Source organism: Columba livia, chromosome Z (assembly GCF_036013475.1).
Source record: "Columba livia isolate bColLiv1 breed racing homer chromosome Z, bColLiv1.pat.W.v2, whole genome shotgun sequence".
Classification (NCBI taxonomy): domain Eukaryota; kingdom Metazoa; phylum Chordata; class Aves; order Columbiformes; family Columbidae; genus Columba; species Columba livia.
In genome coordinates this window covers 3,282,613-3,570,970 of record NC_088642.1, presented here as the reverse complement: position 1 = coordinate 3,570,970, position 288,358 = coordinate 3,282,613, and the positions used below count along the sequence as shown (strand labels likewise).

At 44.2% G+C, this 288,358-nt stretch overlaps 3 protein-coding genes across 6 annotated transcripts; 2 read left to right on the top strand and 1 right to left on the bottom strand.

The window, feature by feature from the left end:
• Positions 1-5,900: 5,900 nt before the first annotated feature.
• On the top strand, positions 5,901-53,168 carry ARK2N (arkadia (RNF111) N-terminal like PKA signaling regulator 2N). Of its 4 annotated transcripts, none has more exons than XM_021284890.2 (5): positions 5,925-6,137; positions 22,288-23,104; positions 40,952-41,134; positions 45,922-46,048; positions 50,155-53,168. In XM_021284890.2, exons 1-5 carry the CDS (start codon positions 6,006-6,008, stop codon positions 50,342-50,344), a joined length of 1,449 nt encoding a protein of 482 aa, XP_021140565.2. In that variant the 5' UTR covers positions 5,925-6,005; the 3' UTR covers positions 50,345-53,168. The 4 variants fall into 4 exon arrangements, with proteins under 4 accessions (XP_021140566.2, XP_021140565.2, XP_005500467.1 ...); XM_005500410.3 differs by lacking the exon at positions 5,925-6,137 and adding an exon at positions 7,030-7,227; XM_065046898.1 differs by lacking the exon at positions 5,925-6,137 and adding an exon at positions 9,447-9,957.
• Positions 53,169-72,715: 19,547 nt separating this feature from the next.
• Positions 72,716-122,155, top strand: ARK2C (arkadia (RNF111) C-terminal like ring finger ubiquitin ligase 2C). Its single transcript, XM_065046897.1, has 8 exons — positions 72,716-72,876; positions 109,667-109,976; positions 112,640-112,765; positions 116,493-116,622; positions 117,578-117,682; positions 118,201-118,296; positions 119,418-119,524; positions 120,636-122,155. Exons 1-8 carry the CDS (start codon positions 72,816-72,818, stop codon positions 120,751-120,753), a joined length of 1,053 nt encoding a protein of 350 aa, XP_064902969.1. The 5' UTR covers positions 72,716-72,815; the 3' UTR covers positions 120,754-122,155.
• A 9,514-nt stretch (positions 122,156-131,669) lies between these two features.
• On the bottom strand, positions 131,670-286,202 carry LOXHD1 (lipoxygenase homology PLAT domains 1). Its single transcript, XM_005500411.4, has 41 exons — positions 285,782-286,202; positions 269,472-269,586; positions 259,142-259,222; positions 258,149-258,333; positions 243,433-243,531; positions 241,585-241,733; positions 238,708-238,831; positions 236,070-236,320; positions 234,126-234,261; positions 230,721-230,881; positions 229,683-229,769; positions 226,853-226,988; positions 224,442-224,596; positions 221,075-221,235; positions 213,760-213,836; positions 212,744-212,940; positions 212,200-212,392; positions 211,233-211,393; positions 208,252-208,555; positions 207,594-207,748; positions 206,184-206,317; positions 204,858-205,006; positions 203,473-203,577; positions 202,612-202,740; positions 201,703-201,867; positions 197,612-197,793; positions 194,730-194,846; positions 189,402-189,564; positions 186,727-186,881; positions 185,937-186,146; positions 184,422-184,545; positions 179,636-179,844; positions 174,503-174,688; positions 170,819-170,946; positions 166,291-166,408; positions 158,340-158,517; positions 152,792-152,977; positions 139,692-139,862; positions 138,369-138,507; positions 136,396-136,557; positions 131,670-132,347 (listed from the first exon to the last, which is right to left on the bottom strand). Exons 1-41 carry the CDS (start codon positions 286,200-286,202, stop codon positions 131,867-131,869), a joined length of 6,939 nt encoding a protein of 2,312 aa, XP_005500468.2. The 3' UTR covers positions 131,670-131,866.
• Between the last annotated feature and the right edge of the window lie 2,156 nt (positions 286,203-288,358).

The window sequence follows — 288,358 nt, the reverse complement described above, 5'->3', positions numbered from 1 at the left end:
TTAGCTAAGTGATAGCTAAATGATCTTTCAAGGTCCCTTCCAACCCCTGACATCCTGTGACTCTGTGGTTTATTATATATAAATAATTCAGTTACTAAAACTAGAAAAATAACAATAAAATCCTAGAGAAATACAGAATATAAGAGGCAAAATTAAAGCTACTGAGCTGAAATATGTGTCTATTTACTCAAAACGCATTGGATCAAAAGATGTGGATAGAATCTCTTGTCTATATGTCTATACTACAGAAATACTCACTGCAAACAATTTGTTTTGCTTGCTTCTCAGTCTTCCTTTTCACTGAAAGTGTTCAAATTTTTCATTCATTCATATCAGTCCTTTAGTAGATATAGAATATTAACATGGGACTTTGAAATTAAATATATTTAGAAAAATATTAAAATAGTTTCAAGGTTTATTTAAAAAGTAGGTTGGTTGCATTTTGTACTGTCTCCAGTAAAACACTCTAAATATCCTTTTTATACTTAATTGTGGTTTGGGTACTTACAAGCAAAAAAACCATGATGTGTTAAATTCTAAGCGAACTTAAGATTTTTTAAATTACATCTAGTACTGAATAGGTCTTACAGGTCTGGGAAAAGTTGTGTATTTGTGAGCTGTTATTTGAATTTTTAAATTACAGGGTCCTGCAGACTGCAGGAAATCCTTCAGTTTGTCTCTGAGAACACAGTTGCCGTCAGTAACTTCAAGTGGCTTTAGAAACTTCTTTCATTTTTTATACACTCACTTCATTAAAAAAATTCAGTAGCGGGCTGGAAGGATTTCTGCTTCTTCAATTCAGAAATATTTATTCTGGAAAAAAAAAAAAAAAAGATAACCACAAGCACATAAGCAGAGGCTTTATCAATAAGTGTGTGTTTGAAGTAAAACTTATGGTTCCTTCTCTCTTCGCTGGGTACCAGCTGCGTGGGAGGATCACAGAATCCCAGAATGTCAGGGGTTGAAGGGCCCTGGCAAGCTCATCCAGTGCAATCCCCCCATGGAGCAGGAACACCCAGATGAGGTTACACAGGAAGGTGTCCAGGCGGGTTGGAATGTCTGCACAGAAGGAGACTCCACAACCCCCTGGGCAGCCTGGGCCAGGCTCTGCCACCCTCACCAGGAAGAAGTTTCTTCTCAAATTTAAGTGGAACCTCTTGTGTTCCAGTTTGTACCCATTGCCCCTTGTCCTGTCACTGGTTGTCACTGAGAAGAGCCTGGCTCCATCTTCCTGACACTCCCCCTTTCCATATTGATAATCATTGATGAGGTCACCCAGTCTCCTCTTGTCCAGCGCCAGCGCCCCAGCTCCCTCAGCCTTTCCTCACACGGGAGATGCTCCACTCCCTTCAGCATCTTGGTGGCTGCGCTGGACTCTCTCCAGCAGTTCCCTGTCCTGCTGGAACTGAGGGGCCACAACTGGACACAATATTCCAGGTGTGGTCTCCCCAGGGCAGAGCAGAGGGGCAGGAGAACCTCTCGGACCTACTGACCACCCCCTTCTAATCCACCCCAGGTACCATTGGCCTTCCTGGCCACAGGGGCCCAGTGCTGGCTCATGGTCACCCTGCTGTCCCCAGGACCCCCGGGTCCCTTTCCCCTACGCTGCTCTCTAATAGGTCATTCCCCAACTTACACTGGAACCTGGGGTTGTTCCTGCCCAGATTCAAGACTCTACACTTGCCCTTGTTCTATTTCATTACATTTTCCCGCCCAACTCTCCAGCCTGTCCAGGTCTCTGATGGCAGCACAGCCTCTGGTGTGTCAGCCACTCCTCCCAGCTTAGTGTCATCAGCAAATTTGCCGACAGTCACTCTATTCCCTCGTCCAAATCATTGATGAATATATTGAACAGTACTGGCCCCAGCACTGCCCCTGAGGCACTGCACTAGATCCAGGCCTCAACTGGACTCTGCCCCATTGACCACGACTCTCCGGCTTCTTCCCTTCAGCCAGGTCACAGTCGACCTCACTACCCGATCATCCAGACCGCACTTCCTCAGTTTAGCAGCGAGGATGCTGTGGGAGACTGTGTCAAATGCTTTACTGAAATCAAGATAGACCACATCCACTGCTTTGCCATCATCTGTCCACCTGGTTATGTCCTCATAAAAGGCTGAGGTAGGTCAAGCATGACTTCCCCTTGGTGAAGCCATGTTGACTGCCCCTAATGACCCTCTTATCCCTGATATGCCTTGAGATGGCACCAAGGATAAGTTGTTCCATCACCTTTCCAGGGATGGAGGTGAGGCTGACCGGTCTATAGTTACCCGGGTCCTCCTTATTGCCCCTTTTGAAGACTGGAGTGACATTTGCTTTCCTCCACTCCTCAGGCACCTCTCCCGTTTCCCAAGACTTGGCAAAGATGATGGAGAGTGACCAGCAATGACCTCATCCAGCTCCCTCAGCACCCGCGGGTGCGTCCCATCTGACCCATGGATTTATGGATGTCCAGATTGCTTAATTGCTCCCTAATCCAGTCCTCATCAACCGAGGCAAACTCCTCCATTGTCCTGCCTTCCTCTGGGGGTGGGTGAACCCCTGGGTGTCCCGGTCACCTTCTGGCCATCGCTGGTGGCTGTGGAGGAGCTGGGGTGGCTTCGGGAAGGAGCAGGAGTGCAGCAAGGGGGCAGCTTGGCTGGGTTTCAGCCTCACATTTGTGATTTTGGATGCTTGGCAGCCCAGCCTAGAAACCGGGTGTTGTTTAAATGTCACTGGGAAGGTGAAGTATATTCCTCCTATATATTCCTCCTGCAGGGGATGCTTAGTAATGTTCCTATGGATGCCGCTGTCATGGAGGGGCTCTTGAAAAGTTGTTTTCCTGCTCTGGAGCTGGAAATTGTGGCCTGGGGCTGGGGCAGAGATGGGAGCAGGGATGGAGTAGCCGAGAGCCGGGTGAGGTAACCAAGCCTGGAAGCCCTTAGGAGCCAAAATGCTCTCACAACCAGTTTTTATTTTGGGACAGGAGCGTGGATCAGGGTCCCTCCGACCATCTGCTCCAGCGCAGACGCCCATTTCTCAACCGCATTTCTCCATGGCCGAGTTCTTATCACTCCCTCATGGAGGTAACTAACGCCGAAATCATCTCACTCTTGGCAAAAGCGGTCGGAGAATGATAAAACGAAGCCAAAGGAGAGTAGAAGAGGCACTGGGTTGTACTCCCTAAATTCCTGGAGCCAGCACCACCTCTTGCCTTTCCTCCTCCCTTCCTACTCTTTCAGCCCATCTCCCTGAAAACTCAGAACGAGTCCCCTGGTATTTCTCCTAATCTGGCGTTTAAAATCTCAGGCAATAAAGCTTTCACCACTTCCCTTAGGGAGACAATTTTCCAGCCTACAGTTCTCCATTCAAAAGCTTTCCACCCTGATTCTCAGCTTAAACATGCCCTCCCTTAATTCTACCCCATTAAAATCATTAACATATCACCAGCCTTATCCCTTTGCGCCACTTCATTCAGATATTTACAGATCACTGATGTCTCCCTGCTTAGTTTACTAAATCTGTTGTACCTATGATCGTCAGAATTTCTTGGTTTTTTGTCTTTCGTAATGCTTCTAGCCTAACAATTCCTTCAGTCGCGGCTCTTCGAGCTCCTTCCCATTTATCACTCTCCTTGCGAACCCGAGACAGATGCTCGCCGCCCTTGCCTGTGCCATGATGCTTTTCTGTACACCTTCCAAAACCACGTTGCCTCTTCCTAACGCCTGTGCAACCACGTGCCGTCCTCCGGGTGTCTTCCAGGAGCCGTTCCTCCAAACCACGTCCTTCCCTGAAAATACCGATTCTACGTTATTTTCCCCGAAGCAGCCAGACCAGGTTGTGGGGGTTGTTTTTAGTTGGCGAGGGAGGCTTGAGGGAAATCAGAGCTGGTTCTGGATCGCAGGACCAGCCGTCCCACGCAGGGCAGGTTTTATCTTTTCTCAAGCACGGATTTTTGTTCGCAACCTGTTTGTGCCCACTTGTGGATGCACCGGCGAGGCTGGTGTTCTCACAAAGGAAGTGTTTTTAAATGTTTGGTGACAAGTATCTTGGTTTTAAAAGAGAATTGTGAATTCTTGAATATGTATCTCTACACATACCTGAATCTCTCTCTTACTTCTCCTCAATATGATAAATTCTCCTGAGAATCACAGAATCACAGAGTGTCAGGGACTGGGAGGGACCTGGAAAGCTCATCCAGTGCAATCCCCCCATGGAGCAGGAACACCCAGATGAGGTTACACAGGAAGGTGTCCAGGCGGGTTGGAATGTCTGCACAGAAGGAGACTCCACAACTGCCCTGGGCAGCCTGGGCCAGGCTCTGCCACCCTCACTGGGAAGAAGTTTCTTCTCAAATTTAAGTGGAACCTCCTGTGTTCCAGTTTGTACCCATTGCCCCTTGTCCTGTCACTGGTTGTCACCAAGAAGAGCCTGGCTCCATCCTCCTGACACTCACCCTATACATATTTATCCCCATGAATAAGGTCACCCCTCAGTCTCCTCTTCTCCAAATATATAAAAGGTGAGTGTCATGAGGATGGAGCCAGGCTCTTCTCGGTGACAACCAATGATAGGGCAAGGGGTAACGAGTGCAAACTGAAACACAGGTGGTTCCATTTAAACATAATATCATTGGTTGTCACCCAGAAGAGCCTGGCTCCATCCTCTTGACACTCACCCTTTATATATCTGTAAACATGAATGAGTCCCCCCTCAGTGTCCTCTTGTCCAGCTCCAGAGCCCCAGCTCCCTCAGCCTTTCCTCACACGGGAGATGCTCCACTCCCTTCAGCATCTTGGTGGCTGCGCTGGACTCTCTCCAGCAGTTCCCTGTCCTGCTGGAACTGAGGGGCCACAACTGGACACAAGATTCCAGGTGTGGTCTCCCCAGGGCAGAGCAGAGGGGCAGGAGAACCTCTCTGACCTACTGACCACCCCCTTCTAACCCACCCCAGGTACGATTGGCTTCCTGGCCACAAGGGCCCAGTGCTGGCTCATGGTCACCCTGCTGTCCCCAGGACCCCCAGGTCCCTTTCCCTTACGCTGCTCTCTAATAGGTCATTCCCCAACTTACACTGGAACCTGGGGTTGTTCCTGCCCAGATGCAAGACTCTACACTTGATGTGATGTCTTTGTTTCCCAAGTCCACATATGTGATTTTGGGGGGGGTGATTAGATGCCTACACACGTTTCTGTCCTATCAAGCCTATAACTGATTCTGCGCCACGAGCAGTGGCAGTGGAGGAGCAAGCCCATCCAAGGGTGCGTCTGCTGTATGATGACTGTTTAACACTTATATTTCCCAGGCATTTGTAGGCTCTGATCAGGATTTAGGGACTGCGCTGAAACATGTATTAGAATGCGCAGCTGCATGTATTAAAATTGCAGAGCACCACCTACGATTTCTTGTGCAGCACACACACCCCGGGGCTGCAAAGCTACACGCTCTGATTAAGAAACACCAACACAGCGTTTAACATATGCATTATAACGTCAACCTAATTGCTCACCGGGCCTCCCGCACCCAGCCCGCAGGTCTCTGATCAACGTGCGGAGGAGATGCCACTGAGCCCAAGCATTAACACGACTCTGCCACTAACCCATGAGCCTCATCTGGAAAATCAGGCCACCGATCCAGACTAAAAGCTAAAAAGGGAAATGGGAAGGGCCAAGTTATTAACTTCATATATATTCAGAGCCTGAAATAATTTCACAGAACGGATTTCAGAGCCTCTTGACATCTGCACAGGTTTTACCACCCAATTCAAGAGCTGCAAAGCAAACCCTCACTTTGGAACTCCAAAACACGAATGCTATGGATGTGTCCCACCAATTAGATGGGTTACTGAACTCCCCAAACATGTTCTGGGGCAGCCCCAGACATTTCAAAGCACAACTTTTACTCTAGTTGCTTATAGCAAAGAATAACCAGTCTAGGAGGTCATAAAATATGCTGTATGTTGTATTTCCTGGTACTTTGGGGTCTCAGAGTGTTTCTTTAGAATTCATATTTCTCTTCCAGACTCCATGGGATACAAACAGACATTATATACCCCAGCCTGCTGCAAAACGGGTCAAAGAGAAGCAAAGGGATGTTCTCAAGAATGTCAGGAGCTGCTGGAAGATGCAAGGATGCAAAGCAGATTCTACAGCTCTCAGGTCTCCTCTTAAATTTTTGGAATATACTTAAACTCAAAGGAAGTGTCCTCACTTGGTTGGTTCAAATGTCAGGGAATTGAACCCCGCTTAATATTGTGAATTTCCTCGTTTCACTGACAGAATTTGTATTCTTATTTTTATTAGGAGAATCTTATTCTCTGTTCTTTGTTGTATTGATTCGTAGGAGAGGTCAGCCGTACCTTGGTCATGAGCACATTCTAGCCCCTGAGCATTTTCATTTTAAAGCTGCCACACTGGGAACTTTCGCCCCTTTGCTTGCGTTATTCTTCATCTAAACTGCACATCGTACAGTTAAATTAGTAATAACCATAGCAAATGAGATCTATTGCTGGCAAATAGTTACATTTCCACAGAATCCCAGAATGTCAGGGGTTGAAGGGCCCTGGAAAGCTCATCCAGTGCAGTCCCCCCATGGAGCAGGAACACCCAGATGAGGTTACACAGGAAGGTGTCCAGGCGGGTTGGAATGTCTGCACAGAAGGAGACTCCACAACCCCCTGGGCAGCCTGGGCCAGGCTCTGCCACCCTCACCAGGAACAAGTTTCTTCTCAAATTTAAGCGGAACCTTTTGTGTTCCAGTTTGTTTCCACTGCCCCTTGTCCTATCACTGGTTGTCACCCAGAAGAGCCTGGCTCCATCCTCCTGACACTCACTCTTTCCATATTGATAACCATTAATGAGGTCAACATAGTGACTCTTCCAGGTTCCTTGTTCTGAACCACTTGTAATCACACAGAAGCGGCACAAACTGGGTTAAGTTATTGTTTTGCAACTTGAGGTGTTTCCGTGCAGAGCCAGACTCCCCCCACTGCCGCACCGCCCCCTCAGGGTGGCGCTGGCGAGTGGGGGAGCGCTGCCGCTCTGCGCGGCCGCTCGTCTGCTCCGGAGGGGCGGAAGTGACGGCGCAGCAGCGGAGACCCGCGGCCTCCGGTGACATTTTCTCTGGCGTCGGGGTCCGGAGCGGCGGGGACGGGGCAGCGGAGCGGCGGACACCCGGCTCCTCCCGGCTGCCCATGCCCCAGCTGCTGCTCCCCGCGGGGGAGGCCAGGAGGGGCCCAGCGTCGCTCAGGTGAGGGCTGCGCAGGGCCGGGCCTCAGCCCGTGGCCGTTACCCCGCCGGGGGCGGGCGGGACTGAGGGGAACGCGGGGCCCGAGGGTGTTTTGTCTCAGCTCGGTGGGTCAAAGCTTTGCCACAGCACCTTCTGTTCTTCTGTAATATACCGTGGGGCCGCCCTAGAGAAAAACCCTCAAAAAACAAGGCATGCAACGCTAGTTTTATGCTGCTTCAGCGGTTTTTTTTTTCCCTTCTTAATTCTTTACCTTGGGCCATGTGGGGATATGTATTTTATGTGGGAAAAAAAGTTTGTAGGAAACAATTATTTCCTTATCAATCTATTTCAGGTGTAGATTCCTGGTACTTTGGCTACCTTTCCCCCTAAATTAACTTGTAAGTGCAGGTATCAGTACATATTCTGGGAACAGACTGTGTTTTACATTAAGGATTCATAGTCCTGTAGGAAATAATTAATTTACAAATATAATAGGCTCAGGCAGGACCTCACAGCAAATCAATATTTTTAATAACGATATTGCAACTCTGGGTGTTCTACCTGGAGGTGGGCACGTGTAATAGGGCAAAAAGCCCCTGCTTATATCCCCCCAAAATCATGGCTGCAGTTTCCCTCCCCAGTTCCACATTGGTTGGGTACTGCAGGGTTTACAGACCACCCGACCCTGCCTCAGTTCATATACAATGCCCTTCCCCTTATCAATCTATTTAAAATATGGATTCCTGGTTCTTTGGCTACCCTTCCCCCCAAATTAGCTTGTAAGTACAGGTATCAGTATGCATACAGGTATCAGTATATGTTCTGGGAAGAGACTGTTTTTCACATTAATGATTCATAGTCCGGTGTCTCTGGGGTCAGGCGACAGGTCCTCAGTTATGTGAAAACAACAGTTCTTCATTAAACGTTCTTTACAAGTTCAAGTTGTTCGATGCTTATCTGGCCTGAGTTCCCCTTGAGCTCTGACATCTAATGTGTTGCAGATGTGGCTCTGAGTGGCCCGGGCGTCCGAGGAAAATATAACATTTAACTGCTCTGCTTGTTCTTCTTTAAAAGGGGAAAAGCAGGCTGAGCAGACTTGTAATATTTTAACTGCTTCCCCCCATTCTGGTATTGTAACTTTCTTTTCATTGAGGTTGTCAAACAACTACTTAAAAAGGCCGCTTTTTGAAAGACTTGGTGCTTTGTTTTGAGGTTATCATTGTGTAGTTGGTCGGGAGAGCTTCCACCTTTTAGTACTGTCTAATTATATTTATGTCTTAGTTTATTAATAGTGGAACTAGGCTACTTCTATTAAAGTTTGTAGGTACCTTTATAAGTCCTTAACTGCAACAACTTAGTTAAACAAGGTCTTGGCTGTAACTAGTTACACACTTTATACTAGCACAAAGTACCTATCAGCATTTCAAAGACTGTGTGTAGAGATGCTATGACATAAGCGTAAATCCTTTTTATTTGGGGGTGGGTGTTTTTTTTTTTTTTTAATGGGAATTTTAGCTTTTAAAAATGAATGAGAAGCAAATCTTTGAACCCTTGAGCATCTCTTTAAAAACGTAAAATTTATCTTAATTCCCCTGCCCACCCTCCAAATAGGTTCTGTTTACGACTTCTCTGGTACTTGTCATGCGCAAGACCAAATAAAAGTTTAACTTACAGGCAAATACGAGCCTTTTTCCAGTTTTGAAGCCAAAATGTTAAGTGCTAACAGTAATAGCTTTCCCCTTAGAACAGCAAACATGTTAAATGTAAATCGTTTCTCTTAAAGTACCCTACATTGCTTAAGTCTATTAAAATGTTTGACCTTGAGGTGGAAACTGGGCACGGTGCTCTATTGAGGTCTCATCGTGTGGTTCTCCTGCCCTAGTTACCACCTGTAATTGCTGTTTCTGTGATAGGAGAGCTGACAGGCAGGCAGTCACACCAGTGCAGCTTCCCCATTGACTTTGTGAACAGGTTTGTAACAAGCTCTGAGGAGAACAGTAAGTTGCTTGTTATGTGTTTGCTAAACACAAACATCTCCCCTATATACATGTACAGTAGAAAAACAGTGAGATAATGTCCAGAGAACTCGGCTGTCCAACGGCAATAATTTTTAAGCATCACTTACCGGGTATTTTTCACATCTAGTGGTCTAGACGAGTCTCGTCCTGGCAAAAGACGCTCCAAATGGGGTGGTTGTGTGGCTACTAAAAGCTAATAATACTGCTTTCTGTGTTTCTGGTATACCAGTAACACAGGTGTTTTGTCTAAGGGATTAGGAGGAGGGACAGTGACGGTGATGGAAGGTAGTACGTGAGTTTGGACAGCTGGTATTTGTGCTCAAGTATGAGGATAACAGTTCTGACTCATTTTGAAACACTTGAATTTTTAATTATAACATGTCAACTATTTCTGTTTGCTCTTCAGCCTAATTGCTAGTTGGCATCATGAAGAGTTGTGATGAGAAATTCCTGAAAAATCAGGAAGAGGAAAAGACTGTGGTCTTACACGTTCAAGCATACGATGTGTATTGCAGGTCAGCCTGGCCATCTCTGCCTGTGCTCTGTAAGCACGTGAAGGCTGCCTGCTCCGTAGAAACTAAAGTTCACAAACAAGTTGGGAAATGAGTGGATACATGAAACGAGGTACTGAGAAGGGAGAAGAAAAGGGAAGGAACCTGAAGGCAACCACAAGGCAGTTGAGAGTGGTTGATACGCTCACAAACCAAGCAGTGCTCCGGCTGATAAGAGAGAGGTAGGAAGGATGTTTGTGTGTGCTTGACAAATGGGCAGATCACACTGGCAGCTCATGGTGTGAAGGAGGTGGGGATTAATGAGGTAAGATAAGATCGGATGAGCGAGGAGTAAGTATAGAGAATAATGAGGGGCTTTGAACACTAAGCATTAGGTAGATAAGTTGGTGTAACTTGATCGGAGCAATGAGAAATAATTACCTTGGTTGTCCTGATCCCACTTATCCTTGCTGAGTATTTACTTTTAAAATGCAGGCTTCTTTGCCTTACTTTGATTTTGTTCACTTTCTTCACTATCTCTTGTATATTATCAGACGAACTGCCTGCTCCACCAAGGATGTGTGTGCCATCTGTGACCCACACCTGTATATCAATGTCTCACTTATAAACATCTGTTAAGGAGGTGGGAGTTCCCATGTACCACGCTGTGAAAGCGGCTGCAGACCGAGCGTTCGCAACTGTCTGGTTACCCTCTGGCCGAAAGGTCACCACTAGATACGTTAAAGCTTTGGAAACTCTGCAAATCAGTAAACCTATATTTGATTTTCTATAACATTTCAAAGTTAGTGTGTTGGTGGTACTTCTTGACAGAATTTAGTCTATGGTCAGTCTCAGCTTTTGTGTTTTTATCTGCAGTTGACTAATTACTTACAAAACCGTGAACATTGACAGAAACTGAGCAGCAGATTTAATAACACATTTACTAGATCAGAGTGAAAGATTTAATTAGCATAGTTGCAAGCTTATAACTTGCACTCTGGAAAAGAAGTACCAAAACTTGAAAAATCTTTGCTCTCTTGAGCATTATTAGTTGCAATGGGGAAGAAAAAATGAAGCAGCAGTAGAAGAGGGGGACAGGGTAGTGCTGGGAAAGAGCTCTGGGATAAAGTTGTGTGATACAGTGCGTGTCCCTGTGCAGTTAAACCTCTGAGGTAACCTGAAGTTTACATGGCAAGGAAACCACTTTTGTCTCAGTTCTCCAGTAGGAGAATCATAATTCAGCAGAGAACTGACCTTTAGCACTGTAACTTGGGGGCAGCTGAATCTGTGGAATCTGTGGCAGCGAATGTTATCCCAGGGAACTTAGTATAATTTTCGTGGTTATTTGTTTTGTCTTTCTGTCACATCTCTGTTCCACGTTTTTGATGCATAGCGCAGTTCTGGGTCTGCGACTTGAGGTCTGGACTGTAACATCTACAAATGTGCAGTTCTGAGCAAAAAGAAAACTGGATCAAAGAGACTGTAAATGAAAATGTGCATGTAGTTAAGTATTAGCTTCTGCAGTTGACTTATCATAACAGAGTATGTCTCTGAGCTGGATCGGAGTGACTGATACCGTGTCACTTATTCAGTGTTACTGCTAGGGGGTGGAATTTAAATTTGTGGTTGCCCTTTCCCACAGATTAGTGTTCGCTTTTCACAGGTCTGATCAGCATGAACAGAGCCTGTACAATATAGCAATTTCTCCACAGATATTTCTGACTTTCTGCCATTCTGGCACACATGGATTACTCATTCAGGACTGAAAATGAGATGCTGCTCGGTCGCTGAGGTGTTGCCGTTTCACTGTTGCAGATGCGTTACTGAACGTACAGGGAGGTCAAGTAACGTGCCCGTGGTCATGTGGTGAATCAGCTTTGGATTTGGAATGATCCAACCCAATGTCCCTTTATATTTAGTAAGGTATTTAGGGTTTTGTATCAATTTGACCAGGTAGCCTGTCTCTCAAATGCTCAGAAATTGATTCAAGTAGCAGAATAGTGTACAGGCTTCAGCCATATCAGACCTTGTGATATTTGATCTCCAAGAAGCCAGCTTAAAAGCTGTTAGGACTCAGTCTGACAGCTTTTTAATCATAAGCAGAACAGGTGGTCACTTTTTAATTAAATACAAGTATTTAAGGCTCTTCCAAGCTAGCATTTTTGGGTCGATATGCTTGGATCATGACTTTGTAGTGAGAGTCCTGCAGTGTCCTGCACAATGCTCTTCTGCTTTGATGCTTCAGAGTTTCCTGGAAATGAGCAGGCAGAGCCCAACCATGATTGAATAGGTGTTGTCCTTGCTATGTTTCTGCTGTAGTGTCTTGTTCCTGAGTGCTTTGTCATTAGTCTTTCAAGACTTATTTTAGAGAACTCAGGTTTCTCTTCCATTCATCCAAAACGTGTAAAGACCAAGTGACTCACAGCAGCAGAGCCAGGAATAACTGAGAGCTAGACTTTAAAATACCAGTTGTCTGTGCTATGATGCGGTTGGTACCATTTCAGTAATTTGTTTCGCATTGGGAACATCACATTTCCATGGTTCCAGTTTGAAGTTGGCACTCTGTGTTCCAATAGCATCGTTGAACTTTCTGAAGTAAAAAAACAACTTGATATCCATGTGAGGTTATAACAGTACTGTTCTCTGGTACGGTGGCTTTTGCAGCAGCTGGTGATGTCCCGACTCCTCAACTTACTCTCCGAGTTCTTGCTCTCTGGGAATTCCAATTCTTGCTAAAGAGAGAGAGCTCCAAGTAACCTGACAGAAGCAGAATTTTATGGAAGGAGAAAAGAGTGATAAAAAGTAGGTCAGGAGGCTGTCTGCTGATTCCTTGTACTTCTGATTGGAAATAAAATACAAGATAAGGGGGTTTTCAAGGCAGTCTCTTAATGAAGTTGGATGTAACACTGCTAGCCTGGGGCCTCATCATGGTTTGGAAATTATCATGGGGGAAGGAATGGGCTTGTGGGTAGCAGAGCCCATGAGCCGATTCTGATAATACAGTTTGAGTTGACAATAGCTATGGTTCCTCCAGAATGGGTAATACCTTTTGATCAGCACTATGCAGAACCTGTGAGGCGTTTAAAAAACAACAACAAAAAAACTCCCAACCAAACATATCTTTAAGTATTGTTTTTAAAAAGCCTTTAAAGTGAAGTTATGTTTTCCATGGCTACAGCTACTGATACTAGTAAGTCATCTCAAAGGCAGTTCATGGGCTCACTGCCATAAAGAAAACCCAGAAAGTGTTGAATACCGTAAAACTAAGCTGGGGACATTTAGTGAATATCTTACCACAGTCAGCTAATTATTGAGGGCTTCTGGAGTTATAGAAGTTTATTTGAAGTGTATTTGATTACAGACACTTGATTTCCCTGCTTTGTTTTACAAGATCAAATTGTTTTTTCTATTTACTAACGCCTGTAGTGGATTTCAGTGTTTATCTGTACGGAACTCGTCAAGCTACACCAATAATAACAACTCTGTTGGATGAACAGAATGAGATTGAACTCCAGACTTGATGTTTTTTTTTTTTTAATTCTATTTACCCTTTTGCTGGGGAAATAGTTTATATTGTTTATGTCTGCTGTTGCTAACCTTTAGTTTAAATCTAAAGAAGGCTCTGGTAGCTGAACGTCTTTTTCCTAAGCCAAGAGCAATAACACAACAGATCTCTTTGGGGTAAATGGTGCTTTTATTTTAGGGTAAGTAAGGTTTTTTGTGCTGTGTTTTCTCTTTTTTTTAATATTTTTTCCCCTGTCAGTACTTACATGATACTGATGAAAACTACCCTTTAATTTTCTTTTGCGCTTTTTATAGCTGGTAACTTGGTATCCCCTTAGATGCTGTTATTTAATTTCTGTAGTCAAATACATGCAAAGTCTTCTGTATGTTGTGGTAAAGATATGTCTGTTTCCTGGTTGGTCTGTTACCCTCTTGAAGCAGAAGTCAAATTTCTTCACCTCTGCTAACCGGGAGTAAGTATTGTAGGAAGTGTCTCATAGTAAAACCCGTGTTAGAGGCATTATTCGCAACACACATGTAACGGGCTTTTAACCCAGTCAGTTCTGTATTTTGAAATACCCAAGGTAGCTTGTGTTCATTTGTAGACCCAGCCTGTGTTTACTTCCTACTGTTTTTCATTTATTGTTTGTTAAAAGCTTATTCTAAATTAACCCCATCCTGTGCTGTCCTTTTTCTTTACCAGGCTTCGTTCTCCTTCCATTTACGGGCTGTGCCGCCGTCCCTCTGCTTCTTGCCTGTGTCTAAAGATGTTTGTCTATGACTGTGCCATCCTGTGAGACTTTTAACATTTTGTTGCATCAGTTTCTCAGGAAATGTAAACTAGGGAGCAGAGTGTTAGGTTTTGTAAGGATACGTGCTCAAAAGTTAGCAATCTTGAGTTAGCCGCACTCTTAAGTGCGGTTCAGGGGCGTGGGTGAGTGTTCTTGGTGAGAAGGTTGTGTCCAGTGAACCTGTTACTTACGGAGTCATAATTAGGTCATGACAGACCAACATCACGAGTGCTTCCTTCGTCAGGAGCACTTTGGACATGTAAAGACTGCGGTATCGATTGTTAGCTGAAATCAATTGGCAGCTCTTGTTGCTGGTCAAAAATTGATCAAGGGTTCTGCATCAAGAACAGCCTGAAAGTGGTTGGTATCTTATGGTTACTAACATTTTCATAATTTGAATGCAATGTGACTTTGCCTTTAATGGGTTGATATGATTTATTTTTCAGTAATATACCTACTGCAACTTTGTTCCAATAATTAGATTTTATACCACTAGCTTAATAATTAAAGAAGTAAATGAATAATATTAGTGGCTCGTGGATGAGGAAATGAATTGAGATCAGGGTTTTTTGGCTTACAGCTACTTTCCAGCCTTTCTGTAGAATTTGAGCATGTCACCTCCTCTCTCTTCATCAGTTGGCCAGACCATAAAATACGTATGTTCCTGCCCTATGCCAGGGAGATACTCACTTAAAGCAAAGACGCAGCACTGGTGTGGAATTTAAGTATTTGAACCTTTAAAATATCTGCAGGTCTGTTTTGTTTATTTCCTATGGCAAAGATGCGTAAAAAGTTCTGATAATTAAATACTTAGAAACTGTAGAGTCACTTAATATCTCTCAACTCATCTTTAAGTGGCTGTCATAAATCCATACCACTTGGAGCGGAGAGATTTGAGGTCTTGGATAGCTGAAAGAGATGGGGAGATTGTAGCATGGGTTGGGTAGGCAGTGCTGTTACTGGAAAGGAACGTTACACAGAACTTGACAAAACATCTCTCTTATCTGCTGAGACTATCTCTCCTCCTGATGTCAAGGCTTGTGCAATTTTGAAGTGGTGTTTTTCCAAGATCGGGTGAACCATCCAATGCTCTCCCTGTTGTGTAAGATGCTCCAGGCCTGTTGTGTAAGATGCTCACCTGGCTCTGGACCCTGACCCTGGTCCCGTTCAGCCCGGTGACGAGGTGCACAGCTTTCCTCTGGGAGACTGAATTACAAAATAACTTGATGGGTGCTAGCTGACCCAGCGGGTAGCAAAGTTCTACCTCTTTACAGTGGTGGTGGACTGCAGGATGGACATCATGGGCTGCTGGTCTCCCGCAGCACTCACTGCTGCTTCCACATTTCCAAATAATAGCCATAGCAAGGTAATTTTGTGCCTCTCCATGATGGACCGGCTTTGATTTTTGCAGGGGACAGGCTCAAACCCTTCCCAAATTAATACTGTAGTACTGAGATGACTTTATGACTTCCAGTTTAATTGCAGTTGTCCTGTTTTGCCAATTGGAGCTACTAGCAGGTAACGCAAATGTGTGATTACTTTTAGGGTATTTCAGCTAACTGTTCTTAATAGAACGAAAATCAGTGCTCTGAAGATTAGGATTGATTTGCTGCTGTTATTTGCAATTTAAAATGCGGCTTTTCTGTGAGCATTGCTTTATTGAACGTGGCAGAACAATAGACCAACCTTTCATAGAATCATGTCCTATTTTGAAAGGGACCCATTCTATGCTTCTACGATTCTTGATTTCTTGAGGAGTCTGTTTGTGTAAAACGGCATGAACCAGCGGAAGAAGCACACAATGCGTTTCCTTTTGAGTAACAGCAATGGATAGGTAAAGTGGGAAAATTTGTTAAACTCAGGAAAAGATAGGACATCCACATGACTATCCTCAGTAGGTGTGTAGTAGGGTGATCTTCTGCAAGCCAATCTATGGCCGAGAGAAAAAGAAATGAAGCATGGCGTTGCTTCCTGGCATTGATTTCTGCCACTAGTTTTGTTGAAAAAATAATGAAAAATCTAAAAGTGAGTGGTGTAAAATTTTAGGAACAGGTAGTAATAAAAATATGTCCCCTCTAATTTTTAGAGTAGAGAGCATTGTAGACTTTAAATGACTGCGCACTTGAGAAAAATGCTTTCACTATGAGAAACAAATGAGATTTTGGAAGGGTAAGTGCAGCCAACCTTGTGTGCCTTTATCTGTATGATAATTAGTTTATTTTTCCAAGGACCGTGTTGTTTTTGTTTAGGTTTTGTTTTTGTGGGATTCCAATGCAGCTGGTGGATGTTTCTGGAAGCCTGTGTGCAGGCTTGTGAACTAACCCATAGCTGGTAGTTATCTTTCATTTGAAAGAGGCAGAATATGTGCGTTAAGCATTACAATGCAAAAACCTGTATTGAAATGTAAAGTCTTGCTTCTTATTAATGACGAAATATGTTGCTTTTCAAGGTTGCAAAGGATGCTCTGCAAACCTTTTAACACATACAGTTGTAATTTTTATTTGGCCTTAGATAATTTGTATATGCAGCCTGTTGAGCTCTCAGTAGGAGAAGCCTATTTTTAACCTTTGTTTGTTTATGCAAAAGCAGTTGAAACACAGTTTAATGTTTTCTTCTTTTGTTTAGCACTGTGATTCTCTTACCAGGTTTCTGTTCTTCAGAATTGCTACCAGGCCTGATTTATGAATCATCTGATAAAGAGCCAGCTCCACTCCCAGAAATGCGCCTTTAGGTAGAATTATATGCCAGTGCGTCAGCTTTAGGGCAACGTTTTCAAAGGAACGCTATATAAATTACACAGTATCCATGTGGGGGTGGCTTAGTGTTATGAAAAATCTGCTCTGGAGCATCGTGCACACACATCCACACAGAGCTGAGTCAACTGTCTTGAGTTAAATCGAGTGCTGGTCACACTTCTGTTAAGTGCATGGGTATGTGTGACACTTAAAAGAAAACAATATAAGAATGTGTGGTATCTTGGGGAGGAGATAAGTCCGAAGAACAGCAGTTGTGAAGTGCAGAAGGCCTTGGTACTTCTGTGTTTGTTTGGATGCAGATTAGTTTTTGCTGATAAAATTCTCATTATTCGGATTGATTAGTTTTTAGTTACATAGACATTTTGTCATTGGGCATATCTGCGTTGCTTGTACTGGAATGTAACTGGTGAGTTTGTTGAATTAAGCATGTTGGCTTATGACGCAAAGATAGGTGATTTGAGAAGAAAAAAATAAGCGTGACCAACATGCAGATCCACCTACAGAGGTCTTTGGTGAAGCTTCAGAAGTGGCCAGAGTCATTAGCAGTTCACGTCTTCAGAGTTATTTGGCTCTGTCACAAGAGGACATAACTGGTCTTTGCCTGAGTGTTTACATTTTTTAAAAAAGCTGGTTTTCATGATTTCAGTAACTTCAGTTGTATACATTTGTCATTACCTCACATCTCTGATTTTTTCCATCTGTGCTCGCTCACTTGTAAATGTGAGATAATGTAATCCACTGGTGATGGAAATAATTGTTTGTTAGCGTGAGCCACTATATTCTTCATTTCTGTGTAAATACGAAGACATATTCAGATATAGATGAAAATACTGACTTCCGTGACACTGGGGGTATAAGGTAGTACATGCTCTGTAAGGATCTCTGTGGTTAACTGTGTTTTATGAACAAGTAAATCCTATGCAGCAGTGCAATTAAACTTTTTGTTCATGTAAAAAAAAAAAAAGCTTAAAGGAAGTACTTGATGTTATCTTCTGCAAAAATGGAGGTACTGTTTCTCATTTTTTAAATTACAGCTTGGGAATGAATAGGTAGTGGTGCGAGGAGGTATTGTTCAAGCTGTTTTCTTTCAGTGCAAAAATGCCGTTAAAAGACAATGTTCTGCTAGATTGTTTTGTTTTCCCATATCACCTTCTTATTCTAGTTTAAATGAAAAGAAGTGGTCTGCTGGACTTGTGAGTAAGAGGAAATGTGTCAGTAATAAACTGAAGTGACTTTTAACAGCAGGCTTCCATGAAAAACATAGTACTTCTGAAGTAAGAATCTATTATAACCACGGCTGCTGAGAAAATGGGCTGGTTTGCTTCGTATAAGCTAGGCATTCTTTATCATTAATCAATTCAATAAGACCTAAAATGACAATGTACAATTAAGGTTAGGGTGTCATGGTGTTTATTAAAGTATTTCAGGCCTTATCTTTTGTTTGGGCAAAACTCATTTCCTTCTGACATTGCAGGATATACAATTATGAAGAAGAACTTTTACTGAGAGCACAACGAACAAAAATATTATGAAGGATGTATGTATGGCCAGTTATTGATTGATAAAGGGCATGCGTGCCATCTTCAATATAACTCTTTGTGCAGTAGTATGTATTACTTAAGAGCATATATTCCGCTATAGTTGTTCTTTAGGAAGCTACTGAGACCTGTATTTGAATTTAATTTTTTGCTTTTAATAATGTTTTATCTTCAAAAATCTCTTCTCGAAGCAAACAGCGATGTGAAAGAAACATTCAGTACCCTCAGTTTGGCGATGAGACAGAGCAGCAGGTAGTTTTTAATCACGTTTGTTTTTTCCTGAAGGGATGGTTTGTTACTTGCCCTCCCTTCCCTCATATCCCCACCAAGTCTGGCAGAAAATTTCACTTATTCTCTAGTTTTGTTTTCTTCTGGCTTGGTGAAGTGAATGTACCCAGGAAAGGATGGGCCAGTTCTGGTAGAAAGGAAGGAATATGACTGCTCAGTGGTAAAAGAGTAGGGGGTAAACCATCCCAGTTAATGGCAGTGAGCTGTTAGGCTGGCTGGGCTGTCTCTGCTAATCTGACCTTCAAAATCCTTCTGGATTTCTTAATTACAGTGCAGTTTTTATAGTGTACAAATTAGGTGCCTTTACAGATGAATTCACAAGCTGAAAATATTTCCCAGATACATTTAAATATTTGATGGCTTATACACACTGATGTTTAGTGCTTGTGGTCGGGGAAAAAAAAAATGATTTCTGTTGCAAAAATCCAGCACAGAAGTTTTTACAGAATTGTCTTTTAAAATCATCACTGCAGTATCTCTGCATCAGAAGAAGGAGAATGACATTTCCGAGCAACGTCTAATTAAGTATCCATCTGTATCTGTAAGCATCACTGCTTATTTTTCAGTGCTATGTTTTTCTCATTTAAGTAAGAAACTGGTCTTCCTGTAGCATCACCTTGAGATTACTTTTTCTAGTACAGTTATAAAGTGAGTGGCAAGAAAGGAGTGGGAGTTGTTCAGTGTGATCTTCCTCTCTCTGATTTATGGATTTCTCAAGTAGAACTGAAACAGTACGTTTTTTCTTTCTTTGAGAAGAGGCTTTGCAAGAACTGTCTGTATTCTTCCCTGCAGCAAAGTCTGTTGGAGTCACAACAGACTGAGATAAATATGAAGTTCTCTTTTATATGCATACTAATACTACAATTGTTGACTTTGTAAATAGCAAGTTCAGAGGACCTGAAGGGTACAAACCTCATCAGAGCAAGTGTCTTTGTACACACAGAAACACACATTTGTGTGGACCAGATACATTTTGGTGAAGTTACTAGTCCCTGTGCTGCTTCATCACTGAAAATATAATTCACTGGTTGCTGTGCGAGGCATCAGACTGCCATGGTTTGAGTAGTTAAAGTAAGATCCTATTGAATAATAAAAAAATCTTCATAAGCTGTGGAATAGACTGTTAGTGAGGTGGTACTGTGTAGATGCAACATAATTATTTTTGGCTGATAGGGCAGAGAGATGGAAAGGCGAATACAGGTGTTGTTATAGTCCCTTTGGGAGCTGAGAGGTGGGTAATGTTCCCAAGTAGGACGTTTGTGAACAAGTCTCTAGTTCTCTTTGTCTGCCCTTTAGCTTTGTGTCAAGCTCTGTTCTTTGTGCTCCCCAGGCTAAAAAGATGAATAGTACAGAAGCTGTTCTGCAGTTATTAGAATTAATCATTAAATACAGTTATTTTGGTCAGGCTAACGTTCTTCTTGTAGGTGTTTGAGCAACCACATTTTTCCTTACATGTACATTTCAAAACTCTTAGAAAAGGTATTTTTCAAAGTGCACAGCCAGAGCAAAGCTGCGAGTTGCACTGACTGGTACAATACATATCCCACTGCGTATCAGTCATTTAATGGTCGAATCTGTGTTTTACTTGCTTGTATGAGAGAACTATTTGATAATGTAGTTTTGCAGATGAAATATGTAGAAATATTGATCTTATTACAGTATTGGGATGTGTTTATGTTTCGGAACATGTGTATTCGTCATTTGGGTTTATTGATGTCGTGCTGTGGCCTTGGAAATAAATTTATTCTTACATTATATTTATTGCCTACATTAAATTACCATCTCCAAAAATTCTTCTAAGTTACTTTCAAGGGAGTATTATTCAGTGCAAGTATTGGAAAATATTTTTCTTTATATGTTCCTGTATTTTACAACATGTATTCTGCTTTTTTTCAAGTAAATATGCGGTTTACTGTTTTATTTGTGGAGTTTTGTTTGTTTGTTTGTTTTGGGGAGGGTGTTTGTTTTTCTTTCACTTATTTGGCAGACCTAGAGTGGTCATCTCCATCTTTCTTGTATTATCTGATATTAACTAAGCTTTCTCTTATTAACTAGGGTTTCTCTTCTGTAAATATTTTCGTAATCCCCTTGCACTACTCAGCATTTAATTCATTAGCCTGAAGCAAGCATGAAGTCTATTTTAATATTATTTAAAAATGAAGTTTTAAAGTGTTTCAGGGCAGATAGGACAACACTGAGCTTTTCACAGCACCTTTTAGGAGGAAGGCAGCCTAATCCTGTGCTGCAGATGGAGTCGGGGAAGCAGCATACAATTGTGTGCAATTACATATGTGCAATTACAGGCAGCTTGGGATGGATCAGGAAGCTGAAGGAGGATTGTCAGGGTACAGAAAAATCTCTCTGAACCACTCATGCTTTCTCAGGTTGCTCAAGTACTAATTGTCCTCATTTGCAGAAATGTGTTTTCAAAAAAACAGTAGGTTAAGTCTTAACGCTACTTTTTCTTGTCTACGCTTTTTTGTGGGGCTGCCATAAATTTATCGTTTACTATACTTCTAAACCCAGAAATTATTTACTTCACACCATTTATCTGTAAGCAAATGTGATAATTAAAACATCTTTATTTTGAATTCAAAGTGAAAATTTAACTGGAAGGCAGGGTGTGAATAATGAATATAAATAAAATTTCCCTGAAAGTGCTTCTGGTACTTTCGGGTTGATAACGTGCAAGTTATCAATCAGATAAATAGCTCGGGCTTTGCATTTGCACTGGAGTGATGCAACTTATTAAATTATAACTTGAAGTGAAATTTAGGATATTGCTGTGGGTGGATACTGTTCGTTGCTTGCAGCAGTTACTGGGAACAAATCTGCCTTAAACACAGCTAATGCTTCTAAAGGCATTGCCTGTAGATGTCGTAAACCCGTGTCCTTGACCATTTCATATCAATTTGTGGCATTTCTTCTAAATACGTCTTTGGTATGAGATATTTGCTGGCAGCAATTCCACTGCAAAAGGAAGGTGTTTGCTCTGTGATGTTCAGCAGCCTGTTTTTTCAGATTTCTGCACAAAGCGACTGGATTTCTCCTGTGTCGTGTTGGTACTGTAAGTTTGCAAATTACCATAAAAACATGGTAATTTTATGAAGTTGAGGTCCCGTTCAGCTGAGAGTAGATTTCTCATAGATATGGAAACAGAACTATATTCTGGTGTGTCCAGGTAGATGACTACCAAGTCTGGGAATTTTCTGGCTGGCATTGTTCATAAGGGCAAAATTCTCCATTAAAATATGTTTAAAGTTCTAGGTGAAAAAGTTGAGCATATGTTGCTTACAATACATTGATTTACATTTTATAAAGTAAGAGTTTAGAAGTATTTTTACTATTTTCTGATCTGTTTTGATTATTATAGTGAGGCGAACCATGTTTGATGTGATTCCTGTACCGTCTTTCATGGGTGTGTGAAAGGAAGAATAGTGTGGTGTAACAGGAAAAAGTAAATGAAGAAAAGGCTGGAGGTGTCTGAAAGCCACAGAGATGAGGTTCCTAGGGACATGGAGGTTAATGGTTGGACTCAATCATCTTAAAGGTCTTTTCCAACCAAAATGATTCAGTGATTCTGTGAATATGATACTGAACCATGCTGTCTGTAATTTAAATCATCAAGGTAGTACTGCGAAGAACAGGACTTAGTTATTTGGGTAAATGATTCTTACTGTTCTGTTCTTGTGCAGGCTGCTGCATTGCTGAAGTCTGTGTCTAGTTCACCCCATCTTCCAGACCACGTGCTCCATGCTTTGAGACCAGGAGGACCTTGGTGTTCTGAAATGAAGATGGAGACAGTGGGAAAAACAGAAGAACTTGTTGATTCAGAAGTTCCGCCAAAGACTTCTGAAAAGCAAGAGGTGGCTCCTGATGAAGATGGGCCAATAGAACTGGAGACACAAACCCAGAAGGACAGCGTGGCCGCCGCAGCGGACTCTGTGGTCCTCTCCTCCATGCCTTGCTTACTGATGGAACTGAGGCGAGACTCCTCGGAGTCTCAGCTGGCGTCTACAGAGAGTGATAAGCCAACGGGTGGTCGAGTTTACGAGAGTGACTCTTCTAATCATTGCATGCTTTCCCCTTCTTCCAGTGGGCATTTGGCTGACTCAGACACATTGTCTTCCACAGAAGAGAATGAGCCCTGTCACGCTGAAGCTGCTGTGGAAGGTGACCCTTCTGTGGTGTCTGGGGCTGTGGTCGGGAGGAAATCCAGGCGATCCAGGTCGGAAAGCGAAACTTCAACAATGGCTGCAAAGAAAAACCGACAGTCTATTGATAAGCAGAATGGCCGAGTTACCAAGGTAAAAGGTCACCGAAGCCAAAAACACAAAGAAAGAATCCGGCTCTTAAGACAGAAACGGGAGGCAGCTGCTCGCAAGAAATACAACCTGCTGCAGGACAGCAGTACCAGTGATAGTGACCTGACGTGTGACTCGAGCACGAGTTCATCAGATGATGATGAAGAGGTTTCAGGGAGCAGCAAGACAATCACTGCAGAGATACCAGGTAGAGGATGTTTTTTAAACTGAACTGTAACACATCTGACATCGTTTCTCAGCTGTCATGCTAAATTAGATGAGTGACACTTGAGAAAAACCAGGAGAACTGCAGCTCTGTGTAAATTTGAAGACTGCAGTGTATTAACAAGACATGGGCAAATCTTAAAAATCTGTTCTGAGGTTTCAGTGCACTTTTGCACACCGACAAAGCATAGAAATGGTAAATTGGCGGAAGCACTATCCTTGAGTTCTGGAATTTTCAGATCTTTTCCTTTGTAAGCCTATATGAACTATCAGTGCTGTCAAATCCCATTAGACGGTGATAATCTAATAAACACATTCTTAAGATAAGTGGCCAGCTTTGCTTTAATATTTTAAGAGCACAGCTCGGCAGCTGTGTTAGAAATAACCTGGCAACCCTCCTGCCCATGTTACAGTAAGGCCCTGTTATTATTGCCCTTACGCTGTGCTTGTGGCTCTACGTTTCAGTGCATGACAAACCTACATAGCCTTATTGTAAGTTCATGCATATTGCAGCTGGTCACCTATTTTAGGACATAAATATGAATATGTTTACGCAGGTGCCCAAGCTATATTCACACTTAGTTTTTCAACATTTTAGGCAAAAGCTGTTACCATTTTCCTGTGTCATAGGATCTATAACTTCTACACTTCAAATTTTCTGACACATCCATTATAAGATTGGGGGAAGTAAATTATAGGGGCCTTCTCTTTATTTTACTAGTAAAAGAAAGACTAATTCTTCAAGTTTTTTTGTCTGCTGAGTCTTTGTTACTTTACTAGCCAAAGTGCCGTGGACAGGGTTTTATGTGAATTATTCTTGCAGCATATTATACCATAGAACCATCATCATATGGCAATCAAAAATAAAATCACATAAAAATAAACTTTTTGGCTTGCCAATTTTTACTGGGTTACATGCCTTTTTTCCTCTTGTGCTAAAAGATTTTTTTTTTTCCTAGAGATAAGTATCAGCTTACATAGAGCCAGAACTTTTAAAGGAAAACTGCAATAATTAGTCATAACTTGCTGAATGAATGTCTGATAGATTAATTATTTAAAATATTTGCAGCAGAATAACTATTTTAACCGACTTGATTATAGTGAATGATTCTTTCACTATGAGAACTGGCATTTTTCCCACATATGGCTAGGAAGCAGGTTGCCCAAGGGAAGTTAATGTTTTTTATTAGAAGGTCTGGGAAAGGCATAGTTTTAAGATTATTGTGTAGTAAACGTCTAATAGACATCTAAAATTATTTTTACCAATTTAGTAGTTAGTTGGACTTATAGCTTTCATAGTTTTGTGCCTGTTTATTTACTGTATGTACACTTTGCTGGGCAATTGAAGCCTGATTTAAAGCCTGTCAAAGAAGACTATTTCATTGAGTTTTGGGACAGGTTCCTCCCCACTCCAAAAAAACCTCAAAACACACACAAGAGGTCCCCAAGGTTCTGTTATTTTTTAAGTTGTAAAAGTACCTTGTGACCTGGAAAGGCACCACATGGTGTTTTCAGATCTGCCAAGATTTATGGCTTCTATTGCGGAGACCCGAAACCACTCTGGGGTACTTTTTGTGTGTCATTAGGCTCTTTCTGTGTTTGAGCTCAGCCTTAACTGTGAGATGCTTCTAATGAAAAGGTCCCATTGTAGTATATGGAACAACTTGATGACTTAATGATGCACACACCAAGGCCCGATTTTATCTGCGATGCAAGATGTGGGAGTGCAAAAACCATCCTGGGGAACAATGCCCTTTATTCTTATTTCATAGCAAGTATCATCTGCTTGACACTGAATCACACTTAAGACATCAAAAGTTTCGGAATGAGGTGCGATGCGTACCTGCCACATTGCGGTTTTCCTTTAAACAGAAACGACTTTGGTTTGTGGGAAGCAGTCTCCAAGTGCAAAAGAAAAATATTCTCTACAGAGATAAGGACGAGATTGGCCAAAAGTGCATCTTGTGCTACTTGTGGGTTACTGAAACGTTGTGGTCTTAACAGATGCAGTTGAGCTCTGAGTCTGAGCAGGACTCCCAGCTCTCCATCACAGCGGAAGGTTCACATGCCATCTGCGATCCCTCTTCTTGGAACTGGCAAAGTGCATAACTATATATATATAGATATATATATATATTTTTTTTTTTAACTGGAAAGCCATTTTAGCGCACTTAGCATTACACTGTGAATGTCCTCAAACTTTAGGGAATGAACACATAGCTGGAAAATAATACAGGGTATCGAGAAGTATTACTGGGAATTTCAGGCCATGCGTGTCCTTTGCACACAGTCAAAAATGAAGAGAAAACTTCAGGTTTAACTTGATCCTTGAGTGTCAAGAAACTACAATGCACCTGTCAGAAGGACATAAGCATGCAAAAACTTTTTCCTTTTGAAAAAAGTCTGTGCATATTGATGAAAAAGACTTTTGCAGGTAAACCGCATTCCCCTTAGTCCGACTGTACTGGGACGCTTCAGCTGTAGTGTTGGTTACTGTCTAAATGTAGCTTATTATTGTGACTGATTTTTCAGATATCTGCTGTCTGAAGAAGAGCTTTGCCAACAGAGATGCTCTAAAATTTTTAGTTACGGTTAATTTAATGTGGCCTTCATATACAAGGGCTATACATACTCTGGGTATTCAGCTTATGTTGACACACGTAGTTTTACAAAAGACAGTTGATTTGTCTGTGGTCTGAAAATTTAAGTGCCACATTTTAAAATAAGCAGTTTTTCACTTTGTGTAACTAAAACTCTTGCTTTTTTTCTCAGCAAGGACTGAAGACTAAAGAGTTGGGATCTTACTGGTAATACTTCAGTATGAATATTGTGAGCTCAGTAGGAGCTAAGCACGATACAGTAGGTTATTCTGAACACATGATGTTGATTTATACTTGAAAATACAGGTTCAGTCTAAACTTTATGGATGCTACCAATAATATTTTCACCAACTTGAGCACTTTAATTCAGGGAATGCCATGATTTTTGAATTATAGTAGATGGGCAGCAATTTCTTATCCTTTAATGACTGAGCCTGTCTGTTGGCATTTAGGGTTTTGCCATTCTTGAACAGACACTGGATAAAATTCACAGCATATGAGTATGATCCTGAAATAGGTTCTGGTAGACCTGCTGCTGGGAAAAGGTTTTCCTTTGTGCAAATTAACCCTCAATTAAATTGGCGTGAGAGCAAGTCTGGGAATCGGTATTTATTTCTGCGTAAACAATTTTATTTGGAAAAAGGAAGAGGGAGGGTTTTAAAAATTAAAATATAATACGAAAAAAACTAGCATTTTAACACCATTGAGCTTTTTAGAACTCAGAAAAATCTAATTAGGAGTGACTCATGTTTTAGGCTTTCAAAAAGATATTTTAAAAAGTTTCAGTATTGATGTAAAAATAAAAATAGGTGTCGCAGCTCACATTTAAAAAAAGGAAAGGGTTTTTAATACGTAGAAGTCCAAAGAGAGGGGAACAATGTGCATGAGGGCCTCCCAGCCAGGTTACTTTATCCTAAGATTGTGCGTAGACCACGTATGAAGCATCTTGAAAGGGATGAATTTGGTTGAAGTAACTCAGAATCGCAATTGTATAAGAACGGGGGCGGGGGGAAATTTAAGAGTGAATTTCAGTAGTTTACTTATTTGGAAATGTTGGATAGTATAATGATATGGAGGAATCCACTATTGCTAATTAAAATGAAGTTGTGACATGTCTTTTTAAATTGTTACATTGTCAGACTTCTTAAATTAAAGAGACAGCATTGGGGAATTTCTTTGATGCTTTTCTGCATGATGTATCATCTGGAAAATAAGATGTACTTCTTGGATTCTGACCCTTTTTGTGACTGCAAATTTCTTCTTGTGATCTGGTGTCGCTTCAAAAACTATAGAGCTGTAAGTTTATAGATAGCAAAAGGACCAATTAGATAAATGCTAGCTTTTTAATATAATAAAAATGCATTTTTAGACGCAACTAATTTTTTTAACACTTAAGGCCAGCAGTAAAGATTGAATAAGCCATGTTATAAGAACTGCAGGGGAAGCATCTGAACCATCGATTTGCTGCTACTGTAAGTTGTAGATCTACTATGAATTCTGCCTTTTAAAAATAGTATTGCAGGGTAGTACATATTTCAATACATATTCACTTCAGTTTACAAAACGGTTTTGTTAACTGTGACCATGCTAGTTCATTCGTAACTTTAAAACCCTAGTTAGAGTGTGTCTCACGTATTGCCATCAATAGTTTTTATTTAAATTGCAATTAAACCTTACTCAGCATTATTTAAAAGGTGTCGGATGGTAAGCCCATGAAATGAGAAGAACTGAGGTTTAGTTACTTGATCTAGGGATAAGATCCCTGACTAATGACAGATAAAGGTAATCATATTGGACATTATATGAGCAGAAGGAAATGTCTTTTTCAGGGAGGAAAAAGACATTGAATGTACAAAAGGAACCATGTTTTAGGAAAAAGATAGCATTACTTTTAGTTAAAACGCAGTTGGATGGATGTAAATTAGTTGCTATAAAATAATTCATTTTTGAGCAGAGGATCTGAATACTGAATTTCCAGCCTGTCTGATAGGTAAGCAGGCAGGAGAGAGTACTTAAAAAGTAGGATTTTAATAGCAAGTTTTTGGCCCCAATGGGTAGCATTGCTACTGCTCAGAAATAAGAATGATCCTAGGCTTTGTTTTGCTGTTACAGAAGGACTTAGCTATACCTCATTTAAATAGCTCCTGAAAATAACGTACTGTTTAAGTAATACTGTAATTTCATGTACACAGTGGAATCCCTATAAAGATTTAGTGCCTTATGTTTTTATTAGTAAATATTTGCTTAGGTTGTGCAGTGATTTCTCTCATTCTTAGGATATTTTCTACTGTACTTAAGCCAGAGGATCCCACAAGTTTCATGTTTACATATTAAATTTGTCAGGTTCTGTATCTGCTTTGTGTAGTTTAATGTGATGCTTCTCTTGTTTGAATTACCTTAGGCAACGTTTGTGTGTTCAGAGGGCGTGCACACGTGGTTTGTTATAACTCAGAGAGGTACAGGGCCTTGTTTCGTGGGGTTTTATTGTTTCCTAGAGGATTCCTGAGTGAACTCTGCGCTTAAAAATACAGATAACACTGCCTTTTCATATTGATATCTAAAGATAATGAGGAGGCCGCCTCTTCTTGCTGCTGAAGTTTTTCGTGATAATCCCAAAGCCAGTCAATTTTGATAGATGGAAAGAAGGAGAACAATTTCCTCCCAGCTGTGCCCTGCCTGTTTTCTGCCTTGTCTAGAAGTGGGGCTAGAAATGCGTTTGTTGTTGGTGTGAGGTTGATCGCTCCTGCATGCCGTGTGGATTCCCCCTGTGATGGATCCGTGTCTGTCAGACCTTCCGGAGGGTGTTTTCACCTCATGTGTTAGCGCAGCATTCACGTTACCTCTTTGTGTGCATGTGTTGTGCATTCTCTTTGGTGTTTAGTGTGTTTTCCAAAATCGGACCAAGAGCGGTAAGCTGTGGGCTTGGCTGCTTTAAGTGCTGCAATCACTATATCAGCCTTTAATCTCTGTTATCTTGTGTGCAATTTTGTGTATACTTAACAGTCTGTTACAAAAGGGGTCAAGTATCTAAGTAAAATGTGCATAATTACTAAGTTAAACAGTAGTATTTTGGATTGCAACTTGAACTAGACATTGTATAATGTTTTTGACACCTTCAGTTGAATCCAAAACAGGAATTGCAAGGCGATTGGACTAATTTGGTTTATTTATTAGAAGAAAAAAAAAAACAAAACAAACCTTTGTGACGTAATTGTCTGAGAATTCTAGAAAAAGAAGCCAAAATTTCTCTTATTATCTTAATGAGTGTGAAATGTTATATTTTTTTGGACAGCAATACTGTTGGTTAATATTTGCTAATCCCTCCCCCATTGTCATACCCAAGGGACTCAATTAGAAAAGTTTGTTTTCCTGAGTTAACATGCCTTAATAAACAATAGTATGTTCTCACTTAACGATGTCTTATCAAATGGCCTCAATGTCTTTAAAGCTGGCTTCAGTCGTGCTGGGGGATCTGGAGGAGCGACCAGGGAAATTCCAGGATTGCTTGACAGGGGCACCGTGTGGGATAGGAACTGCATAGGCAATGTCCTGGAAGAGGCCATGAACTGCTTTGCCGAGATGCAGAGGCAGACAGAGGAGAAATTCCGCATGTGGATAGAAAAGCTAACCCGTCTTGACACGGACGAAGAAAGCAAGCAACAACTGGAGCCCAGGGAACCTAAAATTCAACTAGTTGGCCAAAGAATCCCCCCTACCACACAGTCAGGGGCTTTCATACAGATGCCTGATAGCCAAGTACTTCCACAGCAGTCGTTTAATTCTTACGTGGGATATCAAAATGTCGATGCTGCGCTAGAGTTTCCAGCGACTTTCAATAACAATTTTCCACCTGTCTTTCCAGAGAACGGGAATATTGCAGAGCCTGATCTGAATCAATCATAAACTTAAAACAAACAAACAACAAAAAAATCCGATCTTTGCAATCTTGATGTTACTTTGGATTATGCTAAAACAAACGTTTGCTTTTCTCTCTGTGTATGCTTGTTTTGCTTTTCCTCTTTTGGGCTTTATTACCATCGATTTTAGTTTTTTTTGTTTAATTTATAGAGAATATATATGTAGTTTTAAAAAACCCACATTGTACCCCTGTGCATGTGCCAGCACACCCAGACACCTTTAAAGGTGTGAGGGGAAACCACACTGAGCCTTCATCACCAACCTTGGAAAAGTATAACTTAGAATCCTTGTTTAGATACCCCAAAATCAGTAGAGCTATGTTTGTTATAATAGGAGCATTCAGAGCATTTAGCCAAATGCTCTCTTTGCATGTTAAAACATTTATATTAGGAAGTAAGTTTTATATTTAAAGATGTAAAACACCCTAGAGAAGGTACAGACTCATAACGTTTCCTTAACTCTGTTTACTCCAAAGTTTTACAGCTTCAACACGTCACACGTTATTTTTTATTCTTCTTCCTTTTTAGGCAGAAGTAATAAATAAGCTTACCCTAAAGATTTAGCTATATATAACAAATGTGCGCAACTGGTTGGGTTTTTTTTGTCTCCCATTTAGTAGTTCATTTTCTGTCCAGAGTTTTTATTATTGTCACTGCTGTGTTGCACATGGCATATTTATGGAGGCAGCTGTCTTATATTGTGCGCACAAATACACACATGTGTATATATATATATGTATGTGTGTGTTCGGTTTGGGTGGAAGTCATCTCTAATTTTAGGTGTCATTTGCTGTGGATCTCCTTCTGAATCAAAGGGAAGAGATAAGCACCTATAAGAGGACACCTCCTGGCAGCGTCTTTCTCTTCCATTAATTGTCTAAACCTCCCACATAAACACTTTAGAATAGATAATTTTTGGCTAAAGTCAGGTGAGGTGAATCACACCCAACTGCGTGCCTGCATGACCCATGCATGGAAAATACTGCTGCTTTATTCTGTATATACGACCAAACTGCATCCTTCATGCTGGAATAAACATGGTTATGTCAGTCCTAAGATAAGCAGCCATGTGCAGGTGGTTTGAGCCTTGGCACAGGAATTTAAAATAAGGCTCAACAGCCGGATTAGTAAAACACTGTGGTGGTCTGAAGGTGTGGGCTGCTGGTCTGGGTCAGACAGCAAGAACTTCTTCTGAACCACATCTGAATGCCACTGAAATAATTATTTACTTGTGATGGGGAATGCCAGAACTTTAGGTTCATTTAAATAATACAATAACTTGCTATTGTGTGTATTTTTTTTATACTGATTGCCTGAATAGGCAGCCTTGAAACTGTGATGTTTAAAGTAGGATTAATTTTAACTATATATTAGAAATCTCTATTTAATTCTTATTATTATCACTACAGACAGGGATTTTTTGGTCATCTCTCCATTAAAGCCTTTCTTCCTATGAAGTAACTCTCCATAGCTACCAAAAACATATATTTATCATCAGCTGGAACTTGCTAAAAGTTTCTAAAGCAAATTAAATGAAAATTCTCATTATGGAAGTTGAAGGTCTTTGCATAGAGATAGCCTAAGTAAAGAGAACTCTATATGTCTCCTTTAGGTCTGTTGTTTTGCTTTTAAAACCTAATAATGTTAGTGTAATTACTTTTCTTCCTGTTGGAAGTAACCGCTTCTTCTATAGATCTGATTTTCTTTTTCTCCCTGAAGTCAGTGGGAGTTTTTCCATCAATTTATGTGGGGTTTGGATCAAACCTGTAACAGGAACTCAATAAATCCCTTTTGTTTTCAGTATAATACTAACACTGGTGTTTTAACATTATTCTTGGCACAGACTTCTTTTTTTTTTAATCATATGTGATGCCTTCATTAAAAAATGAGGTTAGAGAGCTGTGTTATTCTCAGAGTCACTGTTTGAAAGACTATGCAGGAGATAATTTTTAAGTACTGGAATAAAATCTTTACAGATCACCTTCGTGCATCATTTTGATACAAAGCTTTTGATATGAACTTGTAAGAAAATCTGAAATTGCGTGCATTTTTAACCTAACTGCTGGTAAAAGTGAAACTAGTTATATTGGACTGTAATTTAATAAACTTGTCCTCATTTGTTTAAAATTTAGGATCCTTCAGGGAAGATTTGCTGATATTAAAAAATCGAATCATTCTGGTGTTGATAGATTTGATATATACATATATATATATACCTTTATGACAATTATAAGAGCAGCATAACATAAAGCATGACAACTTTACAAGTCTTCCCGTGCATGCAGAAGCAGCTTTTTGCAGTGACTGGTTTCTTTTAATGTGTAAGAGTCACTTAATTCAGTGCATCTGTAAGCATGGCCTTAACCTTTTTTTTAAATAAAATAGCGTATATGGAGTAATTAGGTATTTCAAAACAAGTTGTGCAAGGAGATGAGCTGAACTTAATTATCTCTCAGACTGAAACAGACTTTTACATATCGATCTCATAAATAGATAATTACTTCGTTAGGGATTTCTGCCAGCCTGCAGGTGTCTCGGCTAGGTGATCTATTTAAATACATAAAAATACTGAAATAATTCAGTGTATTAATAGATAAAAGTTTGGGTTTCGTTACTATGGGCAAAAATTAAACACTTTTACACGGTTTTATCCATTTACACTCATTGTTTTTTTCCCTTTCAAGTAGTTTTGAATGTGAAAGAACAAGCAGAGAATTATAGCAGTTGAGCATACAGACTTTAAAGCTGTGCTCTTTCTAGGATAAAGGTATTCCAAGGCAACAAGAAGGCTGAGGGAATAGTTTATATTAGATATCATTTCAACTTAATTTCCCTGCAAAAACTACCTGGTGTTAAGAACACCCGTGCAAGACCAATGGCTGTAAATGGTCTCGTAAATGGTAAATACTGTTTTGTGTGTTCGCTCTTTTAACTTGCTGCAAACCTGGAGCCAGATATTCAGCCGTCATAAATCAGCTCCTTTGAAATGAAAAGTGTGCATTGATTTACACGGTTGAGTATCGGGTCCAATAGCTTGTTTTCTGAGTGAAGAAACACGTTTTTCTTTCTAGTAGCTGAGAGGGGAACCCCAACTTTCTGGTTTTGGGTGTAATATATATAACCTGCCTGCTGAAGGATTTGTCGGGCTGTGCAATTAAACAGGAGCATCTCTCCTAATGCTCTGTATTGTGAATTTGCAAGATGCAGAGCACTGAAGAAACCAACCTTCAGGTCACAAAACTAGTCATGAGTTTGTATTTTAAATACATATGCAGCAGCCTTTGGCATCTCTTTCAGAAAACGGATTCCTAAAGCGTAATTTCAGATTTACTTCTTGTCCTCCTGGAAATATTTTTGCTGTGTTATACAGCTGCGGTTAAGTTTGTAATAATTTCTGTTTTAAGCTCTTATTGTCAAAGGGCTTTGACTAGAGACTTTCTGGGATTTAAAATTTCTTCAGCTGAAATTATAACCTAAGTTTTAATCTCATCCATTCTGTATTTCATTAAAGCAGCCTGCCCTAATTTAAGACTATTTTAAGACTGTCAGAAGGAAACTCTTCTGCTTTCCAACCCAGAGTTAATCTTCAATGTATGTTTATTCTCACATCTCAACAAATTACTTCAAATTTAACAACAGAGGAGAAACCGGGAGGAGTTTTGCACAGACATGGAGAATCACAAAGGATAATTCAGAGTTTAATTGCCCTAAGTTCTATACTTTCAAATGGAGTAAAGAAACATTCTAGTTTCTTTAAAGGATTTTACTTAGGGTTTTGAAAGAGCAAATGCATCAGATCAGCTGGCGTAATTCCAATGGAGACAGTGCCAGTTATAAACCAGCTGGCCTATGTAAGTGTCTATATTGCCATTTTTAATATCAAATTATATGTTTTCAGTGTGGCAGCTGTTTGCATGGGAGTAAGTGAACACCCATGTGACTGCAGAGCCTGGATTTAGTAGCAGGTGAAACACAGATACTTTATTAGCATTTTTTTGTGCAAATACTAAATAAATAAGACTTTATGTGGCTTAAACGCCAAACTGTCAATTCAGTAAATGAAGAAATTAAGATATCTGCTCCAGGAGTTGCACCCTGTGTAGGAGCCCTTGGAAGCTTTAGGGTACAGTGTATTTTTGCAGGCTGTTTGTGCTGCTTTTTCCTCCCTCGAGTGGGGCTTGGTAAGAAAGGTCTGTAGGAAATTCACAGAATCCCAGAATGTCAGGGGTTGGAAGGGCCCTGGAAAGCTCACCCAGTGCAATCCCCCCATGGAGCAGGAACACCCAGATGAGGTTACACAGGAAGGTGTCCAGGCGGGTTGGAATGTCTGCACAGAAGGAGACTCCACAACCTCCCTGGGCAGCCTGGGCCAGGCTCTGCCACCCTCACTGGGAACAAGTTTCTTCTCAAATTTAAGTGGAACCTCCTGTGTTCCAGTTTGTACCCATTGCCCCTTGTCCTGTCACTGGTTGTCACCAGAAGAGCCTGGCTCCATCCTCCTGACACTCCCCCTTTCCATATTGATCCCCAGGAATGAGTCCCCCCTCAGTCTCCTCTTGTCCAGCTCCAGAGCCCCAGCTCCCTCAGCCTTTCCTCACACGGGAGATGCTCCACTCCCTTAAATTCCACCCTTTACACATCATTTGATCTGATGGTTTGGGGTTTATTCTTCACATGTTTCTAACAAGACACCTGCATTTTTCAGGTTTTGCTAGGGAATAAAAAAAAAGGTAATACACAACATAAAACAGATTCTACTAAAGGCAGCGAAACTTTATTCAGTGTTTCTATTGCAAAAAAATAACTGAACAGGGGAAAAATAAGACTTTCAGATATACTGCTCTTCAGTGTTATTTTTAACAGTATTAGGATGAAATTCAGGCAGAAGTTTAAATCTTTATTTTTTTAAGTTCACAGTGTCTTTTAGTGTTTTTGCAGGATTGTTGGGTTATTTTATCTGAGCTGCTAGAGTTAAGACTGGAGGACCAATCTTAACTTCAATGAAACGGGATTATATTTGGCAGTTATTCTACAAACTGAAATGTATTTATTAACACTGTTTTCTCTTGTTAATATATTTTGTCTTTTCCTGTATCCACATACTGTAAACCTCCTTTTTTTATTTAAAAGTAATATTTCAAGGGCATCAAGAAATTAAATTCTACCCCCATTAAAATCAGTAGAAAACTTCTGCTAATTTCAATGGGGGCTAGCATTTAACCTCATTAAAAACTGAGCCAATTCTGCAGGTTTTGGTCAGAGAATCCTTCGGGAGACTTTAATCTTTGCCTGATTAGCGTGTGTAAATCAGGTGAATTGAGGCTCTGCACTGTGACCCCTGCAGTTACATTTGGAAGCACCAAAACAGACGCGCTGTGTGATTTGTGCTGTAGGAGCTGAAATGTTCGGGCTGGTTGACAGAGATGGGCAGTACCTTGCAAAACACGGAGCCAGAAATCGGTCTTTTCTCACAAATTTTATTAGCTTTGCAGTACAAAATGAAGGCACATGGAAAATGGGATTGTTGGTTTAGGAGCGATTGTTTTCTGGGGTGCACGGGGCGCGTTTTTGCCCGTTTTTTCCTGATTCAAGTTGTATTTACATAGGGATTTTTTTTAACTGTCATAGCTATGTCAGAGTAGGGTGCGATGATTTCCAAAACCCTCCTGATGCACTTTTGCGTGTAAAACTGGGTAAGAGATCTGGCTGATATATCTGGCTAATATATCTGCTTCCATAATTGATCAATTATTAGATGGTATCAGGGAAAATAAATCTATCATGAGATATGAAGTGCACACCACACCCTGATACACATTCCATGTGCCTTTGCCTAATGCACAATGAAAAAGACTTTATTATGTCTTTAAATTGGTAAAACAAATCCAAGGTATTTCCATCTAGTAATCCAAAAGCCTGAAAGAATGAATGTTGATCGGCAAGACTTGAATTTTTGAGATCTCTTTTTATGTGATATATTGAAAGTGATCCAGTCTGAGAGCATTTGGTCATGTTGTTTTGATTTTATTATTGTGATTAAAAAAAAGACAAACACAAAAGCTTTACTGTGTGAAATGAAGGAAAATGTGAGGAAGGTGGATTCATGCATAACTTTTTGTTCACTTTATGATTTTAGAGAGAATGTTGTTACACTACTATTGTTTTTTTATTGTATTGACAATGTATTCTTTGTCTAACCCTGTAAATTTTGCAATGTAACTACTGTAACCTGGAATAAATAAATCAATATAAATAGTAATGAAGCATTTCATGTTGCTAAAAACATAAAAAAGCAAATATCTCCTGCCACCCATCCCCCTTTGGGAATTGTTTTAGGATTCAGCCAGTTTATGCCATTTGAACTTCACATACTTTATGAAACCGGATCATATTTTAAATAATACCAGGTTTGTATTGTTTATCTAAAGCAAGAAGACTGTCACTTCAGCCCATAGTGTTGTATGTGAAGCCTTTCTGTTTGGATCAAAGTTATTGGCCAGTGTGCCTCCTGTAAAACTTTTGGCAAGTCCCTTGAGATGAATCCTCTAAGTTTTGGCACATAAAACTTGATTATTTTGATCACTGTAGTGATCATCTGATCTTAAAAAGTCCACTCTGCGTTTTGCCGAATCTTGAAGTAAACAGAGTTATCTCTTAACTATAAGTGCCAAAGGTGAATGAGGATGTTCTCAGATCTTCTACTTTTAAATGTCTCAGTGTTCTCTTTTGTCATATAAAAATAAATGCCATTTAATTCAGAGCACTGAGACCGAGATAAAGCAGTGCCTGTGCTCGGGGTGTCTCCTTGGGCTGTCAAGCACCTGGGTGCCTCTGTCTGTTGCCTTTTGCATGTTTCACGAAAGCATTCCTAAACACTATTTTTAAACTCTTCAATAGTTTAACAGTTAAAAATAGCTCAGTAATTTGAGGGGAGCGTTGTCTTCTGCAAAGCCGAGCTCATCTGCTGGTTAGCCTTGAGCAAGCTGCAAATCTCTGCTTGCCTCAGTTTCCCCCATAGGCAAAAGGAGGTTAATAACCACCTCGGAGCTCTTTGAGGTCCACAAATGGAAAGCTTTTTGGAAGAATAAAGTGCTGTAATTATTATAATTATTATTATTATTATTGTACCTGTTCTGTGCGTTCTAAAGCTTAGAGTCGTAAGGCTCCACATCTCATTGCAAGGACACTGATGACTCCAGAGGGCGATTCAGACCACTAAAAGTAGGCTTTTAATTCTGGAATTCAATCAGGGTAGTCCTCCGGAGATTTTAGTCTTTTCCCACTGCCTGGGTAGAGAAAATACTGCAGAATTAAAGTCCCATCCCTAAGGCTGGAATTTGTCTTGCTGGACTTCAGCAATGTAAAAGGTGCCTTGTCTTAGGGGCTGTTTCAGCTCCTTCTGTTCCCTGGGGAAGGAGGAGGAGATGATGCTCCAAGCTGCAGCCTCTAGGCTGGGAATACTTGACCCTGAAGTTCTTTGGCTGCAGTAGGAGGGAGTTTAGGTCTACGTGCCTAGATTTAAGAAATCTGATGACAAATAATGACTTACAGGACTAAACACATTATATTTTTTGCTTCTTGTGTTAAAGTACTGCTGCGCATTGATGCACAGCTGTTTCAGTGCGAGTGTACGGTGCTTCTTATAGGAAAAATGCTTTTAACTTACGCCTGAAGTGTTATGTTTGATTCCCTCTTTTTGCTTGTGCTGCTGTTATAATGGATTAAGGGATGAGTTTGGATCTTGTAGCACAGTTTAGACCACCGAAAGTTGAGATGTGTCTCTGTGAGAGGCACGGGAGTGGCTGGCAGATGAGAAATCATTGAATTTTCTGTGCTGAAAGCTTAAAAATTGACACGTGTAGACCTGAATCATTGTGCATGTGTCTTCTGATTCAGTCATCCTTGCCGAAATTAGTTTTGATGAGCTCTGTAAATTAAGAGAGAATTGGACACTTGGAAATGCTGCCCCCGTGATGACCTCTGCCTCTGAATTATTTAAAAAAATAAACAAAAAAAGCAGTCTGTCCCCTATTAACATTAAATGTCAACAGCTGTATTTTGCTCCTGGTACTTATTAACTTTCAGCCATGTCCTTTTCAAGCATTTATTGTTTTAGAAATGAGTTAAAGCTTATCACCAGGGAAATTTAAGTCTTCCAGCCAGCTTGGCTTCTCAAAAGATCTGATATTTTTCCTTAAGTAAGTTGTTTAAATGTACCGAGCAGGGAACCTCCTAATCGTGCTACGTTAAATTTGTAGCATGGTGTGGTTGGTTTTGGTGTCTGTTTATCTGTTGAGATCCTGCCACAGTCAGTAATTTTGAGGAGTGGCTCCATCCCAAACAAAATACAGCAAGTTACAGCTGTGGTTGTAGTTAATCCCTTTACCTCTTCAACCTGAAGGAGGTTCTGCTCTTATTTCTTAGCCAAAGCTAGTTTGTCCTTATTTCTTGCTACCGCGCATTCACTTTGCATCACATCATCAGATGCTCATGTAGTTGGCTGGGAAAATATTATTTATTTCCAAATTTAACCCTTCCTGTCCCATCCTTGTAGCACTGAAAAGCAAAAGGACTTTTGAGGAAGGGGGATTCTTAGAGAGTTTTTTAAATGTGCCTTCATTGAAACTTTGGTGTCGTTGTCTACAACTTATATATTGGTGGGTTGGTTGGTTGTTTTTAAACACACAAAGGAGTTTATTTCTTTTATACACATTGGGAATTTTAGGATTTGTTGCCATTCCTTGGGCCTCATTGGTCATTTACTGGTGACAGGTATGGATAACCCTGGTGTCAGGGGCCAAATCTGATCCTGAAAGGCAAAAGCAGATCACTGCTGTGATTGCTTTGTAAATAAGCAGCTTGTTTTTTTCTCCCAGATTGTTAAATTGGTGGCTGTTACACTGACAAATATAATTACAGTATGTAAATTATACTGAAAATATTTTTGTCTGTTTGATGTATACTAAATTTAAGCTAAGTTATAAGGTGTGCTGTTTGGAAGTGTGGAAGATACAAGAGTGGAGCTACAGATAACAAGTTTATGCTTGTATTTCCTACTGATGAAGACTTTCACACAAGTTATTTCTATGGGTAGGTGATGAGAATATCACTCTGCATGTATATACATTTATTTTACATTTTTGCATGATTATACATGTAGGAGTGGTACAATTTTGACTTGAGACTATTGGTGCCTATTGTCCAAATATAATTCTACTTGTGTAGACACATCTTATCTAAAATCAAATTTCGCTTCTGCTTTTGCAGATTTTAGTAAGAAGCGAGAGGAACAAAGATGTGAAGGAACAGTAAACAGCCCCAGAAATTTTAGATAACCTGTTGAAAAAATGGTCAAATAGTCAATATTGTACTTGACCCTCGTATCTTCTGCACTCGACTGTTTATTTTTATAGATCACATTATATATGTTCATGCTGAACTCTGATGATAAGACTGAAAGAAAACATGCCTGTCGTGATTCAGTCCAGCTGTAACTTCTGCATGTGATTTAATCATCGGCTTTTGCAAATAATTAACTGAGCATCACCCAGCTTAATTGTGAACTTGGTATTCCATTATTTTGTAATTGCCTTTTAAAAAGACAAGCGTTGCCTTTCAGTTAATTATTGGGTCTTCTTTTCCAGTCATAATCATCAGCGTTTCATGTTGTGAACAGTTTGGTCTTTAATATGTTGGCATTTAACTACTCATTTATTTTTGTTGAGTCTGTTTTAAGTTTGTAATACAGCGTTGTTTTATGAAACTATTGTTTTGGAGACAGGTCTGATTGGAAATACATTGTGAATTTCTTCATACCTTGTTGCAAAACTGATCTCTAGTAATTAGCGATATGGTCACTCTTTTAATGAAGTGTGTTGCTAATCACAGAATAGGCATTTCTTAGAACAGTGGGTAGGATGATGTTTCAGGCACCAAGTTATTAAAATAAAGGAAAACAACAAAAAAAATCACCCTAAAATCCTCAGTAGAAATGGCTTTTCAGACTAAATTTGATACTTCTAGTTCATTGCGTTCTTTCTGTCTTCAACAGGCACTTAACACTCCTAAAAGAAAGAAACCAGTCTTTCTTGAGGAGTATTTTCATTTAATTCTTGGTGACTTTTAAAGATTTCTTTAGTTGCTTTATACCTCTTGAGGTCCTATCTTCATAAAAAAATTATTAGTTTATGATTATTTTATATTATCCCATACCAATTATACCGTCTACACATGATACCCTTAGCAAAAACTCCTGCAGATGCTCAACCACCAGAACTGCTCTGGGATTAAGGACTCGCAGTAGCAAAAGCGCTGAGCTTTGGCTTCATGTTTTTCTATTGAATCCTTGTTTTTATGGGTGAAGACTTGGCCCAAATAAAGTTTTGGTTCTGCCGTTTGGTGAGTGGGAATTCCAACCATTTTCACCCACTCTGAGTCAATAAGCGATAGCTGCGGTGAGGCATTTGAGTTAAAAATGTGCATCTTTTCAGAATTACTACATTTATCCTTTCTCTCTGCTCCCACATTAATCTTTGTCTTGAATTTTACTTTTTTTCTGTGCCTCCTAACAAAATAGACCAAAAAATAGCTTTTTGTTATTCTTCAATAATAGATTTCAGAATAACGTAAGCAAGTTTCTCTTGCTCTCCACTTTGGTGGCCAAGGTGCATATGGTAATCATATTTAATTAAAAGCATGTTTGTTGCTGCACATTATAGGTATTGTTATTCTTGTTATTCTTCATCTTGAAAAAACAACACCAAAAACCATTGCCATTTGGAGAAATTCCCTTTTCCTTGACAGGTAAATGTTACATAGGGAAAGTTGCCTAATGTTAAATCTGTTGTCACTGGATCAGTTATATCAGAAAGTTAGTTTTATTCAGTCAACCCTAAAGCGATGTGAGCTGTCACTTGAGTCTTGTAAAATTTTCTAGTTAAATATCTTGTCTGGCCAAATTTAATGTCCTGTAACCTACTATTTTCTATTTTAAGCTATTTTAAGACTGTAAATGTAACGTTGTCAGATACGGAGATGTTTGTGTGTTAATGTAAAAGATAGTACACAAATAACTGATACATTGATAGATGTGTTTTTCTTGCATTTGTGTTTTTTGTGTATGCAAAAGTTAAAATGTCTCTGCAATCTCAGACTGCGTTCCTTAAGTGAAGATTAATAATTTATATAATTTATAGTTCTTTAAGAGCTTCATGTAGAGGATGGCATTAATCCGTAGATTATTTATACTTCTAAAGGTGTCTTTCACAGTATGCTGACTTCTAATCCGTGTTTTCTCTTTCTGCCTTTCTGCAGATGGGCCTCCGGTTGTCGCTCATTACGATATATCAGACACAAATTCCGACCCGGAGGTGGTGAACGTGGACAATCTGTTGGCGGCTGCAGTAGTTCAAGAGCACAATAATTCTTTAGGAAAACAAGACCTGGGATCTGCCTGGAGATCCAGAGGGCTGCTAGAGGAGCTGAGTGGTGATACAGGTTTGTTTAAATCCTTTTTCTCCAGTGCTTATTCCAGCATCTCAGTCAATGTCCCTCCCTTGTCTTGCTTTCAGTATTTTAGTGATCTATACAGCTTTAAAAGCTCCTTGTGCAGATTGTGCAGTAGAACAGTATAGGTGCTCCTTAAAAAGGCTTGGCATTTATTCCATAATACAACTGATAAAAAATGGCAAAATTTTCAGCCGTGTATCTTTTGACATTAATTTTCTTAATTATTTTTTTCTCCTCCTTTTCCTTCTTATCACTTCTTGGAACTTAGGTCTGGGATTGGTGTGGGGCTTTTTGGTGTTGTTTTTTCTCATGTGTGTGTGGGGGGGTGTGTTTGTTTGGTTTTATTTCTTTGTTTTTAATTTAATTCTAATTTTTATTCATTTCAATGAAAGTGGGCTAAGCTTGTAACTGAATAGTTAGTTGATCATGATGACCACCAGATACTAAAATGATCACAATCTCATTTTAATTGTCGTAATTGTCTGTGTATGTCGTCTTGGTCTCTTTTCTTTTGTCTTTTCATTTCTTTAAAATACAAGCATTGATTATTCCCATACTCCGTCTGCTTTTCTAATATACATTAGAAAATTGGACATACCAGCATCATGTAAAGATGAAAAGGCGCTGATAAGTGGGTTTAGCAGCAAAAAACAGCACAGAAATTTCCTTCAAGAAAGCAAGAGCAGAAGTACTGTGGAAGAATTCAGAGAAGTTCATGGAGCTCATAAAAACTGTTCAGTTTCGCTGAGTCCTTGCAACTTCATTATAATGAAGGAGTTAAACAGCATCAAATGCTGCAGCACTCGGGGTGCAGAGAGCTGATGGGAACATCAGCTCCATCTCATGACCTTGTATGCCCACATACTGCCTTCCTTTCTGCTCTTTCTTTTATTATACACGTTAATATTTTCAGCTGTGTAAGACACAGAGTCTCGCCTGCAGTGCAGCACAGCAGGTTTTTGCTTCACACTGTCTTTTCCTACCACAAACCTGCCAAAAGGCACCTGTATTGGAAGTGCCCTGATAGCTCTGAGCTGCTTTTCAACGCCTATAAAGCTTAAATAAATACAGCTATGTGGCTGATTTTGAAAGAGATGTCCTATTATTATGTAGTGGACAAGTCCATTATTTGAATGTGGGAATCTCTGATGCATTATTTTCACGGTGGTCTGTGGCTGGATATTCTTCCAGCCTTTTTATCTCCAAGCTCACTGGTATTGTTTTCACTATAGCAGCTGACTGAAAGTGAGCTTTTTGACCCCTAACAAGCCTACTCCTTTATTAATTGATTTATTAAAACTATTGGAACAGCTGAAATTATCTTTACGTAGCACTAATGGATTGGTACTTCAAAGGAGTGTAATGAAATAAACTTTTCTTACCGAGCTTTCTTCCCCATCCCGCTTACGAGTACAACGCTGCGGCGCAGGTAAAAATTCGTGTTCCTTTCTATATCCAAGGGGACTTGCAAGGAAGACGTTGCCAGGTAAAAAGAAAACTAGAAAACCAAAAAAATCCATCATCCCTGGCCCTTTGGAAACGTGTCCAGACAAATCTGCTCCTGGTGCTACGGCCACGTCGATGTCTGAAAGGGTGAAATCTCTTTTTCTTTTGCGTACCCAGAGCCCTGCAGCCTCGCTGCACTTCTGACAGCACAACCATCAGTACCAGCTTCTTCTTACCGTGCCAAGGGCTGCGTGTTTGGAAGGCAGAATTTTCAAATCTTGCGTTCACAAGTTTAATCTTCAGCCAGTATCTGGCTGAACAGGCATCAAATGATGTGTTCCCGTGGGAAAATAACAACATAACCTTTATCGAAGTGAAAAATCTTAGTAGGACACACTATCACATCTTTGTGCGTGGGCAAATATTTTGGGCTGTTCCGCGAGCCCCGATGTTTTAGGGCAAACAAAACATCTCCTTTGGGCGTCATCCTAACGTGCAAAGAAATTAACAGTGTAGCCATGTTATTAGGCATTAAATTTTTATGGCCAGAGGCTGTAAATCTGTTTGTATGCTATAATCCTGGTTTATACTCAGCTACTGTTGCAGTATTTACTCCGCTAATCATGGTTTCTCTACTGCTAATTGCCTTTTTGTTGTCTGATCTTAAAGCTATGGTAATTTACTGCTCTTTTGGGGTTTTCAGTTATACATCTGGGGATCATTTTGGGGATATTTAAGAGCTAATCTGTTTTTCCCCCGCTGCGAGACATCACCTTGTTTAGTGAAGGGCACAGAACAGTGGTGTTCAGCTGAACTGTAATGTTAGGAAAACTCCACTCGGGCTGTTAATTTGCTTCAAGTTCAGTTGGCAAATACCTTTTGTTGTCTTGTGAGGGGGCAGCTCCTCCTTGGGAGGCAGCACACGGGTTTCCTTCCTCACTAACCCTGACCAGATATTGCACCAAGGGTCTTCGCTTTCCAAAAATTGAACATACAGGATGTTCCCTGCCCCTCTATTTGCTTGCATCTTTTCCAAGTGCTTTAACCAGCCATTAGAAGGTTCCCCTGCACTTTTTTTAGGGTTTAATTTCTTCTCTCTGTGTCTTCTTGGTCTACATGGGGTTATAATCAGCTCTGCATATTCACACACCTTTGAAATTCTATGGGACATTATTGCATCCTCCTCCTGTTGTCTTTGAAGAGGTGTCCAATCAAAGAAGACATACATAATACATTTATCTAATCCCAAATTTCTGCTCAACAAATGATTATTCACCCATGTAATCTGAGTGAGTGGTTTCCAAGACACAGGTAATCTCACCTGCTTCGGGGCTGCCCAGCGTCCCCAGGTTTCTATTAAACAGAGGCACAAGTCTTCTTTGTCCTTCTTCCTTTTCCCTTCTTCCTTTCCCCCTTCCTTTTCCTTTTTCCTTTTCTTTTTCCTTTCCCTTTTCCCTTCCCCTTTCCTTTCCCCCTTCCTTTCCCCCTTCCTTTCCCCTTTCCTTTCCCCTTTCCTTTCCCCTTTCCTCTCCCCTTTCCTCTCACCTTTTTTCCCCTTTTCTTTCCCCCTTCCTTTCCCCCTTCCTCTCCCCCTTCCTTTCCCCCTTCCTTTCCCCTTTTCCTTCCCCTTTCCTTTCACCTTTCCTTTCCCTTTTCCTCTCCCCTTTCCTCTCACCTTTCCTTTCCCCTTTCCTCTCCCCCTTCCTCCCCCTTTCTTTCCCCCTTCCTTTCCCCCTTCCTTTCCCCCTTCCTTTCCCCTTTCCTTTCCCCTTTCCTTTCCCCTTTCCTTTCCTTTCCTTTCCCCCTTCCTTTCCCCCTTCCTTTCCCTCTTCCTTTCCCCCTTCCTTTCCCCTTTCCTTTCCCCTTTCCTTTCCCCCTTCCTTTCCCCTTTCCTCTTCTCCTTTCTTTCTCCTTTCCTTTCCTTTCCTTTCCTTTCCTTTCCTTTCCTTTCCTTTCCTTTCCTTTCCTTTCCTTTCCTTTCCTTTCCTTTCCTTTCCTTTCCTTTCCTTTCCTTTCCTTTCCTTTCCTTTCCTTTCCTTTCCTTTCCTTTCCTTTCCTTTCCTTTCCTTTCCTTTCCTTTCCTTTCCTTTCCTTTCCCCTTTCCTTTCCCCTTTCCTTTCCCCCTTCCTTTCCCCCTTCCTTTCCCCCTTCCTTTCCCCCTTCCTTTCCCCCTTCCTTTCCCCCTTCCTTTCCCCCTTCCTTTCCCCCTTCCTTTCCCCCTTCCTTTCCCCCTTCCTTTCCCCCTTCCTTTCCCCCTTCCTTTCCCCCTTCCTTTCCCCCTTCCTTTCCCCCTTCCTTTCCCCCTTCCTCTCCCCCTTCCTCTCCCCCTTCCTTTCCCCCTTCCTCTCCCCCTTCCTTTCCCCCTTCCTTTCCCCTTTCCTTTCTTTCCCCCTTCCTTCCTTTCCCCCTTCCTTTCCCATTTCCTTTCTTTCCCCCCTTTTCCCCTTATTCCCTTTTCTCCTTTTCCTTTCTTATTTACTTTTTTCTTTTTTCTTCTTTTTATTGAAATCTCATTTTTAATTCATTTTTTAAAAACTTATTTTCTGTAAGACAAAAAAAATCATTTTGGCTTGTGTGTGTTTTCCACGCAAGTGATACTTAATAAGTCACAGCGCAGCCTCACTAATTGCAGTGAAGAATGTTCTTAGCAGTACTTGGCATAGAAGACAAACCTTGCCACACTGGTATTTATAGAGGACTTGTTCCCTGACAGACTGATGAACTGGATAACACTGAGGAACTGTAAGGAAAAACAACCCTGCTGTATCTGTAACTTACGAAAACCAGATCTTTTTCAAGTGTTTGTTTTATTGTTAGAGCAGATGTGTGAAGCAGCACAAGCAGAAACTGGTGGGTTTGTTGGTTTCTTTTTAACTGACCCATTCCCCCCGCTTTTGTGTTTTTAAAAAAAGCATTTTGATTTTTCTTGGTGTGTGTGATGTTTCTGTCCAGCTTTGTGTGCCACAGTGCCATTGAGTCCGATTTATTGACAGTAGGTTGTTTCTTTACTTCAAAGAGGTTCAGGCACAGTCTAACTCTTAGCATTGTAGAGTAACAGCTGGGAAGTGTAATTACATCAATTGTTCTTGATGCAACAGTCAGGATTTGTGTGATAACACCATTGCTAGAGCTGCTGAGATTGAATAAATCCGGTGATCATCCTTTATCAGCTGATGAACTGGAAGTTGGATACGTTGATCTAATAAGATTTTACAACCTTAGTGTTTCACCCTTTTTTTTTGTTAGCTGGGAAGATTCATTTTCCAGCTGATTTCTGAGTTGTGTAAGCTGTTAAACATTGACTCTATTTGCTTTTTCCCCATCTGTAGGTCATTTGGATCCAGGCTTCCTCGCAAGTGACAAAACCTCTTCTGGTAATGCCCAGATCAATGAAGAAATTAATATCGCCTCTTCTGATAGTGAAGTAGAGATTGTTGGAGTTCAGGAACACGCCAGGTATTAATTCCTTTTTCTTGCTTTTTCCGCTCCTAATAGTTCTTTCATTTTATCAGAATATCTCTATTGCCAAAATTAATAAAGAAAAGAAAACGTGCTGACTTCCACTTCTGTAGTTATCCATCCATAACTGATGCCCAAAACATAACAAATGTTGCTCTGGTTTTAACTATTCTGCTGTGTGAATGTGTTTTTCTTCAGAACACTGTCAGCTTCTATTGTATTCAGATTCACCTTGTGATTCGGTATCAAACATTAACAAGAAAAACATATTTAGTATTAAAATACCAAATATTGCCATACCAAATTTATATACAGCAGGAACCATTGTTAGGAGTTCAGATTTTAAGGGCATAGTTTGTGAATATGCAAATACATTAACAAAAATGTTAATGTGGGTTCTTGTTTCCTTTCAAAATATTCACTTACATTAAGGACTTAATCAGCTTCCAGATTATTTAATTAATCAGTAGTTGTGAAAATACCATCAGCTTTTCAATGGTTACTGTCATAAGGTGGCCTGTTTAGATTAAAACCCGGATCCTTCTGGATCTTGGTTCTAATTCAAGATACAAGAGAGTTCAACCCCCTAAAGCGGGCAGGGGTAATGAAGCCAGAGGTTTCTCTCAAGCTGCCCCTCTGTCCTTCAGCTGTTATTCTCCACTCCTCCTCTTTAGTCCATGATCTTTCATTGGCTTAAGGTATTTTTTTGGTGAGGAAAGGAGGAAGGAAGGTGCGTGGGACCCAGTTTCCCATCAGGGAAACCACAGATCGTGTGGGCACAACCCAGTGCTGTTGCGTGTGAAGAAATGAATTTTCAAGGTGCTGAAGGAAGAGAGATTTAGTCTTTGCTTTTAGAATAGCAGAAGTCCTTGCATGGCTGACTCTTTCAGATACTAATTCCTTGGGAGGTCGCTCTCCTGGCTGTTTCTCCAGCAGACACAGGGTTTAGAGGATCTTTTTCCTAATGATAAGCAACGTGGACTTGTCCTCCACTGCTAGTTTGTGTAAACCTTTCTAGCACTATGCACACACAGCCCTCCTTTTTGGGGTCCCCTGTTCAAAAGCTTTCCATGCTGCTTGCCTCGATAATATTTACTGTGTACAAGAATGGAAATGTTAAGTAAATGCAGAGATGCTTGTTTAAAATCAGTTTTAGTAGATATGGACCCAAATAATTTCAGCAAAGAGAGGCATAAAGCATGCTTTTGTGCTTTCCTTTGTTCATGTAACCACGTTCCACCTCCCCGCAACTCGTTCTCACTGGCCCCATTAAATATTTACGTATTTCAGTGGTTCGAATCCTGTTGAGAATTTCATTTCTCTTGCAGGTCTAGGCTTGCAGTTGTGAAGTATTGATGGGCTTCTGGCAGGGTTTAGGTGTTTGATCAGTGGTTTTTTTCCATGCTTAGTTAGACTGGTGTTTGGATTCAGTTATTTTTTATTGTGCGGTATATTCCGTGCCCTCGTTGGGCTGCTGTGAGTGATGGCACCTCAAAGTTTGTCCATCATCTGTAGTTTTCCAGATTGCTATTCAGTTGGTGTTTCTCATCATTGGGATATTACTTAGCATCTACTTAGGACACCAAGTCACGTTTTTAAGTTTTTTTAATTTTTCTCCATTTTTTTAAAAATCATGAATGCATATAAAACAGACTTCCTCTTTTTTTCCCCTGGTTTTATTTTCCCCTCCTCTTTTAGTTGCCTTTACATGGTATATTCCTTTAGCCACCGATTGGAAAGCATGTTCCCTCAGCTCACGTTTGAATGTTTTGCTATTGGCTGCTTGTGTGGCTTCTTCGAGGATAAACACTTTTATTTCTGCGAGGTATCGTTTCTAGGGGATAATTTATAGCCTGCTTTTTGTCATCTTCAGGGAGAAAATTAGCATTAGCTTTCCCTAAGCATTGAGGACTGTTCTGTATCAGAACGATGGACCATCGTCCCTGAGACCAAACATTGTATTTAGCTTGCCTTGGCTATGAGCTTTCCTTGTTATGCTTAAAAATATTTAATCTGAAAAGAAAGCTGTAAGCAAAAAAAATGCCCTGCATTTGCCAGAGTCCCAGGCTTTTATTTCTAATTCTTTGTAGATCTGTACTTTAAGTATGTATCTTCAAGACTGAGGTAGTAATAAAAAGTCATTCTGAACATCACATCCAAAACTAAGCAGTGTATCTGAGAAGGAAATGAGGCATTTATATTCAGAGAAGGTAGAGCTCAGAGAATGAGATTTTTTTTAATTCTCTTTCATGAAACTCATTAGCCATAGACGAGAGAGATGAGCATAACCAAAGTAGTTCTGGGGAGAAATAAATTACGCTACTTTGAAACAAATAAAACGTAAATGTCAGGGATATTTGACCAGTGTAGAAAACCTTGGTTCCTAAAATACGGTACACATGCCTTCATAATGAAAGAAACGTGTGTAGCTTCAGCCACCACCAGTGCTGTGAACAGCAAAACAGCTTCTGGAGCAGTGGGTATAGAGTTTTTCTTACACTAGTGTAAGATTTACAACTGGAATAGTAGTGACTGTCTTAAAGACTCCGGTAAATTCCTGTCATTGCTTCGTTCTCTAACAAAATTAGTCTGCCTTGTATTTTGTTTCATTTTTCCTAATTATTATTAGCTTGTACTTAAATCATCGCACATCTGTTATGATCATAATAGGTAACAACACAGTGCAAATAAGAAGATATGCACCTCACTTGAGCAGGGCACTTGCCTGTGTGCTTATCTTTAAATACATGATTTAGTCTCGTTGACTATAATCACTGAAAGCTTAAATGTCTTGCTGAAGTGTGGCTGTACTGTTATCAGCGAGCACTTCCCAGCATGTTTGTGATTTTTAGCTAAGAAGACCAAAGGAAAATCAAGCGTAATAATGTAATTACAAGATGGTTCTTGTAATTATTGTAATGAAACTATCATTTCATATGGAAAGATAGGTTTTTTCTTTGTCTCATTTTTTTCTCTTTAAAAGTCCAGTGGGTAAAACTGCTCTCAGGAGACTGCTTCTGAATAATGCATGGTACTACCAGTGGTGAGCAGAGTTCTTCTGTATCCCTGGGATCCATGCACATGTGTAGAGTATTGCATCTGAGCAGGAGCAACCCCAGGTTCCAGTATAAGTTGGGGAATGACCTATTAGAGAGCAGCGTAGGGGAAAGGGACCTGGGGGTCCTGGGGACAGCAGGGTGACCATGAGCCAGCACTGGGCCCTTGTGGCCAGGAAGCCAATGGTACCTGGGGTGGGTTAGAAGGGGGTGGTCAGTAGGTCAGAGAGGTTCTCCTGCCCCTCTGCTCTGCCCTGGGGAGACCACACCTGGAATATTGTGTCCAGTTGTGGCCCCTCAGTTCCAGCAGGACAGGGAACTGCTGGAGAGAGTCCAGCGCAGCCACCAAGATGCTGAAGGGAGTGGAGCATCTCCCGTGTGAGGAAAGGCTGAGGGAGCTGGGGCTCTGGAGCTGGACAAGAGGAGACTGAGGGGGGACTCATTCATGTTTACAGATATATAAAGTGTGAGCGTCAGGAGGATGGAGCCAGGCTCTTCTCGGTGACAAACAATGATAGGACAAGGGGCAGTGGGTACAAACTGGAACACAGGAGGTGCCACTTAAATTTGAGAAGAAACCTCTTCCCGGTGAGGGTGGCAGAGCCTGGCCCAGGCTGCCCAGGGGGTTGTGGAGTCTCCTTCTGTGCAGACATTCCAACCCGCCTGGACACCTTCCTGTGTAACCTCATCTGGGTGTTCCTGCTCCATGGGGGGATTGCACTGGATGAGCTTTCCAGGTCCCTTCCAACCCCTGACATTCTGGGATTCTGTGATTCTGTGATATGGATATGTGCATAAAAAGGCGTGCATTTTACACCCACTGGCAGAATTCCGTTCTTAAAAATAATTTAATCCGCACCATCACCACCCTGAACTTTCATGTTTAGTCTCTGCTTTGTTACTGGGAATTTGAGATGTCACGGAGTCTACAAATGGAAAATAAACGAGAAAATTTTGGAGAGGGACACGTTAACGGGACGCCGAAGTGACAAACCACCCGGATTCAATAGCCACTTTAATCCCTTTGTGTGTTTTCTGTCGCCGCAGGTGCGTGCATCCCAGGGGAGGTGTGATCCAGAGCGTGTCCTCCTGGAAGCATGGCGCGGGCTCCCAGTACATCAACGCCCAGCAAACCCAACCATGGACAGCTGTGACCCCCCAGCAGAACTGGTCCTCGCCCCCAGAAGTCGTAGACCTCACTTTGGATGAGGACACCAGGCGCAAATATCTACTGTAACGCAATGTCGCTGTCTGTCTGTCCCCACCCCTTCTCCCCCCTTGGTGGCACACGTTGTTAATGCTTCAGCTTTGGAAGCCCGGTTCCTGGCGTTGCGAAATTCAAACTCATTAAGCTTTTCACTTCCGTAAGAATGTAATATAATTTCACTATCATTTCAAGTGTTTTTGCCTTCTCCAAGGAGGATTCCTCCCAGAGTTAAAACCCAAATTTAAAACACATCTACAGTCACTAACTTATGTGTGTGTGTCAATCGGAAGAAACAACTGTGTGCAAACTTACGTCCTCCCACCCTTTCCCACCTCCAACTTCAGGATGTTTTTAATTTATCAGCATATTGATTTTTATTAGTAGACGTTAGTGTTTTGCTGTGTGAGCATCAGTGATTTTGAGAAATGCTGTGTCCTCACTGATTTCAGTGGAACTTGGGGGTATTCAACACTTCTGAAAATTGGGCCGAGAGTTTTTATGCTCAAGCTGATTTGGTTGCGTTACCAGCAGGAGGGACTGTCTAATACAAACGGCCCATAACATATGCACTGAACAGCTTTTAATTAAAGTTTTTGTTTTCATATAATTTATAGTTTACACTCTTTTCAGTGCTGAGTCTGCTCTCTACTTGACTACTGTGTTTCACTGAACATTTCCCAGAGCTTGTTGCTGTTTAAAATAGTCATAGTAGTGACTTACTAGCAGCTGATTACTGCAAAAGCACAAGAAAGTGAGATAAAATAAAAAGGCCCAGCATCCCTCTCCTTTTTAAATATAGCCGAACTTTTTTACCTGTATCCAAGTCTTGCCTGGAGTCGCAGAAGGAGAGAAACGAAACATTTTGCTCGTAGTCGTTGTCTCTACTGTTGCTTATTTGCTTCATTCACATCTCGAAAACATCTCAAGAAAACAAACCGAAACAACTTGCAAAGCCCAGTCTGGCAAAGCACTTCAGCAAATGCGCGAAGTTCTGTCGCTGAAACTCACGGGGCCATTCAAGTGCTTAAAACTGTAAAACTGTCCTCAAAGATGTTGCAGGATCAGGGACTAGGGTTGTGATCTTTTTTTATTTTTATTTTTCTTTAAAAAGAAATAGATCCGCACCGTTTTCCCGGCTTTAGATCATGTCTCTTATCCTCGTTTTAGGATTGTTTTTAGGGTTATGATCCAGCAAACACTTTCAGCCAGAATACTTACCAAAATCCAGCAGGACTACTTGCTTTAGCCGCTTGTAGTTTCTGTAGCGTATATGGAAGTTCCTGCCCCTCATCTGTCATTCTGAGCCTTTCTCAAGGCAAAAACCAAAGATTAGACTTCAGCAAGATGACATTCACTTTAAATGTCTATTGTGCTATTAAAATATTCCTTTGTATTCAAAATGTTTCTAGTGGGAATTTTGTACAGCTCTGTCGCCAGATTTTTCCCCATTTAAGGCCGAGCAGGAGGTAGCCAGGACACGGGAAGTTCTGTTTTCTCTCTGTGTTGAGTGGTTTCTAAATTTATTCGGCTTCCAGTAATTTTATCTGTGGGCAAAAGTAAATTAAAATTGCCTATATTGTCACATAACTTGAAAAAACAAAGCACAGCAGCGTTGGTATAGCTAGTAACAAAGAGCTTTTCCTTTAACGAGCAGAACGGTTCTGACCGCGCTTCAAGGAACAACTAGGTAAGGGATTAACGTTCCAATTTCGAGCTTTCTAAAGCACGTAACGTCAGCGTATTGCATGGCCAGAAAAGTGTACGTGGTGCTTATAGTGACTGATCTATGGGGCGGGAGGGAGGGAGCGGCGCACGCACCGGGAAAAGCCCCTATAGCATCTATATCAGCAGCGCCTGCCCGTCTTTTCTCCTGGTGTTTAAACCACGCAGCTCGAGCCGTCGTTTCAGCGGGATGCAAAGGTAATTTCGGAACGGTGGTTTGGTGCGGCTGCTTTTTTTTTGTCCCGTTTCACAAAGTCTCTTTTCTTTTTGTTGTTATTTTAAAGAACAGTTTTGAAGTAGAAGCTGCAGGGACCCATTTGTAGTCCTTCCATGAAAAAAAAATGCAAACCAACTATCTTGTTTTTCAGTTTGTATATGATGTGACTTCCATGTATATATGAAAACGACTGCGTCCTAACCAAACTTCCTCCAATTGTGCACTGTGTTTGTTTAAATGATTCATGTATTGTAGTCTGAACCAGGTTTTCTTTTATTTAAAACACTACGTATTTTATCTTAACAAATTCGAAAGGGTAGTGGTCTGAAAACCGCAATCACTGGATAGCTAGGAAGCGTTCTTATTTCTTTTTGTATTTTTAAATTTTTGTTTTTATTTTTGTTTTGTTGTGGTTTTTTTTTTTTTTTTTTAAATAGAGCAAAAGGTGCCTGGACAGTTTTGCTCTTCTCAGCAGGAAAGAGAAACGTTAGCCATTGTATGGCCAAGAACCAATGCACTTGGGGCCTGATGCAGAACCCACCGGAGCCGATGCTTCGGTGTGCATTGGATCGAGCCCCTCATGGTTTAGCAGTTCCTGAATTGCTGGAGTGTGAACTTGGGATCTTCTGTAGTGAAGACAAATCATCGCTTAGAATATAAATGTCGAAAACACGCGACTTTAGTTAACAAATTCTGTTCTTCTCGACACTCATTATTTAGTTCTCGTTTTTTTTCCATCTAGTATTTAATGGTCTTTGGAGAAAAAAATAATAATAAAACAGAGTGTTATATATATATAAAAATATATATATTTTTGGTGCAAGATGAGACCTTCTGTTTTTTGAAACAAGTCTGTAGCATAAAGGTTAAACTATTTTAAGACAAAATAAAATAGAGTGTATTATTTAAACAATACCACTTTGTTCGGGATCATTTTTTTCCACTTTGATTCAGTCTGCTGTATCTCACATCTCCCAAATAAAGCCTTAAGCTCTCGGAATGAGCTACAACTGCCCAATTTCAGCACCGCTCCTGCCGTAAAGTGTTTAATTTAGAATGTCCAGGATGTAAATGTGATTTGCTGACCCAGAAGCTTTTATCTCCCAGGCCGGGGCAGGACGGCGGCTCCTCCCTGCACCGCTGGTGGGGATGTGGGTGCAGGGGAGGAGCAGCCACTGCCCATCGCGTTCTGCACAATCACAGAATCATTTTGGCTGGAAAAGACCCTCGAGATCATAGAGTCCAAACATAACGCACCCCCGGCACTACCCCATGTCCCTGAGAACCTAATCTGTGTGTATTTTCAACCCCTCCAGGGATGGTGACTCCAGCACTGCCCTGGGCAGCCTGTTCCAATGCCCCACAGCCCTTTGGGGAAGAAATTGTTCCTAATAAAAAGAAGGATGGTAAGTACATCTGCACTGTGCTAAACTGAGGGTCCTACTGCTTGCCTTCTTATAGCCAATATAGAAATAATTATAATATCCATTAGGTTTCCAGCCACTTAGGGGAATTTGCTGTAGGTCTGATGTTTTTATCACGCTCGAAGGCTCTCAGTGTTGCAAACAAGAAGAGCCATTTACCTGCGTATTCTACGTGTTGAGATGGATGTCGAGGGTGCAGCGAGCTGGCCTTTCAGCCCCACCGAGTTCTTGGCTTCTGTGGAGCTGGAAAACACACGTTCGGGTGGTGGCTGTGGAGGTGGACACCACACTTGGGTTTTATTCCGTGTCTGTCCCACGGGGGAGAGCAGCGCTGTGAGTTCGGTGCGGATGTTCGTGCTCAGTACAGGACCCGTTTTCCTTCACCCGGCAGCAAAAGCAACGTGCTTTCCGAGTATTGTTTCGGGGATGATCTATTGATGATCTATTGATTACGGCAGCATCACAAAAAGAAATTGAAAGTGCGCTTACAGGACTAAAGCTGGGCAACTTAACCTGACTAAAACACAGGGCCCTCGTGCTACTGAACTGTTTTTAGGAATAGTTTGACATGGACAGATGAGAGAAATAACCAGGTAAGCTATGGCAAACAGTCCGGCAGTTTTCTGTACCAGCCACGGTTGAACACTTATATGCCTTTTGGGGATTTTTAGGGCGCTGGAGAACTTTTATCCCTGCATATGCTTGGGACATATGGCTCACAATCACCCCTTTGCTGTTATATACTTCTGAAATGTGCACATCATTGTGCTGCTCGTACAGAGTTACATATAAGGGTGTTGTGTAGGCCATGGGGAAAGATAAAACAGGGTCCGTGGGCCTTGAATACTCAGCAGGTCGATTATATCGGCCCCTGCCCTGTCTAAGGGGCGGCAATATACACACACTGCTGTGGATACAGGACTAACTAAATGTAATTATTCACACCAATGGATTGTGAAGCGGTACCACAGACTATTAAATTCATATAGTAACTCCAGACACTGTACCCAGACTTATTTTACATCTTTTGCTTATATCCGATTCTCAAGATGTTGCATTTCAGGTATCTTCAATAAATAGAGGAGACGGCACCGGGACAGTGTTACTGGTGTCGAGAACGCAACATCGCGTTGAAGTTCAGTCTGAACAAGCACAAGCCACCGCTTTCCAGTCTGTGTTGGTCACGGCTGTAAAAGCTGCTTCGATTTTGAAGGCACGTGCTGCTTCAGCATAACTGATGAACCAGCCAGCGTGGAGCGCGGCATTTAACATCTTCTAGACTTAATGCATCAAATGAAATGATCTGCTGATAATGCCCGGCTGAATAACTCATTTAACTCCTTGACAAGGTGAATGAGATACCTGATTTAAAGCATTCTTGTACAGATATGTTTGTTCCTTTTTTCTGTGTGTGTTTATTGTGCGCCTCTGTCAAGTGCTCTATGCTACAGCCCGCAAGCCCAAATTAACATCTCCAGCTTAGCCGGCCCAGCAGAAATGTCTCTTGGGCGAGGGGGTGGAATGTGTGGGAACAGCGCAAAAATGGAGGAGAATTGTTAATACGCTCAAGCAACTGCAGCTGTGGTGGATAAAAACAGATATATCACAAGGATAACCTCTGCGTTCAGATAACAGGCCTGTGAAAAAGTCGTGAAGGCGCCTTATCATCCACCCTTGAGATTCCCGCAGGCAAAGCTCAAAGCAGTGGTGCAAAGCGCAGAATTAGTGCACGAGTGATTTTCCCTTGTTCCTAACGGGGTAGCCTGTCCAGCACACTCTGCCAAAACCAGCATATTTAGTCTTTTTGTTTTGCAGATTGCTCTAAAATGAAGATACAATAGATAATCCTGTCGCTGCTGAAAGTACATCATGTCCTGGCAGGACCGAAGGGGAGTGGAAAGTATTATCAGTGGGCGACCTTGTTCAGACGGTCATCGACCACAACGAGGGTTTTTAATCTAATGCCTCATCCAGTTGTGATTTTGTTGGCTCTGACAGTATCACGCTTGTTACTTGCGATTGTTTTATCTGGTACACATCTAGGCAAAGACTCCCTGTTCGGCATGAGAAATTCCCAACAGTACAATCAATAATGACATTTTATATTACTGAAGCTATTCGCTTAACACAAGTTTGCATGCATGTTAACATTGTATAGAGATAATATTAATTTAACACTTAAACCAAGCAATTTATCAACCAATTGGACTCTACTGCTGACCTACAATACGCCACGTATTTATGACCCAGAGGCACGAGGTAACCGTGCTGCCCCTCTATGAGAGAATAAAGTGGGCTGACTGAAGCCAAGTGGGCATGCATGCACATGATTAAAGAAATGTGCATTTGATAGCTGGAGTTATATCCCTTATAATATAACAATATAATATAATATAATATAATATAATATAATATAATATAATATAATATAATATAATATAATATAATATAATATAATATAATATAATATAATATAATATAATATAATATAATATAATATAATATAATATAATATAATATAATATAATCCCTTATAATATAATCCCTTATAATATAACAATATAATATAACAATATAATATAACAATCACACCACATTTTATCATGCAGAATTGCAAGTTCTTCACAAACTTTCATCCTCTTGAACACTCTCATGTTGGTGACCACGCTGTCACATCCAAACCTCTGCTCGCACAACCCATTTGCTATCCTGGGTGAAGATGCCAGAGTCCGGCACCGGTCAGGATTTAAGATCTTGAAAGTGGATTTCTGTGGCAGATCAGGCATTTCTTTGTAATCAAATGCGAGATTAAAAACCCTTCCCTTTTGTGTTGCCAAGAATGAATGTCCTCATGTTGTGCAGAAATCACCCATGTACTTGTCCCTCCATTTCAAACCACAATGTTGATCCCTGTGGTCCATGTCAGCATATGAAGATGACTCTTTCAGGAAAAGAAACCACTAGGAGGAGATGCATTTTTGGCATCAGGCACAGAGGAAATCCAAGAACCATCGGAAAAGCCTTCCAGTGTTTCTATTCTGAAGGAATGGCAGGAAAATGTGCCAGGGGAGGTTCATAGAATCACAGAATCGACTGGGTTGGAAAAGACCTCAGAGATCATCGAGTCCAACCCTTGGTCCAACTCCAGTCCATTGACTAGATCATGGCACTAAGTGCCATGGCCAAGCTCAGTTTAACAACCTCCAGGGCCGGCGAGTCCAGCACCTCCCTGGGCAGCCATTCCAATGCCTGACCACTCTCTCTGTGAAGAATTGCTTTCTAATCTCCAGCCTAAATTTCCCCTGGCAGAGTTGAAGCCCATGCCCCCTTGTCCTATTGCTGACTGCCTGGAAGAAGAGACCAATCCCCACCTGGCTATAACTTCCCTTCAGGTAGTTCTAGAGAGTGCTGAGCTCACCTCTAAGCCTCCTCTTCTCCAGACTAAACAAGCCCAGCTCCCTCAGCCTCTCCCCATAGGGCTTGTGTTCCAGTCCCTTCCCCAGTCTTGTTGCTCTTCTCTGCACCCGCTCCAGCACCTCAATATCAGGTTGGACTCAATGATTCTTGTGAGTCCTTCCAACTCAGGACATTCTGTGGTTCTAAGGCAGCAGAACAGCAACTGAACACCAAAAAGTATCAGGTGTAGGGGGTCTCAACAGACCTTTCCCACCGTGTGCAGTTTGACTACAAGACAACCACTTTGACAGTCTCGATGAGCCTGCTTTGAGCTCTCTCTGATCAATAGGCTGTGTGGCGATGGTTTTTATTTCACTTCTCACACATCGCTGGATGAGCCCAGTTCGAGTTCCACTTTAAATGCGTACTGAATAGAATGAATCACTTAGAATTATAAGGCTGTGTGATTCCAGTATAAGTGGTTCCAGGATAAGTTGAGGAATGACGTATTAGAGAGCAGTGTAGGGGAAAGGGACCTGGGGGTCCTGGGGACAGCAGGGTGACCATGAGCCAGCACTGGGCCCTTGTGGCCAGGAAGCCAATGGTACCTGGGGTGGGTTAGAAGGGGGTGGTCAGTAGGTCAGAGAGGTTCTCCTGCCCCTCTGCTCTGCCCTGGGGAGACCACACCTGGAATATTGTGTCCAGCTGTGGCCCCTCAGTTCCAGCAGGACAGGGAACTACTGGAGAGAGTCCAGCGCAGCCACCAAGATGCTGCAGGGAGTGGAGCATCTCCCGTGTGAGGAAAGGCTGAGGGAGCTGGGGCTCTGGAGCTGGACAAGAGGAGACTGAGGGGGGACTCATTCATGTTTACAGATATATAAAGGGTGGGTGTCAGGAGGATGGAGCCAGGCTCTTCTGGGTGACAACCAGTGATAGGACAAGGGGCAGTGGAAACAAACTGGAACACAAAAGGTTCCGCTTAAATTTGAGAAGAAGCTTCTTCCTGGTGAGGGTGGCAGAGCCTGGCCCAGGCTGCCCAGGGGGTTGTGGAGTCTCCTTCTGTGCAGACATTCCAACCCGCCTGGACACCTTCCTGTGTAACCTCATCTGGGTGTTCCTGCTCCATGGGGGGATTGCACTGGATGAGCTTTCCAGGGCCCTTCCAACCCCTGACATTCTGGGATTCTGTGATTTTTAATATACTCCCTGCTTCACGTTATAATACTTAGTAGGCTGTGCGCTGTAAAGTTCTGCTCATAGCTACCAAAGCAACTACAGACTACGCTGAACATCAGCGTGATGAGGTCTAGTTCGCACTTTACTGGGAAAAACGGAATTGATGGGGGAGAAAATGATGATTTCAGGGCTACTGTGAAGACATTACGGACATCAGCAAAACGGGGCCTGCTCTGTGCTTTGCTAAGAAGAAGAGGATTAATTCAGACCAAACAACACCTGCAAGGCTATGGACTGTAAACAATATCTACAACTAAACTAAGCAAAGGCCCGTTTGAGATCAGTGGAAAAGATCCAATGAAAGGAAAGAAGACCCCCCTACTCAAATATTGCCATTGGGCTGAATCATGGTGCGAGAAACAGGTATATAATACAAAAAGCCAGGACTTTCCGTGCTTGGCTGGGACCCCTGCGCAGGCACCAGCTCGAGCCAGCCCTCCCGCTATTCTACTCCTTCAAATGATTTATTTCTGTGGACTTTAGGGTTTGCTTCACTAGTCCTGGGATCCAGACGCGATGGGAGGTGGGCAGAATTCGGCTTGGCTTATCTCCTCCCTGCAGTACGTAACACTGAACCTGCCACCGAGCTTTAAGTAGCGCTTTGCCTTGAGCGACTTAAACAAAACTCTGCGGCAAACAGGGCCCTAATTCACTCACCTGTGACAATGTGGGACGAGGACATCTGATGTACATACTGAATATTTGTTTCTCCGTCACCAAGAGGCACCTGGAGCATTTAGGCTCGGGGATATGAGGAATGGAAAGCTTGGAATGTCTCCCTCAGCACCCAGCACACCCCTCGTGGCTCAGGACGCTTCACTTTCATGTAGGAGCCACTTGGCTCCGTGGGAATCGTCATTTCTGGGGCGACATGAGAACCTGGCAAAAAAACTACCCAAACTGGTTTGATACTTTTTTTACTGCTTTCCCCAGTGAATTCATTGCAATGCGGGTTAATTTTGTGGCTGAAAGTTTAGTTTGTCTGCCTTACAATGGGAACCGGAAGGGTTTTACGACGTGGATTAGTCCCCCAGCTCCCTGGAGAATCTGTAAATGATGCTCTTTGCTGAGGGCATCACCTCCTTTCACTGAAATACAACTTGTTTTTCCCTCTCCCTTTTAGGATCATCATCTGTGTCTTCCCCCCCAGAACATCACAGGGATGCAGTTTCCCTCCTACCTGCAAAGGAAAGGAGCAGAACGCGCGCAAAATGCAAACTTGTGACAGAAAAAACCTATAGCTTTGCTCCATAACTTTGGTCTTTGGAGCAAAAAAAGGTGAACGCACTCCTTTTATTGAAATTAACATCAGATGAGGATCCAGCCCCTCTGGGTCTATATATTGATGTCTAACCTGGTGACCTGGTTGCTGGTCAGGTCAGGGGACATGTGGCCTGCACCATTTAACAGAGCGTACAGATCCAGCCACGGCTGCTGTGGACAAGAATCAGAATCACGAAATGTTTGGGGTTGAAGGGACTTCTGGAGATCATCTAGTCCAAGCCACCTGCTCAAGCAGGGTCACCAGAGCAGGTCACACTGGTGGGTTTTGAATGTCTCAGAGAAGGAGACTCCACAACCTCTCTGGGCAGCCTGGGCCAGGCTCTGACACCTCAAAGTAAATAAGTTTCTCCTCATATTCAGATGGAACATCCTGTGCTTCAGCCTGTGTCCGTTGCTTCTCATCCCATTACTGGGCACCAGTGAACAGAGTCTGGTCCATCCTCTTGACACCCACCCTTGAGATATTTGTAAACACTGATGAGATCCCTCTCAGCTTCTCTTCTCCAGCTGAACAGCCCCAGCTCTCTCAGTCTCTCCTCATCAGAAAGATGCTCCAGAGCCCTCAGCATCTTTGCAGCCACCACTGCACTGCTGGACCAGGGGGTTCGTAAAAAGTATAAATGCATTCCTGAGAATCCTTACAACTACTGATTCATAAATGCCCCTTGGAAATGATCACAGAATGGTTTGGGTTGAAAGGGACCTTCAAGGGTCAGCCGGTCCAACCCCTGCCATGAGCAGGGACACGGACACCCAGATCCTCCCCATTGCTTCTCTTGTTGTGTGTCTGCCCTACACTTGACGTTACCGAACTCCAAAGTCACATCGTGTGCATCACTCCAGCTCATCGACCTCATCCATGTCTTCCAGCATTGGCAGTTCTGCTACACAACCCTGCGACCAGCTCTTTCTAGTAGAAATTTCCAACTCTACCTGACAAAGCCACTCATAAAAATAGTGACTTTCCATTGCTTCCTTGGACGTGCATCTTTACTAATGTTACCACCAGCAGATTCAATTATCTGCATCCTAAAATACTCTTGACTTTTCCCCACTCGTTACAACTGTAGCCCTCTTTGCACCATTTGGCAGCGTGGGTCCCCGCTCTGTGGCTGTAGATAGGAAGGAGATGTTTATCTGTGGTGTTACAAGCTGCAGTGGTCCTCTAAACCCAAAAAGGAGCTTTCAAGTCAGAGGTGTTTGGTCTGGAGTGACGCTTTTAAGATCCTAATGGGAAATGTGTCACTTGTGCTATGTGTTCTCACTCAAAGCTCATGTTACCTGGCACAGGATATGACAGACAGTCATGAAAGGGTAATTTTCTTGCTTTTCCACATGATTACACTCCTCACTCAGGCGCATTTATTCACACTTTTCCCTGGACGGCGTGTGACAAAACCACCGAATAAAAACACCCCTCGCAGGAGCTCTGCCACTTACAAATCGCCAGCTGAGCGCCTCGGATCTATTTTCTGACATCTCACTAACGCTCCCCGTCTGCTAACGTTTCACAGCTCTAATGGGATCCGTCATCTGCGCGAAGAGCCAAGGTGAAATTCTCCACAATGCAGCGATGTGCTGGAAACCGCCTCCTTGGCTGGGATTCCCTTCTTCTCCTGTCCCAAGAGGACACCCCCTCCTCATCCCTGCATTGCTCAGAGCAACAAGAGCGAACAATTTGCACTTAAATAAAGTGGTGATGTGGGTTAAACAATAGATTTGGGCAAAGCGTGGTTCTTCTGAGCGGTCGGGATTGGCTCTTGAAGGTGACTGATGGTGCTTGCTCAGCTTCCCATCAGGTTGCAGGGATGCAAGGAATGATGGAAGCATCCTCACAACGTGTGGTGCCAGTGATGAGAGCGGGACATCAGCTGGTGGTGACTCCATAACTGCTCCAGCTTGGCCTCTTGCTTCTGGAGGAGATCATAGAATCACAGAATCCCAGAATGTCAGGGGTTGGAAGGGCCCTGGAAAGCTCATCCACTGCAATCCCCCCATGGAGCAGGAACACCCAGATGAGGTTACACAGGAAGGTGTCCAGGCGGGTTGGAATGTCTGCACAGAAGGAGACTCCACAACCCCCCTGGGCAGCCTGGGCCAGGCTCTGCCACCCTCACCAGGAACAAGTTTCTTCTCAAATTTAAGTGGAACCTCCTGTGTTCCAGTTTGAACCCATTACCCCTTGTCCTATCACTGGTTGTCACCCAGAAGAGCCTGGCTCCATCCTCCTGACACTCACCCTTTATATATTTGTAAACATTAACAAGAGATCCCCAACCACTGGGCAGAAGCGTCATCTCCAGCATGGTGGAGCGATGCAGCCAAAACATAAGGGTGTAAATGCATCTCTGGTGGGGACAGTCTCTGATTTTCTCAGCGAACATTGGAGACAGGACCTACCTGTTTATGAGCTGCATCCCAAGGAGTTAAAAACACAGGTTTGTGTATTTAATAAAATAATTTTTGTTTCTGGTGGTTCTTTATGCATGCTGGGTCTTTTCTTGGATTGTTAGTGCCACATTTCCAGTCCCATACTGAGCATTAGGCTGGACAGGCAGTGATGGGCACTCATCCTTGGCCTGTGGAAGGACCAAAGCTCTCCACAGAACTGGTTTTGGCTCTGAACAGGTAAAGGATAGAGATCACATGGACAAAATCCTGGTCAGCAATCAGACGTGGGAGCATCAGCCTGTAGAAACGTCTCCACTCCTGTGCTCTGCCGAACAAGCCTTCCAAATACCTCTTATTAAGAAAAGTCCCCGAAGTAATAAAAAAATACAGCAGCCAGGAGCGTGTAGGGGAAGCAACATATATACACAGCAAACATGGAATCGTAGAATATCTCGAGTTGGAAGGGATCCAAAAGGATCATCAAGTCCAACAACCTGCTCCTCACAAGACTACCTAAAATTAAACTATGTGACTAAAATGAGTTTGACACCCCTGTTTAGGGACATGGTTTAGTGACAATGTTGGGTTAATGGTTGCACTCCATGATCTTGAGGCTCTCTTCCAACAAAAATCATTCTATGAGTCTTTGATCCCCCTTATGCGTGGAACTGCTCAGTGTCTCCATGAAGATCACAGCAGCAACTGGAGGCAAGATGAACCATTTTCATCTCCTCTTCCAGCTCCTGGCTCAATAGCTTGTCCAACAGGAGGAAGAGCAGGAAATCTTTTTGTTCTGATGGAGGACTCCAGCCTCCTGCCTTGGGACAACCCTCTCCCCTCCATTGCTGCCACTGTGATTCATGAAGTTGTCTCCTTGGGGTAGATCAGTATTTTAGACTGCTGGGCATGAGATGTGCTACATCTTTCTGTCCCAGCACTGTGGCCATTGGATATGAGGAATAATTTCTTCCTGGAAAGGGCTGTTGGGCATTGGAACAGGCTGCGCAGGGCAGTGGTGGAGTCACCATCCCTGAGAGGGTTTAAAAGACGTGTAGATGGGGTTCTTAGGGACATGGTTTAGTGATAGTGTGATGTTAACGGTTGGACTCCATGATCTTGAGGGTCTTTTCCAACAAAAATTATTCTGTGATTCTAAAAGCATTTTCCAGATGCTCCTTGTCCTCTCATGGCCTTGGTGCCGTGACCATTTCCCTGGGAAGCCTGTTCCAGGGGTTGACCATCCTCTCAGTGAAGAACCTTTTCCTAATGTCCCACCTGAACTTCCCCTGACCCAACTTCATTCCATTTCCTTGTGTCCTCCTGTTCTTTGGAGGTTTTGGTCTCCAGACTGCCAAGCTCTCTTATCATCGTCCCTGGCTCAGGGGTGAGGGCTGGGTGAGGTGCTGGAGGAAGCGCAGAGCATCATCACCCTGAACTATGCTGTGGAGAAAACCATCAATCCCTTTGAAGCAATCGGCACAGGCTGTTTGTGGATGGAAACTCTTAATAATGCAAGAATGCCAAGTTCACGATCAAGTTGTGAACTGCATCTTTCTGCCACTTTCTGTAGCGATGATGACTTGAGATGCAAAAATACGGTACAACCTTCCCCAGGAACTCAGGGCCAGGTGGGGTTTGCTCCAATGACCCCAGGACATACAAAATAACCAGACACTCAACCCACCCCTTAACACCTCACACAGTCTTGTGGCTTTTTGGTGTCTGTTGGCTCCAGGGGATGTGTGAAGCTGCTCAGGTGATCATCATTACTTAGGCTGGAGCGAGTAAGCAGATGCCTTCCCTTGAATAATTGAAGACTGAGCTCTTTCTTGTGCTGATGCACTTGCTTGCCATGGGTGTGTTGTAGATGTATCATTGATGATGAGCACCACAAACTCCTAATACAGCCCTTGGGTGCCTCTTGTGCCACCAAGCCCACGCTACCACCTCAGACCCTAACACAGGGTGTCTGGGATGTGATTAAAGGACCGGGGAGCAGCATGCTGCCCCTCTGCTGCTGCAAGGAGACAGAGAACCAGCCTTGATATCGCTCTTCATTCAGTTGGGTTTTACTGTTCCCATCTTATTTCCATCAGTCAGGGTGGGTTCCCCCTAGGCTTGAAGACCACTGTCCCCCATAGAGGTGGGCAGATGGGTGCAGGTGGTCTTTGTGATAACCCAGGGCTGATTCAAGCCATTGGAAGTCAATGGTTGGAAGGTGAGGAGCAGGTTGGAGGTTTAAGACACCCAGAGCAGATGACAAAACATAGTGATTCAACTCTAATAAAAGGAGGGATAACTTCAACAGGCAGCTCACAACATGTCTCAGACAAGACTTGGCGAGCTGAAAATGCTGTTTACTTCGTCTCTTCCATTGCATAAAGGAGGATGATTCCCTGGTGCGCACCTGACCATCCTCCACACCTCCTGAGACCGTCTGAGGATCTTTTCTGGTGAGACCCCCCTGCAGTGCTGGTCCAGCTCTGGGTGCTCAGCACAGGACACACATGGACTTGCTGGAGAGGGGCCAGAGGAGCCACAGGAATGATCCGAGGCTGGAACAGCTCTGCTGTGGGACAGGCTGAGAGAGTTGGGGTGTTCAGCTGGAGAAGAGAAGCTCCGGGGAGACCTTATTGCACCTTTCCGGACTTAAACGAGGCCTGTGAGAAAGATGGGGACAGACTTTTGAGCAGGGCTTGTTGCCGTAGGACAAGGGGTGATGGTTTTAAACTTAAGGAGGGAGGTTCAGGCTGGACATGAGGGAGAAATTGTTGTCCCTGAGGGTGGTGAGAGCCTGTCCCAGGTTGGCCAGAGAGGTGGTGGATGAACCATCCCTGGAGACATCCCAGGCCAGGCTGGACGGGGCTCTGAGCAACCTGAGCTGGTGAAGATGTCCCTGCTCATGGCAGGGGGGGCACTGGGGGAGCTGGGAAGGTCCCTTCACCCCAAACCCTTTTGTGGTTCTGTGATTCTGTGGCTGAGATGCTGCTGAAACAGCCCCAGGCCATTAAAACCCCCATCCTGCTTGGAGCTGTGGAACCACCAGCTCCTTGCACAACCTCTCCTTCCTCCAGCTGCTCAATAAGAAGAAGAATTAGGGTAATTTTTAAAGCAGTCCTGCCAGGGCACGGCACAAGGCAGGGAGCATGTTTTCCAGGAGGGTCTGAGCTCCCTGTCAGCCAAAAAAGTGTTATTACGTCATTTTATACCCCACTAAGCAGCAGCACCACGTGCAACAGCCAAGTTTTCACAGGGGTGATGCTGAGATCCCTCATTCTTCAATGGCCAATGTGAGGTCTTGTCCTGGACCAGCACCCCCAGCTTGTGCGAGGGTATAGCAAAACTCTTAAAATGCTCAGAAAACTTCTCAAAACCACTTCAAAATTAGCTCTACACCCACTTTCCCCCCTTGCCCATGCCCCAGAGAGGAATCCCCTTAATTCATGGTTCCCAACCCCATGGAAAAGCTGGGGGCGGGGGGACACGATATATAGGTGGAGGTTAGGGCTCTCAGCAGCTGCAAATGAGGTAATAATGACAATTTTTAATGCATTTTGGCCACTGACACTTCATCTTGGAGAGCCCAGGCTGGGAGCAGCCCATGGGAAGGCACTAGATGGCACCAAAGCCAGAGGATACGGGCTCCGGGACGCCATCACACCCTCTGCTGCATCCCCCTAAACGGGGGAAAGTGCCCCCAAAACCAGGCAAAAGGCCGTGAAGGATGTGAAAAAACATTAAAAAACAACAACAACAAAAAACCAAAACCAGATTATTTTTGTTTTTTTTCCTGGGAGCTGGTGGGATGCTGGGACAGGGAGAGCACGTGGTGGCCACCAATGAAAACTCAACAAAAACCCTGCTCCCCAAAAGTATGGCCAGGATGGAGCAAAAGGGATAAATTTGGGGCCATTCTTCTTGAAACAGGCTGATGTGAGTACCTTAGATCCCCATCTCTGCCCTCTCGTAGGGAGGCAGAGGGTCGGCGCTGAGGATACACGCTCAGAATTGCAGTTCCAAGGAATAATTTAATCATCCCAAATATCCCACCCCGAACTCGCTGCAGCGAAACATCACCCGCTCCCATGTAGCAAAATTCACCACCTGTCGGAAAAAGGACAAGCAAAATGACGAGGTGTAAATGTGGGCATTGCAACCCCTTGCCCCCCTTTGCTGAAATAAACTGCAATCACTCTTAAATGAGCTAGGGGAGGAATTGGGTCCCTCTAAGCAGATGTGAGACCCCCAAAAAACAGCTCCTATTTTCGTCCAGACAAAATCCCTGGCCACGCATCCGAAATCTGCTCTGGCAAAATAGGGGCACAGTTTTCTTCCACACCTCCCAAACTGCTGGTCTTTGGATATGAGGTTTTCGCACATTTTCTCCCCATATTATTTTCTCCCCACTAAATGTTAAAACGTTTCATTTTAATTTTAAGTAAGTGCACAATGATCTTCTCTACCTCACTTCTTTTTCTTTCTTTTTTTTTTTTTTTAAGAGCAGAAAAAGAATAAATGGGGTAAAAGGCAAAAGAGATGAAGTTACAGGAAGGCAGAAAACAAAGGTGCAAAACAAGCACAGATGAAACATCAATGTAAATAAACCTCAGATAGAGATCTTTCATGAAAGGGGAGTGCCCCACTTTCTCTTTTCCCACCTTTGTTTGGGTTGACATCTCTCCTCCCTTTTCACCTTTTCTCCACCCATTCTTCATTTGTGATATTTTGCCTTTAATTTCTCCACCTTCACGTTTCCCTGTAGGTTTTTATCTTCGGCGCTGGTCTCTCAAGCCCAAGGGGCCCTTTCTCTCCCCCTATCTAAGACTTGAGGTGCTCAAAACCCCAAACTTGTACCTCTTGATGGGTTTTGTAAGACCCACCACCACTAGAAGCACCACCAAAGACCCAGCCATGGCCGTGCTATGGTTGTATCACCACTGACATCAGGGAAATCATCATCCAAAGAGCAGCTGAAGATCAGAAAACAATCAAAGGCTCAGACCACCTTCTAGAAAACAGACAGTGCCATCCAAGTGTGTCATCCCCACCAGGAGAGAGGTATCAGATCTTTTAATGACATTAATGCCATCGCTCTCCATTCTGCCACCAAATTTCTGCTGCGGGTGCAAGATGTCCACCTTGAGCTTCAAAACTGCAAGAGGAAGTCCTTCATGGGGGCTTTTCTACTGTCCCACAGGCTGGCCAAAAACACCCCAAGTCTGCAAGATGCTGGCTCACCAACGTTGAGCCTTCTGATCCCGTCCTGACCTTTCAAAGGATTTCACCAAGCTCAGTTTTGCAGAGAAGGTGAAAAAAACCTCAAAATTACTGAGGGCTTTGAGGTGGGTAGATGGTGAATGCCAGGTGTGGAAATGGCCAATGATGGTGGCTGACGGTGGCTGACGTGCCCACATGTGCCCCAGCACTTCTCAACTGCTCTGTATCATGTTTATTTTTGTTGAAAATCCTCCGTGCGTGCCCGGCCAAGGAGAGAAACCTTCCACGCGGGACCACACACACAGACACAGAATCCCAGAATGTCAGGGGTTGAAGGGCCCTGGAAAGCTCATGCAGTGCAATCCCCCCATGGAGCAGGAACACCCAGATGAGGTTACACAGGAAGGTGTCCAGGCGGGTTGGAATGTCTGCACAGAAGGAGACTCCACAACCTCCCTGGGCAGCCTGGGCCAGGCTCTGCCACCCTCATCATGAAGAAGTTTCTTCTCAAATTTAAGTGGAACCTCTTGTGTTCCAGTTTGAACCCATTGCCCCTTGTCCTATCACTGGTTGTCACCGAGAAGAGCCTGGCTCCATCCTCCTGACACTCACCCTTTATCTATCTGTAAACATGAATGAGGTCACCCCTCAGTGTCCTCTTGTCCAGCTCCAGAGCCCCAGCTCCCTCAGCCTTTCCTCACACGGGAGATGCTCCACTCCCTTCAGCATCTTGGTGGCTGCGCTGGACTCTCTCCAGCAGTTCCCTGTCCTGCTGGAACTGAGGGGCCACAACTGGACAGAATATTCCAGGTGTGGTCTCCCCAGGGCAGAGCAGAGGGGCAGGAGAACCTCTCTGACCTACTGACCACCCCCTTCTAACCCACCCCAGGTACCATTGGCTTCCTGGCCACAAGGGCCCAGTGCTGGCTCATGGTCATCCTAGCGGTCGACCAAGCGGTGAGGCAGACCCAGCACCGTGCATCCTCAAAACATCTGCTCCATAGGTACCTTTGTGGCACTTATGGGGCTGGAAACATTGAAAGAAACATGTGATGGAAACATCACATTGAAGAAGAATTCCATGGGTCAAATTTTTAAAGGGGGCTTAGGGTAAAAGTGAGAGGATGCCCCAAACAGCAGGGTGCTGGGACCCCAAAAGCTGCATTGGAGACACACCAACAGGCACCGGCCGTGTGGGCAGGAGGAAGCTGAGGGCTAATTTTAACATCAACCTGTGCCTGCGACATCTGTGTGACACACAAATCCCCCCTGGCAGATCGGGTGTCCCAGGGGGATTGTGCACGGATGAAAAACAGCAGCAGCCAGCGCTCAGCCCCATGAAATGCCAGTGACAACTGCGGTGGTGGGGCCTGGGGCCATGGGAACAGCTGCCAAAAGCAACCGGAGCCGTGGCCCGGGGCCAGCGATGGTCTCAGGGGACCGTGGAGGGGACAATGAGGTGCTTGCAGGGTCTGTGGACATCATGGAGGGTCCCGGGGGCCCATCCTGCAGCCATCATGGTGGGAATGGGCAAGCGGAGGCAAGGTAGTATTCCCTCCTTGGTTGATCATGTTTGGCTTTTATTAGAAGAAGAGTGGGCAGCAGGTCACGGAGGTGACTCTGCCCCTCTGCCCCGCTCTGGTGAGACCCCCCTGCAGTGCTGGTCCAGCTCTGGGTGCTCAGCACAGGACACACATGGACCTGCTGGAGAGGGGCCAGAGGAGCCACAGGAATGATCCGAGGCTGGAACAGCTCTGCTGGGAGGACAGGCTGAGAGAGTTGGGGTGTTCAGCTGGAGAAGAGAAGCTCCGGGGAGACCTTGTGCACCTTAGTGCACCTTTCTGGACTTAAAAGGGGTGTGTGAGAAAGATGGGGGCAGACTTTTGAGCAGACCCTGTTGTGATAGGACAAGGGGTGATGGTTTGAAACTAAAGAAGGGAGATTGAGGCTAAGCATGAGGAAGGAACTGGGTGTTGAGAGCCTGTCCCAGGTTGGCCAGAGAGGTGGTGGCTGAACCATCCCTGGAGACATCCCAGGCCAGGCTGGACGGGGCTCTGAGCAACCTGAGCTGGTGAAGATGTCCCTGCTCATGGCAGGGGGGGCACTGGGGGAGCTGGGAAGGTCCCTTCAGCCCAAACCTTTCTATGATTCTTTGATTCTATTAAACCTTCCAGCCTTTTCAGCGCTCAAAGAAGTGTCCCATTGTGGGATGTGTTTAATACCGTGAGCTCAAGCAGATCGCACCTTGCTTATCGAAATGATTTCTTGCTACTGGTAGAAATGAGTGGAAAGCGGTGATTTTTTCCGCGTGGTGTGAAATCTTACCCAAAAGAGGCCTTTCGGGTGGACATCACAGCTGAGAAGAAGGCGGCCAGGACGTGCAGGCAGCTGTCCCTGCTGCTGGCGGATCAAGTTAATCCTTCCCATGCTGCTGCCCTCCGGCTGCGGGGCTGGGAGGGGAAGGGTTAACAGATCCACGTTGCCCAGACCCTGTTTTAAATCAGATCAGGAAAAACAAAACAAAACAAAACAAAACACACACACCACAAACCACAACACAAAATAAACTCAACGCTAAACCCAATGCAATAATCCACGCGAACAAATCCATCACATATACCCGTTAGGAGGCTGCCGAGCGCTTAAACCTGCCAGATGCACAAGACGGATAAAGATAAGTGGGGATTAAGGGGGCTCCCCATGGTGGGATAGCAGTGCAGGGGGAGCACGGCAAAAACAACCCCCAGCCTGGCCAGGGTGGAGAGGGCACCGAAAATTCAGTTTGCAGCAGGGAAAATGCTCCCCAGGACCCTGCGCCCCAACAGAAACCCCCAACAGAAACCCCTCCCGCGCAATGAGGTCTCTCCCACTTCATTAAATGAACAACGATGACCTTCTGGTTGGGACTTTTGGAGGTAATTGTTCTGCTTTAAGCCATGAGGGCTCTTTGTCTCACAAGGAGGGCGGCTCTGAGCCCCATGGGGCTTCCACGCTCCCTCCTGGGCTCAGATGGAGCCATTTTAGGTCAGCGATGCCCCAACGGACAAGTTCTGTCAGTAACTGGGGCATCAGCACAATGGGCCACTGTGTCTCCTGCAGGGACAGGGACAAGCCCCTTCGTCCTCCTGCAGCCAGTGCCATCCTCTGCTTTGGGCACGACTTGACGTATGTTTCCCATACGTGCTGCAGCCAGCGGTGTCATTGCAAGCTGCGGTGCAGAGGGATGTATGGAGGGGAGAGCGGGGCTATGGCCACGTTGTGTGTGTGAATGTGTGCCGTTGCACGCCCGTTTGCATGCATGTGTGTGCATGTATGTGTGCTTCTGCAGCTGCACGTGTGCACAGGACTGCAGAGTACACGGTGTGTGCGTGTGCATGTGTGCATGAGTGTGCCTGAGCATGTGTGCACGTTTGTGCGTGCGTGCCAGTGCCCATGTGTGTGCACAAGTGCCTGTATGTCTCTGTACGCATGTAAGCATATATGTGTGAAATGCATGTGTGCACATGCATGTGCTTGCTTGTGCACATGCGTGTGTCTGCTTGTGCCTATGTGCACATATGCCAGTGCCCACGTATGTGCACACTAGCCTGTGCGTGCATATGCATTTGTATGCATATATGTGTGCAGGGCACGTGTGCACGTGTCTGCTTGTACATGTGTGTGTGCTTGTGCATGTATACACATGTATGCACCCACCTGTGCACGTGTGTGCATATGCAGCCGTATGCACATGCACACCGGTGTCTATGTGTGCACAAATGGGCGTACTTGCCTGTGTCTTCTTGCGTACGTGCCTGTGTTCACAGAGCACGTGTGAGCATATGGCTCCGCATGCAGGTAGCCATATGCGTGAACACGTGCATGCGTCTGCTTGTGCACGTGTGTGCATCAGCTTCTGTATGCAAATGTGCGCATCTACGCATGCAGTGCATGTGTGCACATGTCTGCTTGTACACATGCGTGTGTCTGTGCACACGCATTTGTCTGCTTGTGCACGCGTGTGCATATGCATCTGTATGAATATGTGTGCTGGACATGCAGTGTGCATCTACACGTGCGGTGCATGTGTGCACGTGCCTGTGTCTACGTGCCTGTGTCTGCTTCTTCACGTGCATGTGTCCCCTTGTGCATGTGCGCGTTTGTGCATGTGTGCACGTGCTTTCATACTCAGGGGTGTCTGTGCCTGCGTGTGCAGTGCATGTGTGCAGTGCATGTGTGCAGTGCATGTGTGCACACAGATGTGTCCACATCTGCGCACGTGCACATGTGTGAGCATATGGCTCTGCATGCAGGTAGCCATCTGTGTGAGCACGTGCACGCGTCTGCTTGTGCACGTGTGTGCATCAGCTTCTGTATGCACATGTGCGCATCTACGCATGCAGTGCATGTGTGCACATGTGTCTGCTTGTACATGTGCATCTGTCCTCTCGTGCACACGCATTTGTTCGCTCATGCACGTGTGTGCATATGCTTCCGTATGCACACGTGCGCATCTATGCATGCAGTGCATGTGTGCGTGTGCCCGTGTCTACGTGCCTGTGTCTGCTTGTGTATGTGCCCGCTTGTGCGTGTGTGCTCACGCTTCTGTGCTTACGCATGTTTGTGTCTCTGCGTGCAGTGCGTGTGTGCAGTGCGTGTGTCCACATCTGCACACGTGTGAGCATATGGCTCTGCATGCAGGTAGCCATCTGTGTGAGCACGTGCACGCGTCTGCTTGTGCACGTGTGCATCAGCTTCTGTATGCACGTGTGCATATATGCATGCCCTGCATGTGTGCGTGTGCCCATGTCTACGTGCCTGTGTCTGCTTGTGTATGTGCCCGCTTGTGCGTGTGTGCTCACGCTTCTGTGCTTACGCGTGTCTGTGTCTCTGAGTGCAGTGCGTGTGTGCAGTGCGTGTGTCCACATCTGCACACGTGTGAGCATACGGCTCTGCATGCAGGTAGCCATCTGTGTGTGCACGTGCACGCGTCTGCTTGTGCACGTGTGTGCATACGCTTATGTGTGCATCTACGCATGCAGTGTATGTACGCGCGTGCACGTGTCCACTTGTGCATGCGTGTGCACACGCTCCTGTATGCACGGGTGTGCCTGCGCGTGCAGTGTGCATGTGTGTGCACATGCGCGTGTCCACAACGGCACACGTGAACACCTGCTCGTGCACGTGCGGGCCGGCGCGTGCCCGCAAGCAGACGCGCACCCGCGCGTGCACGCACACATACAGACACCCGCGACACCCCCACCCCCCCCCCCGCCACCCGGCGCACGCCCGGGTTGCACGCCCGCATCGCAGCAGCGCGCGCGCGCACGCGTGTGCACACGCACGCACGCGCGGCGCGCGTACACTTGACGACAGGCCCCGCCCTCCTCTCCTCTCCCCGACTTTCCCTTTTAGCCCCTCATTGGTCGGCGCGACCCTCGGCGGGGCGGGGCCAGCGGCGGGGGGGGCGTGTCCTCCCGGCGGCCGGCGCGCTGCCATTGGCGGCGGGCGCCTTTGTGTGCCGGCGGAGCGGAGCGGAGCGCGGCGGCCGCCACTCGCCGTCGCGTCGGAGGGGCCGGCGGGAGCGGGCCCGGGGCCGCGCCGCCGACTCCGCCGCGCCACAAAAGGCCGCAGCATGGTCCTGGTGCACGTCGGTTACCTGGTGCTGCCCGTCTTCGGCTCCGTGCGCAACAGAGGTACCGCGCCGGGGCCGCGGGTTCGCGTCCCGGGGCCGCTCCGCGCAGCAGGGCGGGATGGCGGAGAGGGGCGGGTTGTGTGTATATCGAGGAGGGCGCGTATGTCCGGCTCGGCCCGGGCTCCGGGACCCCGGCAGGATGGGGGTGCTGCCCACCCCGTGCCACCGGCGCCAGCCGCCCCGCGGGCGCGCAGCGCTCCGCACCCCCCAACCCCCTCCCAAAGCGCCCCATCCCCAGCAGTGCCCGGGGTGGGGGTTCCCCGCCTCCCCCCAGCTCCCACCTGCACCTCCAGTCTGTCCCTCGGTAGCTCCATTTTCCTTTTCTTATATATATATAATTTATTTTTTTCTAAATTTTATTTTATTTTTAATTTAACTCCCCCCCACTCCCCCACCCCCGTCTCGCCGTGTAGCCTATAGCCACCAGGCCATCTCAGCGTAGCTGTAGACGATAACAGCCATTTTTGTACCTTCATCCTGTTTAGCTGAGTACATTGCACTGTAAATTCCTGTTAAGTGGATTCGTTTTGCTGTGGTCGTCGGGTCTCCTGGGTGGGAAGTGGAGGGGGGGGCGGGCTTTGGGAGGGGCCGAACGCCCCCAAATTGCGACCGAAAACCCCCTAAAAAAAATATATATAAAACATTGGGGAGAGGGAAATGTGGAGGTTTGCCTTAATTCTAAGAAAAATACAAATTGGGCGTCGTGGGTGCCCGTCCAGCCCCACCGTCCCTATCAGCCACAAGTGTCCCGTCCCAATAATGTCCCAATAACGCGGCTCCAATGTGGCGAACAACCCCTTCCCCGCCCCCCCCTCCGAAAAATAATAATTAAAAAAAACCGATTATGAAAAGAGACGACTGGCAAAATGTTTTTCCATTAAACAGGGATAACATTTTTTTCTGCTGTGCTAAATTACTTCCTGTTCTTATTTTGTGGGTAATTTTTCTGTATCGAATATCCTTTGGTTGTGTATCTTCACCTTTTTCTTGTACTAAAACTAAAGCATGGTCTGTATTTTTTTACATTACCTAGTTTCTGATGTAAATCTCTCTGTAGAGACATACCCTGCTGAAATGTAATGTGCTGTAGCCTATACATCTGCTCAGTGTACGCTGCTTTTGTTCTGTTGCCCTTCCATAGCATGGTGGGCCTTGCCTTTTTGTATTGTGTGCATGATGACATTGTTACACACGATTCCACTAATACTAATATACGATCTCTCAATAAAGAAACTAGTTTTCCTATATTAACCTAGTGTGCTTTTTCTATTGCTGTTTTCCCATTTATTGTCGTATCCTGCTGTTTAGATTTTTTCCTTGCTTTCCCCCCATCGTGAGGTTTGAGTGGATTTTTTTCCCGTAGTGCGGATATGGGGGCTTTTTTATACATATTTTTATTTATTTGTTTTTATTCCTATCCCATATCTACCCCCCAGCATTATTCTGTGTGTACATATTCCCCTGGCGCACAGTCCATATTACCCTTGTGCTGATGCAGGATTCCGCTTTACCGCAGAATAGCCGAAAGAAAGGCGCACAAACCCAAAGCCCTCATTATTAACCCAAAAAAAAGATAGCTGCCTGATGAAGGCTCTGCTTGTTTCATCCCGGTTACAACATTACACGTTCCTTATCGGACTGATAACCAAAACCGGAGGGGCAACCTCCGGATGGATGGATGGATGGATGGGGGGAATAATTTATTTTTAAACTCCCAATTAACAGGAGGTAAATGAACCTCGGGGAAAAAAAAGTCGCTCTAATTTATTAGATGTGTGTTTAAACGTGTATATAAATATATATATATATGTGAGCGCCCTGCCCACCATCTGCTCGGCGAGAGGTTGCGGTGCCGTGGTCCCGCGGCGCCTGGCACGATATAAATATCTTTGCCAGACCCCTTCAAGGCAGGGCTTGTTAAACAAAAAAACACCCCAGCTGCTAATGTTGTAACTACATTCTCCTGCTTTAAAGCCTCCGGGCCCCACCGTCTTCTGAATAATTCGATTTTGGTCAAAGAGAGCGAAGAGCGGGGTTGGGAGAAAAGTCACCGGGGAGCTGAAAATATTGGAAGCGGGGAGGGGTGGGAAACCAAATTGTGGTCAGCGAGAGTGATTTTTGTTGCGAAGCGATAACAATACCAATCACTCGTCCCCGTGCCAGGCCTCCTTTCTCAGGTCTGCAAAATAAATGGTCCTGTAAAACCTTTGTAAAACCTTCCCTTTTTGGCTTGGATGCCACCAGGATCTGAGGGAAGTCAGGGCTCCCCAGAGCAGGGGCCGGGGCTGGGTTGGGGGGGAACATCTTGTTTTAATCGCGTTTCCGCAGAAAGGTGGGGAGGCGCAGGGTTGGTTATTTGCCTTTTGATGAGAGGAAGGGAAATTCAGCAGGTCGGTGGCCACCACTGAAATCCCGAGAGGAGCCGCTTGCAAAACAAAAACCAAAAGCAAGTGTCTCTGCCTTACCCCAGCATCCCTCGGAGTAGACGCCTCATCCCGCCAGGCCGTGCCTTTCCACCTCCCTCCTCGCTTTACCCTGAGTTTTTATTTAATTCCCCCCCCACGCCCCCCCCCCAACATTTATTTATTATTTCCTTCTCCATATTTCCTTATTTTTTTATCGTGTATCTCGACGCCTGTTCGGCCATCCTGTCCCCCCATTGCAAACAACAGCGGGTTGCCCCCCCTTTGTTCCCCCCTTTGGATGTGGTTGTTTTCTGTGGCCCTTTGTTCTCGCTCCATCCTCGCCCCGGGCCGGCGCTGAGCTCCCTGCGTGACACATGTCCCCGTATGCCACACATGTCCCCGTACGCATCCCGAGGAGGGAGGCTGTGCTTCTCGCTTGCATGAAGGGAGACGTGCATGCCTGTTGGGGGCTGGTCCATTTTCCAATGTGACTTTTCATTTTATTTTTATTTTAATTATTTTATTTTTGACTTTAAATTTTTTTTCTCCTTTTTTTTTTTTTTAAATTCAAACCCCCCCCCCCCCAATGCGTGAAATGATGAAATTTGGGTTATGACGTGGGAAAAAAATTGTAATCCCCTCCTCTACCTTCCCGCCCCTCACCCCAAAACGGATAAACCCAATCCCCTCCAAAACATACACCTGCTGGCAGCTGCCCCTTTGTTGGGGTTTGCAGCGAGCACAAAAAACCCAGATCTCCTGCAAATTAGCGCTGATAACAGAGCGAAACTGTTCGGTCAATGTGCTCCGAGGATACTTCGATAATCTAATCCTACAGAAAACTGCTGGGGTAACGGCAGCTGGTACTTAAGCAATTTATCATCCGCATCATATTTTGACCTGTCTCGTTAGAAACTGTTTCTTACGAGAGGAAACATTTTCCACCCCCCACTCTCCACCTCCCGGCCTTGTTAGTCAGTAACTACCAGGCCTTTCATAGCTCATAATCCATCAAGTGCATCCACAGCGTAATGACTTAATTCCTTTGACACTCCAAGTCTCGAAAAGCCACCCGATACGGAGAAAATAACCTGTTTTTGTTTGATTTTAGTGTCGCGGGCTGAGGAAACCTGAACCTTGTCATGTGCCGGTGGTGCCGCGGTGGGTGTGGAGGCACATGCGGTGATTTCTGCAAAGCCCCAACATCCCCCCAGCACCAACCGGTGTTAAACACCTTCTTCCAACAACCAGGGGACCGATAATCCCAAACGTGGAGAAAATGGGCTCCGACATCCATTTATATAAGGGTTGCGTAAAGGTCTTTCACACATTTAGTGCTGCCAAATGGGAGCTGGACCCATCCGTGCCTCATGTGGGGTTTGGGGTGGCGTCAACCATTGCTTTTAAGAAAAAGGTAAACATGTAGCAGGTCACATATTTCTCGTATTGGGAATCATCAGCAAAGTCTAACGAAAGCTGAGCTGGATTTACTGTGCGGATCCGGCCCCGTGGAAGTGTGTTGTTTAAGAACTGGTGAGTCGCTACCCAAGCGAGGAAGCAAATGTGGCTGTGAAGATGGAGTGGGGAGATCCGGGGGTTGTTTGCCACAAAACTTGGGAGCTGCCGTGTGGACGAGGCGGTGGGGACAGGGTGGGGACACAGTTTGGCATTGCTTGGTGTGTCCTGGACAGAGTGGGGTGACAAAATGGGGATGGGGGGATCCGTAGGCGCCGGGGTGCTGCTGTAACTGGCCTCGGTCCTCGCTGAGCCAAGTCCTCCTCCATGAACCGCCCGGACAGACTGTCCTAGAGTAAGTCTGGGCTTCGCTTTTTGTCGTTGTCGTCTTAAACCCTGCTGGGAATTCGGTTAGCTGGGAGGGGAGGGGGAAACACTGCAGGAGCTCCCAAATCTGTAGGAGAAACCCCCCGCCCTGCTGGGTGCCATGGGGAGCATGTGTGACATCCAGGACCGACCAGACAGAAGATGTCCGCGGCTGCTGGAGATGCAGGGGTGGAAGGAGAGGGGATGGTGGCTCTCCAGGGGGTCCCGTGGGACATGACATTGGGTAGTGGGAGCATGGGTATCCCCTCCAGCCCCTTTACTTGCTGGTTTAAACCCAAACTGTGTGGTTGTAACTGGAAGGTCCTTATCTCTAGAGATGTTCAAAAAGGGACATGTGCTGCATCAGATCAGCAGAGAAGAGCCTTTCCCTCCCTCCTTAACCTGAGAACACTTGTTTTGGAAGCATTAAATAAATGTGCCGGAAATCCGAGGGCAGACTTTACAGAAGGTATTATGCTACATTGAGATCATCATCAATGCTCATAACATCCAAGACCAGACTTGGTTTTGCAGGTGGGAGAGGTGTGATGGCTGTTGGGAATCTCACGGTGTTTGGGTGTTTCTACATAAACCCGCAGCTCCTGGAGCTGGGCAATAGAATGAGGCTTTTAAGTTAAAGGGTAGAGTTAAATTCTGATTAAAGCAGAGCTTCAAATTGCTGCTAGTGGCAACGTTGGTGCTCAAAACTCAGCTACAGCATTCGGGAGGTTTTCCAGCCCATGTGTTGGTTTGGGAAGGAGAAGGGCGGTGTGTGGCTGTCGACAGGGACCTGCAGGTGAGCAGCAAGAGTGAGGCTAAGACCCAATGGGGAAAATCATCATTTTCTCCCTCTTTTGGTTCAATTCGGAGAGATGGAGTACAGTGCCCATGACCATCTCCATGCAGGACCCCGCAAGAGACTTCCTAATTTGATCCTCCCTTTATCATGCCTTACTCCTAAACCTCCTTAGGAACAAACTCAAGTCTTTTGGGAGTGATTAGATTCTCCCTTTAAAATCCACTTTTGCTTAACCCTTTCTACTCCCCCTCTGCTCCGTTTTTGCAGTCTCCTGGGACCTTTTCTCACCCATTTTCCTGCCTGCTGGTCCTTTATATTTCCCAGCCCCAGCTGGGTCGGGCTGGCTGGCACGTGCTATGGTGGATCCCTCTTGGTAAGTGTCCTTAACCACTTCTTGTTTTCTCTCCCTCCCTTTAAAGGCTGTTAAATGTGTCTGCAGAAAGCTCCAAGTGTATGGGTCGTAGATCTTTGGGTGAAGGTCATTGCTTTGGTTTGAGTGAATAAGCCCAGCGGGGTCAGGAGCAAAGCAGATGCTGCAAGCAGTGAAGATGCAGGTTATGGAGAGAGGCAATGATGGGCAGCTGGGTACCTGCGGGCTGCGACCCTTTGGAGCGAGGACCTACCTGTGCGGAGATGTTCGGATGAGGGTTTCCGTAGCTCAGAGAAGGAACTGGGTGTCTCCATCTCTCACACTGCGTCCCTGTGCTCCTTGTGGGGGTTACTGCCCGAGCTGGAGGTGACACCCTGAGGTGTGGGTGACCACCAGTGATCATCTGTTTAGCGCTCAGGTGATGCTGTGGAGATGTTACCATGTGTGACTCCTCTACCTCGTTCCCCAAATGGTACAAGGAGCAGCTGTTCCCCTAAATGAGGAGAAAGCCAGACCATGGGTACCTTTCAGGACTTCTTTGCAGGTATCTTCAGCAGGAACTGGACAGCCCAGCAGGCCACCTGTCCAAGCACTCAACACTGGAGTTGAGTTAGGAGCTGCTCCAAAAACTATTCTTGTCTTCTCCAGGCTCAGGAGGGTTTCTAAGATGTGTTCAGAAACACAGACCCTTGGGCACCCGCCATGGTGTGGCTGCTCCCCACTCTGGGCTCCTCCACTGGACGGTGGGATTGGGAAATGTCCCCATACCAAACGTGCCTTCCCCACTGGTGCTTTTTGTTGTGTTTCTGGGCTTTCTCATACTCCTGGTGACATCTGATTCTTCAGTCACGCTGCTGGCTCAAGGTCCTGATACAGCCGAAGGGATCTCGGTTGTTTTTGAAGCTGTGAGCGCATCAGGTGGCACCACTCATGAGTACTTGCCCCACCAACCTATTTCCATGATGGATCTGCTTGAAAACTGAGCATCTACAGGCAAAAGGAAGCTTTCTTCTCTACTTTTCACAGCAGAGGAGGTGCCTGTTCTTATGCAGTCCTGCAGCATTAGGTAGGATCTCATTTATCTTTGCTCCTTGGGACATCTGTCCAGTCCATCCAGGGCTGATCATCATCAGCTGGTGGGAGCTGAGGCTTAAATTGACTCTCCTGAGAATGCCAAACCTCCATGAGGAGCAGCTGGAGTCAGAAATGAGCTGTGGGTCCATGCTGAAGCTTCCTGGACATGGGATCAAACACCAAGCTGGAAAGGTCTGAACTTGTTCGTATGAGAATAAATCCAAAATACGTCCTCAGAGTTGCTTGGCACTTGTAGTGGGATGAGTAAGGTGAGAATCTAGATCGAGGTGGGCTTTTTCAAATTAAAAAAACAGCAAACTGACCACAGTCTAAAGATATTTTCTGTCATCATATTTTCAGTCCTGCTGTGGCATTTTCTGGCAAATTTGAGCAGCTTTTTTTAAAATCTCAGCATCTGAAGGTATTAGGGCTGCTAATGCTTCAGGAGCTGTGTCCATCAAGCCTGGTAGCTTCCACGTCCTCCAGGTGGAAAATACCACATCTCCGATGTTCCTGGCAGGAAAAGAGCTGTAAATCTCATGCAGATTACCGCACTCGTTGTTGTGGTTTGTTAAATCCACATTTCTCTTTCTCATAGCCTGGATTTTAATATTAATATCTTTAATTTCATTTATAAATTCACTTATCAGCTTTCATTAGTCATCCCGTTAATGATCCCAGGCAAGAAATTTGTCATTTGACGTCAAAAGGCAGATTAAGGGACTTCTAGAGCCTTGGGAAACTGCTTCATGCTGCACCGGAATTATGGTGGTTGGCATACAAGGCTAATGCTATGTATAATTTGCATCTGCTGCTCAGGGGATGAGTGATCATTTTATATATTTAGCAGAAAACAAGAGCATTTCTTAATCGTGAATGGTATTACATTTCCTGCAAACTCTGCGGTATTATGAATCACGGGGACATAAACATTTTGTTGCTGGCATGCCTGGTTTTGCATTACCACAGTGGTAAACCCTGGAGGGTCGGATGCTAACAGTTCTCCTCCTCCTTGGGGGGGTTTTACTTCATGAGCCGCTAATTGGAATTAAGAAGATCCCTCAACACTAGAAGCTGGAATGGATGGGGAGTGGATTAAGCTTTGCTTGGCCAACATTGAGCGTTTTTGGCCTCTGCTCTTCATGGTTGGAGGTGAGGGTGTTGGTAGGGTTTGTAGATGGGAATCTGAAGTGTGAGAATGGTGGAAAAAAAACATGCACGATGTTTGCTCAAAACATCTGGAAAACAGCAGGGTCAGATTGGAAACAAATGATATGTAGCATCCACAGCCACCGGCCCATTCAGGTTCATCATGACGGGGTGTTTTAGACATTATGAGCAGCCAACACGTTGGAAGACGCCTTATCTCGTCCAGCTGTTATTTGTGATATCCCACAAATCTCTAGGGGCTGAGATAAGGAATGAAGAGGCTTTCTGCACAGAGATAGCGTGATGTGAGGGGGATTGGGTTTACAAGGCTTTTTTTTTTTTAATAGCGAATGCCTCTGTTGCATGCAACCTTATAAAAAGATCCCCTCCAATGCTGCCCACCTGCAAAGCCCATCAGCAACCCCAAAGTCCCTCCCCGGGGCAGGTCTTCCTTGGAGATCAGTGTTCTGCAAGCAGCTCTTCATAAGGCTGAACGGAGGAAATTTTTTCCACCATATACCAAAACCACTTACTGAGCTGTTTTGGCTCAGCTCTTGTTGGCCTGAGTGGGAAACGTCCATATAAACCTGAGATAATGGTTGTATTATGTGTCAAGTGAAGCTCTCAGGAGTCTGGAGACAGCAACAAACCCGGCTGGGGGCTGCAGATCTGCACCGTCGTGCATTTTGAATACTGGAATTGTTTGAATCTGGACTGGGTGGGAGATGACAGGTGGGTGAATCTGGGTGCTGCATCACCAGGAGCATGGGCAGCAGGTCAGGGAGGTGATTCTGCCCCTCTGCCCCGCTCTGGTGAGACCCCCCTGCAGTGCTGGTCCAGCTCTGGGTGCTCAGCACAGGACACACATGGACCTGCTGGAGAGGGGCCAGAGGAGCCACAGGAATGATCCGAGGCTGGAACAGCTCTGCTGGGAGGACAGGCTGAGAGAGTTGGGGTGTTCAGCTGGAGAAGAGAAGCTCTGGGGAGACCTTATTGCACCTTTCTGGACTTAAAAGGGGCCTGTGAGAAAGATGGGGACAGACTTTTGAGCAGGGCTTGTTGCCATAGGACAAGGGGTGATGGTTTTAAACTTAAGGAGGGAGGTTCAGGCTGGACATGAGGAAGGAATTGTTGTCCCTGAGGGTGGTGAGAGCCTGTCCCAGGTTGGCCAGAGAGGTGGTGGATGAACCATCCCTGGAGACATCCCAGGCCAGGCTGGACGGGGCTCTGAGCAACCTGAGCTGGTGAAGATGTCCCCGCTCATGGCAGGGGGGGCACTGGGGGAGCTGGGAAGGTCCCTTCACCCCAAACCCTTTTGTGGTTCTGTGATTCTGTGGCTGCGATGCTGCTGAAACAGCCCTAGGCCATTAAAACCCCCATCCTGCTTGGAGCTGTGGAACCACCAGCTCCTTGCACAACCTCTCCTTCCTCCAGCTGCTCAATAAGAAGAAGAATTAGGGTAATTTTTAAAGCAGTCCTGCCAGGGCACGGCACAAGGCAGGGAGCGTGTTTTCCAGGAGGGAGCTTTGGATGTCCCTTCCAACCCAAACCATGCATGGTGGGCAGGAGGCAGCCAAGGTTTGGGGGGATGTGGGGAGATGGAGCCTCTCAAGGTCTCATCTGCAAGGGTGAAGAGTGACCCACAGCCCAGGGAGTGAAATACCTTCCTACTCTTTCCAAAGCACCAGCAAAACTCATTGTCCATCCTTAATTTGTTGCTCAGCTCTCTGTCTGATTCCTTCCTGTGTTAAATTAACGCTTGGTGGCTGAACTCTTGTCTCTGATGTTGCTCCTTGAAGCTATGGGCTGAAAAAAATGGCAACTCGTTTGGAATTGCAGGAATATTGCAGAGGAATTGGGTCCTGGAGTGAGGGATGTTGGGTCCCGACCAGGGGATGTGCTGGTGGGTGCTGGACCAGCAGCTCAGCCAGTGTCACTCCTACTGACCTGAGTCTCTGGGGACTGGAGCTACACGAAAACAGAGATATCTGGTTTTGATCATGGTGATTATTTTCCGGTTCACTGGTTGGAAATTTATTTTCCTGGTTTGTTATTGTGTTTTTCAGCAAAATCAGAGGTGGAGGGGGAAAAGGCTTTTAAATGGTTCATTTGGAGTGAAATGAAATAGGCCACAACCCCAGAAGTGAAATGCTATCTTATGGCAGAAATTAAACAGCATTAACTGGATGCAGGGAATAACACCAATTCATCATAATCTTTCAGTTGGGTTTTTTGTACAGGAATGTTTTGCCTAGATGCTATATATATATATCTTTTTTTTTTTTTTTAGTATATCCAGGAGATGTACTTGGTGTTTTGTACTCATTTGAAAAACATGCAGTGGTCAGGAACAGACTGCCCCAGTCCTTCACGTTCTTGTACTGTGAAACCACGTTGTGGCATTAGTGTGTGCAGGATTTGGGTTTATTTAACCAACAGAAAGTGCTTTAATGCCCAAGATGAGCCTTGGAGAAGCAAACGCTCTGTTCCCAGTGCAGGAGGTTGCAAAATGCAGTTGGACCCTTACAGAACACGGGAGGTCATGTCAGCTCCTGCCCCTCTTTCCTTCTCACCTGTACTGGGTGGCTTTCCAGGCTTGCAAGGACCAGGGATGGTTTCCAAAATGAAAATGAGAGCTGAGGTATCAAAAGAGATGTGCAGCCACTGCTTTGCTTCTCACTGGGCTGATCTACCTGAGTTGCTTCAGCCTGCAGGGACAAATCACAGCTCCTCCATGGCCCTGTTTGATCTGAGCAGGAAAGTCTGTCTGGCGTGTGTGATCACAAACCTGTCGGTGGGGGCCCTGGGTGATTTTCCAAAGCAGAGCATGGGACAACCCTGGAGATAAGGACATATCCTCTTGCCCTGGGTCATCTGCAAGGAGGGAGATGCCAGATCCAGGTGGCATGTGATGTTTCTTCTGTAGGGTGCAGGGCTGTCCTTGGCAAAGAAAATATTACCAGGAGACAGCTGTAAACTTAGAGAAATAGGACATAGATCAAGGGCAAGGGAGGCAAGGTAAACCTCCTGATCCTTTGAACAATTACTTCTATGAGTTGGGGTGCTGTTAGGGAAGCTGAAGTATGTTTGGTGTCCAGTGTTACTCTGCTTTTCCTGTAACAAGCAATTTTATACCCCTTTGACAAAAATCAAGGGCCAGACGACAGCAATGTCTGTGAGGCTCATACTAGGTTTTAGGATAAGTTACCCTGGCTCATGCATTCATCCAGACTGTGTGACCAGCTGTGATGAACCCCTGTCCTTCTCCTAGGATTCCTTGTCACCAGCCCCTCGTCTCTCACTCGAAATTTTTCTCTTTGAAACTAAGCAATGAGAGGAGTTTACTTTTCCTCCTGGGCTGACCTGGATGCTGGCAGACACAGGCTTAGACCCATCCTCTGGATTTCTGCAGGGACACGTTTGGTGCTCTTCAGCAAATGCATTACAAGGCTGGATATATGCCAGATGACAAGTCCTCCTGGCCAGCCCTGCTGCTGGTGTTACCATCACTTGTTTTCTCCACCTTTACCTATCTCAGTTTCCACTGCACTTTTAAATATCTACCATGTTTTCTTCCCTGTGGATGTGATGGGTTTTTCTGAATTTGTCCTTTCTTGCATTCATTCCCCAGTCACCAGAGTCTTCCTCAGGGCTGGAAACACTTGAGGTGCTCTAGCACACTGGTCTGGTGTGTCTTGGTGGAGGGGAGGGCAAGGCACTGCTGTCCATGGGATAGTGTGACCAGAAGACAGAGGACCTCCTTGGGAGCTCTGTACGTGCTGAAGGGATGAGGAGGCTGAAGAACAAGCGCTGTCCTGTGGCCACTGCACTGGGAGATGTCCGTGGTTGATGCTGTAATCACTGGTGTTGGGAATCATGGAATCATGGAATGTCCTGTGTTGGAAGGGACTCACAAGGATCATTGAGTCCAACTCCTGTCCCTTCACAGGACACCCCACAGGTCACACCGTGTGTCTGGGGATGTTGTCCAGTCTCTTCTTGAACACTGTTGGTCTTGGGGCCTTGGCACCTCCCTGGGGAGCCTGTTCAGTGTCCAGCACCTCTGGGCGAAGAACCATTTCCTCATATCCAATCTGAACCTCCTCTGGCACATCTTCCTTCCAGTCCCTCAGGTTCTGTCTTTGGTCACTAAAGAGAAGAGTTTGGCCCCTGCTCCTCTTCCTCCCCTTGTGATGAAGCCATAAGTGCGATGAGGTCTCCTCTTACTCTCTTCTTCTCCAGGCTGAATAAACCGAGTGACTTCAGCCACTCCTCACATGGCTTCCTCTCCAAACGTTTCACCAACTTCGTAGCCTCTACTGGACACTCTCCCATAGCTTAATATCTTTTTTATATTGTGGCACACAGAACTGCACACAGTGCTCCAGTGAATGCAGTGATGGGAAGGTCTACCTCATAACTAGATTGCTGGCTTTAAAGCGTGGTCCACGTTGGTCCCTTGGCTGGGGGAAGGTAGCATCATCATGCGGTGCTGTGTGGTCAGTAGATACACATATCTCACCCGGCTTCACTTCCAGAACACATTGCTTTTAGAGAGTGGGTTGCTCTGATGGTTACTTTTCAGGAAACCACCCATGCAAAAGTGCTGCTGCTCTTTCATCGCATTGAACTGGGCGCTCTGGTGCCTCTTCTCTCCCCCACCTCCTGTTTTTGGTGCACTGGCACAACTGCTTACAGCTTTCTGGCCCTGTGATGGGAAATGGGGAGGTAGCAAGGACGCCTTCCCAACACCTCACAATCCAAATGGGAAACAGCAGGGAAGGACATGCTTTTCAGAAACACAACTCACCAGCAACATCTCTTGGGGGGAGGTGACATCCAGGCCAGCACAAGAACCAAAGAGGTGCTGGTGCCCACCTGAAAGCCAGGGCTGAGTGAGAGGGTGATGAAGGGGAGGAGGGAAGTACCAGGGCACCCAGCAACTAACCCCTCTTGGAGCTGCCACCTCTGCAGAGGACTTTGGGGAGTCCTCTTTGAAAGCAGCCTGTTGGAGGTAAGTTCAGTGAGCAAGTGTGTGTGTACAGAGTTGGCACTGTGCCCCCGAGCCAAAACACTCCTCTCCAGACTGTGAATAAACCCAGCTCCAAGTTTGCTCCTAGTGATGCCATGACGCACGCACTTTCGCATCATGCCAGGGAGATGGAGCTTTGAGAAAGCCAATAAATATAATGAGGCTTTTCGAATTAAAAAAAAAAAAAAAAACAGAAGAAAGGCATAAAAGCCCAGAACACAACAGTAACATGAAAATGCAACGTGTTTGCCAAGGTTCAGACACCAAAAAGCCGGTGAAAAGGTACTCTGTTCTTGATGCCTGCCATGAGTGGTCTGCTCCCCATGTCTCCTGGGGTTTCGGGTTGGCTGTGGTGCAGTTCTTAAGCTGCAGAAGTTCTTCCTCTGTGTGTTCACTTGCATACCAGCTCCCATGGTGAGAAAGGTGGCTTCCACCTCTGGTGTCCTGCTCTCTCCAAAGAGGAGGGCTTAACATTCTTGACAAATTTTCATCTGTGGGAGAGGCTTTAGCTGAGCTCTGGTGTGGAAGTGCTGGGTGATCACAGAATCAGAGAATGGTTTGGGTTGGAAGGGACTTTCAAAGGTCACTTAGTCCAAACGCCCTGCCATGAGCAGGGACATCTTCACCCAGATCAGGTTGATGGTGGAGGAGGGAAGGCAGCGCTGAGCAGGGAGCCTGGGATACTCTCAGGGTGGTGGGTGGTGGACCAGAAAGTCATGAAAAAGCAGCATCACACCAAGAGATCCCACACCACAGGCTGGGGATGCTCGTCAGTGCAACTTGGTACTGGTTAGGAGAGCTGTGGGTCCCCACTGCACCCAAGCTGGGCAGGGGCCGGGGTTTGCCATTGACTGATTTCCTTAATATTTAAGAGAAAAGAAGAACTTTGTCAAGCAAGCGGAGCTGCTCTGAAGGGCCGGGCGCTTTGGTTGAACAAGCCACCACTTGTCACTGAGAAAATGTGACATTCAGGAGTGTGTCGACTCTGCCCAAGCTGCATCTGTGATACCAGGGAACTTCTGTATTTAAAACTACAAGCAGGATAATGCTAGTGGGGCTTTATGCTGCTGTGCTGCTACCCTGAAACAATGAGAGCAGAAATTCATATACTCCATTAGAGCAGAAGAGTAAATGTCCTGAACCTTGGGGGTTCCAGGATGAAGTCTGCCATCCGTACAGCTTTTGTTGCTTCTCCAAAAAACAAAAATGATCCCACTGCAAAATGTCAGAAATCAAGATTTGCCCATTCACCTTTCTGTGTGAGGGTATTATGGGCTCGGGCAATGCCTGCAGGCATCTCTTTGGGGCTAGATCTTTGCAGATCTGCCAAATCTTGGATGAGAACTAAGCCAGCCTGCACCTCCTAATGGGGCTTGGTTTGATTTGCTTGGTCAAAATGCTGCTTCAGAATGGAGGGACAGGATTAGATGTTTTGTGCTTTACCTTTCTCAAAAGCACAAGAGAAATTTTAGAAATGCAGGGTGCAGCTCGGCTGGTGTTCTAGAGGCACCAGGCTCTAACTGAAATCACTGAGAAGTTCTGATCCCAACTTTAATTCCTTTTTGTTTGTAACTGGGATCTCTGAGGAGTCAGATTTTGTAGCTTGAGCAGATATATATGTATTTTTCTTTTCCCCCCAGAACTGTGTTGAATCTGAAATATACCATTACAATTATTGCTTTTGTCTCTTCTAATTGTTATCTGCCAGAACCACTGACCAATGGACCTTACACGGGTCAGTGTTATTCATGCTGTATTATTTCAACTCAGGCAGAAGTCTTCTCCTGGATTCAGCGGTTAGTGCTGTGAAAAATCTCGTAATCTCTTTCTGCTTTCTCTAAAGGTTTGGTTACACTGTGAACCAACAATATACATGGAAAACGCACATCTAGGATGATTTTCATTCCAGTCTTTTTGTGAAGTTTGCTCTCCCCGTGGTGCAAAAATGCTGTGCGCTGCATCACTCTTTGCATGCATGTGCGTTTACAAGCACAACCCTTGCAAGGGTAGAGGAGACTTTTCCACATTGTTGGTGCTTTCAGAGCTATAATATGGAGGCACATACCCAGCTACTCCAGAAGATGTTGTCTTTCTAGAGTATCTTCCACTGGTTGATAGAGCTGCAGAATGATTCAGTTGGGAAGGAACCTCTGGAGGTGTCCAGCCAAGCCTCCAGCTCAAGGCAGGGCTATGTTCGTGGTTATTGAGTGTCTCAGGGTCCAGCCCAGAGAATCTGGGATGTATTCAAGAATGGAGATGACAGCACCCTGAAGGCACCTGCCCTCTGGTCAGCAGTGTCCGGGGGTAGACCTGCTCCCAGGGCTGGATGTGTGGTCAGATGATATGGACACGGGTGCAGATGTGATCTCCCTTGCCATAAAACTCAATGTTGGGATGCTTTCTGCTCATTCTGTGCTGGGATCATACCAAATGAACAAGGGGACTTTCCATGGGCAGGGAGATCCACTTCCATGGCCACATCTGCCTGATGAAGATCCCAAACCACCATAGGTCTGGTCTAACGCCAAGCTTGGCCAAGACTGTATCTGACACCTGGAGCAGAATCCAGGTCTACCCAAAGGGCTGGACATTCTCCTGCTTGCCCAAACAGCACGTGTGGGTCTGGGTGGGCAACAGGCACCACATGGTGACCCCCAACTCCACACATTCCTGCTCAGACCCTCTGGCCTTCCCTAAAGTTGAGTAGGTGCTTTTGATCTCCCACCTTCACTTCTCCACCTGTACAAGGCATCAGTGCCCATCTCACAGGCCACTGTGAATTAAATTCAGGGAGCAGGGAAAATGCAAATGATTCTGTTATTTTCTAGGTAAAATTCCTGGGAAAATGTAAATGTTTATGGGGAAAAGTAGATTTCTGTTTTTCATCCTTTCTGTGGGTCTCTATTGAGGAGCTATGTTATAGGAGATGTCTAAAGAATTGTATTTAGCCATAAAAACTTGGTCAGATGTCTCTGTGTTCTTCAGGAAATAGATTTAGAAATTAAACAGAATGCTGACAAAGCTGCGATTTTTAGATGAAAAACAAAAACCTCGATTCTTTCTTAGTGTCATATATGTATCGATTTTTTTTTTTAAAGAATGGTTTTCACATGATTTTGTTTTAATCTGGAGGAGGCATTTTTCTCAAGGTCACTGAGTAACTCAGGCCCCATCTCCTCTATGAAATCTTCTTAAAAACAGAGATCTGGGGGAAAACTTGGCTGCTGACACCAACTGTACAACTTCCTTATGTAGCTGCTCTGATCAATAGGTTTGTGTTCCCTGTATAGCTGATAAATCTTGACTTTTTGAGTCTGACAGCAACTTTTTGCGATGCCAGCTGATACAGAGCCAGGGAGACCTGTGGCCACGTGTCAATAGCAGGGGATTTATTGAAGTAAATCAGATCTGGAGTCACCGAGAGGGAATTAATGAGAGATGCCATGATGCTGGTTTTACAGTTACCTTAACAGGTGTAACCACACTATTGAACTGATCTGCCTGTATTTAACTCTTATTTGTACTTGAGTGGAATAGTGTTTTCCTTCAGGAAGGAGGAATTTTAGAGTGTAAAACAGCTATTATAAACTCCCAAATGCCTCAGCCATAATTATGTGACAGCTTGCAGCCCAAAACACGAACTCCTTGTATGGTGGTAGTGCCTCAAAGTCCCGTTTCTTCCCCTTCACCACCTCCTCTTTCCCCTCACCCCAATTACACTTCCAAAATGTCTCTGAAAAGGTGGTGTCAGGTTAGCTGGTTAGACCTTGGGTAGTTGCACACAACTAAAATTGTCACCTTCCCTCAGCAGAGAAAGTCCTGATTTCTGCCCAACTCAGCTTCTTCTCCATGTTTTTGTGTTACGTGGTGAAGAACATCCTCACCTTGATACCCAAATGGGATTTTGACAAATCAAGGCTCTATGACATGTTACGCCTTGTACTGGTCTGGTATGGACATGAGCTGGTGGCACCCTTGGATTTGGATTAATTATGCTAAGGATTTGCAAAGGTGTTTTCTGATGGTTTTTAGTGGTAAGTCCTCATTTGTCCATGACTGACAGTAGCTGCACCACCTTGTTGTAGAATCATGGAGGGGAACTGCAGGTCATTGGGACCACCAGCCACAGGACCATGCCAGGAGGGTATGGAGAGACGTTGAGGTGGGCACCAACATTGCTCATTTCCTTGCTGTGTTGACCACCAGCCCCTCAAACTGCTTCCCAGTTGGGCACAGAGACCAAGGTGGGACCCAGTGTTGGTGGCCATTGGGCTATGAAAACCAGACAGAGCGGTAGGCCTGATAGGGGTGGACTTATCCCTACCCGATGTCCACTAGTCCAGTGACAGAGTAGGTCGTGTAGCATCTTTAAATCCTTTCCACCCTCTTTCTGGGAGGCAGAGGGGTGAAAAACCTTTAATCTTGCTCGTAAAGTGAGGGTCAGAAATACATGGCTGAGGGTGAGGACGAGAAACTGAGACAGAACAACCCTGCTGAAACCTGTTTAATTTGGAATTTTTGTGGATATTGTGGGTATCTTTTTCTTTCTTCCCTCTACTCTATCTTTCAAGCGAAGCTCGTGCAGATTTGTCACAGGTCAGAAAAACTTAAGCCATGATTTGTAGAAGATGAATGGACTTTAAAAATCAATTTTGTGGTCCCTGGTGTCAGCACGGTGCCAATCACTTTCTGCGGGTGCTGCCCGGTTCCTCCACTGGTATCATTAGGAGGCGCGGGCAGCATTCATTACAGGGAGGCTGAGCGTTGTCGTCCGTTAATGGAATTGAGCTGCCTGACCTTAATGTGTGACTGATATTTAATTTGAAGTTTCTCTGGACACCAGCAGGCTGTAATGGAAACAATGCAGGCCCAGCGAAGCAAAGCCTTAGCCTCGCGAAGAGAGCTAAATAAATTAAATTAGGTAATTAGTAAAAATCCTTGGGGCCTAGAGGTCACACGTGGAACTAAAAAAAGTGCATTTTTTTTTCCATTTAGCAGCTGCACGGGTTCCTGATAGGTTCTCGTGTGCTACGGGGGAGTGTGGTACAGTCTGTTCACCCTGCACTGATTGGAAATCATAGAATGGTTTGGGTTGGAAGGGACGCCCAAAGGTCCCCCAGTGCCACCCCTGCCATGAGCAGGGACATCTTCACCAGCTCAGGTTGCTCAGAGCCCCGTCCAGCCTGGCCTGGGATGTCTCCAGGGATGGTTCATCCACCACCTCTCTGGCCAACCTAGACCAGTGTATTTTCATGGGAGATACATGGAGGAGATGGTCTGGTCCTGGGCCCACAACCCACTTTTGTCCTCTGCCCATCTGCCATCTTGTCCCCTGTAAAACAGGGTGCATTACCCATTGCTGGGCAAGCACTTTGCTATGCTCCCCCTGTGCCATTTAAGTACAGAATCAGCTGATTTGGGTGCACTGTGATTCGTGAGAATTCTGCTTGAAGGCCCTGCAGAGGAACTGAAATCAAACAAATTTCAGATGGTCTCACAGACGAAGCTGAAAGGTCATAACCATATCAAGCAGGAGGTCGTGTGCGGCTCTGGAAGCCTCTGCTAAATATCAGCCAAAGATTAGTCCATCCTCTCCAAAAGGCCAAGAGCTATAAAGGGTCTAAGTTCCTTATGCCACATGTTCAGACTCAGAGCATCTAAAAATGGCACAAGCCCCTTGTGAAAGAGGTGCAACCTCAGGAACAGCAAATTCAAGGGGAAATATCGGGCCGGTGAGGTATGCAAAAACGATTTGGAAAATTCTTAGGTTTAAAAGTGAAAAGGGATTTGTAAATCGTGTTGCTAGCACTAATTAATTTGGAATTTTGCCAAGCCTTGCCATCCTAGCTTAATCAGTTGCTGTGAAACAGGGTTGTCTGTCTGCCAGCCTGCCATCCCGGTTCATGGGGATGGCAAGGAGACATCTCTCTGGTAGGGACATCACCACATCCTGTATTTGTCTGAAAATCTGGTCTTTTAAAGGCTTCATCTGATATAAATGTTGCCATGCAGGAACTGTGCTGGAGAGGAATTTCATCTGGGAAAAACAGAGTCAAATAATCAGTTTAACCAGGGGTTTAGAGTCTGGTGGAAAGAGCTCAACAAGGCTGCAGGTTTCTCCCCAAGGACACCAACTTTCTCCTAATGGTACTGTGCTAATTAACTGGCAAATTCCTCAGCCCTTGTGCTGACATGGACAGCTGGTCTAACTGGGTTCACTAATTTTCCCCCAGAACAGGTTCTGGTGCCTGACACTGCATCTCCCACAACCTCCAGAGGTCCAAGAGCAGGAGTTTGAGGAGCAGCTGCACCTCACACCCTCTAAAACCACTACGAGCGCATACGAGACACCTTGCAAACATGAAATAACCCATCAGCAGGAGAAAAATCCCACCTTACATGTGGTGAGAAGTGACTGATCCTGAAAACGTGTGGGTGGTTGCGTCAGTTCAGTTGAAAAGTGACTGTTGTGCAGAAAGCCCTAGGGACACAGGCTTTCCCCACCACAGCATCCCTCCTTCTTGCCCCAGGTGACAGCTCACCTAACTCCAGCCATCGCCACTATTTGTATTTATGAGGCACTTAAACAGCCCCATAAAGAAGAATTTACAGGTTATTCTGCGACCTGTAACCGAAAACCTCTTTATTTCATTGTCTCTGTTAAGAGAGCAGCACCCACAGCCCCGGGAGACAAATTCCCTCTGAATGACAGGTTTGTTTTTCAACAGCGAGGCTGGTTTTGGAAAGCAAGATGACAGTGGCAACCTGGTGCTGCTAATGGGCTTCTCCAAGGGGTTTTGCTGGTCCAGGGGCTCAGGGTTGCACAGCCTCCCATACCCACTGGTTGAGCTGAATCGCAGCACGTAGGCTTCCAAGGTGGATGTAATAAAAACAGCATCCATGTGAGAGAGGAGGAATGTTTCTGTCTGAGTGGGCTCTGCAAAACCTCTGTCAGGAATGGTAAAAATCACAGCAGGAGGTCAGCTCGGGTCCCAGCTGGGTGGTTCGCTCCTGTGCGTGATGGAAGGAGGCAGATCTTTGAAAGAAAATGGTAAAGGGAGAATAGCTTGTCTGCCATTGCCTTGGTAACCCACTCTTCTGGTGTCTTCAGGCTTCCCAGTTTGGCTTGTCCCCTGCTGAGAAGCACTGTCTTCTCCCAGCATCCCCCCCGGATTCCCTGTGGTCTCTGTCCCATGAGGTGCCCACCATGTCCAACCAAGGGGTTGATGTGGTGTGAAGGAATCTGGACCCAGCCCCGTTTCCCACCCTGCGATGCTCAGTTTAGCTTTGCCTGAGCTAATCTGTTGGGGAGCAGGCTGCTGGGGGTTGCATTTTGTTTTCTGACTGCTGCCAGGGTCCCTCTCCTCCTGCCCTGCATCCTCCTCATCTGCTCAAGCCCCTCATTCCTCCCATGGCAGCTGGTGAAGACATGAAGCCAGGGTTGCAGCTTGGCCCGTGGGCCTCCTTTGTCACCTGGCTCGGTTCATTCCGGACTTGTCAGTAGTTTTGTGGTCTTCAATGTTCACATTGATCAGCCTCTTAACACTACAACAGCTTTTCTGTTTGAGGTGGCTGGGTTTGCTTTTTTAGACTAGTTTAATTACTGACACCCTATTGCCTTTAAATCTAAGGAAAAAAAGCCATTCATTGATGCCAGGCACAGGCAGCACAGACCCCCACTGCTTTCTTTTCCATAGACAGATCGAAGCTGGTGTGTGGGTCTGCAGTGGACACAACTGGTGCCAGCCTGATGTTAAGCGAATACTTCACTGTCCCAGGTTGGCCAGAGAGGTGGTGGCTGAACCATCCCTGGAGACATCCCAGGCCAGGCTGGACGGGGCTCTGAGCAACCTGAGCTGGTGAAGATGTCCCTGCTCATGGCAGGGGTGGCACTGGATGAGCTTTGGACGTCCCTTCCAACGCAAACCATTCTGTGATTCCCAACCATGGACCGTGCCTGGTGTTTTCTCCAGACACCCAGCTGTTGGGCTGGGTAATGTCTTGGATGAACGAGAGGTAGGAAGACCTTGCTGTGGCTGGGAGCAGCTTTGGATGCAGTGTTGTAATTTATCCACCTAAAAATTCCTGCAATGGCCTCACTGCAGCAGGAGGATGCTTCTTCCTTGGGTGTATTGCCATGCTCCATCAGAATAGTTTCACATGAGCAACTTCTTGCTGCGACATCTCCCACATGCTATGTAGTGTGACTTGTGGCTACTATTGCTTGAGGGCAGATGGCTCAAAGTGTAGCTGTATTTTGGGGAATTTTTCTTCCGATTCACCATTGTCTCATTCAGTGAGTCACCTGGATCCTGTGCAAATCCATACCAAGTGTGGGTTATCCCATTCCTCCTGCAGTCTACACGTATGCAGAGCTGACAGCAGGCTGGGACCTTCTGGGACAAGGGGCGTCCTCTTCAGCACAAGCCACCTGCCTTGCTTCCAGCCACTAAGTCCCCCATATCCGTCTTGCAAGTAATTCTTCTCTAGGTGTTGCAGGGATTTGAGAAGGCTGAGATGTGGGACAGGCGCGTGGGGAGGTCCTGTGCATGCCCTTGGGTTGCAAGACTGTTGTTGAGGTGGTGGGAGTCTGTTTTGCAGGAAAATTTCCAACCTGTAGCGCTGCCTTCAATCCTCCCTCCCAGAAAATGGGGATGCGGCTCAGAGGAGACAACAGATTTGTTCCCACCCCAAGGAAAGGACATCTTCCTAAAGTAACATCTGTGTAGCCGTCTTCAGGCCATGTTGCATGACCCTGACCCACCAGCAGCCCAGCTCCTCATCCCAGTGCAACATCATCATACCCAGCAGCCCCACACTGCCTCCTGCAAAAAATCCCAGCCCTACAAATAACGAAGCGTTCGGATAATGGTACCAGCTGGACAGTAGCCCAGCATCCCACTGGGGACCTTCTGATGTGTGGAGCTGACCATATGAGCAAAACCACTGATATTTCTTCTCCAGCTGAGGTGGACTTTTGAAGGGCAGCTGTGTTTGGGGCTTGGGATGTCTCCTTGGCTATTGGCCACCAAAAAGTAGCTGGCCTCGATAGAGCAAACTTTGTTTTTGGGGTAAATCTGAAGGTGCTAAATGCTGGCGAACAGCTGTCAAAAGCCAGTGCTCACCCAGGGGCTGGTTAGATAGTGCTGGGCTGCAATAATTGCCTGAAGTCTAAAGAAGCGGGATGTCACAGGGGCACAATTAAAACAGCAATCCATCCTCAAAACGTTACCAACATTGATTAAAGGGCTTGGGGAATATTGCCGTGTTTTAGCTCTTCCTGAACAACAGGCTTAATGTGCCAAAAATCGAATAATTCAGGGTTGCGAGTCACCCCCAGAAATCTCAGGCTTCAATGCTGGCACTGCACTAAGTCAAAGACATTGATCCTGTTAAGAAACAGATATTTAAAAGACAAGATATTTGAGAAATGGCATTGTGGACTGTGTATATCTGAAAAAGACCAACCATTATTCAATATAAGCTGCTTTTACCAAAATTATTGGAAGTTAGCAAAAAAAATCCTGCATATTTTTATTTTCCCGTTTTACATGTTTAAGCCAAAAAAAAAGCTTATGAGATTTAAGCTATTTATTACCAAATAAAACTCCATCTGTGCCGTGTGCTTCTGTGCCAAGTTTTAGCCTCATGAGAGCACAAACGTCGAGAGTTAAGAGCCCCTCGAAAGTAAGGTTGATGAAGGAAAAATTGACTTAGTCTTAGCTCTCTCAGGGATGCCAGGTGATTGTTGAGCTGTTTCAGAAGCCTGTTGCAGGCAAATTAGATGCTGCCTGTGATGTGGAGTCAAACCTGCAGCATCCTGACTTGCCAGAGAGAACGGCAGGAAGATGTGCCGGCGAAGTTCAGTTGGACATGAGGAAAAGGTTCTTCACCCAGAGGTGCTGGACACTGAACAGGCTCCCCAGGGAGGTGTCACAGCCCCAAGACCAACAGTGTTCAAGAAGAGACTGGACAACGTCCTCAGACACACGGTGTGAACTGTGGGGTGTCCTGTGCAGGGACAGGAGTTGGACTCAATGATCCTTGTGGGTCCCTTCCAACTCAGGACATTCAATGATTCAGTTCCATGACTTTAGCTGGTTGCTGCGGGGCCACTGACAGCCCTGCAGTGTGTTCTTGATGGAACAAGGAGGACCCTGATTACCTGTCCCCATCATGGTGGAAAAGTGAGTCCCTTGCAATCAGCCGCCTTTGATTTCAGTGGGAGGGGAAAATACCCACGAGCGGGTGGATTTTTGAGCCGGAAGGGACAGCTGTTGTCACCTCCTCCATCCCACATCCCAAAATTAATTTATGCCCAGGTGAGGGAATGTCCTTTGGAACCCATCCAGCCCAGGTACTGAGACAGGGATTTCAGCTGAGGGTCCGTGATGCCCGGTGTTCCAGCCTGCGCTGGCTGCGGGTCAGTCTGGGTGGATGGGTTTCATCAGGCTCGTTATGAGACTGATGAATATCATACTGCCCAGTCTTAGGTACCATCTTAGGCTGTGCTTAGCTGCGGTTTCATCTTTGCTCTTTCTGATCTGAAGACACAGGTCCCCTGCAATGCCTCCCCATGGGGTGCATACACGGCACCCTTGGGCTCCTCTCCAGGCCTCCTTCCTGGCATTGGCATCAACATAAGGAGCTTATTGCTCCCAAGTGACCCCAGCCCCTGGTGTTTATGTAGCAAACACTTGTGCCTCCAAATGCTGCTCATGAGTTCTCAACTCATGGTTTGCTGATCACCAAAAATCACTTTCCCTCCAATAGCCTGCCACCTGCAAAAAGGACCTGTATGTTTTTTCTTGGGCGGATGACTTTACATTTAGCCCTATAAAATACGTATTTCTAGCAGCACTTACTCATACCACGACCCCATGCAGAAGCGTAAAGTAAGATCTATTTCCGTATCGAGAAACTGATGTTTTATTTGTACTTTAAACACAGCTCTCTGTCTCCTGGAGTGACACATACCTATAAAGTTTGGGATATTAAGTTTAATGGGGAACAGGCTTTCAGGATCTTTCTCTTTTAGCTACAGATTTCTTTTTTGTGGGGCATAAAAGGGGAATTTCCAGGATGTGGCACATCAGGGCTCACAGTAGCTGGGGATTTCCCAGGCCTGAGTTCAAGTCAGTTAGTTCAGTGTAAAGAGTCTCTGAGCTGCCCTGACCTGTTCCACCAAACCTCATGAGTCTTCAGGCTTGGTCCTTGGGATGTCCCATGGTGCTGTGAGTCCAAACAGGTCCCTGCACGGCACCTCCAACCAGTGATGGCCTAACCCCCAAAGTCCTTTAGGTTAATTAAATTAAGGGGTCCAGTGGGGGCTTGGGACTTGCAGGATCTCCACAGGTGCAAGCCCCCATGCTGAGGGCTGCTCTTGGACTCAGTGGTGAGCTCAGAATAGGACTTTATATTGTTGAATGGGGACACCTGTGGAACTTGTTGTGTTCACTGCAACCCATGGACACATCTACCAGGAGTGTTCCTTCCCTCGAGAGATAATCTGCCTTATTTTATACCCTAGCATTTGTAAGAAGTTTCTGTCTTCTGCATATTGTCACTTGGAAGAAGTGCCAGCTGCTGAACAGCCCTTGCATTTGCCTTGTGGGGTTAGGTGGGACATTCTTTGATGTGTGTTTTGAGTGATCTCTCAAAAAATTGAGAGGGACTGTGCAGTATATTCGTTTGGGTGACAGGTGCCACATATAATCACAGGCTAGTCTGGGTTGGAAGGGAGCTTCAAAACTCATCCAGTGCCCCCCCTGCCATGAGCAGGGACATCTTCACCAGCTCAGGTTGCTCAGAGCCCCGTCCAGCCTGGCCTGGGATGTCTCCAGGGATGGTTCATCCACCACCTCTCTGGCCAACCTGGGACAGGCTCTCACCACCCTCAGTGTCAAACATTTCTGCATTAACTGTGGCATGAATGATAGACCCAGCACTTGCCAGCTCCCTTTCTTTAATAGCCAGCCTGATTTCTTCCTGCTCCCTAGGGCCACACTTTCTCTGTGAACTCAGACAGCTGTTTTTCGTGGCATATTTCTGCAGATGCTAGGAGAAACAAAGCTTGGAGCGATGACGCTCTGTTCAAAAAGTTCTGTCTTTTGGGCCAGCAAAGAAGAAAGGCTGGGCTGGTTATGGTTTATGGTTGCACTTGATCTTAAAGGTCTTTTCCAACCTAAATTATTCTGTGATTCTAAGACTGCAAAAAAACGGTCCCCAGCTAACCTGGTGTGCCATTCCCAGAAATAGTGAACGCTTCACTGATTTCCTAAAACCAACCCTCAAATCACCGCCACTCACTCTGGAGCTCTGTGGACGTGTTGGGTGGGATCTCCCACCGCTGGGCTTAAGATTCAGATAAATAAATCAAGCAGGAAAACCCAGCTGGTGATTAGAGCCCCACTTGAAAGGGGGTAGGTGGAAAATTGATGTGTAAAATGGAGATGGATGGGATTGATGCAAGTAACACGCCCCAAAAACTGTCTCCTCTATGTTTTTAGGACAGGTTTCAAATACTGTTTCAAATACAGGTTTCAAATCTTTGCTGGAAATCCCTGTGGAGAGGGGAGACAATGCATGTGGAAAGGAGACGACTGACACCAACACTACTGGTCCTCACCCAAAAATTGCTGAGGAAAGAGGGGATATTTCGGCTGGCATGGGAATGGGGTGCTGTCACTGCATCCCCACATCCTCGTGGGGCAGAGAAGTCCCATCCGCTGGGCTGTGCCAGGAACAGGGAAGGGCCCTGGTTCCCCAGTGCCCACGGGCGTATGGACGTGATGAAGGACTCATCTCCCATCTGAGCTGCTGTGGTTGATGCTGAGCAGATGCCGGTTTGAGACCAGGTGCTGTCACAAAGCCTTTTGCTTAAACAGGCGTAAGACACAGCTGAGAACGCTGGCTCTTTCCATTCAATGTCTTCTCCTAAGAAATATTAAAGTTGCATTTGGACTTCAGACCCACACGATCTGGCAGCATTTGGGTGGAGGGTTTTGGTTTAGGCTGTCACAGAATTAAGAGGCTCCATGATTGATGCAGCGCAGCACTTAAGATCCTTCCAGGTCCTATCTGGGGTTTTTCCCCTGTGGTTTGGCTTTTTGCCCATTTTTGGATGTCTCACATATCATTACTGGTAAGAGGGAGCTGCTGCAAGGCTCCCAGCTGGTCATTAGGAGCAGTTAGGAGTGTTTTAAGACAGGTGTTGAGCACTTCCAAATGTCTGGGGAGGGCTTTGGAAGCTGTGAAAGCAAGGAAACATTGGAAATCCAAGTATTGAATTTCCCTCTCCAAGCAACTGGCTGCATCATATCGCTGCCTGTCAAAGCTGAAGGCTCCTGTGTGCACAAGTCAGCATGTTTTCTATTCCCAAGGGCAGGGAGAGGGCTCACTCCAAGTGTTTCCCCATTGCTCTCTGCAGGACAAGCCAAGTAATAGACGACAGTCACGTCGTCAGGGTTTTTAATTATTTTTAATTTTTATTTTTAAATTAAGGATTAATTCCTTCCCCTGGTTAACTTTCCCATGTCCAGGTTGGGGAATAAGGCATGCGGATCTAACACCCTGCTAGTAATGTATACACAACAAAAAGATGAGCTCCCTTGCCTCCTTTGACCAAAGCGTTCCTTGGCCCCCTGAAGCTCCCTTTTCAAATTCTTTTGTGAATTGGGCTAGCAGTCCAAACACTGGGAAAAACTCAGGTTTTTTTTCACCTTCCCCACCATCCGGCACATAAAATGTGTTTGGGTTACACATAGGAGCTGGCTGGGGTGGTGGTGGGGGAGAAGGGATGGGTGGTCAAATCAGGGTGCACGGCTGATGGCCAAAACCTCAGTAATTCCCCTGAAGCTCAGGTGCTGGCCAAACCCCCTCTGCACCCAGCAGCACAGGGGTTTCCCTGGGACATAAGCCCTGAGAATGGCCAGTCAGCCCAAAAATGCTGGTGAGACCTGAGATGTGACTGAAAACACAGGATTTGAGAGCAAGAGATTCCCATCGGCTGTTCATTCTCCATCCTTTCCGACATCTTCAGACCAAAGAGAAATGAAAAATAATAGCAGAGGGTTTTTGCAACGTCCCCAAAGCTGCGTTTCCTCCAGTGCCTTTTCCTGGCAGACACATGGAGCTGGGCCCAGAACTGTGAGAAATGGGATGTTTTGGGGGGGAAGAGCTGGGCTGGGTGGCAAACAGGCTGGCGGGGACACCCATCCCTCCAGGCACGCGAGAGCCGGGGAGGGGAGGAGTGAAACTGGGAACATTAAATCTCAGGAAACATTTTCTTTCAGCGTGGTCTGGCTTTTCCTTCTTCTTTTATTTTGGCGTGCTAATCCAAAAGTCACGAATACACCCTTGAATGCCATACATGAGAATGAAGCTATAATTAAAACATGGTGGGAAGTACAAGAGCAGAAAGATGGATTTAAGTGTAGTAACGCCGCCAAAGTGTTTCTCCTTCCTCCTCGGAAAATATTGCTGAATTCAACACATTCCTGTGAAACATCGTCTTCAACATAACTTTTTTCTTTCTTTTTTTTTTCCTCCCAAAGCTAGTGGAAAAGGTTTGGAGGAACAAACCCCCAGCCAGCACTGTATAAACAGCTGCATCTGTCCTGTCATGGGTCCAGGCTGCCTGGCCATGTCCCATCACCAGCTCTCACTGCTTCCTATCCCCACTGCTCAGCATCACTCCACCCCTGATGGAAATATGCTGGTAAATGCTGGTTATTGCCAGTTGTAAGTGTAATACTTTTTTTCTCTGGATGCTGAGTCTGGGCTCTGGAAGGAGTCCCAGCTCTGTCTTTTTTTGGGTGTGTTCCCAGCTCAGCCTTTCTTTTGGGTACATCAGGGCTGTGTGTGGTTTCCCCCTGTGGTGTGCAGGAGAAAACATGCTCTGCTCGGTGTCGGGGAGCGTGAGTGTGTGTAGGAGCCTGTGCCCCAGCCACACCAGCTCAAGTCATACAGCAATTAATGACAGGCTTCATTAGGGCGAGAGGATAGAGTCATAGAATCTGTTTGGTTGGAAGAGACCCTCAAGATCATTGAGTCCAACCATTAACCCACCCCTGGCACTATCCCATGTCCCTGAGAACCTCATCTCTGTGTATTTTCAACCCCTCCAGGGATGGTGACTCCAGCACTGCCCTGGGCAGCCTGTTCCAATGCCCCACAGCCCTTTGGGGAAGAAATTGTTCCCCACATCCAACCTCAACCTCCCCTGGCGCAACTTGAGGCCGTTTCTTTGTGTCCCTGTGTCCCCTCAGCTCCTGTTCTCCAGCTGAACAACTGGATGTTGAATGGGGATCATACAAGCCATCAGGGACAACCCACAGTCTCTGAGATCTGTGTTTATGTGTTTTTTGGGACGAAGGGCTGGTGCTGGTTCTACTACCCGTTGCACAACATGAGATGCATGGATCCGTAGGCTGCAGTCTGGGCTGGACTTGGGCTGCCTGCCTACTATTTTTGGTGTGGTTCTTGTAGTTTGTTTAATGAAATCAGAAAGCTGTTGGTGAAGGTGGTGAAAGTGAGACAAGATTCCTTTCCCTCTGATAAATTTTCTCACAAATTCTTTCCTTCTCCTCTTCCACCCTCCCCACCTGATTTCCTCACCCTGCAGTTTACTGTCCTATAACTGGAAGGAGACAGCACGGTATCTCCCTCTTTGCAAGACTGCTAAATTTTTATGCATCTGAATATACTTGGATTTGGTCTGTGGGTAGTTTTTCAATATTTTATTTATTTTCAGGTGCATTGTCACCCCTCATTTCTTGTTAACAAGTCAATTTAGTGCACTTAATAAGGGTATATTCAGAAATAATTTGCAAAGGATTAACATGTGGCTGACAGCTTGTTTGTAAATGCTGTGTGAGTGTTTCTGGGTGTGCCACGTGAAGCTGGAGCTGCTCCCGTGACTTTAGACTTTATTCACCATATACCGTGGGGAGCAACACAAAATTCCCACGGCGTTGCTGTCTCCAAGGGAAATCTTAATGCACATCCAGGAAAATAAGCAGGAGAGGCATCTTGGGTGGGTCTGGTTTATGCGGTTTATGGAATCATAGAATAATTTGGGTTAGAAGGGACCTTCCCAGCTCCCCAGTGCCCCCCCTGCCATGAGCGGGGACATCTTCACCAGCTCAGGTTGCTCAGAGCCCCGTCCAGCCTGGCCTGGGATGTCTCCAGGGATGGTTCATCCACCACCTCTCTGCCCAACCTGGGACAGGCTCTCACCACCCTCAGGGACAACAATTTCTTCCTCATGCCCAGTCTGAATCTCCCTCCTTTAGTTTAAAACCATCACCCCTTGTCCTATCACAACAGGCCCTGCTCAAAAGTCTGTCCCCATCTTTCTCACAGGCCCCTTTTAAGTCTGGAAAGGTGCAATAAGGGCTCCCCAGAGCTTCTCTTCTCCAGCTGAACACCCCAGCTCTCTCAGCCTGTCTTTATCCATCTGCGACCCCCGGGCAGGAGAAGTGGTTGTGGGGGCTCTAATCAGGGTGAAATGGCCGAGATGTTGCGGCTCCATCCCCTGGCTCGGCTGCTGGCAACAGGCTGCAAAATCCTGTCAGAGAGTGAAGCCAGGGCTGTCCAGGAGCTGCTGTCTCCCACTCCCCCGTGATGGGATGGAGATGTATAAATAGCCCCGTCCTCCCTTCCCATCCCCAGCCCCCACATGCGGACTGTGGATGCCTCAACAAGCCGGCCAGGTTGCCTTACCCAGGGGAGAAATTCACATGCATCCCAGGCAGCTTAACAGCATCAGACAGATTTTGTTTTCCTTTTGAAGGCGGCTGCGCTCCCCGGGCTGCAGCTGTCTGCTCGAGGTACCCATCCCCAGCGACGGGCCTGATCCCGTGTCCCTCACCAGCAGAGCAATTGCTTCCAAAATATTGCTGCCACGGGGAAAGGAGGTGGAAGTAAAATCATCCTGCTTTCTGGGTTTTTCCTTTTCATAAAGCTCGTAGCACCCCTTGTCTCTCTGCCAGCTCTACCTAGGGGCTTTGCACCTCCAAGATGGGTCAGTGTTTAATGTGCATAGGGGTCCTCTGAGCCTTTCTGGGTGAAATATTGGTGGATGGGTAAATTTGCATGTGCATATGCATAGTCAAATCCTGACTGATGCTAAAGGACAATCCTTGGTGACAGAAATACCCAGAATCAGACTGGTACATTTCTGTGATTTAATGTCATACACCTACGTGGAAAAATATATTGACTTGTCATTTACAGGATTCACTGGGGGGCAAAAGGAATTAAGAGCATTTATTTTAACGAAAAAGAATGTCCAGTCTGCTTCAGATAATGATTAGAAACAATAAATATAACTGTAGAACTGAAAAAATAAAGGTCATGGAATTCAGAAGGCGGTAGTGAGGAGTATGTGATGAGTTTCCCCATGGGTTTCCACGACATTCAGATACTGGGTGGAAACGGCGCGGTGTTGAACAGTCAAACAGGTTCAGCTGTTATCCACATGGCTGCATCATCCTTTGGCTTTGTGAAAAACAGATTTTTGCCACCTTGTTAGGAAACTGCAGCCTGTAACTCCATCTTCCAGCTAAGTGTTTTTGTCGCTTCCTAAGTAGCTGTTAAGTGATCTTCCCTGAAAGCTTTTTAGCTGAAGATCCGCTCCACGGTGCAGGTAGGGAGGTGGGTCCCTGGCATTGCCGAACTGTGTGGCTGTGGGGAGGACAGCAGACACAGCTCTGTGGGGAGGTTTATATCAGATATTAGGGAAAATTTCTTCCTGAAAAGGGCTGTTGGGCATTGGAACAGGCTGCCCAGGGCAGTGGTGGAGTCACCATCCCTGGAGGGGTTGAACAGACGTGGAGATGAGGTTCTCAGGGACATGAGGTAGTGCCAGTGTTAGATTATGGTTGGACTCGATGCTCTTGAGGGCATCTTCCAACCAAAATGATTCTATGATTCGTGGTGCTGTGCTTGACTTTAGGATGTGATGGAAGAAGCTGAGGGGCAATGGATGCAGTGGTTGCAGTGGTTGCAGTGATTGCAGTGGTTACAATGGATGCAGTGGATGCAGTGTTTGCAGTGGTTGCAGTGGTTACAATGGATGCAGTGGTTGCAGTGGAGGCAGTGGTTGCAGTGGTTACAATGGATGCAGTGGTTGCAATGGATGCAGTGGTTGCAGTGGCTGCAATGGATGCAGTGGTTGCAGTGATTGCAGGCTACCAGAGCATCACGTGAGCCCAGAAGGTGTTGCTGGTGCTCACCCAGACACATAGATGGATGGGGTATCCATGACAACATGGTCCTACACCACCATGCCATCCTGTAGCCTCTTTTGGGGCAGACTTAGCCCCAGGCAAGTCAGAGTGACACGTAACTCCTCTTTCCCACCCTGTAGGAGCTTTGCCTAAGACCTGTTTTACATTTTCATCAGATTCCATCTTTACATCCCTGTTTTAGGTTTCAGACTCTTGCAGGGCACTTTTGGAGCTGGATTAGCCAGTCTCCGTAGCTGCTTTTCTGGCTCCGCTGAGGCCAGCGGCAATGTAGAGCAATGAGGCTTGTCCAAACTGGGAGTCTGGGTGGGTGGGCAGGCTGAGAAAGACAGAAGATCTTGCAAAGGTATATGGTCAACAGAAGAGATTGAGGACCTAAATATGGAGAGGGAAAGACAAAGGGTGGGAAATACACGCCTGCTCTGCTGAGAAATAACTTAGTTTAGATGTTTTCATTGAGACAGAAGTCTCAGATGTCAATGACATTTGGCCTCAAACAGAGGGAGACTGCAAAAAACGGGAGTGGGTTGCCTGCTTTGCTGACACAGAAGTGACGCATTGCTCATCTCAGAGCTGCTGATCTGATGCTTCTCTTTGCTGTCATCATCTGCCACAGCAACAGCATCTAAATGAAAGGGGGAAGCAACAGGACAAGGAAAGAAGGATTTCTGGCTGGTGGGCAGACTGACAGTAACCCCAGAGAAGTCAGTCCTCTGCAGCTCCAGATATGAGCGCCTGGAGCTACTTGTGTCACCAGGAGGAGCACATTGATGATCCTCATGCAGCAGGGTGGACATGGGGACACCTGGTTCCAGGTTGGCCTCAGGTCAAAAGCCTGCCAGGGCTGGTGAAGACTGCTTTACTCTGGAGGAGCAAAGCGTTTCCAGAAAGGGCCACTGAAGATGATGAACCTGTTAGGTGCCTTTGTGATAAGCCATAAAAAAACATCCAAGATTCAGCTGACACCTCTTCCTGCAAAATCAAAGTATCCCAATTGGAGAAGGGTAATCCTGCAGTAGGATGAGGACCAAAACTCTGGAGGAGAGGGTCCCTGCCTTGCCAATCCCAGAGCAATGTTGCCTTCCACCACTGGGGCAGTTGGGTGGGAACGTGGCTCATGGAGGATGCAGTCATCAGCTTCGATAGGCATATTTTCCAACCTCATCATCTTTGCTGCAGAAATGCCTTCAAAGTTCAGTTAATGGAAATGGAACAGGAAATGGTAATGGAACAAGGCCCTGGCCTTGTTCTGGGGCATAAAAAGGAAAGCTGGAGTGGGGTATCTGGACTGGCTTTTAGTCATGGGTTGCTCTTTGCTGTGGTAGATGTTACCATCCAGGCAAAAAGCAGATTAAATCAATGAATCAAATTTCCTCGAAGCATTTTATGGGCACTGCTTGTCAGTTCCAATGCAAATGTGATGTAGGACCAAACTGTGGCTTGGCAAAGAGAAGGAAGATGTGTTAGAGGAGTAATCATTAATAGACACCACTCACGTGAGGCCCTCCATTACCTGAAACAGGGATGAGTGTTTACAAGCCAGATTCTGGTGCTGGTCATGGTGAGTTACATGGGGTAAGGCTGCTCAGCTGGAGTCAGCAAGATGACGCTGGATTTATCTCGTGTATGCGAGGTCAACATGTGGACTTGGAAGGCAGCCTCCACCAAGGCCGCTTGCTGCTAGATATGTTGTCCCAAAACAGGGTGCTTTACCCAGTGTGCATATAAATTTAGCCAAATTTAGCTCACTGAGACAAGAAATTTATTTGCAGAGTTGAGCAAATCTGGATGCTGGAATAAAGCCAGTATGCCAGCAAGAAAAGTAAAAGACATTATATACAAAATCTTATAACTACATTCACACCCTAAAAAGCCAATCGGTTAGACATTTGCATATTGCATTACACAATCTTTTTTGAGTGGAATGAGAAACACTCAGCTAAAGGACACCTTATCCAACAGTCTTGAGATATGTATTAAAACAAGACTCAACTAATTGTGCAAGCTTCAAAATAGGTCAGTATTGCCTGTAGTTTGTGATTAGGTGTTTTGCAAGTCACTCTTATCTTTGTTATGTGAGCAGACTGACTTAAAACTGAAAGGCTTTATATATCTTTATATTAGCAATTGCAGACAGGATTAATTCTTTTAAGTGATGACAACAGATACAATGAAAGGAAGAGGGTAAACTTGGAAATATATAACTCAGAGATTAAGTATTCTGCTGTGCACTGTCTTTTTTTTGTCAGGGATTTCTGGGGTCCACCAATACCAGGCTTGGCAAAGACTGACTCTTTGTTTTGCAAGCTGCTTTGGCTATGCCAGCTGTGTGGTTTGATGACTGCTAATAAGCATAGATTTGCTGAAGTATTCCCCAAAGTCTTCACTTTGCTGTTAAAATCCTCATCAGCAATTGGATTAGTTGTAGGGAATGAACAATTACAACACAAGATAGTGAATTATGTTGAGGCAAATTGATGGGTGTTATTTAATCATATAGTCTCAGTCATATCTTGATAGTATTTTTTCTATGGAGGAAAATGCATCATTGCGACAGTAGGTATCAGAAAAAAAACTAAAACAATGCTAGTTTTGATGGACTAGTGCCTCAAAATAAGACAAATAAACTCTGTGTACAGAAACAAAATGGTTTAGGCCTTGAATTTAGGTTATGTTTGCTCTGCACATGCCTTCCTGCCCAGATACCAGAGATAAAGTTTTCACTTTCTGGGCTGCAGGAAAGTGTAAGACCAAATTCCTCACAAGGATTGTCTTGGTGTGGGAGGAAAAATTCAAGTAAAAAGCTCTGACAAGATAATCTACTCACCCTGTGCTCTCTGTTTTATCATGGTTCTGGCACCAAAGGTCCTGCAGATGTTTTGCTAAATCAGACTAAGGCTTCCCAAGACACAGTAAAAGGCTGGAAATCCTTGGCAAGGGTTGCACCAGGCATCAGGAGATGAGAGAGGTGCAGAGGGTTGCAGACTGGCTTTTTCTGCTTTACTTAGGTGCTACAAGATCTGTCCTGGTAAGTGTAGGGTCATATCACTAAGTGTCACTGACTTGTGTCCTCCTAAGCCATTTTTTTTTTCTGAAATAGATCTAAACAGCTACCTGGTGGCACAGGTTGGTATGTTTGGATGAGCAGAGGATGGATGAGAGAGTTTAACCTGCCCTAGCAGCTTGTCTTCGGGTGCTGCGAAGACCTGGAGGTGTAAAATGGCTCACCCGTGCTATGCTGTAGCTGTTTTCCATTGGCCCATTGACCCATGGCCATTAGAGGTTGAGCAATTCACTGTAAGTCACTCTGCAATTATCCAGCAAACACAGGAGTTAGGAGGCCAGGGTTGTTAGGAGAATCTGGCGGTGTTGGTGACAGCAGCTGAACATGAGCCAGCGTGTGCCCAGGTGGCCCAGAGACCACCAGCATCCTGGCTGGTACCAGCACTGGTGTGGCCAGCAGGCCCAGGGCAGTGACCGTCCCTGTGCTGGGACCTGGGGAGGCCAAACCATGAATCCTGGGGGAAGTTTTGGGCCCCTCACACCAAGAAAGGCCTTGAGGTGCTGGAGCGAGTGGAGAGAAGGGAACGGAGCTGGGGAAGGGGCTGGAGCACAAGTGTGATGGGAGCGGCTGAGGGACCTGGGGGGTTCAGCTGGAGAACAGGAGCTGAGGGGACACAGGGACACAAAGAAATGGCCTCAAGTTGCACCAGAGGAGGTTGAGGTTGGATCTGGGGAACAATTTCTTCCCCAAAGGGCTGTGGGGCATTGGAACAGGCTGCCCAGGACAGTGGTGGAGTCACTATCCCTGGAGGCGTTGAAAATACACAGAGATGAGGTTCTCAGGGACATGGGGTAGTGCCAAGGGTGGGTTAACGGTTGGACTAAATGATCTTGAAGGTTTTTTCCAACCAAAATGATTATATTATCTCCCCATAACTGCAGTGTTGTTCAGCTTGAACCATGGGCCAAGGCAGCACAAGATCCCCATTTCATTACTCAGTCTTTACTTATTGCTGGGCTACGACGAATTGGGGCCAAGCTGACAGCAGCAAATAGAACCTACAGTACTGGGTGATGAGGTGCAAGGATGGCTCATGGTTCCGAATTTGTAGCTCAGTTGTTGGGAAACAGTGAGTCTGATCCCATCTCCACTGGTTTTAATTAATAGGGTAGCTGAATCATGCCGCTGTCTGACAGCATGAGAAATCATCACCTTAGGAGGTCCTGATGCTGGTGGCACACGCATTTCTTACCTATCACTTGTCTCAGAGGGGCACTATGGAGGGATGGGTTTGTATTCAAGTGATGCTGTGTGTAGTTATTTATGCACAGTTTTGCAAACCATTCTTTTCTGCCAGGTCATCTCCTGTAATTTCTCTAGCTGGCATCTGACTTGCTGTGTGTATCTCCTGTTTCCATATGGAATGAACAGAAAGAGCTTGGGGCTCCCTGAGCTGCTGCAATGGCCCAGCCTGGACTGGCAGTAGAGGGGAGATAGGAGCAGGAGCAAGCTGGGTGAAGAAGACACCATGGACACATCTGATCTGTGTCTTGGGATGATACTTGGTGTCTCTTGGTGCTGTTGTTCCTGGACACAAAAATAGAGAAAAAAGGAGTTTTCAAGAAGATGAGGTGTTCAAAAAACTACGTAAAACGATCAATTGTCCTACCCTGGCGCTGACCCTTGGCAAAGAAGCATCTCTGATAGCCTAATTCAAGTCTTATCCTTCACCTCTGAGTAGCCCCCTGTTTAAGAGCCAGAACTTTTGCCATGATGCCTGTAAATACTCCAGGAATGTAGGAATTAACGTGCTGGACTGGGCCAAGGGCTCATCCAAGCAAGGACCATGAAGGAGGTGCAAACCAGTGCCAGATGTTTCGTAAAAAGCCTCCGCTACAGATATCTTTCACACCTCATTTCTCCCTCGTTCCCATCAGTTTCCTGGCTGGTCTCATGGCAGTCTATGCTGTGTTTCCCACAGCCGATCTCTCCGTGCATGCAGCTCATGAGGATGGGCTGTTGAAGGGTCTCAGCAAAGACGCTCAGTCTTAATCCCGGTTCTCATTCGCACCCTGCAGTCAGAGAGAGACAGATTCTTAGAGCAGAGATTGTTTCCTTGCCTATGAGACACTTTCACACAGGCAAAGAAGTACTTTGAATTGCATGGAGAGTCAGCAAGCTTTGATAGCTTCGGTAAGCTCATAACACATGAAAATGTATTTTAGAAAAAAAGATTTTATTTTTCCCTTTTCTAAAATGCTGAGGCTTTTTCATAGAATCACAGAACGGTTTGTGTCGGGAGGAACCTTCAAAGCTCATCCAGTGCCAGCCCTGCCATGAGCAGGGACATCTTCACCAGCTCAGGTTGCTCAGAGCCCTGTCCAGCCTGGCCTGGGATGTCTCCAGGGACGGTTCATCCACCACTTCTCTAGCCAACCTGGGACAGGCTCTCACCATCATCAGCATAAAAACATTTCTTCCTTACATCTGATCTGAATCTCCCCTCCTTTAGTTTACAACCACTGCCCTTGTCCTATCACTACCGGCCCTGTTAACATTTTTGTTCCCTTTTGCTTTAAGACAGGCAAACCAAAGCACGCCAAAGCAGTTTTCATCAGCATACACTTCAGTTTGTAGCCAAAAAGTCACTTTGAACCCAAACCGATGCTTTGGTTCCAATGTTTTTTTGGAGCAGAAAAGCTATTAGTCAAAATCAACATTTTTCCATGTAATCAACATTAACTGACCTGTTCTCTCTTTTTTTAACCCTTTTGGCAGAGGAGAGAAATAACCGTTCGCTCAGTTCTCACCCTGGATGGGCAACCACCGTGCTGGGGTGTCCCGGCCGCTGCTGTCCCCCGTGACGGCCATGCTCTTCTCTTCCAGGTGCTCCTTTTCAAAGGTCTCAGCATCCCCATGCTACCTCCTGCCGGCATTTCCACCTGGGTCCCCAGCCTCAGCTCTCCACCGACTTCACCCTGCCCCACGCGGTGCAGCCCCAGCCGGGGCTGACCCCACACATGGCCCCCACGCACCAGCACAGCGGTCCCCTGCACCAGCCCCTGGCACCGGTGCCAGCCCTGCCCTTCCAGGACGTGGCCGGACCCTCCTTCCTACCTCAGGCGCTTCACCAGCAATACCTCCTCCAGCAGCAGCTCCTCGAGGCACAGCACCGCCGGCTCATGCCCCATCCCAGGTAAGGCGGGTGGGTCTCACTCTTCCTGGAGGATGCTGAGGAGATATTGGTACAGGGAATTAACAATTGACTAACTAACAATTAACTAACTGACACTTAAAGAGCTAAGGAGCTAACACTTACAGAGCTAACCCTTAACCCACATCACTATTGCCTAGCCTTGCTTAGCTTTGTGTAACTTATTGTACGAGAAACAGGAGTTCGCTGACGCCTTGCAAAGATAATAATCCTTGGGTACATCCTTGGGTGAACAAGATATCAGAAACTTGGGCACAGGACAGGAGATACACCAGTTTTAACCAACACAGCAGTCTGAGTCCCAATGAACCCATCACACTAGACCAAAGGTGACTGTGTACAGAGAAGAGCACCTGGGTTCACTATCACTGCTCAACTGCAACCAGGAGGAACCAAAGGTGGACACTATGGAAATGGTCTCCTGGAACTCATTGTAATAAGAACCGCCTTCTAGGAGACAGGTTATGAATATGTATAGACATTCCTAAAACTTTCATGAATATGTAACACTTCACTGCATTTAACCAAGCTCACAGCTACTGGAAATTTACTCATATATTGGGTGAATTTTTTCCCCGTGTGTCCAGTGCTGTAAATACATACCTTCTTCACAATCTCAAGCATTTTAAGGTCATTTCCACGCCAAAATATCAGCTTCATTTAAGCCACGTTGGTCTTTGCAAAGCCCTGGCAGTAGGTCCTGGTGATGTTGGGTGTTTTTTTTCATAAATTCATGTGTGTGCCTCCAAAATTCAGCCACCAGAAGGTTTGTCTTTCCCATAGGGATCCATACCATGCTCATCTGACATGTCTCAACTGTAGGAGAGTCAGGATGGTAAGACCTTGGTGTTGCAGTGACCCATTCCTGCATGGCAGAGAGAGCAACAGGCTACATGCAGGAGCTACCTCCTTGTAGCTGTTGTTTCAAAACCACATAACAGATGGTATCCCCCTGTCCCATCAGGTTTTGCACATGAAGAGCTTACTCCTCTAGGTCTAGTTAGGCTTCCCAGATATGAGTGAATGGCGCCATTGGCCTGCAGCACATTCAATCATGGAAAACAGCCTAAATTCAGCCTGGGCTTTTGACTGCAGATATAATTACTGTAGCTCAGCAGAGGTGGAAATGGATGCCTGGCTTTGTCCTGATTGTGTTTCTTGAGAGAGGGGTTTAGATAGCATGTAGGAGAGGAGTGCTTTTTCTGGAAACATATGGAAGCTATTTGTGGGTTGTACCTATGGATCAAGAATCAGAGGATGAGTCTTTGCGATAATGCTTCATTTGGAAAGAATGCTATAGACAGAAACACTTTCTTTCCATACCCTTTCTGTCTGAAAATTGTGTGTTCTTCTCATCCTTGTTTTGTTTTGCATAAGCTGGATTTTAGGTGGATTTAGTGATTAGTTAATAACTGAGTAGCAAGTGTGTGCGAGGCTGAGGCATTGATGATACAAGTGTTTATATGTCTTAGTCATAAGCTTAATTAAAATAAAAACACAGAGTGCAATTCTACGCAGAAGCTGCTTTGGTAAATGCTGTCAGTGTTATATTTGCAAGTGGGTTGCAGTGTGGAAAAGGTCAGGAGCCTCTTGCCCAGTCCCACATCCTATTTCTGAAAGCACAGCTGCATTGGATGAGGGTGTCAGAAAACTCACAGATGTGGACCATGGGGTCCTAGTAATGGGTATTTGGGTTGTGCCTTGAAAAGTTAAGCCTCTGATCTGTGGCTTCATGAAAAAGAAATTATCTAACGGTTCCCTGCTCTGTTTCCTCTAGTGTTTTCCCTTAGCTTTGCTTTGTGGTGGCCCCACTGGTAAGCAGGGACTCAGCAAGGAGCAAGGGGTATGAGTCTGTTTGTAGTGCAAACCCTGCTTGTGCATCCACCTTGTGTGTCTCCAAATGCGGACACTGATCAAGCAGCACATGCTCATCCTCTGAGTAGTTCAAATGGGCAAAATGACAAGAAAAGACTCAAATCCTTAGAAAAACCTTCCTGTATATTCCACCACTTGCCCTTCCCTGCCTGCAAAGGCAGCAGAGCTTGGGCAGGAGCTGGATCCCAGCCTGGTTTGTCCATCATCCAGAGAAATGTTGGCAAAGGCCAGGGAGAGTAAATTCTGCTTTCAGTTACTCCTCAGTAATCTTGTTATGAATGAGGTTCTCCAGAAGTTTATGGACTGCATGGGGAGACGAGACAACCTGCAGCTTCTTTATGATGATGGATAACGGCTGCAGCAGGGACATGTTTCATCTTGCATGCTATTCATGGGGCTGACGGTGGAGAAAAAGAAAATAGTGCAAATGGCAGGAAACTGCTAGGGAAGAAGAAACTGCTAGGGAAGAGGTTGTTTGCTTTCCTCTTCTCTCCATGTTGCTACTGAATCGCATCTCCTGTATGCGGATGTCACAGGGGGGAGAGCAGAGGTCTGTGTTATGTTCGTGGTGACCACAAGTAAATGACATAACTCCAAACTCCTCTTCTCACCATCCCTGACACTTGCCTGGACTCTTTTCTCTTGGACATATGTTCACAAGCCCAACTCTTTGGGGTTTCTACTGGTTTACGGACACGGTCTGGGAGCAGGAACCATATGTAGCAGTGCCTGTTGGGTTTCTAACTCCCTTGCTGGTCTCCTCCCCGCAGGCGGGCTCAAGAGCGCATGTCCGTTCAGCCTCACCGTCTACACCCCAGCTTTGACTTCAGCCACCAACTGCAAACTCCACAACCCATGGCTCCCCAGCCCAGGTATTTAGCCGAAGGCACGGACTGGTAAGTCTTCCACATTTCCCTTGAATAGGGTGTTTAAAAAGTCCCAGGGAGGCTGCGAGGGTTGATTAATGTCACCGTGGATCAATGCTTTTGTGACAGCTAAGGGTTCAACTCAACAGATAGAATGTGGGAAGTGTGCAATGGGAAAGGGCCATGAGTGCGTGCTAAAGCCTTTAAGCAGGTATATGATAACTCTGAGTAATCAATATTACCCATAACTCTCCAACCACAGATGCAGAGTGCAGTCCATCATTAGTCTTCCTCCACAGCCAGGGGTTTTGTTCCCTGTAGACCAATGTTTCTGCCTGAACAAGGTCTTCTGCTGTCTACCAGGCTCTCAAAAAACAGTGAACATAGCTTTTTCCTTGGTCTAAATCAGGGAGCACAGTGATGCCCTGCCCCACAGAGTGGTATTAATAAATTAATACCTGTTAATCATCCTCCCACTGTAGTGTTTGATACCCTGGAAAAACAGAGCAAAGAATGGATCATTTCATTTTCAGAGCAGGTTTTGAGCTCTTGCACAATTCATAAGGTACTGGCCCTACTTGGAAGAATAAAAAAAGTAAAAACATGCTTCTGAGTAGCTGTTTGTTAGCTAACCAAAGTCCATTCTGTGCACTGAATGGAAAAAATAGCATGTGAACATGTAATTAGAGACAATCGCAATGTATATGCACAAGGGGACCGAAATAAAATGTCACAGGAAATCTTAATTATGGCATTCCCTAACATCTGAGCACTTCACTTTGCAAATGGAGAGTCCTTTTAATGCAGGGTTTTCTTTCCCTCCTCCGGGGTAATAATATACAACCTAAAATGTGGCCAGATCCTTCTGCCGTTTTCTTATCAGGTGTTACCATTACTGGCACCACTGTGATCCAAATTTGGCCAGGATGACATTGTTCAGATCAGTTTGCAAAGTGGTTCACTTACCATCTGGGTAGAGCCATTCTTTCTGCCTCTCTTTAGGCACAGAGTGCTTAATTATAATCATTAGAAGGATCTGATAAAGCATCGCTTTTTATTCCCCTCCTCCTCCCTCCTTTTACCTCTATGTTGCTCCATAGCCTTACAAAACCTAAGGAGTGGGGATGACAGAAATCATATACTGTGTGTATATATTTGGGTGACTCACCTCCCCTTGGGGCACATGTACAGTTTTGCCCAGTGACACATATAAAAACTTTCCTGTAATGTGTTACCACCGCACGAGCAGCAGCAGCTCTTGATCGGAGTCGGGAGGTGGTAGACACCACTGTGGGAAACTGGGGTGTGATCAGTCCTCTCAGACAGCCCAGCCTTGGTTAAAACCTTCTGGTGAAGAAGAAAGAAACTCTCATTTGCTTCCTTAAATAATCTTCTGCATCTGCATTTAGTGACAACTACCCAACTTGTCACCTGGCTCCTTATCTCTCAGTTTTTGGTTGTTAGCAGTCCATGTCCTATAAGCATCATAGCCTGTGGACCTCACATCTGGTCATCAAGATGCTGTACAGTTGTCCATGAACCACAGGCTAGAAGTTGATGGTTAGTTTTGTTTTTCTTTGTCTAATGTGCTCTACTTATTCACCCACAAACACTGTTCCAAGCAGTTTTCTGCTCTGAGCCCTCCTGTAGACCCACAGCAGCATCACTTCAGGAGCCTCAGCATCTGATTTTAAGGATTTAGATGCACAAGCAATTCAGCAGTGCTGTTACTGCAATTACTTGTGAAAATTAACAATGATTGTTCATCTTTGAGAGTTCTCTTCCAGCCTCAATCCACTCTGTGGATTACCACATCTGTTTTGTAGACAGAGAATATGGGAAAGCAGAGATGAAGTGGTCAAGGTCATGTATCAGGCCATCATCACAGGGCTGGGAATGGCCCCAAAGCCTCTGGTTTTCCAGTTGAATCTTCCATCCACCTGGGAACAGTCTTCAGCAATTGGATAAATCACCAACATTGTGACACAGGAACTGGAAACGCTCAGTCCTGTGGATTCTCACCCTGGTTGTGTTCTTGCCAGTTTCTTGCTGTGTTTTATCCTCTGCCAGTTTTGTCTGTCTAGGACGTGGCTAGCACAGGGCCAACAAAGATAGTGCCTCTGTTTGCCTCAGCTTGCTGTGGAGAGACTTAGTGGGGAGAACTAAAGTATTTGAACTGCTGTCTGGTACACAGGCTGTTCTGGGTGAAGATTTCTGCATTTACTGTCCCCTCACATCCACTAGCTACTGTTGGGTGAAAGCAGTTTCACAGCTGCTGGAGGACACGTCTGGGTTGCTCCTAACAAGCCGTGACTCTCGCTGTCCTCTGTGCATGGGAAGAGAAGTTCAAGGATGAAATGGGAAGCCACCCCTGTGCTCTAATTAGCTTAGCTTTGGCAAATGTGCAGACAATGGTCATCAGACAGCCGGCTTTTGTGATTATGATAAAGTGAACGGACGTTCCAAGCACTTGTTTGCAGAAAGGCTCTTTGGTTGGAGATGTGAGAGATCAGCCAACTGGGTTATAGATGGAAATGCTGTGTTAGGTCTCCTCCCATCCCCTCCACATGGCATGGGGATGGGGTTTGCAGTTTATTTCTGCACCCTTGGATTGGACAGAGCTGTGGTGTTGGCTGGGATCTTGCTCATGTCAAGTCCTGAGATCAAGCTGGGTTGTTTTCCTGGAGGCACGAAGTATCCAAACTCACCAAGCCGAGCCTCAATCTGGGTGAAGATCCTGCTTTTCTTGCCCAGGCCAGGCTACCTGTAGGCAAGCGGGACCATTGGGAATGTCCTGCTTCATTGGTATTAGCCTGCTGGTCAAGCACCACCATTTCCTACAGCAGTCTTATCCGGAAATCTATTAAAACCTTTATATTTTCTGCACAAAAAACAGTTCCTGGGGTTCCAAAAAGCTGGGTTTGGGTGAGGTGCAGTCTCCCTAGGTCCTCCTCTGACCTGGCCTGGGACACCTCCACAGAGAGCACAGGCACGTCAAAACCCCCTAGACGGTGCATAGCTGCCTCCAAAAAACTACCCAGAACGGCTCTTTGGTGTGTCCCTGAGGCTTTTGGCTGTATTCCTGCAAAATATTCAAGGCCAAATGTAATTGTGCTCAGTGAAGGCAGCACAGGGAGCACCTGGTCTGACTGGATTGAGTTGCTGAGCCCGGGGATCGATCAGAGCCACCAAAATGCTCTTGCTCTGAAATTAGTGCTGTGCAGATCCTGATCCCAGCTAACACAAATGCTAACTGGCACAAAAACAACCCTTAATTCTCTCCAGCTGAGAGAGAAGAGGTGTTCATCCTGGAGAAGAAAAGCTCTGGGCAGACCTTATTGCATCTTTCCAGACTTAAAATGGACCCGTGAGAAAGATGGGGACAGACTTTTGAGCAGGGCCTTTTGTGATAGGACAAGGGTTGATGGTTTTAAACTAAAGACGGGAGATTGAGGCTGGACATGAGGAAGGAATTGTTGTCCCTGAGGGTGGTGAGTGTCTGTCCCAGGTTGGCCAGAGAGGTGGTGGATGAACCATCCCTGGAGACATCCCAGGCCAGGCTGGACGGGGCTCTGAGCAACCTGAGCTGGTGAAGATGTCCCTGCTCATGGCAGGGGGGGCACTGGGGGAGCTGGGAAGGTCCCTTCCAGCGCAAATGATTCTATGATTCTATAAACCCCAGTAGTGGAGATGATGCTACAACAGCACAGAGGGAGCCTGTGCAGTCTAAGCTGTATCTCCATCCTCGTGCCCACAGGGACCTCAGTGTTGATGCAGGACTGACTCACGCCCAGTTCCAGGTCCGGCCGGTCCCTCAGCCCTATCAGCATTACTTAGCTACACCTCGGATGCACCATTTCCCCAGAAGCACATCCTCGACACAGATGGTAAGTGAAAGCATTTTTACTGAGAAATGTTTTATGCATTGTCTGCCAGAAGGCAGTCAAAATAAAGGCTGCTATCATTCTATCACCTGTCTTCTGTGAATCCCACTTACCTCCGGCCGTGGGAGGAGGTGTCTGAAAAGATAATATTGCATCGTTGCACTCTGGATTAGAGAAAGGAAAGAAAAGCTCAGCTGCTATGGAAAGATTCAGTCCATCAAGTGCAGCATCACGCTCACAGGTTGATCTGCAAAATCTGGGCAGGACGTGAGAGACTCAGCAATTATTACTAATAATATTATAAATACCGGAACAAATTATGGTCTCCCAATGCTCCCTGCCTTGGCAGTAGATTACTCCCTTCCCCAGGCTCAACCCCAGGACCATCACTCCTTGCTTCATTGCTCTCTATGTCGATAAAGGTTTTGCATGACCTGTTTGATGAGAAGATGGGGTAATTTGCTGGCCCTTCCCCTAGCAGGGTGCTGTGATTGGAGCTGAGCCACGCTGAGCACTGCTAATCCTTAAACCATCCTCAGAAATCCCACGAGAGTGTTTTTTCCTCATGCCCACAGTCAGACCCTGACACCTGCATTCTACAGCAAGGCTTAAAAAAATCAAAGCTTGGATGCAGAGAAATCCAGCCATTCGAAAATAAATGAAACAAAATCTCTGAGCTGATCTGTGTTGAGAGTTTGGAACTGCAATGCTACGGATGCAACGGGAATTATTGTAACAGATAGTTTACTCAAAAGAAATGAATGTTCTTAGTTATCATTTATAGGAGATCTATTTAATAAAACCTCATTTTTTTGGTTAATAAAAGGCTTCTGTTGGGGAAGGTGTTGATCTGCTCTTTCATTTTGAAATTTTAAAGCACTAAATTTAAATCTGGGTACAGAATGGATTTCTGTGTGCAAGCGCGCATGGCTTTATTTTTCTCCCTTACTTCTCGCAGGTTGTTCACGAAATCAGAAGTTACCCTTATCCTCAGCTTCAGCTACTGGCTCTTCAGGGACTGAACTCAAGCAGACACACATCTGCTGTGCGGGAGAGCTATGAAGTATGTGTCTTGAGGATTTTTATTAAATTTTTAAGTGCTAGAAATCTGTGCAAGCTCTGACATAAGCTTGTAAGGCTTGTGGCATGGCATTTGCACTGAGTCTTGCAGCGATTTCAGTAATAACTGTGAGGCGAAGGGATTGAGTGGGTTTGGTAAAAGACGGTTTACTCCAGGGTGCCTGGGTCTGGGTTGGGTTCATTCTGGCTCAGTTCATGTCTGTGAACAAAGTGTTCCAGTTCTGCAGCGTTTGATTTCCCAGTCTGTCAAACAGAGCTCAGATTCCACCTTTATTTCAAAAATATTTGATATCCAGCTCTTTGCCTTGATTCCTTAGTTACTAGCCCAAGACTCAGGGCTCAGATTCATCATTAAAGCATGGCTGATTTGGGTTTGATGGACATTTCCATCAAAGGAAAGGCAGGAGGAAGCCTTGGTGTACAGCAGCTGGGGTGGGGTGGTGGGACCTCATGCCCTCGGAGCAATGCTGATGGTGCTTTGCTGATGTTCCTGCACCGCAGGAGCTGCTGCAGCTGGAGGACAGGCTGGGCAATGTGAGCCGGGGAGCCGTCCAGAACACCATCGAGAGGTTCACCTTCCCCCACAAGTACAAGAAGGTGAGTGCCCCGAAACCACGGCACGGCTTACAACCCTTCTCTGTTGGCCTGGGGTTGCGGGCACGGAGCAGGACAGAAGGAATAATTTTGGTGGGTCTCAGTGCTCAGGGTTGGCAAACCAACACCATCAATCACAATATTCCCTGAAAGAGAGAAGGAATGTAAAATCCAGCACTGGTGCTTTAATGCCTTGCGGGGCTCTCGGTCCAAAGCGGTGCTGTAGCTCAGCTGGCTGTTTCTCACTTCTAGGCTAGGAAGCTGTGGGCCAAATTTTCAAAAGGGTCTCAACCTTCTCCCACCCAGCAGGTGCGATTTCCCCCCTGCCCACACCTGGTAAGGATGTGCACACACCAAGGGGGCTTTGTGCATGCAAACCCACCCTGTTCTGCATGCCAGCGGTGCAGCCTATGTGCCCCACCATGAGGATCCTGGCTCTGTGGCGTGGTAACGTTGTCCTCCCTTCGCTTTGCAAACAGTAGAAAATGGGAAAAAAAATGATAGTTTGCATAGTAACTTTCCATGTTGGTAATTTCTGGTGGGGCATTAATAAGTAAGGGATGTTGAACTGCCCAGGTTGGAAGTGAGTCAACTCCTGCTGCGCTTATCTCTGACCACATCTCCAGTGGATCCAGAAAAATGATAGTAACAGGGATGGATGTGTGAAGGGAAGAGAAAACTGGAGAGCTGACAGGCTAAGCACTGCCCGACAGTGCAATGTGGGGCTGGGCTGGTGGCCAAGCTGGCATGGGGCACAGTGGTTGCCCTTCCTGGCAGTGATGGCCCCACATGCCTTGGTGTCTCCATGAGAAGCCTCCAGCAAAGCAGACCATGACGGCCACCCCCACTTCAAGGACGATGATGGAGGTGGCGAGGAGCTGTGTTAGGGCAGTGGAGGACAGGCTGCTTCTTGAGGCACTGCCACCAGCCAGAGGGGACGTGCTGACCAGCAGCATGGTGGTGGCATTCTCTCCTCAATGGCTTTTTTGGCTGGGCTGACTTCCCCAAGCTGAAGGATTTGGCTGAGGGATGAAGCTCTTATTTGCCTTTGTGCAACTACCCAAGCTGGGGAGAGCATCAGAAAGTCAAGTCCTAACCAAATTATGTCTTTAACCTGGCTGCAGAGAAGACCACAGGAGGGCAAAGCTGAGCAAGAGGATGGAGAGGAGTCAGACACCGACGAGAAATGCACAATCTGTCTGTCCATGCTTGAAGATGGAGAAGACGTCAGGTAGGATTCTTCCATCTGCTCCTTTGCCTCTTTAAGCCCCCTGAATTGTGTTTATTTGGATAAATGCTGCCACGTACTGCCCTTTCCTGACAAACTCACTTGGGTTGTCATAGAGCTTGAGAAACCAAATGCATTTAGATGGATGTTGGTATGGGCTGTAGGAAGGAAGAGCTCTGCAGCAGCAGGAGTGCCAAGTTTTTATAGCACCTCCTGGGTTTGGATCACCTGCTTCTAAGCAGTGCCATGGGGTGGCAATGGGCCAGGTGGCAGGTGGCAGAGTGGGTTGGGTCCTAGGTCTCAGACAACCACCTGGAGCTTGGTGACACCTATGTCTGGGCTTGGCAGATGACCGGAGTATTACAAAAGGGAGTGTGGGTGTCACTTCCAGGGGAGTTTGGCTTGTGGCTGGGATGAAGCTGGTTTATTGTAGAATAAATGGGTTTACTCAGCCCTCACGGTCACAGGGAGCCATCCTGAGCCAATAATAAAACCCTAGTTGTCTGTCCCCAGGCTCTTGGCTGGGTCAAATCTCTGCTTGTGGCAGAGGATTGGGACAGGTGATTGCGAGGGGCTGAAGCAGCTGCTCTACCTGGTCCTGCTCCTCACCCTTTAATTGCCCTAAGCCATGAAGAATTGCTGATCCTCTTACTCTGTGTCCTTGTGGTTTGAGGTCCATCCAGCTCATGAGGGTCAGCAACGAGATGACAAACGTGATGTAGTTGAAAAGCAACCACATTCCCCAGGGCACACCAGATACCCATGTAGGAGCAGTGGAGACTCACCTGACTGCTAAAAAATCACAATGATGAAGAAGCCAGAGGCTTTGGAGCATAACCCAATACTCCTGAAAGGTTAAAAACCAGCAACCAGGAAAATTAATAAATTGGAAAAACTCAGCTCAAGAGGGTGTGGGGTTTTCTAAAAGGCTTTTAGCCAAGAAGGACCAGCTCTGATCTGCCATCGGTGGAGGAGGTTGAAGGACCTGGGCAGCACTGGTGTCACTGCGTTGGTCCTTCCCCATGTTTGAAGCAGCCCCGACTGCTGCATTCTAGCCTTTCCTGGTCCCCTGGACCTCTTCCATCCCAACAACGTGGTGTCTCTCTCTCTGCAGGCGGTTGCCCTGTATGCATCTCTTCCACCAAGTGTGCGTGGACCAGTGGCTGGCCACCAGCAAGAAGTGCCCGATCTGCAGGGTGGACATTGAAACACAGCTCGGCTCGGACAGCTGAAAGGACTGGCTGGACACACCATTTTCCTTACACCAGGTCGTATGGCCATAAACCCTTGCAGCAAAATTTTTGCCTTCTGAGCCATTTGATTGAGAGGAAAAGTCTGCAGGCATGTTAGCGAGGAGGAGGAGGAGGAGGAGGTGGTGGTACCATATCTAGCGGTAGGAGACATTGCACATACGCAGGAGACAGGCCCGGTAGAAGGGAGCTGGTATTCCCGGGGCTCAGAGACCCCGTGCTGCAGAAGATTTTAGTGTTGAACATGAAGGGAACTAGTTGTGGTAGTGTGGCCTGTCAATCCTGCATCTCATGGGGATTGTATATATATACCTCTTGAATACGTAGAAACATGTTAGGGGTCCTTTAGCTATTTCTATGGATGGCAGCTGGAGCATGTTAGCTTAAGAAATGTTGTGTTTGATGCCCTACTCATCTTGTGGTGGACATGTTGCTGTTACCTAATTTGCACCAAATATTTTTTCATAGATTCCTTATTTTGGTGCCTGATCAATACATTGCAGATGGGGAATAAAGAGGTCAAGCTTTCCCACCTCTTGAGGGGGAAAGGGGCGAAAAAGCAAAATCCTGTTTACAGTCAGAAGGGTTGCGCTCTTTGCCTCAGCCGCGTGTGCTTCCTTTCCTTGTGTTTACAGTGTGTTGCAAATTTAGAGAAGCTCAAAAAATAATAAAAATTGGGAATGAAATGAATGAAGCAATAGGGACAAGCTTCGTTCCTGCTTATCTGCTGGTGCTGGACGCTTTCTGTAGGGGCGCAATGTCGGTGTAGACGCTGTTTCTTTGCTTTCCGTATCTTAATGAAGTGGCTTGGCACATCGCAATCCAAGAAAGGGCTGTCTTTGTGATTGCCGTTGTCTGTGATGTTTTCTCCTGTGATCTGTGAGGCTGGCTGGCTTCAGAATCTACTGCCAGCACTGGTCCAAGACGATGGTTACTGGAGCCGGTGCCTGTAGCTGTGGTTTGGGGTTTAATAACACCGGAGAGGTGCTGAGAGATGCACGTTGCCAACTCCTCTCCTGTGCAAATACATCTCTGATAACGAGATGGGAGAAAACTCAGTGCTCACGAGACACTGCTGAGGCTGTGAGTATATTGGCACAGGGGGGAGAAAGCAGGTTGGAAAGGGGGTTTGCTGCTCTCTGGAAGGGCTGGGTTGTAGCCCTGCTGCAAAGCACGTTCACCTGCACCTGCGTGCGCTTGTTTAAAAATTAAACCGAATTGCATTAATATTCAAAAGACAATTAGGAGCTGGTCCCCAAAGAAGTGAGCTGTTGCGATCTAAGCTTCCCCTGAAATAAAGATCTCTGCACACCAACCGTAGTGACCAAGCTGAAAACCCTCTGGACAACTGGCATTCACAACTAAAACTTCTTTTTTTCAAATACTTTTTGTTTGTTTGTTTTTTTTTGTGTAGTAGGGGAGCAAAATAAAGATGTGGAGTAGCAAGGGGAATTAGTCAGGAACATTATGTATTGAAAAAGCTGATGTGGCAGGGATGATGCCCAGCTCCCCTGGGCAGCTGTTTTGCTGGAGCCAAGCGATGCTCTCCAAGCAGAAACAACCCTGTGTTACCAACTGAGAGATCGTGGGGTTCCCCTGAGTGGGAATTGGAAAACGTCAACCTCAAAGACACCGCAGAGAACTTTTTTCCCAACGGGAAAGGGGAAGGAAAGAGGGGAGCCCTGTGGGGCACAAGGATGCAGGAGCCTTTCTCCTGCTGTGCCCATGCAATGTCCCCCATTGGAGGTGGACAAATGGTGGGGTATAAGGAAGATATAAGGAAGGAATGCTTTATGCTGAGGGTGGTGAGAGCCTGTCCCAGGTTGGCCAGAGAGGTGGTGGCTGAACCATCCCTGGAGACATCCCAGGCCAGGCTGGACGGGGCTCTGAGCAACCTGAGCTGGCGAAGATGTCCCTGCTCATGGCAGGGGGGGCACTGGGGGAGCTGGGAAGGTCCCTCCAACCCAAACTGTTCCTTGATTCTATGATTCTGTGATTAATTCAATGCTATATTTGCCACCCAGCACAAGCAATGTTTTTTGGGGGGTGCAGCAGTCCCAATCAGGACCAGAGGGCTGCAGACTCCTTGGTTCGAGGTGTGGTCCATCGATACCTATGGGACTTGCTCCAGCAGCAGCAGATTGAAGCAGCATTTTAAATTCATACTAATATTACCGATAACGTGGGCAAGCAAAACAAAGCTTTCCTGGTAAAATACACTGTAAGCTGGTCTGGTCTGTCCAGGCGTAAGCTGGGGGTGAAGCACGGGGAGGAATGGGGTGGTTGCGACCCTGGCCAGGCGGCGAGGGAAGGAGAAGCGCTTCCGAACTGCGTGTTTTCTTAAAGCCTATACAAAAGTATTACTATTTGCCTAATGAACAAGCACAGTTTAAAAGAAAAAAAAAAAAGAAAAAAAAAAGAAGAAAAATATAAACCTTTGGTGAATAAAGCACCAAACTCCCATGGTCTCGTGTGAGTGACTGATCCCCAGGTGCGTGCGAATCTACAACGTCTGGAGTTGCATCGGTGTGTCAGGTTCCTTTGCATTTAAATAATCTGTACGAGCAGGTTGCCATAATAGGGTGAGCTTAAAAACAAACCGAAACAAACAACAACAAAAAGATCTCTAGGAACAAAAACATTGATAGTTTACAGGGTTTTGTGAGTTTAAATGCCTTATATTTAACAATCATAATTTATGACTAACTTGTAGATATTGTGGGTTCTTATTTAATTATTTTTATAGTTGTTTTTTGCATTTTTAATTATAATTTATTTATTTAGAAATTAATACTAATTTTTTTTATTACTCCTATTACCTCATTTTTGCATTGTTTCTGGGAATGGAATGCTTTGCATGCATCGGTACTTTAAAAAAAATTGGGGGTAATGCTTATCTTGTCAAAAAAAAAAAAAAGAAAAAAATCAGGGTGTGTGATTACAAACTGTATTACTGTGGTGCTGTTACCTTGGATACATTCCATAAAAATGCAAACCTTTGATTCTGTATGCTGTGACATAGTGGAAAACTGCAATATAGTGACTGTGTTTAGCACATATATATGAATATTATTTGCACTCATAATCAAACTCTGGTGATCCTTTCACTTTTGCCCTCACGCATTGAAGGCGATTGACGGCGGTCTGCAAAACCAAAACGATTTGGTCCGTTCCTGCTGCCGCCCTGTCCCCGGCACTGATGGTGATGCTACTGCTCTTGCTGCACGTGTTACCCTGCAATAATACCCGGTGGGCCCCCGCTACACGGCTGTGCTTGGGGCCATGCATGCATTTAGTGCAAGACTTTGCAAACTGCTTCAAAACCTGAGGGAGGAAGCCCAGACATGGTGTCTCTGTTCCGTTTTTGGTGTCTGTCAATGCTGGGTCTGGTTCTTCATCCTCTGTGCCTGCGCCCAGCTGGGTGCTGCAGGGAGGATGAAGGAAACAGTTGATGGAGCCTGAGCTTGGAGGCGACAAAACTAAGGGGGTCATTGCAGTTTATAAGGGTTGATCCCTGCTCTAGCTGAGAGGGGATGGAGGTGGGAGAGATTCAGGATCCATCTGTAATGCCTGGCCATGAGCGTTTGCTAAAACCCAGCTGTAAAACACGCATGGAGCAGAACCGCTCTTCCTGAAAACCTTCTAGTTCGTTTCATCACCGTTTGTTGAGGAGGAAATCGACTTGAAGTTTTTAATTCACTGTAGAGCTGGGACCTACACCAGAGCCCTCCTGTCCAAAGGAGGGGACCAGCCCTGAGCTGACATCCCACTCCCACAGCAGTGGCCAAGCATCTGCATCCCCATCTGCATCCTCATCCGCATCCCCATCCCCATCCCCATCCCCATCCCCATCCCCATCCCCATCCCCATCCCCATCCCCATCCCCATCCCATCTGCATCTGCATCTGCATCTGCATCCCCATCCCCAGTAAGCAGAACTCCTTCACAAGTTGAGTATTCTTATCTTTGCCCCCATTATTTCACTTGATCAGCTTTCTCTGCACAAATGTAGAAATCGGTTGTCAGATGAATACAGCAATCATCCAGCAAAACAGGTTTCAGAGTAAGCCATCAACAGAGCTGAAGAATAATAGAAGCGTCCTTTCAAATTAAAAAAGTGGTCTGGTTGTCCCCATCTCCATCCCTGTCCCCATCTCCATCCCTGTCCCCATCCCATCCCATCCTCATTCCCATCCCATCCCATCCTCATTCCCATCCCATCCCATCCTCATTCCCATCCCATCCCATCCCATCCCATCCCATCCCATCCCATCCCATCCCATCCCCTCCTCATCCCCATCCCCATCCCCATCCCCATCCCGTCTCTATCCTCATCCCATCCCCATCTCCATCCCATGCTCATCCCCATCCCCATCCCATGCTTGGATGAGCATCCCCAACCCCATCCCTGGTGCTGCTGCTCTCACAACATGCTGCCCTTTTGCAAAAGCCTCCTTTGCTTGAGCTTCACAAGAGGACTAGAGCACCTTTGATAATAGTTTAAGCTTTAAGCCATAACTGCTCTTGGCCATCATGGATGCTGGGCTGTGTATGGACAGAAGTGGGATTTGATGCATGCACGCAGCCAGTAGCCGTCCCCCCAAAGAGGCTTTGGATGCAACTCCCTTTTGGGTTAGAAAGGCACAAAATGACTGTTCCTCAACATTTTCTTTCTCCGTCTCTTCAGGGTGCTGCTCTGCTTTGTTGACTTTGCCTTACCCTAGGTTTAAAACCTGCCTGTGTATTTTCCTTGCTGCTCTCTAACACTCCTCCCTTGTAGCCCGGAGCTGCGGTTTTGGGCCATGTGGGGACAGGGGGTTGGTTGTTCCCCCCACCCCCAAATACATTTCAAAAGGAATAAGTAAAACAAGGAGCGAGTAAACAAATCCTCTCCTTTAATGACTCAGGCTGGTGAAAGGATCACCCACATTTTTGTACTCCTACTGCTGTTCTGTTGTGCTGTGCAACATTTTGCTACATAGACTATTTTATAGAAGAAAGCTAGAAAAATATTTATTATTAATATTAAAGCAATAGTGCATTGAAGAAATGAAAATACATTAGAAATTGTGTAAATGCTTAGATTCACTTTCGGTGGATTTTTTGTACTTTATTTATAACTAATAAAACAAACTGCATTGCTAACTACAAACCTGTGCCACGCAGAATTCAGCCAGCAGGGCAATCACTTGATCTTTATTTATTCCTTGTTTAATTCTTTTTTTCTTTGGGTTGGAGTCAATTCTTCTTTCACTGCTTAAGGCTTTGATGTGAAAAAGACATGGTGATGGGGTATAAAATACTCTACCTACCGGGTTTGCGGAGGCAAAGTGTATTTTCAGTCCCTGGAGAATCCAATGGTCCATACATCCAACTTTGCATCCTGCCCATCTCATTTCATAGGACTCCTTGCACTGTTTTTTTGTTTGTTAGTTTATTTGTTTGGTTTATTTCACAATGAACGGCGCCAGTCTCTCCTCCTACTTCCTCTCAATTCAGCTGTTCCTCTTCATGCACTTCATATAGAAAGGCTGAGACCAGTCTCCAGCTTTGATTGTGTGATTAAACTAAATAAGCCTTGGAGACAGGCGGCTGCTGATCTTAGAGATTTGGATGCTGTAGCCGAGGATAATTGTCAGATCCTACAGTGTCCAGCAACAGCTGCATAAGGGATGCAGCATATCCAGGCAATACGAAGCTTTTACAAACTCAGAAAGCACGTTAAAAATGACCCGCTGGGGAAAATCTCAGTTGCTCGCTGAGATCTTCCTGATGTCCTTCAAAAGGGCAATGTCGCTGAGATTGCTGCTTGAGATGGCAATCGGTTTTGCTTCAAAGCTGCCGCAGAAAAGACTCCCCCAGTGTCTGTGCTGGGGGAAGAGGGGCTGTGCCTGTTCAGGTATAACAGCACAGACCAACATGCAGCATCTTTATTTTCTGAGAGCATCCCCTCATGCAGCAGCGGCCCAGGGTTGGGAAGCTTAGCTTTTATTTGTGTTTTGTAGTATCTAAATCCTCAGCTAGCCCACGGGTTGCAGCTCAGAGCTGTACAACCCCATCACTAAGTATGTTTTTTTCCTTTTTTTATTTTTAATGGGGCTTTTTTAACATGAAAATGAGCCTCTGCACATAATGACTGGGCAGCAGAGATTGTAAGATAGAAACCTCACAGCCCTCAGTTATTCTGCCTTCGTACACATAAGGCTGTTATGAGCATATGATGCTATCTAGGAGGTTTCACAACAATTTAGTAGGGATTCTCAAACAATCTTCTGTTTCCCGTAGCAGGAAACAACCAGTCCCTCTCATCATTCAACACCGCAGAGGACTCCTTGGTCGTACTCGTTTTCCGTGGCAGCACCCACGTGCTTTCATAAACACAGTATTCATAGAGCTCCCAGAGTGATGGGGACTGCAGAGATTATGAGATAGCCTGGTTTTACAGACTCCCACTGAGTGCTACCACCCTTGTCCTTTGCTCTTGCTTCCCATCTCAATTTTTTTAAAATTTATTTTATTTTGGCTGAAAGTACGCTCATTAAAACCTCACCAATTAAGAAATAAAGAGGAAAAATATGAAAAAACAAAAAAACAACGAAAGGTAAGAGGGTGTTGGTGGGAGCAGGAGCTGTGCGTCTGCCCAGCACACAGCTCTGGGAAGCTCTGCAAAATGCACAGCACCAGGACAATTTTGGCTTTTCTCCTCCTGAATTCTGGCCAAGAACGTGCTGGTTTTAGCAGCCTGATGCAAATCCATCCCTTGGAAAAACTCCACTCTCGCCTTATTACTTTTGCAGCATTAGTTGTTGTAGCAACAGAGCGACTCCCCAGAGTCAGGGTGGGGTTGAGTTTTGCACAAACAAGGGGCATTTTTGAAGTCTTTAGGAGAAATAAGCAGAGTTTTTCTGATGCTTTGCCAAGGCAGCCTTCCTGGGAGGCACTGAGGTTGCTGACCCTGCATCAAGCTCCTCCCTTGGCTCTTTTTGGGACAGCATTGCCTGGAGTTCAGCACAGTTTTTGGGTTGAACATGCCCACCTGGGGATGGCAGGTGGTTTTGATGGCAACCCAGGTATCTGCAATCCCATCACTCACCTACACAGTGATTTGGAGACCCCAGAGGTGTTCACTCCTGCTTCAAGAGGACTTCAGTCGATGGTTCTAGCTGCTTGCTACACATGATTTCTCCCAGATGTGAGCACATCTCATCTGCAAGCTAAGGATTTATCTTTCCTCCTTTCACCACGCAGGGGTGGTGTGTGGGTCGGGAGTTGCCTGCACTCCTCCCGAGGGCTGGGACAGGACAGGACCCACGTGTGTCATGGAGAATTTGCACAGGGGTTAAACTGGTGCAGTGTAACGATGCTGCAAAACCAGCATCTCTGGCATCTCTGCACCAAGTGGGTGCTGACTGGAGCCACATGGAAATGCTGAGGCTGCAACATTTTAATGGGAAAAACCACTGTGGCACACATTTGCCTGAAAATGGGACCAATCTATTGACAGGGATTTTTGTTATTTGTTTGTTTGTTTGTTTTTTTTCATAGGCCTGGTAGACGGGGATGGGAAGGAAAGCAGGGAGATCAAAAGCCTGACCCTTCTTCTTTTGTTTCAAAACACCCACTGGGGAACCACTGCTTTGCAATTGCACTGCACAAGAGTGGCAAAAGCAAGTGCTTCAGACTCTGCTGATGATACCAAACTGGAAGGACGGGCTGACACACCAGAGGCTGTGCTGCCATCCAGCAAGACCTGGACAGGCTGCAGGGCTGGACAGAGAAGAACGTGATGGAGTTCAACAAGGGCAAGTGTAGGGTCCTGCACCTTGGGAGGAACAACCCCAGGCACCAGTACAGGTTGGGGCTGACCTGCTGGAAAGCGGCTCTGTAGAGAAGGAACTGGGAGTTCTGGTGGACAACAGGGTGACCATGAGCCAGCAATGTGCCCTTGTGGCCAAGAAGGCCAATGGTCCCTGGGCTGCATTAGGAAAAGTGTGACCAGCAGGTGGAGGGAGGTTGTTCCTCCCCCTCTGCTCTGCCCTGGTGAGGCCACATCTGCAGTTCTGTGTCCAGTTCTGGGCTCCCCAGTTTAAGAAGGACAAGGAATTACTGGAGAGAGTCCAGCAGAAGGACACAAAGATGCTGAGGGGTCTGCAACATCTTTCTGATGAGGAGACACTGAGAGAGCTGGGGCTGTTCAGCTGGAGAAGAGAAGCTGAGAGGGATCTTATAAATGTTTATAAATATCTGCAGGGTGGGTGTCAAGAGAATGGACCAGACTCTGTTCAGTGGTGCCCAACAACAGGATGAGGGGCAATGGGCACAGACTGAAGCACAGGAGATTCCATCTGAATATGAGGAGAAACTTCTTTCCTTTGAGGTGCCAGAGCCTGGCCCAGGCTGCCCAGGGAGGTTGTGGAGTCTCCTTCTCTGTGGATATTCAAACCCACCTGGACACGATCCTGTGTGATCTGCTCTGGTGACCCTGCTTGAGCAGGTGGGTTGGACTGGATGATCTCCAGAGGTCCATCACCCCAGCCATCCTATAATTCTGCTCATGGGACCTCCTGGTTGTTCGGGGAGCCCAGGCCCCAGCTCAGCAAGGTCACAGGGGTGCAACAAGCCTGCTGAACCCAGCACCTGCCTTCAGCCGTCCTGATGTCTGTCCTGCTCCTCCTGTGAGCCCCCAGCCCTGTCTCAGTCCTTGCTCAGGGCTTGGTAACACGAGTTGGCAGTGAGGAGGGAGAATACAGCCAGTAAAGGCTGCCATCATTATTCCTATCAGTGAGTACTTGATCATTTATGAGGCTTATTACGGGGCTCATTTAAGCAACTTGCTGTGCTCCAAAACCATCAGTTAACATAAAGGTTTCTAAAATGAATTAGTCTGAGCTATTATTTGCGAGCTGGCACAGACAGCCCTGAATAAGCTCAAGTCTCTTTGGTGGTGCCTGCTGCAGAAAATAAAGATGCAGTCTAATATCCAGGAGCAATCAACAGCACTCACAACACATACTTAACTCCTGTCTCAGCATCACTGGACTTTGCTGGGGCTTCCTTTGCCCATGACCAGGCAGGGATTCTGCAGTGGGACAGTCCTGCTTTGTGGCTGGGCACATCCAGGTCATGTTCCAGCTGAAGCATCATCCCCAACACAAAGACTGCTGGGGTGGGTGGTCTCAGGGGTTTTAACCCACTCTTGACCCATTTGATGCTCTTTTGCACAAAGTGCTTGTTTAAAACCAGCTTCTGGGAGGCAGAAGGACCTCTCCTATGATATGTGTGGGGCAGGAGGAAGGTCTTCTTCTCACGGCAGCTCAGACACCCCCTTTCTCCTCCGAAGGATGTGTTTTGCTGCTTTGCTCCACAGGGAGGGAGATGGGGCTCCAGAAGTAATGATGTTTAAACAGCTTTTCTTGGTATTTGTAGAGTAGTGAGTAACTGGGAAGAGCTCATTTGCAGCAGCACCAGCCCTTATTGCAGCAGGGAAATCCCTTCTCCACCACAGTAAAAATCAAAGCAGCAACCCTTATTAAAAGAAAAAAATTAAAATGAACGGAAGCTGCCTGAAATGAAGCTGGCACTCAGGCCATATAGGGTAAGGTTATCCTGAGACAGCTTTGAATGTAGTTAGCACAGCTTCCTTGCAGTGGAATTGATTATTTTTTAATGTTTTTTGTTCAAGCTGCCACAACTGCAGATCTCAGCTCTGGGCAGACCCAGATGAGTCCATCCTAAGAGCTGGGGCTGGCTTGATGGGGGAGAAAGTCCATGCATGGAAAACAACACCCAGATCCCACCACTTGAGACTTGGCTGTGTAGATAGTGGGTCCTTCCCATTAACCCCCAGTATCAATGCAGGCTGGAGATGAAGGGATGGAGAGCAGCCCTGCGGAGAAGGACTTGGGGGTGCTGGCGGGTGAGTGGTGAGACATGAGCCGGCAATGTGCGCTTGCAGCCCAGAAGCTAATTGTATCTCGGGCTGCATCACCAGGAGCTTGGGCAGCAGGTCACGGAGGTGACTCTGCCCCTCTGCCCGCTTTGGTGAGACCCCCCTGCAGTGCTGGTCCAGCTCTGGGTGCTCAGCACAGGACACACATGGACCTGCTGGAGAGGGGCCAGAGGAGCCCCAGGAATGATCCGAGGCTGGAACAGCTCTGCTGGGAGGACAGGCTGAGAGAGCTGGGGTGTTCAGCTGGAGGAGAGAAGCTCCGGAGAGACCTTATTGCACCTTTCCAGACTTAAAAGGGGCCTGTGAGAAAGATGAGACAAACTTTTGAGCAGGGTCTGTTGTGATAGGACAAGGGGTGATGGTTTTAAACTAAAGGAGGGAGATTGAGGCTGGACATGAGGAAGAAATTGTTGTCCCTGAGGGTGGTGAGAGCCTGTCCCAGGTTGGGCAGAGAGGTGGTGGATGAAGCATCCCTGGAGACATCCCAGGCCAGGCTGGACGGGGCTCTGAGCAACCTGAGCTGGTGAAGATGTCCCTGCTCATGGCAGGGGGGGCACTGGGGAGCTTGGAAGGTCCCTTCCAACCCAAATCATTCTGTGATTCTATGATTCTTCCCAACACTCCCTGTAGAGAGGTCTGCTGTGCCCACTGCTTTTGATGCTGTGCCTTCTGGACGTGTGTGTGTGTGTGTATGGGTGTGTAGTGTTCACAGTCCCCAGAAGTGGCAAAAACTGGGATGTCCAAGCTCAATTTTCTTAAGTATACAAGCTCAATTCCTTTCTCCTCTTTACTCATCCAAAAGGGGAGCCCCTCAGTGGTGGAGGCCAGCGGGCTTCCCCAGCCCTGGCAGGGAAAAGCACTGGGAGCAGGAGATGGCCTCTGAGCTATTAAAGCACAGTTTGTGGCTCTGCCAGTTGTGGCTTTTAATAATAAATAAGAGAGAAATGTGTTGATTTCATTTACAGTTTTATACATGCTTTAAAAAAAACCCAGCATTACTTCCACAAAATGTTAACCCAGGAAGCACATCTTGCTACTAAAAATCTCTCGATATAAAAGGCAGCGTTTTAAAAAGTAAAATGCAATATAAAACAGTATAATGGGAAACATGCATATGTAGAAGGGACCAAAACCACCCTGCCTTTCTCAGTAACGAGGAAAAAGCTCTCTCCAGATCAACCCATCGCCCCGGTTTTCATCCAGCCACTTCCCACAGGGAAATATGGTGGTCACGCCGGTTGCCGAGTTGGTGATCTCCACACGCTCCACCAACCAGCCTGGAGCCAGGCCACTGTTGTCATGCTCAATCCGGACCTTTTTCAGCTCTCCCATGTCCAATGTTTCCAGGTAAAACCTGTTGGTTTTGCCCCTCTCAAAGAGGTTCCTGAACTTCTGCTTCAGTGCCCGCTTTCCCGAATCCCCGTTCAACCCGAAGATGGTGATGAACACGTTGGCATCAGTCCCCGCACCTTTTTCGAAGCCTGTGACCACGATGGTCTCGTATTTGACTGGCACCAAGCTCCGGGCTTTGCTGGCAAAGCTCTCAGTGACCTTGGCACACTCGAAGACTTTGTAGTCCCGTCTCTTGTAGCGCAGAGGGATTTTCGTGTTGCACCTGAAAAAGTATCTACCAAAAGGAAGCCAGCAGGATGTTATACGTTATGAATGGACACTTCATTGGAACACTAAATTCCTCAACATTGATGCTGTTTCAGCACTTTGGCAAATATGTGCTAGTACTAGAGTTTCTTTCTAGAAAGACAGATGTGGCTGAACATTGCAACTGCAACTTTCCAGTGTCTCCCTAGACAGCCACAGGCATCCCACACACGCCGAGGCTGGTGTAGGGCAGCTGTCACCTCTTTTGGCCATGCAATGGTACATTTATGCGCAGACCCGTTGAGGCAGGATGAGCAATTTGGAGACCTTATTGCACCTTTCTGTGCTTAAAAGGCGCCTGTGAGAAAGATGGGGACAGACTTTTGAGCAGGGCCTGTTGTGACGGGACAAGGGGTAATGGTTTTAAACTAAAGGAGACGAGATTCAGTCTGGACATGAGGAAGGAATTGTTGGCCCTGAGGGTGGTGAGAGCCTGTCCCAGGTTGGGCAGAGAGGTGGTGGATGAACCATCCCTGGAGACATCCCAGGCCAGGCTGGACGGGGCTCTGAGCAACCTGAGCTGGTGAAGATGTCCCTGCTCATGGCAGGGGGGACACTGGGGGAGCTTTGGAGGTTGCTTCCAACCCAAACTATTCTATGATCAGCCCTGAAGCTGGTGGAGCTCAGTGCTGCCCAGTTTAACTGGTCTGAGAGCAGAGTCTCATCCGTGCAGCTGTTCCTGGAGGGAGATCAGCAATTATCCTCGCTTTTCAGGTATGGTTTAGGTTGGGCTAGGAACTAGGAAAAAGGGAATGGGAAAGATAGGAAGCAGAGGTTTACATCCCCCATTTCTCCATCTAGATCACCCAGCCCATAATTAGCAAGGAAAAAAAAAATTCATCAAACACAGAAATGATATGTACCAGATGCTGAAAGCCCTTGGGTCTGCAGTGCTGCCTCTGGTGATGCGCAGGGAGCACACAGCACATCCATAAATCACCGCGTACCTGGCAGCCAGCCAGAGGCTGGAGCACTCTGCTTTTAATGATGTATTTCATTTCCAGTGATGCAGATCGTTTCCAAATGAGTTTCCCCCCACCCCTCCTGCCGCATCCCCCTTTGCCAAACTGCAGCAGGTTTTCCTGGAGGGAGCGTAGCGGGATTGCAGTGCGTGTGTGTAAAACAAACACCTGGAGGAAGGGTTACTGCAACTGCAGCAGTACCGCGCCTCTTAAACACTTCAAACACTTCTGACATTTTCCACAGCCAAAGCAAAGCACTCATTTCTCTGGAAAGAAGCCTCGTAAATGAGAAATCCTGTCGGGAGCAAAATTTTAGGCTGAGAGACAGAAAAACTGCATGAGAGTGGGGTGGAGGGATTGCCTGATGCTGCAGTTTTATTTCTTGGGCTATATAATATCTCATGGTCTGGAGTTATGGTAGAGCGTGCCAATCTTCATGAAGGGCAGGAAAAAAAGTGATGAGTTTTCCAGCCCTGGGATTTACAAGAACAAGGTTCTAAATACAGCCCTTTTGCATATTAAAATCTACCATTAAAAGGCAAAAATCCCAGTATAATTCAAAGCTATCGCTTCAGCAATCTCTTAACTCTTTTAATCTGGCCTTTGGCTTGACTGAATGGGTTTTTTTAGGTGTCTGGGATCAGGAATACCTGAAGTAAGAGCTTCCCCTCATGGTGCGATCTGCTCTGGTTGATGGTTTGCAGTGCAAACACCTCTGTGAGATGCTGCATCTGCAGAGCTGGAGCCCTGCTCCAGTGCCATGAGAGGCTGCAGGATTTACTGGCATCTCCTGGCCACCTTCTTTAATTTAATACAACTTTAAAAACCCCAGGGCTTTATGAGATCTCTGTCCCCTTCAAAACACACTGCTTCAGCAGTTTCAGCATGCTCCTGATGAGTTTGGTGCAAGGATTTGATTGCACAGCTTGACTTTAAGGGTTCCAGGTTTTTCCCACCAGGAGAAAAGAATATGTTTTAGTATGTAATTGACTCAGTTTTCATTCAGCAAATATTATTGTGGCTCTTCTGCTGGCTGATTGATTTCCTAAGAGAGACTCTTAGCTTCTAAAAAAAAAAACAAACCACTTTAAGGATTTCTTCTTAAACACTCAATTGTCTCAGCTGGAACAAACACCTCGTAGTTAAATTCTTTAGCAGCAATGGAAATATCACGGAGAAGAAAAAAATAATCAACAATTAACACTGTGGATATTTTATCTGAAGAGGAGTTTCTTCTGCAAATGGACCATCTTCGGCTCCTGCATAGTCCCTGTGCTGCCCACTCCTTGAGTGTGAACATTGTCCCTTCCAAAGACGGGGCTCAGACCAAAGCCTGTAGGACCTGATGTGCTCAACGCTCTTCAGACGCGGTCATTTTTTGACTATGACAGATTTCAGTCATATACAAATCAGAGTAGCTGAGCACTTCTGATTTGATACATGACTGCAACCTTTCCAGTGGGCGTTTTGGACCACCCCAGAAGGATCACAGTATCACACAGTATCACAGTATGGTTGGGATTGGAAGGGACCTCAAAAGATCTTCTAGTCCAATCCCCCTGCTGGAGCAGGAACGCCTAGGTGAGGTCGCACAGGAACATGTTCAGGTGGTTTTTGAATGTCTGCAGAGAAGGAGACTCCACAACCCCCCTGGGCAGCCTGGGCCAGGCTCTGCCACCCTCACTGAGAAGTGGTTTCTTCTCAAATTTAAGTGCAACTTCTTGTGTTCCAGCTTGATCCCATTACCTCTTGTCCTATCATTGTTTGCCACCGAGAACAGCCTGGCTCTATCCTCGTGGCACTCACCCTTTATATATTTATAAACATTAATAAGGTCACTCCTCAGTCTCCTCTTCTCCAAACTAAAGAGACCCAGCTCCCTCAGCCTTTCTTCATAAGGAAGGTGCTCCACTCCCTTAATCATCTTCGTTGCCCTACGCTGGACCCTCTCCAGCAGTTCCCTGTCCTTCTTGAATCGAGGGGCCCAGAACTGGACACAATATTCCAGATGTGGTCTCACCAGGGCGGAGTAGAGGGGAAGGAGGACCTCTGTCGATCTACTAATTACCCCCCTTGTAATACATGAACAGCTTGTCCTTGGTGCCATCTCAAGACATATCAAGGATAAGAGGGTTATTAGGGGCAGTCAGAACGGCTTTACCAAGGGTAAGTCATGCTTGACCAACCTCATAGCCTTTTATGAGAATATAATAAGGTGGATGGATGATGGCAGAGCGGTGGATGTGGTCTACCTTGACTTCAGTAAAGCCTTTGACACAGTCTCCCACAGCATCCTCACAGCTAAGTTGAGGAGGTGTGGTCTAGACAATAGAGTAGTGAGGTGGGTTGCAAACTGGCTTAAGGAGAGAAGCCAGAGAGTGGTAGTCAATGGTGCGGAGTCTAGTTGGAGGCCAGTATCTAGTGGAGTGCCTCAGGGGTCAGTGCTGGGGCGAATATTATTCAATATATTCATTAACGATTTAGAAGAGGGAACAGAGTGTACTATCAGCAAGTTTGCTCACGACACTAGGCTGGGAGGAGTGACTGACATGCCAGAAGGCTGTGCTGCCATCCAGAGACCTGGACAGGCTGGAGAGTTGGGCAGGGAATAACCTGATTAAATTTAACAAGGGAAAGTGTAGAGTCCTGCATTGGAGGTTCTGAATTTGTCTTACTCTTAACTTTTTTCTAGGAGCTGTTTTTACCAGACTCGCCAAAGGCCAGTCTTTGCAAACCCCTTAAATTTCAGTCAGTATTTTCCGCCATCTGAGGCGTTAATTTGCCATAGCTATGAGATTCACCCAAGCCAACTTGTTTATAAATATATCTACCCATGCAAACACCCGCTCTAACAACTCAGAGACTGCACAGGCAAGGGACATTGTGTATCCAAGACAGCAAACGGCTTGCCCTTATCTTTCAGAAAGGGATTAATATTAGGTAAGACTTTCCACTATTCCTTAATTCTGAAATGCTCCAGGAGGACACACACAGATCTGCTCAGCATCCACCTGCCCTCCTGGAGCAGTTCCTCCCAGACAAGGAGACACTCACTTGTTGCAAAGCTCCATCTCTGTTACAACGATCTCCTGAACATGCCAGAAGACATCAGCTTTTGCAGATGACTTCTTTCCATCTTTCGGGCAATGACCAACACAGATGGCTGCAATATCACCAACGTTCTTTGAAGAAAACTGAAACGTGTCTGTTGCTCCCCTACAAGAAACAAAGAACAGTTTCCGTTAGGATCTTGAAGGCTGGCAGTGACTTGTCTCATATGAACATTAGGTAATATGCATATGGCTATGGAGGATAGAAGATAAGCCTTAATTTAAAGTCATTTGGTTTAACCTACAATCATTCAACACAAAGTATAATTTCCATATTTAAATTTAGTATTTTCTCTGATTAGGGGTGACACTTTAAATTGTTGCCACTAGGACTTTCCAGGATAAACTTGAGCTGTTCCACATACAAAATCAATTTGCCTCATTATAGATAAAGCTAAAGAATGACTAATTTCCCCTCCAGCACTTATTCATTCATTCTTGACAGATACTGTATCTGTTACACATCTACACACCATAGCTGTTTTAAATTTGCTGGTTCAGCCACCATTCCTGAAGCTCAGCATGAAAACAGCTTAGAGAAACAACAGGTCTCTGTCAAACCCTTGGCTGGCTCCCTGTCACGTCTCCTGTGTATCTGTTAGGTTTATCTTATCAGACTGATCCTTATTCCAACCTGCCTCCAAGGATGGACTGTGAATGATGATTGGAGAGTGTTGTCTTTAGTTCTGCTGTAGGAATCACCAGCTCAAGGTTAGAAAGATACTCCTCCTGATCTTACATGTTTCATACGAAATCTTACCTGTTCACACCAGAACCCACACCAGGTGTAATTTCACTGTCCTTTACAGAGCCACAAGAGGAACCTTTCCCCTCAGCAAAGCAACTGAGCATCACCAACATAGATACATAGAATTGTTTGGGTTGGAAAAGACCTTTAAGATCATCGAGTCCAACCAATAACCCAACACTGCCAAGTCCATGTCTAACCCATGTCCCTAAGTGCCTCACCTCTGTGTATTTTCAACCCCTCCAGGGATGGTGACTCCAGCACTGCCCTGGACAGCCTGTTCCAATGCCCGACAGCCCTTTGGGGAAGAAATTGTTCCCCAGATCCAACCTCAACCTCCCCTGGCACAACTTGAGGCCGTTTCTTTGTGTCCCTGTGTCCCCTCAGCTCCTGTTCTCCAGCTGAACCCCCCAAGTCCCTCAGCTGCTCCCATCACACTTGTGCTCCAGCCCTTTCCCCAGCTCGGTTTCCATCTCTGAACTCGCTTCTGGATCATGGCTCTGTGGCTTTGAAGGGTTCCTGTCTCCTAAGGGCGTTCTGCGTCCTTAAACAAAGTAGAAAACCCATCTCACACCTGGAGGACTTTGGTCCCACATGGGAGAAGGCATCTGCCCCACGTTACATAGATGCGCCTCCAGCTCTGCACAAGAGGCTGATATTTGGCTTTCCTCACGCGACAGTGATCTTTCAGTCTTACCCCCCAGATTCATCTGGAAAGTCAAATCTGAGCAGCTCTGACAACATTTAGCCTCCAACTATTTTTACTTTCTCTCTGATTCCTGCTGCCAGTGAGATGCTGCAAAAGGAACTAAAACCACCTCCAGCTTCCTTCTGCTCCTCCCAGCTCAAAAACACACTTCACCAGAAGCCCATTTCTATGTGCTAATACAAAAGGACACACACACGCACACATGCATCATCTACGTTTATTTTTACCGCATGCCTTTTTCTTATCATTTTTAAACCTGCTCTTTGTCTATCCATAAGAAACTACTTTTATGTCTTCCTTTTACCGAAGGTGAGAAGCCATTTCAGCTTTTTGGAAGGGGAATGGGGATCAGCATGGCACGAACACAAACATGACACAACCGTTCTGGAGAAGAGGTGGCATTTCTGCAAGACACAGAACTGGTGGGGAGTTCATCTAGCCCACCACACAGTCTCACTACCTTTCAAATCTCCTTTTCTTGGAGGAGTTTTCCATAAGGAATTCTTTCGAGCGGCCCAGCTTTCCTTCTAAAATGATCCAGATGTTTTCCTTTGTTTCTGCATCCTCTCTGTCGCTTGTTACTGTGACAATCTCATAGGCTTTAAAGCATAATTAACACTCACGTTAAACAGAAAAGGAAGAGCAGATGGCCAGAAAAATCTCTTCATTTGGCTGTCACTTTGCTTAAAAACTCTCTTCCTAATATTTATCACAGCACACAAGTAAGCATTTGCAAAATAAGGTTGGAACCACATTGAAATCTGTGCAACTTTTGACTTGTACGTGTTTTGGATTTCATGCAGGAATAGAGTACATTAAAAATATGAGTACTGCTAGATCAGCTAGCAAGAACAGATAAAGCTGCTCTCGAACAAGCTGTGTCCAGCTCCCTGCTGCGCTAAGCATTCCCTTTTTAACGCAGCCCAAATCCTATGGTTTTTATGCCACTGTTCCTAACAGGGACAGTGCGTGTACCAAGGTATCCAACAGGACATGGTGGCATGTAAGTACCCAAAATGGAAAACACAAGGTTGTTTTGGGTTTTGCCCTTTTTGTTTGTTTGTTTGTTTTTTGTTTGTTTAGTTTTATTTGTTTTGTTTTGTTTTGTGTTTGTTTTTGTTTTCAGAGGCAGAGTGAAATCACACTGGTGCAATGTGATTATTGACTCCCCAGGACTCTCCTGACAAAGAGCATCGTGGTGCAGGAGTTCTTGAGATGCGCTTTGCATATCATCAGTGAAGTTAAATAACTCTTGCTCACCCACTCATTCACCACATTAAACACCAGTATAATTACCCTGGACTCAGTGGAGTTACCCAGAGCAGTTCCAGGGTTATGGGGTGTTAAGCTCAGCCATCATGTTCAGCTGGGATACTTGAGCTCATAGCCCAGAACATGTTCAGAAGGAAGCTGGAGCAATGTTACTTACAAAGCTTTAAGGATTGAACTTATTTTCCACCTCAAAAGACTCAATCCCATTATTTCTAATGAGACGTGTGTTCTTATGCCTAAATGCTGCACTGAACCACAGCAGATGGGCCTCTCTTTAAGCTTCAACCCAGAACAAGATCTTTTTCTTCCTCATAAATCCTGATTTGTTTCTTTCTTATCACAGAGTTTCACGTTTGAACTACGTTTGAGTACTTTAAGTAATTCAACCCTTAAAGCCTGCAAATACAAATGCTTATTGCATGGGAGCCCTCGGTGGAGCAGCTTGCAGGAGATGTGGCCATATGGCCTCTGAGGTCCCTCAGCAAACACCACAAGCCAGCTCTAAGCTTACCAGTCCGTTCCTTCAGCTCCAGGATGTCATTGTTGGCACAAGCCAGTTCCCTTATGAGCTGCCCATCATCTTCACCTTTAGCCAGCCAACGATCGCACTGGAAACGAAACGTCTTGTCCATGGCAGAATCTTTCACGTCAATATATTCCAAGTGCCAACCTGGTGCGATTCCTAGTAAAACCAGAAAGTAAAAAAGACTTGGACATTTTCATGCATCGGGTAAGAAGGTGAGATGCCTCTCCTTGGGAGCATCGTATTGGTACTAGAAATTATATATAGCTGCTTCAAATAATGTCACCAGTGAACATGACATTATTCTGATACCCAAAGTGATGGCAACCTGCTCAAGACCACAGTCTGATCCCCCTTCTACAAATCCAGCCATGCTTTTGAGGGAGTCGCTGCCTTTTGATCTGATGTAAGGGTGTTGGAACATGGTCCTGGATAAGCTAGATTTCAAGATCCCTGGGCGAGGGCTCATCTCTTGTCCCTGCCTAGCGCTTTGCATGAGATGGGGCTTCTGCAACACCAGTAGCAGCAGCAATGAACAGGGAGATCTGGGGTCGGCGTGACCCCATCAACACACCAACATATGGACTGTCCCAGCAAAGACACCACTGAGGCTCAGGGATGACAAACCCTTACAAAGCCCCAGGGAAACCAGGGCCCTGCAGAACAGTGTGCCAGAGCCAGAAGCGCAAAATCTCCTGGAAATGACAGGGCTTACGGGCAAAGTTAATCAAGCGGCTTTTGTCACAGAAACCACTGCTGATTCTGCCTTCCTTTTTAAAGAAAAATTGAATCCTTAAAGCCAAAAGAAAGATACAAGTTCCTGTTCCACCTAACCTCTGTCCTTCCACAGTGCATTTCCATAGCTATTAAAAAAAGACATACCAGGTGTGTGTGTGTGTGTGTGATTTGCAGGAGTCTCTTCATGTCTTGGGAGTGCTAGCTGGTCACAAGCTGTAGGGTTTTGGTGTCTTTCTCTATGGCCCCCAAACCCTTAATGTTTGGCTTTGAAGGTCAGAAGGTAGATTCCAACTTACTCTGCCAGCTAAGACATGCAAGGAAATTACCCTTACTATCCTGATCTTGCCCAACAACCAGGGTAAAACCACTAATTTTGTCACTGGGATATGAAGGTAGGATAGACTAAAGTGATGGATTCTGCAACAGAGACCTCCAGATCACCAGATTGCCTAACTTTTGCCTTGGGGCCTTCTGAAGAGTCATAGCTTCATTTTAGTTTTTTATATATATATATATATATATTTTATGAAAAAAACAACTTGAAAATGAAGAAAAGGGCATTTGGTAATATTTTCCTGATTTGTAGAAATAGAAGACGACCTTGTTTAGCTTGGGGCAATGGGAGCTTCTGACAGTTCTACTTACAAGTCCTGTTATTGGTCAGGCAAAGAAAGGTTATGTTCATGATGAGAGAACTCTGCTGACTTAATATTTACATCCCAGAGATGTTAAACACCTCTCACTTTTCAAAGAACTCACTGCCATTTGCCTACCTCCTTAGTTCGCAACTATTAATCTTCTTTAGCCCTGAAAAGAAAATTATGTCACTTTTTTGAGTTATGTACCAAGTCATCCTGCTCCTGTGGATTGTGATCCCTCCATACCATGTATTAGCAGTTCTCTACCAGCCTCAGAACCATTCCTGTTTTGTACTTTTGCTTCTGAATCTTCCTCAAGCTAGGAAACCACTTCTTATGAAGCACGGAGCTCCACAGAAGACACCACTTGCCCCTTAAATTTAGGAGGCACAGAACTACACAATCATCATGGCTTGAAGGGACCTCTGAAGAAAGTTTAGACCAACCCCGTGCTCAGAGCAGGGTCAGGTAAAGCAGGTCAGGTGTTATATAACTCTAAAGATGGAGACTCCACAGCCTTGCTAGGTCACCTGCTCCAGCATTTGATTACCTGTGCAGAGAAAAGAGCTTTTCTCTTGTGTTTAAATTGGAATTTCCCAGATTTCTATTTGTGCCCGTTGCTGCTTGTCCTGTCCCTGGGCACTGCAGAGACAAGTCTTGTTCTATCTTCTTTACTCATCCCCAACCTTCATCTTCTCCAGGCTGAACAATCCCAGCTCTCTCAACATCTCCTCATAGAATGGAGGCTACAACTCTTAAATCATCTTGGTGGCCCTTCACTGGACTCTCTCCAGTATGTCCACATCTCTCTTGCACTGGGAGGACAATTCCATGTACCAATGACAAGACTTGGAGCTGGATGCACCACCTCAACATGCAAGACCTCCTCCAGGCTCCAGCAGTAGAACAAGGGTGAGAAGGGGCTTTGGGGGGTGAACAGGTACATGATATCCTCACAGATCCTCACCAGTTTTATGCCTCTGGGCAGATCTTATTACACGCCCCAGAGCTCCCACCGCGCTCCAACCGGAGCAACTTGCTCTTTGGAAATTTATTCTAAAAGTGTTGGCAGTGTCAGCCGTTAATATTTTTGACAGGTTTGTTTCCATTTAAGTTCAGTGAATGTCTCCGCAGCATATTCAGAAGGCTGGTCTGCTTTCATCAGAACTTTAGTTAAAACAGTACAGGATGAAAGAAGGAAAACATCCCATCCTTCTCCAGCGAGAGAGATCAATGGCTGCAGACCAGGATAGAATAAATTGGTGAATTTAATCCTCTTGCCATCAGCGAGTACCACGATTAGTACAGCATCGGTGCTAAGCGGTGTTATCAGGAGAGAGACTGAATGAACTGCACATACTATTCTATGATTCTATGATTTTTCTTTAGCCTGGTTCCCACAGCTGCTCATCAGGAGAGCTGCGACAAAAACCTGCTTTTTTATCACAGGCACATATAGGCCAGAACTGACTTTCCTGTAAATATTGGAGGTGAGGGCAAAACAAGCACAAAGTGCAGCTTTTCCTGGTGTTCCCTGGAAAAGATGCATTTATCAGCTCTGGACTATTTAAAGAGCAAGTTCTGGGCTCTGTCAGGGGATTGACATTGAAAAGAAAATCCCAACAAGGTGTCCCTTATGGCACAAGGGTACGTCAAACCAAGGAGCTGGCTGGTCCCTCTCAGAAAAGTGGTGTTACTGCCTCGAAGCATGTTCCTGTTTGCTTTATTTTGAAAATAAAACAAAACAAAACCCAACAAAATCACTTCCATCTCACAAGAATTAGTCCTTTTTTTTTCCTATTTTCCTTCCTGATGGTTAGCAAGTTAAAATAGATTAGGAGACCAGTAAGCTGGGGAAGTATCCTATATTGTTTTTCATTTCTCAAGAGAAATAATTCACGCAGGTGAATGCTGTACTGACTACATCCAGAAAGGCACATTTTCCCACCTTGTCCATAACCCCAGGTGCCAGGAGTGGTGTCACATCAAGGGTTTCACTACCACAGCATTAAACCCCATTTAAAAGCTGATATGGAAATGGGAGTACGGACTCAGGGTTGAAGAAATTATTACGCTTTGCCTGAAAAATAATTGGTTTTCATTTGTTTCAGATTGAGAAAAGATACGTTTAAGTTCCTTTTTTATTAACCTAGAAAAAAACACGAAGTCCAGTTATGCACAGAATCTAAATGTGAGACTTTCCCTCCGGTGAGCTGGCTCTGCATGCTGGGAGGCACATCAGTGAAAGGAGGAGGAACTGTGCTTGCAGAATGACTTTCCAGGTCATGAAATCCTGACTTCAGGATACCACCCTCTTTCCACCTTCTGTTTCTGTGCAGCTTTGGCAGAGAAATGGGCTTGGAGACATTACAGCACCTAAGAAACCACAGGAAAGGAAACTACATCCCGCATGGATGTAACCCCAGAGGCATCAGATCCGCAGCACAAGGTAGTTTATGGAGTGGACATTAGTGAAGGAGGGAAGAGGGAAGCTAGAAATGTAGTGTGGATATAGCAGAGTGGAAGGACTTTCCTGGATCCTGGCCACTGCTCACACAGCCTGTACATGCAGGAGAAACTGGAGGGTTTCTGCAGGGATGGCTCATCAGACTTTTCCTGGGTTACTCTTCACAGAATCACAGAATGTCAGGGGTTGAAGGGGACCTGGAAATCTCATCCAGTGCAATCCCCCCATGGAACAGGAACACCCAGATGAGGTTACATAGGAAGGTGTCCAGGCGGGTTGGAATGTCTGCAGAGAAGGAGACTCCACAACCTCCCTGGGCAGCCTGGGCCAGGCTCTGCCACCCTCACTGAGAAGTTTCTTCTCATATTTAAGTGGAACCTCCTGTGTTCTAGTTTGTATCCATTGCCGCTTTTCCTACCCTGGGTTGTCATGAAAAGCCTGGCTCCATCCTCCTGACACTCACCCTTCATATGAATGGAAGACCCCTCAGTCTCCTCTTCTCCAGCTCCAGAGCCCCAGCTCCCTCACCCTTTCCTCACACAGTAAATGCTCCACTCCCTTCAGCATCTTTGTTGCCCTTGTGGATGGTGGATCTCAACCCACCATGAAAGACGCAGCTGCTCCATCACTTCACTTTCAGAAGAGTCAGAGCAGATCTGCTTGTGTCCCTTTGGCACCTCGACCAGCGTTACCAGGAGAACAAAGGCTTAGACACAAATAAAGTGCATCAATGCCTTGGAGGGCATGGTGGGCTCTTCTGCGGTGAGCCCAGCACAAACCAGAACCGCTACATTTGTCTCTGTTGCTGCTTTGGGGCAGAAATAGCCCATATCTGAGCAGCCCCTGCTTTATTATGCAGGTCTTGGTCTTTAAAATGGTTTGGCCACCACTGTGCCTTTGTGGAAGATCTCCTGTCACCAGAACAAGTGTCCAATGTTTGTAACAAAAGGTACTTCACTCCAGGCCTGTTTTGCTGTCATTGAAATCCCCAGCAGCAAATGTGCCCTAATAAAATCTGTGGTTGTGCCACCTAGGCTCCTTAACGGTCCGCAGCTGGAAGTGACATTTTCAATAGCGTGCAAAACATTTCAAATGTAATTAAAGGAGGAGAAGAGCTTTGGGGAAAACAGAATCACTTTGCTTGCTTGACTCTGGCAGTCATATAATTTAATGTCTTGTAGGGAAATGTGTTCACTTCTCCAAGCATCCTTACCAAAAAGAGCAGTTATTTGTTCCATTTATCCTCCTTTCCAAAAGGGCCTAAGCTGACAACTGGGTGATGTTGGGCAAGGACCTTCTGTGTGCATATGCAAGGTCTCCACAGGACCATCTTGCCTTTTTCCCAGGAGATGCTAAATATCTGTGCCTTTCCTTGTTGGACAGACTCCTGCAGTTATAAGTGCAATTGAGTTTGAGTTTAGAAGTAGCAGATTTAACATAGGTAATGAAGCTATCACTTCATTTGACTAAAACCCCAACTTGCAGCACCAGAATTTTCCTTTGCCCCTCTTGGGAACAGCCACCACTTTGCCCCAGCCTGCATTCACCCCTGAAATATTAAGCTATTCTGACACACATGGAAACATGGGAGCATGTTTGCAGTTAGCAATAGGACAAGGGGGCACGGGCTTAAACTCTGCCGGGGGAAATTTAGGCTGGATATTAGAAAGCAATTCTTCACAGAGAGAGTGGTCAGGCATTGGAATGGCTGCCCAGGGAGGTGCTGGACTCACCAGCCCTGGAGGTTTTTAAACTGAGATTGGACACGGCACTTAGTGCCATGATCTAGTCAATGGACTGGAGTTGGACCCAGAGTTGGACTTGATGATCTCTGAGGTCTTTTCCAACCCAGTTGATTCTGTGTGATTCTGTGTATGGGAGAAGAAGAGTGAGAACATAGTCTGGAGAGTTCACCACTCACTAGGCACCTTGTCCCTGACTCTGCTTTAGTGAATATAAACTACTCCTTGCAAAGCGAGAGCTGGTGGGATAAAACCTGCGCTGATAGAACCACATCCAGGCTTGGATGCACACGCCCATGGAAGTTAAACTGCCTCTTTGCAGTCATATTAATCGACTTTCCTACCCACCCCTTGTCTATCCATAGCAGATCCTCTGTGGTTTTGTTTTGAAAACAGTCGGTGCCTTATCAAGAATAATAGTTGTCATTACTGGTCCTTATGTTCCTTTAGGAGTAAAAGAAACTCCTGCTTGGGACACTGACGGCCAGCGAAGAATTGCGGCTGCCCAGCCATTCACAACCAGCAGCCAGCACTGATCAGCCCCATAACTGTATCTTCTTTTCTCTTCACGTTTGCTGAAACATAGAGCAATGACCGCTGCAAAGATAGTTCATCAGCCTTGTGTCCTCTGACAGTATTTATCCCATGCCTGGTTAGATGACTATCCATTCTCAAACCCCAACACATAAGACATCACCTGGAAAGCGGTGGGAGTTTTGGTAGCAGCGTTAGTTTGCTAGAAGTGGAGCGTTAATTGCGCAGTGTTAAAATCATAGCATGTAGCTTTGCATCAGTGCATCTCAAAACACTTTAGATAAGGTGAATAATTTTTACCCCTGATTTACATAATTGAAAATGAGGTACAGGGACGTGATTTATGCAAGGTCATTCAGCAAGCCAGTGGTGGAATAAAAATAGATCAGTTTTGTGTATCTCTCCTTTAGGATCGTGTTAATTCACACCACAACATTTCTCATCAGAGCAGACAGGCAATGCAAAACCTCTCACAACCTTTGACAAAGCAAAAGCTTAACACTTGAGACAGTTTTAGAAAATAGGGCCCTTGCTCTTCTGTTGTCTATGCAACTTATTGAGACCAGGATTTGACTCAGGTCAAAACCACCCATAAATCACTCTCAGGCAGCCCTTCCTCCCCATAACATCTTACAGATAAACTACTCCTGTGCAAAAGCACTTAACAGCTTCGAGTGAATATATAACACTTTCTCAGATTATATTATTGCAATCGAAGCATATTTTGTGTTTTATTGAGGCATACTTGGTGCAAAAGCGTTTTAAAAAGGGTGCAGGATAATTAGTCCCCAGCAAGAGAAAAGGAGGCTTAGAGGAAAAAGGGGCTTTCACAGAATTGATAATTCTACAGCTATATATGGCCTTTTGGGCTCTTTCCACCCTGTAGTGAAGGGTTCTGCAGCTATAGGAGACTGGGAAGACATGAATGACCGTGCAAGGTCAACACTGAAGTCTTTACCTTCTCTCTGAGTCTGCTGTTTTATTTGCTTACCTGCCTTTTTTTTTCTACTTTATGTCAGTTCCAGAATGTGAGACCTTCTCAGTGGCTTCTGCTTGTGCTCTAATGCCTGTAGCAGGTCTTTGTGATAGGCCTGTTGAGCACAAGGAGAAAACCTACCATTGAAGAGAGAGGAAGGTGTATGGCATGTGAGGAGGCCTCTGTGGGTTTGTGCTGGAATGTCCCAAGGGGCTGGAGCCAGATTTAGGGCTGCAAGGCTGCTGAGGGGTCTGGAACATCTTTCTGATGAGGAGAGACTGAGAGATCTGGGGCTGTTCAGCCTGTAGAAGAGAAGTTGAGAAGGATCTTATAAATGTTTATAAATATCTCCAGGGTGTCAACAGGACGGACCAGACTCTGTTCAGTGGTGCCCAATGACAGGGTGAGGGGCAATGGGCACAGACTGAAGCACAGGAGGTTCCATCTGAATATGAGGAGAAACTTCTTTCCTCTGAGGTGTCAGAGCCTGGGCCAGGCTGCCCAGAGAGGTTGTGGAGTCTCCTTCTCTGAGACATTCAAACCCACCTGGACACGATCCTGTGTGATCTGCTCTGGTGACCCTGCTTGAGCAGGTGGGTTGGACTGGATGATCTCCAGAGGCCCCTTCCAACCCCAACCAGTCTGTGATTCTGTGACTTGAGTAATCTGAAGAACTAGGTGGCTACAACATGGTTTCTGGCATTCTGCACAGGTCTGCAGCTTGCATGTCCATTCGTGTCTTGACTATGGTGTGGACTCAGTCGATGCAGAAAGAAGCAGGAGTTGACTCTGTCTTCCTATATAGTGAGCCATGAACAAAATAGGGGGAACAATGGGATCTCCATTCCTTGGGCAGTTTCACATAACTATTTATCTTCCTCTCCCTTTTTATTTGAAGTAGAAACTACTCCACAAATCTACCCCGTGGATCAACAGAGTATATGAGGCAACAGTCAGGCACTGAGAAGAAGGCATAGAAAAGCCCTACTCAAGTCTGATAGCTGAGAAAATCCTTACAAAGGGCTAAAAAGGCAGACATCTAGGTTTCTTTTAATAATTTATGGCCTACAAGTGCCCAAAAGGCTTTGAATCATATCTGTAAATTGCAAAAACATATCTCTGGAATAGCCACGTGCTACGAGTTCAACGCCTGGGCAATTTAAGGTCTGATCCAAGATACTGCTTCTTAAAAAGGTAATCCCTTCAAAGAAAGAAAAGGAAAAACAAGGGCTTTTGAGTTTGGTCCTAATCAATAAAGGGGAATAAGATACTTTCTCCTTTGGAAAAGCCACCCAAAAGGAGTCATTGGGGCAGTTGTGTTATTTAAAACTCAATCAGACAATGTCATAGCAGTTGGTGTAATTGAGAGAAGGGCCCTGTTGAGGCAAAGAAGTAGCTGGGCTGCATAACCTGGTTATTTACTTCTGTCTTTGGTCCTATAATAACACAGAGAACTCTAGTTTATCCATAATTAGACTCTTCCTGGCTCCCCTTGTCTGGTGGCAACGGAGATAATATAGAATCTGAAATTAATTACTTTAGAGAAACTGCTCATCAACTGGGTTCAAATTGACTCAGGCAGATGAGGGAGCTAAATCCAGATTTCCCATATTTCCTTGTTGCTAGGAGAGGATGGTAACCAAAAAACAAGGGGAAGAAAAAAAAAAAAAAAAGAAGCTTTTTCTAGGTAAATAATTCCATTACTGAGATACTGAGAAACTTTAAGTCATTCTTCCAGAATGGTGATTTAGTTCTTAAACCAGAGTAAAAAAAAATTAGACCTATATTTAGAAAGCCAACATTTCTACAGACCTACAGATACTGATCTTGCATAAATGTGGAAGTAAATGAACTGAGATATGAGAAAATACATAGTGCCTATCTGAGATCAGGAAATGGGGAGTCTGGAAATGATTAAATTTGCTCAGGGAATCTAACTATATTAGGTCGAACATCAGTATCTCCAAGTAAACAGGGGCAAGATGAAAAGACATGGTGCAAAATTTAAAACTAAATTTCATTCACAGCTATTCATTGTTACCAGACTCTCACTGGTGAGCTCTAAACATCTAAAAGATCAGGAATAAGTTCCTTGAAATTACAGTTGTGAAGTCTCTAAGTTGCCTGTTTTCAAATGAGCACCGATTTCTTCCCTGATCAATTTTACTGAAGTCAGAAGGATTAGAGGGGAGCTTCATCCCTCCTTTATATCTCATACAGCGATGCCACTCAGCAGTTTTTGGTGGGGAAAACAACATTTTAGAGCATTAAAGTGACACCATAAAACTGACATTCTTTTCCAGAGGAGGCAAATGAAGTGTTTGCAATTTAAAGACCTTCTGACAGTCTTTGACATTACAACTACTGCCTCTCCAACTCCGAGCGACCCACCGCAGTTATATTTCCATGAAAAGGTAAACAAAAGCAGGATGTGAACTGGCAGCAAAACTTTGTTGATGGAAATGGACACTCAACTGGACTTCATGTCAAAGTAGCCACCTTGGGCAAGCCGTTTAAATGTTTTTTATTCCAAAATGAGGGCAGGTTGTTTGACTTCTTTCTGGGACCAGGTGATGTTTAAAAAACAAAGAAGCCTTGCAATGGTTAGTAGTTCCCTTAACTAGCCCAGAAGTGCAAAAGACACCTAATCTGAGTCAAATGAAGCTGATGTTGCCATTAAGGCTGATTATTATGAAAATTAGGACAAGAACATCACCCATGTTCCAAATATTCAGCACATGAGGAGCAATGGGATAGGCCAGTGTGAGGCTGAGTCTTCTACAGGCCACTGGCAAATAACTGTTTAGTCCAAAAATGAAAAAAAAAAACAAACAAAACAACTAAGGAAAGAACGATCAGCATCTGATGTCTCAAAGTAATGGTAAAAACAAGCACATTTTTGTTTAGTATCCAGAGTCTCCCAAGCATCTGACAAAAAGCATACATGATCCTGACCCGTGACCCAACTACTCCTTTCCAAAAAACAGAGCCAGGAATGTCTAACCAGTGGCACAGCCAATTTATATAAATTATATAGGAAGTGTAGGCCTGTATGCAAAGGATAGCTATAGCCTGGGATCCCAGCAGTAATAAATAGTCTACCCACCCAACAAACTGTCATACTGCATTGTGTGAAGGTTTAGATAGGATATGCCTTTCACATGACTAATGCAAGAACAATGAAGAAAACATATGTTATGATATAAACTACAGTTGTCCTTCTTTCCGGGGGGAAAGATAAGTACATTTTTTTCTGCATAAAACCTGAGCATGTTTTTTGTCCAAGACTTAGGTCTAGTAAAAGCCCTATTAACAGTTATTTATAAATGGAAAACAATCATAAGAGAGAAATAAGGAAAGAGAATATGAGGTTTCAATGTGCATTTATATTCATAAATTTTTTCAGGTTCTGGAAATGCATTTTTCTATTTTAGATGACTTGTGTTGGCTATCTGGGTATGGGCTCTTAGCCCACAGCAAATTCAAACTAATTGAGCCTATTTACTGCTTAGCCTAAGGCTAAACTCTGTTACTTCCCTTCACCACTAACCAAGAGCATGCAGATAGCAATCACCATAGCTCAGCTGCAATGTGGTAACTCCCCAACCTGTACCAACAACATCATCAGTGGCACGGAGAAGGCGAACCCCGATCATTTGTGCAAGAATGAAAAGGCAGCAAAACTGCCTAGATAATAGGATTTCCCGCTCATGCAGCAGAGAGTGGACCCATGGGACTCATTACCCTGGGATGCCGTGGGTGCTAAATATCTCCTGGGGAGCCTGGACAAGCACTTGAATGAGAAAATTCACTGAAAGTTACCTAGCGGACAAAAATGATACCCATATCAGGAGGTGCCCTGAGCTATGCATAGTAAGATGCAGAGGATTGGGGAAGGATGCTGCTGTTGGCAACAGCTGCTGGGCTCAACAGACCCACTTCTCATGTCCCTGCATCCCAGCCTGTTCACGTGCCTGAGCCCTAAGGACCAGCTCTGATCCGGTGGGTGTATTTCAGTCTGTTAGTGCGACCGGCCGCTGGGAAGCTGCAATGCCTCCTGAGGAAAGCGTTCGTTTTGTAGACTTTTTAGCTATTAATATATTTGAAAATGAATCTGCAAGTCGGTGTTGATTTCTTGCTGCTCTCAGAAGGACGCCCACACCACCCTTGCAGCCACAGAGGCGCCTGTTTGCTGAGCAAAAACTCCAGTGGGTATTTTGACAGCCTTTTCCATTTCAGGATCCAAACTGCAGATTCAAGGAATAAGCATTTCGGACACTTCTTCCAAGTAACAAGTGATTGGAGCAGAGGAAATGGTCTCAGGTTACTCCAGGGGAGGTTTAGGTTGGATATTAGGGAAATTTTCTTCCTTGAAAGGGTTGTGGAGCATTGGAACAGGCTGCCCAGGGCAGTGGTGGAGTCACCATCCCTGGAGGGGTTGAAAATTCACATAGATGAGGTTCTCAGGGACATGGGTTAGAGGTGAACTTGGTAATGTTAGGTTAATGGTTGGACTCAATGATCTTAAACATATTTTCCAACCTAAATAATTCTATGATTCTATAATTCTATCATTCTAAAATCAGGTAAAATTGTCTCCCTTACCACATTCAGTGTGGCTATGTAACACGATGTTACAGAGTTTAAATAGCTAAATTGTCCTGTGTTGTGGAAGTGACAAATATGAGCCTGAAGGTTGCAGCGGCTGGGAATAAACAACCATTAAGCCAGGTTAGGTGGATGTTCATAATTTCCCATGTTGGACTACAGACAGATGCAAAAATAATCTCTCTTTTCTGTTTTAACTTTTTTTTTTTTTTTAAATACAGCAATAAAAAGGCAAACTTCCAGTGGGAGATTCTGATCCAGAGGCAGTACCTTTTAATAATATTGAATGATATGCAGCCTTTCCCATCTGCCACAACTTGGAGAAGTCACGAAGATGATAGCCAGGACGTGTCCTGACACATAACCCCAGCCCAGCCACGAACCAGCTGCCTTGGTACAACCAGGTAACGACCAGGTTGTTCTGCTTCCATTTCTCCAGGATTCCAATAAATACTACTGCCCAAACCACCGTTTTAATGCTGACCCAGGTGGGCTTATGGAAACCATCAAGCTTCATCATTGGGCCACAGCAAAGGCCTGACATTAGCAAGCAAGTCTTTGTTAACACAAGATCTTCTCTTTTAGGTGGAGATGGGATGGGATGAGATGTCATCACAGCAGTGTGAGTGATACATTTGTTACAAGATCCTGCCTGATACCTGACTGACACCACAAATTACTATGACAGTGGTACCACGTGCCGTTCTGCTGTTTGTGAAATGAGACACGGTGTCCAGCAGCAGGGAAATGTCAGAATCCCTCTCAGCAGGGCACTGCACACTCACGGTATGATGCAGTGATTTTAATAAAGAGAGACACAGATCTTTATTTCTATCTTCTAAAGCTCACTGTGTTATGCCAGGCTGCATTACCCCATGTGTCGGTGTCAGTCTGACAGCATTAAATTGCTAGAAAAGTGCCATACTGACCTATGAAAAAAGATATTGAATTAATAGAGTTGCTGTGTTGGGACAATGGTCTGGATGGCTTTGCTTTGGAGGAGCTGTCATCACCTGTGCTGCAGCGGTGGCTGTAAGCGCTGACCGAAGCTGGGGGTCTGGAGGGCTGTAAAATACTGTTCCAGGCTGGCCAGAGAGGTGGTGGATGAAGCATCCCTGAAGACATCCCAGGCCAGGCTGGATGGGGCTCTGAGCAACCTGAGCTGGTGAAGATGTCCCTGCTCATGGCAGTGGTGGCACTGGGGGAGCTGGGAATGTCCTTCCAACCCAAACGGTTCTGTGATTCTATGACCCATTAGTGGAGATAATATGACAACAGCACACAGGGAAACTGTCTCCTGCATGAATGGGTATGTCTAGACATGCCTCTCCTCGAGTAAAAACTTTGTCCAAACCTCTCCCACCCCTCCAAGTCACCATTCTGACCTTTGTTGTCATGCCAGATCCGCACTTTGCAGAGGTCTCCCAGGCTCAGCATGTCCGAGAAACTGAATTCATCCATCTGGTTCCTCTCAAACTTGTTAGACTTGTTGGACTCTTTCAGCGCCAGGGTCCCGCTGTCCCCATTCTCCCCAAACAGGATCAAGGACACGTTGGCATCTGTGCCTGCTCCTGGAAGGAGAGAGCAAGGCACATCATCATGAGCCATCCTGCCATGTAGGGGTGACACCCGGACCCCAGTTGCTTGGAGGTGGAGGCAGCAAAGGCAGGCGGGAAGAGGCTGCAGTTAACAAGACAGACCTTCCAGTCTGTCCCCCAAAGACAGCTGGAACACTTTGCCCTTTCATTCAAGGCATGGTGATAATGGCAGCATTAATTAGGATGCAGGAGCATTGCCCATCACATCACTTTGCAGAGGATGTCAGTGTCATGACTCCGGTTTTTCCCAGGTGGCTTGGGAAGAAAAGTGACTTAGCCAGCAACATCTAGCCATCTATGAAATACTGTTAAAGAATATATTCTAACTTTCCTAGCTACAAAGTATTAGTACACGTTGTCCTGGGCTTCCCACTGGGCCATGGTCCCTTTTCCACACTGTGGTCTCCTTTGCAGTCCCACAGCCTCCTCCAAGCTGTCCCGTGGTACCCAGGACATCTCAGGTAGGGTTCGGTCTCCTGCCGCTCTCCTTGTGTTTTATGGCACAGGGATTTGAAAAGCAAAGCGCAGATCATCAACCAAACCACCATGACCCACTTTCCCCTCCCATAGGTCTTCATTCCATATTCTTCTTTCTCAAAATATTGTCCATGCTGCATTTAATGGAAAAAGTCTTAGAAAACTCATCCAAGAGTTTGCCCCCCCCAGCTCTCTCCTCTTCTATGTATATGTTAGGAAAATAATAATTTCTAGGATGACCATTATTACCTGATATTACATCCCATATGCCCATTATTGTCCATGTTTTCCTGCAGAAAACAACCATGCTGTCAGCTTTTCCTCACTTTTGGAGAGTTCAATGCCAAGTCACCACTTGCAGTGACCTTAGAACATTCTGGCTGAAAGTGCTACAATATTTTTACCTGGCAATATTTATAGTTTCACCAAAATTATTGCTTTTTATTTTTGATGCCATAACAAAAAAACAGATTCAAAGAAAGATGTTTGATTCAATATGGACAGACATTCATTGCTGTGTCAGAACCAAAGCCCTTGAATTTTGGAAAAAAAAAATGAGAACATCAAGCCCAAATCTGTCTTATGAAGAAACTCAGCATCTGTTGCCCTTGGTTAGAAAGCCTGGCTTTGAAAACTCTAACTGCCTGCCAAGCCATTTCTTGCACAAGAGTATCGTAAATCCACTTTGGAACCACATGGACAGTATTTCCCGCTGCTCCATTCACAACACAATGCAGAGACAAAGTTGGGGGGACTGAAAACTTTTTGAGAAAGCTTCCACTTCTTTGAGATAATTATTTCAACAAAGAAATTAGGAAGAAATCACAACCCTTTCTACAGAAAGAGTGAAAAAAAGTACTAAAAGAAAAAGAGAGGAGAAAAAGAGTCATACAGAGAAAAAGGAAAGCAACATTTGGTGTCCACATGAAAAATCACCTATGTTAAATTGGGGCAGTTCCCTGTGAAGGAAGAGAAAGCATCAGGGATTCAGGCAGTTCATCTGGCAGTACCTTTTATGACCCTGGAGCTTGCTGAGGTGAGGAACAAAGCAAACTAAAGTCCATTTCCTTACAAGGAGCAGGCTCCCAATTAATGCAAGGTCTCAAAAAGCACAGAACCAACTGTTTCTTAGCAAAACCTTCCCGGCAGGAAGAAGCTTATGAAGGCCCCATGCCGTGACATTTCCCTCATAAGCAATTAGCAGGAGACGTGAAAGAAAAGAACAGAAACCGCTGGACCAATGTGCATTTCACCTATTTGGGCTTCTGATTTTTTTGTTGTTGTTGTCATTGTCAGTTCTGGGAACCTGTCAGGCACATTTAGGAGCTGTAATAAATTCGAGGAATGAAGACTTGAAGGTACCGTGGTTGCACAAGCCTCAGCTGGCAATGAGTGCAACAGCTCATTGTTGATACTGGGGTCTGCAGCACTGAACTTTGTCAACACCCTGAACAATGATTGAGTTCAACCTCAGCAGATTTCTGCGTAACATTCAATTTAGGGGAGTGACTGACATGCTGAATGGTGGAATTCCAACCCAGGTGGACTTTGAGAAACTTGAGCACTGGGCTCAAGCAGAAATCTCATGAAGTTCAGCAAGGAGAAATACCAAGTTCTGCCTCTGGGGTGGAATAAATCCAGCACATGTACAGGCGGCAGAGTTGAAGAAGACCAGGAGGTTATAGCAGAAATGTTCATATTCAGGTTGAATTTGAGCTAACAGCAAGTTCTCAGTGTTCAATGCAAACCACGTATTTGGCTCCATCAGGAGGAGCATGGCCAGCAGCTGAAGGCAAGATCTTTTCTTCTTTGCTCAGTACTGAGGAGGCCACATTTAGACTGTGGTGACAGCTTGGGTCCCCGGGTCAAAGACATGTGGAGACATTGGGGAGGAGGCCGGTGATGGCTGCCAAGATGGACAGGAGCTGGGACACATGGCCATGGAGAGAGGCCAAGGGAGATGAGGTCAGGCAGGTGAACAAGGGCCTGTGTGACCACGTGGAGGGAAAGTGAAGATGATGATGATGGTGTTATGTGCTATGCTGATTTCAGACCATACCCCAAGGAGCCACAGCCACAAATTGCTGGGGATGCTCACATCGGGCATCAGGAAAAAATAAAATTGTCAGGAAAATGGAGTATGTCTGGATTGGGCACCTAGGGAGAACGTGTCATCACCATCCCTGGAGATGCCCAAGGCTCAGCTGGGCATAGCCTTGGCTCATCTGACCTAGTAGTAGTTGTGACAGTAGTCCTGTTAGCATGAATCTGGGTGAAACAACTTCCAGAGCTCCCTGCCAGCTGAAGCATCTATGATTTTATGATTCCTGTTGAGCAGCTGCACCATTTTTAAACAAACTATAGGCTTGAGTCACAGACTTCTGAGGCCAAAGAATGTCCTTCTTTTGACTTAACAGAGACTTGGACTAGGCAGTAGGAACTGACTCCAATTGTCTTAAATTATGTAATTTGTAGGCTGTAGCTGAGCTGACAACATATTAATTAATCTTATAACAGCAGAGATAAAAACCTCCTGCTTCGTTAATGTTTTGGAAAATGAGAAAGCAGTATTTATTCTTTCTCCATCTTTATTGCATTACTGTGTATATGATGCCTGCATATAGAACACTGCGTAAATCAAAATTAACAGGCAAGGACATTTTTGTTCCACAGAAACAGCTATCAGGTGGTCTGGCTCTGTTGCAGCTGTGCCTACGGGTCATGCCTTGGAGACAATGAGATTGTGAGTTACTTATAAGATCAAAAGTAAATAATGACTTTGGTTTTAATCAAAGATGACACATCTGACTTGGGATGTGTTTGCTGTAAAAACCTCTTCTCCCCTTATCCGCGTGTGCTCTGGGAACTGTCATCTGACGTACTTCTGGTGGCCGCTGGGGTTGACCTTTCAAAGAGAGGAGATCTGCCCTTTGCAGGAGCTGAGCTTTTTCCTGATGTAACCTCTGTGTGTGACATGGTCATCCAAGTAGAACGACTTCTAGGAAGCCAAACTGTAACTCAAAGGTTCATCGGAGGAAAAACTAACGCAGGACTGTGTGCATGGCGGGGAAGAAATGACTTCTGCTTTCTAGTTTGCTGCAGGACATTATTTGTGGCATTCATTTTCCCTAGCTTTAGCCATTTAGCCTAACTTAATTGTGCTGGCTCTGTCTGAATCTGATTAAAAGAGAGTGACAGAGACCCTGCAGAGATCCAGACCATTGATTAAGACTCCTCTCCCAAATGAATTGACCAGAGACAGTCTAGAATAACAGGAATTAAGATCAGAACTATAATGTTTTGGAGAGTGACAAATATGTGAGATTAAACTTTTTTGAAAATTTTAATTTTCCTTCTTTTTTCTTTTTTTAATCCATGCCTCTGATGCACTGGCAAATTGAAAGCTATTGCAGGGAAAAGCTTTATATCTAGAAATAAACATGTCTGATTCTATTCGTTGTTGGTCATTACTGTTCCTCGACAATGTCAGTGTGGCAGGAGATGATATAACATGTCCAAACTCGCCATCAAGGATAAAATTGGTCCAACCAGGAGTAATTGTGGAATATATAATGATCAAACAGGGGAGATGGTTCATGACTTGTACCCTCTTCAGATAAGCTGGATAAACTTCAACATTATGTCAGTGTGCTGTGTGATCTAATCATAAACAGACTTATGAAACCACTCTGAAATCTGCTCTTTCCTACTGGTTGTCGCTGTTCATAATGAAATAAAATGTTTCATCATTAATACCCGTCATCTTTCATTCAATGGGAAGGGCAGATCTGTCTGCTGTTGCTGTCATCTTCTATTCTCCTCTCATTTCTATTTCCATCGCCTTTGTGAGCTAGGGCTGGATTTCACAAAAAGGTCGCAGAAAGATCTACTGGCACACTAGATGGATTGCCAGATACATAAACTAATCTTCCTCCTTCTTTTGTTTTTCGTATTTCACGGCACGTTTTTCAGATGAGCAGGAGGCAGAGCAGCTAGTTGAAAAATGGTGAATTGACATAAAAAAACACCCTGCCAGGTGAATTTTAATATTCTCAGATCAAACCTCACAAGCCGAGTAAATTAACACAACTAAATCCAGAAAAATTAGAACAAAATAAAGAGAGAGGTAGAGATGAGGAGGTGATTATGTGCACCGGTGTGGCAGAATCCCCTCTGAGGCTCAACCTTTCAAGCAAGATGTTTGCAAGATAATGTTGAGCTTGCCCCATTTTGGCGCTTGGTAGCTTGTATGTGGTTGCAGCTTTCATTCAGCAACCTGACGGGAGGCCTCATGAAAGGAGGCAGTGATCCCAGGAAATGACATACAAATCCCACTCCTTGGCTCCAGAAGCTCTGCAGTTTTCTTTATGCTCTGTTCCGCCTCTTCTCTCTGGTGTGCATTTAGGGATGGCTTTTTTGCAGCCTGAGATAAATGGTCTCAAAACACTCTGAAATGGAAGGGTGAATTGTTGCTGTTTTCTTTGGGTGAAGCAGATAGTGCTGACTGAAAACATGGACCCCACCAGCTTTGCCATAACCTTTTTTTCCATCCTATGTGGATGGACCTGACATGACTAAAAAGAAGAAGGGTCATCCTGACCTTTGCAACATGGTCTGGCAATATATTCTTCTAAAGTGTCTTCAGAAGAAGCAGCATGCAGCCTTGTGTCTAAATATTTTATGCCCAGAGGATGAACCTCACAGAATAACACCATCATGAAGAACAGCCAGACAAAATGGTCATGTTCCAGCATAGCAGGTTGAAATTATGTTTTTTTTGAACATAATTTCAAATTAAGCAGGAGATGTTTTCCATTGCTAAAAATCAAAATTCATTAAATATCTACCATGGACATACCTCCAATATCACTGGTTTTAACTTGAAGAGAGTATGTTGTGTCCTCCATCATCTGCTCATCATTTATGACAGCAGGCATCTCACACAGAAGACTTCCCGTGGCATTTTTCAGCTTAGAAAGCCATTCACCATAGGTAAATGTGGCCACTTCTTGGTTGGTCAGGTTCCTCAGGGTGATCTGTGAGGAGCCCAAATAAGGAGAAAAAATAATCTAAATTTCAGCTGCTGTTTGAATGAGGGCAAAAATGACACTTACAAAGTGTAGGTTGTGGTAGGACATGGGTAGAGCTTGTTCATAGCTTCTGGTACTGAGCTCTTCTGGAACAAACAAAGGTCTCTCCTATGGACAGTATTTGCTGTGTTGACTTCTCCTGAGAAATGCTCTTGATAATACTTGACATTTTCACTCATGGGATAAAACACCAGAAGAAGTTTGCTCCTCTGATGTATCATATGGACAAAGCTCATCTCTGAGTGAATCTGACCTTTCCTGGAAGCCAATATGAAATTCACTCCAAAGAGGTAACAGAGTCATTAAAAGCCTCACCACCTCTCCTTGATGTACAAACTATCTTTTTGTTGCCTGCCTCCTCTGTGCAAACACACAGCAATCATGGTAGAGATACATAAACCAAACCCAAACAAGCGAAAGCAAAGCAAGAGATAAAATTAGGTCAGTGAAACTCAATGTTTCACACACTTCTCTGTCTAGGAAAAGGTGACAGAGCAAACAGTATGCAGCAGATATTAGTCACACTGTCTAATGTATCATGGGAAGGAGCTCAGATGCCGTGGTGATAAGAAAAGACTAGGAACACATTTAGAACAAGCCAGCGAGCTACTTCAACAATTGCCTAATAAAATAGCCGCTTTAACGTGTCCTGGTCAAGATGGGCCCAGTGGGTCATCAGTCTACTGGGAGAAATGCATTGCACTCGCCTACAGCAAAAACCTAGCAGCATATTCTCACTGAATTGAGGGAACTGGAGGGAAGGGAGGAGACAAGGCTGCAAATTACCATTTGTGCTGTGATCTAACAGAAACAGAGACCCCACTGAGTGTAACATATCTCCGCAAAGGCTTTGGAACCATGAGCCTACATGTGTCAGAGAAGCGTGATGTGATACCAGGAAGAAAGGAATCATGGTGTCATGGAAAATATTAAGTTAAAAGGGACACCTGGAGGTGTCTAGTCAGAGAATCACAGAAACACAGAATCACAGATTGGTTGAGGTTGGAAGGGACCTCTGGAGATCATCCAGTCCAACCCACCTGCTCAAGCAGGGTCACCAGAGCAGATCACACAGCATCGTGTCCAGGTGGGTTTGAATGTCTCCAGAGAAGGAGACTCCACAACCCCTCTGGGCAGCCTGGGCCAGGCTCTGGCACCTCAAAGGAAAGAAGTTTCTCCTCATACTCAGATGGAACCTCCTGTGCTTCGGTCTGTGCCCATTGCCCCTCACCTTGTCATTGGGCACCACTGAACAGAGTCTGGTCCATCCTCTTGACACCCACCCTGCAGATATTTATCACATTGATGAGATCCCTCTCAGCTTCTCTTCTCCAGCTGAACAGCCCCAGCTCTCTCAGTCTCTCCTCATCAGAAAGATGCTCCAGACCCCTCAGCATCTTTGTGTCCCTCCAGTAATTCTTTGTCCTTCTTAAACTGGGGAGCCCAGAACTGGACACAGAACTGCAGATGTGGCCTCACCAGGCCGGAGCAGAGGGGGAGGAACAACTTCCCTCCACCTGCTGGTCACACTTTTCCTAATGCAGCCCAGGGACCATTGGCCTCTGGGCCACAAGGACACATTGCTGGCTCATGGTCACCCTGTTGTCCACCAGAACTCCCAAACTCTTGCTCTAAGCATGGCTAACTTGTGTTTAGAAAATCTTCAAGGGTGAAGATTCCCCCAGCACCATGGACCTTCATACTGGGGCTGCACCACTCTCATTGGGAAGACTTTTCTTCCTTATATCTGATCAGGGCTTTCCTTGTTGTGACTTATGCCCCTTGCTTCATGCCTTTTCACTGTTAATGTCTGAGTAGAAACTGGGTCGATGGTCTCTGTAACCTCCCTTCAAGCAGCAGAAGACTGCAATTAGATTTCCCCTCAGACTTTGTTTCTCAAGGCTTAGAAATTCCTTTTACCTCAGCCTTTCACAGTGTGCCGTGTGCTTCAGCCCCTTGACTATCTCAGTGACCTTTCTCTGCACTCTCACATATCAGCTTAAGAAACTTATAAAACTTATCTTGAGATAAAATGTGCTCGAATTCTGTCCTCAAACTGTGTGTATACCAGCCCGCGGCCTCCTGTTGACCCCCAACCAGTCTTTGCTGAAGCCTTTAGCAGTTCAAAAGAAGAACATTGCTCCGGGTTATAAAAATTTATTTTAAAGAGGGCAGTTGCTACACCAAAGCTGAAGCAGTAGCTTTGCTATTCGTGTGCATTGTACAGGGTAGGACACTTATCTGGGGTTTTCTCTCTTCCTGATGCTCAACAGAGATCTGTAACACAGCATCTTCATCCCAGAGGTACAGGACATTTTGGACTGTTGGAGTTGTCCCACTTTTCTAGAAAGCTGCTTATTCACAGCCAGTGACATTATTACTTCATGGTCAAAAAGCTGCTCTATGAGTCAAGAGATGGATCAAACCCTTGCTTTGAACGAAGCAGAAATCAGGTCTCCACCACCACAGGTGGAGCCCTCTTTGCTGGGGCACAGACCAGGAGGAAGGCTCCTCTCTCAAGGATGTGTGAATAATGAGGAGTCCAACCTAGAATGTTTCCTTTGGCTGAAATTTTCAAACTCCAATTGTGAATAATCTTGGGTTGACTGAAAATTCCTTTTTTTTTTCCCCCCTGGTGTGCAGACTCTAGGCTGGGAAAGGTTCAGACACATCTACATCTGCCCTGCTCGGGAATGACAGTGACACAGTTAGCAGCAAAATGTCCTGAGCAAAGCTTGCAGGGAAATGTCAGGAAAGCAGCAGGGGGTAGAAGCAGATTAGAGCTGCCAGCTGGAGAGCACTCGCAGACAGAGATCAGATCTCTCACAAATAACCAGATGCTGTCTGGGAAAGACTGCCTGGCTACTAAAACCACCAGATTAAAACGCCCTATCTTTCCATGCCCAGCCCCTCGCCCAGGATGAGTGATTCCACCTGTGTGCAACTTCACATGAGCAGGTAGCACAGACAGAGTGAGCAGCCTCTGCTGTCTCATCCTGGGATGCTGCTCCAGAGAGAAGCAGACAAGAGCAAGAGACTAATGTTACAGGATTTGTTTGCTTGGGGGACATCATAACAGGAACAGGAAGGCAACAGAAAACTTGTGGCAGGCTGACAGCTCACTGACAACGTGGGTACACTGCCTACCTTACTTAGCCCGCACCTCCTAAATGCCAGGCATCCAGCCCAAGCACATCGTGTTGGTCTTCCCTACAGTGAGAGGTCAGAGATGGTCACATCTCAAATCCTGGGGTCAGTTTTGGACCCCTCACACCAAGAAAGGCCTTGAGGTGCTGGAGTGAGTGGAGAGAAGGGAACGGAGCTGGGGAAGGGGCTGGAGCACAAGTGTGATGGGAGCAGCTGAGGGACCTGGGGGGTTCAGCTGGAGAACAGGAGCTGAGGGGACACAGGGACACAAAGAAACGGCCTCAAGTTGCACCAGGGGAGGTTGAGGTTGGATCCGGGGAACAATTTCTTCCCCAAAGGGGTGTCAGGCATTGGAACAGGCTGCCCAGGGCAGTGCTGGAGTCACCATCTCTGAAGGGGTCTAGAAGATCCTTAGATTAGGTTCTCAGGGACATGGGTTACTGCCAGTGTTGGGATAATGGTTGGACTCAATGATCCTAAAGTTCTTTTCCAAACAAAATTGTTCTATGATTCTATGGGTGTCACCGGGTAAGCAATGCATCCCACCCACGCTGGGGACAGGTAGAGAGCCCTTCAAAGCATCAATTCTTGCTTTAGATGTATCTATCTGCTGACTGCAGAGGAGTTCTAAATAGTTTGGTAGAAGAGGTGAAAGCTGAATGTAGCTTTTTCAGTGACTGAAATAGCACAAAATGAATCCCATCCTACTAGGAGATGTTTGTGGGTGTTGCACACACAGATTGGATGATGCAGGACTTCATAAGGATCATAAGGGTCAAGAAAGTTATCTCAGGGAGCTGAGCTGAGACTATTTTTATTTGCTGTCTGTTCCTCTCAGAGAAATTAGCTACCACTTGGCAATGAGATTGCTGCTTCACATTGTATCTAAACTGTTTTTTAGGGTACCCAGAACTTGCTGTGGACATCCTTCGTGCTTTTAAGCTCGAAGTTCATTACTAATTATGCATTAATTTTAGCTGGGCTGTAGAACACTTGTAAAAAAAAATGAAAAGAAGGCAGGAGCAATGTATATGAATAAAATGTTGATAATTTGCCTTTTACCTGAGCAGATAATGCAACTGACAGGAACTTTACAGCAGCAACTTGAAATTAACTGTGCACTGCATGCTGTAACAGAAAGGTATGACATGTCTGATCATTTGATTTACCTCTACCCAGCCTTCTCCCAGCTGCAGCATGAAACACACTCCACAGCAGCTCACAACCCACTAACATTAAAATACACAAGGCCCTATAATTCATCTCTAAAGACTTAGTCACAGGATTTTATGGCTTTGTTGCACGTCATTAGTCTGTGCTTAAAAAGAGGGTCCTCTGACCTGATGATCTTAAACATCTTTTCTAGCCAAAATGATTCTACGATTCTAAAACAAAAAGACTTTTCTCTGTGGCAAAGAATAACAGTCAGCTTCAGATACATAATGAATTGTCTCAAATTCTCTTAATCTCCTTCATATGAAGGAAAAAGAGATGAATAAAGACTGAATCCCACATTCAGGACTATTTGTGACATTTGAATGCAATGCAATTAGTGCTTCATTAAGGCAGCTTCTTATCTGCCTGGCTTTGACAGCACAAAGTAACATTAAAATTCTGAGGGAAGCAGTTCTACAGAATTCGACAGTCTTACAATTCCTGTTATTTCACTCAGAGAGCTCTCATCCTTTCTCACTTCTAGCTTTTCAACTTCATTTCTAAGGCACTGGGCAGCAGGTGAAATCATCATGTGGTCTGAGGAACCAGCTGCATCAGGAGGAGGTTTCCAAAACATGCACTTAGATGAGTTTCCTAATTAGAAGTCACATTATTTTTGACCCTGACGGTGGTGAGAGCCTGTCCCAGGTTGGCCAGAGAGGTGGTGGATGAACCATCCCTGGAGACATCCCAGGCCAGGCTGGACGGGGCTCTGAGCAACCTGAGCTGGTGAAGATGTCCCTGCTCATGGCAGGGGTGGCACTGGGGGAGCTTTGGAGGTCCCTTGTAACCCAAATTATTCTGTGATTCTATTCTCTGATTTTTCAGAAGCACAGAGCAGTGTTGTGATAAGTTGTGGTGGAAGAACATGAGATTCAGCATTAGGTTAGAGCAAAATATTCCAACTCCGTGTTTCTCCAGGCAGTGGCAAGATCAGAAAGTGTTGCTGAGCTTCAGAGAGCATTCAGTGTGTCTTTCTGTGCATAGGAATAATCAATAATATTCATTCTGTCCCAACACATCACTAATCAAATTTTATTCTCTTTAGAGGATTAAGAATCAGCATTTAATTCCTATTGCCACTTCTGGTGCAGATGTAATCTTTGGCAACAAGTTCGTTACTTCACTGAGATTCTGAATGAAATTTCAATGTATTTTATCTAGACAGAAGAAAAAAAAAAGACTACCTCCCTGCTTGTAAATTGAATCTTTTGGCTGTGTACAACATCGTTGATAATTTATGCATTTTAATTGGTATTTATGCACTTCTATTTCTGGTAAACTAAGAGCGGCGTAAATTATGACCAGCAACAGTTTACAAAAAGACCAAAGAGAATTAAAAAGATCATGTATTGTTATTTTAATAGAACAAGAAAACTGAGAATATCCTGTAGATAAATGGAGCAACAAACGGTTAATTACGAGGTTGATGGCTTAATCTAGCTTCTCATTTCACTGTGCTAGTTAGCACTAACTGTGAACCATCTGTCTGAGAGTTTAGCACTACCCCCACAAGTATTTCATTATGCAGTTTTAATATGCACTTTTGACAGAAATGGAAATGGGCTCAGATCAGTTTTCATGTCACACCAGGCTACATAAGTTTTCAAGACTGGAATACAAATCAGAGAACACAAATTCTTCCTCCCCTCTTCCAGGGTGCTCCTGTCCTCACTCTCTGCCTGGGAATGCAAATGCTGTGTTTACCTTTAGAGGGAAGGTGGGAAGGAAAACTAATAAATAAAGTTCTCTGCTGTAATTGGAACTAGAAGATCCCTCATGCTCTGTTTCTTGAAGAAAAATAAAAATTATGAGCTTCCAAAAACCTGGTCTCCAAGAGTTGCATGCACGGTTTGCCTGTTGCTTCTGTAGAGCTATAAGAAGGCTATAAAGCCATCATCTGGGTTGAAATGAGAGGCCTTTTTTGTCCAGTCCTCTAGGAAAGCCTTGCTTTGGGTTGGACAGTCCACCAGGATGGACAACTGGATAAAGCTGGACAACTGGACAGAGCTGGACAACTGGACAGAGCTGACAACAGGAGGGTGGGAAGGAGTCACCTGTCACTAATGATGCCAGTGTCACTTGCCTTTGAGGTGTTACTAATTCACGACTGCAAGGTCTGGAATGTCTCTGAATGGATAAGAACAGATTGAGTTATTTCTTTGGCACAGAGAGAAAAATACTGTGTGTCTGTGGCACCTATTCAGAGGACAGGTGCTTGGAGCTCAATGCTTTGGAAAGTTACAACAGAGCTCCTGAGAAAAAAGTTAGAAGTGGCGATGCTCAAGTACAAAAGTACTGGACCACAGAAATGCTTTCTAGACCTTGCTGATGGTGGAGAAGAGCAGCTCATCACTTCACTGGAAACTGGTGGTCACCTTGGACGAGTGCATAGAAACACATTATTTATGGAAAAATGAAAGGCAGCTACACTCTAGTTGTAAGGGATAAAGGACCAAAAATATAATTTAAAAAATGTGTACACAGTTCTTTTTGACCATGGTTTAAGCCACTGGGTCTTAACCCACTCTTATTAAAAAGTCTAGATATAGAAATCCAGCCGGATACCTGCTCCAGAAAGAACATGTCAAATAAAAACGTCAGAGGTCTGTTCCTCCCTTAATGACATATGATGGTGTAGAATAGGCACATCACTCCATCTCTCTCTTAGAAATATGGAGACCCATATAAAGAAAACTACATTGTACTATGCAAATATAAGTGATGTTTACATGGGGCTGGTGGTTTGGTAGAAAAGATAAAGGCAACCACCATGCTTCTTTGAAAGATAGGACACCAGGAAAAAATTGCAGGAAAAAATGCAATCAAGAGAAGCTGTGGGAGCCATTTTGAATGCTGTATTCAAAATTCAGGAAGAAAATGACACCTCACTTGTATGAACAAGAAAAGAAAGCAATCTGCCTGTGTGCTAGAAGGAGAAGGGAAGGAGAGAGATGGGATACTTCACCTGAAAAGATGGACTGTTTGGAAATGTCCCACCCAGCTGTCTGTCCCTGCCTTGCAGAGAGAAATCAGCTTTCCCCGGGGGTCGGAACACAACAGGGGTCAGCAAGAGCTTAGGGTACATCCCAGGCACCACAAAATATTACAGGTACTCTGGGTGGCAATACGAGGCTCTTTTGCAGGGAGGGAGATCTAACAGCAGAGACTGTTTTAACCTGTGCTCTCTTTCTTTTTTGACTCAGTTCCTGGGGGAAAAAGCCATGATAAACCAAATAGAAAAATGTTGGAAATTAACAAAAGTGAGTCAGTCGTTGCTTTTCTCCTCTTTCTGAAGGGTGGAGATGCCCCAGCACAAGCAGGTTGCAAAGAGACGCGCGATGCGAAGCGCATTACCCTTTCCAGGAACCAGTGTGGGCGAGTCCCCTTCCCATCTGTTCGGATCCTCATCTTCCTCAGGGGTGCGATGTCCGCGATCTCCATAATGAAACTGTCCTCCTGGCCTCGCTCAAACCTGGAGGGGTTGAAAACCAAGGAGATTTCCCATGGCTTTACAGCATCCTTGCATCTCGACTCCCTCTCTGTGCTGCGACTTGTACCTTGCCAACAGCCTCAAATTAAAAGTTTATGAGTGCACTTTATTGGACTTGAGCTTTTCTGTCCTGCAATCACCAGCTACTGTGTTTTTGGCAAGAAACCTCAGTGCAGATTTGACAGGGATTCCTCCTCCCCTGGAAAATCAAGCCCATACGAGGCACCTGGAGTCATTCCAGGCAGCCTGCAGCACACGTTTTCACTCTGTAACCAGAACAACAGAGACAGTCAGGTTTGTGCACATCGCTTTCCTGCTGGCATCTGTCCACGTGCCTGCCCTTGGCCCATCCCAACTAGAAGGCAAAGCAATCTTGCTTAACCTTCTTTCGCTAAGACGCAGCACATAACTTTGTCACGGTGATCGGCAGTTGGTGCAGCTCAGCTAAATACAGCAACCCGACTGCAAGTGGGAGCCCAAAGCCTAAGTTTAGTAAGCACAGGCAAATTGTGTTAGGAAGGGGACAGAACCAACCATTCTGCATTTACGTCCTGAATTTGGGGAATTTGGATTCCCAAACTAGCTCCATCTTTGGTAAGAACCAGGATAGGTTTGTGTAGCTTTGCATGAAAAATGTTATGCTGCGCTTGGCTGCTGCATGCAGGCACAAGCGTGTATAGGAACTGCTTGTCCATAGCAATCAGCAGGAAAATAGGAAAAAACTAATTATGCTTCTTGAGGAAGACATTACACTGCCCAGGACCACAGCTACCTTGCCTCTCTCTTAGCATCACTAGTGCTAAGAAAAAAGCCCTTCTCCAGTGCAAGTGCTGCCTCAGGCTCAATATTATTCTGTTTAGAGCAAGTATGTCTTCTAGGTTTGACCCCAAAATACTCTGGTAGACCTACTATGGGCTTGGAGATGGAAATCCAACCTTTGCTAACAGAAGCGCAGCCAAACCCAGGGGGTCTACCAAGCATCGCCATGACCACTCTAATGTTGGTGTTCCTTCTTTGTGCAAACTTCTCCTTGAGAGTTACCTGAGTCTGCTGAGCAGTTTGGAGACACCCCTGCAAACTGTGGGCATTACCATAATACAGACAATCCATAATGATGATATATAATTCCTGGCAATGCACTTAGCCTTCTACAACTGTGTAGTTCCAGGGATATGGAGAAAAACAATATTTCTTTACCAACCTCTGCTCAGATTACACCCTGCAGCATGAACTTGATTATCCTCACACCATTATCCGAGCCTGCATGGCTGCAGATGTTAGCCATAGGGATTGGCTTGAGCCTCTCACTTTTCATCCAGGCATTGCTTTTCCTGTGCTCCCAGAGGCATTCGGGTAGGGCGTTTTGGTCCCAGTCCATCTCTAGTTATTAAGGGTTATGTTTGCTCTTTGAAAAACTCCCCTCTCTTGTTATTTGTCTTTCTGTGGTACTGGATACCAAGACAACCTGTCTCGCTGTGAGAATGTGCTTTTGTGCCTGGACTGGATTGATTTCCACTTCTATTTAAGAAAAAGGTGTGACCCTTCCAGCTTGAATTATCCCATAATCATATGATCAGTTTTCATTACAAAGCTTCATAGAAGTCTCTCACTCTGCTTCTTTCCAGGCTGGGCAACTCTAAACTTAAACAGTCAGTCAGCAAAATAAACCATTACTTATCTTCAGTAAATGCTCTGTTTACAATTTGTAAGGTTGATACTCACCTGCTGCTTCCAAGAAGTCATTGTATTAGAGGGAAGCAGTTGCTGAAATGCTAAACTGGGTGACCTAAGAGCTCTTCTCTACCCTTAATTTACACAAACATGAACATAAGCCTGAAAAAAATTGAGAAGGGAAGAAGTTCCCAGATAAGCTGTCCACTGCTATTCCTTTTCCAGGACACCGAAGCATTTATCTAAGGGATTTCATTAAGCTTTCCTACCCATGCATGCACTTATAAATATTTCTATTGCCCAGAGGTCTTGCCAATAACGGTAATGTAGCTAAAATTGCCTTAAATCTGCAGCAGGTTAGACAGGCGTTTCTTCCTAATGCACTGAGCTTGCTGTGAGTGAATTGTCACTGGATGGCCCCAATGAAGATGAAGTGCCTTCTGCCATTTGGTTGCAGTGGCTCTCGCCCATTTCTCACCGCTGGTGCAAAGGCTGGTGAGATTTCCGTGTGAAACAGCTGGGGAAGACTGTGGTGTTAAAAGCTGGATGGAGACTGGTGGGAGTGGTGTGGAAACGGGCAGTTATGTGTATTTGGGGATGTGCATGTCCTCTGCAGAGGGTGCTAATGAGATGGCAGGAGCTCTGTGCGGTCAAGGGTGTGATACAGAGTGTCTCTAGCTAGCAGAGATGTGCCAGTACATCCCCAAAGAACAGCACAACATCCTGGGGATATTAACATGTTAACAGCTGTGTTTTACAGGTCCTTCTTCTTTATACAGCCCCAATGAGTTTTCATCGTCTATTGCAGATCTTCTACTGGCAGAAGACAGCCCAAACAACTACTAACGGTGTGGACCTTCTTTGTTGCATTTTCATATCCTTATCGTGGAGGTTATCCATCCTACCTGTATAGAAAAATGTGATTTTATTTTCCAGAGGCCCCAAAGTTTAGGGATATCTCTTGCATAGGCAGCTGAAGTGAAACTGCAATCCCTCTCTCTATAGTGGCTGAAGACGTCTTGGTCCCCCTTAGAGATTTTCAGTTGATGTACCCAGATGTGAATTTCGCTTTACTTTTAAGTACAAACAGTTGCAGTCCTTTTTCTAACCTACTAGAATTCAATGTTTGGCTTAAAATAGTGGAAGACAGCTCCATTTGGGATTGTCTGGGGTCTTGGAAGGAGGATGTCACCGACGGCCAGGCATGGTGGTAACCCAGGTGCATTGTCCCACATGTTGGATGTCTCTGTGACGGGGAGCAGGGCCAAGAGCTACACCTTCATCTTTCTGCGTGACTCAGCAGTGCTTCTTGTAGAGACTTTAGTCAGCAGCATCTCCTCTACATTTCTTTCTTTTTCAGGGCAAACAAGGCTCGTGCTTGTTACTAACTAAAGACATGAAGATTTCAAGCTTAGCTGAACAGACTTGCCCAGACACCCACTCTGCTATGACAGCTGCAAGTAAAACATCCCCTGAGCAAACAGTTCTACGCAGGGAGCCTTATCTTCAGTTATCCAGCCCACACGTGATTATGCAAAGCCGTGGCAGAGGAACTGCATCACCAAGAGGCTGGAGGGAGAGTCCAGCATCACCTCCACAAGCAGAGCTTGAACCACGTGGCCAAATGTTCCAGCCCTCCTGATGCTCTGTAGATGCTTTGCTGAATAAGATCAGAGGTAGTAAATTAATTACATTTAGAGGTAAGGAAGCCCATCTCTAAAAGCTAGTTAGTGCCATGCTCATTCTTGCCAAAGCTTTCAGTGCTGAGGGAGGTGCTAGAAAGGAACAGGAAAGCTTGAGGAAATGGATCAGTGGCATGTGGGGTTTTTTGGCTTACAGAAGTGCTGGTGTCAGACTGGGATTACAGTGTTTGTTAGCTGTCTCTGCTGAAGAAAACATGAGATTTCAGTTTTTTAAGTTAAATCGGCGTATGCAGCGCAGTGCTCCATGCAGCTCGTGGCATGTTTCCATCTCTTTGCAGCATAAGACCACATCTGGGCAGGCAGATGCCATCACATGCCCCTTCTGCGCCAGCTGCAGACGAGCCAGCTCTGGTTCCAAAGACACGTGGTTACATTAGCTTGGCACAAAGCCCAAGCTAAGAAGCCTACTTCTCAGCAGGACCCTCAGCTTAACTGGCTCAGGCCCTGGCAACCCTCAGGTGGCCTCTGGATCAAGGTGGCTGACATCTGGCCATCAAAGCAAACGGGAGAAGCAGACAGAGGAACATCATCACCCTCCCATCGCAAGCACCTCCCAAGGCAGGTACGTGCATGTTGGTTTGTCTTTCATAACGCATTTACTCATGCATTCCCATTAACTAACATTTAAATTCAATTATTTTTCCACAAAATGTGCATTTTGGAGAATATGAGTCGTGGTTTCATGCAATGTCCATGGTTCCTCTTGGAAGACTTGCAAGACTTTGAATTTCGTATTTTTGCTCTCAATGCTCATCTCTAAAGCCACGAGGAACAGGTCAAACAAAACTTTTGCAAACATCCATGGATGATTCCCCTGGCTACACAGTGCTCTCCTTTTCTCGACTCCACTAAATACATTATAACAACAACTACAAGCGGCACAGTTCTAAATCTATAAAGTCAACATGAGTTCATGTTTCAGAGGGAGCATGATCAGAGCCCCAAGTCCTTCTTGATTTGACACCAGAATCTGTTATCACTCCACTTCTAACCAACAGAAGTGACAAAGTTACTGTACCTGTCTCCATTTTTGTCCAGCTGCATCTCCTCAGTGTTGCCATTGGATCCAAAGACAGTCATGAAAATATTGCTGTCCGTACCACCGCCTTCTGTGTCTCCAGTCACAACCGTGACTTCGTAGAGGATCTGGAGAGGATTTGAAACAATCAGAAGGTCTCATTCAAACCACTGTCCTCAACCCACACAAAAAAACTGGGCAAAATGCTAGATGGGCTCTGCAAGAGATCTACTTCTTTGCCAAAAATGGTCACTAAATGGCTTTTTGAGTTGTCTCCTCACCATGGTTCTCAAAGTTACAAATCCATCCTGTTACAGGACCTTCCTCTTTGCATCATCTAAGAATTTCTGCAGGTTTTCTCAGTTTGGATAGGATCAGAGAGAGACACATTCATTTTGACCACTGTATGCTTAGGGGTGAAAGATGAAGAGCTGGTAAACTGCAGATCTCCACACGGCAGCAAACTTCTGCCTTTTTTTAAAAAAAAGCAGCTCCAAAATACACATTTTTTTCTTTCCCTTGACTGCAAAATGCTTGCCCCAAGTGCTCAGTGTCCCTCTGGGCAACTTTCAGTCCAACACTGCCAATAGTTTTGAAGTCTATATATCCAAATGCTACATACCGGTCCGTCCCGGTTTTGTTGAAAAACAAGTTTCTCTTTTAGTGAATTTGCCTGTCAGCTAAAGCTTCATATTAACTGCATTTTCCTGGAGAACCAGATACATGTTTTGGTAAACATAGCAATGGAATGCAAAGTTATTGATAAACACGGATGGACATCTCGCAAGAGGGACAATGAGAATCTGGTGACCAAGAAACTGACCAAGGGTGTATAACATTCCATTCACATGAATACTTCATATAAAAGTGGGAGATCACGAGGATCTCGTTCCTTTTTGCCCTCCTTTTCCCTTCTGCTTATGGCCGACATTAGGAGAGGACCTTGCTAGTTGTCCCTGTGAACTGAGGCCTAGTGAGAGACTGAATCCAGCCCCGGTTGGCTACAGAGTCCAGTCCAGGACTTTGGTTGCCGGCTCTGCAGTTGCTGAGACTTTCAAGATTGGTTTTGTATATTTTGTATTATTTTCTCTATTCTTATTAGTAGCATTAGTAAAACATTGTTAATTTTTCCAGCTCTCTTCTCTCTGTCCTTCTTTCCCTCCCGATCACCTGTGGGAAGTGGGAACGGGGGAGAGGGAGGGGCAAAACGGGGAATTGGGGGGTAGAGGAGGTTAACAATACATCTGCCAGGGTTTTATTGTCACCCTGCAATCCAAACCCTCGACAAAGTCCTAATTCCCAGTGGGACGTATGCTGCTGCACTGAACACAGAGTGTTCCAGGATCCTGTACATTAAAGTTATGCCAATTTGTGAAAAGATGTTTTGCCTCATTTTCACCTGATTAGCCTAACTCTGTTCTTTTCTCCTGACATGTGTATAATAAGATTCGGAATAAAGAATTTCAAAAGCGTGCAAGTCCCTGTGGCTGTCAGTGGCATTAAGACTTTTAGGCCACTAAGATGCTTTCAAGATCGTACCTATGGTAACAAAACCTTGGGATTTAAGAAGGGGAAGAATATCAAGAAACAGTCCCAACAAAACATGTTTCAAATACTGCATTGCTAGGCAAGTTTCATTGGCCTTAATTGTGATTGCCACATATTCATCCACACAGATTTTATATCATAGCATATTTTACATATTTGCTATAGGTGGGAGAAGAAAATCTCTATTACAAATACTTAAAAACTTTTTAATTACTGTGGTGGAGATGAACTAATTTCTCTATGTATGGGACAGCAAATACTCAATTTGAAACACAAAGAGGGAATATCAAGCCAAGAAGAAGGTTAAATTGAAATGGGTATGTATGATTGTGCAAGAGTCAAGCAAAAGCAAAACAAAAAATCATTAACTTTCCTAAATCCATTAAAGATATTAGTCTTTTTTGAACTCTGAAAATAAAAATTAAACTCAGTTTCTAACTACAGCTATTTATGAGGGAACAGTCCCAAATTCCCTCAACTAGGAGACTGATCAGAAAGTCAAAACGCACACTTCTGATTTCATGTCTCAAGCAAGTTTTCTGATTTCCTTCAAACCCTTCAGCAAGTTTATGGCCCAACATCATAGAAAACAGAATTGTTAGATGTGTCTGTCTTTGGCATGCTTATGAAAATAAATATTCAGGATTGGGCTTTCAAAGGAAGACTGAACTTAAGTCTTCATTAACATCCACTTCAGTCTACACAGAAGCCATCAGCTCAGGGATAGGAGTTTGAAAATGTTATCCAGGAGGCTAAACAACTGTCAGGAAGTTTTTAAGAGATTAGGTTTTAAGCTTGGTATTCAGTCTGAGGGAATTTATTTTCCCTCCTATGTCAATTCTACCACTGAAACCTGCACTGAGTTTTTGAATCCTTCACAGATGCTAAAAATGTTATCACAATTCTGTGTGTCTGGGGGAGAAAAAAGATTTCAGGAGAATATCTGCAGCTTGGGAATCAAGCAGCAGAGAGAAAAATTAATGTCCTATGAAAGTGTAACCTCACTGTAAATAGAAACACATCTGTAGAGATTTTAAATTGCCACACAGACATTAAACACAGTATTATTATCCCATTCATCCAGACTGTTATTTCTATTATAAATCTTACAACCAAAATCAGCATAGCTCAGCTTTCTAGTTTGTACCTGGCTGAAATATGGCATAGCACACACTACTTGAAATTTCATATATATATGGAGGAAAAGACTATATAGTGATTTTCATTGGTTATTCAAGTTTAATCAGTTACTCACTTCAAAGATCAAGCTTACAAATGTCTCCATGTTTCAAGAACTTTCAATTATTTTAAGTTTCTAACTGAATTCAGTTTCCTTGTCTCACATTAGAAAAGCTGATGGGTAGCCATGTTACGCAGAGATTAAAATATTTCCACAGCTCTAATTTGGTGAGTTAGAAGTATCTCCTCAAAGAAGGCACGATGGATTTAGATTACAACAGGGCGTTCAGCTTGCAGCTGCCCCACTCTATGAGTACCAGCTGGTGCTCCAGGTGTGGTGACAAAAGGAGGACATGCTGCTGAGCTGTCTCCTACCTACTCTGCCCTACCCTATCCTTCTGCCATGGCTGCATCCAACCAGCGTTATTAAACAGTGCTCTAAGTTGTAATGATGCTAAACCATTCCTAAAGATTTTGCTAAAGTAATAACGAAGAAACCCTCTGCAGATAAAAGGCTTAAACGAAATGCAGAAGTCACAGTATGGGAATTGCTGACACACAACCTATATCAGCACAGGTCCACAGAATCATGGAATCATTTTGGTTGGAAGAGACCCTTAAGCTCAAGGAGTCCAACCATAACCTAAATCTAGCATTAAATCATGTTCCCAGGAACCTCATCTATGTGTCTTTTAAACCCCTCCAGGGGTGGTGACTCCACCGCTGCCCTGGGCAGCCTGTTCCAATGCCCAACCACCCTTTCTGTGAAGAATTTTTTCCTCATATCCAATCTGAAATTTCCCTGATACAACTTGAGGCCATTTCCTCTCATCGCTTGTTTCCTGGGAGAAGAAACCAACATCCTCCATGTTACAACCCCCTTTCAGGTAGTTGTAAAAAGCAGTAAGGTCCCCCCTCATGCAGCAGCTAAAGACACAAGATGAGCCTAGTGCTTACCTTGAGGCCAATGTTAATACAGTCAGCATCCAAGATGTTGAGGATTCGTGAGGTGAGTCCGTCACCTTTGTCTCTGGCCAGCCAGCACTTACAAACAAAGTTATACATGACACCTTTGGTGGGCACGACAATGTTGAGCTCTTCCACCAGCCAGCAGCTCTCAGGAGTAGCACCGTCATGCCCCACCTGTAAGAGTCAGCAAGAAAACACCTGCTGGTTCAAGGGGATTTCTTCAGAAGAGAGAACCTGATCGTTTTTTTAGCCAGTGAGGAGGGACTGAGGGTGTTGACTACATATACTGTCACACAAACCACTTCCACAGTGGAATGGAGAGAGCTGTGAAGTGGTTTGTGCCATTGCTGTCCAGTGGGGAAGACATCAGTGTACATGGGAGCTGACATGGACAAAGGAAGCTCAAGTCATCATCTGCTGAGCACAAGGGAAGCTACGACATTGCCATTCCCAAAAGTAAGCAAGGTAGACTGGACTGATCTCCATGAACACACGTCCAGTCTCTTACTACTCTAGTTCTTCTCCGTTGACCTCCATTTGCTAGTTTGCTGATCTCTGCAGACCCATTCCTTTGTCTTTCCAACCCCTTCCACTGCTGTTGCAGCACTTAGAACTGACTACTCAAAGCTTCATAGCCAAGGTGGAAGGCACAGCCAGGCAAACACTGACATGCTTTATTCAAACACTCTTTCCCTCACAAAACGTCATCTAATTCAACTATGTGTATGAGGCTGTTCCTCTGCTTCCCATCTCCTTAAGCTGCAAGAGCTCCGTGTTTGTACAGGCACCAACAGATGGAGTTAACATCTGTAGCTGGTTGATTTTCAAGGACTACCTCCTCCAAGCTCAAGAATAGTCCATCCTAGAGAGCAGGAAGTCACACAAGACTGCGTGAAGGAACAAGGGGCTCCTGACAAAAATCAAACGGAGTAAGAAAGAATACTAGGCGTGGCAGCAGGGACAGGGGACCTGAAAAGTACAAAGACACTGCTCATGTCTGCAGGGCTGAGGTTAGGAAAGCCAAAGCTCACCTGGAGCTTAGTCTGGAAAAGACCATGAAGAGCGACAAGCAATGCTCCTACAGGTATATCTGCAGTGAAAGGATACTGATGGGGCAAGCTTCCCCAAGAAACTGTGTGTATCCTTCTTAAAAAGCATGGGCAATTCATCTTGGGGCAGACTTATAAGCATAATTATGTATCCCAGCCGACATACAAAACTCAGTCAACCAGTCCTGTCAATGAGCTATTCTTACATAAAAGACTGAATAAAAAAGCTACCTACAGTTCATTATTTTCAGGAGCAAGAGTTGTTTGTGTTGTCACTAGGAAAATGAGGTCCTTAGCTCTCACTAGTTTTGTTTCTAATTAGGATGTTTTGGGTTGCTCAGAAAATAATTTTTAATAACAGGTTCATCTAGGGTGATATATCTGTGGTTATCTTTTTTCCCCCCAAACCAAGTGATCTTTTTTATCTGTCTCAGCCATCACTGTTATTAGGAATATTATTGCTATACCAATGTCTGTGCAGCTGCAGAAAATTAGAGTTAACCACTAGGGAAATTCAAGCCTACAATGGATGCATTAATTCTCAGATTCCTGGGGTGTGAAGTGAATGGAAATATAACGCTTTCCTTCCCATTCCCCCTCTGCCAGCTTGGATGCCCTTCTCCAAACCCAAAGCTCCTTTGAGAGTCTGCACAGGGCCTCTCGGGACCCGTTGCAGGACGGTACAGATGACACGGTGGGGAAAGTTCAGATCAATGTCTCTGCAGTGAAGCAAGGACAGAGCAGCCAGAGGGAAAATCTCAATGAGCTCACTAAAGGCTGCTGCTCTTTTGGGTTTGCTACAGTCACCTCCTAAAGCACCGTTCCAAGACATTGCTGAGTACCAGATTTTCATAGCAGCCTTTAACTACTTGGGTACGAGTGACTGGGCAGAAGGAAGCATCCTGCACATCCACTTGCTTTGGATAACCTGCCCACCAACATATTTCCTACAGTTCCAAGAACAACGTCGTGAAGTCTGAGATAAACTTGTGCAACGCTGAGTCTTCCTTGTGGCTGGTCTTTTAGAGCAAAGTGCTGGGATTTGTCTTTCTTTTGTTCCAAGCAAATCTTAAGATAGACCATGCCAATACAGCTAATGATCTGAATCGCAGCCACACCAGGAGTGTATCTTGGACATGCATACCAGCATCAAAAGAGGTTGTTTGGGCTCAGATGTTTGAAATAAGTTAGAATAACAGAATTCCAAAGGCAGCTAGATGATTGGGCTGTTTGAAAAGCTTTGTACCTCAGTCTCACTGCCCTTAAGGGACTGTTGAGTACTTCACCAAGACTAGGATGCACAATTTGCACTAGGCAGCTCACAATCACATTGAAACCAAACCAAACAGCAGGGGAAAATGAGAGAGAATTTGAGCAGTAGATAGAAGGAAAACAAGATGAGACTGAGGAGTGACCTCATTAATGTTTATAAATATATAAAGGGTGAGTGTCACGAGGATGGAGCCAGGCTCTTCATGACAACCCACGAGAGGACAAGGGGCAATGGGTACAAACTGGAACACAGGAGGTTCCACTTAAATATGAGAAGAAACCTCTTCAGGGTGAGGGTGGCCCAGGCTGCCCAGGGAGGTTGTGGAGTCTCCTTCTCTGCAGACATTCCAACCTGCCTGGACACCTTCCTGTGTAACCTCATCTGGGTGTTCCTGCTCCATGGGGGGATTGCACTGGATGAGCTTTCCAGGTCCCTTCCAACCCCTGACATTCTGTGATTCTGTGATGCAAAAAATGGAATTTCTTGCTTATTTTGGAAGGTGCAGAGACTATTAGAGACACCTGAGCATCTTCCAAGATCATGTGTCCCTAGACAGGGAGGGACTGGACTTGCAAGACTTTACAGTCCGTCACCGTTCTTTGTCTTTATGATGGAGAAAGGTTCTGAACCAGAAATGGCTTAGAAATGCATACCAGTGCAGGACCCTTCTTATCCTGCCTGTGTCTCTCTGCAGCAAGGGCAGTTGAGCAATAGCAATACTTTTCTTCATTAGGAGAAGAGATAATAAAACTTGTTTTAAGAACATAGTGTAAAGTGCCTATACCCATAAGTTGTATTATTTATTTTCATGTCAGCATGTCTATTAAAGTACATCAGTAGTGAATATTCTACCTCTAGACTTACAAGACAGGTATAAATGGGCCCCTTTCAAATTACTTCATGTTCCACTGCTTCTGCTTTTGCTGTGGTATATTTGCAGCAAGAGAATAATAAATACCAAACTAAAAGTGGCATCGTGCTCTTAGTAAATCCTGCGGTCTGCTGCCTGGGTTGTATAGATGGTTTCAGGAAACTTACTCCCCATGCTACACTATTTTCATATGGTAACTCATATTCAGGACTTCTTGCTTTCTTCCAGAAGCAGCCAAATTCCAAATCTGAGAACTAGCAATTTCCTTCACTGTCCCTGAACACTGCAATTTTCTACAAGGAAAACATGGACTGATTCCATGGCAACCACGGCAGACTTACATCGATGTCATTGTTGAGACATGGATCAACAAGGAGACACCTTCCAAGCAGAGGGCACTGCATGAAGGAAGGCAGAAGGTCAGGAGCAGACGGCTCCCCCAGCCACGAGCTGGGGGGTTATGAACTAAAAGGGAAAAATGAGCAAGAGGGGAGGCAGCAGACTATTGAGATCACTGAGAACAGGGGTGAAAGAGTGCAAACGAACATCACCCATCTTCAAAGCTATATTATATGTATGTATTGTCTGCATTTCATTCAAAACCTTCTCTCTTCTTTCTCATTTGTAGTCCTTCAAAAAGTATTCATTTTCCTTGCTTTTCCAACTGTCTGCTCCTACTTTCTCCCACTCCCTGCCCCTTCCCCACCCTACTCACTTGCCTCTTTTCCAGCCTCCCTGTCTATTTCTTTCTTCATGCAGCATTATCTGTCTCTCTGACACTTGGGGATTATACTGGATTTTTTCTCCCTCCTTTTCGAGGCACATGGCTGTTTCCAAGTGCACACAGTCTGGAGGAGAAGTATTTCTGTACTTGCTTCGCTTTCAAAGTTTGACCTAAAGATGGCTAGATAGAAAGTGCCACTAATACTTATAATAAGCAGCCACTTGGAGTGCATTAAGAAAATGGCTTGATAATAAGCTTTAATCTAGTACAGAGGCTTCTCTAAGCATCAGAATGCACTGCTTGCGTGAGAACTAATGGGAGTGCTTCAGTCTATCAGCTGCTACAGCAGGACATACAACTGCAAAGAATTTTGAATTTGGGGGGGATTTCTGTTTTTACATTTCTTTCACTCGTCTGCCTCTGAATAGCATGAACAGCAACAGCTAAGATTACTGCAACACAGGGCACAGGGTAAAAATAAGATTAACCTGGCTATTGAAGCCCTCAGATGCTGTGGGTTTCAGCTCTTGGGGGCTGGAGCAGGCTTTCAGTAGTTGGAACTGCCATATGAAACAAGAATGACATATATAAATGTGCTGGAGGATTCATCTGAAGTTTACGCTCAGTGATGGAAAGTCTGTGCAAATTCTGTCTTTCTGAGCCACAGTAGAAAAGAATGGCTGCTGTACTCAAATCTATTTGTGTATGTTACTTATGGACAATGATTAATTTTCTTCTCTAAGCCTGAGTCCTCCAAGCTGTAAAAACAATTTTCATGTTTAGCCAGGAAATCACACAAGATGTGTTCCTCACTGCAGGCAGAATTTATGAAACCCAACTAGAAACAGTGTAAAAATCAACTAGGAAAAAGACTGATAGAGGTCTGTGTCCTGGGAACCTTCATTGCATCTATCAATAACTGGGCTTGACCAAGAAAAAACAGTGCCAGAGACGGGACAAAATTGGGACATATTTCAACTTCCTTATAATTCAAAATCATCTTCTGCCTCTCAAGGTTGTTGTTTTTGTGAGATGTAAAGTGGACTTATTTTCAGGATCAGACACATGTGAGATCTCATTAGTTCATCCCTGTTTACATTCCTTTCAAACCTTACTGCCTTTCCATCACTGCTAAGAACAACAGGAACACGTGCTTTATTTGGCCACACATTTCATACACCTCCAGTGTCTGCCCACAAAGTACCTCCACTTTTTTGATCTCTCCAACATCAAGGCCCCAAACAGAGAATTTCTCCACGGAGCCATCTGCAAACTCGTCTTTTCCTTCTGGGAGATCCAGCCACAGCCTCTCTGTCTGCACTTTCTGGGGACCCATGATGATGATGTACACGCGGCTGTCGGTGCTGGAGTCATATTCCGTGCCTGTCGTCACAGTGATGTGGTACGGGATCACTGCAACAAGCAGAGGTTTAATCATCAGAGAAGCCACACACATGCATATTTACATGAGACTTCGGAAAACCAGGGACCTGTCCCATCAGAGGGAGCAGCTAAATAGGTTCACATCCCATCAAAGTCATTTGGATAGTGGATAACAACAGGCTGCATTGAGATACAAATGTGCACAGAAGACTGCTTTACCGTACACACTTAGGACCAAGTTCTGCAAGGGTTAATTTCTCCTGACAATGCTACTGGATACAAGGAGTTTATAAGTCCAGATTTCTTCCTAATAGATGACAGAACAGCGGAGGTCTTGAATCCTTATTTACACCAAGAGATCTTCCTGAAGATGAGGTAGAGCACCTGAGTCTTAAATAGGCAGTTAGACCAAAGTGATCATATGGTCACCATTCAACAAAGGCAAATAAACATATGCTGGCTTCAAGGTAAAGCAGCACTGTTGTACTGTCCCAGTACAACTGCAAGTGTTCTCCTTTGGGCTTAATTCAAGGATTGCTGTGATCTGTGGGGTTCAGCGTTTCAGCATCCCTTTGCAAATCCAGGCAAACTATGAATAATCCTTGTGTTAGAGGTAGATCTCTCAAGAATGTTATACATTACATAATAATGTTGATTAGGGGAAAGACCTTTGGGCCAAGGCTTGTGACTCAGCAGGTTTTTCTGTGTTTTCCAGAAATTTCAGTTCAGCTGTTAAAAGGGAGGAAGCGCCAGACTGCTTTTCAAGCGCTTTCCAAAAGCTCATTTGGGTAAACCGAGCAGGCAGTGCAGAATTAGACGCTGAATACTCGCTTGATTTCTCAGAACATTTGTGCAGGGCTGTTCAGAGTGTTCTGACAAGAATCAGAACTCTGAAACTTGCCTTGTCACAGACTCAAAACTCAGCCTGGCTTCATCATCACTTTTTCGATTTAAGCAAGTGGCTTATAAACCTTTACAAATACTTGGTTGGCTTTCACATCATCCAAGATTGGCATCTAAGTTTGCTTTATGATGACTAACAACATTTTTGGGGTGGGGATTATAACGGAAACTCACATCAAGCTCAGAAAATATGTGCAGTATCAGGGGAGACATTAATTCCTGCTGACCATATCCGTTCTTACCTCTGGACAGAGGAGAACCCAAAGAGAATCATGCAGCCCCAGTTTGAGGATTTTGTGTATCAACACAAAGTGAACTGATGATTAGGCAAAACTTATTCTTCCCTTTATGGTATCATTTACATCTCAGTGTGCACATCAGCATAATGATATGCAACACATTCTTCACAAAATAACCATTGAAGCTGCTCGTATTAGCAGGAGAAATGATTTAGCTGTAAGCAAGACAGATTTTATAAGAATATGTTGGCGGGGGTCACATTTAAAACAGTGCCAGACTCCTGTTTTAAACAAAGCATTATTTTAAGTAGGGACAAAATTTTCTTTTATGCAGTTTTTACCCTGTTCTCCTGTGACAGAACTACCAGCGTTTCCAATTGACGTTATGTCCTTGAGCCAAAGTGTTTGAAACACCTATATAAGAAATTGTTATCATTTCCCACTTTAAATAATGGATACAGAGACACAGAGCAACTTGCTATTGGATAGCAGGAAACACTGTTTGTTGTTTTTTCCTCTAAAAACTAGAAAAGTGATTGTTTAATTTGTTTATCTCCCTGCTCTATTGTCTGTCTCTTCTCTGGGACTCCATAGTTCTTCAGGCATGGAAGAATGCAAAACACAGCCACAGCAGGACACAACAGGTCCTCCATCCCATTTCCCTTCACCCTCTGTTTCCGTGAGTCCCTGCACAGATTTCAGAGTGTTCAAGGGCACATGTCCCCCCCACAGGGGGTTGGGTTTCATTAGGAATGTAGACCACACCACCCTCAGTGTTTTCTTCCAGCACAAAGTTCAGAACAAAGCAGGTTCCTGGTCAACAGGACTTCTCTCTGTGCTCCATCCTCACATCACCTCTTGCCCCTCAGAGGTGTTCACCATCTGAGCATGGGACAGTCAGATCTGGGCTGCTCAAACCGCCACTCTCTTTCCCAATACCACCTACCCTAATCAACTAATTAACAGCTGGCTTTTTATCCAGTTCAGGAGCCATCTGTCTGGCCCACATGGTTCATCTTATCTGCTTTTCCTTCAAGATGCAGTTTCCTTAGTGGGGCCGTGTTACTGCAACAGAGATAGTGGCAATGACAAGATCCAGGACTCAGAGGAGAAAGACCACCCTGGTACAATGGGGATGATGGGAACTATCCCAGATCTGCTGGAGATGGGTTCTCATGGGAGATGCTGATGTTTTACCCATTATTTGTGAAACTACAGGGAATGCCAACGTGGCAGATGTTATCCATTGTCTCACCACAGAAGTATTATCAGAAGGAACATGGGAATCACTCATTTTTCATTTGAACACAATACGGGATTACAAAAGAAGATTGCCCCGAGACACATGGGTTGCAGACCACGTTAAGCAACGTGCAGCGTTATGTCTGCTTCACAACTTAAAGGCATAGGACATGCAACCCAGGTATCACATCGCATCACATCACAAGCTACTGGGCATCAGCTGAGCTGCAGTAACAATTTCTGTGAGTCCTCTTGGACCACATCAGTGAAAGCTATCTTAAACTCCTAAGCCAATTTACATCATTTTACACTTGGCTTACCATGGAAGTTTATGGTAAGTTTAATTATTTTGCACTTGCTGTGGACTAAGAGCACATATATAGGCAGCAACTGTGAATCAGCTGCCGTTCAGTTCCTTGTTATAACATGGTATCTTAACTGTGCATCTAAATTTTTAATCCAATCCTAAAAGACCCCATATAGGATGACAATGTAGGTGTAATTTAGATGATAGGTCATTGTCCCGGAAGACAGAGGTGGTTAATCAAAGGGTACATAAATGCAAAGAAAAATACATCTATGTGGTAATGAAGTTATAAGGAAATATCGATAGACTTGGAAAGTTTTCCACAGAGGTCAACTTCAGCTGATGGACACTGATCTCTCAGGCTTCATTCACAGCCAGGACAGAAACAAAACCTGCACAACTTTCACACTTTGTATCGGACACAACCGAGCAAGAGCAGCCACACTGCATGAAAGCTGGCCTTTGAAGACACGGTCCGGCGCATTGCACCTGTTATAAATTGCAATCCAGAAACACATTTTTCTTTTCTATTCAGCTGTGCTTTTTCTCTGGAATCAGAGCCTAAAGATGAAACTCTACATTAGACCCATCGACTGTTTCCATCAGTTCTTTGACCAAGAACTTCAGTCTAGAGTCCACAGACTCCTTGTCTTTCAGTGACAATGTTGTCAGACCCCTCTCTTTTACCCAATTATAAGACAACCCACCATTTAGAAAAATCTTGCCTGAGCACTTGTTTTTTGAGAGCCAAGAGAATTACCAGTACTCTTCCTCCACTCCCCATATCCCACTCCCCTCCCAACCCAACAGCTGCTCTGACACAGCTACATGTTGCAAGGAAAAAACCTGAAGGATTCTAAAATAAATCACATTAAAATTCATATTAAACAAACATCCTCGTTGATGAGTCACTACCAGCCTGGCTAAAGTGTGGCAAGTAAGGTCTCAAGAAATTCAAAACCTTGTTTGGTAATTCAGATCTAATATGCTACATGAGACATCATGTTGAGTAGGTGAAAGAGACACAGGAGGAAAAACAAAAGCTGACATCAGCAACAAGAGATACTTAAGAGAATCATGTGTGAAAGAGCCTCTGATAGTCCAAGGGAGGCTCTTTTGGTGATAACATGTCTGACTTGTCTGGTGTCCCTCTCACTGCAAAGAGCTTTGGAGCTTTTGAAGGACACTTCAGACAAATTTATACAAAACTTGCGTAAATTCTTCCCCTAATTGCATCAAACCCCATTGTTCAGAGAGGAGTGTCACTTCTTCCCACCTCTGGAGTGCAATGTCCTCAATGAAGTTGGTGGTAGGGGAGGAGGAAGAGGCAGTATGATTCTTCAGGTCTATGGGTTATTTTCTGAAGAGGCCTTATGGTTGTTCTGAACTGGCCCGTTTTCCAGATTTGGTGCTATGGATGGGCTCAACTAACTTTAGGCATATAAGGGATATGACTTGTTATTGCAGTTGCCCATAGAGGTCCTCTGTGTCTTTTATCTCACCGTGACAGAAAACAACGTACCCTTGAATAACCACCTACCTGCCAATGTTGTCACACTGTCCAGAGCACCACGCTATTTGGAGAACTTACACCTGCTGGCAATGGAGAAGTTAACTCTGACAAGCTACAATATCACAGATTTCCACAGGAGAGAAAAAAGAGTTTTGAAAACACTGAAGTTGCTGTGAGCTCCATGGCTTGTTCCACTGTTGGCGTTGGAGATCTATTGGAAAAGCAGCAAACACAGGAACACAAGCCTTGATCCAGCCTTTCCCAAAACCATCACAACACAAGATGCAGAGGAGCAATTTGTTGTTCTGCCTCTTTTTGTTCTTCACCAGGACAAGCACAACCTCTCAAGCACTGAAAGCCAAGAACTCATGCATGCGTGCAATCAAACACGGTGCTCACTCACGTGATCCTTCTTCTGCCGCCTTGACCAAGCTGGATTTTTTCGTCTCCTTCAGGTTTGTGTTGCTGTCCTGACTCGACACACTGAGAGATGAGCCGTCCAGGCTGTTCCGCTCACCATCATAGCTCTAGTTAGAAGGCATGTATGGGAGGGTAATGAGGTTGACTGCTCAAGTGTTGTCAGTTGTTCCCATGTGCCTCCAAGAACAACATGAGAAGAAATCCCTGTAGTTCCCCAGTTAGCTCTTTGTTCAGTATAACTCAAATAATCACTACTTGTAATTTACTGCAAGTCATTAATATACTTCATTGGAAAACTTGACAGGTCATTTTGGGTGCATGTTATAATAAAAGAATATATAATGGACTTTAATGGTGTGTTGTGACTTTTCTCTGCTACCTGTGTGAGCAATGGCCACAGAAAATTCAGGTGGATGAGACGGTGCCAGATTTGCTTATCAGGGCACACTCCGTGGTGTCACAGTAATTGACACAGTAAAGGCCAAAGGGCATAAGACAGAGAGTATTGCAAAGCTCAATGGTATGAAACATCTATTATATTTGAGCGGTTAGTGTAGATGTGCTCAGTGTCATCCAATAAATATGAGGCTCTTACCACACAATTGCAGAATTAAAAAAATAAAAGGGACTAGCTTTTCTTCATTATGAATTAATATGAGCAACAGGGTAAGTGTGACCACAAAAATTCATAGCATTGTTGCCGCAACTTTATGAGGGAGCATATGGCAGTACTCATCCATGGTGTAACTCTTCTTATGTCTCTTCTGTTGTATTCAAAATTAGTCTGGCCCAATTTCATTGATGGTAATTTTAGTGGTAACTGTCAATTAAAATGTCAGCGTATTTTGCAAAGCGGACTCCTTAGATACAATGGACTTATAATCAGCCTCACTGTAGCAAGAGAGGTCTATTAATCTTGTTTGCTAATTTTAATTAGTGTATGCACCTCGAATTCCAATTAGCTATATTAGCCTGCTAAAGCAGCAGAGAATGTGCAAGCAGAAAGGACATTTCACTAAAAACATTTGACACTTTGATTGGTAGCAGAGAAACTAGATTTTTTATTTGGCATTGGTGAAAAAGCTGCTGAAAAGATAAACCTGTCTGGTCCAATGAGTATGAAGTCAAAGGACCCAATATTTTGGCCTGAGGACTTTGAATGGTGCGACCCCTAACTAACCTACTTTGTGGGGCACAGCAAGGACAGCAGCAGGGAAATACACTCTGTGGTGAATCAGCAAAGTACTTTGTCTCTCACATGAAAAGTTTCACTTAGACTCCTAGAGTTTCCTGTTGAAACTGCAAATTATAGAGCTGTTGATAGTGGGCTGAGAGTGGCCATACTTTCAGCACTTGTCTGAAAATTATGAAATAATTTTGGACAAGTCAAAAAGCACAAGTCCCTAAGGATCTGGCTTGGGCTTCAGCCAGATATTCAGTCGTTTTATATCTATTAGTACCAGTGGGTTGGGATCAGAGCCTTGAGCTGTCGCCATACCTGTTCATAAAGCGTACGCTCTATCTTCTTGTCCTCTTTCTTTTTGGAGAGCCAGCGCTCACAGAGGAAAATGAATGACTCCTCTGTCGTCTCATCCAGGATCTCTACCTTTTCCAGGAACCAGTCAGGGCTGAACATGCTGTTGTCATGACGAATCTTGATCTTGTACAAAATGCCAAGGTCCACAGCCTGTATGGTGAACGTGTCCTCCTGCAGAGAGTTCAAGAGAAGCTGCTTCTATTAACGAGCTCTCAACAGATCATCTGCCCAACAAAAGCAGAGACTACAGAGCACAATAGGTGTTTAAACTCCATCTCACATGATGGCATTTAGTTAAAAGCTTTGTAGCTGTCTATAGAGGTAACTCTGTATGCTGAAACTGTTCTGCAGGGAAGTGTTTTGAAGCTTGTTTCTGCTGCCAGGGGAGCTGTACAAAACGTCACTTTTACAACCAATTACAATATTGAATTCCTGGAATTTTACATCCTGTTTTTTCAGTCTAAGTAGGACTTTTCTTTATAATCCAGTTAGATTGGTATGGACAACCCAGATAAGATCACTTTTGCTATTATTATGTCTGAGAATCTCCATATGAGGCTGTGAATAAGACTCACGGACTGACCACTTTTGGAGTTATTTTGTGAAACACAGATGCAGTTTATGTCCTGTCCCCACATGGTAAGTGGAATCAATCACTCCATCCCTCATAGGAAAGCTCAGCCCATAAAAACAGTCATAGACTTGTTAAGTTAAAGACCGCAAAACTGGTATTAACACATTGCATTTGTACCTGTCCTCTTTCAAACTTGTTGAAGTTCGTTTCAGATTTGCTGAGCTTTCTCTCTCCTGTGTCGCCCAGATCCCCATAGATATTTAGGAAAACATTAGCATCTGTCCCAGCGCCGTAGATATCTCCAGTAAACACACTTATCTTATATGTGTGAACTGCAGAAAGAAATGGAGATGTGATTACTGGACAGGTGAGTTATCAAGACCTATCTTAGATGCTGAGTTTACCTAAGAAAATGATCCTCAAACTTTCTAACATCACTAAATTCTTGGAGGTTTAAAATCCCATATGGTTCCTCCTTCTACACTTCTAGTAATGATCCAAAAGTTGGGGAATCACTGGGCTGGAATTTGCTGACTTTCCTTATTTCCATCTAATCAATGCCTGTGTAATGCTTTGATCACACAGTGCACAGCTAAAAATGCAAAGAATCATTACGGTTATTACTGGATGCCATGTCGATAGAGCTGAGGGAACTCTGCACTTTTCATTCTGGGGCTCAAGGGACATAAATCTGAAAACAAGTGATTCACTGTTGTGAATTCTTAATATTCCATCTTCTATAAACAAACTCCTGGGATTCAGATGTGCAATTACTACCAGAGTTAATGGCTTGTATCTCTATATATTCCCCAAACAGAAGGAGAGAACAGGTTTCTGGGTCCTTTTGCTGAGACAGTATTTAATTAAGCAAGCGTTGGAGCAATACTGTTTTAAGTACCCTTTCTCTTTATCGTGCTCAATGACGATCCAATAAAACCTCATCAAATCTTCAGTAAAGTGCTTTACTAAACCTGTGGTATACTCCTATTTTTATTTTGCTACTCTTTTCCTGATTACACATGGAAAACAAACAGTTACTGAAAGCATCCTCTCCAGGAAAACAATTAGGAACTGTACAAGTCCCTGATTACTCTGGTGGCATAGAAGCCCTAGAGAATAGCTCCTTGCAAATCCCAGGGCAATATAACTGATGAAGAGGCACAAAGTCTTAGCAAGGATTCTTCTTTGTACATTAACAGCACAAAAGAGTATGTCTATGTTGTCTTCTGTACCCATTTTCCCCTGTAAAACAGGGCCTATTCTGCTTCAGTCTCCATGGGGGGTTTCCATCAATTTCTGTAAGAAGTGGATCATGGTTGCTCATCAGGTTAGGTGCAATGCCAGGTTTTCTGGTTTGCCTCTTCACATTGTGTCCTACAGACTTACAGCTTTGAATTTGAGAGACAACTACTACATCAGTAGTGAAGGAAGCAACACACACAGTCTAATTAGCCAGTGCAATTAGCCACTTAACAATGTTACCTTCTTTGGGTTTTGCTTGCCAGTTCTAGAGACCTGCAGGAATGAAATGTAGTCTACTATGTAAAACATGATCCTCAGAATACCACAAGCTGATTTTCTGTTGCTGTCATTTACACTGCGTCAGTGCCCGAGATGTATGAGGACTCACAGAGATGCAGAAGATATAATTCCTGTCCCAGATATTTTATATCTAAAGCAGAAGATCACAAACTTAGCCCTAGCTCCCAGCCAAAGGAAACCTTCAGTTTTCCAGAAGCTCCATTCCACAGATTGTAAAATGTGCTTTAAGGTTTTGCCTTTAGAAGCTAAAAATGAGTAACCCAGGTTAGTTAAGACATAGTAACTAACGTAAGGTAAAACAACAGAAGTTAATAAGTTAAAGAAAATGTCACACAAATGGCTATCAGTCACCCATCTTATTAATGGATATTAAAATGGAAATGGAAAAAAAAATCCATGGGAAAAAAAATCTCCCATGAGCTATCACACAGTTCCAAACAGGAGGAAGGAGCACACTGTCCTCTTCTAAGAACACAGTGCAGAGGGTACAGCCTTCCTTACAGCAAGGCAGCTCTTCCCCTGGCAGTGGAAAACACTTATAATCTGTATGAATTCCACCCTGACAATGGTGCACTGTAAATGTAAATCAGACTCTGAGAGAAATGAAACGGGGAGAGAAATCATCTTCTCTGTTGAATCATCTTGTTGCCAGATGCAAGAACCAAGAATGTAAGGTAGATCCTAGAAGAAGGAGTTAGGAACATAAGAAACCAGTTTAGGATGAAACCAGTCATTGTTGAGTTGCTTCCCCTACCAGGAGAACCCATTACTGGATGTGAACACTTTATAAGATGGGTTCAGAACTGCATAAGAATCTTTCCTACTCCCCAGAGGTGCTTCGGTGAGGCAGGGCTGGCTGCCTAGAGCCACATTTTTAAAGTGAGTCCATATGTACCTGAAGAGCAGCAGGGAAAAGAACTTTGAGAGGAAAGAGGAGCACAAATCAAATTGGTGGAGTGGAATAGAAAGGGGCAGAGTGCACAGAACAGGTGGTGCTGGGCAAACCGATAAAGATATTTAGAGAGCCTGGAAGACAATGACAAGGTAGAGGAAATTTGTTGGGCATCAGAAGAGATGCGCAAGCTATGCCTGTGTAAATGGGTGTCTGTGACAGGTTTATAAATGCCCTACAGGAAAATAACGTTGTTATTAAATAGAAGTGCTTCAGGTAGAAGAGAGGCCAGAGAACAGGAAGGGAAAGAAATGTGAACAGTCATACCAGTGTTGCATGTGCCTGAACCACACATCCATGTGTTTTCTTCCAAAAAATCAGATTAACAGATCCCTACCCACTGCTAGGATTACATTACCTTCTAATGGGTCTTCAACTTCTTCCTCTATCTGCTTGAGTGTCCCATCCTTCATGAGTTTTTCAGTAAAAACATCGGACGGTACCAGTTCTCTGATGATCTCGCCGTCATCTTCAGACTTTGCAAGCCATCTTTCACATGGAAATGTGACAGTTTCTGAGCCCTGAAGTAAACATGACAGAGATAATCTCTTCAAAACAGAGTGAACATGTGTTATCATTTCCCCATTGAACACACTCTGACATGCAAGCAGGTGTTCCAACTCATGTATATATGCATGTGCATGCAGATGCAGACTTGAAATACTATACAGAAATATGGGTCCTCCAGAAAGAGGACATCTGAGGACTCTAAGGAGCACTGAACATGTAGCCAAGTTTTCTCAGTTGCTGTATGAGACAGGCTGTACAATCCAGTAAATCTTTGTCCTTTCCAGTTTTTGATCTCGCAAATTCTTAATCAAGACTGCACCATTCCCACTGAAGCCATGTTTTACTGAGACACTACAATCCCTCTTCAATCCTTATTCAGGCAGCATTCCCTTTGAAGTCAGAATGCGCTTTTTTTCTGAGTCAATACTTCAAGATTTGCCCCATAAGTCTCTGACTCAAGCTGGTTTCCAGGCAATTCCCATGCATGCATTAAGAGGAGAAAAATAGTGATTTAATTTTTGATCTTTTGTTTTGACTTCACTGTGGTGGAAACAAATATGATTTCTATCATCAGACAAACAAAGGCAATAGAACATGTGTTTTCCACTTGGTAAACAAAATCAATCCCAGACTGCTCGTTAAGAACAGACTCCTTTAAGGGCTCCAAGATGGTAAGAGGCAGGCGGCTTTCTGTGTGCTGGGCACCCCAGGCCATGTCTCTATAAGGAAAGGGGCATGAGCCATCATGCAACTTGCTGAGCCTGCAAGTCTGAAGAGGAAAAGAAAAATGTAGTTTTAATCTCACAGTAACTAAATGTCCTGGTTTTGTTAAAAGAATAAGACTAGCTCTCTTTCAGTGATTTTTACTTTCAGCTAAGTTCTTCTAAGTACCTTCTGAGTAACTGCACTTTTCTGAATTTAGCTACATGTTTGTCGGACACTGCACTCTGAAACAGATAAGCGTGACCAATGGAATGCAGAAGAAGCCCCATGTTTAGATTTATTGCTATGACAGCCAAGAAGACTGATAAGATTCCACACATCCCACAACTGAGATGGCCATATTCATAAAGAGGGGCAGACAGAACAGGTGACTAAAACTGACCAACCAAGTATTCCATCCTATGCGTGTCATACACCCTATAAAGGAGGGAGATCACAAGGGTCTCACTTTTTTCGACCATGGCTGGCATCTAAAGAGGACCCTGCCACCCGTGCCTGTGATCCAAAGCCTGAAACTCTGCATCCCTGAATCCAGTCCTTGTTTGCTGTGAAGTCCCACCCAGGACTTCTGGGTGCCTGCCCTGCCGCTGCTGGTTAAATGCTGCTCTACCCCGGGACATTCAAGACTGGTTTTGTATATTTTGTATGTTTTCTTAATTTATTAGTAGCATTAGTAAAGCCTTTAAAACTTTTTCCAGCCCTGCAAGTCTAAGCCTCTCTTCCTTCCTCCTTATCCTTCTTATCACTTTTTCCTGTTTAAGGAGAGGGAGGGAGAAGTCGAGGGGGTAACAGAGAGCATCTGCCATGGTTTATTGTCACCTTGCTGTTAAACCTTGACAGATTAATTGGTGGCCTGTACAGGGAAGAAAAATATGACCTGTCCTTAATGAAAACTCCACCATTTCTCTTCTGAGTAGCAGAAGGCATTTCTACTTTTTGCAGTACTCTGTGTGCTGTCAGTTTCACGTATAGCATACATATGAATATCGTCCACCTTAATTACTTTCACATCATTATTTATCAAGCCAACACAGCATTCTTCCTTCACTCTCTTTACTATATAAACTCAAAAATAATCAATACATAGTAAAATAAGGGAATAGCTCTCACTGTAGTAATATTGAATATTGTTATGGCTGTGTGCTACCAGACTGTCTCGAGCTGCCGGATCCTGCCCTGCTGGACACAGTCATTGGGGAGGAGAAGGTCATGCATCTGAGATCACAGGAACATTCTGGTCACTGCTACCTGGTATGAACAGGTCACCATGTCCCCGTGCACAGATCCCAGACACGCTGATCTGCAAGGGATGGACCCCTCCGAGACACTTGAGTCTGCAGCAGAACGATCCTTTGAACCTGCACAACCCAAACCTCAATATGACACTGTTTCTCCTCTCTGCTGTTCCCTGGACTGGTGCCGCTAAACCCCAGGCTTGCAACATTTAACTCCATAAGGATGTTTGGAGCAGGACAAGTACAAAATGGTGTCAAAAAGACCTGGCAGCACTTTTGGTTGATTTCAAATATTTTATTTTCAATAATTATTTGTGCTGTGCAAACAAAACACAGCACCTAATGACTACCGACAGACACCACTACCTCTTCATTTCTGCGCTGGCTGTCTGACCACATAACCTGTATTATTTCAGTGTATGCTGAGCCGAAGAATAGTGTGTATCTCCCTGGGAAGAGAGGGCTTTCCAGAACAACGCTCCAGTGCCAAAACTCTCTCCTTTACAGAGAAATTCCCACTTCAGTCATGTCTCTTGTAGAAGCTTTTAATTGCTCCTAAACATTCATAATGTTGGCTGTGTGTGTCATTGATGTGAACACAGTCTATTTGGTGATAGGATATCCAGGGACTTGAGTGCCTGCACAGTGGGGCATAATGTGCAGTTACTGCAAGAGTTAATTGTATCATTATTGTTAATCAACATGTCACTGCCACAGTTTTCATTGGAGTTCCCTTGTTAGTGATTGCATTAATATTTAAGTGACGTAAAGTGCACTGTTTCATGTCACCCATGGTAAATATCTCTCGCAGCTCTGAACAGAATTTATTTCACTAGAGCCTGAGCCTGGCCCTGAGCTAGAGACAGGGTATGATAGTGTGCTAGAAGTCAGTGCTTTGCCTTTCTCCAAGTTGTAACAAATGAAATATAATTATCAGACATAATTGGCATGCCAAGACAGAGCTTTATTGGCATGCAACAATACTAGTTTCCTACCTAAGTGCTTCCAATTTGATCTGAAAAGTTACTGACCCCATTTTTCTTTTGCAGCATTACAGATACATCTAGACACATCTTAGCAGTCTAATCAGGTAGCACAGCTTTTAGAAGCGCTGGCAGCATATTGCTATCCTGTGGCATGTCATAATATCCTGCGGCTGATCAGCAGCATCACGCAGTGCTTTGCTTTCTTCTTTTTTTCTTTCCCATGCCATAATCAAAAGATCAGCAGAATTGTAAATCTCTCCGGTTTTAAGTTGTTCATGGTTATCCTCCCTTCCTCCACCTTTCCAGGTTTCTCACTGTCTGTCCTTCAAACATGCAGAGCCGCACAGCCCCAAGCCCCTTTCTGGGCTAGTGGAAAATCACCAAACATAGATTCATAGAGTCACTTTGATTGAAGAATACCTTTAAGATCATCGAGTCCAACTGTTAACTTAACAGTACCAAGATCCAATCTCTAACCCATGTCCCTGAGAACCAAATCTCTGTGTATTTTCGACCCCTGCAGGGATGGTGACTCCACCACTGCCCTGGGCAGCCTGTTCCAATGCCTGAGAGCCGTTTGGGGAAGACATTGTTCCCCACATCCAACCTCAACCTCCCCTGGCGCAACTTGAGGCCATTTCTTTGTGTCCCTGTGTCCCCTCAGCTCCTGTTCTCCAGCTGAACCCCCCCAGGTCCCTCAGCCGCTCCCATCACACTTGTGCTCCAGCCCCTTCCCCGGCTCCGTTCCCTTCTCTCAACTTGCTTCGGTGAGCTCTTGGGAGTTTCCCAAAGCACTCATTCACCCATAGGTGTACAAAAAGGCAGCCCAGAAATGTCTTTTCTCCTGGTTTCCATAACTTTGCACTTCCCCAGCCTGTGACCGAGAACAATAACTCCAAAACCAATGTTATCCCGTTTGTTAACCCAATGAAGCTGTACAAGGGAAGGGTTTGTCTATATACAGCTTATAGAGGAGGATAAAGGCTTGGGCATGATGAGAAAGGTTTGAGGTAGAACTTTGATTTAATCATGAGGCAAAGAGAAATTTTGAAGGAGGAAGCAAGATGAGAAGTAGGTACACCATGACGAAGCAAACTGTGTTTACACCAACACAAGACACCTCATGAGGGGGCAGACCCTAGCAAGGAGGTGGAGATGAAAGCTGATATCCCTTTGGAATAAGGGAAGAAAGGACAAGACAGAGAAGAGAGCCCATGTGTTCCCAAACACAGCTACCAATTCTGAACCCATCCTGAAGAGGTGATTTTCTTCTGAACTTCCCTGCAGCCAGACTCATTCCTGTTCCTACAGTCCTCATTTGAAAGAAGTGCCAAGGAATAGTTTCTTATGTGGACAAGATCAAACTGACCAGCCTGGCTGCACTGCCTTGATCCTGTTGACATGAGCAACTAAAAGTCCTAGGACTTAACTTGATGTTGTTTATATGAGTGATTCAGGGACTTGCACTGATGGGCATTTTAGTTGTCTTAGTTGTACTGTCTCCCTGTATTTATTCTTTCAGAATTAAGGAACTGATTAAATTATTTCTTGTCCATGCTTCAGAATAATATTTTTTATTTTAAAATGGTAAACCCACTTCCCACTTACTCCTCTGTGATTACTTGAAACAAAAATACACATGGAAATATGAAGTTTTGGCCTCTCCTGTTACCCAAACCCACCATTGTCTAAGTTAGTCTTGGGCACTCTGGGATGTCCAGTGACAGTGGTGCAGGACAGGGACATCTCAGCCCTGTAATTCTTTAGCCGCATTTGCACAGCAATGGGCACAAACTCAGGAATCTCCCCTCTCAGTCCAGTGAGCGAGTCATGATAACATTGCTTCCAAACCCACCAAGCGGATCACTCCTTCACACAACAGATAAAGAGCAGTGATGACCTCCAAAAGGTTGAGGAGCAACATCTCTGATTTGCTCCCATCCACTGTCTGGAGGAAATGACTCTATTCAAGTCAGAAGGTATAATAAGAACAACACTCTTTAAGAGTCAATGATTGCAGAGTCGTACAATCAACATTTGAAGAATAAAACACGGTAATACACGTTTGTTGTCCCCAGATCTCCGAGCTCTAGCAAGTTCATTAGTGTGCATTGCTCTTTAGGGAGTTGTTTTTCACTGTTAATCATGCTTTGTATACAAAAGATGCGCTTTGGGAAATGGAAACGGCTGCTAATGGAAACATATTCCATAGTGCTGGAATATGCAGCCTACCTTTCCATTCGGCAACAGTCTACGGATTGTCACACGATCCAAATGCCATCCAGAGTTCAGTCCTCCACCCGTGTGTCCTACGCGAATCTTTTCAATTATGTCACCAACGTCCTCCAGCTACAGAAACAAACAAACAAACAAACAAACAAAATGAAAAAAAAAAAAAAAGAAAGAAAAAAGGAAAAAAACTATTATGGCATGGCATGAAGAACAGGTGACTTGTGTTTTAGCTAAAGGGTTTCCCTGAACTTCTGTTCCAAAAATGGAGATAATCTTGCTCTACACAATTTACCCATTGTATGATGTATGTTTGGTTGCACAGCAGCAATTTTGCATCTGAGACTTCTCTGTACTAGTGGGAATGAAGGTATTTTTTTAGAAATTACACTGCTGTTGCATCTTAAATTGTTCTTTTTCTACCCTTTTCCTTTTTAAACACTTATGTTCACTCTTATAACACCAGAAGGATAGCTTTGAGGTTAAAGTAGGATATTAAAGGCCTGCTATTTTATATTATCTCTCTCTGGTTCTGCCAGAGAATCGTTATGCCACTCTGAGCAATTCAACAGGATCACTATCTAATAAAACGGCTGCTGGTTTTTGATGTCTCACAAATTACTTGCGTACTTTGGTACTAGTTAATTACTTTTAAGCTACCTCCCTTCCAAAGGCTTGAGCAGGAAAAATTATAATCACTCCTAAGCAACAGCTCTTTATTATTTCAGTGAAAACTGTTGTATACTCAGCCTTTAAAAATGGCCAAGGCTGGCTGCAAAAATCCTTTGCACATAGGAGAAGTACACTGATCTCCTGACTTGGAGCCACTGGAGACAACTCGCTTCTCCTCAAAAACTGTCAGAATTGCACAATACTAAAGGAAATACATCAGTAATTTCAGGAGACTCCTCCACTCAGTAAGACTGACTGCACTACTCAAGGAGTTCACACTCCAAACAAACTGGGTTTGAACTCACCACACCTGCTGTGACTTTACACAGCATAAGCCTCAGTTGCAAAACAATCAAATGATCCAAAGTCATGCATGCACACAAGTATATTCTAGAGGAAAAGTATTTCTTTCTCCTTTGTCCTGTCCAAATACTCATCTTTTGATGAGGCTGTAATCAATACATAGCAATGAGTTGAGTCTTAACCAGTAAAAAATAATGTTAAAGAAGAAGTAGTCTTTGCTGCTAAAAATCTTCTCTGCAAATCGTCACTTAGGAGCACAGCTGAGGCCAGCTTCTGATATTTTTTTGCCTTTTTTGCAAGATACAAAATGGTAGAAGTGGTAAAAAAAACCCTAAAACAAATGGGATACTCTCAGTTTGTTTTTCCTGAGATGTTCAAATTGTTTTTAAGGTCTGTTGAACTCCAATTATCGCTCTACACAAGCAGAAAAAACAAGGATATATTTTGCTTCATCCCCATCTCCTGCAGCAAGAGGAACTGGTGAAGAGAGAATGAAGTTTGGAGACAGTTTAATATGGTGTTATAAATCTGAAGCACAAACTGTATTTTCACTCCCTTCATCTAAGAAAAGTATTGGTGTTTCACATACTACCAAACCTAAAATAAATCTCATGGGGAATAAAAAGAAGTAACAATAACACTCAGTTTAAGATTTATACCTACGGATTAATGTAACACCTATCATGAAAAACTGTGTGGAAACTCCACCAAAATAAGTCTTATTCTTTGTTTTTAAGGAATTACACGGGATTTATTTTGTGATTCGTGCCATATAACAACAATGTGGGCTGGAAGCATTTTAACTTCTTGAAAAGTTTGGTTTAGGATTTGCCTTCGATTATTTTACAAAAACAAACAACATTCAAAACACAGAGAGCTTGTGTGGTCTTCCAGTGTTGGTTTTGCACCCTGGGAGGGAAGGTGAGGACATGATGAAGTACCAAAAGGACAGGCTAGATTAGGACTGCCAATATTTTTTCCTCTCACAAATTCTCAGCAATAACAATATATTATGAATATGAATTGCTGAATACTGCAGATGTAAATGAGCTCACTCATTTGTGTTCACTGGTTTAGTATTTGCATACAGTTGTGCAAGCCCTTCAGGAGATACTTGATAAGATCTTTTAAAAAGTTAGCCTCAGGTATTAAAAGATCACAGTGTCTACAGCAAAGTAACAATCTCTCTGTCTGAGGCTACAGAAAAACAGAGCATAATGCTTAGGTTGCCATAAAGTCAAGAAAAATTAAAGAAACATCCACCCCAAATGAAGTGCTACATAAGCAACGAGGACCAGGGACCAGATCCTTCAACAGAAGCTGCTGAAACAGGAATGTTAAATGATGCATAGGGACCTTAAACACAAGGCAGGTAGTTTCAGTGATACTGCAAGCATTTGGTTCCTGTTATCTTTAAAGTATTGCAAACTGCAAGAGAAAACAAGCAAGAGTGATAAGGAGAGGTACACATATAGATCTGGCATGCGTGGAGACTCATAACCCCTCTTTACCAAGCATGGTCTAAGAAATTGAAGATGTAAAGACATTCAAAAGTGGCTCTCCAAGAGCAAACCTCCTTCCATACCCATGCTTTGGTACATCTCCATGATAAAATTGAACCAACCTTTACTTACAAGGCTTAACATGGGATTAGGCCACAGGGACACTGCATGTTGATACCTTTGAGTTGCTACTAACTGAAAGTTAGAGAGAAAAGATTTGATCCAGTTTGTTGCAGAGAGAAAAAATTTGATCCAGTTTGTTGCAGAACAGAATTTTAAACCCACATTCTTTGAGTAGAAGAGCTGAATAGCTTTTCCTAAAAGAGGAAAATTTCCTGCTTCACTCCATTTTCTCTTCTTAATCCCTGTAGGGCAATCTAAAATGGGAATGAGCATCTTTGATCTTACCTCCACAATGAACTGGTTCACCGAGTTCCTTTCAAAATACATCCTTTGCTCTCTCTTGTTGAGGCACAGGGATTTCTGCTGAGTGCAGATCCCATCACTTCCATAGAGAACAATGAAGACATCTGCATCCGTGCCAGCTCCGAAGATGTCACTGGTGTAGACTGTGATCTCATACGGAACAACTGGTTTAGGAAAAGGCAGAAAATGTAAACAAACCAACAAAAGTTAGTAAGCAGTATATCAATGTTCCCAATAACATTTTAATGAAACAAAATGTGGATTAGAAAACTCAACAGTCAAAGAGGACGGGGTAGGAATCACACACCTGTGGTCATTGACTTATCAAGCTGGTCAGTACTATGAGAATCCAGAGGAATTCCCTTTAACCCTATAAGGCAAACTGACCTTGATGCAAGTTCATTTACTGAGATTTTGAGGTTAATCACATAATCAGAAAACACTCAGTGTACTTATACCTGCCACCTAATGTTACTGAAACAGGATTTACTTCAGCAGCTCAAGTCTTAAAGCAAAACACAAATTCACAGAATTTGGAGCAACGAGGTAGATGGATGATGTTAATACAGCTGGAGGCAGTATATAAATATTCAAGATATCCTTATTAATAAAAGCTGTCCTATTATTTTCATTACTAAACAAGTGACAAAAATCAATCATAAGGAGAAGAAATTAAACGCACTGATGACGACACTGATCCAGTTTTCTCTTAGTTCTACCTTCTCCTTAATATCAAAACAGGTTAAATTACTACCAGATCAATGGTGTACGCAGAACAGTAAGGATCAAGCCCCTAAACACTTCCTTATTCTGTTCCCTGGGTTTCTCCACAATGCTCCGTGATCTCCAAATCTGATATGTCCTTTTGTCCTTTTCTGTTTTCACAGCTTCTTAGTCCTGAGTCCTGCTGGAGTATGACTCAGACGTGATCTGGAACAAGACTGACCCAGGAATAAGACTGGGGCTCTGTTCCTGGCTCTGCTGTGAATTTGCTGGATATCCTTAGTCAAGTCACTTTCTACCTCAGATTTCACACTTGAGATGGTGCTTCGTTCACAGAGACCTGTGTCCAGATGTCCGCACATCAAATAGGTGTGTACATCTCCAGATGTAATCACTGAAGTCAGTGGAGTTTGGAGAAAAAGCCGGACAAGCAAATGCAAACATTTTCCTCAGGGTCAGCTGAATCATTCTCCAAACCCACCGGCTGTGAATGACCACACATCTATGGATATTAATGGGAAATCAGACACTCCACTGTCACGAGGACATGTAGATTCAGGTGTGTCATCTGGCAAATGAAATCCCGTCCCTATCTCTTTTGAATCCTTCCTGATACGGATGAAAAATGCCAGTTAAGACTTGGGCAGAACTGATTATCTGCGGGGACTTCTCCTGCCACAAGCAGACACAATTCTTGTAGTCCACATCATCCCCCATAAGCATCGATTTTGACACCCAGCGCTATCACCAGGATCTGCTTCTGGCCATCCCTCTCCATATACCACTGTTCCCCATCACTCTTTACAATCTTCGCAGCTGCTTGTCGTCTGCGTTCTTCTACACCACACTGAATCCAGCCATCTTTGCTAATTACGCTACAGCACTTTGTGCTATATTTCAGATTCAGCTAAGATAGAGAGAAGGTTTCTGGCACTATATCTAGTACCGCTGGAGTAACTCTGATTATGCATATCGGAGACTAATCATTCATTAAAAACCTGGGCTCTCTAAATGTGGCTCTCAGGAGAATGGAGATGAGAAGTTTTCTTCTATAGAGAGTCAGCCTGGAGGTACTTAATATTCTCTCTGTCCAACTCTAGTGAAGTCTGCACTGCTGTGCTGCAGGTAAACTGGAATATTTTCTCCAGTATGTTGGGGGGGGTGGGGTGTGGAAAATCCCAGAGACCAAAAATCACAGGCTATGCATTATGAATAAAAAATGATCTTCTCTGCTAAAGTCTGTTGCGCTTGCTCTTGTTGCTTGAAATATTAACGTTAGCTGAGAACTGAATCAGCAAAGCAGCAGCGTAACAAGGTCACTAGCAGCACAACTTTCAGCTGTCAGGCTCCCATTTCATTTACATGGCACTTCTAAAGTTGTATCCCCACAGGCGTGATTTTAATTGGACTGCCGATGACATGTTTTCATCGCTTGTTCTGCATGAAACAATTCTGGCACAAGTCATCATAAAACAAGTCAAACCGTTTTAGTTACCTCTGGCAAGCTGAAACCCCCAGGTTAATAGTTTGGAACCCAGAATGCAAGTAAACAGCACAGTGGGAATGGTCTAAATGGTGAAAAAGCCCAAGCTGACACTGAGCTTGGTGCAGCCTTTTACCAGAGAGGCCTGGCTGTTTTCAAAGGTTGCACGTGAACTGCCGACAAATGCATGGTATGCCAGAAACCCTTACATCGTTGTTATATTAATAATATAATATTAATAAATTCTATGGTCAACATCTGAATCAAAATGTATAACGAGTGGGATAACATGGAAAAACATGATGAGAAGCACATAAAAAGTCTTTGGGTTGTATTCACTCCGACGAATATATTCCCTACATCCATCTACCAATTTATATTTTCAGACACAAAGACTATTGTCTTCCAGTTGCCTGACAAAAGTGAGGAAGGGAGAAAGGAGTATCCATTCTTCTCCTCCAGACAGTTTAGGTAAAGAAAGTAAGACATAAGAAATAAAATATTGTTGGGTCAAAGCATGGTGTTGGTAGTTCCTCAGAAAAGGAAGGTTAGTTTAGCTTACAGACTGCAGGACATGAGGATCTGGATGTTGGAGGGTCAGCCAGCCAGTGTGACGGAGACTTTCAACATGAATCACAGTGTTCGCAGTAAAAAAGAAGGAGCCCAAGCAGCCAATAGTCTTCTGGTGGTTGTTCTCACAACTAATTATGAAGAAATAAACTGAGGCAGAAGAAAAGAGACTGCCCAGCTCTAGCTTTTGATGTCTAAATAAGGAACTGCAGGAGGTAAGGCTTTTGATGCCATCAAGGCATGCAGTGGTGGGATGCAATGAGATAGGAGATATCTTTGGTATAAAAAAATAATCACTTGTCCAGAGTGACACAGGAAGAACCTGGCAGGGAATGGGGTGGAAATCAATGCTCAGATTCCAGGCCTGATTTCTCACCATTGTGAAATCCAACCTAAGGAAGGGAAAAGGCAATTTTGTTGGCCCCCGAAGGTGGAACAAGAAATATTTGTCAACAACCTGTACACAAGGCAGATTAGTGAGGGACAAGTCAAACACAGTTCCAGAGCTGTGAATTCCCTGCACACAGTCAAGGATGCACATGAGAAAAAGGGGGAGAAAAGGGCTACAGAATGAGCAAAATAATGTTTCCAGTAATTTTTTCAAGAAAGCTGTATTATCTGATTCCTGATATTCTGGGGACAGGAGAGGAATTTGCCTCAGTGAAAGTCTTTAAGGTGTCATACCAGACTGGAAAATTATCAGCTAAGCTCTCAGAAGGGGCTTCTAAAAGGCTCTGGGTTTACCCTAAACTTTAATTTGGAAGAGAGTGAAGAGTAAGGACAAAACGGAGAACACTAGAAGAGGCAGAATGGCGTAACTCTATCAGAAAAGCACCACAGCAAAGAAACATGGGAAGAGGGTCTTTCAGTAAGACAGGGGTGTGCAATGCCAAAGGCAGTGGGGGAACCAAGGCTTGGAAGCAAGACCAAAGTGTCTGCCTTTACAACAGAAACAGGAATGTCAGAATGGAAGAAGAACAAAGAGAAACTGGAGACAAGGAAGAAAGCTTGGAATAGGCCAAGTACTTGGAGATGAAAGGCAAGAGGGAGCAAGAAGACAATAATACACAGCCACATGGCTTCTAATGACTTTCTGACTTGACAAATATAGGAAATATTAGTCTAGAGCACCCAGAGGAAACGTTTTGTAGTAACTGGAATAGCTGACATGTGATGTATTTATAAATTTTTCAAAGCCAATTCAAAGGAGAGGCCAAGCCTATAAAACTGCATGAGCTAGTGAGATTTTATCTTCTGTAATGATGAGTGTGTCCTGGGGAAACAGCATTCTGCTCACATGGGATATATTCTGTTGTCTGTAGTTCTGCAGGGAAGATAATTCTCTCAATGGCTCCATCATCCTCTGATTTATCCAGCCAACGGCCACAAGGGAATTTGAGGCACCGTCCTAGTGATGGGGCATCAATCTCCACCCATTCCAGAAACCAGCCTGTTGAATTACCTGTGGTTAGAGAGATACAGTGAATAACCCGAAAAGCCTTTGCAGACAACAGCAAATGAATCGTTGCATTCCAGATCCCTGAGAAACAAATTTTCCTCTCTTTTGCCAGTGGGAAAATAGAATAGAAATGACAAAGATCATTGGAAGCGATTGTCCAGGGTGAGCTAATATACATTTCTATATGTGGCAGGTTAAATACGTGCATGTGGAAGTGTTGATTACTCCATTGCTTGGACTAATTTGCCTTTGTAATAGGAAAGATGAGTTATCAACAAACATATCCCTTGTTGCCCCATGGGGAAAGTATTCAGGTGTCTTTCCGCTGTTTCCCAGGTCTTAAGCAGAAACACCTTTATGTCTAAGAAACAGCTAGGACTTGAGGATGAAAACAACCAAAATACTGATAAAGAAATTAGGCAAGTCTGTAGGTCCCATGCACGGCAATAAAAAATATGAGGTTTAGTGATGTACAAGAAATCTCTCTAAAGGCATGGCTGCAAAACTGAAGAGCCTCTTGTGGAGAGAGATGTTGCAAAGCTACCTGCAAGTTACCACCACCGTGCTCTTATTGCCATAGCCGTGAAAATGGTTTTAGCAACAAATATAGTAGCAGAAACAACCAAAGTGACAGTAAAATCTGTCACCAAAAGGTAAATTACCTTTGGGGTCCTGAAGGCAGGTTATTTTACACATCAGTATGCCTAATGTACTAGAAATACTGCATTACAAAGCAGATTATCTTACCTTTATTGTCATGGCCTATCTTGATTTTTTTCAGGTCTCCAATGTCCACAGACTCCACTGTAAACTCATCTACCTTCCCACGCTCAAATTTGTTCTTGTTAATCTTTGAGGCCTTTAGGCTGACTGTCCCTGTTGTGGTGATGCAAAAGGACATTGTTCAGCATGTGAAACAAATCCTCTGGGAATGTCAACAGGAGAACAGGGAAAGTGGCTAAAACATGAAAAACAGCTTTTCTTCTGTAGATCTGGGCTTTCTCCCTCCCTCCCTCTGAACCAAATCTGCATTGACACCCAAAAATATACATAGTTAGTTTTCTGAGTGATCCCCTGGCAGTGTCACAGGGATGATGATGTTGTGCTGGGTTCACAGCTAAAGAAATTGTTGCTACCCACTGGTTCCCTGTCACTCCCACAGACACCCGAGTCACTGCACATGCAGCTTGGCCATTTCCAAGAGGATTTGCTCATCAGCTGATTAAATACTCCTGGGCCATTCAAAAAGGCAGAGGAGACCTGGATTTCGGGAGTATGCTGATTCATTGCTGAGAAAAGCAAATCACTCACTGCATTCACTACTCAGTAATGCAGTCCCAGTCAACTGCATTGTTTCTATAATAGAAATTAAAGCCTTTAGATCAGCAGCTGGTGCAAATCAGCCTTGCAAAGTTCGACAATGATTTACAGCAGCTGGTGGTGTGCTCCCAGCTATCACGTTGTGTGCAGAGACACTGAGAATGTGAAGTTGTGCTAAAAAGGAGTGAGGAATTATTATCGAGGAGAGGAAAGGGAAGGAAACCATGACCTGTCTTTTCAGGTATCCAGCAGTGAGGTGCTATGCTGTTCCATCACATGAAGCCATACCTGTATCATCTTTACTTCCATAGAGAGTGATGAAGACGTTGGCATCTGTCCCAGCATTCTTCTTGTCCCCGGTTTTCACTTTCACAGTGTATGTTGTCGATTTAGCTGTCAGATAAAACACCTTCATTTAAGAGTGTGAAATCTGAGCAGGAATTAACTCTACTTTTCATTGCATATGTGTGCTTAGTTTGGGTTTTATTTTGACTGATCGCAGCCATGCTGTAATCTCTAATTCCTGTCATATGCTGCGGTAGCTCCTGGGGTGAGCTGGGCTATCTGGTTGCAGAGTCTTCTGGTGCTCCAGTCATTCAGCACATTGTCTGCATATCTACAGATAAGAAATGTACTCAAGCCTTCCTATTTGCTTCCAGGGAACCTCTAAGGCCCCTCAAAACTTCCTGTGCCTATACTCTTTCATTAAAGAAACCCACATCCACCCCCTTTTTTTCTATTAGTGCCAGATAATATATATGCATGTAACACACCAGAAGGTGTGCATTTTGACATGCACAGTTCATATTCACAAACACACCTTTAACAATTAGAGGGACTTCTATCGCACCATCATTTAGCAAGCACAGTAAACTCATAAAAAGTATGGCAAAGTCTAACATAGCCTTCACCAAGCTGAAATAACCTACTCAAGATTTCCAAAACGGAACCTCTTTTCCATAGTGAGACACATTTCCAAGATGCTGCTGAGCCAGCAGGTCCTACTGAACAAAAGGGCTACACGATTAGTAGAAATTTGTTGGCTATAGAATTTCTGGAAATCATTTGTATATTCAAAAGCACTTGAGAGGAAAGTTAAGGGAGAGTTTCCGGCCTTTCACTGGCAATGAAGCCAGTGGAAGTGTTGGGCACTCAGCACCTTGCAGCATCAGACCCAGGACTCTGTCGTTTTTCTGTGGTTATCATGCAAAATTATGCACAAGAGAGGCAAAGTTATTTCAGAGGGCAGTGGACACCAACAGCAAGGTGGAAAGTGAGATAAATTTTGGTCCCTTTCTCTGGTCATATTTGCTCTCTGCTCGGTTTCATGTTGAAACATTTAATCATTCCAGTCCATCATGTCAAATGGCTGGGATATTTATGCCTTAGATATTAGTAATGAATATGCATTTCGGTTGAGAGATGATGGCTGAACACTTTATCTGTCTTCCTAGGTTTCTCACTTTGGGTCCAATCTTGCAAGATGACTAAATCACCTAAAAATTAGGAGCTGGCTGACATGCACTTCACACTTCATTGACACCTGAAAGCTCCATGGTTGGGGCAGAATTACCAACGGCCCAGTGAACACTAACCACTGGTGCCCTCAGCACAGCTAAAAACTGGATTCCTTTTCAACCCCGTACTGGAAGAAATACAAGGCTAACATAAACCTTTCTGTTCCAGGCCCAACGTTGCAAGAGACTGGCCATCATTTTCCGAATCTTTCTTTACAAATGCTTCATCCACTGGGACCAGCTCCCTGACAATCTGACCGTCATCTTCCTCAACTGCTAACCACCGCTGGCATGGAAAATAATACCTACAAAAATGACAGCAGCACCCAGCACTTACACAGAACTTCACAGGCTTTAATAACAAAAAAATAAGCACAGAACAGAGGCTACTTAAAGACAACAAGATTACTCAAGGCTGAACAATACATGTGTTTTCATCTTTGAGCTTGGATATTGTTTGTGGGAGCTAAATCCACAATTAGGTTGGTGAGCACTTACTGAAAAGTGCTACTTCTGAGCTGCCAGGTCCATATGATAGATTTGTTTTAGTTTCCACTTCCAGAAGAAGTTAAATAGCTCAATGGAACCTCCAGTCTCCCAGGCATTTTGTGTTTATGAAAAAATGGGCCCATTTTGAGGTACTTATGAGCAGTCCCACCCACCAGAGCATTGTGCAACTTTCCAGCATGTGACTTCAAGCCAGTTCCAGCTCAGAAGCAAGCCTGTATTTCACATTTCTAACAGGCTAGGCTTTGTTCACTCAACTGTCTATGAAAAATCATGGGAGTTTACTTAGATCAGGACTTCCTTTTGTCCCAGAACTTTACATTAGGTACGAAAGACAAAAACCAACCAACCAACCAACCAACCAAAAAGATTTAAAAAGAAAAGAGGGAAGATTCAGGCTACATATGAGGAAGAAATTGTTGTCCCTGAGGGTGATGAGAGCCTGTCCTAGGTTGGCCAGAGAGGTGGTGGATGAACCATTCCTGGAGACATCCCAGGCCAGGCTGGACGGGGCTCTGAGCAACCTGAGCTGGTGAAGATGTCCCTGCTTATGGCAGGGGGGGCACTGGGGGAGCTGGGAAGGTCCCTTCAACCCAAACTATTCTGTCATTCTATGAAAAGTCTTCCAGAGTGGAGCCTGGAAAGGAAACATAAACAGCACAGGCTCTGCAATTGGACCTGGAGGGGAGGGCGAGTCCCTCCCAGGAGAAACGGAGAAAAGCTGAAGTTTCCTTCCAAACACTGCTGGTTTCCTAACTGCAGATGTGCTGGGACCGCAAAACACCACACAGTGGTACCCCAGAATAACCCCAGGCTCAGTGTAACATCACAAAGCTCCCAAAGGACTCCTGCTGGGTCAGTGAGAAGCTACAACGATGCTCTTCTGCATCTTCTCTGCCTTCCCATGGTCCTGCATGCTCCTGAGAAGATGCCCCCTTTTCTGACCATATGAAAAGGGTGCGGCAGGCTGCTCACGTGGTGCTCTCCTTGAGATCAACAATCTCTACCCTCTCCAGGAACCAGCTTGGGCTAGCACCAGTGTTATCATGGCGGATACGCAGCTTCTTCAGCTCACCCAGGTCAATGGCTTTGACGGTGAACACATCCACCTGCACAGGAGGCAAGAGGAAAATGACTGTGTTTCCTTTAAAGGGGGAGAGAAAGACAGTAAAAGGCTGAGGGTGATCTTTTTTCCCAATAAAATGAAATAGTTTTGTAAGCCTCCCTTGTATTCTCAGGGTGGACGTACTAAAATAACTGCAGATCCGTGAGCTCTGCCATTAGCACTCATGGTTGACTACAAGAAGGCAGTAAGACCCACAGAGCTACACAACCCTTCACTGCTTTCTTTACCTCATCCCCACTTCAGCTGCCTCTAGGTTTAACTCTCCTAGACCTCATCCCTCTCAGGCTTAGCTCTTTCCCCCACACTGAATCTGGAACTGGATACAAACATATTGTCTCCACAGAAACTCTCCTGTGCTTTATTTCAAACCACATGATTTCTTCCTTTTGCCATATGCAACAACCATGAGATTCATTTATTAGCTGTATTAGTGTGGCAGGACGAACCTTGTCATCACAATACTGTAAATATCTTAATGTGATTAACTTGGTGGTAGACTTTGGGTTCATACTCCCAAGAACAAAGCATGTTACATTTGTAGCTTGGGGCTCTTCCCTCTGAACGAAGAACAATCTGAAGGTTGCAGTTTCACCAATGCCAAGCTCATAAATCACAGCTAACAGCTTATTTAACAAACTTAGGCTCTTTTTTATGATCTGACGTTTTCCACAGGTGCTTATTTTTTCCATATTTTTTTCGTTATTCACAATTATTCCTTGAACAATTAATGGCTATAATAGTAGCTTGTTAATTGTTACTAAACATTTTTATGACAAATATTGAATCTACAAGGCACATTGTTTGATCGGATTGGATTATAATGTAATTATAGCACGCCGTGTGATATTGCTTTTATTCGCTGACTGGTTGAGGAGAACATTTAGAATCGTATTTGCAATCTAAGTACTGACACACTTGAGCTGCCTCACAAATGCTCTCCAATATTAATTTGAAGTTTGTGGTTTTCAAGTACTCCTGGCAGAAAACATTATTGTCAGAATGCTTACAGGAAGCAGATGCAAAAGGTGTCTCTGATGTAGAATTGGTGTTCAGCTTATTATTCAAATGAATTTCCCCCGGAAAACATTTTGAGGCATTTTGCTTTAAATAGTATATTTAAGAAATGCAACACATCTGGGCTTTAAGCTGAAAGAAGATGCCAAGCCTTGCAGAGAAGAGATTTTAATGAATGGCCAGCGTGATAACTGAGAGATATGCCAGCCTCCTGCTTGCTTGAGTGAGTTGAATTCATGCATTACCTGGCCCTTTTCAAACTTGTTGAGGTTATTCGACCTTTTCAGCTGGCGCTCACCCGTGTCTCCTCTTCCTACGCCATAGATGCTCAAGAAGACATTAGCATCCGTCCCAGCCCCCCACACATTCCCAGTGAGAACGTGGACTTCATATGTATTCTCTGTGGGTAAAATTGCAAAGGCAGATCAGGAGGAGCCCAGAAATGGCCGTATTTCATTAGGTAGATGGCTCGCCAAGTAGCCTCAAAATGCCGGCTTTGAGAAAACTTTTGTCTGGAGTTTGTTTGCATCTAAAAACATGAGCAGCTTATCCATCCCTTGTTATTAGCTTGATAAATAGTTACACCATGATAAACTTCTAGCCACATTGCCAACTAGAGAGGCTCATGACCCGAGCGCCTCAAACAAGCCTTGGAGAATCCTATAGAATTCCTTCAGGATACTGTCATTTCAGGCTCTTTCCTCCACACTCTACCTTAGTTTAACCGCTTTTCTCTTCCTCCCCAGAGCAGATTAACCAGCCCACAGTGTAACCTGCCCTGCAAACCTGGGACGATGGGACGGTTGGGGTGATAAATGGTCCTGCAAAGCACCACACTGTGGTTATCATTCTTCATGCAACTGCTGCACCCACACACATATGCACTTTCCCTCTGATATTTACCCTCCAGGGTAGATTCTCCATCAGGCACCAACTCCACCACCAGCTCCTTATCTCCTTCATCTTTAGCCAACCAGCGGTGTGCCACAAATGTGTAGACGTCCGTTTCTTCTTCCACCTTGGCCTCCTCTTCTTCCTTCTCCTCCTCAGACTTCTTCTTTCCCTTCTTCTTCTTTTTATCAGATTCCTTTGTCTTTGTGGCAAGCCGCTTCAGTGTGACACTTTCCAAGAACCATCCATCCCCAATGCCTGTCCCATCATGGCCTATCCGAATCTTATAAATCTTGCCAACATCTGCAGCCTCTCTCTGCCACCAAGGGAAAAACACAACCCAGAAGGATATAAGACATTTTATCTTCATAAAGTGTATTCTTAAAAATGAGAAACATCACCTCTATCACCCAAAACATCTAAGCAAAAATAAGATCAATTTTTGATCTGAGTTTACCCTTGTTTTTCCTTCCTGTTTTATTCCTTCATACTTCCCATCAGCAAATCTCATGCGAACAAACTGAACTGAAGATGTTCAGAACAACTAGGGCAAGGATAGGACCTGAATTCATATTTAATGGGCTCCCTACTTCTCCATTGTTGTGCTCACTGGTATTTTCTCTGTGTTGGCATTAAAGAAGAGTATGTCAAAACATCATGCTAGTTTATCATATTCTCAGAGCCTGAGCTCTTTTTTTTTTTTTTTTTTTTAAATTAATAAGAAGCTACATTTAATTCTTAACGTGAGACATGAACCAAACAAGAAGCAATAATAGTGTAGTAATCAGGTAGCATACTTGGATTTAGATAACCTGATGGACCATGGGCTTGGACTGCCCTGCTCCTTACTTCTTATCTGGAAAATTAGAAGAGTGTGTTCTCACTTTGCTAGTGTGCAGAGAGGATACAAACACTAGTGATTACAATGCATCGGTGACAGAAGCCTGTATCAGTAAGGTTCCCATCTCTCTAGTTAATACAGCAGATACAAAACCCTGTTGGTTCAGATTATTTGTCTGAATTACAACCTAATGAAGTTGCATAGAAGGTTTTACTCCATGCAACCCTTCAACAACCAATGACTTGTTTCTGATAATTGCTTATGCTGCTAGGCAGTGTTTATGTTATAAAACTTGCAAACATTTGCTTCAGGCTGAAATCTGGCAACTTGGCATACAAGGTTTCAGTCTAGAAGCATTTTTTTTCTGTAGTAGATTAAAACAAAATCAATTACACACAAGATGCTTATCAGAAAACTAAAATTGATCCAGCTGTCCTGGCATAAAGAATGTGTCTTTCCTTACACTGCTTTACCCTTAGATTTGCTATGATCATCCTGCATGCTCTGTTTGTCACTGATGGCATTTCCTATTAGTATGTAGCTCACACAATCTTGTTCTTGCCCATATCTTTCTGTAAATATTCATATCATGAAAGAGATAGATGATCTGTCTCTTAATGCCTCAGAGCTTCTTCCTTGTGTGCTCATAAAAAAAAAAAATCACAGAAAATAGGCAGAACTTTAAAGTCTGTCAATAAACATCTAAGAGAGGATAAAAACATAGCTATGTAAACAGAACACTGTACATATGGCTTTATCATAAATCTGATAATAGGCTAATACATTTTACTCATAAATTTCTGAAAAATTATAGAGAGTCTCAAAAAAGAAAACTTTTATAAGGTGCTAGTCATCTTAAACCCCAAATAACTCATTAAAATTGGATAAACATGACCAACTTAATTCTATAAAGTGAGAAACTGAGGCAGGACGAGGTGAACTGATCTCAAAAATACACACTACAAAATCATGGCAAAACTTGGGATAAAGACATCTCCATTTGTCCAGTGACAATGGGAATGGTGCCACAATTCTGACAATTCATGGGAGCTTCCACGATTATCTCCAAGTAGGTGCTTAACTGTGTGATGAGACGGATCTCATCTCTGTGGGACTGCAAATTCACAAAGAGATGTGGGCACCGCAGTGCTGAGCCTCATGCTGTGAGCATATGTGACAGATGTGCCTTAAATCTTGCTTCCATCTGGACTCTGTGCTTTACTGCCCAGATGTTGGTGTCTCCTGAGGTTCCTTCAATACAGAAGGATGTGGCTGTGACATGCCTTCACTGCACATCCTCTCCTTGCTCTAACCCCACATCAGGGCACCATTCTTTCCAGACAGTGGTCCAATGTACCCAAGTCCCCCTCAGCAGAGGATGCTTGACCACACGGTAGTGCACACCTTGTCAGCCCAGGACCTCGTGGTGGATTATCAAGGCCCAGGCTCACACACCTGTATTGTGTCTGAGGCTTTTAGTCCCTGCAAATACTCTGCTTGGCTTGCTCAGAACAAGTCCGGACTCTGTCGGATAAACCTAAATTCTGGCCAGACCTATAGCTGGAGAGATGCTCTGTGCATCTTTAGTGCATCTATCATTCAGTGCCTGCTGGACTACTGCTGTAGGCAATAAAATCCATGGGGCACTCACACGTTCACAGAAATTACAGCAGCAAACCTCTGCTGGGTTGGGCTGGTGTATACCTGTAGAAAATGGCATGTGACCATAGGCAAAGTCAGGTGTCCTTGTATTCTGCATGGGGTTTCTTTTTCCCCAATTAGATAAAGAAAAGAGACAAGAACATGTGATCAGGCCCAAAATATAAGCTTAAGGTCTTTTGAGGTCTAATATGAGTACCTCCTTTTGAAAGTGAAGGCTAACAAAAGTTGCTATTGGACCATATTCTTCCATTGCACATTTGCTACCAGCACATCAGAAGATGTAAGTCACCCCGTCAAACACAAAACATCTCAAAAGAAAAACAACACCTCCCAATAAAAAAGAATAGAGGACAGCAGATACCAACTGACCTGCAAGTTTTGTTTAGGTCAATTGTTTTCTATCTTTGGATCAATTGTTCTGTTGATGTCTCAGATCTGGCTGGTCATTTCTTTCCCGTCATAGAAGCAACACTGACCACCTTAATCATACCTTGAATATATCTGTGGCTCCCCGTTCAAAGTTGTTCGATCTGTTTTCTAAGATGATCAATTCCGTTTTGCCAGTCTCGCCGTAAATCTGCATGAAGACTTTGGCGTTGGTGCCTGCGGCTCGCACGTCTCCAGTAACTACAGACACCTCGTAGTTTATCACTGGTCCAAAAATAAAGCAATTATATCAGCAGAGAAGCAGAGATAACAACATTCCCGAGGGCTCAGTTTCAGCATTAAATTACCTTGTCTGAACAAATGACCACATAGCCAAACCAAATGTGAGATAACACGGCTCTTCGCTGAGGCCTAACCTAATGGTTTTCCATTTTACGACTATTAAGCCAGTCTCAAAGGGGTGCAAAGTAGAGCCTTAAAAGGGAATTTCATGTTAGTATTAACAACCGAGCAGTTAACTGATGTCCTTAATATAAAACAAGGGAGGAAGTTACACAGAAAGGAGGAAAAAACAAGCATATTAAGATCTGAAGGCAAATTTTAACCATAGTCTTAAAAGAAAATGAATCTACTGGTAGAAGTATAATAGACTGTAGGGATTTGGCCTCTATCAAACAATGTCTCTATTCCAGACAATGGGGTAATACAGACAGGACCAGACATGTGCTTAGGCAGGACTGGGACAGGTAAATGTGAAAAAAATAAGACCCACTGATATAGTAATGAAGCAGCACAGTGCCTTGTGGTATATTATACCACCCAGGATGTAAATTTTTCATACAATCTCAGGAAATGGAGATTAAAAACTCAGTAATGTTTTACAACTGTTTTAGGAAAAAATCCCAGCAGAATAATTTACTTTCCTGACCTACATAAGCTCTTTGAAATGGGGAATTTCTGTATTTTTGGTGTATAACGCAGTGATGTCCTGGTCCTTTTAAGAAGCTAGTAATAGAAACTTAGTTCTTAGCTGTTAAAAAGAACACATTTCTCAGTGTGTTTTATCTCACATTTCTCAATAGGCACAATCTCACTTGGGTAGACCTCCACCTCCACCCTGCCATCAGCCTCGTCTTTGTCGAGCCATCGGTTGCAGGGGAACATGTACTGCCTTCCCTGGACTGGAACCGTGATCTGGACACTGGCCAGGAACCAGCCAGAGCGGAGACCCACGTTATCATGGCCGATCAGTATTCGGTTGATCTTTAAAAAAAGCGAACAACAATCAAGAAGGCAGAAAAAAAAAAAACCCAGCACAACAGAATTTATGTAATATATCAAAATCTCCTTGCCCTGGTGCCCTGTTCTTCCACCATGTTTATGTAAATAATTTATATATGTACTTAACAGTAAACTTAAAATACACTATCCACATGCCAGCACGTACACTAGACTATCGATGTAATTATCTATATACAATTTATTTCTTAATATCAAATCCAATCTTGATATCCAATCCAAAGGCCAGAGTTTCTCATTTAATCCTGAGCTATATATTGATTCTAAATTCAGACACTCTCACAAGGTGTAGAGCTGCCTGCAATTAATTCTTACCTTCCCAATATCCATCATATCTATAGTAAATTCATCCACTCGACCACGTTCAAAATAATTGCCTAGATCATTATCAGAGACTAAGAGAAACTCTTTGCTGGAGTCTGCTTTTTCACCGTAGAGTTTGATGAAAACTTTGGAGTCTGAGCTGGCACCGGGGATATCTCCCGTCTTCACGCTGATGTGATAACTGACATCTGAAGTGAGATCAATGTACAGAACACAGACACGTGAGTGACATTTCCAGAGCTCAGCCCGGCAATCAGCTTCAAACAGATATGGGGGTAGGGGGACTCCAGCTCCAGACACAGAAATTACTCTGCTCCTCCATTCATGTGCCTGGTTTATTAGAACCACACCGGCTAAGCTCTCGTAACTTGTGGTTATTAGCCAAAACACAGGAGTTATACTGATAAACAGAAAATATTGTGTATTCCACCCTCTCGCCATTATATGTCTACCAATCCACAAAAATAAGCTTAGGCAAGTGAGCTGATTTCACATTTTTATACTTACAATTTAATTCAAAAGCTTTTTTTTTTTTTTATTTCTCCTAAAACTAAACAAAAAGCATTTCAACTGGACTCTGTAAGGGCTGTTTTCTAAAGAAAATTGGAGCCCTGGATCTCCAGAAAAGGACAGTGTAATATTTTTGGTGATTTTCTTCTGGCAACACAGTGTTATTCAATAGAATTTACTAAAGCAATGACAATTCAAGATCCTTTTGAGAAAACTATACAAGATAGCAAATTTTAAACAAATCACAACATGAAAAAAATCAAAGTTTCTTTCTACATATATAATTTTGCAATTATTCTCTTTTTATGCATATTAATCCCATTCATAAACTAGGATTTAAGTGTTGGAAGCATTTCCACCCTTTCTTGCATAAGGATGGCAAAAAAAGTCAGGGAGATTTACTGTGAACTGACACGAGTTACTAAGTAGAATAAACCAAGTAAATACGTGCCTACACAGCTCAAACACAAAGCTTCTTATTTCCAAGCTAAACTCACTTTTTAGCATTGGTGACTCCCCAGCAGGCACTAATTCTCTGACAATCTGACCGTCATCCTCATTTTTGTCAAGCCACCTGATTTACAAACAGAAGCAAGTTATCTTTGAATAATTAAGACCTGCTGGGTCCACACATTGTAAAAACTGACATCACAGTCAAAAAGGTATTTTCACAGGGCTCTGTATCTCCGTTAAGTTTGCAGGAGCTTGACCAGACCCTGTGGCACTCACACTTTAAACCTCAGTTTTCCCAAGATATCTCTGCTCGCAGTAGATAGGCATCTGCTGTGATGTCTGTCTGTCTGGAAAGCACAGCCTCCATAGCCACAAGTTATTTCCGTAAATGGGCCGTCTCTGTTCCTCGAAAGCGTTAACCTCCATTGACCAGAAATACTTGCAGCCTTTATTACTGCCGCCCTTGATCACCTTTATAGCATTTAAGTTACAACCCTCCCCCCACCATTTTTTTGCTGTTTGTTTACTCTAATGTATCATCATTTTTCCCTTCTTTACGGATAAGTATATAATCCCTTTTTCTGCACCAGGAAGAGGATGAATGCTGCCGTTCCCATTTTGAGGACAGGGTATGTGGTGGAAGCCAGCACCAGCAAAAGGATATACTTTGTTTCTCAGAATTAATCTAATGATCTAACTAGACTACTTAAGAAGAGGAGCTGGGCACAAAGCAAAATGTAGCATGATCTCAAAGGAAAAAAATCTGAAAGTAAAATGGAGGGGAACCAATTGCTAATCTGATAACCTTCCCAGCTGCTCCTTCATCTTCAAGGGTGAAGGAATCACAGCCCCATCTTCATCATATGCCATAGAGAAATAGTTGTACTACAGCAGCATGAGCCCTGGCAGAGGTTTATCACTTTCCACTTCGCTGCAGCACTCAGGATATTCCTGTGGGCATCTGCTTAAGGTTCAGGTTTCCCTCAGTGAGGCACTGGGCCCATTTCAGTCCCCAAACACCACGTCGTGAGAGCAGGAGCCATTCCCAGAAAGCCCGGTGTTCACAGGTACACAGCTGCCCACAGCAGCATCTTCTGCAGTTAAAAAAGAACTGCTCAAAACCAGTGGAGGTGTATGAAGGACAAGAGATCAAGTTCTGGCAGGTCATTCAGGGTATGTAAATTGGTATAATAATTCATAGAACTAGAAAGAGAAAAACAAATGCTTCTTTTTAAAGGTGACCACACAGCTATGTGGATGACACCAGACCAGAGAAGACCTCTTTCTGCACAAGTACGCGCAGTGCAAACACACTGCAAGCTTCTTGCCATCATAGAATCATAGAATCATTTTGGTTGGAAGGAACCCTTAAGATCATCAAGTCCAACCATAACCTAACTCTAGCATTAAACCACGTCCTTAAGAACGTCCTGTATACACACTTAAACCCCTCCAGGGATGCTGATTCCAACACCTTCCTGGGCAGACGGTTCCAGTGCTTTACAACCCTTTTGGGGAAGAAATTTTTCCTAATATCGAATCTGAACCTTCCCTGGCACAACTTGGGGCCGTCTCCTCTCATCCTATCCCTTGCTACCACAATGTCGCCGTGTCACACAGGTCCTCCTTGGTTGACCCTCATATCAAAAAGGAGAGGAGCCCACTTCCTATTTGAGTTTCCACCTTTGATTTTGTTGATGAACCAGCACACATGGAAACCACCAAAACACCCTCATGATGGGCATTTGGGGACATGAACAAATGCACACTGAGAGCTGGATCAAGCCTATGGTATCTCACTGGTAATAAGCTAGCACAGCTTACAGTCATGACTGGCTGGACTCACCGTGTTGACCAAGAATCATTGAATCATAGAAGCACATAATAGTTTGGGTTGGAAAGGACCTTCAAAGCTCATCCAGTCCAACTGCCAAAGTAACCAGACATTTTGGAAGACCAGGGAAGTTAGGTCTCCATTTCACCCATCTGAAGGAACGTTACCTTTTTAGTTTCCTTCTCTCCCTTCCCACCCACAGGAAAACAGCACACACAAAAAAAAAAAGCATGCAGAAAACCAACACCAGGAAAGCAAAATAAACCTGGGCTAGAGCCAGCCAGTCCCAGAAGCACCAGCAGCAAAGTCCCCATGCAAAAGTGGTGCACGCAGCCCCAGCACACAGACACACATCTCCACTCCCAGACCTCTTCTAAGATTTGTTGTGTTGTCGGGTATGCAGTCTACCCCGTATTCTTCCCTTTCACTCCCTAAATCAGGTGGCCATGTGCAGGTGAGTTGGAAGGAGCTAAAAGCTAAGGGGGTAAGCATGAAGGTGACGAGCACATGAACACATGATGATCACACGAACACCACGTGAGGGCATCAGATGTGGTGTTGTGATTCCTGAGAGATGTAGTGGAGACAGAGGAACAGAAAAATCCATGGGAAGACCATGAAATTGACGTAAAGAATCGAGCAAGGGCAAGTGCAAGGAGGGCAGGAGCATGCCAAGACATCATGTTTTCTTAAGAAAGGAAACTTTTATTCATGTTTTGGGGTTGGGGGATTTTTTCTTTTACCTGTTAGTACTGATCCTTAATACCTTTGTCTCAAGCAGTTCTTGATGTTGGCTCAGGATTCACGTCCTTGAACAGGTATCCAATGGCTAGGGGATCACATCATCCCAAAAGTCAAGATGCTTCTGTGTACGTGGATGTCAACTGGGAGGACCCATGAAATTCGAGCCTGAACTCCACCACCCCAGGACCACTGAAACCAGCGTGGCCTTTGGTAAGCTCACGAGGTAGAGACATTTCTGCTCTCCTGCTGCTGTTTTTTGTGTCCTGCAAGCTCCTGTTTCTGCTGCCGTGTGTGCATGCTGATGTTTTCTGTCACCTTCGCCATTGCTGATGCTTTGGGGAGATGTGGGTTGAACCTGGGAGAACCGCTTCTGTGCCAAGGTGGCAGGATGAAAACACATCCCACAAGAAACAGATCTCTGTGTGCAGCATGGCAAGAGCTGATTGCTTCGACAGTGAGGACAGGTGAGAAACGCGAATTTAAAAAGGAGGACACAACCCTAGGTAAAGAAATCCCCTCTGTCAATGTTGGTAGCTACTGATGGCGAGAGGACAAATATGTCTTGAACTGGAGGAGGAAGAGGGAGGTTTTTCAGCAGAAGCAAATTAAGGCTCCTTGCTTTGTTCCAGACAAGAGAATAGCCAGAAGTGGCAGAAGTACTATTTTCTCAGGAAGATGACATCAGTGACAGAGGAAATATTTGGATGAGCAATACCATTGTGTTCCTTCCCTTCAGCACATATGCTGCAACATCCCAATTTTACTTCAGTGTGATGCCAATATCGTATCACTGAGCAGCAGATTGCAACCAGAGGTTTATAGCCTTACACTGAACACAAATAGATTGACACTTTATAAACACATCAGGCTGCAGAAAATAGAATTTTTCAGTATAGTGCCATCATATTCCTAGTACAAAAGACCTGTCAAAATCCTTTATTTTACCAGAGCTTTCATATGATTTCACTACATGTAATTCACATGTCACTGTGGGTTTTGCAAGGTTGTAATCATGTCCTGTATCATATATTTAGCTCTAAAGAGATGTTGTGTGTCCAACAACCCAAAGCAGACACCAATACTATATGAAAACCACTTCAGAGAGAATTTCTAAAGGAGCAGAGAGTCAGGGAAGAGCTGGAAGGAAATATGGTATGACATCATGTTTAGCATTTGAAATCCAGCAGATGATAGTCTGACTGCAATTAGAATGATTAGCACAACCACTAGTTCAGATATTTATGTATTTGTGTGTGTCTTTAAATATAACCTACATATATTTGTGTGCGTGTAAAATAGATTGACATTTCAATGTATTTTTAGGCAACAAAAGGCGATTTCTCTGAATCCTTGATGTGATGAACACTTTTGGCATTTGATTGAATAAATGTTCTTTTGCAGGAGCCTCCTAGTGCATCATCCCATTCATGGTCTGTCTGTTCTTCATAAAATTAACAATGTTCCCTTATGCTTGTGCTGGAGAAAAATTAAGATGGTGCAGTCCATATGCTTAGAAAAAAGTGTTGTGAGGTATCATTGAAGATTTCAGTGGAGCTGCAATGATTTATAGCATATAAAATTCTATTCTATCATGAACTCATGACTTTGCTTGATTGAAAATTCATTTTGTCTAGGATATAAATATCATGAAAAATAGACTGTATTAGAGAATGTCAGCGAGTCCATTCTTGGACTTCCACAGAGGAAGAACGAAACCCAAAGAACTAATTTCTGAGCTTCAGAAAGGATTGACTCCAGTTCTGGGACAAAAGGTGAACTTCATTTTGAACTTTCTAGAGGTATTCATAATCACAATACCTAAACCATGTCAGGCATTACAAAGTATAAACTGCTCTAGTTTTGCCACTGAATGGGTCAGTGTTCAGTCCCTAAAAGCACAGATATTATAATGTCATGTGGTCGTAAGGAAGGAAAAATACAGCAGTGCATCCAAACAAGGTACTAGTAATTCTGCAAATGACGCTTGGAGAATTATTTGAGTTTACTTCTCGTAAGCAGAGATCAAATGACCGCTTTAAAAATCACTGACTCAGAGAAGAGCTACAAGCCGTTCTTTATACAGCCAACTGTTTTAAGAGTTGAAAGCACAGGCTTGGGAGTAATTATTTCTCCATGCTCTTCCTGAATCTGACACAAACTCACAATTAATCCACTTAGCTTCTCTTGATCTCTGCTGGCTATCTTGTGCTACAAAACTAGTTCTTCACATAGAGCTCTTGTGACTATCAGGCAATAGATGTTCCTATAGAGTAATAAAAAAAGCTTTCACATTAAAAGACAAACGATAGCTGTGTATATGAATGTGTAAATGATGAGAACAGAGACTTCAGTGAGTTAGATGTGATGAAGATCTATAAGGATATCCTACAGACATCAGTTATAGGAGGAGATGGTTGGCCAGCTCTTTGCTATAGTATTTGCTCTCCACATGCTGGTACAGATGAGTTTTTACAGAGGTGAGAAGCCTGTGAAGCTTTCTGCACGGGTGAGATGTGTTTCTTCTGGAATGTATTTTGCCCTCTAGTTGTCTCACAGCAGCAGCTAAGCAACAATAGAGTATCTTTCAGTAAGGACGCACCAGCAGAAGTTGTTTTCTCCAGACCGTGCAATTGTCCTATTCAGAAGAGTGGAAGTTATTCAGGTCTTGGCAATAAAAACATCAGCATGTCCACTCTCTGGACGTGGACTGGCCAAACAGAAACAGAAGCTTCTCTGGTGTCCCCAGGATTGAGTATCTAACTAACCTTGCTTGCATTGATTCATTAAAAGAAGGCCACTCTTCTTGGCCAAGTCTTCTTCACCATCTTGGCTCTGAAGAAGCAGGTGAATGAAGCCTTTCTGGGTAGCGAGGACATCAGCTGTCCTTGGCCTACAGGACTGGAGGGGAACTTCCAAACACTGCAGGTCATGGAGACATTTATCCCTCATGTGGAGGATGCAGTGGGTGAGCACCTTCACTCTCAGATATCTCCAGACTCCATGACGACACCCGTATACTGCGATGATGCCCCAGTCTCCCAAGAGACACGGGCACCAAAGATAGTGAGAGGGAGCATCTGTCCCTGTGTTTGGAGGTGATCAGTCATGTTACCTTCTCAATCTGAGAGGAAGAGATAATGCTGGCACAAGGACAGCAAACAAAGCTGCAGGAACAACACTGACAGCACTTGGAAAAAGAGACATTTAGAAAGGTAAGAAGAGTGGAATTCCATTGCTTGTGACTTGAAGCCTGAATGCACCCCGTGGATATTTTGGGGATAAGGTCTTGGGTTTTCTTTATCCCTCCTATTTCAGTTCCTGGCCTGAGGAGAACACCCTGAGGACTCTGATGCTTCTGATCAACAGGTGGAAACCTCAGGGGAAGGAGGTCACCACTCCAAGCTGAGGGAGGGCAACCAGCTAAATGGTCAAGGAATGAGACAATTCAAGAGGAAATTTTTAAAATGAGCCAGCTGCACAGTGCAGATAGACACAGAAATCTCCCTGAGGAGCCCGAGCAAAGCAGCTCTTCACATGGACACTTCACGTCCAAGTAAAAACCTGTCTAGCTTGCTTGCTTAGCTCAGTAAAACATATGGTTTTTAAATATGTATCAAAAGGCAGCAAAGACAACGTGGTGGTTTGTTCTTTGCGAAGGGAGAGACTGGCTTGCTTTTCGCAACCAAGATGACATTGCATCTGTTGCTCTGTGCTGTCTCCCCAGTGAGTTTTCTCCCTGATATGATGTGGCTTCAGCAACGCAGACAGGCTGGAGCTGTCTCCTGTTTTGTATTTGGCTGACTCCCCTCATTATGGTGGAGTTCTTCCTGATTCACAGTGACAAGGGACAAGTAACCAGCTTAGTGGTTTTACCTTTGTTTGCAATTTGAAAATAATTGTGTTTGCATTGTACGATTCCACTTATCCCCCAGGAGGTGATGTTTTGGAACAGGTACCCGATGTCATTCAGTGGAGCTCAATGGGCTTCCATCTTACAGGGTGGACACCCTGAGAGAGCAAGTGGGACTTCATAGGACACTGAACTGCAGTGAAGTTTGTCTCTTATGTTTTCACCCAGTTCCCTCTGTTTTGTGCCGTGATGTTGAGGCAGACCCTAGTTAGTGCCAGGACAGATGGTACATCTCATCCCCCATGGGTAGCCTCAGTACAGCACATTTCTTTTGGCCACTTGACTGTCTGGGAAAGAGAAGAATACATTTATAACTCACCCACCAGGGTAAATTACAGCCCTCTGCTCTGCCACTGTCTCTGTCTGCATGATGTGCATTTCCCTTCATGCAAGGAGCTCTCAAGATGGCAGCATAAGAATTTTGCATTCCTCCAACACAAAAATAGCATCCCATAGCTTCTGGAAAGATGGGATGTGCATGTGAGGGACCAGAACCTCATTCTGCACATGCAGTAGAGCTAGCAGATTGCAGCGTATTGCAGAGCATGTTTCTGCAGCAGGCAATTGCAGTGGCACTGGATGTGGTACTGGAAGGTTGTGTTTGACCTTCTGGAAATTCTCTATGTAACCGAGCTAATTGCTGAGAAGTTCACAGTTCAGATGGCTGTTAGTTTGTTAAGGGGAGTTAACCATATCTTAAACCTCCCAATCCACACTCTTTGCATTCAGGCTTAGCAAAAGTAAATTAATGAATAAATAAAAAGGATTAAGCTTGTGCTCAGAAAATTCCAATCTTGGAACAAGAGCTAGGCTCTTCAAATCTGGCAAATGCGTAGATGAAGGCATAATTTGCAAGCATTGTTTCCAGTACCTGTAGCAGGGGAATTCCACAGCCTCACTTTCTGGCTGTCCTTCTTCCCTCACTATCACCTTGGCAAGGTACCAGCCACTGCTTCCTCCTTTGCCATCATGCCCTATCCTCACCCTCCTCACCTGCTTCAGCGTTACTGCTTCAACGAAGAATTCATCAGCCTTTGAGAAGGAGAAGAAAAAAAGGTAAGGCACTATTTCCCCTTAAAAAGCAAACAAACCAACCAAATTTATTATTGCAATCAAACCAGAATCATCAGCATGCTGCAAGATAATTCTTCACAAGATGAAGGAGAAAGTGCAAATTAATTTACCAAAGAATGAAAGCTTGAATATTTGCACTAGGTGTATAACATTAGATTTACAAATACATGATCTGCCAGCATTTTAAATCTCCCACGTCATTGCATGCCCTCCACAACTGTAAAAAGAAAAGAAAAGCTATTTGATTATTAGGCTCATACAGAGAGGCAGGAAATACAAATTAAAACCCCGGTTAGGATGTCAGCGCTGTGGGAAATACAGGGCAGGTCTCTTCAGACCAAGTGCACAGAGGTAGAGTTAGAAGGTAGGTAGAGGTAGAGTTCAAAGACATTCCCCAACGTTAAACTCAGACAACATGGACTACTGAGAAGAATTTAACCCCAGATATTTGCTGGCATGCAAGCTCCAGGCCTGGCTACACAGTGGTGTTTCCAGCTGCTGTGTGGGTTCTGTTCAGAAGTCGGTGTAAACCTTCCCAAGAGCTAAATACCCTTAACACTCCACATGAATCTTATATCTTTTGGGTTTTGTTCATTTTTGTTGTTTGTTGACTGGTTTGGTTTGTTGTTTGTTTTTTGTTTGTCAATTTCTGATTTAGGTTTTTGTTTTATTTTTTATTTTTTCCTGAAAATAGGTTCAAATCACCACCCTACAGACCAACCCAAATGATGGTCCCTCAGCGCCAGAGCTCTGTTACTCAAGATCGTACTGGGAGCCGCAGTTCCCGATGAATGAAGAAACAAACATGTATTAAAAGAGTGATTTACTCCTCTGGGAATCAGGCCAGACAGGTATCTATGGTATGTGTGCAGAGCCACACACATCTATGCTAAATACCTGCGTAAATACACAGTATATCTGAATCATATAGCTCAACAAATAGACATGACTGCTGTGGTTACCATCTGGCTGAGATGCCTCATTAGGTAAGAGAAAGCAAAGCAAATGCTGTGATTTGTTTGTTCTTCATCATCTCCCAAAAGCCCATGAGGCACATATGCTGGTAACATGTATCCAGCTAACTCCCAGAAAGCAGGATAGCAAGGTGGTATTTATCTAAATATTTAAATCTATTAAAACAATCATATTTTTTCCATTGTTTAGGACTCCAAACTGACATTTAAACTAAAAAAATAATAAATATACTATCGTTGGTTTAAGTGTTAAGGGTGGACTTGCTACGTACATGAACAAGTGTTACTTACATACTCAAAACCTGCTGAATGGGAGATTTAAGTATTAAAACCTCTTTGAGTCAGTCTAAGTCAATGAAGTCTAATTCATTAGGCCCGATGGTCATCTTACTTATGAACAGCTGATATAAATTAATGAATAAGTAATAAACGCAACTGCAGCAGGGCAAAAACTTAATTTAGAGGCATCTTTAGATTTTACCTTCTACACAGGCTGTTAGTTTGCATCTGCAAGCAAAATTTTCAAGTAAAATTGGTAATAAGGTACTATTGGTCTAAGTGGCTGTAGGTTAGAGACCACACTGATTTAGCTACACTTCTTTTTAACAGGGTATATGAGTTAATCAGTGTAGATATACTCATTCAATCTTTTGAACGTATGAGCTCTAAGTTTGTCAACATCAACTCTTAAACAGCTTCACATTCATTCACCAGATTCCAGCTCCTCATGCCAAGAGACCAGGTTTTCATTAGCAGATTCCAGTTTAGTATATATCATCTGGATACTATTAATCATATAAACTGATTTCCAAAATTATTTTTTCCTATTTTTCCCCTTCATGCAACTTACCCTATAACTCATTTTTGGGAGTAAAAATAAAACAGGCATCAACTGTGTTAAAAATATTTGTACTGTCTGTAAACAAAGCATCTTTTTTTTGGAACTGCATTGAAAGAGTCTTTGAACCACTATCAAAATGTGACTCAGTTACCATTTTGAAAATACAAGAATACACCAAATGCATAGTTCGGGTCTACCTTTTAACAATGAAAAATCTAAAATGTAAAAGCATAGGCAAAAATATGAAGTTTGCAATGTCCATGTCTGCAAACCCTCATATCATTTAGAAGTAGAATGAATTTTCCCACCATGTAAATGCCGTGTATTTCCACAAACAGGTCTTACAGACACAAGAAAACCTTGATGAAAGTTCTTTTAAAGTCTAAAATACCCCTCAGAATTGGAAATTCTGAACACTCAGTTTCAAATTCAAAGTGTTAATGCATATTTCAGAAGCCTAAATTCAATGGTCAATTTTGAAACCGTGACCTCATATTTTCCTCATTTTCTTTCCCTTCCAACTCTTCAATCAATTAATGACACAGAAGATGGGAAATCTGAAGTTCCGTGGTCAGATTCTCAAAGTCCCCTCCAGAAGATACTGATTAGATTTTACCAGACTAAACTGGTCCCTGGAGATACAGAATGTGCCTCACAACTGAATACATATCAAGTAGGTTGACCCCATAAATCAGATCAGCACAGAATTTGCTTGTTAATGCTGCAATGGCTTTAACTACAGTTTGAGGCTCTCATTATCTCTGTCTTTTCATGGAACCAGCTCAGTCTCCAGTTCAGGCCATTTCCACCTCCCTCCATTCAGGACATGGTGGGGAAAAAAAAAAGTTGAAAAATAGATTGAAAAAAGACACAAAAATTGATCGCAGCATGGGTTAGGGGAGACTGGAGAAAATATAAACATTTTAGGTTTTCAGTTCTGATTTTCCCATTAAATAAGATTCTTTCTCTTGCTGCAGAGCCATATTAGGTGGAGGGGGAAAGGCTCCATGGTGTTCCTGGGAGATGGACAGATGTCCTGGAAGCCTCCCCGAATCTGAAGATGCAATTTCAACAGTCAGTATGTAGCTGGGGAGCAAACCAGGAGACACTTTTATGAACATACCAATGCAAAGGAAAGCCACACTGTCCCTGACCTAAACCTCCTTCGTACTGCAACCTGTTATGATGCTCTGTAGACACATTTTTATTTCTCCCCGCTCCCAAACTGGCAGGGAAACCAGCCAAGTTTGCAAATGTACATCTCAAAAATAAATGGAAAAAAAAAAAAAAAATCTACAAATTGTACTAAGTTTTAAAACCCGTCTTACGGAGTTGCTGTGTGAACTTACGTTGCCTTTTTCAAATTTATTGACAGTGTTGATACAGTTGTAGAGAACGCGCTCCCCCGTGTCTCCCTGATCGCCAATGAGGCAGACGAAGACATTGGCATCTGTGCCGCTCCCACTTACCGTCCCCGTGCAAACTGTCACCCGGTACTTTATCACTGTGGAGACACAAATTAATTAAACAGTTTCAGCAATACGATTAATTGCCATTTCAATTTACTGCATTTTCCACAGACTTGCAATTAATTTTAAGTGTTCGTGCTTAAGGTTGGTGCTTGTGCTGATGTATTGACTTTCGTGCTTCCACGTTATCGCTAGGGAAAGAAAAAAAAGCCAAAATAGGAAAGACTAAAATATTAAGAAAACCCATAAGATCCCTTCAGAGAAGGACTCAAAAATGCCATCCCTTTTGGGTAAAACTAATGAATTGGAGTGCAGAGCCTCCTCGGGGCACCAACCCTTCTGCTTTCCCTTCCTGAGGGGGTCTCAGTGCCAGGGAACCTCATAACAATGTGTTTGGGGGAAAACATAATTTTTGGCATCCAGGGGCATGGCAGGCAGAAAAAATGGGTTGAAAAGAGCCAAGTGCTCAGGGACCTGAGGAACAGATTCTTCGTGTTGGCTGCATGGGGTGGGACAAGCCCAGTTGGCTCCATCTCCTTGGGACCCTCATGGCACAGGAGGCTGAATGGCATCTTGTCTCCTTGTCACCTTTGAGGTCTTCATGCAGGATTTTACCAGAGGCATTTTGAGTTGCCACCTTCATCGTCCCTCCCTGCCCTCACCTCTGCCCTCCGGTCCCGCTGGAGAAAGGGTTTCCAGAATAAATCACACCAGGAAGAACCAGCCCAGAGACCACCCTGCAAGGCAGCAAGATTTTTCTCCAACATCAGGGAGGGATGAGGAACAACGTTCCTACTTTCCTTCCCAAACCTGCCTGTGAGCCCAACAGGCGAGTGCTGCATCTCTCCTCCACTCAGCACAACTGCTTCTCATGGGAAAGTGCCTGTATTTGAACTCAAGCACCCCTCTCCAACGTTGATTAAAAATGCGTTTCAAACCCAGGTTTATTTACATTTTAATAACATCTGCAATTACAATTACTCTTCCTCTTCTGAGGAACTGCTCAGCTGCATGCAGATCACTGAGTTCATAGGAAATTTCACAAATAAAGGGTATCATGGCCTATAGAGCATGGAGAACTGTTGAGTGCTTTGGTGGAAATGAGAGAAATCCCAATGACACCGTGAGATATTCTGCTCTCCAAAATTCTGTCTCCAAATACATTTATTTCTTGTGACACAAGGTCAAGGTAGAATCATAGAATCATTTCGGTTGGGAGAGACCCTCAGGATCATCAAGTTCACAGAATCCCAGAATGTCAGGGGTTGGAAGGGACCTGGAAAGCTCATCCAGTGCAATCCCCCCATGGAGCAGGAACACCCAGATGAGGTTACACAGGAAGGTGTCCAGGCGGGTTGGAATGTCTGCACAGAAGGAGACTTCACAACCCCCCTGGGCAGCCTGGGCCAGGCTCTGCCACCCCTACCGGGAACAAGTTTCTTCTCAAATTTAAGTGGAACCTTTTGTGTTCCAGTTTGTACCCATTACCCCTCGTCCTGCCTTTGGTTGTCACCAAGAAGAGCCTGGCTTCATCCTCCTGACACTCACCCTTTATATATCTGTAAACACTAATGAGGTCACCCCTCAGTCTCCTCTTGTCCAGCTCCAGAGCCCCAGCTCCCTCAGCCTTTCCTCACACGGGAGATGCTCCATTCCCTTAATCATCTTCATTGTCCTAACTGTAACCATAACCTAGCCTAACTAGATAGAAGTGACCACTTCAGGAAGCAAACAAAAAGTTGTGTGGCTTTTCTTATTTAAGCATTTATTTTGAGTGTAGTTAATAGAAAAAAGTATTTCCCATTACTCACATCTACTGAAAGGTGCTTGTGCTCTTGCACAACTGCTCTGTACAATTCCCTGTGCATTTATACATGTAGCTGCATAAAAATGCAAATAGTTAAATAAAATTCTAAAGACCAAAAGTTATTGTTAAATTTTAGATTGCATTTCAGCTGAGCTTGCTTTCCATGAATATCCCTTCCAGCCTGGCATTTCACATTTTAAAGAAGACTGGAAAAAATATATGAGTTTAAAAAACCCCATATATATATATATAGCTCTGGAAACAATTGTGCTGTGGCCGGATCTCTCCCATCTCCTACCACAGAGAAATCTGCTCAGAATAAGAGCCCAGAATTTCTGAGGCTTCATGCAGCTAATGATGCACGCAGAAAATACTGCAGAGAGAAAGTGCCAGAAAGAGAAGCTGATTGAATTGCATTGATATGTCTGAGCATCCCTCATACAAAAAAGGTTTCTTTCTATTGCATGGAGCCTGTGGGTCTCACCTGGCATGACTTCAGTCACCAGAGACCCCTCCGCAGGGAGCTCCCGCACGATCTCATTGTCGTCTTCATTTATATCGAGCCAGCGGCCGCAGTTGAATGAGTATTTTTCTTTTGTCAGCGTTTTCAGCAGAGTTACCTTCATTAAACCAAAACACTGTGTGAGTTCAGAGGCTTAAAGACAAAAAAGCAACAAGCTCCTGACAGGTTTTTGCCTGGGAAGCGGGAGCAGGTAGCGGCAGAGAAATAACACACATTAATAATGAGACCGTCATTCAGAATTTTGCACAGCAGCGACGCATGGAGCAAAGTCCGTCATAGCTGACAGCTTTTCGTTCCTCCTTTCTCCAATCTTGCCATGACATTGTGAAAGTTTTGATGGAAACCGTGTCTCTCAGTAATTGCTCATCACATGCCACTGTATAAATATGAAGAGAAAAGCCATGGATGGCACTTGCACTGTTGGTCCCTGCAGCTCAAAACCATTTAGGAAACATCCAGAAAATGACAGCAAGAATGATCAAAGATCTGAAGTAGCTTCCAAAGGTGTAATGAGCAAAAAAGGTGGGTCTCTGCAGATGGCTGGAGAAGTGGATGAAGGGAGGGTATGGTGAAGGTCTACAAAATCAGAGGTGATATGGAGAAGGCAGAGAGGGTTAACTATTTGCTTTTCTACTACAAGAAAAACAAGGCATCAAATGATGCTTGTAGAATGAAGTTAAAAGCAAACAAAAGGACACAGTCAACCTGTGAAGTCCTTGCCAAAAGCTGTTGTGGTTGTTGAAAGTTTAAATGTTCAAGGGGAGACTGGAACCTTTGAGCAAATAAATGGAAGAGAAAACTACTGAATGCTTGGTATTTAGTAGATCTGTTCAGGAAGTAAGTCTCGAGCTGGAAATAGTTGAAAGCTGGAAGAATGTTGGGGTTGAGTATCACAAATAATTGTCCTTTTGTTACTGTTATCTAATCATGCATTTATGTGATGAAAGAAAGAGGTTGTTGGTCTAGATGGACTTTTGGGCTGATCAACATGGCTGTTCTTGCATTCTTGTAACAGAGAATGGAAGCCTGCCCCAACATGAAGCAAGCCTGTTGTGAAATGTGTGAGGACTGGAACAAATCCTCGTTAAGACTTTATCTGAGTTGCTAGATGCTGAAATGAATGCACAAGTGATGGGGTTCATGTGCCGTGAGCCTGGTGCATCCAGAAAACATCAGGCTGGTTGTCTGCAGGAAGATTGATTTCATGCATCTTCACCAGCTTTTCTTAGAGGGTTTGGCCCAAAGTGAATCCTAAACACACTGCCAGGTCCCTCTTCTCCACCCTGAACACAGGAAAAGAGGATTCCCCAGGAAAACGTAGAACCATGTAAGGTCTAAGCATTCTTGCTCACCGTCTGTGAATGAAGTAATAGAGACAATTGCAGTGGCCCAACATCTGACCAGCACTTTCTTTTTGATAAAGATCACAGCCAGACACCTTCTCCCACCATACGGTGAGCACAGCAGTATTTGATGCCCCCTCCACACTGGCTGCATATGCTTTCGCATCTCCCTGACAATGCAGGAGAGCAGAATTTGTCAAAGCACATTAGAGGCACGCAAGAAAAACCTCCAAGTGGTAAATTGTGATTTATTATCACAGTTATTTACGGCTGTGCAGCAAAGTGCATGTTTTGTTAAGTGCAGAAAACGTCCCCCAAGCTCTGCATGAGTATAGGTGAAGTTTAGAGATGAACTTGCTGCCTCGCAGACCGAGGTGAGGGCTGACAGCATGGTAATCTTTGCTGGTGGAACAAAGGACATGGGACTGAAGATCAAGAAGATCAGCCTTTTCATTTCCCAAAGAGCACAGTGCTGCTCTCTCCTGCACAATCTTCACAGGCTCCTCCAGTCTATAAGTGTCCACCTCCTGCAATGGGGCTGTCAGCACTCAAGGCAGGTGAGGCTACACTGTACAATAGGTCTCTGCCACAAGCAGTTTTTCATTATGACCTAAATAGGCCACGGAAGGAGTGGGTTTGCCTTTCTGTACAAGTAATGATGTCTAAGAGTCAGAAGCTTTCTGCAGAGCAAGAGGAAAACCCCCTGGCAGCAACAAGGGGGGAATATAGTGATCTGACACTGGGAGGATGGGGTAATGTGCTTTTCACCATTGACCTGGGCTGTTGGGAGATGCCATAAACCATTGCGCTCTTTTCCCACACATAGCTGGGCTGACCAGAGAGGGACAGGAAGGAGAAGGAATTTCCTCAAAAAAAGCACACAATGAATCCTCTCCCCACATGTTTTTGCAAACACAACAATATCATAGAATCATAGAATCATAGAATCATAGAATCATAGAATCATAGAATCACAGAATGGTTTGGGTTGAAGGGACCTTCCCAGCTGCCCCAGTGCCCCCCCTGCCATGAGCAGGGACATCTTCACCAGCTCAGGTTGCTCAGAGCCCCGTCCAGCCTGGCCTGGGATGTCTCCAGGGATGGTTCATCCACCACCGCTCTGGCCAACCTGGGACAGGCTCTCACCACCCTCAGGGACAACAATTTCTTCCTCATGTCCAGCTTGAATCTCCCCTCCTTTAGTTTAAAACCATCACCCCTTGTCCTATCACAACAGGCCCTGCTAATACGCTCCCTTCGTTTCCCATTTTCATGTATCATTTCTACTTTCATCCCTCATCCAGCACCATCTGCACAGGGAGGGATCTCTGGCCACTGCACACTAAACTCAGCTGCCAGTGACCCAGGACAGACACCTCTGTGCACCAGTGCACACCTCTGTGACCAGGCTGGATTTTCAGGTCTACCTTCCCTTGTTGTTCCCTCACCTTATTCAGATGCCAGCCAGCAAAAGGATTTCTTTTCTCATGCCATATCCGAAGCTTGTAAAATGTGCCCAGATCAGGGAGCTCAATCTATAGAGGGGTAAAAAACACAGTGCATTATCCATTTCTGTAAGTCAACAAAGCATGCACACAAAGGACACCTCTGAACATATTTTAAGGGCCAATTATGTCCTTTAAAAGTAATAAATTCTACTCTGCAAAAATAGCTTGATGCTTCTCTTTTCAAGAGACAAGAACATAAACATGGAATCTAAATACTTTTGATCATGAGAGCTCCTTGAAATCGTTCCTCCCGGTAAGAAATAACGCCACGAGCTTCAGCTCTTTCTCAAAGAGGGTCTACAAACCACAGCCACGCTTCCTACAGATAGCATCTATGGCTGCTGGTACAAAGAGTGTAAATGTTTAGGCTACAGCCATGCGTTGAAATCCTGTTTCTCAACTTTCCTCTGACCAGTCTCCAGTTAACTTTTAAACATTTTTGTTCCTAAACACAAGAAAACCCTCCCCAGCCTCCAAACTCAATGTAAAGTTGAGCTCAGCCCCAAACATTCATGAAGGCTTCACTTCTGAGGATGCTGAAGACCAGTCACTGAGGAAACACCACTGCTAATTCTCCTGTAAACAGCTAATGACCACCTAGGCACTGGGGGAAAAATAGATAAATTATTAGCTTTAAATGACTGGACCAATCTACAGCATGAGTGAGGCTGTGCTGAAGGTGGGGGCTATTGACTTCAGGAGCCACCAAGATGATGTGGCACTCAGTACCACCATGACTTGAAGTCCTCACCACCTGAGCACCCAGGAACACCGACCTAAGCCCAGCTGGGAGAAGACAAGACAGATCCACAGTCAGGGAAATAATTTGAATCACCACCACACTGCGTGACTTCACCTCCACTTCAGAAGGATCTATTGAAGTAAAGACCACACACTGCTGATTTTCTGTACCAGGCTCAATTTTACACCCTGGAAAACAATACCAACCTAAATTTACCACCAGTATGAGATTCATACCATGAACTTGTCAGTCTGTCCAGTTTCAAAGTTGTCTGAATTGTTGTCCAGCTTCATCTCATCTGACTTCCCCTTGTCTCCATAGACCTGGAAGAAGATGGTGGCGTCTGTTCCTGCATTCTTAATGTCGCTTGTCCAGATCCACAGAGACCAAGGGTTTTCTACAAAGAAACGTTCAAGAGTCTTTGTTTAAAAAAGTAATTTTTAAAGGCATCCTGTTAAAAACCAGGATTCTCATTTTTTTCCTGTGTGTGGTAAAGAGGGCAGGATGGTACTAGGGAAGATCAGGACATTTTATCTTTTTTTGTACAAACATAACCAGCTGCTACATGAAATACAGGAATGAGATTGCCTGGAAAATTATGTCTTTGTTTCCATTTAAAATAAAATGACAAAAAAAAACGTAAATCACCACTCTCCAGGTAAACCATATTATTCTGTGTCATACATTACTAACAGGGATGTGTTCCACCTCTGTAGTTTCAGCATACTTCTCCAACACCTACAACTGTAGCTTCAAAGACCATTTTAAAACCAGATAAATACTGTCAGCTTTCTTTTTGTCAATGAGAGTCTCCAGCTACTTGTACATGGTGCAGAGCAGCTCCACGTAGCTCCTAACACTTGCTCCAGGTGATCTGTGACTGGAACAAGGAGAAGTACGGATACAGTCACACATCACTTCAACCTGAGCTCATGAGATTGGACCCAAATAAGCTTTCTGCAGGACAGGCCGGCTCAGAGCCCATTCAAATATCTCTGCCCATCCTGCTTTGTGTGGAACAAGCATGCTCAGAACAATGTGAAGATATTTTTTAAAAGGTTTTAGTTTTTTAAAATGTTTAAGTCTCACACATCTTCAGTTGGCGCTTGTGTTACTCTAAGTGACATGCCCAGAGACTGTGGCAAAGCTACGCCATTTTTATCTCTTAAGTCTTCATTAAAATTTTAACTGTAAGAGAAGGGTTTTTTGCAGTAATCTTACATTGATTTTCATATCAGAGGATGGTTGAACAGATAAAGGTGACATTATTTCCTCTAAAGAGCCCCTCATCTTCATCCTTTATTGTTAATAATGTGTATCACTTCTGAAGGTCTTGCAGCACCTACAGAAGAGGGAATAGGTTTCTTTCCTGACTCAGACAGCAGCTGAATAATTAATAAATCCTAATGAAAGGATTGCTAACCCTTTCGGTAAGCCTGAGCCCATATAAGCATGGCTTGTCCTTCAGAGACCAGAATGGAATACAAAAATATGGTGACATGCATATAAATTAAATTTTTACTGATCTACTCAGCATTTGACCATAAAAAAGAGGTGACAATTACTAAAAAAAATGAAGGAGAAGTGGGAACTCTCTTTTAGGAAAAGTTTTGCCTTTAATAACGTGCAGAACGTTGATGGCCACTCCCTTACGAAAAGCACCAGCAAGTTTTTTCTGAGCAGAAACAAAGCTGAAACAGGTTTGTGTCTGGGATGTGATATAGCAGCCTGTTCTCCCAGGGGAAAAGAGCGAGGGCAATTCAGACACCAGAGACTTCTCCCATCTGCCTGGTTTGGCCTCCCTGACCTCTCACTGAAGGAAAGGAGTGATGCATGCAGAGGAGGGGAAGATAGAACTTGTACAAGGATTAAATGCTGATAGAGGGCTGCCAGAGAGAAACCACAGAGGGAGAAGTGCAGGCTGCATCTGCCAGGGGAGACCAGACATTTCCCCAAACACCCAGCGTCGTCCTCCCAGGGCTCACTGGGCACGTTCCCCTCTTTCGCATCCCTTCATGTCAAGGCATCCAGGCAGTTTGGAAATTGTCAGAGCTGGAGTAAATATTCCCCAGGGCACAAACACCAGGGAGGGCTAGACCTGACACAACAGTTTCCAGGATAACATTCAAGATAAGGGAGGGGGGAATTAAAAAAAAAAAACACAAACATATACATATATACATATATATATATATATATATATACCGAGAATAAATACAAGCTACACATCGAGCTGCAATCTGCTTGAGGAACAGCTTGCAAATGCTTTGCAGGGAGACGTTTCACCATGGATACCCAAAGTGAGCTTGAACCAAGCTTTGATCAGCTCTACAGAAAGGGACAGTCCTGCATGCAGGGGGAGACAGGCGAGGTGACATAAGAAGGCTTTTCTAACTCCAAGCCTTACGCTTCTATAATCTGGCAGCTAAAGGTCACAGATTTCTCAAGGCTAATGCTCTCTGTCTATCTCCTGCACTGCAGCAGTGAGGGAATTAGGCTGTCAATAACAATCAGAGCTGATAATAGAGGGTTAAAGGTTGCAGATGCTTTAGTTAAATGGACCAAGTCAGAGGCGCAATGTGGTTATAACACTGACTAACATTTAGAAAAAGCTTATTTAAATGAACTGCTGTTTAAGCAGGAGCCCATCCAAAGCATTCAGATTAAACTGCATTTATTATCCTAATTAAAACATTCTGCTTGCACATACACACTGTGTAGGAGAGAGGGCAGAGATCCATTTTGCTTGATGCAAAACCATCCAGCGAGGCTGGGTGCAGGAGCCGTGTGTGTATAGATGAGCACACCGGCACGTTGCTGTGCACAGCACAGACCAGCACCTCCCAGCAAGCGTCGAATCATAGAATGGTTTGGGCTGAAGGGACGTTCAAAGCTCCCCCAGTGCCCCCCCTGCCGTGAGCAGGGACATCTTCACCAGCTCAGGTTGCTCAGAGCCCCGTCCAGCCTGGCCTGGGATGTCTCCAGGGATGGTTCAGCCACCACCTCTCTAGCCAACCTGGGACAGGCTCTCACCACCCTCAGGGACAACAATTTCTTCCACATGTCCAACCTGAATCTCCCTCCTTTAGTTTAAAACCATAACCTTTTGTCCTGTCAAACACGCCTTTACCTCCCTCCAGGGAAAAAGGCTCAAATGCAGTGCTTGTGTGTCTCAGGAAGCACGTTTGGCAGATGAACAGGACTAAGAGCTGTTTTTTCTCTAAAGCCAAGTGTAAAAGTGTTTAACTTAGTGGGAAGAGTTTGGGTTTTTTTTGTTTTATTATTTGAGTTTTGTTTCTATCTGGAACAGGGAAGCTTTGCTTCTGTAGTGTTAACGAACGTAACCTGGCTTGTCTGCAAAGGTGAAATGGTGGCTGAGGCAGCCCCAGGCCCAGTAAACCTCATAAGACTGCCAGGTCCAGTTCCTTCCCTTAAGAAAATGGGTGCAAGTCTCCAAAATATTTTAAAATTTTCATTTTAAACTCTCCCTACCAGGATGTTGAAGGCTGAAGCTCATGCAGGACCCAACTCGCTTGAGCCTGTACCTGACCATGGGTCTACCCGTGTCATATCGCGTGGGTGGCACACAGGGTGCTCTCACATTGGTGAGCCACAGGAGGTTCCTTGGCACTGGTACCTACTTTTCAGTCTTCTCTGGCGCAGGGAAACCATTTCATAGAGCTCCCGCTCTATAAGACCATCTCCTTCATTTTCATCCAGCCATTTCCCACACGGGAAGGTTTGCTCTATACCAGTGAACGGGCAGTACACCACCACCTGGGAAAAGAGACTGGGAAGGTGACTTTGGATATTCTGTTACCAGCATCCCACATGACCTTGATACTGAAAATTTAAGTAACTGAAGCAAAGGCAGTGATGGAGATCTTGGTTCTGCTGTCAAAATCATGTTTTTGGAACTAACATGAATTGGAGTGGTTGCACAATTCCCAATCTGGAGTACAGGTAGGAACCATCTATCTTGTTATTACTGCTTTTCCAGAAGTACACCAAAATGGGTCAACCCAGAAGAGGCAAAACACCACCACGGATGTGAACAGGAATGGGCAGTATGGATGCAGGAGTCAGAATTGTATCGTGGAATAACAGAATCGCTTCGGTTGGAAGAAACCCTCAAGATCACAGAATCACAGAATATTAGGGATTGGAAGGGACCTGGAAAGCTCATCCAGTGCAATCCCCCCATGGAGCAGGAACACCCAGATGAGGTTACACAGGAAGGTGTCCAGGCAGGTTGGAATGTCTGCAGAGAAGGAGACTCCACAACCCCCTTGGGCAGCCTGGGCCAGGCTCTGGCACCCTCACTGAGAAGAAGTTTCTTCTAATATTTAAGTGGCACCTCCTGTGTTCCAGTTTGTACCTGTTGCCCCTTTTCCTATCACTGGTTGTCACCCAGAAGAGCCTGGCTCCATCCTCCTGACACTCACCCTTTATATATCTGTAAACATGAATGAGGTCACTCCTCAGTCTCCTCTTGTCCAGCTCCAGAGCCCCAGCTCCCTCAGCCTTTCCTCACACGGGAGATGCTCCACTCCCTTCAGCATCTTGGTGGCTGCGCTGGACTCTCTCCAGCAGTTCCCTGTCCTGCTGGAACTGAGGGGCCACAACTGGACACAATATTCCAGATGTGGTCTCCCCAGGGCAGAGCAGCGGGGCAGGAGAACCTCTCTGACCTACTGACCACCCTATTCTAACCCGCCACAGGTACCATTGGCCTTCCTGGCCACAAGGGCCCAGTGCTGGCTCATGGTCACCCTGCTGTCCCCAGGACCCCCAGGTCCCTTTCCCCTACGCTGCTCTCTAATAGGTCATTCCCCAACTTATACTGGGACCTGGGGTATCTTTGAGTCCCACTGTTAACCTAACACTGTCACTATACAACATCCTAAACTGTGTGTCTAAACAGGTCACTAAACCGTGTGTCACTGCTCAGTGCATGCCCTGCACCACACCAGTGCACAGGAGGGTTTTACAGGAAACATAGGATACAAAAAGCCTTCAAACACATCCCAAGGCGATTTTGCTTGCCAGGAAAACTGTTTTTCTTACCAGATTCAGGGTAGGCAGCTGCCTCCCTCTCCACCCTCCTGTCAGCCCCTTCTGGTCTAATACACCAGCTCACATCACATATTGCTCCACAACCTCTCAGGAACAGCTGTGGTCAGCCTTTTTTTCCTGAGCTCCAGAGCAGCATTTAAAAACTTCAGGAAAGTCTGAGCGTCAATGATAACTTTGAAATGCTCAGCAGAACCCAAGACCACATTTCTGCCTGGCCCCTCGGGCGAACATCTGAAGGTGCTTTTGGCGCTGAGCAAAAAATTATCTCTGTGTTTGTGACTGCAAAGGGGCAATCAACCCAATTAGTGAGTGATTGACTTATGCATCTAACGTGCCTTTGAGGCAATCAGCTACTACCATGCATTATGTATAATATTGACTTGTTAAACTGGGGATATTGTCATCCAAATGAAGGCAGATTTTTTTCTTAGACATGTTTGTTTGTTAGGGTTAGATTATGAATAGGCAACAGTCTGAGAGCTGTCTACAGACAGACGACTTCATCTCACCTTCTCACAAAACCAGCCAGAACTGACGCCGCAATTGTCGTGCCCGATAGTGACTCTGCTGAGAGGGCTGAGAAGAGCAGCGATCTCCACGTTAAAGAGATCTGTCCTGGCACGCTCAAATTCACCTCCTTCCAAGAAGATCTTCCCACTGTTCTTCAAGCCTTTGGAGCCGTGGAGGATTACATGGATCTTGGAGTTTGTACCGGCTCCTCTGATATCTCCTGTCACTACAGCAACGTTGTACACAATACCTGAAGAAATCAGGAGTTTGGTTAGGAAAGGAAGGAAGGAAGGAAGGAAGGAAGGAAGGAAGGAAGGAAGGAAGGAAGGAAGGAAGGAAGGAAGGAAGGAAGGAAGGAAGGAAGGAAGGAAGGAAGGAAGGAAGGAAGGAAGGAAGGAAGGAAGAAAGGAAGGAGGGAAGGAAGGATGGAAGGAAGGAAGGAAGGAAGGAAGGAAGGAAGGAAGGAAGGAAGGAAAGAAAAAAAGAAAAAAGGAAAAAAGAAAAAAGAAAGAAGGAAAAAAATAAAAAATAAAAAATAAAAAATAAAAAATAAAAAAGAAAAAAGAAAAAAGAAAAAAGAAAAAAGAAAGTAAAAAGAAAAAAGGAAAAAGAAGAAAGAAAAAAGAAAGAAGAAAAAAGAAAAAAGAAAAAAGAAGAAAGAAAAAAGAAAAAAGAAAAAAGAAAAAAGAAAAAAGAAAAAAGAAAAAAGAAGAAAGAAAAAAGAAAGAAGAAAAAAGAAAGAAGAAAAAAGAAAAAAGAAAAAAGAAGAAACAAAAAAGAAAAAAGAAAAAAGAAAAAAGAAAAAAGAAGAAAGAAAAAAGAAAGAAGAAAAAAGAAAAAAGAAAAAAGAAGAAATAAAAAAGAAAAAAGAAAAAAGAAAAGAGAAAAAAGAAAAAAGAAAAAAGAAAAAAGGCTGAGAGTAAAAATTTTTATTTGATTTACATTGGACTCTACTGGTTTCCCACTGGTTTTGATTTACACACAGTGCAATGTTTCTTTTGTTTTTGTCCCACACAGGAGAAATGCACAGCTACCTTCAGATTGTCCAAGGGAAACAGGTTTGTGCTGAAAAACTCCCTGTTTCACTGCCCAATGGAAAAAAAAAAAAGTATGTTTTTTAAAATCACAATGCGGCGACTATTAGGTGAAGATTGACACTAAGTCATTTGATTTTGAGAGATACCAAATGCCAAACACGTCAGAGGATGCTGAGAGGATGGAGAATTGTTGCTTTAAACAGTGGTGGCAAGATCTGTAGCATCAGAAAACTCTGCAAACTTGGGGTCAGCAGCCTCTAATACTGCTGTCACTGTGAGACCCTAAAGATCTCAGCAAAGCACGACTTTGAAGAGATGTCAGCCCAGTGGGAAGAAAGAAGAATATTTCTGAAAATAAGTGTACATGCATGAAATTTTGCTTGTTTGTTTGTTTGGGGTTTTTTTTTAGATCTAAATGTTGGTCTAAGAAAGACAACACTTCTTCCTACAAGCCTTCCTTCTCATAAGGTTCATTGACAGCCATATCTTAGACCTGGGTCATAGCACCAAACAAAGATACATCTCTGTAATTATAGCAGGTTTTTAGGGAGCATCTCTAAAACAGTTGGGGCCCAAGCTAAGTTCTTCCTTCACTTAAACCACCCAGCAATTTCACTAGGGACTTTGGATGAAGTTAAAACATCAGAACCCACTCTCTTCTAAACAATCCTGTCTTTGAAGTTTATGTTAAAAATTGTATTCAAGCATGTTGTACTGTGCACATTTACTGTACATCTGCAACAAAACTCATGAAAGCAGGAAGAAAAATGCACAGTCTTGAATTGTAAAGGGCTAAGGGAAACTTTTAGTAAATGAATTGCATTTTTTCAGATTTTTTCCCCCATCTTCCCATAATTTTTGCCAACATGCATCCTGAATTCAGCACTCTGCACCCAGACCACTCTCCTCATGCACATGTAAGCAGATATACAAGGAATGCAGAAGTTGAAGACCATGCAATGAAGTAAAGAACAGCTGTTAAGTGCGCAGTCAAAGTGTTTGCCTTTATGCTAATGAATAAATACAGGCAGAATACTATGCAAATAATCTTCTGCCTTGTGGTAATTTGTTTTATTGACTTTACACGCAGGCTTCTTTTAACAGAAGCATAGCTTTTGGTTGTATCTGCTCTAACTACATTGGGTTAAAAAAAAAAAGCCAGTTTTAGGGTTCAGCGCTGCCTTTCTTGTTTTGCAAAAGGATGCATAGTTCTCCATGCAAGAACCTGAAGTACAACATTCACTACTGTGTGGCACATTGGCCACTGTGGAAACAGGAATCCGCTTTCTGAAAGTGGGTGAGTAACTTGCTGAAGCACAAGTTGGATCTTCCATCCTTTGCCCACCAGCCCCTTGTCCAGGTGCATCAGGCAACAAACCAGCGTGTGGGTCCTGCACAGCTTCACCAGTGGGATGTGGAGCTGGGTAATGCAACAGTAGCTCAGGGGTCCTCACACAAAACAGCTGTCACCATCGGATTTTCCACTGCAGGTGTGTCTGAGCTCAAGGCATTCAATATTCTACAGAAAACATGGCTAGTGGCGTTAATTAGACCTTTGTATCTTCACATTTCCCACCATGGATTCAGCCCATGACTTTACCTGTGGCTTCAGTGCCCCCAACAAGAATGTCCCTCTGGATTTTACCGTCATCTTCATCTAAAGCAAACCAGCGTCCAACGGGGAACTGGTACACACACTTATTGCCGATATCTTCGATGATCACCTAAGAGAAAAGAAGCAGCGCATTGCAAAATACACATGGAAAAAGCAACAGTGTTACACGAGGGGTGACAGAAGTGCAGAAGCTTAATGTACACATTCTCACCTGATATTTAATATATTCAATACTCATGCAGATCCCTCTCCACTCCCTAATTATTACTGATAGAATTTCAAACAATTGGTGAGTAAGAAGCCAGGGTTTTTAAAAATTTTCTTTTCCTTTTTTTAATACAGTGAACTCAATCTGCATCTCTCGAAGTGCACAAGACCAGATGTCTCTGCCAGCAAGACCAGCTGGCTGGCCTGTTGTCCTTCTCTCCAGAGCCCCTTTGCTGGCTGCTCTTCTCCATCAGCCCAATGGCAGCTCTTTGTTCTGCTTTGGAAACAAACTTTTGTCTTTCCCTCTCAGTTGCAGAGCCTGGTTATAAAACAATAGCAAGGAATTTCAGGACAAATCAAGACCAGTTTGTGTGACTGGGTAATATCCTGTTATCCAACTCCGTTACTCCAGGATGTAAAGACAGACATAAAACCTCGTTGTAGGAATAATTTCCAATTCAGAAGGATTTGTTTCTTTGACCTATTTACATGCATATTTTACCGAAACAAGCCCGGAAACAATCTTCCCCTTTAATACTAGATTAGGCCATTGTCACCCACATGGGGTTTCTTGCAACTCCTGCTGAGGCATTTCTTACCAATACATTCTTCTGGGTTCCTAAAGCTTGCCATAGAGTTACTGCAGTTTTTTAAACAAGCAGCGAAGGGTACTGTGGATTTTCAGTTAGAAAAGAGGAAATAAAAATCTCTGCTTGCCTGCATGGCTTATATCTCAGATAAAGAAAACTCACTACTAGGGATAGAAAGTCATTGCCATTTTTCTCTGCCTTCACGGCAAACTGAGATAATCTGAATTCTGTCCTTTATAATAGATTTGAGAAACCATCCTCTGGGAATCAGAGCCTCCTCTCTTGTCACTCATATCATGCTGCAGCATGACTGGTTCTCATTGTAGAGACATGGACATGGATATGGACAGCAATGTCTGCCAGGGCTGGGATTGTCAACATGAGAGAGCAGTGCCAGAGTGTTTGAGACAGAAATACATGATGTTCAGGAGAAATATCAACACTCGGATTTGCCCTTCTACCAGCTGATCCTCTTCGGGTTCCTGTTAATAACTTCATTCATGTGTTTAGAGGTGGAGAACCTGCTCTGAGTATAAGTCACACTGAAAACCCAGGAAACATGAGAAGAAATTCTTTTGCTGTTTAGCAAGTTCATCTAGGAGTGACAATGCTAGAGACACCAAATATTGGAGCAAATTAGAGAAAAACATCTACCAACAGTAGGAGATAACTGGGCCGAGTTTTAGCTCATTCTTCCAGCAAAGCAAAAGTTGCCTTTCAGTTAATCACAAACATCTTGGTGGCTCATGTGGCAGAACATCAGATTAGTGTGCTGGATGCAACTAGTCACTGCTTCGGGCTTTGGGACTTAAGCAACCTAACCAACATCAAAAACCATGCCATGCAGACTTCATCTGCAATGTGAGAATGAGGTTCCTTTCCTGTGGGCTCCCCCCACTATTTATTACAGTGAGCAAAACAGCTCTGTTTTTCACCTTCTGCATTTTCTCATGGACAAAAACCATAATAACTTGTAGTACATTGTGCAGTGATGCTGGAAAATCATAAGCTAATATTTGCATTTGTAATACATCAAAACACTCAGTTATCCAGGTTGTACCAATTTAGGGTCAGATCTTCAGTGGATTAAAGCCAGCTGTGTTGAACTACATCAGCAGAGGAAATAAAATCAGATTATAGGAAACAGTCATATATTTCTCCTTTTAAAATATTCTTTCAACCATTTCACTAACAGCTGCAATACCTTCATGCCTTAGAGCAGAAGATTAAAATGAGGAGGAAAGTGGGAGTGGGAGAAAAGGATATTTGTGGCAGGTATATCTTTTTTGCTGCGCCGATGATAAACCACTTAAATTTGGCCAAGCTATAAGTCTTTGCAAATTTCCAGTGTGTGCAGACTCAACAGATATCTCTGGTATATTTAGCATCTTGGTAATGCATTAAGCCAAAGAGTGAAGGGGGGCTTGGAGGTCCCAGCTTGCAGAATTCCCCCTCATCTGTCAGAGAAACTGCAATGACTGATACAGGAGAAATACTATGAGAGCAGGCAAATTCAAGTCTCAACAATGATTTTCACAGAATCCCAGAATGTCAGGGGTTGGAAGGGCCCTGGAAAGCTCATCCAGTGCAATCCCCCCACGGAGCAGGAACACCCAGATGAGGTTACACAGGAAGGTGTCCAGGCGGGTTGGAATGTCTGCAGAGAAGGAGACTCCACAACCCCCCTGGGCAGCCTGGGCCAGGCTCTGCCACCCTCACCATGAACAAGTTTCTTCTCAAATTTAAGTGGAACCTTTTGTGTCCCAGTTTGTACCCATTGCCCCTTGTCCTATCATTGGTTGTCACCGAGAAGAGCTGCAAAATCCACGGAAATGCTCAACAATTTATCTAAACTCTGAGTGTCCATAATTTTTTAACATCCCAATGTGAATCTTTAGAGAGTGTCTGGAAAGGTGAAAACTTGTTCTGTGTCCTTCTTGGTAACCAGGAACCTGTACAGCCAACAAATATCCTTGTATTCCTTGGCATCAGACCACCAAGAGGGTAAAATTGAGACATTTTGATCCCACATCATGCTCATATTAAACATCTCAGGCAAACCAACCTTTTCCAGGAACCAACCAGCAGAACCACCCTTGTTATTGTGCCCTATATTAATTTTCCTTAACCTTCCCAAATTTGGAGCGTCGAGCGTGAACTTGTCCTCTGCTCCCTTTTCAAAGTTGTCTTTGTCATTGTCCAGTTTCCTCACACCTGAGAAAAAATAGTGAAAAAACAAGGAGGAAAGGGTTACAGGCACATACGTGTTTGTAAGTGAAGAAATATTCAGGAATGTCACCACTGACGGAATCAGATATTCTCCAGGTACCATCTCTCTGCAGTCAGGATTTAAGGTAAAGGCAGAGGATTTTATATTCTAATAAAAGATGCCTTTTCTTGAGCACAGAAAAGACCATGATTTTCACTGTAATGTCACAGTTACTTACAGCTCTCAAAGTTTTCAGAAGTACACATCCAGATGGCTCTTGCATTTTTTTTTCCTTCTTTTCAAACCACCATATTTCCCTTTTATTTTTAACATCTTAAAAAAAAAAAATTCCAAACTCTTTGAAAAAAGGGTTTGGTCACAAAATTCAGATTTTGACATTTCAGGACACGGGATTCTTTGCTGCCTTATACAGGAGGGATTTATTTTCAAATTAGGATCTCACCAGGGCTATTGGCTTTTCCTGCTCTCATAGGAGCTTGCGTCTATGAAAAATATTAAAGCACTGACCCTGGTTACAACCAACGTTGCTTGTGTGTGAGTGATGCTGTGAATGGGACTAAACCTGCCCGAGGCTCCAGTGCAAGAATAAGCGTTAAAGGGAAACTCATCCCACTTCTCTGAGTGGGGGATGAATCATTTTCTAGGGGTATTGTTTGCCTGCGCAGATATGACAGAATGCCTGGACAACTGGCTTAAATTTAGACTTGCCCCTTTCAGGTGTTTCCAGTGAGATCAGATGAATCCACTAGTAAAAGTCTGGAGAGCTAATCAAGGATGAGACTTATCCACTCAGTTTCATAATCTCTTCAAGGACACTTGGGAGACATAGTGACATTTCTCCTTGAATTTGATGGGATATGTGCAGTATAAAAGAGAGAATATTTGCTAGCTGGTTGTCCAGGAATTTCCACCCACCCTTCCCCATGGTGTGACCCAGGGACTTTGCTCTGGGCACACCTTTAAGTATTATTCAGGTAAAAAAAAAAAAAATATATATATATATTTTTAATAAATTTAAGTTCCAAGTACACTGTTGTTGCATAATCTACATAGGAAAACAAACAAACAAACAAACCAAAATAATAATAATAATAATAATAATAATAATAATAATAATAATAATAATAATAATAATAATAATAATAATAATAATAATAATAATAATACAATAATACAATAACAATAATAACAAATGAACAAAAATCTACTACCATTAATTTAAAGCCAGTTAATATAAACCTTAGTTAAATTATCTTTCTAAATGAGCAGGCTCAGCCACAACCTGTTCCACACTGAAAGGGCAACATTAAGCATCCAAAAGGATGGGACATGCAGCTCTCACTGCATACACTGTAAATACAGGTTGGTCTTGGATCTCTCGGTGGACTGGCCACTTACTGCAGTGGTTTATGCTGGTGGTTTATGCTGCATTTTCCCAGGGTTTGGGTGTTTTTGTGGCAGGTAACTGCAATCATGCTCACAGCCCAGCCACGACTGCTGCTCTGCAGATGCAGCTTCCAGGACAAGCAGATGTGAGAAACCCCAGAGCTAACAACACCATTTGTTGTGCCTTTCACTCAGCCAAATTATTCTGCATTTGCCAGATTGCTGCTGTGTGTTGTTCAGATCACAGGCCTGCAGAGCAGAAAGAAATATTTTAGGAAATTATTTGCATTTGAATACCTGTGTCTCCTTTCTCACCGAAGATATTAATGAAGACATCTGCATCTGTTCCACTGCCGCTAACTTCACCGGTGAAAACTCGGACCACGTATTTGTTGACTGCATGGAAAGAGGCAGAAATCCCAATGCATTAATAACTTTGATACAAAACACAATAGTACAAACCATTTCAGGTTGTGCTGGTGCTTGCTTGAAAGCACATCTGAGTCATGGCACCTAGATCCTGTGCACTGGAAGGAATAATATCCATAGTCGGAGCTCTGATACTTGGGTATTGACTGCCCTGGGCAAGAGGAACAGATCACCCGGTTCCTGGCCTTAACATTGATGAGAGGAAGGTGCAAATTTTGGTGTTGATACATGATCATCATATGAACTTGGACCTACACACCAGCCTTGGTTTTTCAAAACATCAATGAGTTACGGAGCCAGATATCTGCCCAAACCCAGACCTGACCCCTCTGGTCCGAATGCCATTTCAGAGCTATTTTTGCAGCTTGGTTTACATTAAGCCTGGCTGGTGACAATAATTATTTTGAAGAAAGGTCACTAACACTGCTAAAATACAAAAATCTGAAGCTGACCACCCTGATACTCTGCCCAGTTCAAAAAAATAATGATCTAGTCCTTTCCGTTTCATGGAGAAACAGGGGTGAAGTCAGAAGTTGTGACATTACGAAGCTACATGATGTGGTACCATATCAAGCAACACATGAGAGAGCCACACCATGAACATTTCACATATGCCATGCCAGTGATCTTGAGAACCAAGCTGTTCAGAGGGATCAGCATGGGACTAACTTGGCTCCAAAGAACAGTGAGAGTGAGCTCAGCTTCTTCTGAAATCAATGTGAAAACTCCCGTGGCCTTCAGTGTGACTACATTTTGGGCAAACATGAGCAGCTTGGAAAATCTGCCATTGAAATCTACCTGACTACCTTGCTCCTCCAAGCAAACTTAATCATGACAGACATTTAGTGCCATGCTCTCTGTGCAGAACCAGTGCTGGAGACAGACAGAAAGACACAGAGCAAAACTGATGAAGATTAATGCAAAATATACTGCCGAACCATACATAATAATGTATATGACCTCAACAAGGTGTCTGTTATACCGCGTCTTACTGGACCATGACCAGCTGATACTGCAAGTTCTGGGCTACATCACCTCTTTATTTCTGAGTCTTTGCTTCTGCAAAAGGGAAAAATACACACATTCTAAAAATAAACATTTTTTTGCACCATGATCCTTGGTGAGCAACTTTTTCCCTTCAGCAGGTGCAAAGTTAGGGGAGAAGCTTGTCTGGGCTTCCCATCCAACACAGATACAAATTCCCTAAGGAGCTACAGACTGTCACAAACCCTGGCTTACCACTCCCAGAGCAGGTCACCTGCCTCCTCCACCACAATCAGTGTATATTAAAGATTATTCTAAAAGACAGCAGACACTGTGGTGCATGTGCTCCCCCTGAGGCAGAAGATGCGAGAACAAGAGCAGGAGAAGCGGTTGTTGGACCATCCCCTGAATTACAAAGATGCGCTCAGCTCCCAGGGTGAGGAGGAAAAGGGCAGAGCCCAAACAGAAGGGAAAATCACCTGTCACGGTTTAATGAATGTGCTCTGGAAAGGCTAAAAATCGAGCTGACATCCCCTGCACCCCATTGCAAAACATGCCACAACAAATAAAATAATAATGATAAAAGTGCAATAAATACTAAACAACAACAACAAAAAAAGAGGAGGACAGAGACAGGCTCACATAAGGGAGAAAAAGCCTTAATGTTTCTCTTTAACTCTTTTGCTTCAGTTCAGAGAGCTCTTACAAGCTGCTAGGAATATGCCAACAGCAAAGGATTCAATTTGCATTAGCCAAGGCTGGAGATGGTGCAATTTAGAGCTCCCATGTGGCCACTAAGCTGCTGTAACTAAAAGTGACCCATTGTACATCAGGATCTTTAGTCTTAGACCGCATTATTCAAGAAGTTTTGATCCTTGCACCTCCTCTAGAATATTTATTCTGATGTCAACGATTAATTTCCCGCTCCACTTTTCAGGGACCACAAGAAGCTGATGGGATAAATGGGTCTACAAAGGGACAAGCATCAGCAGCTGAAGTCAGATTACCCTTGCAGGATCAGGCTCTGTGCCTCTAAATTATAGACCAGAAGGATGCTGAAAACATGCAGAGCACTGAGAAGAACATGTAGAGAAGAAGTCAATGAAGAGCAATCAGCATCTGTGACCAAAAACAGGGCAGGAGGGGCACCTTGTATGTCTTCTGCAGAAATACGACTGGTCAGCAAGAAAAATGCCAGTGAAAGATCTAACAGGGTGAAAGATTTCTCAGCATTGTTGTATTTAAAATCTAACGTTTACAATGATATCATCTGACAAACTGCTCAGAACACCAAGTGCTCCCAAGGGCTCTGCACACACATGGCGTTGCTGTCATAGTGTCACTATGGAGACTCCCTTGTTGGAGTTAATTCCTGAGTCTGGAGAGGTAAGCAATGCGCTGGGTTATCGCCTTGGGCTGGTGACAACCACAGGGCACTCTGCTGCAAGGGTTTTATGTTGTCTCCTAAAATGCAGGAAAAGCTGGGGTGTAGGGCATGTTCTTGCGTGCCTCTTCTCAGTGCTCCTTGCAGAGCAGACGTGTTTCCACAGGCAAAGGTACTCCAGGAGTGCTCGGATTAGGTCATAGCACACCCCTGCTCCACAGACCATGGAATCATGCCTCGTCTGTGCTCCTTAGGTTTCCCCCTCAAATGTTCTCAACTCTGAAACTGTGTGTGCTCAAGCCAGTCCCCATACCTGCCCCACTCAGCCCTGCATGCAGGACGATTATAGCTCCATCTTCAGGAAGCAAACAGGGTTAATCCTGAGCTGTGTTGCATTTTTGCCAGGATTTGCTCTCCCTATCTGAGCAATTCAGCACTCAGCTGCAGCAGAGAGAGTGGCTCTTCACTCTGCTCAGGGGCCCTTCTGTGCTTCATGCGTCAGCACACCTTACAGAATTGCATAGTGGATGTGCAGATTTAAATAGAAAGGGATGCTACATCTCAAAAAGACAGTGAGGATTCAGCTGCTAGAAGCATGTAGGAAAAAGCTCTCTTTGCAGCCAGGCAGAGATCTGGCTGAAGTCAAGCACTCTTCATTTTAAACATGGGTGGATGTTGTTCCCTATTCTGTAAGCCCTTAATTATGCATTATTTAAAACAGTAACATCATCTTTTCAAAAATACCCACTTGGCTTTTTTTAATCTCAATACATAGTTCTGAGTTCATCTGCAAAACAGAGACCAAGATGTTCCCTGGATTTTCTTTTTCCTGAATGCTTCTCCTAACACTGAGTACATGCAAAATGCTAATGTATGGCTGGTAAAAGCCGTAACTCCATCTAGCAGTTCAGACTCACTGCAGCACAGGCAGGGAGAAGGGAGCTTTCTGAAGAGCAAAATTAGCGGCTTCAGAAGCGCAAACTGCAAGATGCCAAGTGCAGAAGAGCTAACAAAAATTCAGCAGCAGCTGCAACACAAAAGTGCAAATGTCCAGCATGGTTACAGCACCTTGCTCTTCTTTACAGATGAGTGTCTGCTTGGTTAGAGACAATTGGGCTTCCCTGACATCACTCATCCAACACGCTGGCACACACAAAGCTGCCCCAAGAACGCATTAGGAAATGTTGCCAGGATGCCATCTCAGGCAAGCAGTGGGGTGGCACTAACTGACATGACTCCACTGCATTAATTTAGCAGAGGTGTGACAGCCAAGCAGCATTTCTGTTACTAATCAACTCTGCTGCAGCTTTCAACAGCTAAGAGGAAAGATTAATATTGCACCGTGGGTTAAAGTCAGGCTCTTTCCACTGAGGGCCAAGGGGTTTATTTCAGTGAAGGGCTGTGATGCTACTGGCACTGCCAACACTTCTCCTGGAGGAGGAAAGGCACGGGGCTCCTACCCCACAATATACCCTGACTAAGATGACCTCACTGCCACCTCCATCACCAACCCCACACCTCGCCCAGCATCTTTTTATCCAGCCCCAATGACCCTGGAAGACTTCGTGCACCCTTTCTCCTGCCTCAAACCACGGAAAATGCACAGACACATCCCAGCCAAGTCCTTCCATCTGCAAGATGCTGACAACAGCTCAGCCATATGAAATTCATCTGTTAATGCTGTTTATTTATTAATATGCTAGCATGGTCACCTGAAATGCCATAGGATGGAATTGCCTAAGGAAATCTGGTAGCTAATATTATTTGGGGCATTAGATACGGTGTTTTTGCATAAACTACTGAGTTTGCAGCAGCAGGAGCACCAGATTTAGGCAAGGAAAGAAAGTCAACTGTGCTTCATTACCTAGAGTTATCATCCCCTGCAGGGCACAACGAATTCCCTGCTAGACATCCCTGCCTACCTGTCTTGTGCATGACCCACTATGGAGCAGGTCAACAGCACAGCATCCAACAACTGAGAGGTGTCACAGCCTTCAGAAACGAGTCACGTTGGGTTAAAAGCAGGGAGCTAAGTCAGAAGCAGTGATGGATTCTTCTCATAAGGCAGCTTTTAGCAGTTATCCTTCTGTTTTCACAGTGCTCCCAAGGGTGGCAATGTCTAAGATCTATCCTGTGCTGCTCAGCAATGAGCAGGCAGATTTCAAAAGACACAAAGCGTGGACGGGTAGGGGACAGGCAACGCTACTGTCTCTGAATTGCTGCTGGCAAAGAAATACATTTGTATTTAGTATGAAAAGCAAAAAGGATTGTTGCTAGAGGCAGAGGCAAGAGGCTACATCTGCAGACAAGTCACAGTTTCAACCTGACTTTGCCACAGCCTTTTTTTCACACGCCCGAGAAGGTGGTTTAACATCCATATGCCTCGGTTCCTCGCTGTCAGATCGAGTCTGTCATTCCAGCGCACCAGAAGTTGTCTGACAAAATCTCTTCCAGATGGAAAGCACTGACTTGTCAAAATGGAATCTCCTTTATACAACTTCTATCAACACATGCCTCAGTAACTGCTGGACCTCTTGGACGCTGAAAGGTCAGACAGTCTAGGGTTAGGTCTCGAACCTGGGATCTGACCTCCCAACACACTTGATTCATAGACCTTGAGGTGCTGGAGCGAGTTGAGAGAAGGCAACAGAGCTGGAGAATGGGGCTGGAGAACAAGTGTGATGGGAGCGGCTGAGGGACCTGGGGGGTTCAGCTGGAGAACAGGAGCTGAGGGAACACAGGGACACAAAGAAATGGCCTCAAGTTGTGCCAGGGGAAGTTGAGGTTGGATCTGGGGAACAATTTCTTCCCCAAAGGGCTGTGGGGCATTGGAACAGGCTGCCCAGGACAGTGCTGGAGTCACCATCCCTGGAGGGGTTTGAAAGATGCATAGATTGGGTTCTCAGGGACGTGGGGCAGTTGTGGACTTGACAGTGTTGGTTTAACAGTGGGACTCAATGATCTTGAGGATCTTCTTCAATCAAAATGATGGTAGAGATGCCTTACTGCATTTTCATACACAGCACTATCTCTGGAGTTTCTGCAAATACTGCAGAGAAGAAAATTCGCCCAGCTGTAATCATTACACCTCTCGCTACTGCAGTAGCAGGGACCCTAGAGATAGCTATGCAGAGCAAGACATAATGAGAACCTAAAGCAAATCCTGTAAACGCAGAGGAGTCCTGGTGAGTTCACCAGGGGCTAGCTGTCTCTCAAAATCATGGCCTGTCCTTGCACAGAACAACTGCACAGAGTTAAGGAGTTTTTTTCCTCATCCAGCAAAGCCTTGAATTCAAAGGGTTGGTTTAGGGCTTGAGAATAATTCGTGTCTATCAAGAGTAATGGACAAATACCTGTCTTAATGAGCTGCACCTTCAGGGGTGGTGAACAGCTCCTTAAACGGAGGGTTCAAACTGGAAATGCAAAGCACAAGCACAACAGGAGTGCAGGCGATGCTGATGAAGAAAGATCTCCACACTGTTTTTGTCCATGAACACCTCTACCAAAACATAGTGTTAGTGGGGGAGGAATGCTGAAGAACCTTTACATGGTTTTGGGCTGTACATCAGAGGCAGCACCAAGGATACAAGGCTAGACATGAGGAAGAAATGTATTACAGTGGGGGTGGTGAGAGCCTGTCCCAGGTTGGCCAGAGAGGTGGTGGATGAACCATCCCTGGAGACATCCCAGGCCAGGCTGGACGGGGCTCTGAGCAACCTGAGCTGGTGAAGATGTCCCTGCTCATGGCAGGGCGGGCACTGGGTGAATTTTGAAGGTCACTTCTAACCCAAACTATTCTATAATTCTATGATCAGCATTTCATTAGTCTCAGAAGACCTCTCTAAAAAAGTGTTCTTCAGAAACAGATATTTTTGCTGCCTCCCAAGGAGGCATAAGACATGGGAAAAGAAAACTATAATGTTTGCTCTGCTGAATATTACTTTATCCTAATCTGCTGTCTTATGCCCCTCCTATAATGAACTCAGATGTTTGGTCTCCCCATCCAGCCCAAAGAACATGAAATTCAGCCCAATTTTTGGTGATTTTTATGTGAAATCGAAGTATGCATCAAAACAGTTAAATATATTAGGATTCAGCCCAGATCATCCATCTGCAAAGCCTGCGAGAGGCAATCTACCACATGCAGGAGTCTTTGCTTGTAGGGTATGCTAAACTGGTGTTCCTACTGAGACTTCAAAGTGATGATGACATTTTGAAGTGGGTTTTAAATGACCTTGCTCAAGAGACAATAGTGGTATAGCTGTTGAGGCGTGGAGCTTAACATGGGCAACCCACCTTGTGACAGCAGCGCAGAAATGCTTGTTCACCTAATTCTCCAGGATTTCTCATTATTTTTCATTAGTTCAGCCCCAGGGTGGGAGTCCATGAGAAAAAAAATTCCAGACATTTCACAAAAGAAATATCTGCTTCCTGCTTTCCCCAGATCTGCTATTACAAAATTGGGGAAATCACTGAAAATAACCCCTTGGGTAAAATATTTCTGCTGAGGATGAAGAGTAAAAAATTTTACAATATTATTTAAAATCATATTGCTATCTCTGTACTTCAGTCTTGCTCTGTATAAATAATATATTTAAAGAAAGTCACTATTTCAAATATGATAGTTGAAATAATTGCAATATCTAAACATATTTGCCAAAATTATCCCATTTTCACAAACGTGCTGCACTATCTGTTTTGCATTGTATACATATAGGCCTATATGCCAGCCACACACAAGTATTTCTCATGTCTCTCCAAAATCTTTTATCTTTAAACATGAGATCCTTTATATGAATTACAGATATTGATTTCCATCCCATTTCTGAGCTCTGTGCATCTTGTCTTCCTAGTGGCTTACAAGCCACCGGTGTTTTTTACTTCTACATTTCAATTTCTCTATGCCCTTACTCATTTTTAGACACAAAACAATGGGTAAAAGATATGTTACCAGTAAAATGTCCACAGTTGACTTGTTTTAGACATGGTATAATGAGGCAGGCAAATTTCGCAGGGAGAATAAAATCCTTATCAGTCCAACCAAAGTATTTTTGAAAAGGAAAAAAAGAATATAGTTGGACACTCAGTGTGTCAAATAAAATGAGAGTTTTTTTCCATTGTTATCAACTGGGTAGTAAAAAATATTAGTCCTTCTATAAACCTCGTTTACTGAAAATCTCAGCATGCAGCAAGGCCTCGTCCTTAATACAGGGGGTATTCACCATTATTCAAAAGTAAACAACCCATATTTATTTCATAAATATATTTAGCTGCCTTTTCCTGTGCTGATTACACACTTCCAGTTCTCAGTGTAAATAAAGATGAGTTTTGATGAGCAGGCACCACCTATTAATATTTCATCCCCCCTCCTTCTACATCCTCAGAATTAATCTTTCCAGATATTCTGATCATGGAAGTTCCCAAACTGTAACAATTCATTTTGAATCATGACCCAGGGGAGACAGGAGAGGGACCAGTCTCACCCTCCAGGCCCAGTTCTTCATAAAATGAGGCTGCAAAGCCCACAGGGCATCATCCACCGGTGTCTTGCATCCAAAGTGCTGCTCCTTATCAGAGCTTCCAAGTACCAGTATGTTATTGAGAAATATTGGCCACAGCTTCAGTTCAGACCCAGTCCAGCCCTTAGGGACATGCATAACCCATTGGGACAGGAAGGGTTTAGCTACTGATTCAAGGTCAAGCATGATCTGAAAGACATATAGATGAGGTTTTTGGGGACATGCTTAGTTACCAGTGTTGGGTTAATGATTGGACTTGATGATCTCTTCCAACCAAAATGATTCTATGTCCATACAACACCTGCTGCCACAAGTGCTTCCTCAAGCCACAGCTGGGTTTGTGTCTCATAAATCTTTAAGTCAGCCAACATTAAAACTCTAGACAATGAACTGTGAAGTCTTAACAAAAACCTTCTCTCAGAGGACAGAAATTATACAGCTCACTTTCCCAAACACATGAGATTTAGGTCCTAGTGGATCTAAAAACCTCAGAAAACATCTAGGACATGTTGACTCTACATGTCCCCCTCTACTCTGCCCTGGGGAGACCACACCTGGAATCTTGTGTCCAGTTGTGGCCCCTCAGTTCCAGCAGGACAGGGAACTGCTGGAGAGAGTCCAGCGCAGCCACCAAGATGCTGAAGGGAGTGGAGCATCTCCCGTGTGAGGAAAGGCTGAGGGAGCTGGGGCTCTGGAGCTGGACAAGAGGAGACTGAGGGGTGACCTCATTCATGGTTATAAATAGGTAGAGGGCGAGTGTCATGAGATGGAGCCAGGCTCTTCTCGGTGACAACCAACGGTAGGACAAGGGGTAATGGGTTCAAAGCGGAACACAGGAGATTCTACTTAAATATGAGAAGAAACTTCTCAGTGAGGGTGGCAGAGCCTGGCCCAGGCTGCCCAGGGGGGTTGTGGAGTCTCCTTCTCTGCAGACATTCTAACCTGCCTGGACACCTTCCTGTGCAACCTCATCTGGGTGTTCCTGTTCCGGCGGGGGAATTGCACTGGATGACCTTTGAGGTCCCTTCCAACCCCTGACATTCTGTGATTCTATGCTTGCACAGATACTCTCAAAAGGAAGAGGCAGAGGAGTCCAGCATAATGCCTGCAGAGACTCATGGACTGCCTTTCCTACCTTCGAAGGAAACTGGCCTGTCTGTCTCTCTGAACATGGTCTTCTCTGACCCACCATGAACATAAACTGTCCAAGTCTCCTTGGGTGATCTCATTAACGCCATCCCAGACAAGGACAGACCAATGATTCGAAGAAACTTGTGGAAGACTAATGGATTGGGGCTGACCTGCATGTTGCTCAGCTGAACTTCTCTCATTTGTAATTATAATAAATTTTGTTGCCATTTTTTGAAGGCAAGGCTACCCTCTGCATGCATAAGTGCATGGGCACTTTTCACCACTCAGCTGGCTTTACAGGAATCCAGTTCCCAGTCGCTCAGTGTGACCTTACAGCCACTACCCCTTAGGACATAACTGTGAAAACTCACAGATACACCATATATCAAACCCAAGTCATGCCAGAACTGACATAACCATTGACCTTCCAGTTCAAAGCCGGTTCTTGTATCAGCAAGGCAGAAAACATGCAGATTTAACCCCAGATACAGCATGGCTACACTGACTCTTGTCTTGCAATCCATTTTTTAAGTAATATCAATAAGAAACAAAAAACAAAACAAAACAAAAAGGTGACCAATGCCTGGCACCTTTAAGTATGGAAAAGATGTTAATGCAATGGTGTTGGATGCTCCCATCCCCAAGGTCTGGGTGTGCCAGGCATACTGACTGCCCTGCTCCTCAGTAATGTGATATATAACGCACCCATTGTAAACACATTCATTTTTAATAGAGCAAATAAGACCAAACCACACCCACAAAAACCAGAGAACAGAGGAGTTTTACACTTTGAGGTCACACACATGCTTCTGTCCTACTGTGAATACGCAGCTTTGAAATAGTTTGACATGAGTTGCTGTCCCATGAACATTTGCAGCCCTTTGTGTCCAACTTTAAACAATTTCATAGTGCTGATGGCCAAAGAGCCAGCTGGAAATCAGTCCTTGACTCTCAGCCTCAGCAAGCTGGTTGGCAAGACTTGACCAAAATTTGACAGGTTAGCATAAATAGAGATCACACAGAAGACTGAATTAATTTTCAGGTATCTGTGCTCTTTAATGTGGTTTTAAGGAGCAAGCGAGTGCCCTTCCAGAAATAATATTCCTGCTTTCTCTCAGTAAAAGAGTGAGTATGAAGAATTGTTCTGGTTAGGGAGAGATTTCAAGGGTGATCAAGAACAGCCAATATGTGTTGGTTATACATAACCACAACTTTTTCCCTTGTTTTGAGGAAAACTGGGGGGCACACTGTGGATAACTTAGACTAAGCTCAACCAGCTAAATAGCAGTAACAGTCTGTTGTGACCCCAGAAAGAAGATGGCTTATGGATAATCAACATACCATGTAAGCCAACAAAACCTCAACTCCTTTTATGAATTAGCACAAAAAGTAGCCTTGCAAAAATATGCCAGTGTTATGCCTTGAGACACTCTTCAATCCACCTGAAGGCCAAATCTTGGGACCCCCTGCTTTACAGCTGGGTGATAAAAGGCGTACCCATCACACACAGGGATGGAGAAAGACACAGCCCAGGTGTCCCACCTGCAGTGGGTGCAGAGCAGCTTCGGGTCTGCAAACCAGCAGGGAAAAGGGAGTGAAATCCAACCAAATGAGAGTCACCATGGGGTGGGAGACACAAGGGTCTGTCCACAGAGTGGCACAAGTGATTCATGACTAGTCTGCAAACACCAGACAACAGGCTGGGAACGGATTCCCAAATCTCATTTTCTTTTGTATCTCCGTTGGATTACTGGCCCAATTAGTGCTCTCCTCCCCCACCGCTTTGGTAGGACATCAGACACCTTCCGAGTGATCCAAAACCCACCATACTCAAAGGCAAATGAGCACCTGACTTCAGCTTTGAGCCTGTCCCTTGCATAAAGGCTCAGCCACAGTCATACAATCCTAAGGCTTCATAAACTCAAGCGAAGCAGAATAAGGCTGAACAATAGCCCTTCCTTGTAATTAATACCTGTAGTGTAAATTAATCCAGGCTGCCAATAGCAGCTGCTGGGTAAATAAGAATCTGCAGCACTATCGCTGTCAAAGGGCCATGGGCATATGATGCTGTGGATGTGAATACAGGGAATAAAGGATCATTCAAGCAGGAACACTTAAAATGTAACCTGTTCTTGAGAAATGTGTGGCACTCAACGGGGAACATGGAACCATTTTATTCAGAGAAGTAAATGCAATCACTCAGGCATCTGCAATCACTGAGGCATCTGCAGTCACTAAGTGTTCCTGCCATCCTCGGTAACTCTCTTTGGACCATGAAAAGAACTCTTCTTTTTTCTGTTTGTGTGTCCAATGTTTCAGTTATATATGGACTGTTTTTTCAGAACATACTATTTTCTGCAATTTGAAATACAGTCTCTATTTTTTTTTCCTTTAAATTAACCTCTTCAAATTCTTAGCCCCACAGGGATTCTGTGGCTGGCCTGTGCTCCTTACCAAGAAAGAGTCTGAGTCTCCACATGGCTTGGAAGGTTTTGGTCCAAGCACCAACAATCTCCTTCGAATGCATTTCAAATGCCTCTACAGAGGTTCAACAAACCAGAAACAAGACAAAAATCATTAATTTTTCTCCAGCCTACATCCCACACATATCACAGAGAAGATGCACGTCTTAGCAGTTCAAGTGAGGAAGATAAGTCCTCATGACAAAGATGAGAAAGTTCTCCAGAAAGTCAAAAGCTGAAGAAGTTGCAGGGGAGGCAACACGAAGGAAACTTCTTTGTTTTATCTCCAGAAACAAACCAGACTGTGTCTGCAAATGAAGCATGAAAACAGAGCACAGGACTCAGGTCTGTAACTATAGTTGCTGGGAGGTTTGCAAAGAACTTAATAAATAAAAGGGTGAACAGTGATTGAAGAGACATGACCAGAAAAGAGAATAGTATGGCACTGAGCTCTGCTAATGGGAACACGAACTGAAGAGAGAGCAACTAATGTTTCTTTACAGGCACATAAAACCACCAACCTACATCATTATTCATTTATCTAGTAGCCTAGAAAATATTAATACTTAAAGTGTAAACAACACTGTTTAATCCATTTGGAAGAAAAAGAAAGAAACAAACAAAAAAAAAAAAACAAAAACAACAACACCAACACAACCAAATTTAGGGCAAATGAATTGTATGTATGAAGAAAATCATATCACAATCTAATTTCAGACCTTTACAGATCCAGAGGGAGCCAAATGAATTCAGATAAATTTACATTTGCAGTTGATAGTTCACCTCAGCAGCCTGGGAATGTTTATCTTTCATTAATTATGGTTCAAGGGGAACTGCAACCTGAGATAGCTGAGCTAACCCTCTCCTCTTACAGATTCAGACCTGCCACCTGGACGACATCCAACCCTTCACCCGTGCCTCTGGCCTCAGCCCAGATCCCTGCGTTTACACAGACGGCCTCAAAGCATCCAAACCACCCGACTCAAAAGTGGGGTTTTCTCCTGATAAAAGCAATGGGAACAGATGCGTTTTTTGACAAATGCCTCGTTAAATCCCTGCTTTCATACTCTTAAGGCAAGAGGCAGTCTTATTTGTATTTTTTCTGGATCAAGCATGCAGTGAATAGTTGATATACAACCCAATAACAGTTCTCCAGAAGATCGAGCACTTGAGACTAGGTTTTCTCCTGCTGAAATGAAAAGTTGTTCCAGTAATTTCATTGGAGCTGCACTGATTTTTTTAACAGCTGAGGGTTTAGCCCACAAATCTTTTCCTGCTGAAAGACAGGTGTCGAGCAGGATGGAGGAAATCAAATGTGCTCCTTTGAATCAGCTCTCCCAGGCAGGAGCAATAATAAATTCAGATAAACTGTTGTGTCATGTAAAAATCTATTAAGATTGAAGAGTTGACTTCCCCCTCCAGGGAACCTCTCACCAATTGTGTATCGCTGTGACTCATCTGCCACCTTCTCCAGACCCCTCCTGCCCCTCAAGTGTCCTTAACTCTTCAGTTTCACAAACCAAACCAATAAAATAACAGCAAAGGCCTTTGGCACACACAATCCCAGCAGTTACAGGGTGGGTTTTTGGCAGAGCATCTCCAGACGTTATCTCATTCCCCTGTGGCAGACACCCTGGAGGGGTCTGCATTTATAACATACTCCCACATACGTTTCTTGTCAATGGATGTTATTTGTGAATGCTAACTCACACACAGTATCCTTTAATGCTTGCATCTTCAACATATTGAAACTGTTTTAGGAGGTCATATCTTAGTAGACAAAAATTATTTAATAACTCAGGAACAAACAGTATCATAGTATATTGTTTCACTGTTAATTTAAAACAGGACCTCAATAAAAAATTCATACTTGGCTCTTCCAGACTATCTATCGATGCTCAAAGCCCTGTATCAAGGCTGGCAATACAATATTTTTACCAAAAAGAAAAAAAGCTCCTAAGTGGTCATGCCAACAACACTAATGGAAGAAATCACTACTTATTCTCAAAAGTATGTGATACTAGCAAAGGCACAAGTTTCCCTTGGACCTGTGGCTAGCGGTGCCCCAAATTAAGCTCCCAGAAAGGAGTCGTGCATTGGTGAGGTCATCAGGAAAACACAACTCGGTTTCCTCATTAGCACTTGCAGATAAAATGCTGACATATCACCTGAGGCTGGTTTGCTGGCTCCACTTTCACATCTCGATCGTCTTCCCACTCACGTTACATGCACTATACATCACCACATGGCCTACACATTGATATCAATTTGGGAGTACATGTCTGGTTTGCAAGCTGTCCTGGCTTCATTTCAACATCATTAGCTTAAAACCACTCTGAAAAATAGGCACTGGTTCAATATGGATATCATACGCATACAGTAAACCGGAGTAGAATTACAGCGAGAGGGCTGGCTTGTTTATGGAAATTTCCTGCAGGTCATCACCAGAGCCTGGAAACACTTAACTTTATACACAGGGCTGCAACCACACTACCTCTTCTGGTAGCACACAATGATACCAGCTACATCTTCCAGGGTGGGATGCTCCTCATCTGTATGCAGCCACTTAAACTAACTTAAAGTAGTCATTGCGGTTCATTCAGTACTCAACCAATGAAAAATCTTACCCAAATAGCCATTTATCCCACCCTAAGGTGTCAGGTCTAACACTGGAAGAAGGAATTACCCTCTGGGGGCATCTTCCATCTCCCAATTTCTCTGTTCACGGACTACAAAGAAAACTCAAATTAGTGAAGACTATACAACTACATTTTATATAGAATCATAGAATCACAGAATGGTTTGTGTTGGAAGGGACCTCCAAAGCTCCCCCAGTGCCACCCCTGCCATGAGCAGGGACATCTTCACCAGCTCAGGTTGCTCAGAGCCCTGTCCAGCCTGGCCTGGGATGTCTCCAGGGATGGTTCATCCACCACCTCACTGGCCAACCTGGGACAGGCTCTCACCACCCTCAGGAGTAACAATTTCTTCCCCACATCTAGACTGAATCTCCCATCCTTTAGTTTAAAACCAGGGTCATCTGAAAGCAACCCCATCTGTTCTGACAGAACACCAGAAAGTTGAGCTTTTTGGAAAACCCTTACTTTTGGGCACGTCCATTGGATTCAGGCTGCCGATGAGGTCTCTGACATACAGCCCGTCCCCGTCCTCCTTGCTCAGCCAGTTGTTGCAGGGGAAGTAAAACCGGAGGTGAGGTCTGTTCATGTCGGTGACGATTACACGGTCGAGGAACCAGCCTGCGTTCAATCCAGTGTTGTCGTGCTCAATCCTAGATGAAGAACAACCCTGGATTTGGTACTTCGATTAAGACTGGCCACTAGCACTGTAATTTTGTGGAATAATTTATATTAGACAAGGATAGAGGAACCATACCAAAAAATGCTTCTACAGACCTGTCTATCTGAAGTGTTTCATAGGACTTCTGGGCTTTTTCAGGGTACTTTTAAAATAACAACCTTCCATATAAATTTGTGGTTAGATATCATAGGTGCATATGTGGGCTTTTGTCTGCAAGGCGACACACACAAACATACACATATCTGCATGCTCATTCAACATATGCATTCATTCACTTCACCCTGTGTAGATGAAACATAAGTGGCTCTCCTCCTGTCCTGTATCCCTTCTGCTTTTTTCTCTTCTTATTCTATTTTACCTATTTCTTCCCATTTTCCCAGCCTGCTTTGTACTACTTACTAATTTTTAATTTTATATAGGTCAGTCAGATGGTGGTTAAACATAATAGTTATCATTTACATTATACTAATTTTGTAAAACTCCATTTACCTCCATCAGGACATAAAAACAGCCCTAAACACCTTCCTCCGTGATTGCATATGACAGAAATACAATTCTTGGTGGGGAGCGTGGATAGCTATAAGTAATACCGCAGGTGATTTCACGCTTCAGTTCAAATCTTAGTCAGTAAACAAGCTTTTACCACCCTTTAACTTCACCTTGATAGGAGCACGTTAGTGAATAATGAATAAAACATGTCAACGCTAAAGCCTCTACAGCCCGTCATTCGATTAGCGCCTTGCAGAGCAAGTAGTGTGGTAGGAACGTTGTGCGGGTACCTTATTTTCTTTATTTGTCCAACGTTATTGGTTTTTACTCTGAACACGTCTGTTTTGCTCCTCTCAAATGCCGTGCTGCTCCTGTAATACACACACACCAAAAGCTATGGTAAGAAAATAACAACCTTGTCAGCAAGCACATGTTGTGGCCTGACAGAGTGCTAGTGTTTAAGGATGAAGAAATGTCATTTCTAGCACTGGGTAGACCTACTTCTTTGTGCCCTCTTTCCCATGACACATTTTGGATGCCCTAAGTACTGACATTTAATGGGCTTTTTTTCCTTTCTGGATCTCTAAGAGTCCTTCCAGAGGGTGAGGTATAAGCTTTGGGGGAAATGCAATGCTGGCCCAAGCAGATGCAAACCTTGGATCACATTCCATATCACCTCCAAGAATAAAACATGACAAATTTTTTTCAAAATCCTCAACTAAAACACCCATAAATGTAAAACCTGGAGCAATCTGTAAGACCTTCCCATCACCAAGTGGCTTTCAGAGGTGTCTAAAAATGATCTTCAGCAAAGACATTTCATGGAAGTGTCAATGAAGCAAAAATGAAGAACTCCAACTTTTTGGTAACACCTTGTCTGTGATTCCTCAACTCTGCTAGCCCACCCATTGGTTGCTAAAACAGAGGTAACAGAAAAAAAAATCAAAATGCAAGAACAGAGGAGGGTGGAAAGTGCTCACTTGGAGTGGTAGAGTCAGATCTTTGTTTTGTCCTTGTATATGAGTGCTTGTTGGCCAGCCAACGTGGAAGACCTTGGTGAATCAAGACACCTGCACATCTACCTCATATGCTGTGTCCTGCTCTTGGAGGTGTCCTCTCTTGCCATCCCAGCCCCCAGTATCAGGTAGACCGGCTCTTGGTGATGCAGCAAAGGTGGTCCATAGCCTGACAGGTTCCCTGCGGAGCTGCAGATCTGCCCAGAGCTCAGCCAGAGATAAAAACATCCAAATGCATAAAAAGTTTCTTTCTGGTCCCATCTTCCAACTTTTGTTAATAACTATTGGAACTCCCTCTGCAGCTTTCTCATGTGATTTGTATCTCATTAGCCTGTAGAACAGGAGCTGAGGGAAGACCTGTCTCTCTGCAACTGCCTGAAAGGAGGTTGGAGGCAGGGCGGTCGGGCTCTGCTCCCAAGGAACAAGTGACAGGATGAGAGGAAACAGCCTCAAGTTGCACCAGGGCAGGTTGAGGTTGGATCTGGGGAACAATTTCTTCCCCAAAGGGCTGTGGGGCATTGGAACAGGCTGCCCAGGGCAGTGGTGGAGTCACCATCCCTGGAGGGGTTGAACGGACACGGAGGTGAGGTTCTCAGGGACATGGGGTAGTGGTGGACTTGACAGTGTTGGGTTAACAGTGGGACTCAATGATCTTAAGAGTCTTTTCCAACCCAAATGATTCCATGATCACGTTATTTTTTCAAAGCAAAATGACTGTAGGACAGGGACCAGTTTGTTTGTTTGTTTATGAAGTGTTAAGTGTGCAGTTTGTATTTCACAGGCACAAGTGGAAGGCAATATACAGTATATAACCCGGGTCAGTGGATGAAGAATTTAATTCCCAGTTCTGCCTGGAGCCTGTGGTGTGATCTTTGACAAGAAATTCTATCCCCTTTGAGCTCATATTTTCCACAAAAACATTATGAATAACACCAAAGCAAAACCCATCCTTTCTATGAAGACATGATGTCTCCCACCTGCCCTCCCTGATGGGCCCAAATTTCACCTGGTCCGCTAAGCATTGATGTTGATGATTCAGCACAGTAAAATCCACAAGTAATATTAAAAATAACAAGAAACCACAGCACTTCAGCAGCATAAAGCCGCAGTGACAAGCAGCTTGTACTCAGAAAGTTAATGAATATTAATAATCTGAGCAAGAGGGTTAAGCTTTTTCAGCTCTCTTTTCCACATCACAGACGGATCCACTCACACCTTGGTTTAAATGTTATTTCATATTGTTCTGGAATTGTACGCACAGCCTCCTCCTCCATCCTGCTGTTCCAGACGTCGCACCAGGACCATCGCTGCTACATACGAAGGCTAAAACAGTTAACCTTGCCATGAAGACAAGAGACAATTAAATCCAGCCCAGCCTCCCCCAGTCTGGCTGTCAGAGAGAAAACAGCCAGCAAGTGCAAGGCAATTAGTTTGTCAGGCTTGAGCGAGCATTGTAATGACAGCGGCTTCTCCATGCATCGGCTCCAGAGATCAATGCACCACTGCAGACTGCTACGGAGAGGGCACAAAAATATTAAGTGAGACTAATTAGCCCAAAGCTTTCAGTGCACTAGTCCCAGTGATTGCTGGTTTACAGCAGTCCTGCCACTGTGCTGGGCTGGTTTTGTTACTGGGATGGTGGGACAGTGGTGGGGAGGAAACCCAGTATTGGAGGAGCACCAGGTGAGCATCCAAAAGTGCCCATCAAGCAGATGCATCTTGAAAGAGCTTGGGGAAGCATTTGGAAAGGTGACTGTTGTCCAAGTGTCAAACTCCTGGGAAGCCTTGCTGTTGAAAAGTAGGAAGAACCTGATGAGTCTCTTCTCTGGAGGTGAATATGCAGCATCCAGTATTTAGGCTAGACATGAGGAAGAAATATTTGACACTGAAGGTGTCAAGTTCTGTCTTAATGAGCTGCGCCTTCAGAGATGGTGAACAGCTCCTTAAACCGAGGGTTCAAATTGGAAAGGCAAATTACAAGCACAACGGGAGTGTGTGGGATGCTGATGAAGAAAGATCTTCACATTGTTTTTGTCCATGAACACCTCTACCAAAACACAGTGTTAGTGGGGGAGGAATGCTGAAGAACCTTTACACGGTTTTGGGCTGCACATCATCAGAGGCAGCACCAAGCATGCAAGGCTAGACATGAGGAATAAATGTGTTACAGTGGGGATGGTGAAACACTGGTACAGGTTGGCCAGAGAGGTGGTGGATGAACCATCCCTGGAGACATCCCAGGCCAGGCTGGATGGGGCTCTGAGCAACCTGAGCTGGTGAAGATGCCCCTGCTCATGGCAGGGGGGGCACTGGGGGAGCTGGGAAGGTCCCTTCCAACCCAAACTATTCTATGATCACAATCACAAAAAAATTGAAAGCTTTAAGGAAAAAATCCAACCCTTCCTTCTAACATTGTTCTAATTTTTCCAATTAAAAGGGAACAGGAAAAGCAGAAGAATACCCCATGGTGGATGGCTATACAGAATTTTATTAAAAAAAAGAAATTACATCTGAGCGATCTCAGAGTCTGATCCAGGCTGGGTCTGGGGTAAGAAATTCATGGCCTGATTACCATAAGGAGCCTGTTACACCAAACAATGCACCATGCTGGCTTGCACAGCTTTGGTGACAAATAATGCAGTGAAAAAAATGAGTTGGAAATTGCAGCACTGAATTTCCAATGTTGAGGTTGACTGGGTTTAGACCCAGGGACCGGGCATGGCTAGCCATAAGCTTAGTCTGAAGATCAACAGAATTTCTCTTGGAGTTTCACTGTTTGGCTGGGATATCAGGCTAGGGCAACTTCATAAACATGTTTTAATCAGGTTTTTTATTTCATGTAGTTAATTTGCTTTAGCAGCTCTATTTTTTATAGTCTGTTGTAGTGTTTTACTGGGCTACTTTGTAAGAAACACCCAAGAAACTTCTTCAAAAATTATTATATGACATTCTCAATTATATTCAGTATCTGAAGCTGTTTTCAGATTGTTTTGGTTGAATGATTACCTGCAGGCTGCACTACTCATGGTACTGCAAATGTATAGTGATTTAGAACAACATGTTCCCTATCTGGGTAAGTGTGCTAAAAAGCAGCACAAGAACTTGTGCAAATTCAAGGATAGTATTTATAAATCCCTGCTTGCCTCTCTTTTGCAGGCTGTTTGCACAGACAACACAGCTGGTACCCTGGGAGTTTCACTACTGCTTGGTATGTTGACAACAAGAAACCCTCAATGATGCAGTTTCAAATGCAAGACTACATAATCACACTTATATATATATATGTATTTAATAAAAGAAAATTAACAAGAGCTAATCTCACCACCTAAATGAAAGTCACATTTGAAATTGAAATTCTGAACATTTGTAGAAAATGGTCTTTACTTCTGATCAGCTAACAGCACCCTTTCCAGAGCTGATCTCTTAGGAACAGAGGAAAAACCTAGGTACTGATCGCAGCGGAGTCATAAAAATAATAACCTTTAGCAGTGACAGAGTAACCTGAACAAATTTATCTTTGTATCACTGCATTAATGATCATTTAAATCGCCTTTCTATTAGGCATTTTATCTGACAATGCTTTGTACACACAGAACCACCTGCAAAAGCACAGTGGATGAAGGGCTGCACAGAAGCACGAAGTGTTACGGCGGATGTCAGTTTGAACAGAATTTTAAAGACGCTTCATTAAATCATCAGAAAGGATCAATTCTTGGTGGCATCTCCCTGTGTCTCTACCTGCAGGTCCCCCTGCTCCTGCCACTGACATTTAGCACCAGCAGGATGGAGTTGGGTACCGGGGATAATTTCAAAAGGTCACACAGCAAAAACCATCCTACCGCCTGTCACCCACTGGGAAAAAGACACCGCCATTTGCATTGCTTGTTGTCTCAAAGGAGGTGAGTTTCTCGTGGAGTAGGGGTGGTTTCGACATATAGAGGTGACAGGGACGTGCACTGGTTTGTCCCTGTTGTTTTACTGGCTTGAAAATCCAGACGGCTTTGCTCATCCTCAGATTATCCAACATACATTATAGGCTGGGCGAATTTGAGTTATCAGGCCTCTGGCTAGGGCAGCAGCTTGCCATAAGATGCAAAAAGCTGTTGGAAAAATGTTTGCAATGTGTTTGCCTCATTCTTCTGTTCCTCCCTACACATCCACTATCAATCACTCCTGGAGAGAGGACACCGACCTGGATGGATTTACAGACAGCAAAAAAAACATATGTTCAAACCATATTTACTCCTAACACAAGCTCCAATAGCAGCATCATTAACTTCCTTCTTGGAGTAACAAATACTCCAGGGACTCTGGTCTGCAAATATTTTGCCAAGACTCTTGTCATGAAGCTGACAACATCCATCAATGAGCAGCTGGAAACAACGCGTGAAGCAGCACATGTCCAGAAATGCTCCAGATGGAAAAGAAACCAGACGAAAAGCACAGTGACCACAAACATCTCTGTACCAAGGACATTATTAACCTGACCAGCAGGAGGAACCCTACTTAAACAAGCACGGAAGAATTACTAAAAGAAAAAAAATGGTCCCACTTGAAAGGATTTAATTGAATGAGATAAATTGCTCGGGAGTGTAGCAGCATGATGACACCCAGGAGGCAAACACCAGCCCAAAACAGCGAGAGCCTGTGTCCAAACTTAACCTGAAACTTTACAAAATGCAGTAGGGCAAATAAAAAAAGCCTCTGTCTTATCCATAAGCATCTACAGTATAGATTTTATAGCCTTAATGGTACACATTGAATATATGCTCTTTCACTTTGTGCTGCGTGGAGCAGTAGTATCTTAATACCACTTTTCCATCTTTGGTGGTATGATTTGCATAAAGAATACTGTGGCATTCAATTTAGATAATCTTAGCTATGCTTTATGTCTTTGTTACGAGCAATTCGGTTGCTATTTTCTGGAGAAACTGTGCAAAGCGTGCTCAGCATTTCCCAGTACTAAATGACATTTTGAATTTCATCCACTTCGCCAAATTTGGGGGCAAATTTTACTTTGCCAAAAACTTCTACCCTATTCCCATGGAGAAATATTTTTGAAGATTTTAATGAGAATGAGCTCAGATATTTTTAAGCTAAGAGTAGTGATCTGGGGGTTAGAGACAGGATTTTGAGCAAGGCAGAAATGTTGACTTTATTCCAAGAAGGCACCCTATAGTCACCCCATGGGAAAACTGGCCAGATTTTACAGTCCCCAGCAGGGACCTGGTCTAGGAGCTAAATTCCCTTAAAATTCCATATGTTTTTAGTAAAGTCCTGTTTCTCCCTCTGAGGCTTGACCTTCCCTGTAGCTAGCACCACCAGCTGCTATGTGCATAGCTGCAGGTGGATTATAATTCGTATGTACACCAGTTCTACCAGCTTTTATATTTAGGTTGCCCAACACTGCTGGCTGATGATCCTCTCAGGTGGTTTTGTTCCTGAAATGCCAGACAGAGTCTCGTCAATATGCCTGAGCAAGAGAGAGAAGAAATTTCCCTTCCCGAATATAGACTCCGAATTGAGCTGTCACTTGTCACCGCACGAGGTTGTTAAGTCTTCAGAGTGCGGCCTATTTGCTGCAGGTTTGTACAGGCACAAATCAGACTACGGTTAGATACATAAGCAGCTTTAACACAGGAAATATCTTGTGTCATTAAAGGGAAACTATTGCAACTTATTTCTCAAGAAGTGCTTTAGCAGCGGTGTGAGGAGCCTTCCTCCACTGCACCTGGGGTTTGTTTGCTTCTTAGCCTCAACAGCCCCTTCTATACCAATTTTATAACACCTCCTAACTTATTATATTAACTATTCAGAGTGGATAAGCTTGCTTCTACATATTTTATTTATTCCAGTGCAGTCGAACAACCAAATCAGATCTTTGGCAACTCAGTATGGCTGAGCTGTAGTAAAGCTACAAACGTCAACATCCTCTAAAGACCATCACTTATGTACTCTGCAATTTATCTATTTTTGCTGGCATTAGGAACAGGAACAGCTCTGTCTGGTGACCCAAGATGGCTGATTAAAGGTATTCAGCATACAAAATTTAAAAAAAACCCAAATAATAATAATAATTCAATGCATGGTCCTCAAATTCAGTGAAATGCCAGCTGTCACTTAGCAATTACTTCATCTTTCTTTCAGATTGCCATAGTTGCTAAATCTTTTCTGTCTCTTCTTTTTTTTTTTTCAAGAAAAGTCTCCCTGTGATTATTTATTGCAGTTGTCACAAGCTAGACCAGGTAAGCCTGACACAGAAAAGTGGATTTAATTACACTAACAATGAATAAATATATTTGAAACTAAACACTGTAAATGAGCTGCCGGCCGCGTTCCCGGTTGAGTTTTACAATCGATTCTATCCTACTTCAGCCCCAGCACATTGGAAAGCACATGAGCAGTAAAAAACATGACACTGTGGGGGATCAGCACTGTTTGGTATGTGTTGGACCATAGATAAGCAGCTTCTGCCTGTGGAAAAGGTCTTGGTGACTACCAAGATACCATCCAGCAACGTCTGGGTGCCCACCCATGATGGAGCTCATGGAAAGAAACTTGTTGTGGTCTGGCTTTTGTCTTCTGGCTGAGCTGTATCTGGTGCAGGATGGCAGGTGGGGACCCAGAGAACTTTCTGAGCTGGGTTTTGAAGTGAGATTTTGTAAAGAGCAGCCTATGCTGAGCAATGTTTTTCCAGGACCCATTCACCACCTCTGGCACCAATGGCGAGGTGTCACTATCCCCCCAAACTGGCAGAAAATGACTGCAAAGGAGGACTTATTCCAGTACCTTCCAGACCCAAACACTACTGGCCTAAATAAATGCATCCTTTGGCGACAGAGTTTGGGTGCTGCCACTTCCAGAACTGATGTTCGTCCTGACAAGTCATGATGAAGATTTGTGTCTGTTTTTCACAGTTACCTTATTGTTGGCCAATGTTAAAAACACATGATATTTCATCAGCTTGCCATGTCTTCTCTTTACCATGCATGACAAAAAGATCTGAAATGTCATGTATTTCACTACCAGCACACAATCACAAAAGAAATAAGAAACAGTTATTCTAACCAGAAGCTGAAATAGTAGTAACATCTTTAGGCAACGCATGATATTTTAGTTTTCTGTCATACACGGGGAAATATAAACACCTATAAAATGTCATGCATTTGCAGTCATAAGTGAACTCATGTAAACATTTTGTTGAAAGATGCATGAGATTCCATCCTTTTGCCATATTCATAGAGCTGCATAATAAATTTGGGGCCAAACTGACTATTTCATGTTTTGTTTCGTATTTAGAAGAGAAGACTATCAATTAAGCACATCTGCAGACACTCCTACACTTGGACCAGTTTTTCTCTCGCAGTTCCTCGATGAAGCACTCTAAGTTGCCAGGCTTTGCTTAGAGATGCAGAAATTTTGCTGATATTTGGGAAACCCCCAGTGGAAAGGTGTAGTTGCAGGTCTAGCGGTTACCTCCTACGGGACTGGTTTTAAAAGCCCTGAACTGCAGAACATTGTCTTCCTGTACCTTTCATCCTTGCTCACCAGCTCCTCAGCCATCTGCTTTCTGCAGCAACAGGGACCAAGCCCAAAGAGCTAACCCAGGTCTGAACAAGCTCAGGCTGCTGCTGCTGCAACCTAAAAGCATCCCTCTGTGTCACTTCTTTCTTTCTTTAAAACAAAAGTAGTGAGTGCAGGAGGTGAGTTTAAGGTCACAACTGATTTAAAAAATCTATTTTGGAGATCTCTTGTTTTCTTCTCTAAAGGATATAGAGTTGTGGGTTTTTTTGGTTTTGTTTGTTTGTTTGTTTTCTAGAAGGTAATATTTGGATTCTTTCCATCCCTGGAGACATCCCAGGCCAGGCTGGATGGGGCTCTGAGCAACCTGAGCTGGTGAAGATGTCCCTGCTCATGGCAGGGGTGGCACTGAGGGAGCTGGGAAAGTCCCTTCCAAGCCAAAATATTCTGTGATGCTACGATTCTATGATAAAGCCCTTTCACAAGAAATGGCACTTTATGTAAATTCTGACCACAAGGAAACTCCTTGGAAAGCAGATGTTGCTTTGATGGCTTTGCCAAATACTACAAGGCAGATTTGGGTGCTTGAAGCTCTTTCCACAGCAGAGCTGCTGCTACTCCCAGACCTGATACTGACCTACTGTGGAACTATGCCATCTTCTACCTGCTTGCCTCCATTTTCTTCTTTGTTAAATCAAGAGAAATGGTATTCAGCTTTATAACTTCATTGGGATGTCTGGATGGAAGTCACGGAACAGAGACAAATCTTTTTGTGCACATATATCATAAATAATCATCAACTTCTCCCTGGTGTTTCTAGAGATGCTGGGATAATGATACTCCTTTGCTTAGCTCTGATTTCTGAATTTCGAATATGGCAAACAGGGCTGAAATTTCATGTATTTTCTTTACCATTCCCATATCATTTTCTTTACAGACTCTCATTTGAGTTGCTTCACTGGGAAGAGAAGCTCTTTTGAGGGTAAAATTTAAAATAGCTGCAGGTACCTCTTGTCGGTGCTGTAGAAATGGAGAAAATGTGAAGTTACCGTGTGACAATTAGCTCAAGATTAAGAATTTCTGAAACACATTTTCAAGAAAACCAAAACAATAAGAATATCGAAAAACAGAGACACACAGCCTCTGCTAGACCCTGTGGAGAAGGGATTTATGCTTTATCTTAGTGTCATTGTCTTGCTAAGGGAAAATTAGTACATGCAGAGCTGGGTCTTTGTTATAAGTCACCTTGCTTTCATGTGAGCTGAGCACCTGCTTGCCCTGATGCCCACCTTTTCCTTTTTTTTTTTTTTTAGGTAAAAAACCCCCTCATAGTAGGTCTTAAGAATGAAAGTCTCATAGTAGGTTCTTAAATTAAAAGTTATGGTTTTCCTAAATGCAACCTAGAGATGAAAATTGAGAAGTTTCATCCTGAGGGTGGCATTGGCATCAGAAAGGCAGAACAGTGCAACCACAACGGTGTGCAACCACAACGGTGTGCAACCACTACAACGTACAACAAAGCACACACCAGAGAGAATGAAAAAAGCCTAAATTAAAAAACAGCTTAAAATCTTCCATTTTTGCTTGCCTCAGGTTTCCTATGGCTGGGTGTGGGTGGTTACCAATCAACAACTTTACTTCAAACCCACTGAGTTAGTCTTCAGAAACACTCAAGGACACTTATCTCTGCACCTGACTTGCATGGAGACCTCAGTGGGATTTAGGCACGCAAACACAACCCATCATGCCCACCCCAACAAGCAATGAATATTCTCGGCTCCTAAATTGGGATCTCCTAATTTAAGCTTTAAGAAACGCAAGTATCCCCAGCACCTTGCAAATGCGAGTCTTGTATAAAGTGGATCTGCACACACATTTACACCTACAGAAAGGAATGTAGGTTTGCAGGGGATTTGTTAAGAATTATGCAATGGGAAAAATTCAGATTTCCCTGGTGATCTTGAAATACCTTTTAGATTTATTCCCTTCACGTCCATTAGTACAATATTGTGTTTCATCAAAACGCAATAAAAGTTACTGAGGAACAGGCTTCAAGGATACAGATTTCCTTCCAGATACTCACTTGCTTGTGAGATGAGTCTTGGGAGTGATCCCATGCTCTCCAAAGAGTGTAACAAAGACATTGGCATCAGTTCCTGCTCCTCGGACATCTCCTGTCACTGTCACCACCTCATAAACTGTGGAAAGAAAAAAGAAAGATCAGGACAACAGGAGAAATCCATCATCTTATACATTATATATTCAAGTCACCCCCAAACCTGAGCTGAAATATGGACCCTGGAGATGGATCAATGCACCCACCGCCAAACCCAACCTGTCTCTTTGGAGGATCAACACAACTGGTGAAAATCATTACATCAAACTAAAACTTCTGGAGACGCTTTACATGGGCAGAAAGGGATGGAATTAGGATGGGTTTTGCTGAAAATAAAGGACTTCTCTGCGAACACATCACCTTCCCTACCGTAATACTTGTGTGTGTATTACATATAACAGATGAATTTATGTGAAGTGTTAGAGTGAAGCTGTTGAGCCGTTTTTCATTTATGCGCATTGGCGCAATGCACTCTTTCTTGTTTGCTTTGATAATACATTTGTATGAAGCTGAGAAATCACTACAGCCAGAAACTTTGCATTTCAGTTGTTCTAGAGATTTTACTAGAGACCAAATGGTAAATCATGATGAGAATAAGGTAGGAAAATGCTTAAATTAGAGTCTCAAACCTCTATCAATTTATCTTACCAAGCAGTAGATTGAGTGGTTACTTTATTATCACACATCAATATCTTCTTGGGAGAGACACAAGTTAAAAAGTGCCTTTTATTCAAGTGAAGAAAGGCATGAAAAGGTCCAATGGCTAGAAGGTACAGCTAGATAAATTCAAATTACGGTCAGACACAGATTTCTTAAGCAAGATGATGAGTGAAGTTAGAACAAGACTTAAGGCTTGAAAATAAATTGCCTTTCTGAAGGACATGTCTTTGTTGGTTCAGTACAGAAGGAACTGAAAGAAATTATAAAACTTTGCCTACGGCAACACTGAGCATCCTGATGGCCCTTTTTGTCTTTGGAACACATGATGGTCATTAGCTAATAATAATATTTCAGGCTCAGACCTGTAAGCTGGAGGAAAGGCTAAATTTTCATCATTTCATCTTGCGCTGCCTGACTGTGAAGTGTATGATTTCTCAGAACTAATGCTGTAAAAATATCAGTCTCCACAGGTGTATCACAACTGTTATCTATTTTGTTAGCGCCCATCTTTCCCTGACTACAACACATATATTTATATTCAAAAGAGATAAAAAATGTATTGGGACTTTCTACTCTGAGCATCAGACGTTTTCCCTCATGAACACTCTTCCCGCAAAGTATCACAGAGAATAAATTAGATCACCATTTTAACTGAAAAGCATGGAGACAAGAGTGCTAGAGCAAAACCCAGGCCACTTGACTAAAACAGATTAGAGACTGCGCCTCATTTGCAGCAGCCCTGCTGCGCTGAGACAGAAAAATATATCGCAATATTTTCCTAACCTCACCTTTCCATGAATGTAAATAGGATGGGAAGGAGACATTAGTATAATAAATACAGTACGTTATGAGCTGTGGTTGGCTAAATTTTAAGAATCCCTTGGCTTGGTGTGTTGCATTTATGGGCTCAAAGGAAGGTATTTTTTTTTCCAGAAAAAGAATACACAAAATCCAAAGCTTACATATGAGTAAAGTATATGAACAATATGTTTTCATTCTACCTTTCTCCTGTTATCATTCTCACACTCCAATGTTTTACATAGTGCAGAGAGACAGACGACATCCTTGCATTCGCCGTTAACAAGAGGAAGACTCATAATCCACCTGCCCCAGTGATTCACCACTGACGGCTTTGTGGTTTTCAGCGCTGTATCGACTCGGCTTTGGAAACAGCAAGGTGATGCCATTAAGTTATAACATTGCTGCATTTATTTATAACATGCCTTTTATGTCTGGCCATCTCAAAGTGTATTGCAATTTATCTGTACCATAGAAGCACTTATTTCTGTCAGAGCCTCCTATAGGCAGTGCCAAAGTGACAGTTATGGCTGAGCATCCCTCTGCAAGATTTAATTTGGGAAAAGGGCCTTCAATGCATCATCCCCCCTCTCCCCACACAGGCTCAGCAAAATTTGGCCCTGTTCCTTCTTCCACAGGGAGAATCACAGAATCGCAGAATGTCAGGGATTAGAAGGGACCTGGAAAGCTCATCCACTGCAATCCCCCCATGGAGCAGGAACACCCAGATGAGGTTACACAGGAAGGTGTCCAGGCGGGTTGGAATGTCTGCAGAGAAGGAGACTCCACAACCCCCCTGGGCAGCCTGGGCCAGGCTCTGCCACCCTCACTAAGAAGAAGATTCTTCTCATATTTAAGTGGAACCTCTTGTGTTCCAGTTTGAACCCATTACCCCTTGTCCTATCACTGGTTGTCACCGAGAAGAGCCTGGCTCCATCCTCCTGACACTCACCCTTCACATATCTGTAACCATGAATGAGGTCACCCCTCAGTCTCCTCTTGTCCAGCTCCAGAGCCCCAGCTCCCTCAGCCTTTCCTCACACGGGAGATGCTCCACTCCCTTCAGCATCTTGGTGGCTGCGCTGGACTCTCTCCAGCAGTTCCCTGTCCTGCTGGAACTGAGGGGCCACAACTGAACACAATATTCCAGGTGTGGTCTCCCCAGGGCAGAGCAGAGGGGCAGGAGAACCTCTCTGACCCACTGACCACCCCATTCTAACCCACCCCAGGTACCACTGGCCTTCCTGGCCACAAGGGCCCAGTGCTGGCTCCTGGTCACCCTGCTGTCCCCAGGACCCCCAGGTCCCTTTCCCCTACACTGCTCTCTAATAGGTCATTCCCCAACTTACACTGGAACCTGGGGTTGTTCCTGCCCAGATACAAGACTCTACACTTTCCCTTGTTACATTTCATTAAATTTTTCCCTGCCCAACTCTCCAGTCTGTCCAGTTCTCGCTGGTCAAGTTGTGCCCAGCTTCATGCCTGGAAGCACATGGCTGAAGGTATTTTCCCTGTGAAAAGGGAGAAAAAAAAGTCATCAAAACAATCTGTAAGTTTCCAGAGACCTTTCAAAACCTCAGGCTCATTTTCTAGTAATTTTTGTTGTTGTTTTACTGCTAGAGAAGTGCCAGGACTTATAAGTTGTATGTGACAGGCAGAGCCTGTCATGTTACATCTGTCCATGTTACATCAAGGAAAACTCATTGCAGAACTGGTCCACTGCACCTCTGCAAGTATTGATGTCACCTTATCGATACTTCTAACCTTAATTTCCTTATGGAAGATGTAAGTTATACTTACCTACTTCCACTTTCCGATGCCTAAAAAATGACATGACGGCATACAGGGAAATTAAGTGTCTAAGACAATACCACTAACAAGCCACAATACTTCCTCCTTAAAAATCAAAACCTTTCTCCAATTCCCGCAATGGGAATCTCACATTTGCAAGAAAACACAAACCATGAATACGTACAAATTTGCACTTTATGTTCACAACTCCAAACTCAGCCTCCATGTACTGCAGTGAGCAAGCAGCACATGGATGAGCAGTTTTTACCAGGACAGATGTGCTGAGCCTTGCCCGAGTAGCACATGTCACTACTGAGCATATGCTGTGGTTAGCACCATTTTAATTAACTTCGCACAGAGGGACAAAAGTTGAGGCTGGGTTGATGACACCAGCATGTCATCGCATTTGATAAGTTCCATGGTGCATTCCTGGAAGACAAAAGGAGCCCTGCCGACCCTTCTCCAGCCCTACAGCTGTGCAAGTAAATGATGTCATGGCTTTCCAGTGACATCATGGAAGCAGGACCCATGATTTACTTTGGGGGAAGAAAATGGAAGTTTAATACTAGCCTTGAATGTTAGCTCTTCCTGGAAAGGGGACCTGGAGACAAATGCAGATTACTTAGCTACTTCCTTTGAAGACGTGAAATTTCAATAGTCTAGATCTAGGATTATTTCATTTCTTTGAATTTCTTTTATTTCTGGTCAACCACGGGCAGCTGATGAGTGCCATCTTTTCTAGGAGCATGTCTTCATCTTGAGGACCCAGCAGGCAGAAAAGGCTCTCATGCTGGGGTGGAGGGGAAGCAGCATGTGTACCCTAAGCCCCTTTGCTGGGAACAACATCCATGATAGAAGTCACAAGAACTGTGGATTAATGACAATTCTTAACAACCTCAGGAGTTTGTTCTGGAATAATCAGATATTCTGGCTCTGAGAGAACATGTCCAACCTTAGCAAATCCCAAGCATAAACATCTTGCACTTTATGATTTGGGACAATAAAGCCAAATTAGCTGAAAAGCTTGAAATTGGATTTCTATGGAACTCACACTTCTAACCAAGAGTGCAATCTAGGCTAGAAAGATCAATTTTGCTACTTCAGTGCTCCAGCTATGAAGGGGAAGATTAAGAAAATACAGAAGTTAAATATCTCTAGTATTGTCTCTGTTTCACCCTTATCACCAAGTTCCTTACTTTCTTTTTGGAGGTTTTCATGTGATTTCCAATCTTTTAATTTTGAGTCCACTTGTTCCAAACTCCTCTCCAACACACAAGAGGTCTGAATTGCCTGCTAAGGATTTGCCTCCATCACTGCTGTGAATAACCTCAGGATCGTGGGTTATTAATACTCATCAAAAATCTGTCTCTGTGGTGCAAAGATGCCAGCCCTTAAAAAACCCTTCACTGATGGAAAACATCTGCTCAAACTCTCAAGAATTTATCAAATCATTTTTAACAGGAGCAGTGTGTTAATCATTTCGGCCACTTGTTTATTTATGTTTCTTCTCCTCCACCTTCATCAGTCTCATATGGAATACATGGTTATTACCAGGCAAATTTAAGAAGAAGAAGAAGAAGAAGAAGAAGAAGAAGAAGAAGAAGAAGAAGAAGGAGAAGAAGGAGAAAAAAAAGGAAAAGAAGAAGGAAAAGAAAGGGAAAGGGAAAGGGAAAGGGAAAGGGAAAGGGAAAGGGAAAGGGAAAGGGAAAGAGAGAGAGAAAGAGAAAGAGAAAGAGAAAGAGAAAGAGAAAGAGAAAGAGAAAGAGAAAGAGAAAGAGAAAGGGAAAAAGGGAAAAAGAAAAAGGGAAAAAGAAAAAGGGAAAAAGGAAAAGGGAAAAAGAAAAAGGGAAAAAGAAAAAGAAAAAGGAAAAAAAAAGGAAAAGAAAAAGGAAAAGAAAAAGGAAAAGAAAAAGGAAAAGAAAAGGGAAAAGAAAAAGGAAAAGAAAAAGGAAAAGAAAAAGGAAAAGAAAAAGAAACAGAAACAGAAAAAGAAAAAGAAAAAGAAAAAGAAAAAGAAAAAGAAAAAGAAAAAGAAAAAGAAAAAGAAAAAGAAAAAGAAAAAGAAAAAGAAAAAGAAAAAGAAAAAGTGGAAAAATCCCTTCATTATTTGAAAAGTAATGAAGTACAAAGATTGCTATTTTCCCATTTTTTACTCCAATGCACATCATCAGTTCAGTATTTCTTTTAGGGCTCTTGCTTGGTCCGGTAGTGAAAGACAAATTTTAACATTTTTTCAGAAGAAAATGATGTTTGGGTGTATTGCTTCAGATTTGCCTGTATCCTACTATTTAGACTCCTCTTCAGTGGAAGCAATCACTGAATGCAAATAAAGAGAGCATCCACAGGGATTTATGGTTACCCTCTTCCCTTACTAATTTATGAGTTATCAGTATGCAGCAGCTTTGCTTTTAGCTGTCTGACAACAGTGACAGTTATACTGGGGAACCTTTAAGCTCCTCAAAGAAATCTGCTCTCGAAGGGGAGTTTGGAAGGGTCAGTTAAACCCTGTTGGCATCTCCTCCACAGAGTCAGCTGGAAGACCAGTTCTAAACAGACACTGAAATATTTTACCAGATGCACACCTCAAAAGTTTCTGGTTTTCCTGTCTTAATGGGACTTGAAACACGAACTTTCTTTAGAGCTTTGCAATAAATTTTGGCATCCATAATGTGAAAAACAACTCATATGCGCTCCTGCTGGTCTTAACAAATCAAGACGTCCTTTGGCAGAAATCTCTCAGCCTCTCCATGAATAGATATCTTTTCACCCACCATATCTTTATTTCCTTCTTGGTCAAACATACGGTGCAAACCATGACATTCCCATAACCCCTTATCAAATACTGATGTTGGTCATCCACCTCTCTCCAAATATAGACAGAATGCCCCAAAATCCATGGCTCTTCAGTTAAGCTGCTTCTCCATCAGGCCGTTAAGCCAGTCTTAAGATGTTTCTGCCCAAATGTGCTACTCCTTAGCATTTTTCCTACCAGTGTTAACAGAGTTCATCCTACATCATGGGTAAAGGAGCACCAAAGAGATGTCACAGAAGCAAAAGGGAGAGTACTGGATCACAGCTTGAACCTGGACACGCTGCACAGGCTACTGCTCACAGGAAAATACCTACATTTAGGTGCTTTTAACTGGCAAACAATCTCCTCCCCATGCTCAAGGCAAGTCTATTCTCAGTACACAGAACACAGCCAAGTTACAGTAATCTACAATGCTAGCATATGAATGCTCAACTTCAAGGCCAGTCTCCAAATCCTGCTTTTCTCCCAACGGGCTACTCAGAGTCAAAATAAAGCTTTTAGTACAGTCATTGATATAGACTCTTTTGTTCCAAATATTACCTCAATCAAGTGGAATTTGGTTCACTCATCTCATCTGGTGGATATTGAATCCTGCAGCGTACTCCACTGTTCAGCTATCTGGCATGAAGACGTCGGAAACCGGTGAAAGTTTCGGCAAGCTAAACAGAACTGATTTTCTATGGACTGAAAAACCTATAACTGCTTTTCATGGGCATATACAAGCTGAATAAAGGAAGTAATAGACAGTAGTTTCTTTGCTGAAAATAAGCATTCAAAAATGGTCATTTCAAGCACAAGATACAGACGGCGTAAAATCAGTATCAGGTTACATTGCAGCATCGCTGGAAAACCTTACATCCATTTTCCTGTCTTGCAGAAAGAACTGATACTATAAACCCGTCCATTCAATGGCCAAAGTAGAGAAACACGCGCTTCAAAACAGTTGCTAAAATTATTGTAAGGCTATAAATACTGACAAGTGGAGACTGAGATCCTGTAGCTAAGAGCATGCAAAATTCCCTTAGCTCCTCAAGGAAGGAATATCTTCAGGGCAGAAGAGTGCTTTGGCTGATAAATTTGGCTTTTCTGACTTCAAGAACATGGGTTTGCTTAGCACCACTTATGGCAGTGACTGCAGATCCCTTCAAGTCATGTTCTCACACAGGGCATATGGAGAACTAGGCTGGAGCTCGTGACAGTGCCTCACTGTTGTCTAGCAAGAGTGGCCCGTGGTAGAAAAAAATACAGTGTTATGCCACAGGAATGATTAAATGGGTGGAACAAGACAGGAAAGTTAGTAAGGAGTCATCAAAGGGTTTGGGTAAGGAAGAAGAAAAGCAGAAACAAGAGCTGAGCCACACTATGAGCACAGGCAAGGAAACAGAGAGGATGAAAGCCCCAATATTCATTTAATGTTGATTCATGCAAACCACCAGTCACTCTGTCTCCTACTGAAGAACTTCAGCTTGTGCTTGTCTTGGAGCATCTGAAGAGTACCTTGACATTTATGCAAAATACTTGGAAGTTTTTAAGGGTCTGTGCTGACTTTTACGGATTATGTTTGCCCAAATATTCCTGTATGCACTTGAACACACCAGTTAAATACTTACTGTGGTTATACTTTTATCAGGACCATCCTTTACCCACTGTGAAGATGAGCCTACAAAATCAGCACTGGTTTGTTTTTATCAAACCACAATTTGGGCAATAATCTCTTGTCATGCACAAAATGAGCCAAATTATTCTCTCATTCACTCTGGGGCAAATCCTGACTAACTCCATTGACTTGAGCACAATGACTCTGGATTCATATTGGCAAAACTGTGAACAGATTTAGGCCTTAAACACTGTAAGAGATTGTTTGTTCTTTATATGCTTTAGCAAAAGCAGCTTTTTAGTCCAGCATAGATGCCAAATTAATTATTCAAAGCAGAAGAGAGGGATTTTTTCCATTAATATTTGGACTGGTTGCACACATATACATTTTGCTATTCATAGATTATACAAAGAATTGCAGAATTAATAGTATCTTACATTTTGAGACACTTCATGGACGTGAATTAGGGAAGTTCCCTGCAAACTTACCACTAGTAGACACAAATAGCGTTATCTTGAGCGCTGAAACATCGTTTATCTCTTAAAATATAAATCCAAAGATGAATACTTTCCTGTCTGTTCCCACAGGCAGAGTAGTTGTTGTTTGGAGTTTGTTTTACTCCATGAGCTATTGCAAAATCAACATTTCATTCTCATGCACCGTAGGAAGCCAAACTTGATTCATCTGGTGCTCCAGCTATCACTTGAAAGTGCTTTTGCCTTAGCACCACCAGAAAAAATGTCTCAGTTTCTTGCTGGAACAGAAGAGTACAATTAGCCTAGCAATCGACACCTTTGTCATTCAACTTTAAATTGCACTGGGGGAAAACACTGTGCCTCAGGGGAGAGAAACATTTTTGAGAAAAACCTATTCCATTTCTTTCATTATCTTTTGGAGACAAGAAGGGCCTGCCGGGACATGGGGTGTCTCTGAATCATGAATGTGGACAAGAACGTCAGATAATGGGAAGTGTATTACTCAGCCTGGGCAAAATACGATATTGATTTTACTTGCAGCACCGAGCAACGTCTGTGGTACAACAGTGTGTCTGCAGAATGCAACTGGAAGTAATTCCCTGGTGTCTATCATGTCTGGATGAGAGGAAACGGCCTCAAGTTGTGCCAGGGGAGGTTTCGACTGGGTATTGGGAAATGTTTCTTCCTAGAAAGGGCTGTCAGGCATTGGAACAGGCTGCCCAGGGCAGTGGTGGAGTCACCATCCCTGGTGGGGTTGAGCAGACGTGGAGATGAGGTTCTCAGGGACATGGGCTAGTGCCAGGGTTGGGTTAACAGTTGGACTGCATGACCTTGAGTGTCTCTACCAACCAAAATGATGTTATGATCCTTTGTTGCTCTAGGACCAGATACAAACAAGAGCCCCCCTTTTTTCTATTAATAGTTATCTAGGTAGTAGGACAACCAAGATCAAAGAGAGATGCTCTTGTTGCTGCTGGCTTTGACCCCAATATCCAGATAGCAGGAAGAGCAATTTCACCAAAGGTTATTATTTTGCTGACCACTCAGCAGCTTTGGTCTGGAGGCCTTGCAGGTGCTGGATGCTGGATGAGCAACGCACAACATTTCTCTCCATTTATTTATGGTGAATGGCTGAGTTGTTTTTGCAGAGGCAAACACACCATCAATGGCATATTTTGAAACCGCTTGGCCTGAGACAGTGAATCCAGGAGGACCGGTTCATGTTCAGGAGTCAACAGATGGCAAAGCCACCGGCAGGCAAGGACCAGGTGACACTGTGAACAGGGACAGCTGGAGGGTGACACTGCGCCCTTGGCAGCTCTCAGCTGAGGACCCAGCACCTTTTGCTCCTAACACCCAGTTTCCAGCTGCATTTCAGGTTAATGCTTGGCATAAACAGGGACAAATACCTCTCAGAAGCTTATAACATGCTACAAGTTATATGTGTTACCTTTATTTACATGCACATTGTTAATGCCTTTATGGATTGATCATAACTCTGTGACTTAATCATTCATGTCAGACAGCTACTAATATCCAACTAGCACCTAAAAAGTTTGTTTAAAAAACAAACAAACAAATATGAATGGTCACAAACTATGACCTTGCAATCTCCTGCCTCTTCCTTCTTTGCAAGTATGTCCTGATTAACACTTGCAGTTCATCAACATGTAAGTTAGAGATAGCACTGTGATATAGACATGTATAAAATGGAGGACACCAAACTGATGTGGAAAAATACACCAGATCTGAACTTCAGAAGGTGAAGTGCTGAGAAGACCAACAGTTTCCAACAGCCACATCCAATTGCAGCAACAGTGAACAGCTAGTTTGTGATACATGTGTGGTGAGTCTCATAGTGCATGCAAATCCATCAACAAAAGGCACAATTCTTATTTTCAGTCTGTTTCCCAATGTTGCCACTTCAGCTTCTCTTCAGGAACTCCCAAATACTTTCATCTGAAATCCAAAAACTAAACTTTCAGTCTATAAAGTAGACACAATCACAGCTATAAAACAGAACTTGCCATTCTGTTCATATTTCAGTATTTCGGGTGTGAGGAGGGCAGCAACACTGCAAAACTGCAGCCCTCAGCAGGTGCGGGTTGTACGGGCACCAGCTGACACATCAGCTGCGCCGTGTGTTTGGCAGCCGGGCACCTACAGCTGTTCCTCGATGCTGTTTTGGGGGCTGCCAGCTGGGCTGAGCCATCCCAGAAGAATCATGTGTGCATAACAAGGATGGCTTCTGAACATGCTTGGGGCAGATGGGTCCTGCCTGGGGAGGAGCAGTGGCGGGGGTACACAAGTGTTTGCTCTGCCCAGATCCAAGCCTGCATTGCTGAGCACACACCTGCATTTCACAGAATCCCAGGCTGGTTGGGGTTAGAAGGGACCTCTGGAGATCATCCAGTCCAACCCACCTGCTCAAGCAGGGTCACCAGAGCAGGTCACACAGGATCGTGTCCAGGCGGGTTTGAATGTCTCAGAGAAGGAGACTCCACAACCTCAAAGGAAAGAAGTTTCTCCTCATATTCAGATGGAACCTCCTGTGCTTCAGTCTGTGCCCATTGCCCCTCACCCTGTCATTGGGCACCACTGAACAGAGTCTGGTCCATCTTCTTGACACCCACCCTGGAGATATTTATCACATTGATAAGATCCCTCTCAGCTTCTCTTCTCCAGCTGAACAGCCCCAGCTCTCTGTCTCTCCTCATCAGAAAGATGCTCCAGACCCCTCAGCATCTTTGTGTCCCTCCACTGGACTCTCTCCAATAATTTCTTGTCCTCCTTTAGCTGGGGAGCCCAGGAGTGGACACAGAACTGCAGATGTGTCCTCACCAGGGCAGAGCAGAGGGGGAGGAACATCCTCCCTCCACCTGCTGGTCACACTTTTCCTAATGCACCCCAGGGACCATTGGCCTCCTTGGCCACAAGGGCACATTGCTGGCTCATGGTCACTCTGTTGTCCACCAGAACTCCCAGGTCCTTCTCTGCAGAGCCGCTTTCCAGCAGGCCAACCCCAACCTGTTCTGGTGCCTGCGGTTGTTCCTCCCAAGGTGCAGGACCCTACACTTGCCCTTGTTGAACTTCATCAGGTTCTTCTCTGCCCAGCCCCCCAGACTGTGAAGCTCTAACTGAATGGCAGCAGCACAGCCTTTTGCTGTATTCACCACTCCTCCCAGTTTTATGACATCTGAAAACTTGCTGAGGGTACAAATGAGACATCTGCAATGGCCTAAACCTTCAGATCACTTGAGGGTTTGCTCTGATAGGTTTATCTGCATTCTTCTGCTTTGCCATACTGATTTTCCATATCAATGACTAGCAGTAGTCTTGCTCCATGTCCATGGCTGACCACAGAGGTCAAAGATGAAGAGCTACTATGATTCCTTGTACAGTTCCATCCACAGCTTTTTGACTGCTCATTTCCAACTTGTAAGACCCCATTTCAGCAGGACACCTCCAGGCAACTTTACCCTTCAGTGGGACTACACAGCTGTGTAGTGGAGTGTGTCTAATGACAAAGCCCAAAGATTTTTCAGTGCCTACATAAAAATATTAGCAAATGTTCCTGTGATTTAACCAACACTTTGATATCGCAAGTAGTTTAATGTTGGTTTGTTCTGTCATACAAGCTGATAGTTCTCGAGTACACTCATCTAACAGTGATCTAAACTTTCAAAATTCATATTTCACACAGTCATTTGTAACTATGGAAAACACTGAGATGCAAGCAGGTGAGGTCCACCCCATCTCCAAGGCACATGCAGCACCACCTTCTCTGGGTAGTATGCTTTACACATCCCGTCAGATCACAAGACATAAAATTGCCACTGGCATGAAGATCTTCTCTGAATGTTTTATGCCTCAAAACCAAGCTTATTTTACTGGTGAGGAGAAAAAAAAATATGTCTTCCTAAGAGGAGACCTAGTTCACGCTGATTTGGAACATTAATCAAAGCCTCAGTTTAGGAGTATCAGTGTGTGCAGGGTGCAGATGAGGTGATTTTGCATCTATTATAGAAATATGTGATACATCTCTGCAGTTCTGTATATAGCACAGGGAGAGAGCTGGCGACCACACAGCACTTGCTGTCCTCCTCCATTCTGCTGCTAAATTACATTAAACAGAACTTAGCAATAAACTCGGCATGTCCGAAACATTTCCTCTCTGTAACCCATTGCTGCAGTCGCTAAAGGAACATGATGTGATAAACGTAACACAATGTAAAACGGATGGAGCCCATTGAAAGAAATTATGAGTGGCTTGTATGACTATTCACAAATCAACAGTGGCCATTGCCTTCTTCCCATCACCATTTGAGACAGTGCATTTATTTGCAAACAAAACCATGCATTTCTTGAATAGGTTCCTTCACTTTATAATTATTTATAATTATTTATAATTATTTATAATTATTATCAGCGCTGCCAAGACCACCAAAGCCCCACTTCACCCTTTGTGCAACATGGACAAACCAGCAGTGTTGCACACAAAGTGCTCAGCACATCTGTCCCTGGAAGAGGTGACCACAGTCTGCGTCCCCTGGGAGCTGACCCACTCTTTGCTGCCTTCCATGGGATCACATGTTTTTCATGGACCTCTATGGTGTTTTTCTCACCCTGAGTCATCTAAGGTTTTGTAGCCATTTACTGTCACACAAAGCTGCCATTTAAGAGCCAGCATGCATGGAAGTGCCTTATCCTTCATCCTCCATGAGACAGTCCTGGGAAACCTGACCCTGGAGATGGTGACCAAGTGATCACAGTGTGTCAGGTGTGGCTACATGCTACAGTAAAACCGCCGATAGACAAGGAAAACACACTAGAGGATCTGCTGGTCTTTAAAGGAAAGATACACACTTCTTAAATATCCAGATCTGAAATTTAACACGAAGAGAGGAGAAGAGGAAACAGAGGATTTTATCATCAGTAGGACCCCAAAAAGTGTTGCTTTCCTCTGAAATGAGATGTACCTCTCGGTGAGATACAGCTATGCAGACTGAAGTCACAAGATCTCCTGAGCCAGCAGCACTTTGCTGTGACACAGCACAGGGGACACCATCTGCCACAGTCTCTTGGTGTCTGGGGGCCAGAATCACTGAACCAGCAGCTATCAGCTCAACCAGAGGAAAGACTCTGTTAATGGCATATAAGCAAGTCTCAGGAAATAAATATTTTCTGTCTTCCTAGCAACCCAGACATACCCATATTTTTGGCAGAAGTGACCCTGAAAACACACAGTGATACCTGCTGCCTTCCTTCTTGGTTCTCTGACCTCAAATCTGAGCAGGAGGATAAATAGCCATGTCAGTCTCCTGCTTACCACAGACAAGATTTGATGTACCAAAAGAAAGGTATGGAGAAAGAAAGAGATGGAGATCCTGCAAAAGATTGTTTTCAGGTTGCAGACATCCACTATGAACCTGAGGCAGCTGATACCTATAGAAGCTTTGATGATGGTTTAGGCAGTGAGACTGCTGTATGAACAGTCTCTGGATACCTACTGAACTGATTAGTCCACTGATTGCACTGATTAACTTTACATTGCACAGGGTGCCCTGTTTGCAGTAGTATTGGCAATTCAACACCACAGAATAGTTTGGTTTGTAAGGGACATTCAATGCTCATCCAGCCCCACCCCTGACATGAGCAGGGACATTTTCACCCGCTCAGGTTGCTCAGAGCCCTGTCCAGCCTGCCCTCGAAGACTTAAAGGAATGGGCCATCCATAACTTCTCTGGGTGAACTGTGCTAGTGTCTCACCATTCTCATTTAGAAAGTTTTTTTCCTTACATACAATCTAAACCTGTTGTGTTTTAGTTTAAAACCACTGCCCCTTGTCATGTCACCCCATGCCTTGGTAAAAAGTCAATCCCCATCTTTCTTATAAGCCCCTTTTAAGTATTGAAAAGCCACAAGAAGATCTCCCCAGAGCCTTCCATACTGTACTATAGAAACAACTAGGCAAATACTTATTAAAAAATAACTAATCTCGTTAACACCAGGATCACAGGAATGGACAACATCTACAATTTAGTTAAAAATGCCTGCTAACTCTGCTATAATTTTCTCAGATGCACTATCACTGAGTCAGTTGATATCTTTTGTTTTCCTGTCACCAGGAGCTGGATTTGCCTTGTTCTTCAGTCATCAATCGAATGTAATGGGGGGAGGAATCCCTTCTCCTGTTTGCTAATACAATAAGATAAAGGGGACATCAGATGACATAGGCACCATTAACTCCCAGGTTATAAAACTTTTACAACACTTTCCTTTTTACAGCAAAAGGCATCACAGCTTGTGGACTGAAGGCTTGAGGACAAGGCACTTAGACTTTGCTCCTGAGCTTTTGGTTTTTGGTGCAAAATATACTAGAAGCAGGTTTTCACTGTTGAAAACCTCTGTGCCTCATTGATAGTGGACATCCTACCAACATCCTCCTTTCTTGCCCTCTGTTTATTCTCACATATATGTGCATTTGCTTCCATAAATATCTGGAAATTGAGTGTGCAAAACAGTGAAACACAGCTCAAGGAGAAGAGTCCACAATCCAAGGGAGCAAACAGTTGTTCAGCTTTGGGACTTTTGGCCACATGACAACTTTCTTGGAGGTCCAGAGGCTGTCACAATCGTAAATGCTGAAGGTTTCGAACCAAGTTTTTAGAATTCTGATAGGGACTATGAGAATCAAGTCCCTGTTTAATTAATTCCCCAGTGTTTCAACCACAAGCTATTACCTTCCCTGAAGAAAGTGATGAGAAACTAAGCAGAAGACCATATAGATATTATGACAAACATTTGCTGGAATTTCTTTAAAAGTGCAACATATATTATTCCTCTACCATAAAAAAAATGTAGTATGGGGGAAGACAACCTCCCTTCCCCAAAAGAGCCATCACAAATTAAGAAGGTTATGTGTATGGCATAAATACAAGTGTATATGGGAGGACCTCGATTCTCCTCTGCATCAGAGCAGTTGAATCGTTCTTGTTTTCCCAGTACAGCCATATGGCACCAATACAAAGTCATCGGTTATGATTAACCTATAACCACACCGCAAGCATGAGGTGCTTTTTGAGATTCCTCAGGCATGCTTAGTTCTCCCAATTGCCACACATTATTGCTCTAATTAAGTGGTGGGGAAACCACAGTGCTAAGAGTGTTAAGTGTCTTGCCCCAGCCATGCCAAGATCCAGTTGCACAGGTGCATAGGTGGCTGGTGTCACCCCTCGGCAGCCCATTACCTCTTTGCTGCCCACCTCTCTGATACGGAGACAACCTCCCTGTGCTTGGGAATGTCCTTCCACCTATTGAGACCTTTTTCTTTTCATCATGGAGTTCCATTGTGGTTCTTTGCTGCTTGCCTTGCAGTTTCCTCCCCTGTTTGCAACAGTGCTGCAGGTTTGCTGGGGATGAGATTACTAGCTGCCACCCAGCAGATAAAATGCTGAATCACAGTCCTTTTCCACAAGCTGTCTAGATGCTGCTGGGTTGATGGCTGCAACCTTTCTCCAAACCATGGTATTCTAATGAAATCAAGTGCATCATCTAAAACCTTAAGTCACTGCACAGCTCACTATGCAATGAGCTGAAGTATCCTATGCATATAAAACAAGTGTACTATTTATTGTGCCAACACAGTAACAACGTTAAGAGATGACTAGCAATATTTCCCCAGCCTATCTGGTAACTTACAACAGCAAGACAGATAATGTGCTGGACCTCTACATCAGTCCTAAGTGTTCCACCTCCTGCCCATTTGATACCAGATGAAATCACCTGCATGGTTCTGCTGCATATGTTGGAGCAGGACTGCTCATCTTTGCAGCGCATCCAGCTTATACAAGCAGAATCTGTGGACTGCAGCTTCTTAACAGCACCACAACGCAAATATTAATTAGGAGAATGTAATTACAGCAGTACCAAAGGCAAAGTGACTCCATGAACTGAAAAGCTAACACAGACGCAATCTGTCACTGCCACCTCACATAGCAAAAATTCTTATTTCATTAGAAATATTCCTCACATAAGAACAACAAGTGTCTGCACCTGCAGGAAGGGTCCCGAGATGGGAATAAGCAGGGCCAACAGCAAAACCACCCGCTCAGGACAGGAGGTGCGAAACAATGGAGCTGACCTTTTTTTTTGTTGTACTCATCTTCTGTTGCATTGGAGGAGTCCGAATGATAGTCCCGAAGCTCCTGCTCATACATCTCCAAAAAATTGTCGTCTGCCTTTCCTTTCTTGGACTTGTCACCTTTCTTCTTCTTCTTTTCTTTGCCTTTTTTGCCCTTTTTCTTCTTTTTCTTTCTGCGTTCATAGTCATCCTCATCCTCACTGCTATACTCTCTTCGCTTGGCTTTTTTCTTTTTCTTTTTCTTCACTTCCCCGCCATTCTCTGAGTCCTCAGATTTTGATTTCTTTTTGCTCTTTTTCTCCTGGCTTTCATTTTCCCCGTCTTCCTCAATTACCTCCTCAGCCACCTCCTCCACTGCCTCCTCTTCCTCTTCCTCCTCCTCCTCCTCCTCTGCTTCGTTCTTTTTGGTCTTTTCTTTCATGTCATTGTTTTTCACCCCTACACTTTTAACAACGCTCTATGGTTGCCTTAACCTGCCTTCTGGTGCCTGCTCTGGTTCCTTTTCTGATTGGCAAAGTTCTTTAGTCCTCCTCTCCTTGCCTAGGGCTGGGATGCTTCGTTTCTCAGTGTCCTTCCTCCTCCCCTGCTCTGTGTAGGTATGTCCTGGAGTCCCTTGTCCTTCTCCAACTCTCAGGTGCCAACAGCTCACCTCTTTCTGACTCCTCCTGCCTTCCTTCACCTTCTTGACTGACGTACCTTCTTCTCTCTTCTGTCTCTGATGCTCTTTGGGTTTTCTCCTTTTCGTTATTATTATTAATTCATTGGTGTGTGCTGAGAACTTTCTCTCTTTTTTTTCAGAGTTGCCTCAGCCTCCTCTCAGGGTCAGTTGACAATCTGGGTCTACGGTGTCAGGGTGTGACAGTTAAGGTTGTAGCTCCATAGAATATCAATCAGATGAGGGCATGTGGTCAAGCGGCTTATTGTCCTTCACATGCAAGTTCAGGACAGGATAAAACAGAGGCATTTCTCTTCCTCATAACATGTAGCAGCTTCAGACACCTCATGAAAAATTACTCAGTGCTATCCAGTCATGTGGTTATAAGACAGAGGGGCAAGTGAAAAAGGAGACCCACCAAGCAACCATATCGCACTGGTCTGCATTTCCTCTCTATTATTCATGGTGTCAGGATCACCTTACTGATAACAAAGATCTCGACTCTACATGGAGTTGTTGGGGTTTTTTTTTTGACCAGCCAGGCCAGTGACCAGGAGAACAAAAGCATCTCCAGGGTCTCTTTGTGGAGATCTTCATAACATCAGCACGACAGTCCTGCATCCAGCTCCTCATTCCCCAGTTACTGTGCTGTGTCTCCAACCAAATGATACTAAATAAATACAACAACCAGAAGAAGACACTTTACACAAGGCGCCCTTATAACAGCCCATCTTGGCCAACCAAAGAGAAATAAAATCTAGATTAATAACTGGGTGCAAACACACACCCATCTGACAGCTTTCACAGGCAAATATTGAGGTTGGATTGATAGAGGACAGGGAAAATATATGAAGTAACAACATGGTTGGAAGGCAATCGCAGTATGAAGCATGCCAAGCGCTCTGGTTGTGCTCAAAGATGTCAGTATGGGCTCACCTAACATCTAGTACAGGCAACAGGGGTTGTACTCCCATGCGTGGAGGAAGATATGCTAGCGGGAGATAGGAAGGGGCTGAGGGTTTTTCAATCTCTCTCTTTCTGCCTGTGCCACCAGCATGGCCATAGTCCAAGCCCCATGACGGTCTAAGTGTACAGCCCCAACTCTTCAGCCTGGGTTGGTGTCCATCCCTGCAAAGGTTCCACAGGCTCTTGTGATAGGTAAGGGAAGGACAAACACTACAGGACGAGGTCAATCTCGGTTGCAGTCAGAAGCAGATGACTCAAATTTTGACTGGGAATGGGAATGGAAAAGAAGAAAAATCATCCCTTCAAATTTGAAGTTGCTGTTATGGGTTTTGTCATAGAAAATGAAGTTTAATTAAAAATTGTAGCATGGAAAACCACATCGAATTTCTCTGAGGTAGCTCAAGTGTACATAAACCAAGAAAAGCAGTCAGCCTGGCACTAAATCACACTAATGGAAGAAGAAAGAGCTGAATATATGGCAGGGCTGCGGGACAATGATACAGAGCCTCCTGCTACCACCTGACCTGCCTGTGGGATAATTCAATCCACTGCCTCCTAAAATGATGGATTAAGAGTGATTTACTTGACGGTATGTTGCCCAAGTTAATGATACTGCAAGTATTGGTTAGGCAGAGAATTCATCTGTGCTGTGTATTTAACGTACGTGATTTAAAACTCTTCCTAGATAATTTTGGGGGTTTCCAGCAGCCAACATGAAAGTTGAGGGTGGCTTCAGTGGTGGGTCATCGGAAACATGAAGAACAGATGTATTGACAGCAAGATGTGCAGACCAAGCAGGATGGCAGTGGCGCTATCCCAGGCAGGAGTGGATGTGGAGCACCAAGGCCAGAGGATTCAGGGTAGGTTGGAGTCTGTCCCATCCACCTTAGCAAGTGTTTGGCACCAGTCTCCAACAATTTAACACGTAAAAATAAAGAAAAAGAGCACTGTAATTT

Bases quoted from the DNA above. Each gene is read 5' to 3' on its own strand.
- ARK2N (XM_021284890.2), top strand. From the start codon at position 6,006: ATGGGATACAAACAGACATTATATACCCCAGCCTGCTGCAAAACGGGT. The intron at 23,105-40,951 runs GTAGAGGATGTT...GCCTTTCTGCAG, and splicing joins AATCACTGCAGAGATACCAG to ATGGGCCTCCGGTTGTCGCT. The intron at 46,049-50,154 runs GTATTAATTCCT...CTGTCGCCGCAG, and splicing joins GGAGTTCAGGAACACGCCAG to GTGCGTGCATCCCAGGGGAG.
- ARK2C (XM_065046897.1), top strand. From the start codon at position 72,816: ATGGTCCTGGTGCACGTCGGTTACCTGGTGCTGCCCGTCTTCGGCTCC. The intron at 109,977-112,639 runs GTAAGGCGGGTG...TCCTCCCCGCAG, and splicing joins CGGCTCATGCCCCATCCCAG to GCGGGCTCAAGAGCGCATGT. The intron at 117,683-118,200 runs GTATGTGTCTTG...CCTGCACCGCAG, and splicing joins CTGTGCGGGAGAGCTATGAA to GAGCTGCTGCAGCTGGAGGA.
- LOXHD1 (XM_005500411.4), bottom strand. From the start codon at position 286,202: ATGAAAGAAAAGACCAAAAAGAACGAAGCAGAGGAGGAGGAGGAGGAG. The intron at 205,007-206,183 runs GTGAGCAGCCTG...TCATTTTTGTAG, and splicing joins GATCTCAAGGAGAGCACCAC to GTATTATTTTCCATGCCAGC. The intron at 186,882-189,401 runs GTAATGTAATCC...TTCTTTCTGCAG, and splicing joins AGTTGAAGACCCATTAGAAG to TTCACACATATAAGATAAGT.